The sequence below is a fragment of the Lissotriton helveticus genome, chromosome 3_1 (assembly GCF_964261635.1).
Source record: "Lissotriton helveticus chromosome 3_1, aLisHel1.1, whole genome shotgun sequence".
NCBI classification, from domain to species: Eukaryota; Metazoa; Chordata; class Amphibia; order Caudata; family Salamandridae; genus Lissotriton; species Lissotriton helveticus.
The window spans coordinates 1,081,153,927-1,081,442,284 of NC_136061.1; the positions used below are offsets into that span (position 1 = coordinate 1,081,153,927).

The 288,358-nt window shown below is 42.6% G+C and overlaps 1 long non-coding RNA gene across 2 annotated transcripts; it reads left to right on the forward strand.

Annotated features, from left to right (window-relative positions):
* Window positions 1–4,725: 4,725 nt before the first annotated feature.
* On the forward strand, window positions 4,726–230,167 carry LOC144824869 (uncharacterized). 2 transcript variants are annotated; one of them, XR_013609156.1, is made up of 3 exons: window positions 4,726–4,825; window positions 27,308–27,424; window positions 228,604–230,167. It is a non-coding gene; the product is annotated as an uncharacterized LOC144824869 (long non-coding RNA). The 2 variants fall into 2 exon arrangements; XR_013609155.1 differs by lacking the exon at window positions 228,604–230,167 and adding an exon at window positions 120,744–121,943.
* The last annotated feature ends 58,191 nt before the right edge of the window (window positions 230,168–288,358 follow it).

Sequence of the window (288,358 nt, forward strand, 5' to 3'; positions counted from 1 at the left end):
AGGAGGTAATTTTAGGACAATTGTTTATTTCAGTATTTATTCGTAACTAAAGTTAGGGGTTTAATGAAAAATGTATTATGTACTGTGTGTAATGTAGGGTCATTACAGGGTGTAATCTCAAGGGTTTTTAATACTGTTTTTTATGAATTTATGTTTTATTGTAATGTTATGTGGAATTCTTCGGAAATCCAAATCATAATAAAATAAATTGAAATTGGAATTGGCTGGGCACCAACACCCTCTGCCTAGGGTATTAAAGGGTTTTTGGATACAAATACTGGGGCCCAGACCCCTGAATTTTAGATCTTGTCTGGATCAAGAAGACTGCCAAGAAGAAGAGCCAGAGAATCTGTAAGGAGGAGTGCTTTGCTGGGCTGACCTGCAGTGACTGCTTCTGTCTTGGGCAGTGAAAGGCCTGGACTGGACTTTCTGCATCCTAATTTGTGAGTCTCTCCAAGGGCTTGAGGTAGAGATTGCCCCCTGTTCACGAAGTCTCAGGAACCGCAAAGACTTCAAGCTGTTCTGCCTGCAGCACTGGGGACTGTGTGTTTTGTGCTACCACAGAGGAAAGTAACTTGACGACGTCTACGACGCCGCTGCCGACTCCGTGTCCTGATGGCACCACAGTGGGCACCATGGCAATGCCGCACTCATACCCGGATCTCACTGGCGATGCCAACCTGATGCCGCCACCGAGCCACTGCTCGCACTGCGACCTGTGGGCACCATTCTCCGCACCGCCTCACTTCACGCTGAAGCCTGTGCACCGCAGAGAGCACCGCCGCAACACCGCACAGCGACCCTGTTCTCACCAACAATGCCTACTGATTCCTCTACCGAGCCGCTGCTCGCACAGTGACCTGTGGGCACCGCACTCCACACCGCCTCGCTTCATGACAACACCTTGGCCTCCCCGATGACACCGCTCCATGCCGAAATCGACGCCGCTGCTTGCACCATGGTTTGAGGGCACTGCTCGTAAAGTTACACGCCACACCGCCCTCATCTCGCACCGCAGCCTTGGCCTGCCGACGCCGGCACCATCGATTCCAGTTCATCAGCCGACGACAGCGCTTCAGCAACAACGATGCTGCTGCTTGTACCATGACCTGCCAGCACTGTGATGAGCACTGCCTTCATCTCACACTGTGACCCTGGTCTCACCGACTACGCCATCTGACGCCACCACCGAGCCACTGCTCGCACCGCGACCTTGGGGCACCGCATTCCGCACCGTTGTACTTCGCACCACAAAACCCGACGCCTGCCAATGCCAGCGCTCCTGACTTCATCCGAGAGGAGGTCGACCTGCAACACGTGCGACTTCGAGTGTCCCGATGACTCCTGCACCGACCTCCGGAACTGACGCATGCGGACGCCGTGTTTTCAGAAGCTCAACGAGAGGTCATCGACGCCCTATATTTCTAAAAAGGTACTGTTTGCGGGTTTCCCCGACACCGTAGCTGGCCCGCGACACTGCAGTCAGCCAGAACTGTTTGGATTTGTTTGCTCACGATGCCGTGTTAGCCTCGGACAGAGCTATCGACATCAAATAACTATTTTTAAAGCATATTTCGATAAGTGAGGATTTTGAAGTACTGTATTGTAGATTTTTATCGTTTTTGGTCTTGTTCATAAATATTGGATATATTTCAAAACTAGTTTAGTGTCCTTTTGTAGTGCTTATACTGTATTACTGGTGGTTATGTGCAAATCCTTTACACACTGCCTCTTAGATAAGCCTGACTGCTCATGCCAAACTACCAAGGGGGTGAGCAGGTGTTATTTTAGGAGTGCAACTCCCTTATCCTGACTAGGAAGAAGGGGCCCTATTTGGACAAAGGTGCAAGCCCTTGTCAACTAGAGACCCCCATTTATAAAAGCTACACATATTGAGAACTCACCTTCAGAACAAGACTTGGGAAGTGACTCTGCTAAACAGTATGGGAGAGGTCACATTAGTTAGCCAGAATCTTCAAGAGTTTCTGGATGCAAAAGCAACTAACGACTTTATTGAAGTTGAAACCCTAGATCAGCGTATCAGCCCTTCAGACAGACTTTATAAATTAAACATACACTGATTGAGGGTGACATAATGTGGACCATTAGAGTAATATTCTGGGAAAAGGCAACACTTAGTTATGACATTCTCTTGGCAGAGTTTGATTGGCCACTGGAGTTTGTAAGAACTGCTCCAAAAGGAGAGGAGGTAATTTTACTTTCTTTCTCTGTGCTTGTCATTGAAGAGACTAAACAAGCGTATGCCACAGAATGGGCTCTTGGACAATCACCATATTATACAGCAACCATGTAGGCTGGGATAAGGACTCACCATATAACATTATACGCATAAGTTCCAGCCCGCAAATTCAACCACCATAACCAATTAAAAATGAACAGAAGGCTCCTGTGAGAGAAATTCTTTTGCAGCTAGAGTACCACGGAATAGTTGAACCCTGTGAATCTCCTATGGTTAATCCTTTATTTCCGGTAGATAAACCAGATCATTCCTATCGCATAGTCTTAAACGACAGACACCTAAACAGTTATACACCACATTGGCAATTAAAAATTCAGAATGTCATTAATGAACCACTTTGTACATTAAAAATATAAAACAACCCTGGATATTCCCAATTTTTTTTTTTTGCCAAAACATGGCATCAGAAATAGCAGCGTTCTCCACACTGAGCTCACAACACCACTTTTGTTGGCTCTCTCAGGGGTATAAGAACAGTCCTGGAATGTTTGCTGCCTGTGTAATGTCAATTTTACATGATATTGACCCAGAAGCATTGTCCTATGTTGATGATATATATCTAATAGATGATGACTTAAACACACACTTAGCCAGAGTAGATCAAAATGTTTTGGGATTTGCTGAATATAGCTTCAAATTCAATTGAAAAAAACCCAGAAATTGCCTTCCTCAGTGTACTATTTTTAGGACACGAGTTATCAAATGAGGGAGGCAAGAGCCTGGCACAACATTTCCTAGAGCAAGGTGCTGCTCTTTCACAACCTCCAAACACCATTACAAAATTGCAATCCTTATTAGGATTCTTCAACTTTGGCAGAACATACGTACAAGATTGTGCACAGCAAATAATACCTTTATATGATTTTATTCACCCTAATTTTTCCAGTACACATTGGACATCATAACATAAACAAATACGAAGATCACTACAGACAGACATGCTTGCATTAAGACACTTACACACCCTTGTCAACAAACCAAACTTGGTAATCCATTTTAATTGTGGGTGCCATTGGCTTCACATATGCCATATTCAATGAAGGTGACACAGTGCCGATTACATATATATCATGTCTATATTCTAATGCTGTAATTTCTTTTACATCCACTGAAAAAATATTGACTTCAGTTCAGATGGCTGTCCTAAAGGAAATATCTTTGTACAAAGGTAAGCGCATATTTGTTGTTACTCTCATCCCAACCTTATAGGCAGTTACCATGGCTAACATTTCTAATGCAAAAGCCTTACATTCTACATGGATGCAATCGGCCACTTCCCTGATGGCTACTGATGTAGACTATGTCTTCGACCCTACTTTACAAATTCTAGAATTTCTCCAATATGAACATGAATACCCCATGCCCAGTAATATATTGCCTGTTGACCAAGATACACACATAGAGGCATATTTACAAGCCCCTTGCGCCGCCAGTGTGTCACTTTTTGCGAGGGACCGGTGACGCATTTTGCTGCCCCATATTTACATAGACATGTAAAGCCACCCTGCGGCCCCTGTTCATGCAACATTTACTGTGATAGGGGCGGTCCATGGGTGTTGCTATGGGTGTTCCCACACAACACCCATGGAACCTGACACATTCCCAGATTTTCGAGAAATCCTAAACCTGGCAATGCCTCAGAATGCTGCGCCTCCCCAGGGGATGCATAGGGAGGCGCAACGAGGAAAAATGTTTTTATTTCTCCTTGTTTTTTCCTTTCTATGCAACAATCTCCCCTCAATGCAGGCACCCTTACACAATGGTGCAAGTATGCCTGTGTCAGCAAACACAGTTGACAAGGGATTAAATTCTATTGTGGAGTGGCAAATGCTGGCAACCCTCCGTTAATATGATTGTGAGCTTTAATATATGACAAGTTTCAAAGAAGAATGCTGTGACAGAGTTAGTTTTGTGGTACTCTTACCTATAGTGAGATTAATGTGACATCTGAGTGAATTCCTATTCTTGCATCTTAATATAATAATATGCAAAAAATGACGAGTTATTCATTTCTAACTGTGAACATTAGAATCAGAAAGGAATATGTCATTCTGCCCTTTTGTTGCTCGTGATAAGTGGCTAGTGTCTATACACGTAATTAACATTAGTCTTTGAACATACTGCCTGACTGATTAGTTTAGTCTATGGAAGGTCAGGCTGTATACTAGACCCCAAGATGGCCGACACCCTTCTGCAAGGCCCGATCACATGATCAAAAAAGAAGCCATAGAGAGTGAGAAAGTTGGCAGCAACACTTTACTGATGCGACGAGCGATTGTAAGAGGGATGTCCCTAAAAGTATATTGTTAGAAATAATACGAGGGAGAAATCATTTAAGTTGTCATCACGATTAAAAAATAATTTTTGGACATATTGCCTGAACGCCCAGTTTAGCCTCTGGAAGGTCAGGCATCAGATTAAATTCTAAGATGGCCGACACGCTTTTGTGAGGTCTGATCACATGACCGTGAAAGAGGTCATAGAGAGTCAAGAAGACGCGGGCAAACACTCGACTGATGCGACGAGCGAGTGAAATAATGATCGATTAAGACAACCTTCCTAAAGGTAAGTTTCAACTAATAACATGAGAGATAAAGTATTAAGAGTGCTACAATTTAACATTGTGTTGACCTAAGTACATTACGTTTGTGTTTCCTCTATAGATTATACACAGGCAGATTATAGTGCCATCTGTGTATGCGAGTACAGTTTTGATTTGTTCTGTATATGTGTCTGTTTAAATTTTAAAAAAAACGTGTAGTGATTCCTTAAGGAACATTTTTTGTTGTGTTATTGTGTCAGCGCATGGCAGCTAACTGTGCAACAGTGCAGGTAGGAGCACAGGAATCCAGCATATTGTTGTAGATATAACACATCCCTGTGCTTTGAAAGTGGCTTGCGGCACAGTGCTGAGTCACTTCCTCATAAATAAGGTCCATAATATATACTGATGGTTCAGCCCAGCCTGCTAAAAGCACGAGTTACCAATACTCTGCATTGTACTGCACAACTAGAGGAAATACAATTATTGATTCTTGCACTAGAAAACACAGATCCAGAATTCTCCACACTTATAGTTACTACGTAGTAATGAGGTGGGGCTCAATGATGACATCCCCTGGAATTTCCTGAACAAATACATTCCTTAGAATATTGGACAGCATTTATCTGCAAAAATGCATCGGATACACACCATTGCGACATTACGCAAATAGGGTGTTTTTAACAACGCAATTGTGTCCCTTACTGAATCAGACATAATTTAGAATGCGATGAGATGTCTGATGTCTCATTTTATATGGAGAAATGACTTAGGGCTACGTGATTGAGAGCTGAACGTCTATCAACTGTCCCACACGTGCTGTGAACCCCTTGGCAGACTCAGGTACATGTACGTCATGTTTGAGAAGTTTGATACATTATATCCGATATGGTGATAATCAGCATAACAGTCAAGCACCTCATCACTTTCATTGTGGCCAGATACATTAATAAAGCTTCATCTCTCCTTTTGTTTACGTATTAGTGCTACACTGTGAGGGCACATTGGTACTAATTAAGAGTTAGTAACATGTATGAATATTGCCCATTCTCGAATGTGATACTACAGTAATAAAGTTTATTGTTCTTTTTGAGAAAAAACACACACAAGCCACTTCACAAGGGCGATAGGACGGAGACCACTGGAGAGTCAGGAACAGAGAGTAACAAGGACGTCATCACGTCCCGGTCACGTGTTGGAATGTCTCCCAACGTGACCAGAACAAACTCCCATTATAGAGAGCCACAGAGAAGGGAGACCGCCTCCTTCACGGCGAGAGGCAGGCAGTCGCCAGGCAGCGGGTTCACCTTGTGGAAGTAAGGAGTCGAGGTCGGGGACTACTTACCTCCACAATAACGCAAGAATGGTCCTGGCGCATGGAGCTTTTTGAATTCTGGGGACTTTATCCATGTAAAAACAGACTACCCTACCGAGTGCCGACTGCAAGGTGTGGACAGCCAATTGGGTGTCACCCAGATCGGTGATGTCTCCATTTGAGGGAGTGATTTAGTGATGACAAGTATACTAAGTTACTCTAGCCGCATACGTATTTTGTGTGTTATAGACAACGCTGTTACAAGGGAGGTAGAAATACTCTTAAAACGCTAGTTGTACTCATAAGTGGGGGCTTCCCAGACTATCTCAACATCCGGAGCGTGGAGAGGCATAACCTCATCAAATTAAGCAACTGTACTTGTTTTATGACTTATGTGGCACTGTTGTTGAGTTGCCTACCACTAAATTCAACATGTACATGTTTTTTCCGTGTAGTGAGTATAGGGAGCTGCTCCCACTCCCTCGTTCGTTCAAGCCTTCCGATTGATGGAACTCGGTGAGTGTGAGGATTTGCACTGCTTTAGCAGACGTGTGTTGGACACGTGCTTAATAAATGGGAGGGCTGGAAACTTGCGCTTGAATGAAAAGGTGAATTTTCCACAACTAATATTCCGACTTGGACAGTGATAGCTTGCATGTGTGACAACATGGGTCTCTATGTGGTGGTCATGTGTGGATGTTGAGTGAGATGTATGTATGCGCACTAACCAGATGGGTTTTCTTGCTCTTACACATTAAATTGTTCTAGAGCAAGAGGATCTCATGAAAGACCTCCTCTTTTTACAGGTTTAACGAGAAAGTAAGTTACTAAAACCCTATCTTGGACAGAAGAACCCATCAAATCCTAAATCAGGATTAGAGGGTGTAGTATTTGTGATCCTGAAGGTCCTGATGAATGCCCGAGTGACCCAAGATTGTGGAACAGGTTATTCGACAGAAGCATGTCAATAGCTTTGTTGTGACGAGAGCTGTAGTGATCCTAATCTTTTCTTATCACCACCATCTTTCACTTTTTTAACCCTGGCCAGGTGGGTTAGGAATAAAATTAACATTAGGGACTAATCCGAGCTAGTTTTAACCTTCACAAGCTGCATTTTTCTTTGGTGATCCCACTACTCTATTTTTGTATTGTCTCCCCTTCCCTTTTGCTCCACCCCAGGCATTGGTCTGCATAGGGGTGTCAGTAAGCAAGCCCGATGATGAAGCATGTCACGATTTTGTGAATGAGAGCAGTTTTTACTCACTGAGCACGTGCCACCTCCGATGTCACATTCCTACCTCCTTTTTGTGTGACATAAAGTGTTCCATGTTTTCAGGAGTCTACGTACAGTTTTCCAGCTATGGGCCTATGGCCCCTGCATATGCTGCAGAAACTCAGTTTGGAGGCTGTCAGAGCCTGGTGTTTTGCCCCTTCCCATCTCCGTTATAGCTACCTACATTTTCTGCACAGACACAGGACCCTACACGTTCTCACGGTAGTCCATTCAGTGGTATATTAACCAGGAAAACAGATCTTGCCTCTATCGAATGGGGCTCAGGGGCAGCATGCAGAGTGCTAATAATTTTAATAAAATGCAACATTAATGGAAGCAGGGGAGTACAGAGATCAGCAATCCCTCTAGCAGATATGTGTGAAGGGGGCCACTCTGGACTCTGGTCTAATAAGCCATGCTAGTAACCTGCCAGATTTTCCCTCTTCTTCATGCGCCCAGGCAATATACTGTTTATTTTCATGACTGCGCAGCCATCCCAATGTAGTATTATATATTTCCCTAGTCTCTTGAAACTCATCCAGGATTTCTGGCCTAATACCAAGAGCACTATCCAAGCCTGCAGGGTACCATGCAAAGTCTGGAGTGCCCCATTTGATTCTTTCTGAACATTAACTGTCTGACCAGACACCAGATTTTAACGCCCTCCCATTCCCTTATACTTGAGGATGTGGAGCTTTGGTTATGAGCCAAGTAGTTGGGGATTACCCCGGCAAAGGAGTCACAGTACCGTGTGTCCTCCAGAGAGGATGGGTTAAGATGCCAAGTGTGAGCAGGTGGTCGGTCCCCAACCAATTTGAACTCAAACAGGACAGGACTTTGGTAGGACAATGCATGCCCTATATTTTCAGAATGTGTACTGCATTGGGTTATGTGAACATACAAATCCGACTATCTGGGTGTGAAGCTTATGGATATGGGAGAAATAGGAAGCTCCCAGCAGCGGGGTTGAGGGGGGTAGAGCAATCCAACAGCGCATCAAGTACACTGTTAAAATCGGCACCCAGCATGAAACTAGCAGCAAGGAGACCCTCTATGTGAACCAAGAGGGATTGAAAGAAGGCCACCAGGTCTTGGTTCGGAGCATAGATACTCCCCAATGTTATTTCCCTCTCAAACAATTGTCTCTCAAGAAGTCATATCTATCCTCCTTGTCTATGAGAGAGCAGATAAGCTCAAAGGGGGTCCCTGCCCGGATCCATATCAGGTTTCCCCAGGTATAGGCCAAGTAAGCAGTATCGTACAGATACATCAAAACCAATCAATTTCTTCCCCAGCTAGATGCACCATAGCCACCTACACCTTCTCTGTCCAGGTATCTATGAATGGTGTGTCTCTTGGAGGTCAATGCCATCCCTCTAATGTTCCAGGACATAAAGGCTAATGTCTGCCTGCAATCCATCATGTAAAGTCACCAATAACCTTCGAATCTTTGTTGTCACCCAAAACCTCCCCTCCACCTGGAAATCAGCATGCATTGTTGTGCAGACAAAATAAAAAGAGAAAAGGAAAAGCATGAACAACCCACAACCATGAATTCCCCATACCAATGGCAGCATAGCAACTGCAGGCCATCCAATCTGTATAATTTGAAAAATGTCCGAATGAATGATTCCCCCAAAATGCCGGCAAGGGCTTTTTGGTAAGGGGCTGACCAAGGTGAGCTCAGCAGGTCCATGCAGTACCAGCCCAGCACATAATGAACAGATTACCCAGAGATCAACCACACCCACACACATTGCAATCATGAGTCTCGAAAGTAAGTAAAACATAGGTCAGAAGCCCCCTGTCCCACTACCCCCTTAAAGAACCCATCAACCCTGCATCAATAGGATCACCTACAGTTCTTCTGCTGATTGGGGGGGTCACAACAGGAAGTCCAGTGTCATGGCCCTGAAAGGACAACAAATGAGACAAGACGGATTTGTGTTCTGAAGGGGTCCCAGCCCCCTAGACTGGCTTGTGCACCACCACAATGCCCCCCACCGCCTGGTGGGCCGCTGCTTGTTCCAGATTGGAATGTGAGGGGGACGCTGCTCATTCCAGTTCAGTTTGTGAGGGAGATGGGTCTCTTCTACAGCCACAACGTAAAGTCTTGCGCAGGTACTTTTGCACTCTCAACCCAGATGCCCCCTGCCCTGAGCATGTCACCGGGAGAGCAGTTCCCGCCTTGTATGCCTCCTACCAGACCAACTCCAGGTCTTTGCAGAAGTGTACAATTCCTTCTAGGATAATTCAAAGTTTGGAGGGAAACATTAGAGAGTATTGTAGGCCATTATCACAAGGAGCTTTCTTAACCTCCAAGAAGGAGGGTCCCTTGGTCTGTACTGCTGCCATAAAGTCCAGGAACACCAAGACCTTGCCACTGTCCACTGCGAAGGGTCCCTCCGAACGTACCCCATGCAGTATTATATCTCTGTCACTGTAGTGTAATAGCTTGGCCACAACCGTCTGAGGTCTATCCTGGGTTGGCGGACATGCTGGAACCCAGTGAGCTTGTTCCAGTGCAAAGAAGGGAGTAAGTAAACCCTAGGCCACTTCTGACCTCAACCAGTTCTTAAGGTAAGTTACCATGTAACCATTCTCCACTCCCTCTGGAATGCCATCCACTCTGATGTTTTTGCATTGGTTGTGTCCTTCCACATCTTCCGCACACAGTTCCAGGACCTGGACCCTGTCCCACAGCTTGGACATCTGGCCTGTGAGCGCTGAAAACTCAGGTTGGATATCTTTTAAGAAGATCTCCACCTCTTTGACTCTGTCTGCCAGCATGTGATGTTCCGCCTGCAACAGGCCAAGGCCTACTGATACTGTGCCAATGTCCAGCTGAAGAGTGGCCTTGGTGTCTGCTATGGTCACCAGTATCTTGTCGAGCTGAAGGAGGATGGGGTCTATGACTTCGTTGGCGTCTTAATCATTGACAGAGGGATTGCAGAGGTGATCAGTTGGATCAGACAGGATCTCCGCCGGCTTGGTTTTGGCTTCCCCATGAGTGCAGTACTTGAGGGAAAACAGGCTGGTTCAAACTATAAGGAGGGCCAGCGCATCCTAGCACAGTCCGTGCGATGTGTTTCAGGCAAGCCCCTGCCTAGGACTCTATGTTAGTGATGTGATCAATCGCGTCTCAAAGCCCAACAGGCGTCATGGGTATATGAAAGATCCCACTCTGCAGGGCTTGCAAGGTGTCCCAGTCACAGAGGAGATGTAATGAAGGTGATGGAGCTATCTGCCACTGCTCTACTCAGCGTAGTAACTGGGCAGTGTGTAATTCCCCCCCGCGGCTCTCTGGCAACCGCAAGGCCACAGGATGTTAAAGCAGGACACAGCTGGCACTCCACTGGTCATACCGTCAGTCCTCAAGGCCTCAACAGTGCATCAGAGGCCCACGAAGACACCACCTCTCGGCAGCATCCTCAGGTGCCCGCCAGGGCCTCCAACGCCATATTGCCTTTCCTCACTGCAGTTGATATCTGGGGAGACAGATCCATCCCCAATCCCTAGGCCCCATAGAAAAGTCAAAGGGCCTGTTTCTCATCTCCAGGCCTCTTCAGGGCATCCAAGACCACTGCAGTCCCCATGGATGCCGGTGGTGTTAGCAGCAGCTCTCCGGTTAGCACAGCATCAGCAGTTCCAGCAGCATCAGCACAAGCTGCTCCAGCCCGCAATGAGCATGGACCTCTTCTTCAGAGTGGGCCGCAGCCACTGACAGTCACCCAGAATGCTGCCGGTATGGAAAAAAGGGTACAGCAGCCACAGCTAGGCACATCCAGGTAAGCCTGGAAAACAGCACAGACATGCCAGAATGCCATCACCGCTTGCTCACCATCTGGAGGGCACAATCGTTCTGGGAGTGGTTGGGACATCTCACCTCTCAGGAGCCGGGTGACCCGCACACCAAGGCTGCTTCTTTGTTTCCACCACCCCGGCCCTCCATTGAACACTCCACTGCCAGCAAGTCTCCACCCAAAAGAGCGGCTTAGGACCACAAACTGATCTCTCCACAGCTGCTTACTTTCCTTTGCCCACCATGCTGCAGGACCACTCCAGCCTCACCTGGGTGCCTGCATCTGGCGAGTGTGCCACAGGCCGTGCCTGTCCACATTTTTAACCTTCCATTTCTGAGGCGCTCCCCAGGTGCGGATGGCGAGCCCACACTGCGGAGGTGTTTGCTGGAGCCCGAGCGGGTCAAAGGGGCTCGTTCATGGCAGATGTTGCCTGGATTCAGGATTTTTGCCAGGTCAAACATGGAGCTCCTTTAGGAAGTGTCCGATGCGGCCACCATCTTGACCATACATCCCCTACAAGCACTACAAAGTTATAGTCCCTATCTCAAATGTGCAATTCGATGTTAACTCATGAATATACCCTACAAATCTTAGCAGGCAATATCAACTGTTCATTTTTCTATGCCCCAGGATCAGAAACTACCTTGAGTTTGATAACCACTCACACTTCTCAGCATTTAGCACTTACACACCACTTATTCTAAAGCACAACAGTACGACCAATCTCAATGAAGACAATAGTGATGATTTACCCTACTGATACTCATGCCTTCACTACTGCAACTGCCTTTGAAACCACAACTCTGTACATTTTTAAGTTTGGGCTTTCGGACTTAAGTACATGGGCATTTCTAAACTAAGGCTAATTATTATTACAGTTCTTGTCTTGTGACATGAACCGTCCCTCTGCTACCAACTGCTGGAGCATGGGGTTCCGCCATTACTCACCAAGAGCCATGCGCACAGTCTCAGACAGATGGATCTTGTTGTTTTCAGCTGAGACATCAAATTAAATCTCAACATAAATCATTATCAATTGTCGTTACTTTATTTGAGTCAATAAAGAGAGTTTAGTTGAGTTAAAGGGTGTTACTTTATCTCTTTTTGTCATTATAATAATAATATTATTAATATTTTTTATTAAGGTATTATGCTCCAGTAATCATCAGTAAAGATTAACAATCAATAAATCGATAATCAGGAGTAAGATAAATCTATTCATTAATCAGAATAAGCATTAACAAAGTAAGTAAAACAAGTGTGTTCCAGTAAACAAACATCCCTATTCTAAGCTAAAGTTGAGGAAAATTTGGAAAAAATGGTTGGAGCTGTCAGTCCAAAACCCATGAAGAGTTCTGATGAAGGAATAGAGCATAAGCATGAAGCTTTCAGCAGAAAAAGCTGGAAAATATTCTCAGCTCAAACAACAGCAGTTCAAGGAATAAACTAAGACTTCTCATAAAGAGATGTCCAGAAAACTCAATACAGAGTTTCCCCTCAGAGTCAGAAAAAGGGAACAGGATGAGTGAAAACTCAATAAGTCTGTTCTGCATCATGGGGTTGAAGAAACTGACTAACTAGTCTAAGAACATGCACTAATATAAACCATATTTTCTAAGTTTGTAGCATAAATGTATTTTCATCTTCAGGTCGACCAATACAATTTCAGCATGCTCCATCTTCTCACCAGAGTACAATTATCTTTCAACCATGTGTTCTTGCATGTTGCACACATTATCGCCTAATATAACACACATCTATTCCCTAACTAATAATCAGTTTAAAAAATACAATGTCTGCAGGAAAGAGAAGAAAAACTATTTGCACAAAATGTTGAATAAATTGAAAAAAAGCATTTCAGTATTATTGGGCCTTCACTGTAAAACAAGGGATCATTACATGTGTCAACTTAAAATAAAATTCAGGTCTCATTACTAAGTTACAGGCCTACAGGTTCTAAGTATGGTGGTCTACTTACAATTTTTGCATTAAGCACTCTTCATTTTAAATGTTAATTCTACACATTGTACTTTTAATAAAATATTTGGTAAATAATGACATTTGCGTTAGCAGAAATATATCCTAATGCATGTTCCGTGCACACAGGATATGTATATGTAGTCTCCTTCATCTAGGTTAAATAGTCACCAGGGATCAATTAAAGCATGATTGGCCACAATATCTTGTAATATACTCCTGTCTCTAGTGCGTTTAAGGTCTGCTCTACTTAATCGATCGATTGACGAATGGGTCCAATGCCTGTATTCCAGTCACTACTCAGTATGACAGATAATAATGATCTAAAATTAGTAAACAGGAAGTCTGAATGTTTGCCAATAGATACCTAAGTAGACCTACAATGACATGGAGAAAATAACAAAAGGGGGAGTGAAGAGGTCTAAACGTAGAATCTACCTCCAGTTCAACTTTCATTAAACAATATGATTCTACCCTATATTAGTTTTTCCTAGTGATTATGAAAAAAGGTGTGTGTGTTGCTAATCCATGAAATGTCAGGGAAAAGCACTTAGTGTTTTAAAGGAGCTAGGGAAGTGAATAAAATGTGTTTTTTTCCACTAGCCAGGGAATTTTTAGGTCTCGCTGGCGTTGCAGCGCAAAGCGCTGCCGCCAACGAGACTTATAGTCGCCTTGCTCCCTCCCAAGGGAGACAGAGCTGGGCACGAGCCGATCCAGACCTGGGCACGAGCCGACTCAGGTCTGTGAACGCGCGAGCCGCAGGGAACGCCAACGTGCATGCTCACGGCGTCACGCTCCTGCCCTCGCGCGTCTCTTTCAAGCCCTGCTCCAGGCCGACTTGTGTTAAATTGCAGCCGACGTTGTTTTGCGTCATTCCGGACCATAGCCTACAGTGTAATGGCCAGGTGCTGGCACCATTGTGGGGCCTGTGTAATGTGACTCCTGTCTCATGTGCACGCCTCTGATGCAGTCCCAGCTATCTCCGGCGGCCCCGGTCTCCAGGCCCGATGTGCTGCTAGTGCTTGTTCACTCCACTGCGTTAGTCCCCAGCTTGTAGTGGAAGGTGAGCCAGGGCACCAGCCCGGAGGCCGGACTCCTCCCTGCGGCCTCCCGCGTGGCAGGGGGCTGATCTCTCCAGCCGCTCCCGGCAGGGCTCCCAGGATTGGTCCCAATGGCCTCACATGTCTCCGCAGCACTGGGGCGGCAGGATGAGGTAAGGAGAAGTAGGACGGGGAGGGCAGATGTAGCACAGCCTCGGGTCGACCCCCAGGCTCACCCACGGTCAGTCCCCACTGGGCCTCCAGGGGTAGTGTGGGCCGGTTTACCGCGGAGTGTGCTCCTCGTGTCTCGGCTCTCCATCAGCCCCCGAACTCTGCCCCTGCAATCACCGCTGTGCTCCGTTGTCCCCCCCCATCCCATCTTGTGCCCTTGAGCAGTCCACTGGTGCAGAGTCAAAGACACCCTGTGCCGTCAATGTGAAGGTGCTCGGGGACATAATGTGTATGATGCAGATCGTTTGCAGCACACTGACCCATGATGCAGAATCGCTCCTTCATCCTTCCAAGGCCGATAAAAAGGCACTCCATTCAGGAGGCGTACGTCCAGCTTTTCCTTTTGGCATCTTAACGTGACACGTGACATTGGAGAAAACTTGCATTGCCCCCGCAATACACTGCTATGACCTCACATATTAAATCAATTCGCCTTCCCCTGCATCTAATGTGCTGCATCGCAAAATACTTGTAATTTCAAAAAAGAGGGACCGATTGCATTACAAATGCGTTTTTTTTCTATGAGCGTGGACCAACCCCAGATGTATTTACCTTTAATTTCTGTTCCTCCACTTCAGGTACTGTTTGCCGTGTCTGTTTTGCTTTATCCCACTCGCCTGTTCGTGTTTCTTTATGTTGTTCCTCTTTCTTTCTTTCTTGTTGTTATTTATACCGCCCACCCGTCCTTCATTCGTGTTTTTATACCCCCGCACGTTGTTCGTGTTTCTTAGCCATTGTTTATTTCCCCCACCCCACCCACAAGTTGTTTGTTTCTTTATCCGCCCTGCCCCTGCTGGGTCCTTCTACTGTCCCCCTCCCCCCCTTCCCTCCTTACCATCCCTTATTTCATGCTGCTTTACCCCACAACCCTGTCGTCATAGCGCTTTTCCTATAACTTTTAGCTGTGTTGCGTAGCTGAAACTTATGATGAAATAGCGCTGAGGTGCATTAGAGCGCTATGAAAAAAGCGCTATAACGTGCTAGTTGGAATGAATGGAGTCACAACACACACATCTTTGGCTGCACCCGGCTGGGCCCGAGCACAGAGCTCTTGGTGCTATTAGCTATGTTTGCAGTATGTCAAGCAGGAGATACTCCAGATTGTAGCCCAGCTGAGGAGCCTTAGAATAGTAGTACACTATACTGCTAGGTGAAATGACCTGCGTTCACGGGTGACTGTTTGTGGATGGTGTTGGTCTGAAAGGGAATAGATGATAATTTATGGATGGGGCTTAGAAAAGCAGAGCCCAGACGCCCTTTAAATTTGCCTGTGCTAATAATTCCAAACAGAAAGCAGAGGCCAGCGCAGGGACTTTACCACTCACCAGCTGGCCCCCGGGTTCTATGAGGAGCTCATATTGCAAAGCATGACAAGTGCTAATATATATATATATATATATATATATATCCAGCCAAACGAGTCGCTTGAAACCCTGCCGCTATCCAAAGGCGGGCCACGGATGGGATAGCGAGTCCCTGTTGGATATATATATATATATATATATATATATATATATATATATAATATATATATAAATATACACACACACACACACATTCTCTTCTGTCCACTGAGTGCATGTGTAGGGATTGTGTGCATCAGCAGGCAAAGCAAGGCACGCACATTTCACTGTCACGATATGGAAACCAATACAGAAGTACACGTGTTTCAAACATTTTCTCTAATAACATAATAAACAGTGCCCACCGTCGTAGTACTTTCCCCATAACTATTAGCCATGTTTCATGGCTGAAAATTATTTAAAAATAGCTCAGTCCTCCACTGTAGTGCTTTGACAGAAGTTATTACACAGCCAGCACTGTCCGCATTATACCACTTTTGTCTTTTTTTTCAGTCATGCTACACGGCAGCCTTGGTGCTGTACAACATGGGTAAAAGACAATGACAAAGCCAATAGCTCTCCCATTTGCGAAACCTTTTGGCTTTGTCAATGCATGTGGTGCTTTGTCTCTACTCAGTTCAGTGGTTTGAAATCTCATGCTCCTCATTGCTTACAGTTGTCTTCTATTCATTCTGTTCAGAAGGAACACATGCCAGCCCTGTCATCATGAACCGTTCTTGGTATATTATTGTCTGCGTTCAATTGACCATTTCATTGCTATAGTGCACACTGTGCTAAATGTACCCTTTTTTAAATTCAATAAATAAACGTTTGCATTAACCGCTCCTCTAGTCACCAACGAGATGCTACTTACAACTGTGCAATTTCGTACACCTGGCAGAACTTGCAATTTTTTTTTATTTGTGAAGTTTGCAAAAGTTTGCAAAGTTTCTGAGTCTACTCACCTTTTTGCCCCTGCGAGATTTTGCTTCACAGTAACTACAAGATACTTTCACTCTAAACCAAGAAAGTGGCATACAATTAAGATACCTACCACTTTGAACCATATGTCCAATGACACCGAGCGAGCACAGCAAGCTAGCCCAATCCTCCTACAAAACTTCCCTTCCACCCTTCCTTTCATCAATTAATCTATTCGTCCTTTCCACTTCATACGCCCATCCATCTATTAATCCATTTAATTAATTCACGATTCATGTACCCACTATTTCACCTTTCCCTCCACCCACACATTTTTCTATCAATCACTCATTTTCTCTTCTATTATCCTTTCACCTAATATCTATCTATTCACTAATTCATCCTTTCACCCTTCCTTCCTTCCTGTCCTCTATTGATCCTCCCAGTCATCCTTTCTCTGTTCATCCATTCACCCATCATTTCTTCCTTCCATTCTCAACTCATCCAGCCACCCAACTCCCTTCCATGCACCCTTCCATCTTTCCACCCGTCCATTCATCCTTTTATTCCAGCCCTATTTTCATTCATCCATCCCTTCACTCGTCCTTCTATCTTTCCCAACCTTCTTTCACCCTTCTTTGTTTTCCTCTTTTCCTCCAACCCCCTTTCATCTTATCCCTATTTTAATTCTTCCTTCCACACTTCCTTCTTTGCACTGTTCTTTTGTTTCACACTTCCTTCCACTCTTCCCTTCACATTTCTTTGTTTCATCCTTCCATTCATACTTGTATCCTTCCTCGTTCCTTCCTTTTTTCCCTTCCTCATTTCACCATTTATATTTAGCAATCTTTTTTTCTTCCCTCTTTGATTTTTACTTTCTTATCTTTTTATGTACCTCTATCTGTTTCATGCCTCTACTTTTCTGGTTTTCCAAATTTTATTCATTCAATCTTTTGTCTCCTTCATGCACTTGGCTCAGTTGTCAGCCGTAGACCTACACGCCTCAGCTCTTTCTGTTCTGCAAACCTGAAGACAGACGAAGCCCACAAAAGAGTCAACATTTTAGTGCCTTATCAGCCAAGTGGCTCACTGCAACACCCACCACACCTCTAGCTGCTATAGTAGAGGGTTTAGGCATAGCCAATAGGTCTCGCGTTTGGGACCTTATAACTGTTTAGTTATCCAGTGCAATATCCTTGGTGCAGCAACATCAACTGTTGCATGGCTAAACACATAAGGTCCCAAAGGCGAGACCTATTGGCTATGCCATTGCTTGTATTATATTGAGTTCAAAGGTTTGATCGCACACAGAACAAGCCCCACATGTGTGATGATCCTTGCAGCGGTGTTGGAACCCACTGACCTCTCAATATCCTTTTAAGTGCTGATTCCACTGGTATGTGAGCATGTTTCAGTTGGATTCCAATCACTGGGATTCTTTTACAGGGCAAATAAGGGTTTCTCTGGTTTGCACTCATGGTTTGATACAAAAAATTTGCTCATTTTGGCAAAAGATTGTTTTAAACCAGTTGTTAATTAACTTGGTTGATACACAGATTATCGTGCCAGCTTCTGACTTTTTTTCTGTTTTTTGAGGGAGCTTGTCAAATGGAGCGAACCAGCGAATTTTGTTTCGTTTTTTCTTTGGTTACACAATCTTCAGTTTTTTCATATAGTGCTTTAGCATGGTGGAAGAAGTTGTGATGAATTCGCAAGAACTGTCCATACAGGAGATTGTCACATATGCTGCTTTGGTGAAAACTCGAGTAATTCAAGGCTCTGCTCTCGTCCATCGGTTTCTTATATAACGACATGTACAAAGTGGATCCAGATTCTGTTACTTCAGTGTCCAAAAAGTTTATGAATGTTTAACCCTCATGTCTGGTGTTTGGTTGTTTAGCCACTGTGAAAAGTAATCCTAGTCTGATTCACCGCTGGTCCATATGCAGAAGATATCATTGATGTACCTTAGCCAAACGGTTAGGTTTGCAGAGAAGGTTATTTTCGTATGCATTCCTTTCCTCAAATAATGCCATGAAGAGGATTGCCATCTCCAGAGTAGAAGAACAGCCCATCACAGTGCCTTTAACTTGGAGGAAAAATTAATCCTTAAACAGAAATAATTTCTTTTTAATGCAAATCTTTCAAGGGATAAGATGAAACTGTTCTAGGTATATCTCATTTACGTCCAGTGCTGCTTCTTCTGATGTATTTTTGTACCGTGACACCATCTAATTTTACTAACCATTGTGTATTTAGCTCGGGTAACCCTAAAACCCCCCACCCGTTTTTTTCTTCGTATAAGACTGCTCACCAAAACTAAGAAAGAGAAACAGCCACCCAAAAAAATATCCAGAGAAGGGAAACGACTGACTATGAGCAATAATCCCTATTAAAAGTCATAGGGGGATTGGATCCCACCGGTAGCAGCAGGGAGATTGTATTTTCTCAGAGGGAGTCCAAAAGAAAAATAGTTTTTCTCCCCCCAAAAGAATATATCCCATAAGGGAACAGAAAGCATCCCAATAAGAAACCATGACTATGAATCCATTGGACAGTGCACTGACCGGACAAGCTAGAAAAAAGAACATGCGTTTTGTTGGAGATCGGACCAGGCGGGGACGGTGAAGGGTGCGTGGAAATGATGCCAAACACTCAAGAGTCACAAACTCTGACCTGGTCCATCAGTCTCCAAAGAAAGGAGCCAGGTGTGTGTTCGGCACGACGCGGAGCACATGGGCGTCACAGTGAGGAACTGCTCCAGCAGTCCCAAAGGCAAGGGAAATGGTGCGTGTGTGGCAGGACACCGAGCGCACGGGCATAACGGCGAGGAACTGCTCCAGCAGTCCCAAAGGAAACACAAAGAGTGCTGAAACTTTTCAGACACTCACTCCCAGTCACAGATCTGGGTTGAATCCATCATCATTCTTTAGCTCACTTTGTCACCTCAGTTCATACCCACCTATATGCAAATCAGTCTTGACCCCGTGCCTCATGGGAACAGTCCAGCGCGAACTGCCAAGCCAGGTCTTCCCTGAACCTGAAACAAGCATCCTGGGACCGGTTTCAGGGTAACACCCTTCAACAGCCAGGCTAGCTTGAATCCAGTGGCAAAGTGAGCAAGGGACCCATGTCTTGGCATACCCTGCCAACTTAGAACGAACAAAGCAAACACAAGGAGATAATGCACGGAGTACTGCAGCTTTTCACACACACCCCCCCCAGTCACAGATATGGGTTGAATCAATTATCATTCTTTAGCTCACTTTGCCACCTCAGTTCTGACCCAGCTATATGCAAATCAGTCTTCACCCTGTGCCTCATGGGAACAGTCCAAACCGAACTGTCAAGCCAAGTCATCCCTGAACCAGAAACAAGCATCACAAAGCAAACACAAAGAGATAATGGACGGAGTGCTGAAACTGTTCGACACTCACCCCAGTCACAGATCTCGGTTGAATCCATCATCATTCTTTATCTCAATTTGCCACCTCAGTTCAGACCCAGCTATATGCAAATCATTCTTGACCGTGTGCCTCATGGGAACAGTCGAGCCTGAACTGCCAAGCCAGGTTTTCCCTGAACCGGAAACAAGAATCCTGGGAAGGTTATCTGGGTAACACCCTTCATCAGTCAGGCTACCTTGAATCTAGTGGCAAAGTGATCAAGGGACCCACGTCTGGACATACCCTGCCAACGTAGGGCTAACAAAGCAAACACAAGGAGATAATTAACAGAGTGCTCAAACTTTTTAGACACTCACCCCCAGTCACAGATCTGGGTTAAATCCATCATCATTCTTTAGCTCACTTTGCCACCTCAGCTCAGACCCAGCTATATGCAAATCAGTCTTGACCCTGTGCCTCATGGGAACCGTCCAGCTCGAACTGCCAATCCAGGTCTTCCCTGAACCAGAAACAAGCATCCTGGGGCCAGTTTCTGGGTAACACCCTTCATCAGCCAGGCTATCTTGAATCCAAAGTGAGCAAGGGACCCACGTCTGGGCATACCCTGCCAACTTAGGACGAACAAAGCAAACACAAGGAGATAATGGACAGAGTGCTGAAACTTTTCAGACACTCCCCCAGTCACAGATCTGGGTTGAATCCATCATCATTCTTAAGCTCACTGTAGCCACCTCAGTTCAGACTCAGCTATATGCAAATCAGTCTTGACCTTGTGCCTCATGGGAACAGTCTAGCCTGAACTGCCATGCCAGGTCTTCCCTGAACTGGAAACAAGCATCCTGGGACCGGTTACTGGGTAACACCCTTCATCACCCAGGCTAGCTTGAATCCAGTGTCAAAGTGAGCAAGGGACGGGTTTGCCCAGAGGTGGATCCCATGCTCTGCATGCCACTGGAGTCAAGCTATCATGGCTGATGAGAGGTGAAAGCCCAAAACCGGTCCTAGGATGCTTGTTTCCAGTCCAGGGAAGACCTGGCCAGGCAGTTCGGGCTGGACTGTTCCCATTGGGCGCAGGGTCAAGACTTATTTGCAAATGGCTTTGTCCAAACTGGAATGGCATGGTGAGCAAAAAAATGATGGATTTAGGCCCAGATCTCTGGACTGGGGTTAATGTTTGACATTGTTCTGCATTCTCTCCATCAATCAATCAATCAATCACATAACTTGTAAAGCGCACTATATATCCGTGAGGGCTCCAAGGCGCTCGGGAAGGGGGTGCTGCTGCTATTGGTCGATGAGCCAGGTCTTGAGTTGTCTCCTGAAGGTCAGCAGGTCTTTGGTTTGTCACAGGTAGAGGGGGAGGGTGTTCCAGGTCCTGGCGGTGCGATGGGAGAAGGATCTGCCTCCGGAAGTAGTTCTCCGGATGCGTGGGACCGCGGCCAGGGCGTGGTCAGTGGAGCGGAGTTTCCTGTCAATTGTTCTTTTTGCCTTTGTCACCCTAAGTGGGACGGGTATGCCCAGACATGGCTCCTGTGCTCTCCATGCCACTGGAGTCAAGCTATCCTGGCTGATGAGGACTGAAAACCCCAAACCAGTCCTAGCATGCTTGTTTCCAGTCAAGGCAGACCTGGCCAGGCAGTTCGGCCTGTACTGTTCCCATTGGTCGCAGGGTCAAGACTGATTTCCATATGGCTGGGTCCAAACTGGAATGGCATGGTGAGCAAAAAAACAATGGATTTAGGCCCAGATCTCTGTACTGGGGTAAATGTATGACATTGTTCTGCATTCTGTCCATCAATTGTTCTTTTTGCATTCGTCACCCCAAGTGGGACGGGTATGCCCAGACGTGGGTAGCGTGCTCTCCATGCCACTGGAGTCAAGCTATCCTGGCTGATGAGGACTGAAAGCCCGAAACCGGTCCTAGGATGCTTGTTTCCAGTTAAGAGAGGACCTGGCCTGGCAGTTTGGGCTGGACTGGTCCCATTGGGTGCAGGGTCAAGACTGATTTGCATATGGCTGGGTCCACACTGGAATGGCATGGTGAGCCAAAAAATGATGGATTTAGGCCCAGATCTCTGTACTGGGGTGAATGTATGACATCGTTCTGCATTCTGTCCATCAATTGTTATTTTTCCAGCAGTCCCAAAGGCAAGTGAAATGGTGCATGTGTTGCAGGATGCCGAGCACAAGGGTGCCACAGTGAGGAGCTTCTCCAGGAGTCTCAAAGGTAAGGGACATTGTGCGCGTGCAGCAGGAATGCCAGAAACACACACATGTCAAGGGTGAAGCAAAATCCATCTCCCAGCAGGAAGAAAATAACTTAAAGCCAAGCCCCTGAGCAACAAATGACATGCACTCTTATAGCCGCTAACCCCAAGTCACATGGTAAGAATTCAGGGACCTTGGCATCATACTTTCACGAGATTGTGCGATCAGTGGGTACCAGGAAAACAGAAAAGGAAAGCGGATGTCGGGAGAAGACACCGGAAAGGAAATGGGTAAGTAAGGCAATCATTCCGTACTTAAAAGTGGCACACAGATCTATGAGGACTTGCATGAGAGTGATAACAGACTACCGGAATGTCACATCCCTTGTAAGCACACCGAAAATGCAGATATGACCATCTGATTAAGTGCCTACCGTGTCCCATTGTGTGTAATGTCAGCAGGAACTCATGGGTGTTGGGTTCAGTGACGTCTATGGCCCAGTGCTTTTGAATATATCGGAGAATGCTGGCATGAGTCAATAACAGATTTTCAGGCAGTCTGTGAGCATGTACAAAGTCTGTATGTGACAACAGTGCACCATCGGCAAACAAGGCACCCCCTGTAGTCACAGCAGCTTCTTCCCATGGGCCGAGTCTTAGGGCCTTCAATGTGCCCAAAGAAGTCGGGAGACCACACAATGCACTGTTTAGGGAATAGGAAGACGGCAATCTTGTTATTTCATTGCTAGCTTCCAATAAGCAAGAACCGTGCGCAGGAGGATCGAACCCTTATGTAGGGATGAAGCTCCTGGGCAGATAAACCTGTTTAAGAAGAAGCCTTCAGTAAGGTGGGTCATGGTGTATCAAATCTCCAGCAGGTTGTGGCCGGCTAGCCAATAGGAGATCCAATGGAGCTGTCTGGCCATGCAGTCGGGGGCTCCCAAGCCACCCTGTGTAGTTGGTAACTGCAACTTGGCCAGACTAATCCTGCAGCGTCCAGTACCCAATATGAGGTCAATTAGAGGAGAGTTCAATTGTCAGAACACCCTTGCCAGAATTATGAGTAGTAGGTTCACAAAGTGGTACAATAGGTTCGGAAGCATTACAATTTGCGCAAAGGCGAGGCAATCCACCACTAATAAGGGCAGACTTACCCAAAAGGTGATCTGGGATTTAAGTGAATTGATTATGCGCAAGAGATTTCCATTTAATAGGTGTTGCGTTTTGCTATAAATCTGAATCCAGAGGGAGCGAAAATGTGTGAGGTGCCACCTGCATTCGTGTTTTCCCGAGCCATCCTATAGACTCAATGTGGGAGTCAGTAAATGTAGAGGTACACAATTTGTCTGTGTGTATATGCAGTCCGACAAGTGGCCAAACTCGGATAATAACTGGGACACTTTTCCTTTGTCCACCTGAAGGTCCATGGAATACAAGATCATTTAATCCGCAAATAATGAAATGGAATGCATGATGTGGTTGTTTGGAATCCACCTATGTCCCACCTCTTAACGTATATGTTGTGCAATGTATACAACTGCCAGTGTAAAGAGAAGCGGGGAAAGGGGGCAGCCTTGCAGTGTACCCCTACCCACCAGGTAGGAGGCTGATATGTAAGGTCCAGTTCTAGCTCTGTCCATTGGAGCTGTGTACAGTAACTTAAAACCATCTGATGTAGGCAGGAGGTATTCCACATCTACCCAGGGCTGCCAGCATAAAATCTCAGCTCAAGGTATCAAGTGCTTGCCTTATTATCCAATGTTAAGCATAGTGCATGTGGGAAAAGGTCTCTGACAGCATCCATTATACTAAATTGCTGCCAGATATTTAAGGAGGTATTGCGGTGTGGGACAGATCCACATTGATTGGAATGGATCAATTGTAGATGTAACAGGAGTAACTGGTGGGTTAGGATCTTGCTATGTATTTTATATTCCATGTTCAAAATAAATCGACAAAGGTCTATAGGAGGATGGTCTCAGAGGGGTATTTACCAGGTTTGAGCAGGGACATTTCAAGTGCCTCCTTAGTGGAGGGGGCAAGGAGCCAGCCTCTAGAGAGGTATTGTAGAGCTTCTTCAGTTTTGTTGCAAAGGTGGAATAGAATTCCACCGGTATCCCATCTGTGCCCGGCATTTGATTTCAGGGCAATTCACTTATTGCACTGCGTGCTTCACCCAACATGATGGAGGCAGCTAGCAACTCCCAATCAGCCGCCTGAACATGGGGCAATTTTGCGAGTTGTAGAAATGCTGCTGACCCCGCCGGGTCCAGTGGGGCAGTGTACAGTGCAGTGTAAAAGTCCCAGAACACTGCTTTGATCTCCAATTGGGAAACCATGAGTCCACGAGTGGGAGCATTGATCACCAGGATTGGAGAAGGAGACAACTTTGGTCAAATCAGAATCGCCATAAACACTACATCCTCCCAGAGACATGGTTGTAGGTACCAGATTGGGATTGCGCCTGCCACCCAGTCCTATGACAGAGTAATTCCAAGGGGTTATGATCAGATGTAGTCATGCTGAGGTATGCAGCATGTGTGAATTGAATTGAAGAGGTGCAGGGCAAAGGAATCTGTAGATGCAGGAATGTAGTGCATGTGGAAGCAAGTATCCGGTGCCGTGAAAGGCATGCTGGCTGAGTAAAGTGTTGAATAGTTGGCCTCGCCATTGTTTGTGCAATTTCAAGCTTCGGAAGTCACTAAGTGGGTCTAAGTGGGTCTCCTGTAGGAATGCGATCTGAGCATGACATCTGTGCAATTGGGCCAATATCCTGTGCCTTTTGTGTTTCGCCTCATATAGCTACTGTAGACATGTTTGTCATGTACCAACAGTGTAGAAACCACCTTCCCACACATCTTCCGAGTGTCTCTTACAGATAAATCAGATGACACTCTCAAACAAAAAGAAACGTCCCCATAATACTAGGTCCAGCGATCCATCATTGTTCAACCAAACTTAAGAACAAACCATAACAGAGTATGCAGAAACATGTGCCTTCGCTATTGATGCATATAACAACATTCCCACTCAGGGTATGGGGTCTACTGTGTGTGTACATTGGTAATGCAATGGGACAATCAGACCCAGAACCCCAGTATGTGAATAGCCAAGAAGGCTGGACGCTACGTAAGAAATCATGCAATGTGCAACCCGTCCAGGGCAAGGTTGTAGGTGCCGTAACCGATTCTGCAAAGTGTCACTAATAGTGGGCTACACTGGACGTTAACCCTGAATAATGTATAAAGGCAAATGGCATATATTAATCATATTAAATTAGAAAACATGCAGAGAAAAGGATGTGAGCGGTCATGCAGCATTACGAATACTCAACCTTGTAGATCTTTAGTAGTCTGTGGAGTAATTGAGGGTAATGGGGCTAGGCTGCCGTTTGATTCTGAGTCTGAGTCACTGCCCTGTGAAAAGCTGGAGCTAATGAGCTGCCTAGCAATGTGGTTGCTGATCTGAAAGTTGCCAATCGTCCTTCCAAAACCTGCTGCTGTGAGGGAGCACCTCGGGCAGCCGTCCTTTGCCTCTGCCACTGGTTGGAGCATTGGGTCAACGCTGGGGCAAGTTTAGCAGTCTCCAATTCCTGGGAGCCTGGGAAAAGCTGCTCCAGCTATCCTCAAGCCAAATCAGGGGTCTAAAAAAAATGAGCATGTTGATCCTGCAGTACTTTGAATCTGGATGGACAACATTAAAGCGTATTTAAGACCCAGAGTGTGGAGTAGATTTTTCTCGGCCTGAAAGGGTGCCTGCTTGTGCTGCACAGTATTTGGAGAAGAGGAAGATCCACATGTTGTCCATTAGGATGGGTGCTTTGTCGTGGGCCAATTGTTATATGACATCTCGATCTTTGAAGTTGAGCATCTTGGCCACAATGGGTCTTGGTGGAGTCCCGGGGAAAGGTTTTCTCGAGGGGACATGGTGGGCTTGCTGTAATGTGAATAGGTTTGATAGTCCTGTTGGAGCTACCACTCTCTTAAGCCAGTCTTCCAAGAATTGGGTAACTCGGGTGCCCTGAGTCCCCTCAGGGATCCCGACCAGTCACACATTGTTTCTACGGGATTTACCCTCAGCATCCTCTGCGCTTTCCTAGAGCTGTTCTACTTGCTTGCACAGTGGTGTTATTTATGACCTGGGGATAAAGCTGAGAGCACCAATTCATTTGACTTGAGTTTGTCAGATAACTTATGCTGGTTGTCTTTTAGCAGACTGATGTCTGTTGCAATGGCACTTAGCTGCTTCACCATGGGCACTCTGGATCCTCTGATCTACTGCAGGACAACATCAAGTTTATCCGGGAGAGGTGTTGTCACGTTGGAAGGCATACCTTCATGAAGGGATTGGTCCGGTGAACCCTCGGAAGGCATGAACTGGGAGTGGGAATGCACAGAAGGCCTGTCACTCTTGGTTTTGGCACGCCCCATGAGTGCAACTGCCAGATTGCTGTGCCAGTGTGATGAGAGAACCGAGGGCCCAACCCCAGCATTACAACCACCAGGGTTCTCATCAGTGGCAACCGCTAGGGCTCCTCAACCTGAAGGCAGATATGCCTGTGTCTCTAGAATTTTCCACAATGGTGTTGCGATGCAGCGGGGTGATATGCTTCGTAGGGTACCCGAATATAGGCTTGAGTAGTCACCTAAACCTTCCCCTACTGTCATGTCCCATAGGTTAGACCCATCATGTAGATACCAATTACAGACATAATGTCACATCCACATGACATAACAGTCTTACATAGGAGACCTTTTACCTAGTAGCTTCATTTGATACGGAAGGCTGAGAGGTGTTTGTGAGTTACCCGGGGACCCTTATCAGGCCACTTCCTTCAGTTGGCGCCCGAACAAGGACTCCTTCAGGTGAGTGACCCATCCCCTTCAGCGGATGGGGGGAGTTTGAGGCCATCATCGGGTCAGATGGATGGATCAGGGAATCCTGCACGAAGAGTTCCTGATACTTGCGCTGCCCCTTCTGTCCCGCAGGACGTTGCCTCGCCCAGTGGGCTTCCAAACTGGAGTCCTGGACGGCTAAACCCTTGGATCTGACTGTTCTGAAGAGTCGGCAGTGGGGAATCAATTCATTTGACCCTCATACATCAGGTGAGTTTATTTTGGTTCTTTGTTGATATGCTATCATTTTGGTTTGTATTTGGTACGGTCTAAGGGCCGTCTTTTGGATAAAAGCATTTACAAATGTGTTGCCAGGCATAAAATAGTGAATTTAATTTCTTTAGAGAATGCCTGGTGTCAGTAAACTGTTTTCCTTGTGCTGCCGCTGTTCTTCTGATGCATAATTGGAAGAAGCTCAGCCGGCGCCTCCAGAAGGCACTCTGAATTTTGATATGTATGTGAAGCATGGTCTTGGCCCTATTATGTTTAGTACATTATGGAACAAATATACGAGGGAAAATGCTGAGTTGCAGTGGCTGTTGACGGGCACTTTCGATGAACAGAAGATTGAGTATTTACAAGAACAGCTGTTTAACCCCTTCCATGCTCATGACCACACCCGTTTCCGTTGCTGTCCAGCAAAGCAGGGTAAACTCTTAAGCAGCGATGTGGTTAAGAGATGAAGTAGGCAATCTATGTTTGATTCCCTTAGAACATGGCTGAAAGCAGCTAGGCAGAGGCAATTAAAAGCAGAGAAACAGGCCCGGAAAGGGAAAATGTGGACAGTGGCTCAGAAAGCGGTGGCATATGACAGGGAAAAACAGGAAAAGGGAGTTGAATGGAAATATAGAAGATTTTGATTACAAATTGATAAGTCGTATGTGGTTCAGGAAAAAGATGATACTTTTGTGGAAAAATTGTTGGATACCCAACCCCGCCTCCCAATGCCCGCAAAGAATATATCCCACTGTTCCGGTGCCCTCACAGCCACCCGTTACAGTTGTGTCCACTGTCTCTGTCTCTGTGTCTACCACTGTTACGTCAACGGTTTCGGCTCCTCCTTCTCCTCCTCCTCCTCTTTCTTCTGTTTCTTTGCCATCTGTGGCCACTGTGACTGTTATTACTCCTGCCACACCTATTTTCTCAGTATCCCTCTCACCAGTTCCTTCTCCCGCGACACAACCCTCAGCAACGATAGTGCCTGTTACTTCTGTTGCTTCTCCCACTGTGGTTTTTTATCCTCCGACATTAGTAAAAAGTGGGACACGGGTATACAGATTTGAGGATAGGGATTGAACAAAATTTAAGGAGCACATGGGACCGTTAGTGCGATCTGATGTGGGAGATGATGAGAAACAGTTAATAGTCAATCAGGCTGCACAGTGGGCTCGTAAACCTATTTATAGGTTAGAGGATGTCTGGGCGACTATGAGAGATTTCGGGCCCTTTATACAGCAGCATGCCCTTAAACATGTCCTCTACTTTAATTGGTCTTTGGCAACAGAATTTTGAAGCGGAAGCACCTCAAATTTCATATGACATTAGGGATTGAGTGTATAGTAGTGCATTGGGGCCAGAGCAAGTCTTTGCTAATGTTACGATAATAAAAGCTTATAGGGGAAGACTACATGAGAAATGTCCCAGGTCAGTGTCCCAGTTTCCGATACGGTAGATTCATCCTATATATCATCATGAGTTGCCGAAATTAATGGATGGCTATGGTTATATTACTAGGGCGAGGGTGGTGGCCCATTTTCATGAGCAATGGGTTTATACTCTGTGGAAAAGAAGTGAGGTTTTGTCTCTTACGACTCATTTGCCTGATCCTAGGAAACATCTGACTGCATAATATAAAGAATTGACTGAAGCTGCCTCTTCCACTGTAATGTCTCTTGCTGATATTGAAATGATTTTTTGGTTTACTGGTTCCGGTTGATATTTGGAGGCAGGTGCCCACGCAAGATCATGTTGTGGAATTGGGAGGTACATGGGATCAAACTAAAGCATGGGACCATGCATGGGACCAGGAAAGAAAGCCAGGTGATAAGCCCCGGGCGGAAATTTTGGCATTGCCAGGCCGTATTATTACCTATATGCATTCCCTTATTCTGCCGAAAAAAGTAGATTGGGATAAATTATCGGCTTGTCGACAAAGGAAAGATGAGAGTGTGTCTAATTTTTTCACTCAGTTTGAATGTACATTTTTAGATTACAGTGGGCAGGATTTGTCTATTGAGAGAGGTGTTCGGTTATTTGTTAATAGATTTGTTTATAATCTGCTTCCTGAAATTTCGACTCGATTGCAGGCCTCTGAAAGTACTTGGTCCACCTCTTCCCCCTCTGTTAATGTAAATTTGCACAGTATTATGAGCATAAGGATAATGGGGAAAAGGAGAGGACAGAGAAAAAGCAAAAGGATTTAAAGACAAAGGTGTTGTTAAAGCAAGCTTTTAGAGGGAATGGCAGAGGACGTGGTGGTCCTGCCTGACAGTTTCCAAGCACTAGTAGGCAGCCAAACACTATGCCTCTGGGTCCGAATCAGTGTGAGTACTGCAAAGAGGGGAAATATTGGCGTATTGAGTGTCCTGTGCTTTTGCAGAAGCTGTCCCTAGAGGAAAAGGTTTTCACAGATGGGGTCGTGGAGCTGATGGGGCAGACAGGGCTCAAAACAATGCAGCCTCACAGGGTCGTTCTGATAATAATTACTTAGATGACTCTCGGGAGGGACAATACTACCATGATGAATATGATATGGATGAAGTGTCAGGAATGTCTTACCACTAGGACAGATAGGAACAGAGTGAGGGACCAGTTGCCATACCTGTAGACCAGCCTGGTCCTTATGTATCAGCGGAACTGCAAGGTTCGACTAAGGGATTTTTGGTGGATACAGGTGCGACAGAAAGTTCTGTTTCTTGAAATATCGTCCCTAGGGCAGCTCTGTCTGCCCATAATAATGTTTCGGTATCTTTTTCTGGTGTGCTGGTTGTAAGCCCCATTTCAAGACCCCTTGCGTTGACCATTGGTCCTTTCACTGTGGATTCGCCATTCTTGCTGACATCCAACTGTGGTGAAAATTTGATGGGTCTGGATTTGTTAAAGAAACTGCATGATGCTACTATTTATTGTTCCCCAGCAGGTGTTTATATGACAATGGGATCAGATGTAGTACTTGCTAAACAGTGTTTGTCCAAAGATGTGCCCCTTTCTGTTGAATTAGCTAATGTGCCAACCACTTTGTGGGCAACAGGTGATACAGACGTGGGATTACTGCAGAATACTCCAGTTTTCATACAAGTTAAGGATAGTGCTATTTTGGCCCATATCCCTCAGTATAAAATACCACAGGCAGGAGAGCGAGCCTTATCCAAATGTATTCAGGTTTTGATTAAGAGGGAGTCGTTGAAGAGATAACTGCTAATGTTTGTAATAGCCCTATCCTTCCAATTCTTAAATGGACACCCTCAGGTTCCCTCGAAGAACATGAAGATGTTTACTGTTTTGTGATTGATTTGCGCGAAGTTCATAAAATAGTGGTTCCCCAGTTCCCAGTGGTCCCTGACATTGTTGCTCTTTTGACAATGATTCCTTCTACTTCTAAATTCTTCTCTGTCATCGACTTGAAAAATGCACTCTTTAGTATTCCTATTCATCCATATAGCAGGTACAAACCCTTGCTTGCATTAACCAAGATGTGTATGAGCCCTCGGTTTGGACTCCTTAATGTCAGCAGTCTTTTGAGCAATTGAAAGCTGTGCTTTGTTCAGCTCCAGTACTTGGCACCCCTGACTATAACAAACTGTTTGTGTTGTTCATCCATGAGATGACTGGTTGCACACTTCCTGTTTTAACTCAAAAATGTGGAGATAAGCAACAGCTGTGTACCTATTTCTCTGCTGTTCTTGACCCTGTCGCAAGAGCCCTCCAGAGCTGTGTAAGAGCAGTCAGAGCCGTGGGTGCCTCGATAAGACAATCTTCTGGACTCGTACTTGATACTGATCTCACAGTTATGGTACCCCATGCTATGGATACATTTTTTAATAAGACAAAGACACAGCACCTCACCAGTGCATGTCTGACTGGCTATGAATTAGCATATTACTATCAAAAGATGTGCCACTCTGAATACAACCACATTACTGTCCTTCGTTTCTGAGAGTGATAAAGTCGACAAACATGACTGTATCTCCCGGATGGAAGAAGAAACAAAAGGACGGGTAGAACTGACTGATGTTCCCTTATCTGGCCCACAAGGGGAACTATATGTCGATGGCTCTTGTTTTAAAAAACCAGATGGCACTACAACTGCGGCTTATGCTATCACCATGCTGCGTACAGTAGTTGAGACAGCACAAGTTCCTTATGAGTCGGCCCAAGCTGATGAGCTTGTTGCCTTAATACGAGCATTTCCCCTACTTATATCGTCAGTGACTTTCCAGTGGGCACTACACTTTACTATAGCCAACTTAGGGAGTGTCAAAGCAGACAAAAGCCTCAATATAAGGTGCCCATGCTGAATTTTTATGCCATGCATAGTAAGAAACCCTCTCTCAGTCCAGAGTCACCCAAAGTTATGCGCAACTCCAAAGGCATACTGGCTGTAAGTATAAATATTGACAACCAATCCCTCACTCAATGAGTGAGGGATTGGATATACCAGTCCTTCTTTGTATTACAGAAAGCCACGAGAAAAGGGGTATCCGGGGTGTGATAATAATGTGCACCTGATCCTTTGTACATGAGAGAGCAGAACATTACCTTAGGGGGCTGGCATTACCAAGATTTAACGGTTACCCGAAAAGCTGGTTATTACCCTGCATGTTGTCCGATAGTAAATAGTAATGTTGCATTTTTGTATGTCAATTGTTCTGGAAAATATTGTTCAAATATACAATGTCTCTAGTGAAAAAGAAGGATCCGAATACTTTTGGAATGAACACAAGATATGCTCCTGTAGATTATCATGGTCCACTGTATGCACACCCAGGATTTTATTTCCTGTCTAATGGTACTTATTCAAATGTTTACAATGGTACAGATGATGTTGCTCTAGGAATGGTCCTCCCTTTGGGCGTGCCTTGCAAGTACAGTAAGCCAAATGTAAGGTGGGTAAAACAAACTTTAACTGCAGAGTTTTGTGATGGAGCAACAGATTTGGAAGGCAACAATTACAATAATGGGATCACCTTTGGGTATATTCTCTCCTCCACCATTACCTTTGGTGGTACTGCTATGGCCAGGGGAGAGAACGCTAGAGAATATTTTAGATGTAAGCTGCAAACTCTACAGTAGCAGCTTTGCATGATATTGCCACCCAATTGGAAAGTATGCGGATCTATTCGAAGCAGACTAGGTATGCTGTTGACTTCATCTTGGCAAAAAGTGGTGGTGTGTGTGCTGTAGTAGGAGACCAGTGTGTTGTCGGGATCACTGATATGGAAAATAATGTTAACCAACCCATTTTAGACATCCTAGAAAATGTTAAAGGAATGGAGAGTGGGAACTGGAGTTGGTCATTTTTTGGTGGATGGGGTTGGATCCTTGAAATGGTGATTTATTACATTGTGAGTTTGATTTCTTGCTGTGTCCTGGTCCAGTGTCTTCCCTTATATTGCTCTTATTGCACCACCCTTCTCGCTGAATATCGATTCATGATACCAATGCAACAATTATGATTCAAAAGCAAGTAGAAGACCTCATGCAAATAGATGAGGGTATTTTTGAGACTTCTTTCCACCTTATTGTTTACCTTCCTGAAGCTGAAGATATGGAGTGCGCCTAAAACAATGTATTCATGATTTACTTCTTGTTGCTATTATACAAAATGTTTAGCTCATGCTAAAAGGAGGGTCTGTTGGAATAAAAAAAGTATGCTTTCGCCATTTTGTGTATGGGCACAATTTTGGATCTTGATCTAAACCAATCCTTTTCCATTTCTGAGAAACGGTCTTCTCTAGGTTATGTTTCTGTGAAGCTGAGTTCTGCTACACTAATGAATGTACTGTGCATAACTTTCCTGTTGGATATAGGCGTTCTCGCACTTGTCTAGTGGTGGGTACAGGCAGAGTGACCTTGAATAGTAGATAATTTGTGCCCAGCCTCAGAATTGAAACTTACTCCTTTGTAATTTACTGTCCAACTGCATCTCCCTGGAATATCCCATGGTGGGCGTGCTTTCGTTGGTTTCGAAGTGTACATAATGTATCGTTATGCTTGCTGATGCCAGCCCTGTGCAGCACTCCTAGTGATTGGGCAGACAGGGCTCTGCTCTGAGTGTAATTTGAATGAACTGTTATTGGTTTGTATTCTCTACTGTCTGACCAACTCTTCATTTGGTATGGAAGGCTGAAATGTGGTTTTTAGTGACCTGGGTGACCCTAATCGGGCCACTTCCTTCACACTCCCCCTAACTAAATAGAGGAGAATTCCTTCCAAGCTGAGATGAGGCTCTGCCAGCTGATCCTTCGACAAGCAGTGATCTGACATCCCTTGCAGGGTATCATCCTTGACGCAGAGACGGGGTCCTTCCCTCAGAACCATCAGGTGAGGGGTTAGCACTTCCTGGGGAATTCTGTGCTCCATTAGGTTCGATTAGGACATATCCTAGCCCTTACACATACATTCTCCACCTACACCTGTAAGCTAGGCACTGTTATGTAGGCTACGCATCGTAGGAGTATGCCAATGCTATTGTTTTATGTAATATGCTCTTATTAGTCTTTTAGCACTATGGTAGAAATGTATCTACTTTTTACGATTTTGGTACTAGCGATTACATTTGTCTGCTCCTGTCTTTTTAAAAAATATATATTTTTAATAAAGAAAGTGACGGACAATTTACTTTTGTGCAAATAATCCCATAATGCTGGGTACAGTTATTATCACATTGACAATTAAGTTCAATCAGACATATAAATTACATATTGTGCTCCCCATCCTTATTTCTCCGCAGTACTAACTCCACCACAGGGGACACACATACCTCTCCTCTGTACAAATTCCATTTGGACCACTTCCTGTTCCATTTCTTTGGACACCCTCTTGCGATAAACACTTCTTTCTCAGCTATCATACACTTATCGAGCTCCCTCTTCCATACCGCGACTTCAGGTGGCCTCACTCCACCCCAACCCCTAGCAATTTCTCTTTTAAATAACGTGAAGCCCAACGTTGCAAATTGTTGTTCCGTCTCTGTAAGATCCGTCGCCTCCCATATGTTTAGCAGGCCCAGTCGTGACGTCAAGGTAAGTTTCTTTCCCAGGGCAGAATGTACATGTGTTGTAATTCTGTCCCATTGGCTTTGCACCATTGGGCACTCCCATATCATATGGTAAAAGTTGGCTGACTGCCTGCATTCCTGAAAGCAGAGATCGTCTGTCCTAGACCCATTCCTTGCTAGAGTAATCCCAGTCAGATATGAGCGGTGGAAGATACAGAATTGAATAAGGCGGAATCTAAGCGTGATGGCAGCCTCTCTGGGAGACATTAGCGCTTGCCTCCAATCCTCATCCTCAATTACCCCTAGGTCCCTTTCCCATTTCTCCTTGAGCTGTCCGAAAGAGTCTGGCATATTATTGCTAGGTTTCCTATTGGTGAGGGTGACCGCCTTGGTGTGCAGCTGTCCATCTAACAGACGGTCCTCCAAAGGCGAGGACTCCGGTATGTCTACACAGCTAGGAAACGCCGCCATCAAAGCATGCCTTATTTGCAGATAGCGAAAGGCCTCACTGTACCTCTTCAAACCGAAGACTCCTACCCTTCTTAATCAGATCGCGCACCGTCGAAATACCAATCATGTCCCAGTTATCGAATCCCGGATGATGGCAGAGCATACCCAGCTTTTGTGAATACCACAACGGCGTCATTCTAGTGAGCCTGTCAGTCCAACCCAAACGTGAGTTGGCCAGTCTCCATATCTGCAGCGTGTGTTGAGTGGGGCCTACAAACTGCTTTCTCCATGGACAAGAGTAAAGTGGCCCAAGATAGCCAGCCCTATCCATCTGATATCAATCTAAAGAACATGCCGGATCATCCGGTGGGGCGTATCTCCACCTATTTACAGTCACCAATTGCGAGGCCCAGTAGTACAACCGCATGTCAGGTAACGTGATGCCTCCATCATACCATCCCTTCATCAGTTTTTGAAGCGCTATTCTCGGGGCCCTTCAATCCCATAGCAGAGTACGCACCTCCCCTTCTACCGCAGTAAAGTAGGCATCTGGAACTCTATGTGGGCAATTTTGTAAATTATATAAAAACCGCGGAAGAGCAAGCATTTTAAAGAGGGCAGCACAGCCAATCAGTGACAATGGCAGGGATCTCCAATGTTGGACATCTGCTCGCAGTCGCGTCAACAAGGGCGCTAAATTGCGACCATAAAAGAGGGCCGGATCTGGCGTGACAAAGATCCCCAGGTATCTAAAACCTTCCTCCGCAACCATCAGGGCACAGTCTTTTGGAAGACGTGGGGTCTGTCCATGAAGTACATATGATACTGACTTGCCCCAATTAATAGCGTATCCAGAATACTTTCAAAAATTAGTAAAAATGTTAAGGACCATATGAATGGATCTGTACGGGTTCACAAGATATAACACTATATCATCTGCGTAGAGTGATATTCTATCTTCACAATCATGGGACCACCACAGACCCCTGGTCATAACATCCCGCCGTATCCATGCCGCCAAGGGCTCCAACATCAGCTCAAACAACAATGGCGTCAGAGGGCAACACTGTCTGGTGCCTCTGAGGGGAGAGAAAACGTCTGGATGTGTAGTTGTTCACTCTGCCTTGTCCCGAGATATCAGTATAAAGTAGCCGCACCCATCACATGAATTTAGGGCCCAATCCTGCTCTCTCCAAGGCCCCATACATATATGACCATTCAATTGAATCGAAAGCCATGGAAGCGTCTAGGGATAGTATGACTGCGTCTTCTTCTAGGTATTTCTGTCGAGCCAGTACGTTGTGGAGTTGACGGATATTAAGAGCTGTATTTCTTCCTGGCATAAAGCCCGACTGGTCTGGATGCACCAGGGAGGATATCACTGTCCCTAATCGCGTAGCAAGCACTTTCGCCAGAACTTTCGCCGCTACATTAATTAGAGAAATCGGTCTATAGGAACGGCAATCTTCCACTGGTTTACCAGCCTTATATATAACGACAATGCTTGCCAACCGTTGATCTGGGGGTAGGGTTCCCTTTTTCCAGCTCTCCTGATACATGCCCCATAAATGTGAGACCACCTGGGAAGCCACTACCTTAAGAAACTCCACCGGGGTACCATTTGGCCCCATTGTCTTACCCGATTTAATTTGGCCACTGGCTCTCCGGATTTCCTCATCAGAGAGATCTGCCTCTAGGGACTCCCTGTCCTCGTCCGAAAGAGTCGGCACTTCACATTCTGCCAAAAGTTGTTGCGACTCTTCCGTGGTATATATGGCAGAAGACGAATATACGTTTTCGAAATAGTCAGCAAATGCCTCTGCTATTTCACCCGGGCGAGATATAACTTCTCCGTTAGGCGTCTGCAATCTGGGCACCCACCTTGAACCCTGCTCCTTCCTCTCCAGCCAAGCCAGCGTCTTCCCTGCCCTATCTCCCAGCTCATATAACCGATGATGGGTAGCCGCCTGCTTAGCTAGCATAGTTTATCGGGCTTTCAGTTTGTACTCCTCCTTCTTGAGCGTCAGGCCGTGCAGTTTCTCATCCGAAGGATGAAGTGCATATTCCGCATCAAGTTCTCTAAGTGCGTCCTCTAGCTGTGTCAAAATCTCACGCCGTTTTGCAACGTATTGCGTTTTCAGCGAGAGGGCATATCCCTTCATAACCACTTTATAAGCTTCCCAGATCGTTCGCGCTGACGCTACGGAGCCCAGACTTTCTTCTAGAAAATAGCCAGTCTGCACACCAAGTTCCTCTTTAATATCTGGGATTTTGAGCAGCCATGGCTTAATGACTATGGTGCGACTCTGCTGTCGGGCACCGTGTGTAAAATCTATTCCCACTGGGGAGTGATCCGATAGGCCTCGAGGGTATGTCCTGGGCCGCCTGAAGTTACTCACTGAGGCTGCATATGTTAGAAAGTAATCAATCCGGTAGAGACTCTATGTACACTAGAAAAGTAAGTAAAGTCTATAGGAACGCCTTGCAACTCTCGCCCCACATCTGAAAGCCCTAGCGCTGTGGTGAAGTCCGTCATAAGCTCATTCGGTCTCATACACTGTCTTTTGGGGTGTCTGTCTGTTAAGTCGTTCCTTGTCATGTTATAGTATCCCCCCGTTAGTAAGACCCCATCTGGAAGATCCGTTAGCACCCGGCCTAGCTCTAGTAGGGCCGCCTTACCCAGCGCCGGCGGCAGATAGACTGAGACTATATTTAAGGCTCTCCCCTCCCACTGAGCCTCAATAACTGCAAATCGTCCAGCAGAATCCGCCCATGTGTTAAAAACTATCAAGGGAACATTTCTCTTAACTAGGATACACGTACCCCTGGAGCCAGTAGTATAGTCAGCGTACACAAGGAGCTTATACCCCCAACTGTTTAGGGCCTTACTTTTGTTGCCAACAAAGTGAGTTTCCTGCAAGAGAACCAGGTCCGTAGATTGTCGTTTTAGGTATTGTTGAACTATTCCTCTCTTAATTTTATCTCCCAGCCCATTAAAATTCTAGGTGAGGACAGAGAGCACTGAATCACGGCCAGCCACCATCGAATAATGAAATGAACATCGTCGTATAGATCGGAAACAGGGTCAACAATATTTTGAGCATTCTGCAAAGAACGGGATCAGCACCAGTTATCAGTCTGTCATTTGAAAATGAACCATAAAAAATAAAACAATATATCTCGTTACATTTACAACAAAATCTGTCCTTCAGATCTTTGACAAAGAAATATTTACGTTGATCAATATTGTGGGAACAACAACAATCCCCCCAACCCCCACCTCTCCCCCCAATCTCCCTAGCATCCCCCCACCCTGCTCCCCTGCCTGTGGATTTAGAACTACCCACCCCCAAACATGGCAGAGTGCCTCTCACCCCCCCATAACATGCTAGAAATGCAGAGGGAACCAACCCCACTACCCACGGATATTGTAAACTTTCATGTACATTCTCAGCCGTCATTGCAGTATTTAAGATTGAGGAACATAATATCACATCATTATATTCAACAGATTGTTCACATCATTTACCCCGAGTGCAGCAACAAACAAGGAGCATTCTTAGTTCAAGGAATCGCAGTCCCTCCCCCCCATAGACCCCCTACTTGCGTTTTTCCTGCAGAGGCAGGTCCCACAGAAGAACACAGAATCAAGTTAGTCCTGTTCTTCCAGCCTGCTCCTGTCTTTTGATTGTCACAGCTAACATGTTTCATACTAGACTGACGCTTGACCAATAAATAATTATTGAAACTGTTCAAATCGTCCTTTTATGTTTTCTGAGAAAAGTAAGCACGAGGGACTGAGCGAAAGATACTGTATTGTTTCCATGATACCTGAGGAATCAGGGTTGTCATGTTCAGTGGTTGCCAGAAACTACCTACCACATTGCATAATACAGGGGGTGGTAGTGGCATTGTAGAGCTAGCAGGTCTAACGGCTGACTCATCCGGTGGGGGTGTCCAGAGAATGTCTGCACACCAAGCCCTCAGTTTAGGTCATCCAGAACGCGCAGGTCTTGGGGGGGGTCCTAGGAACTACACAACATGAATGAATGAATGAATCAATCAAAGCAAGCTTTATTCGATTTCAAGTAATAAAATCATAAAAGCGTACATGCATATAAAAACAAATTCATCTTCTGGTAACACAATCTAAAAACATCTATATACACCAATCGGCTAAATTACAGTAATAATTTTAGACATTACTTTCAGACAAATAAATCGTCCTTTAAAAGAGTTATCAAGCGAGCACTCCCCAAAGTTCACAGGTTGTTGACTTTCCTGATTCTTATTACATTCTTTAAAAACCCTGCCATAGAGCCAATACAGTAGAAGCTATCTAACATCTGCAGGTGAATGAAGGCAGGCCGACATTGTCTCCATCCTCCCTCTTTTAATAAAGGTTTTAACCACCTTTGCCTCTCTGTAAGATAAAATTTACAAAATAAAACCACGTGAATCGTACTTTGTTGCGATACGTTGTCGCACGGGCAATGACATAAATTTCTTGACCAATCATTGATATTTGGGTATGAAATCAGATGGTGAACAGTTCCGAATCTGAATCTGGCCAGGAGATATCTTTTGTATCTGCTCGGTACATATTGCAAGTATGGTTGAATGCTACACGTGGTTATAATCTGCTGATGGTTAATCACTGTTGGTTTATTCAAGGCAAAAGCTAACCTGTTATCTTCTAAATGGGCCATAATGATCCCTTTAAACTCTTTACGTTTGATGACCATTTAGGCTGTCGGGCACGGAAAAATATTCAGGGTGGCCGATATCATGCATAAAATTTCCACGTATTTTAGCCATGGAATTTTACGAGTGTTATCTAGCTTCATGGCATCCCTCATTATCTCCCTATTTAATGTAGCATTCTTCTTGGTCCAAATTCAAAGCCATAAGAGGACTGGCTGGTCCCTAATCAACTCAGACATGTATATAACTCCCAGCTCAGAATGGCAGTTAAAAACAGATGCGCTAATTGGGACGCTCAGTAAGGACCTCAAAAAAGCATTTTCAGTACGCTGGATTGGGGTACAATCTTGGAACCCCCAAATTCCTGCCCCATAAAGGGCTATACTCACGCATTTACCGTACCATTGCACTATATAACACATTTTGGTATTGACCATTTACCTAGTTAAGCGCTGCATAAATGTTGTGTGGTTTTCCCGCAAAACTAGCCTCTTCAATTATGCGTGAGGATTCTCAGAATCACAGCAGGATTACCATCTTCTGAATAATAACTATGTATAAGAGTGATCCCTTTCGTCATCCTCAGCCGACATGACACAGCAAGGTAGAATCCCCTGAGGGTACTTTTTGGGTATATAACACCATATATTTGCCAGGTAAGGCAGAGGAGAAGGACTTTCATGCTGACACACTGACGTGAGACACTGGGGTTCCTGCATGCAGACACTCTAGCATGCAGTGTCCTGACATCCCTCGCGGGATGTCCATCTCGAGACCAAGACAGGGTCCTTCATGCTCTCGCACCAGGAAATGGGGTGGCCTCATCCAAGGGGGATTCTTGGCTCTACACCTACATACATGCTAGGTACACTTTGGTACATCTAGTTAGGGTTGCATTTTAGGAGTATGCATTATTACCTCCATGTATTTATATGCTTGCATATATTCTTTGATTTACCACTGTGGTAGAAATCTACTATCCATTTACTCTGTTGGTGCTTATAATCGTTTTTTAGCTGTTTCTCCCTTATTGTTGTTTAGCACACATATTTTACACTAGAATGATGCAGGCTCAATAAATACTTATTAAAAACGTCCCCACCATTTATTCTGTGTATTTCTCTGAACCAAAGTGAGCACGAGTGACTGAGCGAAAAGTATTGTACTGTTTCCACGATCGCTGATGGGACAGGGTTGTTATCTTCAATAGTTGCCAGGAACTATTCTCACCTTGGCAAGAAGTGTTTACAATGGCACTGACTGCTAGCTGATATACAGACAAACATATCCAGTGGGGGTGTCTGGAATCAGTCTGGACACCAATCCCACAGTTTATGTTGTCTACCCACGCAGACCCTATAGAGATTTATAGGAACTACACTACAGGTGGGAGATGCGGCAGGGGTCACCAAGGACCACAGCACATCATCAGGCTTCAGCTCCAGCACAGGCCCTGGGAAATCTTGTGCTCAGCATGTTGTGATCAGTGGCGTCAGCCCAGAGTGGACCAAGCACAGTTCAAGAGGTAAATCCAGTTGAAGGAAAGCCCAGTATGAACCAGTCCATTAATGTAGAGGGTATATTATGCAGATATTACAGCAAGCACAGTCCGAAACCCCTGTGTCTGCTCGCCGGGCCCAAGATGTAGAGTATGAAGATGGGGAACACATATAATGACCCATGCACCCGGGGGGCGCGAGTGGTGCAGTGCAGTAGCCCGGGGAGCTCAGGCACCCGTCATCAGGGGCAGGGCATGGGCCCGGTGAATGCTCCAGCCACCGGGGACTATAAGGCAGCCAACAGTGCACAAGAGACTCACACCCAGAACCAGACCCCGCTCCAGGGGGGCCAGAGAAATGAGGCAGTCTGCCTCCCAAGCAGGCTCAGGGCTGCAGCCACAGGGCACGTCAGAATGTTTATTGGCCATAAATGATAGCCTTGGGCCTTCTCATTCATCTAGGTCTCCCCCATCAGCTCATGTAGCAGCCACTCCATTGTGAGGGTATTGAGGCCTGGGACCCTTCTCAACTTTTGTGTTTTTGCTGGTGGGGAGGGGCCCACAGCTCAGTTGCCTGCCAGGACCCTCTGCAAGCCTCACATATGTGGTCTGGTTGCCAGGTAGACCCGGCCACACAAGCATAGTCTGTAGGCCCCCCAGGTTGCCTGCTCCTTCGAGCGCCAGGGTGCACAATCATCCGGGGAATCCACACACCCAACGCTAGTGCCCAGTGGTGGAGAGCAAATCAGGCAGATACCCACAGCCCAGTGGTCCTCCGGTATGGTCAGGATGCCCAAAAGGCCTCTAGTATGTGGAACTGCAGCCAGGTGGGCAAGTCACATAAGTCTCAGTCCAGCACAGGCACCAATAGCGGGATCGCCAGGCCCTCAGATTGCCTGCTCCTTTGAGCGATGAAAGACTGAGCCCACTGCTATGTCCACAACAGCACTTGCCCAGATTGGTCAGGAGTGCAATGATCTCCACTACCATCTTCTTCTTGTTGTGAGGGCAATAGAATCCAGCGCTCCTGGCTGCCCCGCAGGCCCACAGTGACCACAGGGGCATCTGCAGCAGGGTAAGGGCTGTATCCGTGCTAGGGTCTGAGCTAGATGCAGCAACCAGCTAACAAATAGATAGGAATATCTGGTCCAGGGCAGGCCCGGGTGGCAAACTCCCCTCCGCTAGCAGAGTTTGGGGAGTTTTGATAACTCTGTGCTCGATTGGGAATGCAGAGTTCAGGCAAAAACTCAGACTCCGTGGCGTAGTGGAGTTAGCCCCATAGCCCACGCCCCATAGGTAGGAAATAAACATCCGCAGACATACAACATAGGGGTTTGTGACAAGCGAGAACACAAAGATGTCGAGAAGGAGACCATGGCGAGGAGGGTAGCCCGAAGATGCCAGAGCAGGTAAGCGATTTTATTTTCCTTTTTTTTAGGGTGGAGCAGAGCGGAGCTCCACAGAGTTTTTTTTCGACTCCGTGGAACTCCGCATAGCGCACTCCGCCCACGGTTAGTCCTGGGTTCAGGAGCCCACTAGCTACACGTCAGCCATCTTAGGCTGTCAACCACGCCCGGCTCATCATATTATTTAATGTATCCTTCCAAAGTGATTGGTATAATAGCTGGCTCCGAAAGTCCATATCTAACGTACCATTACCATAATTTAGCTCATAAGACCAGCATGTTTCCTCTTGAGTTTGGTTTCATGTGAGATGTTTGCAGTGATGTACACTTGTTCTTTCTCGTATTTAAAAGGGCCATTACTTTACTCTGCATGGATAATCTGACATGCTTATTTATGTCTTAAAAGCATACCAGTATTTGTTTTGGAGTTTTTGGTATCTGATCCCTGTGGCTCCTTACTATCTGTGCCCTTTAAATTCCAGTGATGAAGCAAACACAATATTTGTCAAGGCTAGCAAAAGATTTTCAAGAAAGCAATCTAATGCTCTGGACATTCTTACATTTCATACATTAACCCACCTATCCTCCAGATCAATAGCTTTGGTATTTAGTTTCCACATGTCTGGGCCACATTCTGGTAGAGTAGCCATTTGTTTTTCCTGGCCAATTACTCTTTTTTTCTATGAAAATCAAGCAATTGTTGAAGGCAGGAATGCCTGTTCACAGTCACTGCACTTCAGATGCTGTTTTGGTCACCGCTGTGTGAACTGAGCCATTGTGCCATGAAGAGGTTCTGCTGTCACCAGAACCTGAAGATTGCAACATAAGACAAAATGACAGACTCATGCCACAAAATGTAGACATAGGACCATCCACTAGGGTCTCACTCCTCTTGAACTGCAGAACAAAAACTCCAGCTCTAGAAGTGCTTGAAATGATGAAAACGTCTGCACAGGTCATGCAATCCTGAAGATTGAGGATCTGAAGTTACTTTTTGGGCGTGGGGGGTGCCTGTGCACCCTGTAATCCCCACAACATTTTTAAATTATGTTGGGGGAGCCCGTGCCCTCCTTGGGGCATCACAGAGAAGAAAACCTTATGCAAAGGAAGTCCCATAGGGCATTATTGGGTGCTCCAGACTGGGAAGGGTGAATAATATAGGAGTGGCTCTCGCTGCTTTCTTTCCTTTGCGCTGTCTCACACCACGTATTTTGGCCAGCTTTTCCTTTTTTAAGATGGGAGCAGCGGACCTATCCAGATCACCCATAATCATTTTCTTTGTTAAGGGTAGCATGGGGGGCCTTCCAACATTGGCCCAGGAGCAATCTTGGTGCTCCTGGGCCCCAGGGATGGGATTCCAGGACCCTGCCTTTGGTGGCCAAGGGAAGGGGTTCAATGGCCCATTTAAACTTGCCTAGTCATGCTCTGGGGAGGGATCCCACACCCCCTTCCCTGGGCCAAAGTAATCAATCAATCCTGCTTTGACATCACCCCCTGATAGAACGCGCAGGTCACCCGACTATAATTTTCACCGTATGCACACTTGGGCCCATAAATTCAATTCACCATATTTATTAATCGGGTAACCTACACACTACTACCAGTAACCCAGTTCCTTCCTATTTATTACCAATGTACCCGACTTACCAGTCCTTGTTACGGGTACCTATGATCACAATGGATCAGGGAGCTAGCTGTAAAAGATAAGCAGCCACAAAATACAATAACATTTATAATATTTGCACTCTTTATAATAACCACAGACTCAGGAAGTTTTGAAAACCTTTATCTAATCTTCAAGGTCAGTAAGCATAAAATTCACAGTGAGCAAACTTTCAATAACCAAGATCATAAAGATAGTGTAACTGTGCAAGAACCAGATTATGCAACCATTTATAGATATAAAGGGAAGGTAAGAACAGGGAACACACTAATAAGATTCTCAGAAATTTTAGAATTGGTATAGAGTAACTAAAGGACGGGAAAAATAAGGAACATACTAGAATGTCACAGTTTGAAACACCCCTCGCCGGTGGGCAAAGCAAAGGAACTTTAATCAGTCTATAGAAACTTTGAAGATACCATGTAGCTATAGGGAAGGTAAAAAGTGGAACACGCTAACAATCCAGAGCAATTGCTTTACTTTGGCTAAAGGAGGGTAAAGATAAGGAACATCTATTTCATGGATAACACGTCACAATTCCACTTATAGGATGGGGAAGAATGGAACATGCTAATATAACAACTATAATGTAGGATTTTATCATTTGTCAGCAAAGGGAGGGTAAGAAAAAAGGAACCAAAGCAAGTACGTTTTTATTAAAACAAGGAGATAAAAGACGGAAAAAGGGTTCTCTCGGGGTTATATTTACCTAGAACAGTGTGAAGACCAACCCTGGCCACGGGTCAGTTAAGGACAGGAGAAACCCCAAGGAAATACGGTCGCCAGTAGGCCAGCAGGTGCCGAATGGAAACCCAGGACAGGAAAACCAGATTGGAATCAGGACAGGACCACCAAGGTAAGACCAGCACCCGCAGTTCAGTTGCAACGCCTGCGCTACACCCTCTCTGCAGCTATCAGTCAAAATCCCGATTGGGTTCTCGAATTCCCCAGCAAAGTGCTCCGCCAGCACTTAAGGTTCTCAAAACCCAGAATGGGTCTGTGAGTCAGTCGGACAGAGTGCTCCGCAGCACCTCTGCTTCTTGATCAGCTATTGAGTGCGTTGGGTCAGTGACAGGTCAGCTATTCGGACAAGTCGGACAATTTCTCTAGCTAAACCTAGGCTAGTTATACTGTTTTTGGGTCAGTGTACCACCCCCCAAATGTTGCAAGTGTAAGGATCCCCAATTTCGATTGGACAACAGAAAGGACAGGTCATCACACCAACCAGGATTTGACTTTCTCAAGCCCTAATTTACATCCTTTGGGACCGCCTATTGAATTTGGGGTTCCCATGACATGCTTTACACATAACAATGAAAAATACAATTTTCATTTACAAATGTTTCAAATGCAGTACAGTTCAGCTTCGTCTCGCTGGGTCACAGGTCGGTTCCCAGGAGCATCTTGGCTGTGGCAGCCAGCTGGCTGGGTTCCACTGCTACAAGGTTTTCTTCCCTCTGCCAGGGTGACTTGCGCAGTAGGAACTTCTAAGATGGAGTAGTAAGCACCTCCCAGGCCCAAAAGATTCGATACATGAAAAGTAAAGGAAAACAATTTAGGACACAGAAATAAATGATTACACTGTATACCAGTGATCACTATATTACTCCCATTACTTCATATTAACTATAGCCGTAGTTATTAATGCAGACAGACAGCATAGCAAAAATCTGCAGTGCAAGCATCAGGCATGTGAGGACACAAAGCGGCCATCTTTTAGTCTAGTGCGCAAGTGCACATTTTTCCCACTAGAACTGCGAGTACGTCACGTCACGTGAGTGTGACCGACGCATGCGCAGAACAAATTCCCGCATAGCAGCAGCCATCTTTAGCAGCAAGCGTTATTATTATTAGTAAACACATAACCAAGCTTCTCTCGGACACCCCAAATGTCGGAATAAAGGGAAAATTAGTAAGACAAACAGATTGATTTAGTTCATTAATGTTATTTGAGGTTCAGAAGTACGAGCAAGACGCTATACGTGCGAATTCTTGCTCCATCAATCCCCTCTTTGATGATATTTTATATCATCACAAATTAATAGAACCAGATGCCAACTTTTCACATTTTTCCCAGTTCAATCTCTTCAAACATTCTGTTCAGCTTTTTTCTCAGTCTCTTTATTAGGGTGAGAGTTTTTCACCCTTTTATAAATCTGATTATTTAATTCTTCTAATTCAAGCTCATGAACATTTCTTTTCATACCTCTCTTGTTCACTTTTTATTTTTTTATTTTTTATTGAGAAATAAGGTGTAATTTCATTAAGATCCAATACATATTCAATTTATACATTATAAAGATATAAAATTCATAATGTGCAATAAATTAGTCAACATAATTCAATAACAATATAAATACAATCATAGCTCATGGAAAATTCATATTTCTAATACAAGAACATTAATCAGCTTTAAAACATTCATAAATAATGTATTCATAAAACTTGTCTTGTTGTTAGTTCCTCCATCTCTTCAGTGGCGCCCAGATGTACCTACCAAATTCTCGCACTATCCTCCCCTTAAATTCATATAAACATGCCTCTAGATTATGCATACCTAGCAACCTGGACAGCCACATATGAAACGTGGGAGCGGTGGTATCCTTCCACCCAGCTGAGATAAGGATTCGTAATACCGCTACTGCAATGAACAATAACGCTTGGGTATCTCTCCCAACATTATGTTTATCATCTGTCCCTGTGAGAACCAAGGTAGGGGATAGGTTGATGTTAATACCTAGCAGCCCCTCCAAAAACAGGGTTATCTCACTACGTATTAAAATCAAGTTGGGACAGTGATAAAACATATGCAGTAGATCTGCAGGACCTGTATTGCATTTAGGGCATTTATCGTTTTCTCTAAGTCCCCACCCGTACAATTTCGCTGGAGTATAATAGAGGTTAAACAGAGTCTTATAATGTTGAGACCTCAAATTTGATGCTCGAAATACTTTCTTACTTAAGATTAGGGCAAGGTCTATATCAACATCCGGATCCCCCAATTTTAGTGCCCATGTGGCCTCTGTTTTCTCCAGATCATCCGGGAGGCCTGGCAGGGAGAGATTGTAGGCTGTACCTATCTTCTTTCCCCCTTTTTTTAAATATTCAACCAATTGACTGTCTGGGGGTAGCAACATCTTTGGTCTATATGCCAATAGGGTTTGAGCAATTTGTCCATATAAAATCCAGTGGCTACCGGGAATCCCATATTTCTTCTGTATCTCATCAAAGCTAAGGACAACACCGCCTGTCATGATGTCGCCCAGGCATCTTATCCCATGCTCTCTCCATACTGTACAGTACGCGCTTTGGCCCAAATGAGGAAATAAGTTAGATTTCCAAAGGTTTGTATAGGCGTTTATTTTGGGGATCTTCCAAATTTTACTAATTGCTTTCCAGGTTTCCCAAATCCCTTCAATGATCTTATACCTTGCCTTCCTATAGTACCTTTGATCCACCTCACACTGCAGTAATCCATAGGCCTTCCTCCCTAATAATAGCTCGAATATAGAGGGAGGGTCCTGACTCTCAGTTTGACCTTCAGATGGTAGGGGATCAGATTGAATCAGTATATTCATTTGCGTGAGGAGGCATACCAGGTGATATAATCTAAGGTTCGGCATAGCCAGGCCTCCCCTATACCAAGGTAATGACATAAGATTAATTGAGCGTCTAATTTTACCATACTGCTAAACAAACCTAACAAATGTGGATTCAATTTTCCTCAACACACCTTCCTCTAGCAGCAGTGGGATAGCCCTAAACAGATATAAAACATTCACTCTACCAATCAAAGATAAGTGTAACACGTCAATTCTTTTCAGATCTTTTTCGATTGAATTAATGAGGGGAAGGTAATTCTCTCCAACCATCTTCTCAACGGCTGCATTTATTCTGACCCGAAGATATACGGCTGAGTTTACAAATCTATAGTCGGTCTTCGCAATATTTTTGGTACATATAATCTGTGTTTTCCCCTCATTTAACCGATAGCCAGATCGAAGCCCAAATTCGTTAACTAGTTGTACCAATGCAGGCATTGCTTGGTGTGGGTCAGACCTAGTTATCGCCAAGTCGTCGGCATAGGCAAGCAATTTTGTAGTGAAGCCATTAAACACTACAGGACTAATTTGACGAGAGGCTAACATTTATTGAATAAAAGGATCTATATATAAGAATAATAATAATAATAATATGAAACTTATAACGCGCTCAGCTTACCCGGGGGCATCCCGGCGCGACAGACCAAAAAAGGAGAGGCTCGATTAATCACTACTGTGGAAACAAATAGGTTTTAAGAAGTTTCCTAAATAGTAGGATCTTGGGCTCAGAGCGAATCTTGAAGGGCAGAGAGTTCCACAAAGTCGCCACCTGCACCGAGAAGCGCCTGCCCCCAGTACGAGCTCTCCTAACTCTCGCTGACTGCAGAAGGTGTTTTTGGTCCGAGCGCAAAAGGCGTGGGGGTTTATAAGGACGGGCCATATTAAAAAGAAGGGGGGGGCCTTTGCCATGTAAAATTTTATGGGCCGTACACAACGCCTTAAATTTCACCCGCTCCTTCACGGGGAGCCAGTGAAGCGCTTTGAGGGCCGGGGCGGCAGACTGCCTTCTAGGAATCTCCATCAAGACTCTGGCAGCTGCATTTTGCACCTGTTGGAGGGTTTTAAAGGTCGCTTCGGGGGCGCCAAGAAACAGGGCATTCCCATAGTCGAGCCTCGAGAGGATTAAACCACGTATCAGAAGCTTCTTAGCTGGATCCGGAAGCAGTGGTAACACCTTTCGGGCTGACTTCAGTAGACCGAAGCAGACCCCCGCGGTCTTCCTGGCGTGGGTCCTGAAGGACAGATCTTCCTCCAACCATACTCCCAAGGACTTGATCTCCTTCTTGGGGGATGGTGGATCACCAAGAGACCGGGGCCAACAGCTAGCAATAATGGAGGGACTGGAGTTACCCAGGAGCATCAGCTCAGTTTTTCCTCCATTAAGCTTTAAAGCAGAGTTGGACATCCAACGGTAAACATTGGCCAGGCAGTCATGTAGCACCTTGGGTTGGTCCGCCAGCTGAGTGAGGCCGACCACCAGCTGAGTATCATCAGCATAGCTGATGATCTTCACTCCTGAAGGGGCTACCACTCTTTCAAGTGGAGTCATATATGTATTAAATAAGGTAGGGCTCAGCGATGAGCCCTGCGGGACTCCACATTGAAGAGGGAATAGGGAATACTGCTCTGCTCCTTCCCAGACTTGGTAGAAACGGTTGGAGAGAAAAGATCCCAGCCATTTCAGAGCCGTCCCTGAGACACCTACCTCTGACAGGCGTTGGAGGAGCACCTGATGACTCACGGTGTCAAAGGCAGCACTCAAGTCCAGGAGGATCACTGCCACTGATCCTCCTGTATCAAGAGTGCTCCTTGCCTCCTCCACTACTGCCAGCAGGGCTGTGTCCGTTCCCTGGCCGGGGCGGAAACCAGTCTGGGAGTCTCCCAACAGGCGGTTGGACTCTAGATGGTAGGAGAGCTGACGGTTAACCAGCTTCTCGGCGATTTTTGAGAACCCAGGCAGAAGCGAAATTGGCCTAAAGTTGGTCAAGTTGGAGGGATCCAAACCTGGTTTTTTTAATAGGGCTTTTACCACTGCCCTTTTCCATCTCTGTGGCACTATGCCATGAGAGAGAGAAAGATTGATAAGGTCGGTCAGCGGAGTTGACAAAGTATTAGCCCCAAGCTTAAGATATTTCATAGGCCCTGGATCACTCGGAGATCCACTCTTCATCTCCAACAGGACTTTTGTGACCTCCTCTTCCGAGAAGGGGCCAAAGGAAGCAAGTTCGGTCGGACAACTTATTGGACTAACAGCCGGCTCAGAGATTTGAGGAGTAGCGGGCAGAGAGGATAGTATTTTCTCTATTTTTGAATGGAAGAAACTAGCAAGTTCTTCACATTTGTCTTTAGGATTAGCATGCACAACTGGCGGGACAGGGGCTTTCAAAAGTTCTTTAAACATTTTAAACGATTCTCTAGGAGAATTACTTGCCCTCTCAATCCTCTCACTAAAGAAGTTCTTTTTTGCATCCTTCAGTGCACTTTTGTATTTCCTCATCTCTCTTTTATAGTTGGCCCGGCTTTCTTCCGTCTGCTCTCTCCTCCAGGCACGTTCAAGCCTTTTGCAAGAGGTTCTGCAACTCCTAAGTTCCGGGGTGTACCAGGGGGCAGAACCGATTCTTCTCTCCCTGATAAGCCTCCTTTTTTTAGGAATCAGTAAATCAAGAGACTTAGTAAGCCATTCGCCCAAATGCTGATCAGCAATGTTGGGGTCATCTACAGGATAAGGGCGGGTTCTAGCTAGCTCTTCCACCCAACTGTCCACCGGCAGCTTCGACCAGAGTCGTTCCACAGTATGCTGTCTAGGTGCGGGATCTCTCCGGTTCCCCAGCAACCAACTGAACGGAATAAGATGGTGATCCGTCCAGGGGAGAGCCAACATCTGGAGGGCTTGCAGGTTGACAGTATTGGCAAGAACAGCATCAAGCTGATGACCTCTGTTATGAGTAGCTCCCAAGTGAGCGAGATGAAGATCAAGTACACCAAGCGAGCTCAATAAATCTCTTGCTACTACATCATTGGGGTCATCAAAATGAAGATTAAAGTCCCCAAGAAGTACAAAGTTGCACGAGGCAGCCGCTAAGGGAATAATGGCCTCAATGAGAGAGTCTACAAAATTCCCCAGCGTAGCAGGAGGCCGATACACAAGGAGGCCGGAGATGGAAACGGAAGAAGATATGCCGAGTGAGAAATAACAACTTTCAGTATTAATAATGCCGCAATCTACTGCCTTGCACACAAATGTGTCTCTATACACAATGGCCACTCCACCCCCTCTCCCATCCGGCCGATCAAGATGGAAAATGAGGTATCCCGGCGGGAGAGCGTTGACAATATGGGGACCAGAACACGCGGTCAACCACGTTTCCGTCAGGAACAAAGCATCCAGACTATGGTCCAAAAGGAGGGAGTGTATTTCCATAGCGTGACAAGGCAGTGATCTGCAGTTAAGCAGAGCCATAGTGAGTGAATTTGAGTTCACACAACTATTAGACGGACGACACCCAGGACAGTGTTTAAAAACAGTACCCTCTACCCAATAGTAACGGCAACTAGGATGTTTAGGCGCGCGAAGCGAGAGCAGAGTATCCCGTGAATACCTGTAGGAGGGGGCCAGAGGTCTAGATGGATTGAGCAGAGTGGCATGCCCTGAGCCCGTCTGGGCCCGGACGGGCACAGACGGGCTTGACTCTGGCGAAACTCCGGCGATATTCCGGCATCCCCGCTGCGCGTCTCCGCTGCGCGTGGACATGGCAGAATTTAAGCCCTAGTGGCCTCCTAGAGAGAGGACTAGCGCGTGCACCCTCTTCCCCAACCAAAGATGGCCGCCAGCAAAAAAACGAGGGCGAGGGACCCGCAAAGAGCGGTGGTTCCAACAATTAGAGTGCGTGTAGGAGGACACAAATACAGGTATGCGTGGCCAGCTAGATTAAGAACAGGGGAAACAGTTTTAAAGCAAATTAACACAAATACAAAAAACGGGATTTTAAAAGCTCAAAAGAGCAGCAATCAAGTTCGCGCTGCGAGTAAAAGCGCTGCGTGTAGTGCGCTAGTGGTCAAGAGCGAACTGACCTGATTTGCCTGAATTTAAGCCCTAGTCGCCTCCTAGAGAGAGGACTAGCGCGTGCACCCTCTTCCCCAACCAAAGATGGCCGCCAGCAAAAAAACGAGGGCGAGGGACCCGCAAAGAGCGGTGGTTCCAACAATTAGAGTGCGTGTAGGAGGACACAAATACAGGTATGCGTGGCCAGCTAGATTAAGAACAGGGGAAACAGTTTTAAAGCAAATTAACACAAATACAGAAAACTGGATTTTAAAAGCTCAAAAGAGCAGCAATCAAGTTCGCGCTGCGAGTAAAAGCGCTGCGTGTAGTGCGCTAGTGGTCAAGAGCGAACTGACCTGATTTGCCTGAATTTAAGCCCTAGTCGCCTCCTAGAGAGAGGACTAGCGCGTGCACCCTCTTCCCCAACCAAAGATGGCCGCCAGCAAAAAAACGAGGGCGAGGGACCCGCAAAGAACGGTGGTTCCAACAATTAGAGTGCGTGTAGGAGGACACAAATACAGGTATGCGTGGCCAGCTAGATTAAGAACAGGGGAAACAGTTTTAAAGCAAATTAACACAAATACAAAAAACGGGATTTTAAAAGCTCAAAAGAGCAGCAATCAAGTTCGCGCTGCGAGTAAAAGCGCTGCGTGTAGTGCGCTAGTGGTCAAGAGCGAACTGACCTGATTTGCCTGAATTTAAGCCCTAGTCGCCTCCTAGAGAGAGGACTAGCTCGTGCACCCTCTTCCCCAACCAAAGATGGCCGCCAGCAAAAAAACGAGGGCGAGGGACCCGCAAAGAGCGGTGGTTCCAACAATTAGAGTGCGTGTAGGAGGACACAAATACAGGTATGCGTGGCCAGCTAGATTAAGAAAAACAAAATCGGGGAGCAAGGGCAGCCCTGGCGCGTCCCTCTCTTAATCACTATTTTATCAGACCTTTCCCCCATAACCATAACACGAGCCACCGGGTCAGTGTACATAGCCTTAATTGCCCTCAGGAAGTTGTTACCAAAGCCTCTACCGGCCAGGATGCCCCAGAGAAAGTCCCAGACCACTCGGTCGAAGGCTTTCTCCGCATCGAGGAGGATCATGGCCATCTCCCCCCCGTGGCACCATGGGCATCAAATAGCGCTATTGCTCTTCTAGTATGTTACGTAGTGCCTCTCCCAGGTATAAACCCATGCTGCCACGGGGAAACGAGACGGCCAATAATCCCCCCCCCAACCTGCCAGCCCAGACTTTAGAATATAATTTTGTGTCTGCATTAATTAACGATATTGGGCGATAAGACCCCAGTAGTTCCTTAGGTTTCCCCTTCTTATGGAAGATAACGATGTTAGTCTCCTTCCAAGACTCGGGTATTATACCTGACCACAAGATCCCATTAAATAGATTGAGTAAAATTGGGGCGATCTCCTTTTCTAGGCATTTATAGACCTCGAGGGGGATTCCGTCGGGGTCTGCAGCCTTTCCTGCAGCTAATTCCTGTAGGGCCTTGGTTACTTCCAGCATATCTAGGTCTCTGTCGAGCTCTTCTCTGGACTGTACATCTAGACCCGGGCCACCATCAGCATAACCAGGATCTGAGACCTGCTCACCAATAACACCCTCCTCATTATACAACTTTTGATAAAAGTTCTGAAAGACCCTTAGAATGTCTTTTGACTCCGTATACTCCTTATCTTGATCCTGTATAAGGGAGATTAAGTTCTTAGTCCTCTCTTGCCTTATCTGCAGAGCCAGTGTCCTACCCGCCTGTTCCCTGGTTTAACGTCTTGCCTTAGACACCTGGTACTCACTGGTTTCTTTCTGAATAACTATTTTCTGCAGATCAGCTTTAATGACAGTTATTCTTTTTTAACTCTCCTGTCCCTCCCGTCCCTGGCCTATATCCTTAATATGCTGTTCTTCAGCTACCACTAACATGTATATCAGGTTCTCAATCTCTCTCCCGTAGAGAGGCCTTAAAGGCATCCCACACGCCGTTCCGAGATGTGGTATATCGGTTAGTATCATAGAACTCAACAGCCCATTTTCTGAGATGTTCCACAAATCTGGTATCTAACAATAGTTTTCTCTCAAAAGACCAGCTAGTTTGTTTCCTTTCCATTTTAGGCATATCATAAAACAACACTAAAGGATTATGGTCGGAGATTGACTTTGGGAGTTTCTTGATGCACACCTTATTCAACTCTGTGGAGGAAATCAAAAAGTAGTCTAGTTTGGTATATCTCAGATTGGGGCTAGAAAAATAGGTGTAGCCTGGGTCTAAGGGTTCCTTTACCGCCCACACATCCTTAAGACCATGTGACTTCATAAGAGAATCAAGAGCTCGGAACACCTTAGGTTTCCGCCCAGAATAGTTGGCTGATTTATTCCAATCTACTGAGATACTTAAATCCCCACAAACTATTATGGGTGTTGACCAGTTAGCTAGTTCCCCTTCCAAAAAGTCAAAAATTTCAGGATCATCCTAATTTGAGCCGTATATCACACATAGTGTGTAGCCTAAATTGAGTTCCACTATCACCCATCTCCCTGCACTATCAGCCTTGTGACGCTTGGCTCCCCCTACAAAGGGTTTAGCTAAAATGGCCACACCTCTAACTGTTGATGTTTGAGATGAGGAAGCTAGGATTTCAAACCCCCTAAATTTCATCAAATTTCTTTTTACCCAAGGGAGGTGGGTCTCCTGAATACAGAAAATATCAACGTTATTAAATTTTGAAAAATGATCCACCCTTTGACGTTTTCTCGCATCTTTCAAGCCACCTACGTTGGCTGTACAAATTTTAAAGCTTGACATGTCTTTGTATTGAATTTCCCTGCTGAGCTTTAATATCAACAATATTTACCTTAGTACACCTTATTTTCTCTTTTTTTGATTTTTCCCCCAACCCCTTGTACTCCCCACCCCCTGGCCGCCCGCCCTTCCCCTCCACCCCCCCTCACCCCCTTCCCCTCCTCCCCCCACCCTTTCCCTACACCCCTGCACCCTAGCTAGTGAGGCGCTCAGACCAAGTCTGTGCTTGTGATGGTCACAGTGAAAGCAGTGAAGCCCTTAATACTATAAACCAAATCAACATCCTGTTACCCCTCGCCATTTTTATTTTTTAAATTCGATTGACCCCTCGCCAGTTCTTCAGTAGTGCTACAACAAATCAACACACATATCCAGTAATGAACAGTAATGAAAATTCTATTTCCCATAAGAGTCCAAATATTCTCTGGCTTTAATCTCAGAGGCAAAGTACATAGTTCTCCCCTCATTTATGATTTTCAGCTGGGCCGGGTTAATTAGATAGGCCTGCATTTTTTTCTGCTGAAAAGGGCTGATCAGTTGCCTGAGTCTCCAGCGCCTTTCCACTGTTATATGGCAGAAATCTAGGCGGACGAAGAATGAGATCCCGTCCACACTCCTCTTAGCATCCGGTCTAGCCTTCTCCGCAATTGCCTGTCTCAGCAGAAAGTTGCCCAAAAAAATTAGGATAGCTCTGGGTTTGTCCCCTTCCTTGGAACCTTTTTTGATTTTAAACGGGGTGCGGTGCGCTCTCTGGATCTCTGCTGTCCATTCCTAGTTTGAGAGCTCCGGAAATGCCTGCTCAAATAATTTAATGATGTAAGCTCTGACATCGGACCCTTCCACCCCTTCGGGTACCCCAAGAACCCGGAGGTTATTCCGTCGCATCCTGTTCTCAATGTCCTCCAACTTCCACTGAATGTCTGTGACTTGCGCGTTTTGGGCTTCGACTTTATTAACTGTGGCTGCTGCCTCCGCCTCCGTAGAAACCACTCTATCCTCCAGATTAGTTACCCGATCTCCCAGATTTATACAGGCCTTAGATAGTTTCCTAACAGCCCCCTGTATTTTCTTTGCAGCAGCTTGGGACTTCCGACTGTCCCGCCGGGCTTCCTCCCTGTGGGCCAGAATCTCACCATGAATGATCTCCAAAAGCGACATCTGTGCAGCACCCCCCCGACTTCCCTGCAGAGGCATTGCTGAAGAATGGTCCCAACTAAGCCCACTTTGAGGGAGCTCACGCCTATTTGGAGGTTTAACTGCTGTTACCGGAGAACCAGGCTCAAGATCGCTTTCTGCGTCAGGGTCCGAAGCCACATTGGAGCCAAGATCTTCATCATCTGACCACTCACCTCCCTCCGACACTGGGAAGAAACATTCACTAGGGACCTTTTCATTATCTCTTCCCTTATCGGCTTCCCCACGGGTCACCACGTTCTCCTTTGTGAGCACTCCAGGTTTCTGTCCATCTTGATCTTCCGCTTTGTTCACTGCTTCGTCCAAGTCCATTAGACTCCCTTGAGTGATACAGGTATATGGTCCGACATTAAACCCCCCTGACTTACACTCGCCCAGTGTAGTATTGCTGATAGTCCCTTTCTCCACAGCCTCCCCATCCAAGTTGCCAGAGGTACCAGGCTCAAGCTCAACCCTATCCGCTCCTTTAATCATATCTTGACCTATGGTATTCAAAGGCAGAGGGGGGTCAATCATATCAGTCAGCTCAGGGAGAGTTGAGGTGGTTATATCACCTAGCACTAGTTCAGGCTCACCTCCCTCCCCTACTAGTATTGTAATTTTCTGTCCCTTCTCTCTGCCAGCCTTGTTGAAAATATCCGCAATTGGGACTGTGGCTGTAGCCGTTGCCTGCCTTGTTCTAACCACCGCCTGCTTTCTTACCGGGGGAGTCTGTAGTTAACCGTCAGTGTCACCCTGCGCTGTCTCCACTCCTGCCTTCTTTTTCTTCTCCTTCTCCGCGGCAGACTTTCCTGTGTTAACCTTTGGGGCCATTGCAATCCGTCTTTTCACTGCCCAGAACCTCCTTGCGCTGTATTCCTCGTTACAACCTGCAAACCTCGGCGGCCCTGCCACGAACGCCGCTCTGCTCTGCAGAATCCGCGATGCCTCACACGAGCCCCGCCCCCTCGCTCTCCGACGGTTGCTGGAGCATACAGACAGAGCCGCTCGCGTCAGCTCCCGAAGCAGCCGGAATGCCGAATTTCGGCAGGTAAGTTGAAGAATCATCCGTGAGTTTTTTTTAGATTTGTCTCAAGATCCGCGTTGATAGTGTTCATTAATCCGTGATGGTAAGGGGAGACTCTGTCGGGGCAGTTACGCGAGCTTCACTGCTCTGCTGTTTTTGGCCACTGCTAAGCGGCCGCCATCTTCCCGTCCCACACCTCTCTTGTTCACAGTGTATTTCTTTTGGTGTTTTTGACATTTACAGCAAATTACTATTATAAACATTACTAACCCTATTCCCGCAATTGGCATCAGTACTTTACTCAAAAGACTTTTACCTAGGTTAGAAAACCAATGACCTACGGCAGAGAGACCATCAGTAAGTCTCTTCCAGGCACTGTCAACCTCCAGTGGTTTAAGCTCTTTTTCCAAATTAGTAATGTTCCTCACATACCCTTTAATTTCCACACTTTTGTCAGGTATGTAAGTGCAACAATGTTGCGCTTTCAACATTCTGCAGACTCTGCCCTCTTTTGCCAATAATGTATCAAGAGCAAGTCTGTTTTGTAAAACCATTGATCTGATCGCAACCATTTCAGTATTGACCATCAGGAAACCTCCAGCAGTGTCAGTTGATAACCGATCTACTACTGTTGACAATTTGCAAATTCTGTGTGTATTCAGAGTCACTCCCACTGCAGGTATCAATGCACTAAATATATCACCTACTATTTCACCAACACTTTCTCTTTTACTACGTATTAATTCATTAGTCTTTTCAGTGCTTCCAGTGATTTTCCCCACATGGTATATCTTTGGGAAGACAATACCAAAATAACAGCTTCCGTACCAATGGTCGGGCAATTTGAAATAAGCCTTGTTTCCACATATAAAATAAATTCCAGGAAACACAGGCTCTGACCCATCTTTGAAACCCCAACCCCCAATTACTTTGTAATTGTGTTCGCATTCACTGGAACCAATGAAGATATTGTTATAATAACTAGTTTTCTCTCTTTTAAGACAAAGTTTCCCTTTCTTTTCGAAATCCAGCAACATGGCAGCATTAGCTCCACCATTTGAGGTGCTCTCTATGCTTTCAGCCCATTTAGGATTTTTCTGATTCTTATATTTTGCTTTCTTTTGCAAACTTTCTCTTCTTTTCTCTACCATATTTAAAAACATTTTCTCTTTTTCGTGTAATGAACAGGTCAAGTTATCTTTGTGTGCGTCATCTATATTTATTTTACCTACAGTTAGAAAATAATCACTCATGTATTTTGCTACATCTCTAGTTGTATGTACAGGGTTTAGGTTTCTGCATACAGGAAGTTCCGAAAACGTCATATCAAGATTTGAATAATAATACTGTAAAGGTCCTCTTCTATAAAATAAACTAGTTAGTATGCTACAGGAAATTCCATAGGTTAAGGGCAAGTGGTGGTAAGTCACACCTTCAGCTACTGAAGTGGGTAGCTTCATGCAGACATAACAATCATCTATTTCCATAGCTTCTACATAATGTACTAACAGGTTTGCGAAAACATTTAAATTAGTTTTGTTCTTGATTTTACTGAAATGTAACCCTTCCTCATCTGGTGCTTCTAAGTCTAACGTTGTTTGCTTAAGGCTAAGTGGTTTGTCTAGTGCATTTATTCTTCGTGGTGTATTTCTAGTATGTGATTCTACAGTGTCTTCTGGCAAGTGGTTATTTGGGTACAGAGTCGGGTCTTTACTCATCATAGAAGGAATAGCTATGGTTAGTCCTATCCAAAGTATCAGTACTATTGCTACACTACATAAACATACTTGGCAGCATGTTTTCAAACAACTTCTTCTCGGTCTCCCATTCACAGAAGAATCAGACATTTTGGCTCAAAAGAAGTTCCAAGCCCTCTTTGTAACTCTGCACACCTTACTTGCTCGAGCAACTTTTCAGGTTGGTTCTGCTTCTTCACTGGTCTGGTCAGTAATCAATTCTTCCTCACTTTAGTCACTTATCTCCAGATTCTCAAATTCTTCCAGCACAAAGTAAGTCCACTCTGGACTCGGATACTTGCTAGTCAGTTTCTTGATACGAGCACTTCTTCTCGTAGGCTTTGTCACTGCTGGGTCAGTTTGACTAGAAACCTCATTTACTTGTTCAGCCTCTTCGTTTATTGTCTTTAGTCGCAATCTCAGTCTTTTCACAAATCTGGGTACTGAGTCACCTTTTCTGAGTCTTTTAACTGGCACTGTGTCTTGGCCTTCTTCAAACACTCTTTTGTTGTCATTCAGTTGTGGCACATTTGGTTCAGGCTCTCCTTCTGTACTTTCCCCTAACTGACTAGGTCCAGGTCTTTCATCAGTTTCTTCTGCCTGGTCCCTAAACTGGCCTTGTTCAGGTGTATGCTGATTTTGGCTTTGATCTGTTTCGATTTCTTATTCCTGAACATAATTGTCTAATCCTATCTGTTCCTGTTCAAGCTCTTCGAGCTCTTGATTTTCTTCCGCTTGAACTTTCGCCCTAATTTCTATCTGTGCCTCTCCTTGTCAATTACCTGTTCTCTCCCTATCTGGTCCTCCTCAGAATCAGATTTGACTTGGATTTCGATGATCTGAGTACCTTCTTCTTCACCTGTCTCATCCTCACTATCCCGCTGTCTATCTAAATGGATTTGTCTTCTGGACTGGAGCTCGGTTGTTCCTCTTCAGCTACTTCAGGACCGATATCTTGGGACCCCTCAGCTGCACAACCTTCAGCCTCAGTTTCGTCAGGTTCAGTCACTCTCTTCGTGTGGCTGGCATGGATCCAGCGAGGTACTCCTGCACACTTCACAGCTGTGGTGGTTACCAGGATCACCTGTCGCGGCTTTACCCACCGTGGTTTAAGACAACTCTTCTGAGTATGTTTCTTGATTACGACCCAGTAACCTGGATTCAGGTCATGTGCTGGAGTCATTGGCCTGGCGAAGGCGTCTCCCCCAACCCGGCGAGAGATAGAACGCACTTGGTCAGCCAGCTCTTTACAGTATTCTAGCACCAAATCATCAGATATGCTTATTATTTTGTATCCTGGCACCCGTGCTTGCCGCATTGCTCTTCCCATTAGAATCTCGTGGGGACTTAAGCCCGTGTTCCGGTCTGGAATACTTCTGAGTCCCATCAACACAAGAGGCAGAGCATCTGGCCATTCCAATTGAGTGTATTCACACATCTTTCCCAACCTTGCTTTTATTGTGTCATTCAGTTGTTCTACCACTCCAGAAGCCTCTGGGTGATATGCACAGTGCAGTTTTTGCGTGATTTTGAATGCTTCACAGATTTGCTTAATTATTTCATTCTGGAAATGACTTCCTCTGTCTGATTCAATTGTGACTGGGAATCCGTACCTAGGTATTAGTTCCCTCAGTAATAGTTTGGCTACTGTGATGCTGTCATTCCTACGTGCAGGGAAAGGATCCACCCATTTTGAAAACAGGCAGACAATGACAAGTAGGTACTTCATTCCTCGACAAGGGTGTAACTGAATAAAGTCTAGTTGTAGTCTAATAAAGGGGCCTTCTGCCTTTCCAATAGTTCCTGGTAATACCACCATTTTCTTTTACGGGGTTAAGTTGTTGGCAAATCAGACACCTCTGGCAGAGTGCTTCTGCTACGTTTCTGAATTTCGAATTGAACCAGGTCCGACGAAACATGCGAATCATCGCGTCCCTGCCTAAATGTGTGTCTCCATGTATCAGCCTAGCCATAGGAGCAAGCATACAGTCTGGCAACACAGGCACATCATCAAGGTAAACAATGACACCATCTTCACTTCTCCTTCGAGAACCAAAGTTTTCTTGTGGCTCTGCTGCTTCCTGTAAGTCTCTCACTTCCTCCCATGTATTCACTCCCTCTAGCATCAAAAGTTGGCAGCTGTTTCCGTTTCCCCCAACCTTTATATTGATTGATACTCGGTATCTTGCACAATGTTGGGCTAACTGGTCAACATATTGATTACCTGCTGTCAATTTGTCATCGCCAGATTTGTGAGCAGCACACTTGACCACAGCCAATTCTTTTGGTAACTGGATTGATTCTAGTATATCCTGTACATATTTTCCATTTCTGATAGGGGTGCCTGAAGAAGTCAGGAACTCCCTTTGCATCCACAACTGGCCAAAGTCATGCACAACCCCACAACCAATTCAGCTATTTGTGCAGACATGACTCCATGTAAATAGGATGCTTCGACTGGACCTCCCACTGTTCATACTGCATAGGCAGCGCTTAGGCCTCCCTCCTCATGTCTCATGCATGAGCCATCTACAAACAGCTCATAATCTTCGTCAATTAAAGGATTTTCTTTGATGTCAGGACGTGGTTTCGTGCTAAATTCTGTCAAATCAAGGCAATTATGTTCAGTTTCCCTCCTCATTTCTGAGGCAAATGAACTTGGCAGTAAGGTAGCTGGGTTCAGAATATTACATCTAGAAATGGTCACATTTCCTGCACCTGCAAGGATTCTCTCATACTTAGGCCGCCGACTAGGTGTGAGGTACTGTGTTTGCGTTCTCGTCAATAGAATCACAACAGAATGGGGAACATACACAGTTACTGGATGTCCCATCACAATGGACTCACTCTGTTCAAGACTTGTGCATGTTGCAGCTACAGCTTTCAAACACCCAGGTAATCCAGCTGCTACTGGATCTAATGTGGCAGAGAAATATGCCATGGGACGTCGAGTCAAACCATGAATCTGGGTGAGGACTGAAAGTGCACAATTATCTCGTGTGTCACAGAACAGTGGAAAATCTTTTGAATAGTCAGGCATTCCCAATGCCAGAGCAGTACACAGGCATTCTCTCAATTTTACAAAAGCAGTCAGGCTTTCGTCATCCCATTCCACAGGGTCTTTAGCTCCTTTCTTTGTCATTTTTATCAGTGGTCTTGCTAGGACTGCAAATCCCACAATCCACTGTCTACAGTATCCTACAACTCCTAGAAACATTCTGATTTCTTTCTGTGTGTTTGGTAATTCCATGTTTCGGATTATTCTGATTCTTTCTGAGGTCACTTTCCTGATACCTCTCTCTATCTGGTGCCCCAGATATTTCACTGACGTGGTACAGAATTGTAACTTTTCCGGCGACACCTTATGTCCACCTTCACCTAAGTGGTTCAGTAGGGCAATGGTGTCGACAACACAGTCTTCTCTGTTCTTAGACGCCACTAAAAGGTCTTCTATATATTGCACCAGGACTGATTTTCCGGGCAACACCAAGGTTTCAAGACACTTTTTCAGAATCTGATTAAAAATCGATGGGCTTTCCGTGTACCCTTGAGGGACACGATTCCAGACGTAGATATGGCTGTCGAATTCAAATGAGAAAAGAAATTTGCTGTCTGGATGTAATGGGATTGAAAAGAATGCATGACATAAGTCAATGACGGTAAACCATCCAGCATTCCATGGAATTTGGTATAGAATCACTGCAGGGTTTGGCACGACAGGACAACAAGGAACTACAATTTTATTTACCTTGCGCAGGTCCTGTACTACCCTGTACTTACCACTAGGTTTCTTGATGCCAATTATTGGTGAGTTACAAGGACTGCTCAACACTTCTTGCAAAATTCCTGCATCCAGTAATCTTTTTATTTCGATAGCAACTCCTGCTTTCACTTCTGCACTCATTTTGTACTGCTTGGTGTTTGGGTAGACTGCATCTTCTTTTAGGGATATTTTAATTGGGTCAACATTTGTCATTAATCCTACATCTTTTCCAGTAAAATCCCATACCTCTGGTTTCACTGTTTCTTGGAGTTCTTCAGGTAAGTCCTGTATTGTCAGTTTTTTAATTTCTGAGTCAGGTCTTGCTAACATCAATTTGTAAATTCCATCTTCATCTGGGGTTTGAATTTCAACGCCATTTGGAGTGCAAAAATAGTACAGTTCTTTTTACACAACAAATATCGACCTAGTAAGTTTACAGGACTGGAATCACACACAACAAATCTATGCATTTCTTTAAAATTCCCAATTTTAATCTCCATAGGTTCTGTAACTGGGGTACTAATTAGCTGATTAGAAACGCCCACTACTTGGATCGCTTCTCCCGAGAGGGGTAGGTTTGGACGTCTGCTGTTCTCACAGTAGAACGGGTAGCACCAGTGTCCAACAGAAAGGTGACGTCATTTCCTTCAACCTTTCCTTCAAAGTATGGCCCTGACTGGTCCACCGGCAAGGATGCGCCAAGCACGCACTCCTCGTCCTCCCCCCTCAGGCACCATCAGTAGGTGTCATCACAGAGAAATGTGTCATTTAACAAAAATTGTGAAGTTTCTGCATTTCTATCCTCCCTTCCTTTCCAACCCTCAGTGTCTTCACTCTGTTGTGCTTTGCTCCTGTAATTTGGCCTAGGTGCACGAGGCAACTGTTTCTGTTTTACCTGCTGCTGGGTCTTCCGTGGTGTCTCATTCTGCGTCTGTGGATTCAAATCATTAATTTGCACATTACCATTCTGCACAGCCTTACCTTCGTCTCTCCAGTGTCCAATCTTTCCGCACCCGTGACAGGGGAACTTCTTTTGTCCCTCTTCTCGACTCATTTTTACTCTGGGCTTTCCCCCACCCCCGGGGCCTTGATTCTGATTGTTTGCCGTTTTACTTAACTGCTGTTCCTGGTGTTCTGCTAACTTTACCTGTGCCCACATGACCTTTTCCTTTAACTCTTTTCGTTTATCTGCCAGCTCATCCTCGCAATATTTAGCATACTTCAGGACTTCATCAATTGGTTTTGCTTGCCAGCAGATTTTATTATCTTTGATCCACTGTGAAATCTCAGGCCTTAACCCTAACACAAATCGATAAATAAAGTGGGTCATGTCTTTCATCTCAACACCTGTAACAGTCGTTCATAGTAAGAATGCACAGTTTCATCTCTATTCTGGGTAGTTCTGTTTATTCTGGTCCAGTCAGTTTCTTTTGCAGGCACCTTTCCTGTCAGATACAACATTACCTGATCGTACTTCCTTATCACGTCCCCTGAAGGAGCCCCTGTCTTCGGGTCCCTCGGGAATTCCTCACTAGGCCAATCAACAGCAATTTTACATTCAGTCCATAAATCTACAGGAACTACAATGTCGAACAAACCATCTAGATCTTTCAGGAGACATTTTTGAACTTTCACAAATCTCTCGACCTGTCTGTACCAATCTACAGGTTTTTCTCGCAATTTTGGGAAGTCATTTGTAAAAGACAAAATATCCTGTCGGGACCATGGAACATGTACATATCCTCCACCTGGCACTTCTCGCATAGGATATAATTTCTCTGCCTTGTCTGCTTCTTTTACGACATACTCAGAAGCCATTTGTTTGGATCTACTGTCTTCCTTTTTCTTGGCCCACCTGGCTTTCCATTTTTCTAAATCGCCCCATTTTTGTAACAGGTTTAGCAATTCTCTGATCTGTACCTTTTTCCCTGACACATTCATGTTCTCCAAATCTTTGTCTGAGAATTCGGCTCTGTAGTGTTTCTGCGAAACTTTAGATCTGCTAATGTCTATTCCCATACTAGCTGCAGTGTCCATTAATTTCTCATGGTATACTCAGGTATTTCGAGTGATACTCTTGCAAATAAATAGCAATTCTTCTTCAGTCAGGGTGTTCAGTCTGTCCAAACCCACATTCCCAGCCATTAGTTCCTCTAATTCTATTCTCAATTTGTATATGTCCAATGGCTTCGGCTGGGGATTTGGCTTCTCTAATTCTCAAGTCCATATGTCTATTTATTCAGGAGTCACTACTGTTGCACTTCTAGTACCAGAAGCTGACTCAATTTGTACTTCTCTTGAAGTAAAAGAAGTGTTTCTTCTCTGTGCACTCCCCGCTGGTTCTCTTATCGGTAAATCCATCAAGGAAATCACAGATTCACATTCACTTGCCTGATCATCTACTATCAATGGCTCTTTTCTGGGCTGTACTACATTCGGGGTTATAATTGGAGTTTTCGGGCTACTTTGTTTGTCCCCATAAAAAGGAACAACTGGTCCAATAGGTACTGGAATTGTCAAAGCTTCAGGACTTGTATTCAGTTGGGAAATTTTCTGAATTAATTCTAATTGTTTAATTATAGCTTCTCGTTCTCTATCCTGCAGTACCTTTTCCATGGAAGTTTCATGTACTATCTGTGGAGTTAGGGTGGGAGTATAATTCGGGGCAGTCGGATGTGTCATACTTGGTCCTTCACCATAATTAGGTTTTAGGAAGGGATTTCCCGTACTTAAGGATCTTGATTCCTCCTGATAAGGAGGTCGTAGACATGTATCTCTCGCATCTAAGGATCTCGATCCCTCCTGGTAAGGTGGTCTTAGACAAGTATCTCCCACACTTAAGGATCTGGGTCCTTCATTATAAGGTGGTGGATTTTTCATTAACAAATCCTCCAGATATTCATCGTCTGAGTCACCCATAGCCATTAAATGCTTGTTTTTTTCTGTTCTCTTCCCTCCCTCGGACTCTCCTACTGTTATTACAGGGTACAGTCCTTCTACCATCATGTTTTGTCTCCATTCTTTCATTCTTTTTTCCCTTTTCTCTCTATTTACCTTTGGGTAACATTTTGTTAGCCCTTTGTCGTTTCTGGGTCTGTCCCGTTCGAAAGCCTCTATTTCCCATTCTTCTAAGGCCTCATATTGCGTTAGTCTGGGTCTGGGATGTAATTCGTTCATTTGGGTCCTCAAATTGAACAGAATCCTGCCATTAAATGCACCTTCTAACGGAAAGGCCAATATTCCGTCATCTTTAGTATATTCCACCCAATTTTCCAACCATACGCAAGCATGGTATCCTCTCTCAAACATCATAAATGATGCGGGAGTATTAGGTGGTGGAATGATAACTCCTTCTCTAGTTTTGATGGGTTTGTCTTTCTTGAAATAATTTTTCACTTTGTCGACAAATGTCATTTTTCTCTTGCTTCCGTACATAACGATATGTCTATTTGTTCTCCACTGATCTCTCATAAACCCTTGATATCTAGGATCAGGTCGGGCGTCGGGATGATGCGAATACCACATATACCCTTTCCGCAATTTACTTTGTTTACAAAATCACTTCCAATACAAATGCGTCTTTTAATTTTCTGCAACCAATCAAATGTGCAGTTTCAAATAATTCCTGCCAATGGGTGTGCGGCGTTTCTCTCAAAAAGAGTTCTCACGCTCCTGTGCTCACCCCTCCTTTACAAAACTATTTCAGCTACACGCCCGCTGTTTCAATCAATACCAGCGCGGCACTGAGTGACGTCAGAGCAGCTCCGCTATTGACTCCCTCCTTCACAAGGTACCGTCAAATTTAATTCTTTATTTAAAGTGCAAGTGCTCTGTTTATCTTACAACGTAAAAACATTCGCCACTGTACTCGAGTGTCTAGAAAGAAAAGATTTGTTTCACTGCAAGTAAATCTCTTCCGTTTACTTTTCATATACTGCGAGTAGATCCCTTCTGCCTACTCTTCACACAAGCATTAGAGAACCTGCTACTCCTTCGACTCATCCACTCTGGGATATATACTAAGCCAAAAGTTTCACCAGTGAACCCCTTTGCTATCAGTCAAGCTCAGATGAACCTGCTACTCCTTCCGTGTGACCCTTTCTAGGTGATATCACAACAGAAGTTTTGCCAGCAAACTCTTTGCTATCATTTATTCATACATTTATACAGAAAACCCTAATTAGTGCTTCCAGTTCTGCCCAACCTGCACCAATTTTCCTCGAGCCACTGACCTCACTGCGCGGTGGATTCTCCTCAGCACCCGCTATTCTGCCCCCAGGGATTCCAGACAAAACATATAACAGTCACTAACGAATTTTGTTAAAACATTAAAAGCAGCATTTCATAGAAAATCAAAACATTTCATAACATTTCAACACAATTGTCATTTGATCGATATTTTTTGCAATAAAAAGAATTTCACAGTTAGCAGCAGTTTACCTATCTACCTATCTTAACTAGTCCTACCTACCTTTAACTAGTCCTTAACCATAGCTCTGCTACCAGATAATTACTGATAGAGCGCGCAGGTCACCCAGCTATAATTTTCACCATATGCACACTTGGGCCCATAAATTCAATTCACCATATTTATTAATCGGGCAACCTACACACTACTACCAGTAACCCAGTTCCTTCGTGTTAGACCTGACACCCTTGGCGTGGTTTTCCCCTATCTTTTTGCCTCTGCCTCCTGTATTTTTGATGCTGTGCTGGATTTCGTTTTTGCTGGTTTAGATGCTTTGGACACTCTGCCACTGCTGATCAGTGCCAGAGTGTAAGTGCTCCCTATGTAAATTATCATATTGATTGGGTATACCTGATTGGCGTATTTGTATCACCATGAAGTCCCTAGTAAAGTGCACTGTGTGTGCCAGGGCTGGTGATGACAGATGCTACTAGTGGGCCTGCAGCGCTGATTGCGCCACCCACATAAGTAGCCCTAAAATGGTATCTCAGGCCTGCCACCGCAGTGCCTGTGTGCAGTCAGTGAACTGCCATGTCCTCCTGGCCAGTGTCCCCACTGGCTGGGCCTAACCCTTCCCTTTATGTACACATTGGTCACCCCTATGGAAGGCTCAAGGTACCCCCCTGGGCAGGGTGCAGTGTATAGGAAAGGTAGAGCATGCACTAGTGCAGGTAACATGCTCTGGTAGTGAGCAGCAGCCATTTTGTGTGCTCACTGCTGCAAGGTTATCTTGCTCCATAGACTAACATGGGGGAGGCTGGTCCCAATGGATACCAGCCTATCTTCTCATAGGAACAAGATGGGACATAAGTGATTGATATCCCTGAACTCAGAATTTAATAACACATCTTTTAGGAAAGGTTGTTTTTAAATTCTGTGTTTGAGAACAGTACGAGAAAGTGGCTGTTCTCTTGTCTAACCCTTCTGTGTGCCTGGGCTTGTTTGTGGATTGACTGTCTGCTTTGAAGGTGACAGGAGCTGGGGAGCACCCGGGAGGTTGTCTGAGTCAGCCCGTGCTTGAATGACTGCATTTGCAACTAGAGTGGTGGGAGGAGATAGCACCTGGGAGTGAATAGGGCTGTGCCTGCCTGCCGGTGGGCGACTGTCACCAGTCCTCCAGCAACACCCAGAACTGGTTTAGACCGGGCTCAGGGCCCATTTGCACAAAGACTTCAAAGACTTTTAGGGGTATAAAAGAAGGACCCCTGACAAGGAAGGACCCCTGACAACAGAAAATTGGATTCTACAATCAAGAGGAACCTCTGCCAGAAGAAGGACTGCTGAAGAAACTAAGGAAGACTGCCCTTGCTGTGTGCTCTGGGGCTGACCTGTTTTGCTCTTCATCTAAAGGAGAGAAGAAGGGGACTTTGCTGTGTGCTGTGACCCTGCCTGCTTGACTCTTAGACTTTGCTGTGTGCTGTGTCTCTAAAAAGAATCTCCAAGGGCCTGAGAAGAGCTGGCCTCCTGTTCCTGGAACCCAGGGTTAAAAGGTTCCTAAAGAAACTCCTAGACGCTGTAAGATCGTCTTCATTTCCAGCCTGCGCTCTGCAAACCATCTGCCAGCCGTGTGAGAGAATCGGTGTGTTTATCGACACACAACCGACGCTGGCCGTGGGACTGCTTTGCTTACCCCGTGAGCTGCTATCTGCGTAAGCTGCAAACATTGAGGGCGACCTCTATACATCTTGTGCCCTGTGGGGGGACTGCCGTGCCCCGAATCGCCAGACCTGCGCATCACCGCCACGGCCCAGGACACAGAACAGCTGAGGAAACACACCGCCAGCGGCCGGGGGCCCGTGAGTAGCATCGGAGCGGCCGCGCTTGGATTGGCTCGCTCTGGGGGGCTCGCCTGGAAAGGCCGCACTGCAATTGGTGGATCGCCGGAGACTGCACGAAGGGGCTGCGCTCCTATCTGCCCAGAACCGGGAAGGCGTGCAGCGTCATCAGAGGCTCGTCCCGAGAGGCGCGCATGGATTGGTTCAGCGCCGGTGCCCGTCTGAGAGAGAACCGCCATCAAGGAAGTGACTACGGAGGTGCCGCCTGACCGCGAGCGTTAACGAAGCAGCCAAAGCCCCAGGTAACGCTCGGGAAAGAAGTCCCGAACCGTGGTGTGTCCGTGCCTGAGGGGGGGGGGGGGAGTGAGCCGTAGAGCTGCCTTGCCGCCTAGTTGACCACGGCCACGCTGAGAGCGCCAAGTGCTTTTGGGGCAAGAAGATAGTACTGTTGACCGCGCGACACGCGGGAAAACACCGCCAACTGCAGAAACTGCCCCCCCAGTGTCCAGTGAGACACTTCAGTTAAAATAGCGCTAAAGAGTAACATTGAACTACCTTGAGAGGGTTATAGCCTGCTACAATTGCTTTTTGGAACTTGGTGAGACTAAGAGTGAAAAGTTTTAAAGACTTCCTAGAAATGGTGCAACCGTATAAGAATGAAGAGATAATATGCTGCATTGCTTTTTAAACTTGCTAAACTAGATGAAGATATATTTTTTATATATACCTTCCTGTGTGGTCTCAGTTTGTGGTGTGTTTAAGAATTACTGTGTGTGTTAGGTGCAAATACTATACACATTGCCTAGGGGATAAGCCTGTCTGCTCGTGCCAAGCTACCTACGGGGTGAGCAGGGATTATCTACAGTGTGTATTCCTTCACCCTGACTAGAATTAAGGGTCCCTAATTGGTCAAAGGTACTTACCTCTTCCAATTAGAGACACCCAGTTTTAACTTTGGTGGACAGAGGTGTGGATATTGAACTAAGTATTTGCACTTGACATATGCAGTGATCTTGTATACACCACTAGTCTAGTTTAGCAGCCACAGATTGCACCTGATTTTTTCTTGTTGGTGAAACCTATTTTTGGGAAGGCCTAGGAAGCATCATGTCTCAGAAAGCAGCAAGCGAAGGAGTAGAATTGGAATTTGATATTCAGGAATTGCTCACATATAAAAAGGAGCAACTGAAGCAATTCTGCAAACAGCTTGGATGCCCAGTGAAGGGCAGCGCAAACAAGGAAGAGCTACAGAAAGCTCTAAGGGCCTGGTGGGAGGCCAAACATGTTGATTCAGAGGATGTTACTGGAGAGAGGGATGCACAGGTGATGGGTTTTGAATCCCAGGATTTACCAGTGAATAGGCCAACTTCTAGGGATGGCAGCAACCATTCCAGTAGGGGTCTTTCTCCAGAGGAGCTGGAGGAAAATCAGAGGGCTAGGGCCCATGAGATTGAGCTTTTTAAACTCAAGACCCAAGCAGAAGAGAGAAAGTTTCGCCTTGACAGTGAGAAGAAGGCGGAGGAGAGAAGAAATGCTCTCGCTTTGGAGGAGAAGAAACTCCAGTTGGCTCATGAGTTGAGTCTGAGGGAGCTGGACCTTAAAGCTAAACAAGGGGAGTCCAGTTCTAATGGTGGCAGCGTACAGCCAGTGCAGGCGGGTAAAGTATACATACCCAAAGATTTGGTGCAGAATTATCAGAGGGGTGAGGATATCTATGCATGGTTTAGATCCTATGAGCTTGCCTTGAAGATGAATGAAGTGCCTGAGAAGAGTTGGGGGGCAGGTTTGTGGAAGCAAGGGCCAAGGGTGGACAGGGTCCCCAGCAGAAGGGTGGGGAGGACAAGGGTAACAGTAAGGAGTCCTCTAAAGGGCCCCAAACTAGTTCCAAGGAGAAAGAGTCCCAACCCTGCAAGCCTAAGAGGCCTTGGCCCCATAAGGGCAGGCAGGAGAACAGAGCTCAGCCTACTTGCTATGCATGTAGAGAGGTGGGGCACATTGCCCCCAAATGTCCCAACAAAACCTCAGCGCCCACTGGTGCTCCAACCCCAGGGTTAGCCAGTGTAGTTTTGGGAGGTGATTTGGTTTCCTGTGGGGAGGAGGGGTTAGCAGTGATGACCCTTGTCTCTTTAGGAGACCAAGAGATGGTCCAGGAAACCTTGCTGCCCGCTAACTCTAAAAAATACGGGCAGAAGGTGACCATCAATGGAAAAGAGATAGAGGCTCTGAGAGACACAGGGGCCAGCGTGACATCTGTCAGGTGTCAGTGGGTGTCTGAAGAGCAGATCATTCCCAAGGTACTCCGTCCTGTGGTGGCAGCTGACAGTTCAGTGCGCCTCTGCAAGTTGGCACATGTTCCCTTTGAATGGGGAGGAGTCTCTGGTATTTTGGAAGTTGTTGTCAGTGATGCCTTGCCTGTAGACTGTCTATTAGGTAACGACCTGGAGATCACTCCATGGAAGGATGTAGAGCACAGAAGTCATTTGGAAATGTTGGGCTTGCCTGCATGGATCTGTGCGACCACACGTGCTATGGCAGCCAGTAGGGGTGAATCAGCCGAACTGGAGCCTGGAACAATGGCCCAGGGACCTGCCAAGAGAGGAAGGGGCAGAGGGCGCGGGAAACCAGCCCCCGCCAATCCCACGGTCCAGGAGGAAGCAGAACCTGAGGGGGATGCCCTGGAACCTACAGGGGAGCAGGTGGCCGAACTGGGGGAATTGCCTGAGCTGACCCATTGGCAGCAAGAGGGTGGTCCCTCCAGGGAGGAGTTCTGCCAGGCTCAGAAGGAGTGCCCTTCTCTCATTGGTGTGCGGCAACAGGCTGCAGACCAGGCAGCAGGCCTAGGGTCCAAGGAACATTTGATTTACTGGGAAGATGACTTACTTTATAGTGAGCCTAAGTTCACTGAGCCCGGTGCAGCCTGTGTGCTGGTGGTACCCGAGCGCTTCAGGAACTTCCTACTGGGTCTGGCTCATGACGTGCCTCTCGCAGGACATCTGGGGCAAGACAAGACCTATCACAGGCTTGTCACCCACTTTTACTGGCCCAGGATGAAGAAGCATGTCGGTGCCTTTTGTAAGTCTTGCCAAACTTATCAGGCCAGTGGCAAGAGCGGAGGGCAGTGCGTGGCACCCCTCCAACCCTTTCCTGTGGTGAGCACCCCTTTTGAGCGGGTGGGCATCGACATCGTGGGGCCCCTGGATCCCAAGACCACCTTAGGCAACAGGTTTATCCTGGTCTTGGTGTACCATGCCACCCGGTACCCGGAAGCAATCCCTCTAAGGACAATCACTGCCCCCATGGTGGGCCGTGCATTGATGGGGAACTTTTCCCGAGTGGGATTCCCCAGAGAGGTGGTCTCTGACCGGGGGACAAACTTCTTCTCTAGGTACATGAAGTCTCTGTGGGAGGAGTGTGGGGTGACATACAAGTTCACCACTCCTTACCACCCTCAAGGAAATGGGTTGGTTGAAAGGTTCAACCGCACTCTAAAAGGCATGATTATGGGCCTAGAAGAACCCATGAGGCGGAAGTGGGACGTCTTGTTACCATGCCTGTTGTTTGCCTACAGGGAGGTGCCTCAGAAATCCTTAGGGTTCAGTCCCTTCGAATTACTGTATGGCCACCCTGTCAGAGGACCTCTTACTCTGGTGACGGAGGGGTGGGAGAAATCCTGTGGGGAAAACCCCCCAGGAAGTGTTCAGCTATGGGCTGGCCATCCGCAACCAGACAAAGCGCTTCAGGAAGCTCACTCAAGAGAACCTGGAGGCTAGCCAGGAGGAAATGAAAAGATGGTACGACCAGAATACCACTCTGGTTGAGTTCCACCCTGGTCAGAAAGTGTGGGTGATGGCGCCGGTGGAGCCTTGCGCGCTCCGTGACAAGTGGACCGGGCCATATGAGGTGGTAGAGCGCAAGAGCGAAGTTACCTACCTGGTTAACATGAAGACTCCCAGGCAGCCCCTGAGAGTGTTGCACGTGAACCGCCTCAAACCCCACTTTGAGAGGTCTGAAGTGACTATGCTCATGGCTACAGATGCTGGAGGGGAAGAGGATAGTGATCCTCTCCCTGACCTCCTGGCAGCCAAGGAGCAAGATGGGTCAGTGGATGGTGTGGTCCTCTCGCCCACCCTGACCCCAGAGCAGCAGAGGGACTGTCGCCAGGTCTTGGGTCAGTTCGTCCCCCTTTTCTCCCTGACCCCAGGTGTCACCAACTGGTGCGTCCACGATGTGGACACTGGAGATAGTCTGCCTGTGAAGCAAAAGTTTTACAGGGTGGCTGACAAGGTCAGAGCCAGCATCAAGGAAGAAGTTTCCAAGATGTTGGCGCTAAGGGTAATTGAGCCCTCCAGCAGCCCCTGGGCTAGCCCAGTGGTCTTAGTGCCTAAGAAAGCTGCTACGCCTGGTGGCCCTCCAGAACTCCGTTTCTGCGTGGACTACCGTGGACTCAATGCGGTCACCAAGACTGACGCGCACCCCATCCCCAGAGCTGATGAGCTGGTGGATCGGTTGGGAGCTGCCCAGTACCTCAGCACCTTTGATTTGACTTCAGGGTACTGGCAGATTGCCTTAACTGAGGGGGCCAAGGAGAGGTCAGCATTTGCAACGCCAGAGGGGCACTTCCAGTTCCACGTCATGCCCTTTGGGTTGAAAAATGCCCCTGCCACATTCCAGAGACTGGTCAACCAGGTATTAGCAGGGCTGGTGCAATTCAGCGCTGCATACCTGGATGACATTGCTGTGTTCAGCTCCAATTGGGAGGAACACCTGCAACACCTCTGTGAAGTGTTGAAGGCCCTGCAGAAGGCAGGCCTCACTATCAAGGCCAGTAAGTGCCAGATAGGGCAGGGATCAGTAGTGTACTTGGGACACCAGGTGGGGAGCGGCCAGGTGGCGCCCCTACAGGCAAAGATTGATACCATTCTGGCTTGGGAACCCCCCAAGACCCAGACAGAGGTGAGAGCCTTCCCTGGCCTCACCGGGTATTACAGACGGTTCGTCAAAGGATATGGCACCATTGTTGCCCCTTTGACAGAGCTAACCTCTAGAAATCAGCGCAGGAAAGTGAATTGGACCGAGGCCTGTCAAACTGCATTTGATGCCCTAAAAACTGCCATGTGCACAGCACCGGTGCTTAAGGCACCTGACTTTTCCAGTGAGTTCATTGTGCAGACAGACGCTTCAGAGCAAGGCGTGGTAGCAGTACTCTCACAGATCAATGACGAGGGCGGAGACCAACCTGTAGCTTTCATTAGTAGGAGGCTACTCCCCAGGGAACAGAGATGGAGTGCAATTGAAAGGGAAACTTTTGCTGTGGTCTGGGCTCTGAAGAAGCTGAGGCCCTACCTGTTTGGAACTCACTTCCGTGTTCAGACCGACCACAGACCCCTCAGATGGTTAATGCAGATGAGGGGTGAGAACCCAAAACTATTGAGGTGGTCCATCTCCCTACAGGGAATGGACTTTACGGTGGAACACCGCCCTGGCACAGAACACGCCAACGCTGATGGTCTGTCCAGATTCTTCCGCCTTAGTGAAGAGGACTCCCAAGAGGTTGGGTAGTTCTCCCCACTTTCAGCTGGAGGGGACACGTGTTAGACCTGACACCCTTGGCGTGGTTTTCCCCTATCTTTTTGCCTCTGCCTCCTGTATTTTTGATGCTGTGCTGTATTTCGTTTTTGCTGATTTAGATGCTTTAGACACTCTGCCACTGCTGATCAGTGCTAAAGTGTAAGTGCTCCCTATGTAAATTATCATATTGATTGGGTATACCTGATTGGCATATTTGTATCACCATGAAGTCCCTAGTAAAGTGCACTGTGTGTGCCAGGGCTGGTGATGACAGATGCTACTAGTGGGCCTGCAGCGCTGATTGTGCCACCCACATAAGTAGCCCTAAAATGGTGTCTCAGGCCTGCCACCGCAGTGCCTGTGTACAGTCAGTGAACTGCCATGTCCTCCTGGCCAGTGTCCCCACTGGCTGGGCCTAACCCTTCCCTTTATGTACACTTTGGTCACTCCTATGGAAGGCTCAAGCTACCCCCCCGGGCAGGGTGCAGTGTATAGGAAAGGTAGAGCATGCACTAGTGCAGGTAACATGCTCTGGTAGTGAGCAGCAGCCATTTTGTGTGCTCACTGCTGCAAGGTTATCTTGCTCCATAGACTAACATGGGGGAGGCTGGTCCCAATGGATACCAGCCTATCTTCTCATAGGAACAAGATGGGACATAAGTGATTGATATCCCTGAACTCAGAATTTAATAACACATCTTTTAGGAAAGGTTGTTTTTAAATTCTGTGTTTGAGAACAGTACTTTTAGAAAGTGGCTGTTCTCTTGTCTAACCCTTCTGTGTGCCTGGGCCTGTTTGTGGATTGACTGTCTGGTTTGAGGGTGACAGGAGCTGGGGAGCACCCGGGAGGTTGTCTGAGTCAGCCCGTGCTTGAATGACTGCATTTGCAACTAGAGTGGTGGGAGGAGATAGCACCTGGGAGTGAATAGGGCTGTGCCTGCCTGCCACAATGCTGGCTCCACCTCCCGGTGGGCGACTGTCACCAGTGCTCCAGCAACACCCAGAACTGGTTTAGACCGGGCTCAGGGCCCATTCGCACAAAGACTTCAAAGACTTTTAGGGGTATAAAAGAAGGACCCCTGACAACAGAAAATTGGATTCTACAATCAAGAGGAACCTCTGCCATAAGAAGGACTGCTGAAGAAACTAAGGAAGACTGCCCTTGCTGTGTGCTCTGGGGCTGACCTGTTTTGCTGTTCATCTAAAGGAGAGAAGAAGGGGACTTTGCTGTGTGCTGTGACCCTGCCTGCTTGACTCTTAGACTTTGCTGTGTGCTGTGTCTCTAAAAAGAATCTTCAAGGGCCTGAGAAGAGCTGGCCTCCTGTTCCTGGAACCCAGGGTTAAAAGGTTCCAAAAGAAACTCCTAGACGCTGTAAGATCTTCTTCATTTCCAGCCTGCGCTCTGCAAACCATCTGCCAGCCGTGTGAGAGAATCGGTGTGTTTATCGACACACAACCGACGCTGGCCGTGTGACTGCTTTGCTTCCCCCGTGAGCTGCTATCTGCGTAAGCTGCAAACGTTGAGGGCGACCTCTATACATCTTGTGCCCTGTGGGGGGACTGCTGTGCCCCGAATCGCCAGACCTGCGCATCACCGCCACGGCCCGGGACACAGAACAGCTGAGGAAACACAGCGCCAGCGGCCCGGGGCCCGTGAGTAGCATCGGAGCGGCCGCGCTGGGATTGGCTCGCTCTGGGGGGCTCGCCTGGAAAGGCCGCACTGCAATTGGTGGATCGCCGGAGACTGCACGAAGGGGCTGCGCTCCTATCTGCCCAGAACCGGGAAGGCGTGCAGCGTCATCAGAGGCTCGTCCCGAGAGGCGCGCATGGATTGGTTCAGCGCCGGTGCCCGTCTGAGAGAGAACCGCCATCAAGGAAGTGACTACGGAGGTGCCGCCTGACCGCGAGCGTTAACGAAGCAGCCATAGCCCCAGGTAACGCTCGGGAAAGAAGTCCCGAGCCGTGGTGTGTCCGTGCCTGAGGGGGGGTGGGGGGAGTGAGCCGTAGAGCTGCCTTGCCGCCTAGTTGACCACGGCCACGCTGAGAGCGCCAAGTGCTTTTGGGGCAAGAAGATAGTACTGTTGACCGTGAGACACGCAGGAAAACACCGGCAACTGCAGAAACTGCCCCCCCAGTGTCCAGTGAGACACTTCAGTTAAAATAGCGCTAAAGAGTAACATTGAACTACCTTGAGAGGGTTATAGCCTGCTACAATTGCTTTTTGGAACCTGGTGAGCCTAAGAGTGAAAAGTTTTAAAGACTTCCTAGAAATGGTGCAACCGTATAAGAACGAAGAGATAATATGCTGCATTGCTTTTTAAACTTGCTAAACTAGATAAAGATATATTTTTTTATATATACCTTCCTGTGTGGTCTCAGTTTGTGGTGTGTTTAAGAATCACTGTGTGTGTTAGGTGCAAATACTATACACATTGCCTTGGGGATAAGCCTGTCTGCTCGTGCCAAGCTACCTAGGGGGTGAGCAGGGGTTATCTACAGTGTGTATTCCTTCACCCTGACTAGAATTAAGGGTCCCTACTTGGTCAAAGGTACTTACCTCTGCCAATTAGAGACCCCCAGTTTTAACTTTGGTGGACAGCGGTGTGGACATTGAACTAAGTATTTGCACTTGACCTGCAGTGATCTTGTATACACCACTAGTCTAGTTTAGCAGCCACAGATTGCACCTGATTTTTTCTTGTTGGTGAAACCTATTTTTGGGAAGGCCTAGGAAGCATCATGTCTCAGAAAGCAGCAAGCGAAGGAGTAGAATTGGAATTTGATATTCAGGAATTGCTCACATATAAAAAGGAGCAACTGAAGCAATTTTGCAAACAGCTTGGATGCCCAGTGAAGGGCAGTGCAAACAAGGAAGAGCTACAGAAAGCTCTAAGGGCCTGGTGGGAGGCCAAACATGTTGATTCAGAGGATGTTACTGGAGAGAGGGATGCACAGGTGATGGGTTTTGAATCTCAGGATTTACCAGTGAATAGGCCAAATTCTAGGGCTGGCAGCAACCATTCCAGTAGGGGTCTTTCTCCAGAGGAGCTGGAGGAAAATCAGAGGGCTAGGGCCCATGAGATTGAGCTTTTTAAACTCAAGACCCAAGCAGAAGAGAGAAAGTTTTGCCTTGACAGTGAGAAGAAGGCGGAGGAGAGAAGAAATGCTCTCGCTTTGGAGGAGAAGAAACTCCAGTTGGCTCATGAGTTGAGTCTGAGGGAGCTGGACCTTAAAGCTAAACAAGGGGAGTCCAGTTCTAATGGTGGCAGCGTACAGCCAGTGCAGGCGGGTAAAGTATACATACCCAAAGATTTGGTGCAGAATTATCAGAGGGGTGAGGATATCTATTCTTGGTTTAGATCCTATGAGCTTACCTTGAAGATGAATGAAGTGCCTGAGAAGAGTTGGGGGGCAGGTTTGTGGAAGCAAGGGCCATGGGTGGACAGGGTCCCCAGCAGAAGGGTCTGGAGGACAAGGGTAACAGTAAGGAGTCCTCTAAAGGGCCCCAAACTAGTTCCAAGGAGAAAGAGTCCCAACCCCCCAAGCCTAAGAGGCCTTGGCCCCATAAGGGCAGGCAGGAGAACAGAGCTCAGCCTACTTGCTATGCATGTAGAGAGGTGGGGCACATTGCCCCCAAATGTCCCAACAAAACCTCAGCGCCCACTGGTGCTCCAACCCCAGGGTTAGCCAGTGTAGTTTTGGGAGGTGATTTGGTTTCCAGTGGGGAGGAGGGGTTAGCAGTGATGACCCTTGTCTCTTTAGGAGACCAAGAGATGGTCCAGGAAACCTTGCTGCCCGCTAACTCTAAAAAATACGGGCAGAAGGTGACCATCAATGGAAAAGAGATAGAGGCTCTGTGAGACACAGGGGCCAGCGTGACATCTGTCAGGTGTCAGTGGGTGTCTGAAGAGCAGATCATTCCCAAGGTACTCCGTCCTGTGGTGGCAGCTGACAGTTTAGTGCGCCTCTGCAAGTTGGCACATGTTCCCTTTGAATGGGGAGGAGTCTCTGGTATTTTGGAAGTTGTTGTCAGTGATGCCTTGCCTGTAGACTGTCTATTAGGTAACGACCTGGAGAGCACTCCATGGAAGGATGTAGAGCACAGAACTCATTTGGAAATGTTGGGCTTGCCTGCATGGATCTGTGTGACCACACGTGCTATGGCAGCCAGTAGGGGTGAATCAGCTGAACTGGAGCCTGGAACAATGGCCCAGGGACCTGCCAAGAGAGGAAGGGGCAGAGGGCGTGGGAAACCAGCCCCCGCCGTTCCCACGGTCCAGGAGGAAGCAGAACCTGAGGGGGATGCCCTGGAACCTACAGGGGAGCAGGTGGCCGAACTGGGGGAATTGCCTGAGCTGACCCATTGGCAGCAAGAGGGTGGTCCCTCCAGGGAGGAGTTCTGCGAGGCTCAGAAGGAGTGCCCTTCTCTCATTGGTGTGCGGCAACAGGCTGCAGACCAGGCAGCAGGCCTAGGGTCCAAGGAACATTTGATTTACTGGGAAGATGACTTACTTTATAGTGAGCCTAAGTTCACTGAGCCCGGTGCAGCCTGTGTGCTGGTGGTACCCGAGCGCTTCAGGAACTTCCTACTGGGTCTGGCTCATGACGTGCCTCTCGCAGGACATCTGGGGCAAGACAAGACCTATCACAGGCTTGTCACCCACTTTTACTGGCCCCAGATGAAGAAGCACGTCGGTGCCTTTTGTAAGTCTTGCCAAACTTGTCAGGCCAGTGGCAAGAGCGGAGGGAAGTGCGTGGCACCCCTCCAACCCTTTCCTGTGGTGAGCACCCCTTTTGAGCGGGTGGGCATCGACATCGTGGGGCCCCTGGATCCCAAGACCACCTTAGGCAACAGGTTTATCCTGGTCTTGGTGTACCATGCCACCCGGTACCCGGAAGCAATCCCTCTAAGGACAATCACTGCCCCCATGGTGGGCCGTGCATTGATGGGGAACTTTTCCCGAGTGGGATTCCCCAGAGAGGTGGTCTCTGACCGGGGGACAAACTTCTTCTCTAGGTACATGAAGTCTCTGTGGGAGGAGTGTGGGGTGACATACAAGTTCACCACTCCTTACCACCCTCAAGGAAATGGGTTGGTTGAAAGGTTCAACCGCACCCTAAAAGGCATGATTATGGGCCTAGAAGAACCCATGAGGCGGAAGTGGGACGTCTTGTTACCATGCCTGTTGTTTGCCTACAGGGAGGTGCCTCAGAAATCCTTAGGGTTCAGTCCCTTTGAATTACTGTATGGCCACCCTGTCAGAGGACCTCTTACTCTGGTGACGGAGGGGTGGGAGAAATCCCGTGGGGAAAACCCCCCAGGAAGTGTTCAGCTATGTGCTGGCCATCCGCAACCAGACAAAGCGCTTCAGGAAGCTCACTCAAGAGAACCTGGAGGCTAGCCAGGAGGAAATGAAAAGATGGTACGACCAGAATACCCCTCTGGTTGAGTTCCACCCTGGTCAGAAAGTGTGGGTGATGGTGCCGGTTGAGCCTTGCGCGATCCGTGACAAGTGGACCGGGCCATATGAGGTGGTAGAGCGCAAGAGCGAAGTTACCTACCTGGTTAACATGAAGACTCCCAGGCAGCCCCTGAGAGTGTTGCACGTGAACCGCCTCAAACCCCACTTTGAGAGGTCTGAAGTGACTATGCTCATGGCTACAGATGCTGGAGGGGAAAAGGATAGTGATCCTCTCCCTGACCTCCTGGCAGCCAAGGAGCAAGATGGGTCAGTGGATGGTGTGGTCCTCTCGCCCACCCTGACCCCAGAGCAGCAGAGGGACGGTCGCCAGGTCTTGGGTCAGTTCGTCCCCCTTTTCTCCCTGACCCCAGGTGTCACCAACTGGTGCGTCCACGATGTGGACACTGGAGATAGTCTGCCTGTGAAGCAAAAGTTTTACAGGGTGGCTGACAAGGTCAGAGCCAGCATCAAGGAAGAAGTTTCCAAGATGTTGGCGCTAAGGGTAATTGAGCCCTCCAGCAGCCCCTGGGCTAGCCCAGTGGTCTTAGTGCCTAAGAAAGCTGCTACGCCTGGTGGCCCTCCAGAACTCCGTTTCTGCGTGGACTACCGTGGACTCAATGCGGTCACCAAGACTGACGCGCACCCCATCCCCAGAGCTGATGAGCTGGTGGATCGGTTGGGAGCTGCCCAGTACCTCAGCACCTTTGATTTGACTTCAGGGTACTGGCAGATTGCCTTAACTGAGGGGGCCAAGGAGAGGTCAGCATTTGCAACACCAGAGGGGCACTTCCAGTTCCACGTCATGCCCTTTGGGTTGAAAAATGCTCCTGCCACATTCCAGAGACTGGTCAACCAGGTATTAGCAGGGCTGGTGCAATTCAGCTCTGCATACCTGGATGACATTGCTGTGTTCAGCTCCAATTGGGAGGAACACCTGCAACACCTCTGTGAAGTGTTGAAGGCCCTGCAGAAGGCAGGCCTCACTATCAAGGCCAGTAAGTGCCAGATAGGGCAGGGATCAGTAGTGTAATTGGGACACCAGGTGGGGAGCGGCCAGGTGGCGCCCCTACAGGCAAAGATTGATACCATTCTGGCTTGGGAACCCCCCAAGACCCAGACAGAGGTGAGAGCCTTCCCTGGCCTCACCGGGTATCACAGACGGTTCGTCAAAGGATATGGCACCATTGCTGCCCCTTTGACAGAGCTAACCTCTAGAAATCAGCCCAGGAAAGTGTATTGGACCGAGGCCTGTCAAACTGCATTTGATGCCCTAAAAACTGCCATGTGCACAGCACCGGTGCTTAAGGCACCTGACTTTTCCAGTGAGTTCATTGTGCAGACAGACGCTTCAGAGCAAGGCGTGGTAGCAGTACTCTCACAGATCAATGACGAGGGCGGAGACCAACCTGTAGCTTTCATTAGTAGGAGGCTACTCCCCAGGGAACAGAGATGGAGTGCAATTGAAAGGGAAGCTTTTGCTGTGGTCTGGGCTCTGAAGAAGCTGAGGCCCTACCTGTTTGGAACTCACTTCCGTCTTCAGACCGACCACAGACCCCTCAGATGGTTATTGCAGATGAGGGGTGAGAACCCAAAACTATTGAGGTGGTCCATCTCCCTACAGGGAATGGACTTTACGGAGGAACACCGCCCTGGCACAGAACACACCAACGCTGATGGTCTGTCCAGATTCTTCCGCCTTAGTGAAGAGGACTCCCAGGAGGTTGGGTAGTTCTCCCCACTTTCAGCTGGAGGGGACACGTGTTAGACCTGACACCCTTGGCGTGGTTTTCCCCTATCTTTTTGCCTCTGCCTCCTGTATTTTTGATGCTGTGCTGGATTTCGTTTTTGCTGGTTTAGATGCTTTAGACACTCTGCCACTGCTGATCAGTGCTAGAGTGTAAGTGCTCCCTATGTAAATTATCATATTGATTGGGTAGACCTGATTGGCGTATTTGTATCACCATGAAGTCCCTAGTAAAGTGCACTGTGTGTGCCAGGGCTGGTGATGACAGATGCTACTAGTGGGCCTGCAGCGCTGATTGTGCCACCCACATAAGTAGCCCTAAAATGGTGTCTCAGGCCTGCCACCGCAGTGCCTGTGTACAGTCAGTGAACTGCCATGTCCTCCTGGCCAGTGTCCCCACTGGCTGGGCCTAACCCTTCCCTTTATATACACATTGGTCACTCCTATGGAAGGCTCAAGCTACCCCCCTGGGCAGGGTGCAGTGTATAGGAAAGGTAGAGCATGCACTAGTGCAGGTAACATGCTCTGGTAGTGAGCAGCAGCCATTTTGTGTGCTCCATAGATTAACATGGGGGAGGCTGGTCCCAATGGATACCAGCCTATCTTCTCATAGGAACAAGATGGGACATAAGTGATTGATATCCCTGAACTCAGAATTTAATAACACATCTTTTAGGAAAGGTTGTTTTTAAATTCTGTGTTTGAGAACAGTACTTTTAGAAAGTGGCTGTTCTCTTGTCTAACCCTTCTGTGTGCCTGGGCCTGTTTGTGGATTGACTGTCTGGTTTGAGGGTGACAGGGGCTGGGGAGCCCCCGGGAGGTTGTCTGAGTCAGCCCGTGCTTGAATGACTGCATCTGCAACTAGAGTGGTGGGAGGAGATAGCACCTGGGAGTGAATAGGGCTGTGCCTGCCTGCCACAATGCTGGCTCCACCTCCCGCTGGGCGACTGTCACCTCTGCCCCTCACACTGAAAAGAAGAAGGAAGCCTGGAAGCCCCAGTGCTCCAGCAACACCCAGAACTGGTTTGGACCGGGCTCAGGGCCCACTTGCACAAAGACTTCAAAGACTTTTAGGGGTATAAAAGAAGGACCCCTGACAACAGAAAATTGGATTCTACAATCAAGAGGAACCTCTGCCAGAAGAAGGACTGCTGAAGAAACTAAGGAAGACTGCCCTTGCTGTGTGCTCTAGGGCTGACCTGTTTTGCTGTTCATCTAAAGGAGAGAAGAAGGGGACTTTGCTGTGTGCTGTGACCCTGCCTGCTTGACTCTTAGACTTTGCTGTGTGCTGTGTCTCTAAAAAGAATCTCCATGGGCCTGAGAAGAGCTGGCCTCCTGTTCCTGGAACCCAGGGTTAAAAGGTTCCTAAAGAAACTCCTAGACGCTGTAAGATCATCTTCATTTCCAGCCTGCGCTCTGCAAACCATCTGCCAGCCGGGTGAAAGAATCGGTGTGTTTATCGACACACAACCGACGCTGGCCGTGAGACTGCTTTGCTTCCCCCCTGAGCTGCTATCTGCGTAAGCTGCAAACGTTGAGGGCGACCTCTATACATCTTGTGCCCTGTGGGGGGACTGCCGTGCCCCGAATCGCCAGACCTGCGCATCACCGCCGCGGCCCGGGACACAGAACAGCTGTGGAAACACACCGCCAGAGGCCCGGGGCCCGTGAGTAGCATCGGAGCGGCCGCGCTGGGATTGGCTCGCTCTGGGGGGCTCGCCTGGAAAGGCCGCGCTGCAATTCGTGGATCGTCGGAGACTGCACGAAGGGGCCGCGCTCCTATTGGCCCAGAACCGGGAAGGCGTGCGGCGTCATCAGAGGCTCGTCCCGAGAGCCGTGCACGGATTGGTTCAGCGCCGGTGCCCGTCTGAGAGAGAGCCGCCATCAAGGAAGTGACTACAGAGGTGCCGCCTGACCGCGAGCGTTAACGAAGCAGCCAAAGCCCCAGGTAACGCTCGGGAAAGAAGTCCCGAGCCGTGGTGTGTCCATGCCTGAGGGGGGGGGGAGTGCAAAAAACACAGTTGATGGACAGAATGTAGAACAATGTCATACATTCACCCCAGTACAAGGATCTGGGCCTAAATCTATCGTTTTTTTGCACTCCACACCACCCTGGGTTAGACACTGTGGGGGGGGAGTGAGCCGTAGAGCTGCCTTGCCGCCTAGTTGACCACGTCCACGCTGAGAGCGCCAAGGGCTTTGGGGGCAAGAAGATAGTACTGTTGACCGCGAGACTCGCGGGAAAACACCGGCAACTGCAGAAACTGCCCCCCCAGTGTCCAGTGAGACAGTTCAGTTGAAATAGCGCTAAAGAGTAACATTGAACTACCTTGAGAGGGTTATAGCCTGCTACAATTGCTTTTTGGAACCTGGTGAGACTAAGAGTGAAATGTTTTAAAGACTTCCTAGAAATGGTGCAACCATCTAAGAACGAAGAGATAATGTGCTGCATTGCTTTTTAAATTTGCTAAACTAGATAAAGATATATTTTTTATATATACCTACCTGTGTGGTCTCAGTTTGTGGTGTGTTTAAGAATCACTGTGTGTGTTAGGTGCAAATACTATACACATTGCCTTGGGGATAAGCCTGTCTGCTTGTGCCAAGCTACCTAGGGGGTGAGCAGGGGTTATCTACAGTGCGTATTCCTTCACCCTGACTAGAATTAAGGGTCCCTACTTGGTCAAAGGTACTTACCTCTGCCAATTAGAGACCCCCAGTTCTAACACTTCCTATTTATTACCAATGTACCCGACTTACCAGTCCTTGTTACGGGTACCTATGATCACAATGGATCACGGAGCTAGCTGTAAAAGATAAGCAGCCACAAAATACAATAACATTTATAATATTTGCACTCGTTATAATAACCACAGACTCAGGAAGTTTTAAAAACCTTTATCTAATCTTCAAGGTCAGTAAGCATAAAATTCACAGTGAGCTAACTTTCAATAACCAAGATCATAAAGATAGTGTAACTATGCAAGAACCAGATTATGCCAACCATTTATAGATATAAAGGGAAGGTAAGAACAGGGAACACACTAATAAGATTCTCAGAAATGTTAGACTTGGTATAGAGTAACTAAAGGACGGGAAAAATGAGGAACATACTAGAATGTCACAGTTTGAAACACCCATCGACGGTGGGCAAAGCAAAAGAAATTTAATCAGTCTATAGAAACTTTGAAGATACCATGTAGCTATAGGGAAGGTAAAAAGTGGAACACGCTAACAATCCAGAGCAATCGCTTTACTTTGGCTAAAGGAGGGTAAGGATAAGGAACATCTATTTCATGGATAATACGTCACAATTCCACTTATAGGATGGGGAAGAATGAAACATGCTAATATAACAACTATAGGGTAGGACTGTATCATTTGTCAGCAAAGGGAGGGTAAGAAAAAAGGAACAAAAGCAAGTACGTTTTTATTAAAACAAGGAGATAAAAGACGGAAAAAGGGTTCTCTCAGGGTTATATTTACCTAGAACAGTGTGAAGACCAACCCTGGCCACGGGTCAGTTAAGGACAGGAGAAACCCCAAGGAAATACGGTCGCCAGTAGGCCAGCAGGTGCAGAATGGAAACCCAGGACAGGAAAACCAGATTGGGATCAGGACAGGACCACCAAGGTAAGACCAGCACAAGCAGTTCAGTTGCAACGCCTGCACTATACCCTCTCTGCAGCTATCAGTCAAAACCCCGATTGGGTTCACGAATTCCCCAGCAAAGTGCTCCGCCAGCACTTAAGGTTCGCAAAACCCAAAATGGGTGTGTGAGTCAGTCGGACAGAGTGCTCCGCAGCACCTCTGCTTCTTGATCAGCTATTGAGTGCGTTGGGTCAATGACAGGTCAGCTATTCGGACAAGTCAGACAATTTCTCTAGCTAAACCTAGGCTAGTTATACTGTTTTCGGGTCAGTGTACCACCCCCCAAATGTTGCAAGTGTAAGGATCCCCAATTTCGATTGGACAACAGAAAGGACAGGTATTCACACCAACCAGGATTTGACTTTCTCAAGCCCTAATTTACATCCTTTGGGACCGCCTATTGAATTTGGGGTTCCCATGACATGCTTTACACATAACAATGAAGAATACAATTTTCATATACAAATGTTTCAAATGCAGTACAGTTCAGTTTCGTCTCGCTGGGTCACAGGTCGGTTCCCAGGAGCATCTTGGCTGTGGCAGCCAGCTGGCTGGGTTCCACTGCTACAAGGTTTTCTTCCCTCTGCAAGGGTGACTTGCGCAGTAGGGACTTCTAAGATGGAGTAGTAAGCACCTCCCAGGCCCAAAAGATTTGATACATGAAAAGTAAAGGAAAACAATTTAGAACACAGAAATAAATGATTACACTGTATACCAGAGATCACTATATTACTCCCATTACTTCATATTAACTATAGCCTTAGTTATTAATGCAGACAGACAGCATAGCAAAAAGCTGCAGTGCAAGCATCAGGCATGTGAGGACACAAAGCGGCCATCTTTTAGTCTAGTGTGCAAGTGCAAAGATTTCCCACCAGAACTGCGAGTACGTCACGTCACGTGAGTGTGACTGACGCATGCGCAGAAGAAATTCCTGCGTAGCAGCAGCCATCTTTAGCAGCAAGCGTTATTATTATTAGTAAACACATAAGCAAGCTTCTCTCGGACACCTCAAATGTCGGAATAAAGGAAAAATTAGTAAGACAAACAGATTGATTTAGTTCATTAAGGTTATTTGAGGTTCATGCCCCAGGCTTATTTGTCTCCGATGGAAATTCTGAATTCACTGTGTAGCGCCACATGGTCAGTTTCTAGTTTCTAGTTTCTGAAAAAAGATCAGATTTTTCAAACAATAACTACTTGGGCTTGTGCCCCATTAAGGCAAATGTTAGACCTGGCATAATTAGCACGGGTTTCCCCTGCATTTTTGCTTTTGCCTCGTGTGTTTTTGCTGTGTGTTGGACTTCGTTTTGCTGGTCTAGATGCTTTAGGCACATTGCTACTGTTGTTCAGTGCCAAAGTGTAAGTGCTCCTTTTGTAAATTGTGTTTATGGATTGGTGATTCCATGAATGGCTTATTTGAATGTAGTAGTCAGTCCCTAGTATATTGCACTGTGTATGCCCAGGGTCTGTAAATCAAATGCTGCTACTGGGCCTGCAGCACTGATTGTGCCACGCACATAAGCAGCCTGTGAATTTAACTCAGCCCTGCCATTACAGTGCCTATGTGCAGTCTAGTACTCCTATGTTGACCTGGCAAGTGCACCCACATGCCAGGCCCTAACCTTCCCTTTTTTACATGTGAGTCACCCCTAAGGTTGGCCCAAGGTACCCTTGTGGGTAGGGTGTAGTTTATGTGAAAGGTAGGTCATGCCCATATGTGTAGAGCATGTCCGGATAGTGAAATACTGCCAATTATGTTTTTCACTATTGTAAAGCTATCTGTCCCCATAGGATAGAATGGGGAGTTTTCTCATAACATCTTATGAGCATTACTGCCCATGGGAACATGATAGGAAAATAAAGTTTGAATGCCTGATCTCTGAATGTTAAGATGCATCTTTTAGTGAGTGTGCTTTTTAACACTCTGGGTTTGAAAATACCACTTTTAGAAAGTAGGTATTTTCTTGCGTAACCATCAAGTGTGCCTCTGCTAGGCTGTGTATTGGCTGCCTGCCTTTGGAGTGACAGGGTCTGAGGATGTGCATTCTGTTCAGACAGCCACCTGGGGGAGTTACGTGTGTCCTGCCTTTCCAGGGTGATTCAGGGCTGGGCTGAATAGACTTGTCTGCATTCAAAGTAAGGGGAGGAGATTACACATCTGAATGGGCCTGGTCTGCCTTAAACAATGTTGTTTCCACCTCCAGCCCGGAGGCTGCACCAGAGAGGGCAGAACTGGTTTTAGCTGGGCAAAGAGCTTCTCTGACAACGAGAACAAAGATATTTTCTGTATTAAAAGAAGGGGCCTGGCCCCAGACTTTTAGATCACTTCTGGAAATCAAGAGGAATCTTTGCCAAGGAGAAGAGCTGGAGAAACTGAGGAGAAATACAAGCCATGTGCTGTTTGCTGTCTGAGGTTGTCCTGCTGTGGCTACTTGCTGCCAAGGAAAGGAGAAGGACTTTGCTGCTTGATGTGTCTCCTGCTTGAGGATCTCCAAGGGCTTGAAATTGAGGTTGTATCCTGTTCTGAATTCTCAGGGACACAAAGACGTTACCCCCAGTCCCCCCTGAACTCCTTTGCTGGGAGTGCTGACCTGCTGAGAGGTGCCTACCAGTGTTCTGGGCCTCTGGGGGTTATTTTGGGACTGGAGATTGCAAGAACTGTTAAAATTGACACATTACCTAATTCCGACTCACTCATCACAGTGGTGCGAGAGAAGATTTCTGATGCATCGCCGCCACTGAAGAATCGACGCAGCGCCTGCACATGGCTGAAGTGTCGGCAGTGCAATGAATCCTGTGAACTGATCTCTAACATCCAATATCACCGCACCGATTCTGACCCAGGCCAGGTTGGAGAAGAACCGACCCGTCGCACCGGATCACCACTCAACGCATCGAAGCGTCAAGTCTGTCGCATCGTTGGGAGACGCAGCAAGAAACCGACGCATCACCTCCGCGTGCAGTAAGAAACCAAATCATCACCTTCTCTTCAGTAAGGAACCAACACATTACCTCCCCTACGCAGCAGTAAGGAACCGGAGCATCACCTCTCCTGGAGCGAGGAACCGACGCATCACCTTACCTGCGCCCCTTTTTGATTGCATTTTTTGACGCATCCAAGGTACTTTGTGTAAAAGTGTTGTAGCTCACATTTTCTTGGAACAGAACTGTTTCTACCTTTTAAGAATCATATCTTTAGTACTGTATTGTGCATTTTTATCATTTGGTCTTGTTTTGGTTTAGATAAAGAGTCAGTGTTTTCAAGTGATTTCAACACCTTAAACTAACTATGTTTATCAGTGGTTACACATGTTTGCACCATTAAAAACAACAGACAACAGAAAGTGTTTTTCCAGTGTTTATGGGACATTTTGCTGGTATTATTGCTTGCTTGCTGCACTGATAGGGCATATATATATAGACAGTGTACATACAGTGTATATGAGGTCCAAATACATTTTTACAAATCAGACTTATTGTATTACACCATACAATACTTCTTCAGAGAGTCTTTGGTCATGCAAGCTTGCTCTTGTCTTCCCATGTAAACTTTTATCTGCAAAAAGGCCCTCTCACCATTAGCACTTGAGATTTCCAATGCCAAAACAGCCAGTATACAAATTCCGAACTCCGGCCACGGGCATAACTTTCCATGCCAATACAGGTGCCCCTGAAGGTTGCACTTCTCTGGTACAGGTTCTGCAACAAATGTGTTGAACTGGGCAATATGCTCTCAGAGTTAATTCCTATTCACAGAATGGATCTAGAACCTGTGCAGAGTACCACAGTGAAGCTTCATTGACATCAAATGCCATGATTGAAACCATCACAACAAAGGGTGCACCACATTTAACATATTCATGTTTATTGAAAAAATAGCAATTATCCATGATGATTTTCATAAATCCAAAGTGTATTTATCCTTTATTCATGCTTCTTTTTAGCAGTGTAAAGGTCAGCCAACGCGTTTCATTCAAGGAGATTGGACTTCTTCAGGGCAATTGTTTGGTAAAATGAGCACCAGATTCTTCCAATTCTATTTGTATGACTGTAAAATAGTCAACTGTTTGTATAAAACAGGGAAAGTTTCATGATAATTTATCCGAACAGAAAGTAACTAATTGCGATAACTGTGAAAATATGATCCACAGAATTATGGGCAAAGAGGGCAGGGCTATGCATGCTCCTCGAACTGTTACTCCCGAATGAGCCAGGGACGGTTCCGATCTCAGTATAGAGCATACTAGTTTTGCGGCTGCAGACCTCACATCTGATAGGGGCGACATCATGTTCCCCCTCACGGATGGCTCAGGCTCAGAAGACTGCAATTCTTGTCTTAGTGAGGCTGCAGGAGGCTCCTCAACATCTGGCTCCAGCACAATAGAAGCACCTGAGAAACCCCTAAAATGCCAAAAGCATCAAAAGAGCTCCAGGGGCAACACAGACTCCCAAAAGAGCAGAGGGAAACATATCATTGGAAGTGAGCAGAAATGGGACTATACCCATACAAACATTCTTGTGATTCCAGATGCAGCGCGAGCTCTGGTCGAGAAGGCTCTTTTTGCCGGCTGTGGGGGTGGCGGCCTTGAACCCCGCTCTGGGCTTGATCTTGGAAACAATTAAATAGCACTGTTCTGCGTTCCGAGTGAATGGGAAAAAAAGCCAGGCAGGCTACAAAAAAGTTAGAAGGCACAGTCCGGAAGGTTGGGAAGGCTTGTTCTGAGATTGGCAAGATGCTTAACTGCATTGAGGAAAGCACTGCTGCTGTGGAGGTCGATTTGGTAACTGTGAAAGAGCAATTGAAGTTGCAAGTTGCACAACTGACTGATGTCCTGTGAAAGCTAGAGGACTCGGAAAATTGGCAAAGAAGGAATAATCTCCGCTTTCTTGGGATGGAAGAAGGCCTGGAAGGTAATGACATTCAATCTTTCATGCTGGATCTTCTCAGGAATGGCTTTCCCGAACTTGCAGGATGGAACTGGGAGTCAGGATCCACAGGGTCCACCCAGGCCAGTAAAGATCTAAGGATCCCCTTGACCCTAGTATTGTATATTATTGCTTGAGATTCAGAACCCAGCAACAACGACCCCTGTGTAGCAAACTGTATGAGATCACCTGATTTTTATTATTTGTTTCCTTTTTGTATGGTATATGTTTTATTCAATAAAAAGATTTAAAAAAAGAGATCTAAGGCAGCCAAGGGCTGTTCTAGTATTTTTTGGCAATTTCCTGCTCCACCAAACCATTTATGAGAAGGCCCGCCCTAATTGTTTTTGAACTCCCTCTTGATGGAGTAAGAAGTGTTGCTAGAAAATGGACTTTTGAGAGGGCTCTTCTATTGGACACAGAATACATAAATCATATGAAGGGTTGGATCCCAGGGTATTTTAATATTAACAAATGTATCTCCTCTACTGGATGCCAGGGTGAGAGGGGAAATGCTGAGCTTTAGCGGGGCGAGAGACACATTAACCCCTTTGGCGCTGCACACATTTTCGCACTGTGCGGGAGTTTTAAATAGTGGGCGGGATTCGGAAGGCCCCTGGCCGTCCTCTGCACACACCCACCATGATGCATGACAGCCGGGGGTTAAAGAATTATTTTAAAAACACAGTGTCCTGGAGGCAGAATTGATTAGCGCTATGGCGATTGGGAGAGATTTTACCAAAGTGCTGAACGTAATAGCTATAACCAAGACTGCTGAGAAAATCGCTGTTAAATTCCTGGCTACAAATCAGGAAAGCTATGAATATAGCAAATGCGTGGAGCATTTCCTCGCAATTAGGGCAAGTCAACAGCAAGCCGCAGGGCATATCAGCCAGAGAAGGAACATGCAAAGCAGCATGGTAACAGACCCTTCTGAGGTTAGTGAGGCATTTAGGGAATTTCTCTCTGATCTTTATAAAGCCTCACCCATTGGGTGACCTCGGGACTTAGAGGCATATGAGGACTCAGGGGTCTGCAGTAAAATTACTCGGATTTCTATTAAGGGCAGATATTTCATCGAAAGAGTTTCAGGCTGCACTCCAGGCTCTCTCATCTGAAAACGCTGTAGGAACAGATTCTATTTCTCTGGAGTACTACAAGATTTTTATGCAGAAATTCATCAAAAAAATGTTGGGGCTGTTTAAGGAAGTTAGAGATGGGGCACGTCCCCCAGGGTCCTGGGGTACGGCAAATGTAATTATATATTTTTTAAAAAGGTAAGGATCCTACAGCTCTGGGCTCTTATAGGCCAATTACATTACTAAATAGTGATGTTAAGCTTTACTCAAAATTGTTTGCTGCATAATACAACGACAGTGTCGGCCCGGCAACATGGGTTTATCCCAGGGAGAGGGACCGCAGCTCACGCGCGGCATGTAATCTCACTGTTTGATGCCATGAGGTCCTTGTGAAACCCATGGGGGTCGCCCTGCTCAATGTCGAGAAGGTTTTTGACAGGGTGTCGTGGGCTTACCTCGGGGCTGTTTTGGAGGCTAATGGCCGGGAGGAGACCTTTACTGATGCAATACGGGCTATGCATCTCAATCCTATGGCTCGTTTACAAATTATGGGAAATGAGTTGGAGCCTTTTTCAATCGAGAGAGGAACGAGGCAGGGCTGGCCCTCCTCCACTCTGCTATTTGCATTATACATTGATTCCCTTCTCAGGAGGTTGGAAGCCTCTCTGGCCATCTTGCCCATCAGTATTGAGGGCTGGGATACTAAAATTCGGGCCTACATCAATGACGTGGCAATAATCACCAGTGACCCAGACAGGGCTGTCCGCTCTTTGGAAAGGATTGCAGAAGAATTTGGAAATCATTCAGTTTTTTTTAAACAAAGACAAAACCTGGGTATTCATAAACAGACACACATCCGCCTCCGATAGTAGGATTGTTGAGGAAGCTAAATATTTGGGAGTTAATATTACTGCAAAAGTGAAACGTACAGTTGACTTACATTTAATCCCTATTAATGAAAAAACTAAGAATGATTTTAGTCGCTGGGATTATCTGGAACTTTCAATAATGGGGAGATGCAATCTTGTTAAAATTATGTTTCTGCCAAAGTTATTGTATGTATTTTGCACTGTTCCTCTGGAGGTTAATAATGACTGGTTTAAATTAACTAAAAGATTGGTGGCTAGATTCATCTGGGCCTACAGGAAGACCAGGAGGGATAACAAATTCTTGTGCCTTCCCAGAGACAGAGGGGACTCCCTAATTTTAAACTATACTACCTAGTAGCAGCATTGCAATATTATGGCCCTCTATTAAATAATAAGGCAAATGAAGGAGAGATGTTTGGCAATGTGCCCTCAATTTATGAGCTGCTGACTGGAACAGCCGCCGAGGGCTGTCTGTTGAAGATTTTTGAGTTGACCTACTTTAAAAGAACACGATTTAAGAGTCTGATCATTGTATTTTGAAACTGGGCAGGTGTTTGGGAAAAAACTGGGGGTTGGCAGATATAGCAGGGGTGCTCATCTGCTTAGGAAGAATCAACTCCCTGGAATATTTTAAGACAACTGCTTATCTACATGGGAACAAGGGGGCTTTGGCAATATTGGGGATCTACTTGTGGGCAATCATATTACGTCATTTGAGGTGGTCAGTGGCAGATTTAATATTGGGTCTCGGGAACTCTTTAAATATTTACATCTGAGGGATTTTCTTTTGAGAAAGGCTGGGTGTGCAGCTGGCTTTCTGCCGACTCCCTTGATGGAAATGCTAACAAAAGGTACTGGTCCCTCAATCTCGCAATTATATGGCTGTCTGGTCCCAGATGATCTGGATAAGCACAATGAAAAATGCAGGCAAGGCTCGATTTGTTGGACTCTGGCTTCCTGAAATCACTCGAGCTTGGCGGGTCAATTCTGTGCTCATCAAACCTGTAATCACAACATTATAAAACAATTTTTGATTTGTAAATAACACCAGTGAAAATTGCTAAATGGGACGTGGCTGTGGGATTAACTGTCCAAGATAGTGTGCATCTAATGTAGATCTGGTTCAAATGTTCTCCACCTGTCCCAGTCTAAAATCACTTGGCTTGGAAATTGTAGGTTCTTTAGGCAAAGTCCTTAAAGTGAATATGTCCCCATCACCTCAGCTTATGTTTTTGGGGTTGGATGAATCAATTAGAGGCGTTGGAGCGAGCTAATTTATATAGCTATGTCAGTTTTTAGGCTCTGTGTGGCCGAGCCCTGGCTTGATCCTTTACCCCGACCATTCAGCAATGGAAGGGATGTTTCCTACATGTCTACAATTTAGAAAATGCACTTTATGAACGAAAAGGCAGGAGGGCTAAAATTAAAATGAGGATGATCTGGGGGCTGCTTTCCACCTGGGTGTCTCTGTTTAAATAATAGCTGCTGGGTTTTAGGCACAAGTGGCATTGGGTTAGTGCCCAGAATTAATTTTTAATCTGTGCCGATCTTCTGATAATTCCTATTTTTGGTTAATTGAATGAATTTGTCATTTTGTAATGTATTTATGTAAACTTGCTGCTGCAGTTTCATAAAGATTTTTTTTTAAAGCAATTATATTGTAGATACGTATCTTTTGCTTGGCTCCAATAAAGCTGGGTATAAATGCAGTTCATTAAAGATATTTCGGGTTCCCCTTAGATAAAGATTATAGAGAGGTGATTTAGAAGAGTTATTACTCAATCTCCCCATTGAGGCATTAAGAGCAACATTCCCTCTATAAATCTCATTATAACACATCTAACACTATGACAAATTTGAAAGGAGAGATAAAGTTGTATCAAACCAAAAGGAACATCAGAACATATGATGTTATATAATTTTAACAAAGCGCAATGCCCCATATTTAAAGAATAAACTGGAGACGGGGTTCCAAGGAATAATCAGAGATGCCCAGAGGACCATAAATTATGCACATCCATGTTTCAGTTAAAATATTCCAAGGCCCTTTTAAAATTTCTCTTAAAAAATGTGTGATTATTTGATTCCTGGATAAGATCTTCCTTAAGGAAGGACCCTAAAGACAAGTTAGGTGGATATTATACACCCATCAAGTTATGTCAGCGAAAGCTAGAACATATGTTCCAATAAGATTAAGCTCCAGTCCGAACAATTGGACTGGAATCATTGGGCTTATGCTTCAAAACGTCTTGAAAATCATACCTTCGTAAACATTTAAAAATGACTAGTTTGCAATTGATGTATATTCTAAAGCATAGGTTAGTGTGTGGGGGATGTTAGTTTTATGAATCAGTATGAGATGATTAAATTGCCTTTTCCCCCCCAGGTGTAAAAGTGCTGGAGGGAGCTTGCGTGAACTAGAATTTCGTTGCCCAAATTTCTAACGTGCATTTTAGATCACTAGAGCAGGTCCTACCGATGTATAAATATTTTTGTTTTCAAGTGTCTTTAGCCCTTCATTACCCATAAACCAATTTAAAATCAATGCTGTTTTCTTACCACTAAAAAGTAAGATTTTTGTTTTTGTTTTTTTAGGCTGTAAATAAAATGTTTTTCAACATATTTTTGCTACACTCTCAGATTTCTTTGGAGAACTAATGGTGCCTGGTCAAACATAATTATATGATCTGCATTCATGAGAGTATGCAGCTGCTTCGATCCTAATTTTGGAGGGAAGTTATTTTTACACAGGAATTGCTGGGGACATTTTTTATAGTTGAAATAGAAATGGTGGCAACACAATCGTTTTGAGTCAAGATAGGAGACAAAAGACCTTTAGTGCCCTGCAATAAAAGTTTGGATGATGTTGATAAATAGAGATGCTATCGTAATATGCTCCTCGGAATTCCTAATGATGTCAGCTTCATTCACAGAATATGTCTGTTCACTGTGACCAATACTGTTGAAAAGTCAATAAATGCTGCAAAGAGAAACTAGTTCTTTTATTTTTACTGCATATGTCTCTAATATGAACTGCAATATTACAATATTATCTGCGTTTCATTCTAAAACCAGACTGTTCTTTGGGAATAAAAAACAAATCCTGAGCCTGCTTTCTAGATGGTACAAAACACTAAATACAAACATCTTGCCAACTTCATCCAACAGTGCAATTTGACACAAATTTCCTGGGCATTTGTTGCTACCTTTCTTTTGTAGAGGTACAATAACACTTCCTTTCTAGGATTTTGGGTGATGGCCAGTGGAAAAACAGAACTCAAATAAGGGCCCCAGGGTTTTGGCCCACGTTTCAAGATTATTTTTAATTTCCAGGATGGAAATTAAAAAAGGTTTGATTGATATACCTAGTTATCTGGCCATGAGATGGTGGAAGAGTAGATTCTATCACAGTAATAATCAGCTTGAACTCTTGAGTCTCCTTTTTTGGCCTATAAAGATTTTAATATAATCAGCCCAAGTTTCTGCAGATATCACATTAGCAGAAGGATTCTTTATCAAGCAAGAATTTAGGGCTACGATACGCCAAAAAGACTGCAAAAAAAATATTATTTGTGGATTAGGTCATTTATTTTTAAAGATATCTGAATTTTCATGTTATCCTTTGCCGATGTTTCATTTCAAAAGCGTTTTTGTCCTTGTTTTTTAGATGTTTGACAACATCAGACATTAATAATTCATAGGTAGTAATTGGATCACCAGTGGATATAGCTTTCAATACGGCTTGTATTGAGACAGTCAATTCATTAAGCAGAGTAATGTTGAGGGGATACCAATAAAGTCTCCTGTTTTTTGATCGAATGTCAATAATTCCAGTGCCCATTTCCAAAGACCAGTCCATGTACTTTTTTCCAGGGATATGTCCAAGGTGCATTAAAGAAAAGCATGGTTGCGGCATGGCATATTGAAGCCAGTTGAGATACCAGGTTGAATGCTGCATACAATTTGTTCATGTAATCTATAGTATTAGATAAGAAAGCTCCATGTATTGTCAGCTTTGCTGGAATGTCGGGGTATTTTTGGCCATTTGCAACTACCACACCCAGCAACTTTAGTCCTTCCAAAATGTGTGCATCAGGGCTTTCACTACTGCTGTTTTATGGGAACAAAACCTCAGGTATAGTCCAGCTCCGAGTGCTGTTCGAAATGCATTAGTACATTAAAGATCTGGGCATTGAAATCACATACGATCAATATGCCCTTTACCTTGGCATCCCAGGATATCGTCTGGGAAAACTACAGGTTATCCAGAATGCGGCTGTTAGGCTAGTATTTAATATCCCTAGATGCCTAAGCGTGCGTAAGCAGCTGAGTAATCTGCACTGGCTCCCAGTTGCCCAGCAAGTGCAGTACAAAGCACTGACTATGACCCATAAGGCACTTCATGGTCAGGGACCTGCCTATATTGGTGCCAGGCTGTCCCCCTACATGCCCAATCGCCCTTTGCGGTCTGCTACGCAAAGACGGCTGGTGATTCCCAGATTTCGGAGAGTGCGTCTGGGGGGGATGTCCTTTTCAGTTAAAGCCTCAACGCTCTGGAATGGGCTCCCTGAGGACCTCCGGCATATTGAGGAATTGTCCGCATTCAAAAAGAGGCTAAAAACTTATCTGTTTAAACAGGTCTTCTAATCCCTACGGTCTCTCATGTTTTTCTTTCTCCCACACGCCAGGACACTCTTGAGTAGCAGTGCACGATGTATAAATTCCTTTATAACATAACATAACATAACATACAAGGAGCTTTATCTTTATCGCCTATCTTATTTATAAACACAAATATGTCCCGAGATTCAAATTTACAGAAAGAGAACCAGACTCCTTGTCACTACCCGTGATTATTTTCACCATTCAAGCCCGGGCCCTACTCCTAAGAGGTCCCTAAGGCTGCGCATCCTTCCCCCACGCTCTTCCTGCACCACAGTCCTGAAGAAGACCCGCATTGACCCACGAACTGTGCTCACATAGGGTCGAAACGTCGACGGTTTAAAATCCATTGGACCAGCTGAGAGTATTCCACAACACGAGCCAACGGAAGTGGCCTACTGGAATAACTGCAATTCAGTATCATACTGGCCTAAGCGGCCCCCTCCCCCTTTCCTTCACTCACCTGTACATAAAGTCATCATTTTCATTCTCCCAGCAATCCCGCCCCTCCGAGCTTCTTAAAGACTGTTAGTCACACCATCCTTCCAGTTATACTGAAGGTACTTAATGCCTCAATCTCCACCAACACAGTTCCATCCATGTGGAAAGAGGCTAGAGTGAGAGCACTTGTTAAGAAGACCAATATGGACATAAACAATTTTAGTAACTATCGCCCAATCTCTCTGCTACCTTGGGCCAGTAAGTTACTGGAAAAATATATTAATAGCCTCCTGACTAATTTCCTAGAGGAAAACAATCTGCTTGATCCCTCGCAAACCGGCTTCCGCCCCAAGCATGGGACGGAATCAGCCTTATTGGCGGTCCTGGAAGAAACAAGAGGCATCTTGGATCGGGGAGGATCGGTGGCAGTCATCCTCCTCGATCTAAGTGCCGCTTTTGACACTGTGAACCATAAAATCTTATTGCAGCATCTCCAGGACATTGGGATTCAAGGTGATGCGTTGGAGTGGATCAGCTCATTTTTAACCGATAGAAATTTTCAGGTTTTTGAGGGAACAACTACCTCTACCAGCAGGCCCCTGGATTGTGGAGTCCCGCAGGGTTCTTCACTCAGCCCGACGCTGTTTAATGTATACATGAGGCCGCTAGCTGGGATCGTCCGTCCATATGGTATTAAGATCGTAACCTATGCGGACGATACCCAGCTGGTGGTCTCTTTGACGCGGGCTGAAGACCCTGCGGGTACGGTGGATCTGGTGGGTTGCCTGAGTGAAGTCAGCAGCTGGATGACCCTGTCTTGTCTCAAACTTAATGGGGACAAGACAGAGGTAATGCTGTTGGGCCATTCGGCACCATCGGCGGTCGACCAGATCTGACCAGCCTGTTTGGGCCCTCCTCCAGTCCCTAAGGATGCTATTAAGAGCTTGGGTATTTGGTTGGATAAGTCCCTAACGCTTGATCATCAAGCTGTTGTACTATCTGCCACTTGTTTTGGCCTCATCAGAATGCGGAGAAAGATCCTCCCTTTGCTACCCTTTGAGGCCAAACAAATCGTTGTTCAGGGACTGATTCTCTCCAGATTAGATTTTGGGAACGCACTCTATCTTGGAGCCCCAGACTTCACATTGAAGAAGCTGCAAGTGATCCAAAACTGTGCGGCTCGGACCCTGCTTCAAATTCCCCGCAGGATCTCTGTTAAACCTGGGTTAACAAAACTGCACTGGCTCCCTGTAAGGGATAGGATTAGTTTTAAATCCCTATGTGTTGCTCATCAGTCTTTTTGGGAAACTGGCCCAGTGATTAGTCGCCCTTTAATCACCCCCTACCTTCCTAGCAGACAGCTACGGTCCACCAATGCTTTTCTTGCTGTCGTGCCTAAGGTCAAACGAACAAGATCTGGTGGTTGTTCCTTTTCTCTGAACGCGGCCAGGCTATGGAACAGTATGCCCCTGTATTTAAGGTCCAACTCAGATCTTACTTCTTTTAGGAAGCACCTGAAAACTTTTTTGTTTAATAAATAAATTTGTATTTCTGCTCATGTGCTCAGTTGTCTAGACACTACTAGCCATAGCGCTTGGACGCCTCTGGGCAACTATTTTGCGCTCTACAAAACACATTTTCATTTCATTTCATTTCATGTCACAATTGCACAACATGTCATTGCGCACTTGAGATCACGTTCACGACATTTGAAGCGCCGATCTGCAAATGTAAATTGATTCTTCATTTGATTTTTCATGAATTAGTCAAGGGTACTTATGACTGCAAATAATTCATAAGGAATTCTACTTTTACCCTATTTTGGTTTGGATTTGCAATATTGTTTTGTGTATTGTGTTTGAAGTAATCAACGACTGATGAAAACCTTGTAAAAGTATTTCCTGTTATTATTTAATTAATTTCTTTGAAGCAATCAGGCTGCAAACCTGACAGAACCATTGTTTATGATAAACAGTACTGCCCTGGTTCTGAGAGATACTGGGTTACCCTGTAGCAATCTATGTTTTCCTTCTATGTCTCCTGTTCCACTGGCGGAAGCCCTGGAGGAGGACTGCTTCCTTACAGGAGCAAATGAGTTCTAATAATGTATTCATAGATAAACTATTACAACTGAAGCAGTTACTGCCAGATTATAATGCAGATCTTTAATTGGAGCTAAGTTAGGTTGCATGAGCACCACAATACCACTGTGCATCACCACCACCACCTCCCGCCTCAATCACACAGGGTGCTCAGAGTTCCTTGAGCACACACACTCCTCTTTTGTAGGGCATCCACTGCCACTACCAAAATCTCAACCCCAGCCTCAAAGTCTCGCCAGAGACTGGCCCATCGCCTGACTTCTTGAGCAAGTGGACTGGCCCTACAGGTGGAATCACCCTCCTTACCAGCAAAGTTTGTACCCTCAGCTGGTAGCAAGTTAAGGCCAGTGTTGGGGGCTGTCAGTTTTCACGCAGCTCTGACAAGGGTGGACTTGGGTGAGTGGGAAGGATGAAAAAGCATTGGTTTGTTAATCATTTTGGGACAGTTTTAATGATTTGCTTGACACTTGGCAAGTTTAGCCTGGCCTTGACATTGTGAGTTTCATGCAAATCGTTCAAGGAGGTCACACTTCAAGAAGGCATCACAAACGTGTTCATTTGCTGATAACTTTTGGGCTAGTTAATGAATTTGTATTACATTTCACAAACGTTTATGGTCTACGACCGGAATAAATTATGTAAACGACATTTAACAGGCTGTTACCAAATTAAGTGCACTGCAGGGATTTCAATTTTTGAGGCGATATGATTAGGGTAGGATAGGTTTGAGTAGGTGTCAAAAATCTTTGACTTGCTATTAACATTGATGCGGTGTCATAGATCTGCACAGTTTGTCAAAAACATGCCATGTTTAACTTATTTCTGAAATGTTGAGTTTCATGTAAATGTGTAAAAGATGACAGTATTAAAAGGGGTGGAGCAAGAGTTGTTCATATGCTTATAATGTTTGCATTCTTTGACAAATTTGAGGTACATTTGGCAGGAACATATATGTTCAGTGTAAAAAATAAAAGCCGAATAGAAGGCTGACAAAAGGTTCTCGACTGAAGTTGTGATAACAGGTGTCTTTTTTCCACCTATGTCCTGTTCCGCTCCCAACAATTTGTCCTCCAATCAGGACCCCAAGTACCCCTTTTTAGCACTTACTCAGTGGAGGTGGTGTGGATTAGAGACTCAGAACTTAGCATCACAATAAGTAACACTTTACATTCACTGTTCAAACGTTGCGGTTTCTTTCAAAGTACATTATTACATTCAATACTAAATAATTATGCACAAAGTAATAGCTATATACAGAATTACAGTTTGAAATGCCTTTGGTGACACCCTGTAAAGGGCCTCACAACTAATAGTGGCCACTCACTAAAGAAATGTTCCAAATCACAGGAAACTCTCTAAATGTATCCTGGAACCACTGCACCCTTAAAGGTTTGCATGCATGAACATTCTATCACCTATCAAAACAAAGCCTGTGTGCCTAATACAATATAGGTGGCGCATGAATAAAAAGTCTGGTTTGGTGGCTTTTTCAGGGTGTGATAAACTAATCAAATGAAAAACACCTTAATCATAATACAATCAAACTTTCAAAACCTTGAAGGGTAGTAAAATGCAAAAGTCAATGAAGTTTTTAAAATTAAAATATTAGTTTCAGGGTCTTTCTTCTACATCTAACAAGGTTGTCAAGCAACCACAGTGCCTAGCGCCCAAGATTCACGCACCCTACCACCTCTAAAAAAGGCTGAAGAAAAATCCAAGCTCTAGGAGCACATGTCAAATCAAACTGAAGTCTCTTCAGGTCATTCTTGGTAGCAAAATGTATATATGTTAATATGATAGAGCGCGCGAGGCCACCCGACCAATAGTTTTCGCCGTTTCCGGCTTCAGGGCCCATATACTTTTCAAATCACCATATACATCGATCAGGTGACTTCACGAGCTCTACCAATTTGGTGTGTGTGTGTTCCCTGCTACCAATTCTCAGTGCACCCGACTTACCATCCACCGATGCGGGTGCCTAATGACCACAATGAATCAGGGAGCTAGCTGTAAAGAAAAGCAGCACAATACAAACCCAACCAATAACATTCAAATACTGTGTAAATGACCACGGACAACTGGAAGTTTTAAAATGTTTATCTAAAGTTCAATATTTTCTTGCATGAGATACAGTAAAATAAGGCAATCAATAACCAAGAAAATGTAAATCACATATGCATAAAGAAATAATGGCAGAGTAATCATCAACGTATTAATAAAATGTAACGAGAAAAGATACTTATACAAGTCAGTATTATCTAAAACAGTGATAGACTAAGTGTGTGTGATTATAGAAGAACTTATAATGAATAACACGCTTCACTCAAGGTGAAAGGGCCTTTGAACAACCTAGGCAATGAAGTTCTAGACCATATCAGGAAATGACACACTGCTATGCAAAATATAATTTCTAACAAATGAGAAGACATAGGAATCACTTTGCAAAGATTTAAATGACTTTCAATATTTGCGGAAAGGCATGGAAAATATCACATATGCAATGTTGAACTTTATTGAAGCAAAAGTTAGAAATTCAGAAGGTGCAAGAATTTCAAGAGATTTCAGAGCAGTATTTACCTAGAAAGGTGTGGAAACCAAACCCTGGCCACGGGTCAGTTAAAGACAGGAAACCCTCAAGGAAGGATACCCTCAAAGGACAGCAGGTGCAGAATGGACACCCAGGACAGGACAGGATACCCTCGGAATAAGAATCAGGACAGGACCTCAGGACAGGACAGCAAACCCTCAGGACAGGACCCTCTTCAGGACAGGACCGGAACCCACAGTTAGGAAGCAACGCCTGCGCTCCACCCGCTCTGCAGATATCGATCAAGACCCCGATTGGGTCAGCGAACTCCCAGCTAAGTGCCTTGTCTGCACTTTAAGGTTCAGTAAAACCTTAGTCTATGGTCAAATTCGGACAGAGTGCACTGCAGCGCTCTGTATCTTCAGTCACCTATTGAGTGCGTTGGGTCAGTGACAGGTCAGCTAAACCAGACAAGTCGGACGGTTCACTAGGTGAACCCAGGGTAGATATACAGTTTTGGGACAGTGTACCACCCCCCAATGTTGCAAAGTGTCAGAATCCCTCAATTTCGATTGGTCCTAAGGTAGGATTTGGGTAACACACCAATCACAATATGCGATTTGAAGCCTTCATTTACATATTTTGGTACCGCCTAGCATGTTTGGGGTTCCCATGAGCTAACAGTAGCGCATCAATACAATGTAACATATAAGAAGCCACATTCGCTGTTCTCGCAGGGCAGAGGTGACTTTCTCAGGAGCATCTCGCCCATCACTGCCAGCTGGCTATGTTCCATTAGCCAAGGTCCCTCGTGCTGCCGGATGTCGCACAGGCGCAGAAGGGACCTCCAATATGGCTCTCCTCTCACTCAGACCCCCATTGCCCGCGGTACATGAAAAGTAAGCGAAAACAAATTAATACATAATAATGTCATTATGAAAACACATCACAGGGTTTGTACTTTTAACTCATCATCAAGAAATAAACTTATGCAATTTAAATGTTAGCTATATTGACACGATCACAAGAGCAGTGGCACGAGCAGTACCACATGATAAGCACAGCTATGAATTACGCATGCGCATAACTTTCCCTCCACTTCTGCAGACGCGTCAGGACACGTGAGTGTGGCTGACGCATGCGCAGTAACTAAAATACAAGCGGCGGCCATTTTTAGAGGACATGGATTAATTTCATTAGAAATACACATAGGCAAGCGTCTTAAACTTTACTCAATCTTAATATAAACGTTAGTAAAACATACACGGGTTACCTTATTACACATAAATGAGGTTCTTGATTTCGGCAAGCCGCAAAATATGCGAAGCTTTGCTTCATCAATCCCCTCTTTGATGATATTTACTATCATCACAAATTATAATGGAACCAGATGCCAACTTTCTTTCACACTTTATAAAGTTCTATTTCTTCCAACAATCGCTCTAACTTTTCTCTTTCAGTTTTAGCAGGGTGAGAAGTCTTCACCTTTTTGTATATCTGATCATTCACTTCCTCTAATTCAATCTCATCCACACTTCGTTTCACCCCTCTTGCATTAACCTCGTGCTTTCTGGTGCGCTTGCGGTATTTACAGCATAAGAAAATGGAAAGTATAATAAAACCTATAATACCAATTGGCATCAGAATTTTGAATAATAAGCTTTTACCTATGCCAGCAAGCCAATGACCTACATTTGAAAGACCATCTACCAGTCTCTTCCAGGCACTATCAACCTCGAGTGGTTTCAGTTCCTTTGCCAAATTAGTAATGTTTCTCACATATCTTTTGATCTGTACACTTTTGTCCGGAATATAAGTGCAACAATGTTGCGCCTTCAACATCCGGCAGACTCCGCCCTCTTTCGCTAATAAGGTGTCAAGAGCAAGTCGATTTTGTAAAACCATTGATCTGATCGCAACCATTTCGGTATTGACCAGCAGAAATCCATGAGCTGTTTCAGTAGACAGCACATCTACTATAGTAGACAATTTGCAAATTCTGTGAGTGTTCAGAACCACTCCCACTCCAGGTATCAGTGCACTGAAAATACTACCCATAATTTCACCTATACTTTCTCTTTTACTACGCACTAAGCCATTAGTATCTTCATTGCTTCCAGCTTTTCCATTCACATGGTATATTTTCGGGAAGACAATGCCAAAGTAGCAGCTTCCATACCAGTGATCCGGCAATTTGAAATAAGCCTTGTCCCCACAAATATAATAAATTCCAGGAAACACAGGCTCTGACCCATTTTTGAAACCCCAACCTCCAATTACCTTGTAATTATGTTCGCATTCACTGGAACCAATGAAAACATTATTATAATAGCTAGTCTTCTCGCGGTGAAGACATAGCTTGCCTTTCTTTTCAAAATCCAGCAACAGAGCAGGACCCGCTCCACCAGATGAGGTGCCTTCCATGTTCTCTGCCCACTTTGGCCTTTTCTGACTTTCGTCATTAGCCTTCTTTTGAATTTTAATTCTCCTTTTCTCTGCCATGTTCAGGAACATCTTTTCCTGCTCACGCAAAGAACAAGTCAAGTTATCTCTGTGTGCGTCTGCTATGTCAATGTTACCTATAGTCAGAAAGTAGTCTCCCATATATCTTATGGTGTCAGTTTTGGTATGTACAGGATTCAAGTTCCCACGTATAGGCAGTTCAGAAAAGATCACGTCATTGTTAGAGTAATAATACTGTAACGGTCCCCTTTTGTAAAATAAACTAGCTAAAATGCTACAGGAAATTCCATAAGTTAATGGCAGATGATGGTATGTCACGCCTTCAGCCACAGAGGTAGGTAGCTTCATGCAGACATAGCAATCTTCAATTTCCATAGTCTCTACATAGTGTATTAACAAGTTTGCGAAAACATTCAAATGTGTCCTGTTCTTCATGCCATGATAATGTAGTCCTTTCTCATCTGATGCTTCTAAGTCTCGTTTAGTTTGTCTCAATGCTCTCTCATGTCTTTCTACACTCTGTGTTGTCAGCTCCTCACTGTCAGTATTTACAACTTCAGTAGGGACAATGTTAGTATCTTTACTTACAGCAAAGGGAATGAAAATTGTTAATCCTATCCAGATAACTATCAGTACTACTACACTACATATACACACCTTGCAACACGTTTTAAAACGGCTGCAACTAGGACTACCATTCACTGTTGAATCAGACATTTTAGCTCAGTAGGAGTGTTCTCACCCCTCCCTTTTTACTTTTTTTTACACAACTAGCTTACTTTGTGCAAATTCACGGTGGTTCGTCTTCTTCTTCAGCTGAGTACTCTGGGACAGGTTCTCCGTCGCTCACGTCAGTTATATCAAGATCTTCAAGTTCTTCCAAAACCAGTGTCCATTCAGGAGACTTGTACTTTTTGTTTTGTCTTTTTATTCGCTCACTCCTTCTTTTGGAAGAGTCTTCTTCTTGCTCTGCTATCCGAGCACTTCTTCTTGCCTCTGCACGTTTTTCTTCCACTGTCTTTATCCTAAGTCTCAATCTTTTTACAAACCTAGGCTCAAGGTTGTTTCTTTTCTTTAGTCTCTTAGTCGGTACTTGGACTTCACTTTCTTTTCTTCTTCTCTTGTTCTCTTTATCTTGTGGTAATTCTTCTTCACTTTCTTCTCCTACTTCCCTTATCTGACTAGTTCCAGGGCTAGCATCGAATTCTTCTGCCTGGTTGCTAATCTGGCCTTGTTCAGGAATATTTTGTTTTTGGCTTTCAATTGTCTCCGTTTCTGTTTCTGTTTCCTGAACCCGTTTTTCTAACCCTATCTGATCCTGTTCAAGCACTTCGATCTCTTGATTTTCTTCTGCTCGAACTATTACTCTATGTCTAGTCTGTCCCTTATCCACATCAGGAGTTAATGGAGGAGTATCGAACACTTGTTCTGTATCCTGCACTTGTTCAGTATCAGGTACTTGTTCAGTCTCAGGTACTTGCTCAGTATCGGATATTTGTTCAGTCTTATTCACTGGATCTGTATCAATCACGTGCTCTGTCCCTGTCTGACCTTCTCCTTCCTCAGTTTTGATTTGAATCTCAAGTGGCTGAGGTTCTTCGCCTGTGCCTTGCTTTTCCTGACTAGTCCACTCTCTACCTTCACTAAGTCGTTCTCTTGTTCTGATAGGATCTTCGGTCAGATCAATCATCGGTATCCATTCTTCTGGCCATATGCTTGGCAGCTCGTCTTCAGCTACTTCTGGCTCAGTTTCCTGGACCTCTTCAGCAGGCTGGTTTCTTGGCAGTTCGCAGTCAACTACTCCTGGGCCAACGTCTGCTGTTCCTGCAACTTGACTGGTGCTGGGCTGCTCGTTGTCAGTTGCTACTGGTCTGGCTTCTTCAGGGTCCTCTGCTGGTTGCCCTGGTTCTTCAAATCCTTTGTCTGGCAATACCTTCTGGGTGTGTCCGGCGTGGATCCACTGGGGAACACCTGCGACTTTCACTGCAGTGGTTGTCACCAGGATTACTTGGCGCTTCTTTCCCCACCTGGGTGCCAGACAGCTTGATCGAGTGTGCTTCTTTATTTTAACCCAGTCTCCTGGAACCAAGTTGTGGAGAGGAGTCGTTGGATTAAGGATGCCGTCGTCTCCAATCTGGCGAGAGATAGAACGCACTTGGTCACCCAATCTTCTGCAGTATTCAAGCACCAAATCATCAGTAATACTCAACAGTTTGCTTCCTGGCACCCATGCTTGTCTCATCACTCTTCCCATAATGATTTCATGGGGACTTAGGCCTGTCTTGCGGTCTGGAACACTTCTCAGTCCCATCAGGACCAGGGGCAGGGCCTTCACCCAGTTCATGCCAGTAGCATCTGTCAGCTTTGCTAGTCTGTTTTTGATAGTTCCATTTACTTGTTCCACTATTCCAGAAGCCTCTGGGTGGTATGCACAATGGAGTTTCTGCCTTATTCCAAAGGCCTTACACAGTTCAGCCATTATTTCATTGTGGAAATGTCCACCCTGGTCTGATTCAATAATGTATGGTATGCCGAACCTAGGTATCAGTTCTTTTAGTAAACACTTCGCTACTGTCAGTGCGTCACTCTTGGGAGTAGGGTAAGCTTCTACCCATTTTGAAAATACGCACACAATGACAAGGACATATCGTTTCCCTTCACAACGGGGCATGGTGATGAAATCAACCTGTATTCTTATAAAGGGACCCCCTGACCTCCCAATCTTGCTCAGTTCAACCATTGTCCTCTTGCCTGGGTTCATCTGTTGACATGACAGGCACCTCTGGCAGAGGGACTCTGCTACCTTCCTGAATTTCTTGCTGTACCAAGTCTGTTGAAATACCAGAATCATGGCATCCCTACCAATGTGTGATCCTTCATGTATTAATCTTGCCATTGTGCCAAGCAAGTGTCGGGGTAACACAGGCATACCAGTTGGGCCCAAAATCACACCATCCACACGCCTCGGTCTACACCCATCCTCCTTCCATTTCTCTCTTTCTTGCCAAGGAGCCGACTCCTGCCATTCTCTCACCTCATCCCATGTAGGCACTTCCTCAAACACCTGAAGCTGGCAGCTGGTTCCTGGCCCCCCTCGTTTTGGATTTATAATATATCGATCTTTGGCACACCATTGAGCCACTCGATCAGCATAATCGTTTCCCAGTGATACTCTGTCCATGCTCCTTTGATGAGCAGCACATTTTACCACTGCCAGTTCTTTGGGCAACTGGATGGCCTCTAAAAGGTCATGAACAACCTTTGCATTCCGAATGGGAGTACCTGAGGAAGTCATGAATTCCCTCTGCATCCATAATTGGCCAAAGTCATGCACAACGCCATAACAGTACTGACTGTCAGTATACACTGTTATGCGTAAGTCCTTCCCAATTTTGCAAGCCATTATCAGGGCTATCAATTCGGCTACTTGTGCAGACTTGATGTGATATAGGTAACCTGCTTGTTCAATTTTTTCAAAAGATACTACTGCATAAGCGGCACTCAAGCCTCCTAATTCATGTCTTAGGCAGGAACCATCCACAAACAGTTCTTTATCATGCTCAGGCAGTGGTACTTCTTTTATGTCAGGGCGTGGCTTGGTACTGAACTCTGTCAGATCAATACAATCATGTTCATCATCATCCCCACCTTCCATTTCTGAGGGGTCGGGGAGTAAGGTGGCAGGGTTCAGAATACCGCACCTAACAATGCTCACATTTGCTGCACCCACAAGAATCCTCTCGTATTTAGTCAGCCGACTAGGGGTGAGATACTGTGTTTTAGTTCTGGTCAATAGAATTACCACTCCATGTGAAACATAGACAGTCACAGGATGTCCCATGACAATGGACTCACTCTGTTCCAAACTTGCACAGGTAGCAGCTACTGCTTTCAGACAACCTGGTAACCCAGCAGCTACTGGGTCCAGTGTGGCAGAGAAATAGGCCACAGGCCTCCTGGTTGTGCCATGTTCTTGAGTCAGGACTGACAATGCGCAATTATCGCGAGTGTCACAGAAAAGGGAAAACTCTTTTGAATAATCTGGCATTCCCAACGCAGGGGCTGTACACAGACAGTTTTTCAATCTGGTGAAAGCCATTAGACTTTCATCGTCCCACTGCACAACATCTGGCATTCCTCTCGTGGTCATTTTTATCAAGGGCCTGGCTAAGGCTGCAAATCCCAGAATCCACTGCCTGCAGTACCCTAATACACCCAGGAACATTCTGACTTCCTTTTGCGTACGGGGCAACTGCATCTTTTGAATTATTCTCACTCTTTCTGAAGTGACTTTTCTGACACCCTTTTCTATCTGGTGTCCCAGATATTTCACTGACTTCGCACAGAACTGTAGTTTGTCAGGGGACACTTTATGCCCTTTCTCACACAGGTGATTTAGGAGGGCAATGGTGTCCACTACACAGTCCCTGTGACTTTTAGACGCCAATAGAAGGTCGTCTATGTACTGCACTAATACAGAGTTCCCAGGTAATGTCAAAGTCTCTAGACATTTCTTCAAGATCTGATTAAAGATAGAGGGGCTCTCTGTATACCCTTGAGGGACCCGGTTCCAACAATACACGTGACCCTCGAAGGCAAATGAGAAAAGAAATTTGCTGTCGGGGTGCAGGGGTATCGAAAAGAATGCATGACACAAATCAATCACAGTGAACCACTCAGCATCCCAAGGAATCTGGTACAGAATTACTGCAGGGTTCGGGACAATAGGGCAGCAAGGAACTACAATCTTGTTAACCTTTCTCAGGTCCTGCACTACCCTATACTTGCCACTAGGCTTTTTGATGCCCATAATCGGTGAGTTGCATGGGCTGCTCATCACTTCTTGTATGATGTTTCCTTCCAATAATTTTTGTATCTCCAGAGTGACACCTGCTTTCACTTCAGCATTCATTCGGTAGGGCCTAGTGTTAGGATATACTGCATTGTCCTTGATGGCTATTTGTATGGGGTCCACATCTTTCATCAAACCCACATCTTTTCCAGTGAAATCCCACACTTCTGGCTTTACGGCTTCCTGTAGTTCTTTGGGCAAGTCCTGCAGGGTCAATCTTTTAAGTTCTGAGTCAGGTCTAAGCAACAATAATTTATAAATGCCGTCTTCATCTGGGGTCTGTATTTCGACACCCTTTGGTGTGCAAAAGATGGTACAGTTCATTTTACACAGCAAATCACGTCCCAGTAAATTTACTGGACTGGTGTCACAGACTACAAATCTATGCATCTGTTTAAAATTTCCAATTGAAATCTCCATTGGTTCGGTAACAGGAGTACTAATCAATTGATTAGATACACCTACTACTTGGATGTTTTCTCCCGAGAGGGGCAGGTTTGGAACGTCCACTGTTCTTACAGTAGAACGGGTAGCGCCAGTGTCCAACAGAAAGGTGACATCATTTCCGTCAACCTTTCCTTCAATATATGGTCCAGACTGGTCTACCGGCAAGGAAGCGCCAAGTACGCACTCCTCGTCCTCCCCTCTCAGGCCCCGTCAGTCCTGATCATTACAAAGGAAGGTATCATTCAGCAGATACTGCGAAGTTGCTGTATTTCTGTTCTCCCCGCTTTCCCAAACCTCTATCTCTTCATTTTCTGCCTGTCTTCCCCTGTATACCTGTTTGGGTGCTCGAGGCACCTGAACTGTTTTTACCTGGGGTTGAGTCTTTCTTGGTCTTTCTTTCTGCGTCTGTGGAATTAAATCAGGAGTTGTCTCATTAACATCGACTAATTGGGGACACTCGTTTCGCCAGTGTCCAATTTCGCCGCACTGATGGCAGGGAAATTTTTTCATAGCCTCTTCCCTGCTAAATTTGGGCCGGGGCTTTCCTCCACCCCCTCCCCCAGGACTTTTGTTCTCAGCATTTTTAACCATGTTACTCAATTGTTTTTCCTGCTGTTCTGCGAGCTTCACCTGAGCCCACATAACCTTCTCCTTAAGGGCCTTTTTCTTTTCTGCCATCTCGTCCTCGCAGTACTTAGCGTACCGCAGGACCTCATCCATTTTCTTAGTATGCCAACAGATTTTATTGTCTTTTATCCACTGACAAATTTCAGGTCTTAAACCATTTACAAACCTGTAAATAAAGTGTGTCATATCCTTCAGGTCGATGTTGTCAATACCACTGTATGTTTTAAATACCTGCAACAACCTCTCATAGAAGGAATGCACTGTCTCGTCCCTTTCCTGTGTTGTTCTATCTATTTTTGTCCAATCAGTTTCCTTGGCGGGCACCTTTTCTTTCAAGTGCTGAATTACCTGCTCATATTTTCGCATGACTTCCTTTGATGGCTCCCCTGTGTCCTTGTCTCTGGGATACTCTTCACTGGGCCAATTTATGTTTATTTTACACTGGGTCCATAAATCTACTGGAACCACAATGTCGAAAAACCCATCCAGGTCTTTCCACAGACATTTCTGTACCTTCACGAACCTTTCCACCTGCCGGTACCAGTCAACTGGTTTCTCTCTTAATTTTGGAAAATCGTTCGTGAAGGACACAATATCCTGCCTAGACCAGGGGACATGCACATATTTCCCTCCTGGAACTTCGCGCATGGGGCATAACTGCTCAGGTTTTTCTACCTCCCTTAAAGCAAACTCGGGAGTCACTTGTCGGGAGCGAACCTCTTCCCTCTTTTTCGCCCACCTGCTTCTCCATTTTTCCACATCTCCCCATTTCTGCAGTACCCCCATTAATTCTTTAATCTGGAGCTTCTTTCCTGCCACATTCAGGTGTTCTATATCCTTGTCTGAGAAGTCTGCTCTGTACGGTTTCTGTAAGGGCTTGGATTTTGAGATATCTACCCCCATACTAACTGCTGTTTCGGTCAGTTTTTCATGGAGCACTCTGGTGTTCCTTGTAAAGCTTTTACATATGAACGACAATTCTTCCTCAGAGTAGGTATTCAATCGATTCAACCCCACATTTCCTGCCATTAATTCTTCTATTTCAACCCTCAGCTTGTAGAGGTCTAAAGGCTTTGTTTGCGGAGTCTGCTTTTCTAATTCACGACTCCAACTCTCAATTTCATCCGGAGTTACCAGAGAGACATTCCTAGTACCTGTTGCTGTCTCTAATTTAATTTCTTTTGCATTAAAAGGATTATACCTCTGCTGTATTCCCTTTCCGGTCTGTTTGTTTGGCAATTCCAAGAATGCAACTTCAGACTCGCACTCACTGGACTGATCATCTATGATGATTGGTTCCTGTCTCGGTGTTGCTATGACTGGGGTCATGACTGGAGTAATCGGATTTCCCTGACCATTTCCGTATAATGGGACCACCGGTCCAATAGTTACTGGAATAGTCAATGCCTCAGGACTGGTATTTATCTGAGAAATTTTCTGAATTATTTCTGTTCTTTGTCTAGCTAGAGCCTCTTGCTCCTTTTCCACTAGTACCCTTCTTAGAGTTGTGTCATGTAATATCTGTGGGGTCAATGGAGGAGTAAAACTCGGGGCAGTAGGATGCGTTTCACTTGGTCCTCCACCATAATTTGGTTTCGGGAATAAAGTTCCAGTATTAAAGGACCTGCGCTCTTCCCCATATGGAGGTTGAACAAAAGGCAGTCCTGAATTCGATGGTTTCTCTTCGCTTTCATACAAGGGTCTGGGGAAAAAGGTTTTTGTACGTGAATATTTTTCTTCCTGACTTGCGGGCACTTTGGGATATATATCCCTTGTTTCCGCCAGTTCGGGTTTCTCAGGATAGGGTAATACTTGACCACCCCCTCCCAGTCCCAGGGACCTGTCTTCTTCTTTTAGGAAGGGGCGTCGGGGAACATCTCCTACACTGGCAGGTCGGGTTCCCTCACTGTAAGGTGGCGGACTTCTGGTACAGATGTCATCTATTAGTTCATCATCTGAATCCCCTAGGGCCCCCCAATGCTTACATTTTTCAGTACTTTTCCCCCCCGCTGCAGGGTTATGACATGCCGGCATCATGGGAAACAGACCCTCAACAATCATGCTCTGCCTCCACTGCTTCATCCTTTTATCCCTGGACTCCTGTTTCAGCCTGGGGTACCACTTGGTCAAACCCTTGTCCATTCGGGGTCTTTCTCTTTCAAAAGCCTCAATCTCCCATTCCTCTAATGCCTCATACTGCGTTAGTCTCGGTCTGGGATGCAGTTCATTCATTCGGGTTCTTAAATTAAATAAGATCCTACCATTGAAAGTACCATCTAACGGAAAAGCCAATACTCCGTCATCTTTTGTATATTTCACCCAATTCTCCAGCCACACACAGGTATTGTACCCTCGGTCAAACATCATGAATGAGGCGGGAGTATTGGGTGCTGGGACAAGAACACCTTCCCTTGATTTAATCGGTTTGTCCGTTTTAAAATAATTTTTCACCTTATTTACAAGGGACATTTTTCTCTTGGTTCCGTACATAATACCGTATCTGTTAGCCTTCCACTGATCCCTTTCAAACCCTAGATGCCTTGGATCAGGTCGCGTCTCTATAGTCCGCGAGTGCCACATACGACTTCTGCGCTAACTGTGTTTACAAACCACCTCCAATCAGAATGCGCTTCAGAAAATCGTGCAACCAATGGGTGCGCGACACAAAATAAACTCTGCCAATGGGTGCGCGGCCCCTTCGTGAGACAGTTCCCACGCTCCGGCGCTCACCCCTCCTTTACAATTTCAGCTCCGCTACCCGCCCGCTGTTTCTACCAATCCCAGCGCGGCACAGAGTGACGTCAGAGGCGCTTCGCGACTGACTCCCTCCCTTCACAAGGTAACGGAAACTTTCTTACTTTTAAAGTGCTCAGTGCTTGGTTATTTTACAACAAATACACATTCGCCACAGTGCTCAAGTGTCTAGACAGAGTATGAATTCTATTACTGCAAGTAAACTACTTCCATTTACTTTTCACTCGCTGCGGGCAGATCTCTTCCGCCTACCCTTCACTCTAGCATCGGTGAACCTGTTATTCCCCTAAAACTCATCCACTTCTTTCCGGGATATATTCCGAGTTTTAAGGTTTCTCAGCGGACCCCTCTGCTTTCACGCTAGCTCCGAGGAACCTGCTACTCTTCCGATGTGACCCTTACTAGGTTACGCCACTATGGGAATTTTGCCAATGAACCCCGTTACTGTCATTTATTCACACATGTATTCAGAAAAAAAACCCTAGTTAGTGCTTCCCGGTTATCCTAACCTGCACCTAACTTTCCTCGAACCTGTGACCTCAGGACAATGGATTCTATTCACCACTTGCCCTTTCAATTCCCCGGGGAGTTCGGACAACACTTAACGAGTCGATTTACAAATGCATGGATTAGTACATATAACAATATAAGAACAAGGATAATGACAATACAAAAATTCATGAATTATTTTTACAAAATATTATTCGTGCGTATTCACAAGAGATTGATCAGGTCTCTTAGAACAGCCACTCTTATAGCAGCATTAATATAATAGCAGCTTCCGACTTAACTAGTCCAACTAATCCTGCCTAACCTTTAGCTAGTCCCTAACCATCCTCTAGCTACCAGAAAAACTGATAGAGCGCGCGAGGCCACCCGACCAATAGTTTTCGCCGTTTCCGGCTTCAGGGCCCATATACTTTTCAAATCACCATATACATCGATCAGGTGACTTCACGAGCTCTACCAATTTGGTGTGTGTGTGTTCCCTGCTACCAATTCTCAGTGCACCCGACTTACCATCCACCGATGCGGGTGCCTAATGACCACAATGAATCAGGGAGCTAGCTGTAAAGAAAAGCAGCACAATACAAACCCAACCAATAACATTCAAATACTGTGTAAATGACCACGGACAACTGGAAGTTTTAAAATGTTTATCTAAAGTTCAATATTTTCTTGCATGAGATACAGTAAAATAAGGCAATCAATAACCAAGAAAATGTAAATCACATATGCATAAAGAAATAATGGCAGAGTAATCATCAACGTATTAATAAAATGTAACGAGAAAAGATACTTATACAAGTCAGTATTATCTAAAACAGTGATAGACTAAGTGTGTGTGATTATAGAAGAACTTATAATGAATAACACGCTTCACTCAAGGTGAAAGGGCCTTTGAACAACCTAGGCAATGAAGTTCTAGACCATATCAGGAAATGACACACTGCTATGCAAAATATAATTTCTAACAAATGAGAAGACATAGGAATCACTTTGCAAAGATTTAAATGACTTTCAATATTTGCGGAAAGGCATGGAAAATATCACATATGCAATGTTGAACTTTATTGAAGCAAAAGTTAGAAATTCAGAAGGTGCAAGAATTTCAAGAGATTTCAGAGCAGTATTTACCTAGAAAGGTGTGGAAACCAAACCCTGGCCACGGGTCAGTTAAAGACAGGAAACCCTCAAGGAAGGATACCCTCAAAGGACAGCAGGTGCAGAATGGACACCCAGGACAGGACAGGATACCCTCGGAATAAGAATCAGGACAGGACCTCAGGACAGGACAGCAAACCCTCAGGACAGGACCCTCTTCAGGACAGGACCGGAACCCACAGTTAGGAAGCAACGCCTGCGCTCCACCCGCTCTGCAGATATCGATCAAGACCCCGATTGGGTCAGCGAACTCCCAGCTAAGTGCCTTGTCTGCACTTTAAGGTTCAGTAAAACCTTAGTCTATGGTCAAATTCGGACAGAGTGCACTGCAGCGCTCTGTATCTTCAGTCACCTATTGAGTGCGTTGGGTCAGTGACAGGTCAGCTAAACCAGACAAGTCGGACGGTTCACTAGGTGAACCCAGGGTAGATATACAGTTTTGGGACAGTGTACCACCCCCCAATGTTGCAAAGTGTCAGAATCCCTCAATTTCGATTGGTCCTAAGGTAGGATTTGGGTAACACACCAATCACAATATGCGATTTGAAGCCTTCATTTACATATTTTGGTACCGCCTAGCATGTTTGGGGTTCCCATGAGCTAACAGTAGCGCATCAATACAATGTAACATATAAGAAGCCACATTCGCTGTTCTCGCAGGGCAGAGGTGACTTTCTCAGGAGCATCTCGCCCATCACTGCCAGCTGGCTATGTTCCATTAGCCAAGGTCCCTCGTGCTGCCGGATGTCGCACAGGCGCAGAAGGGACCTCCAATATGGCTCTCCTCTCACTCAGACCCCCATTGCCCGCGGTACATGAAAAGTAAGCGAAAACAAATTAATACATAATAATGTCATTATGAAAACACATCACAGGGTTTGTACTTTTAACTCATCATCAAGAAATAAACTTATGCAATTTAAATGTTAGCTATATTGACACGATCACAAGAGCAGTGGCACGAGCAGTACCACATGATAAGCACAGCTATGAATTACGCATGCGCATAACTTTCCCTCCACTTCTGCAGACGCGTCAGGACACGTGAGTGTGGCTGACGCATGCGCAGTAACTAAAATACAAGCGGCGGCCATTTTTAGAGGACATGGATTAATTTCATTAGAAATACACATAGGCAAGCGTCTTAAACTTTACTCAATCTTAATATAAACGTTAGTAAAACATACACGGGTTACCTTATTACACATAAATGAGGTTCTTGATTTCGGCAAGCCGCAAAATATGCGAAGCTTTGCTTCATCAAATATACCTTTGCATATTTTGGTGCCTTTAGTGTGTAGAATTCAGTGGTATAAAAATCCATATATCACGGAAACCATGACGTATGGAAAGTATTTCATTTTTGCCTGTAAAATACAGATTTAATCATCATAATGACAGTGGCCTGACAACTCTACAGAGCTTTAACATTGACCAGGGTGGCTGTGTGAAGTGATGTGGTGCTTGTCGCGGTGCTAGCAGGTCACAGTGCAAGTAGCAGCGTCGTTGTTGCTTGAAGTGCTGTCGTCGGCTGACGAACTGGAGTCGATGGCGCCGGCATTGGTAGGCCAAGGCTGCGGTGTAGGATGAGGGTGGTGCATCATGTAACTTACGAGCAGTGCCCTCGAGCCATGGTGCAAGCAGCGGTGTCGATGTTGGCGTGGAGCCGCATCTTCGGTGATACAAGGGAGACGGTATGAAGGGATGTGGTGCAAATCAAGGCGATGCGATCTTTGGTGCCCACAGGTCATGGTGTAAGTAGCGGCTCTGTGGTAGCATCAAGTGTTGTTAGTGAGACCAGGGTTGCAGTGCAATGTGTGGCAATGCCCTCTGCAGCGCCTTCAGGACACGGAGTCATCAGTGGCATCGTTGATGGCATCGGGTTGCTTTTTGTTCTGTTGCAGCACAAAACACACAGTTCCCATTGCTGGTAGCAGGTGAACTTGAAGTCTTTGCTGTTCCTGAGTCTTCTTGTACAAGGGGCAAGCTCTACCTCCAGCCCTTGATGAAACTCAAACGAAGAAGTTGCAGAAAGTTCAGTCCAGACCTTTCTCTGCCCAAGATAGAAGCAACCACTGCAGTCCAACACAGCAATGCATACAGCAAAGTGTTAGTTCCTCCTCACAGCTTCTCCAGCTCTTCTTGGAAGGGTCCTTAATCCAAAATAGTTCAAAAGTTCTGGGGTGTGGGTCACATTTATCTGTGTTCTCTTGTGGCAGAGAGTGTCTGTGCTCAGTCCAAACCTGTTCTGTCCTCTCTGGCCCAGCTTCCTAGCAGGAGATGGAGACAGCATAGTCCAAGGCACACCAGGCCAATTCAGGTGCAAGGAAATCTCCTACCACTACTCTAAATGCAGCCCAGGTCTATTCAGCCCAGCCCTGACTCACCCAGAAGAGGCAGGATAAACCTCAACCCCCCAGTGGCTGTCTTCAATGAATGCACATCCCCAGCCCCTGTCACCCCAAAGCCAGACGCTCAATCCACAACCCAGCAGAGACACATAGCATGGCTAAGCAAGAAAATGCTCGGTGGTATTTTCAAACACACAACATAAAATCATATTTACTAAAAGATGCATTTTCATATTCTGAGTTTATTGCATACTACACTCCATTTCTCCATCTTGTCCCAATGGGAATTTATACTTGTAAGGTGTTACAACGTATCTCCCATTCTATCCTATGGGACAAATAGTCTTTCCGTAGTGAAAAACAAAATACACTGTATATCACTCTCAGGTCATGTCCCACACACCAGTGTATGCCTTACCTTTCACATACACTGCACCATGCTCACAGGGATACCTTAGGCCTACCTTAAGGGTGACTTACATGTAATGAAAGGGAAGGTTAGGGCTTGGCAAGAGGGTGCACTTGCCAAGTCGACATTGCAGTACAAACTGCACTGGGAGGTCTGGGATACCTTTACAGGGCTACATCTGTGGGTGGCACAATCAGTGCTGCAGGCCCACTAGTACTATTCGATTTACAGGCCCTGGCACTCACAGTGCACTTCACTAGGGGCTTACCAGTAAATCAAACATGCCAATCATGGAAACACCAATCCAAAACAGAATTTACTGTAGGAGCATTTACACTGAACAACAGTAAGAAGAGACACTAAACTGGCAAACACAGAGTCAAAAACAGGAGGTCAGAAAGCAAAAAGGCAGGGGAAACATGCCAAAAAATTCCAAGTGGAAATTATACTTTCTTTTGTAAACACATTTTTATTGATTTTCTTGCTGATGCAACAGGTCACATTGAAAAGTGACACAAGGCCCCTAGTAGGGGCTAGGTCCATCATAGTCATAGTAACACAGCATGCATCATCTCATACAGGAGAAATTACATTAGTTTCACAACAGTGCCCTCACAATGAGTCCATCCCAGCCATCCTATACCACTTAGTAAATATTTTAGCATGTTAAGCCCAAATCCTTGTGTTTCGTATACTGGCTATTCATGCTATGCAGACACCAGTCCACCTCATGCCTCCATTGTCACATCGTCGGGGGTTTGGAAGCTTTCAGATTGGACGCAATGTCATGCTTGGCCCCCAACAGTGCCAGCCTCATCAATTCCTGGTCTGCACAGGTCCCCCCTCACCCTCAAGTCCCCTTCGCAGCGGGGAGAGTATTATGTCAAGGCTTAAGAGTTCAGAGAGTTCGATGACCACTCTTTCTCAATATTGTATTATGCTAGGACAGGGCCATATCATATGAAAAAAATCAGCAGGGATGCATGAGCAGCAAAAGCATGCTGGGCTGGCAAGTAATGCCACTCTATGCAACCTGTCAGCGGAGAGGTATGCACAGTACTTTTAAGTTATAGTGATAACTTTCTAAGGTTTATGTGGTTTAAGCGGGTTTTGTATAGAAATAATAAATTATAAATAATCTTAAACCTTTGCTTTATTATTGAACTTTTGCTTTTTTCACCAAAAATTGTTTGTATTCATAGAATGTTGTATATTATGATAATAATTTTTGTAATAATTTTTTGGGGTATTGCTGTACCTTTGAGATAGGACAACGTTCATTATGAACGTCTGTGTAATCTGCGTGAGCATTTGGCTTTCAATAGAGGTACAGCAATAGTATTGCGGTACTACCCCAAAATTGTAAACTTATATCTACACCTTAGAATAATTTTTTATTAAAAAAATGGATCCAGTTTTTGATGGCTAGTTTTGTTTTTAATGGTATATGTGTGGATATAATAACTGCAGGTTGTGTTTGTGAACTATATGGGTACCACAATAGTATTGAGGTACTACCTCAGTACATTGGCTTCGAACTCTGTCGAATGGAGGAAACAGGAAATCTACTCCTCTTAATTCCATTCAATTGGATTTCTTCCAAGAAGAGCACTGCTGTTTGCAAGAGTGAATATCTTTTCTTCAGAATTCACCTTACACAGTTTCAATACCTGAAATGGCTAAACAAGAAGATCCTGGAGTTTTACAGCAGGAGGAAGAAGAGGTACATTTGCAGAAGGAGATCTAAGAGGTTCAGTGGAGGAAGAAACTAAAGGAGTCCATTGTGTGGGCTTTTTTCACATTGCTTCTTGGGGGTGAAAAGGTGAACCGTAACTGGTAACCTGCAACCTCTGCAACAAAGTTATTTCCATGGAAACGAGAAAAGGCAATCATACAGGAATGAGGAAACACCTTACGTCAATGCATTCCACCACGTTGCTGCATGCCAAAAGAAGGTGTCAGAAGGAGACTGAAGAGCCTGAAGCAGAAAGATTGGCGTTGGCCACTTCTTCACCTACTGCGACACCATCAAACCCTCCTTAGTTTTTTATTTTTTTATTTATTGTACTCCGGTCTCCCGATGAGACTATTGTTTTGTGAAAAACAAAAATATCAACAAAAAAAACATAAAAAAAGAAGAAAAGGTTATGTTCAGACCTAACCAAATGTTTTAAAAGATAACAAACTTGTACCAATATTAACCCTATTTGTTCAGGTATCTGAAATATTACATTATTATTAATTGGTAGAGATAAAAGGTAAGTTAAACATGACTTATGGTGGCTTCATAAGAGAGCTTGCTGGAGCAAATCTCATTTTGTAAACAAAAATAGTCATACTTAGTAGTTGCAAGCACACAATTGAAGTAACATAATGTACTTAATTAATTTAACCTAACTAGGGCTGCCATATTAACATTGATTTATAGGTTCACATTGAAAGGGCTGTTTTCACATTGAACTGTTGTTGTGCACTAGATGTTTTTCTTTTCCACTGCAGATGCTGCTACTTTCCAGATGCCTTCTATAAGCTGGTGAATAAGCATTTCTGTGTATCAGCCGATTGATAGTGAGGTTCTCACCAGGAGAAGAGGAGGTGGCAGGAAGCATGACTCCTAGAAAGAACTGTCTGAATCACAAGATGTGGTTGAAGTATCTTTTCAAGGACTTATTTATGTGGTCTATTGTGAAGACATGAGAAATTAAAGAGTGTATTTGCTCTCATGGTTTTGCTGAAATCCTATTGGATCTCAAGAATAGGGAATGTGTAAGTTATTGCAACTTGTGTTCTTGCAAGTTTATATTATTGTGTGTTTCTAGAGTAAGTAGCCACTTTCTCGGTACTCTGGCTTCTAGCATGTAAGAGCACTCTGGACTCTTTTACTGAAATCCATAAGGTCACCTTTCTTCAGAAAACATTCCCTTTTCTAGCCCTTTCCTTCAAAAGGATATCTGCTGAATAATAGCTGAGAGTACTTTGCAGCCTGAAAATTCTCTTGCTTAAAGGAAAAGATTTATGCGTATGCATCCTATTCTCGCATCAAAATTTATTATTGGGTTTCTTAACTGATACTTTTGTTTCTGTGTAAATTCCCATCCTGATCCTTATTTTAGATAAGGGAAGCTCCTTTATGGAACATGCTTGCTGTATTATTTCTATTTTATTCATAATCTTCACTAACATGGTATTTTACCTTGTTTTGAAATATTGTCTATTGGATTATCTAAGCTTCAAATATTGATGACGAATGACATATTTACTGAATAAAACAATTTTAATTTACTTAAACTGTTAATAAAGCCCTTTGAACTCACAACAACTCTCTTTATTTACTATTACAAAATGTAAATATATTTTATGACTACAACAGTTAATGCAAATGATTGCTTCTTTTAAATTCTCCTTGTTGACAAACAAAGGTCCATACGACCACTGGTGGGGGCTTATTTAATGATTATACCCAAAGACTGAAATATAAGGGCCCCTGCACAATCAATGGTAAGTGTCTAATAGACTACTAGAGTGATATCTGAATGTATCTAATAAACATAACACAAAGTCAATTCATTATTTTTTTCATTTTTATATGATTTCAGATACAAGTACCATTTCTGTTACACTACTACATCATCAGTTGGAACGTTTAGAGTTCAAGATGATCATAAGGAAGTAGTTATCATGAAACACTGGGGAAAAGCAGATCAACTGGATTATGGGAAAAAATCCATAGACAATGTGCATGTCAAACTGTTTATATATCTAGATAAGTAATTTGGTATATTTAATAGCATAGAAAACAACAAAACTTGCAGATTTTTACAAATGTCATCATCCGTGCTTGACACATAATAACTTATCTTCTGAATTATCTGACTACATCTCACAAGTGCCACTTTAACTTATAACAATGGTAACATTGTAACTTAGAATTTTTAAAGTAACATAAGAAGGCAACAGTCTTATAAATGTTTAGGTAGCCTATGCTTAAAAGTAAGAGTAGTAGCATTACACTCTGTTCAACCTGTGTTGTTCTTTTAGTAGATTATGTAGTATCCCGATTCTGCAGTCTCTCCAGGATGAAAAAGTATGGCACTAGTAGCGTAAGTGCATCCTGAAATAGAAATTTGTGAACCAGTAAAGTTAGAAATAGAAGTTTTTTTTTTCATAATTACATATTTGATTATCATTGTTAAATTAAGTGTGAAGATAAGCTCAGATTATAGTTTGGACCTAAGTTTATTTTGCATAGCTTTAGATATTAATTTTTTGTAATTAATTGATTTGCAATCAGGTGTTGGTAGCTATATAAATCTTCCAAATAGTGTAACAGTGGAGCTTTAAAGTAGACAATGGAAGCATTCATGTTCCCAAGAGTAGCTTCTAATGAACAGATCACAACCCGGGTGAGGTTTGGTAGCTAATTTTTCTAGAACATCCAAACAGAATTCTTGAGCATCTTGTTGATCATTGATGGAAAATTAAATAGCACCTCTACACATATCTACCATATGTCTTATGGCACTTGTAGACTAGCATATGTGTTTTGGAATGCTTTATGAAGATTTATCAAGGTTTTGCAGAAGCATTGATCTACATGCTGGTTGATTATTTCTTTGACAGATGGGAGGTACAAAAGAAGATTAACAATTGCATTGCTGCAGCAATTTACACCATTCTCATTTTGAAACTGATGTCCTGTAATCTCCATGTGTTTGTTTTTCAGTTTTTGTTAGCTACTTCCAGTTCTTCCTTGTCATTGTAGTTGGTTTTAATTTTTCTTTTAAAAGCCATCTTAGGTTGTAACAAAATGAGACATTGACTAAGATGAAGAGCGTACCTGTTTCGCAAATGATTATATTCTGTACGCTCTTCATCTTAGTCAATGTCTCATTTTGTTACAACCTAAGATGGCTTTTAAAAGAAAAATGTAAATGTTAATTGTATTTCTCATCTAGTTTCCTGTTGGTTTTCATGGTCATGTGACCAGAAATGTGTGTTTCAAATGCATTTGTAATACATGTTAAATATCATTGCTGCAGACGAGTTTATTTTGTTACCTCATTTTGGTTTTTGTTGTATTCTGCAACATTAGTAGCCCAAATTGTATTTCAGCCAATAATTGTCCTCCTTCCAAAATTAAGGTTATGATAGAATGTGGTTTCCTAATGTCCAATCATCTTACTCATTAAACATATTTGTGTGTCTGCCTCTGTGTTCCTCATTCTTGCATGTCAGTGCATGTGCCAAATGGTTGGGGTTTGTCTTGGTGGGTGCAGTTTAATTTTTTTTGCACCAGATAGCATGCCAAGAAAGCAGATGTTGAATATTATTTAGGTTTGAAATGAGTTGAAATAACATGCATTGGTGAATAAGGTTTGAGATGGAAACAGTTACTCCCTCTACTTTCCTTTGTTAGTAAATGTGACCATCCCCACTTTTTGGTTATCCACTGTAGTGGTAATGATATTGGATAATTACCGAGGAGGTAAATAGGAAATTGAGATAAAGGAGATATTACCCATCTTAATGTCTATGATTCCGAACACACAGGTTGTGTTCTCAAATATTTGTCAGAGACAAAAGTGGAAGTGGTCTACAATAAATGCTGCTAAGTGTGAGAAGTGCCGAAGACATGTGAACAAGGCAGTCTCAGCATTAATTTGTGATGATGAAACGTCTTCAATTTTTTATTTCAATTTAAAGTATTAAAATGCATCAGTGTTTTATCCTGATGGTGCACATTTCACAAGCTATGGAGACCATGTCTTCATTTCAAGCCTAAAAGCTTGACAAACAGATATAAATATGTTTAGTTGAAATAACAACAGAAGCTTTTTTAAGAGCTACCCTACATTATGTCTGAGTTTTTTTATCATATATAAATTCTTATTTTACATTTTCAAAAAGTACCTCTTTACTCTCTAGATCAGTGGTTCCCAAACTTTTGACTCCTGAGGACCCCCACTGAATCACTACTGGAAGCCGGGGACCCCCGAGCAATTTGTACAATTTAAATTTCAAAAAATTCAAACAGTCATTCGCAAAAAATACACAAACAAGTACACACCAAATAAATACTTGCATTACTAAAGGTTTTATTATTTTATATTGAAAAAATTGCAAAAATCAAAACATTTTAATGGGAAGGATGGTGCTGCATCTCGGCCTCATTAACAAGCAAGTGGTCTTTTAAAGACCTGTGATGTACTCTGGTGCGACTGTATGTCAGCCCGGGAAGCTGTCTCTGCCTGGGCTGCCACACACGACAGGGGAGGAGGGGGGGCTGAAGCCCTTTGAGCCCAATGGGCGTTGCGTGCCTGGTGTGCACTGCAGAAGGTATGGCCTGAGGCTGGAGCCCAGTGCCAGGAACTCATACTGTTGCAGTTTAAAGTAGGTAAGTGCTTGTGATAACCTATGAATTTTTGAAGTGTAACTCCTAGTATTTGAATGTCACTCAAAATTACACTGAAATTCGTCCGTGCTTGTTCGTCATTATCTTCTGTTCACCCTGTGTTCCTTTCTTCCCTCGTTTCCCTTCTCCCCAGACATTACTCGCCCACCTTTCTGTCTCTTGACAAAGTCGACCTTCTTTCATAATACCTACTTACCTCAAACATTTCTCCCCCCCCTTTCTTGCAGTCTTTCATGCCTTCTAGGTCTCGCGTTTGCAAAGATTTTCGTTGTAGTAATACTTTGTTGGACGGTTGCGCCATTCACAAGTCAGTGTGCCAGCCCACTTTAGCTAATCTCACTCAGTAATTTGCACATAGTACTTATTTCCAGACTGTAATAAAGGTGTATTTCTTGACACAAAAGCTTCCAACCAAAGATTTTTTTTAATATTGCCTTGTCCCCCGGTAGCCCCCTAACAAAGTTTTACAGAGAACAAAATAAGCAATAACAAAGTCAAGACTCACAGGTAGTGCCGGGCCTACTGACTATGACAATGCTTGGATCTTCTAGCTTCCTCTTGATGACGTCTGAGGGCCCACTTTAAATTTTTTCGGCGCCTTTTCTTTGATGTCAGTGTCTATTAAGTGGTCCTGATAAGGGAGCATATTCCACAACCGTTCAGGCATACACAAATAGGTGTTTTACACAGGGGCAGCTTGTAGCTCCCTGAAGACCCTAGCGACTGGTTCCTCCAGGTTCAGACCGGTGAACCTTCATACAGTTTTTTTGCATATTTTATATAGCGCGAACTCGACCCGAAGGTATTGGAGCACTTTACCAGGGGCGTAACAAAGGCCCCCGCAGTGCGGGGCCCCCAGTCTTACCCACACTGGAGGGGCCCCCCTCCGCCCCTACTGGTGTAAGTGTGAAGGGCTCCTTCAGCACATCGCGCAGGGGGGCCCTCCGTTGATGTTGCCACAAGGCGAGTTATTTTTTACAACTCAACCACTGTGTAGCAGTAGTAGGCAGGCGTGTCACATGTCAAGAAACACATTGATATCCTTTAGCTAAAACTACTATGTTAGCAATGGCAAGCCTGAAACCAGACGTTAATGCGCTCTCTCTCTACTCGCCACATATGCAAGATGTCCAACTTTTTTTCCATAAACCAAACAGAATCGTTTTCTTTAATCTGGTAAATTTGCATACACTTCCTGTGCTTTTTTCCTGTGCTTTAAGTGGGATGATAAAACTGGGGGGTCTCTCAAAGTGGCATGTCCAATGTAATTAATAGCGTGGCTTAAAAATCTGTGCTTAGCATTGTGTGCCGCCTGACTTGTATTTTGTTTTTTCTGTCATTGCATGCAGATATATATCATACCTCCAACAAGGCTAGACTATTGGCTTTGCCAATGGTTGTTAGTTGCATAAGATATATAAGCAGCAACTATGGCTTGTATATAATATTGAAAAAGCTTCCACTTAAAGCCCTGGTGACACCACAACAATGCTGCTGCTCCTGAGTTTCAAAAAAAGAAAGGGAAATCCAGAGTGAAAATGACTCTCCTTGAAGGATTTGCCTTCCCCTAGAATGCTCCCCTGACCTGATGTAAAGTAAAAGGTCCATAGGTCGCACGCTACTCCACCATTCCAGCGGGTATACCCCAGGAGCATCATGGTAAATGCAGTATTCTCAAAGCGGGTGTGCTTTTCAAAAGTTCCGAAGTGTAAATGCAAAGTTGCAGGCCAACTCTGGACACCGGTGTTTCAGGATTATTGCCCTTCATCAGCAGAGTGTAGGAAGATATTCAGGGGTTGCTGTGCAGGCTGCCAAAGTGTTCTCAGGTCTGGTACCTCTCCGGGCGCGTAGGGCGTTACCTGAGCTCGTCAGCTCAAAGGCTCGAGGGAGCCGTAATAAAGTAAAAGGTCCATAGGTCGCACGCTACTCCACCATTCCAGCGGGTATACCCCAGGAGCATCATGGTAAATGCAGTATTCTCAAAGCGGGTGTGCTTTTCAAAAGTTCCGAAGTGTAAATGCAAAGTTGCAGGCCAACTCTGGACACCGGTGTTTCAGGATTATTGCCCTTCATCAGCAGAGTGTAGGAAGATATTCAGGGGTTGCTGTGCAGGCTGCCAAAGTGTTCTCAGGTCTGGTACCTCTCCGGGCGCGTAGGGCGTTACCTGAGCTCGTCAGCTCAAAGGCTCGAGGGAGCCGTAATAAAGTAAAAGGTCCATAGGTCGCACGCTACTCCACCATTCCAGCGGGTATACCCCAGGAGCATCATGGTAAATGCAGTATTCTCAAAGCGGGTGTGCTTTTCAAAAGTTCCGAAGTGTAAATGCAAAGTTGCAGGCCAACTCTGGACACCGGTGTTTCAGGATTATTGCCCTTCATCAGCAGAGTGTAGGAAGATATTCAGGGGTTGCTGTGCAGGCTGCCAAAGTGTTCTCAGGTCTGGTACCTCTCCGGGCGCGTAGGGCGTTACCTGAGCTCGTCAGCTCAAAGGCTTGAGGGAGCCGTAATAAAGTAAAAGGTCCATAGGTCGCACGCTACTCCACCATTCCAGCGGGTATACCCCAGGAGCATCATGGTAAATGCAGTATTCTCAAAGCGGGTGTGCTTTTCAAAAGTTCCGAAGTGTAAATGCAAAGTTGCAGGCCAACTCTGGACACCGGTGTTTCAGGATTATTGCCCTTCATCAGCAGAGTGTAGGAAGATATTCAGGGGTTGCTGTGCAGGCTGCCAAAGTGTTCTCAGGTCTGGTACCTCTCCGGGCGCGTAGGGCGTTACCTGAGCTCGTCAGCTCAAAGGCTCGAGGGAGCCGTAGTAAAGTAAAAGGTCCATAGGTCGCACGCTACTCCACCATTCCAGCGGGTATACCCCAGGAGCATCATGGTAAATGCAGTATTCTCAAAGCGGGTGTGCTTTTCAAAAGTTCCGAAGTGTAAATGCAAAGTTGCAGGCCAACTCTGGACACCGGTCTTTCAGGATTATTGCCCTTCATCAGCAGAGTGTAGGAAGATATTCAGGGGTTGCTGTGCAGGCTGCCAAAGTGTTCTCAGGTCTGGTACCTCTCCGGGCGCGTAGGGCGTTACCTGAGCTCGTCAGCTCAAAGGCTCGAGGGAGCCGTAATAAAGTGATGTAATGCTGTAACTCAGGGCTTTAAGTGGGCCGGGTCTCACCGGGTCTGAGCACCAGCAGTTTTTTTAAAGGAGGCCTGGAAACGGGTCTCTACTGGGCTCTATTTTGTGCTCTAGCGCAGGCGGTTGTTTTTTCCCGGACTGAAGTGACAGCAGGCACATGGATGTGAGCGTGCACACACAGCTCACTTCTCATTAGTGGAGAAGTTATGGCATGACGCCATGCCAGGGGAGCATTGAAGGGGAAGGGAAATCCTTTAAAGAGAGTCATTTTCTCTCTGGATTTCCCTTCTCTCTTTGAAACTCAGGAGCAGCAACATTGTCGTGGTGTCACCAGGGCTTTAAGTGGAAGCTTTTTCAATATTATATACGAGTCATAGTTGCTGCTTATTTATCTTAAGCAACTAGCAAACACTGACATAGGCAATAGTCCTGACTTGTTGTAGGTATGATGTTACTTGTTGTGTCATATATCTGGATGCATTGCCAGAGACAGCAAAATACAAGTCGGGCAACACACTATGCCATGAACAGATTTTTTGCATACGTGTTTTTAAGCCATGCCCTTATTACATTTCCCACGCCCCTTTGAGAGACCCCCCCAGTTTTTTCATCACACTTAAAGCCCTGCCATATCTTTTCCACTAGTGAGAAGTGAGCAGTGTGAGCACGCACACATAGATGTGCCTGCTGTCACTGCAGCCCGCCTGCGCCAGGGCACAAAACAGAACACGACAGAGACCCATTTCAAGGCTTTCTTTGAAAAACTGCCGGTGCTCAGCACCGGTAAGACCCGGACCACTAAAAGCCCTGGATGTACTTGTCCGAGCGCCGAGTGAAGTTTGAGCCCATGTGAGTGCAGAGTGACAGCTGAGCCGTGTGAATGCAGTGTGAAAGGGGGGCCTCTGTGAATGCACTTCAGACTTTGTGAATGAAGGGTGTGCCTCTGTGAGTGCCGGTTGAGACGTTAGCAGATGTTCATGCAGGGTGAGTGGCATGCCTTTGTGGAAGAGTAGTCTGTGTGGATGAAGGGTAAGAGACGTACCTATGTTAGTGCGTGGGAAAAGGTGAGTGTGTGACAGTGCATGGTGAGAGGTGAGCCTATGTGAGTGCATGGTGAGATCTGAGCTATTGTAAATGCATGGGCATCAGGGAGAATGGAGGGGGGATATTTGAGCCCTTGTAAATACATGATTAAAGATAAACCTTGGTGAGTGCACGGGGAGGATGTTCCCCTGTGAGTGCACAAGGAGGGGTGTGTCTCTGTGAGTGAGTAGTGATCTACCCATGTGAGTGCAGGGTGAGAGGGGTGCCTCTGTGAGCAGAGAGTGAGTCACGTCAGTGTGTGTGTGCAGGGTGATTGGTGTGCCTGTGTGAGTACTGGGTGAGTGGTGTACTCACGTGAGTGCAAAGTGGGAGGTGTGCTTGCTTAAGTAGAGGGTGAGTCATGTGAGTTCAGGGGGAGTGTGTGACTGTGTGAATGCAGGGTGAGAGGCACGTCAGTCTGAATGCATGGTAAGAGGAATGGCTGGGTGAATGCAGTGTGAGAGACATGCCTGTGTGTAACTGAGTAGCCAGAAAATTAGAATATCCTACCACTTTGAACCAAAGCTCTGACGGCACCAAGCAAGCGCAGCAAGTGAGTCTAAAACACCTTAGTAGTGCTCCTCTGTCTCTTCCATCCATGCAACTGTTCATTCCTCCTTTCTCCCTCCCATCCACCTATTTATCCTCTCATATAACATATGTATTTGTAAAGCACACGTTCAAGTAGAAGGGTATCTTGGCATTGCAGATGTTGCAGATGTTTATTGTTACCCACTCAATGCTATTCATTTTATCGACCCCAGAAGGATGAAAGTCTGAGTGGACCTGCTGGGATTTGAATCTCTGACTATGAGGTCAAACACAAGCCGCTACAGTTGACAGATTAATCCACTGAGCTACCAGACCCACTCATTCACCTATCCTCTCACCAGTGACAAAACAATATAGCCCTCGCACACCCAGTGGTGCGGTGGGGCCCAAGCTCCAGAGGGCCCCCTCGAGCACTGCGTATGAGTGGCTGGCCCCTGACCTAAGAGCTCCTGAATGGATCCACAGCGTGGGGGGCCCCTCCATGTACTTTGCAGGGGGGCCCCCTCAAGTTTCGTTATGCCACACTGCGCTTTAAATGAGCACCGTAGCTGTACATGAGCACCGTATTTACATTACGCATTCAGGCATGGGGAGATTAAGTTATTTGCCCAGTTGCAGCATAAAACATCTCGCTACCTTTTGCAAGTGCTCCTCGCAGACTTTTAAACAGCTTTTATTCCCTCAAGTTATTACCGTCACATAGACTAACTCCCTTGCATAAATGTAAACACATGCCGTCCCATGATGCTATTTGTAGTGACTACTGCTCTGCTCCTCTTCATGCTGTCGCTCGTCTTTAAAGTAACCAGATTGCCATCAGGCCGATTAGGAGGCTGGAATACCTCAGTACAGAGAGCTGGATGATTGAATGATAATGTGACCTGCTAGGCCACGCTGCAGCTGCCATTACTAAACCTGAAGACATCAGTATGTTATCAGAAGAGAAGAGGAAACGTGTGACTTCAAACACCCTTCAGCTTGCACTAAAGCGGAATGGTGATTGGCCAGTGTGTTGTTGCTGCAATTGTATTGTAGTCTTGCCGCCCTGGCGCCAGCAACATTCACACCTCTTAGTGCTGTGAGGGCGCATGGGCGTTTCGTTTTTTACAACAACAGTAGGCAATCAAGTCCTGCGGACCCCCTGGGAATGTGTCACGGACCCCTGGGGGTCCGCGGACCACAGTTTGGGAAACGCTGCTCTAGATGATTTTGCGAAAGTACAGTGGTACATTGTAAAAAATATATATATAAATCAATAAAATACTGTTCCCTAACTCTGCAGAGTTTGCAACACAGATTTATGTCTTCCTATACATTACAAAAAGAGTAATAAACTATATTTCATATGCAAACATAAAACAAAGAAAAGGTGTGTTCTTAAAAATATGGCTGGCTTTTCATTTTGCAAGGGCTTCGATTTAACCAATAATATTGTGTTTGGTCATTGTCATGTACTACAGTATGCTGCAGAGGTACTGCAGTATACCCCAGCCCAATATATCCCTAAGAATTTATTTATCTGGAATGACCAGAAGAAGGAAAACGAAGCAAATTTAAACCTCCCACATACAATAAGATCACTGAAGAAAGAACGAAATAGGATTATCAGACTAAGCAAAAAACCGTATCTAAAAATGGAAAATCTTGGAAATCTAAAGTTACTAAACCAGAACTTGAAGAAACTAATATGGAGCGAGAAAAACAAAGTGAAACAAGCTATTTGGGCAAAAATACTCCACGCCAGTAAACTGAAGAACTCAAGAGACTTTTGGTACATTATTAATGGCCTTGCTAGACCCAACAAGCAAGTAGTCTCATCTCCCTTAACTGAGCAGGAATGGGTCAAGTTCCTAAGGAGACATCTGAATCAAGAACTTATACAAACTTCCTCAATGGAAATGCAACAGGGGCGTAAAACTGACAATGTGAATGACTTTATCTACCAAGATAGTGATACGGATATGCAATTTCCCATAGAAAAAGAAGAGCTAATTAAACTTATAAAACGACAGAAGAATGGCGCCCCAGGACCAAATGGAATTCCATTTGCACTTTTGAAAGAAAATCCGGATCGATGGGCAACAATCCTACAGAAGTTGTACTTAGAAGTTGTGATGACTGGAAGGGTACCTAAGTCATGGCGTGGATCCCTAATAACTCCAAAATTTAAAAAAGGAAATTGGGCGCTGCCGGAAAATTACAGGTTGATAACATTGCAAGACTCGGATGCCAAGCTATTTGCCAGATTAATACTAACTAAACTAACTGACTGGGTGACGGAAGAAAAAAGAATGCCTTTAAACCAAACAGGCTTTATTCAAGGACTAGGAACTACTACTAACATAATGATTTTTGCCTTACTTATGAACAAATCGCTTAGATTAAAACAACCTTTATATCTTTGCTTTATAGATTTTAAATCGGCATTTGACTGCGTAAACCGAAAATTACTCTGGGACAAACTAGAAAAAATGAAAATTCCCGCTCCATTGCTCAAGCTAGTTCGCCTTCTATACTCAGCGACATGGGTGAGGGTGAGGATGGGTGACGGGCACACACTATCTACTGAGATCCCAGCAAATGAAGGATTGAAGCAGGGTTGTGTTTTAGCCCCCCTTCTTTTTAATTTGTTTCTTGCTGACCTACCAGGGTTATTGGACAATGAAAATGCCCATCCGCCGAAATTAGAGGATAGATGGCTCACAAGTTTGATGTATGCCGACGATGTCATACTTATGAGTCACACAAAAGTGGGCCTTCAGCGTTTAATGAAAAGGACCTATACCTACTCAAAAGAGAATGGAATGGTTATAAACGAGAACAAAACTAAGATTATGGTAGTTGCTAAAAACGCAAAGATAAAACAAAAAAGTAAATGGTTCATGGATAAAATCGAGCTCGAACAAGTTGAGGTTTACAAATACCTGGGGGTATTATTCGATGCAAAGGGCAATTACCATCTTCAAAAAGCTGATGCTAATAGGAAAGCAAACACATTAATTGCTGCATTTAGAACTGTGCATATGTTTCTCCCTAGCCTGACCTATGGTCCTCTTCTGAGCATTGTTGGTGCAAAACTCCTACCCACTATTACATATGGGAGTGAAGCACTTATGGGTAAAGATAGTGATACTTTGAATAAAAGTATGACCAGAGTATACCGAGCGCTTTTCCATCTCCCAGTGAACGCTTCCCCAGCACAAGTAAGGATGGAGTTTGGCCTAACAAATCAACACTTTGCAAGGCAAGGCCACTTTATTAAAGTTGGAAACCAAATAAAAAGTGACCATCAAAATGAGATATCATTGCTCCTATGGAGAGAAATAAAGAAGGACACTAACTCTAGTGCTGCTCTTTATCTTAGAGATGCGATTAATGAATTTGGGGTTATGCTGATATGGTAAATGAACATAACCAAGTCTTCATTTAAGAAAATCATTAATAAAGCTGCAGACCACCTATCCATTTTAAAGGACAAGGCTACCCTTACCAACAGAAAACATGCCTGGACGGTGCTAAATGGCTATAAAAAGAAGGAGATACAACAATATCTGAAAACCCCGTGGACGGAAAAAAATAAGCAGGTGCTCATTAAAGCGAGATTTGGATCCCTGCCAGGCCGATGTCATCTTCCACCATGGGAATTTCAAGAAACTCAAACGAAATGTAGACTATGTAACATGGGCGAAGAAGATATTCAACATCTTTTGTGTATCTGCCCTGCACTCCTGCAAGAGAGAAAATCAATGCTCAAGTTTCCTCTAAAATCACGCGGCATACGGACATGCAGGCAGGCAGTGATTAAGTGTATGGACCCAAACGATATTGCTCTAAACCCATTCTTCGTAAAGTTCCTGCTGCTGGTTAAAAGGAAACTAGAAGACGTAACTACTGTAAAACTTAATTGTCTGTAAAGGTCCTGCAATGATAATTTTATGCAATTTTATGCTATAACATATATTTTAAAAGTCTCTTTTATATGCGCTATGTTGTAAGATTTTAAATAATCATCACAATAAAATACTTAACTTAACCCTAAGAATTTATTTGTACCTTATCACTTAAAACCAACTGAACCGAATCAGATTGAAAAGCAAAAGGACTTTTTCAACACCATAATCTATATTCCTGTAAATTTCATAAAAATCCGTTCAGCCATGTTATCGCTATGTCTGCGTAAAAATTTATAAAAAATGCATTGGTAGAAAATAATGTTTTGGGACACCTCCCTCCTTTCAGTGCAAGTAATTAACTAATCACCTGAAACTTTACATCATCAGCCAATGATGATGATGTAAAGAAAAAAAGAATAGGTCTGTAAAGTTTTGTGGAGATTCATCAAATGGTGACAAATTTATTTCCAAGCAGAAATCCTATCTCTGGGAATCCTAACTATATCTACAGAGTGGCAATATATATCTCAAAGTGTAATCAGATCTGTCGTTGTTTTTAAGCAAGAGACAAAATCTTAGTGATATATTGGGCAGTAGCCACTTTGTAGTTATAGTCAGGGTTACCAAAGATAGGACTTCCTTGGATATCCCACCATTATTATCTTCACGCCCAACTGACGAATCTCCATGAAACGTTTCAGATCTATTCCTTTTTCTACATTGCTGTATAATGAAAGGTTTGTGGTAATTGGTCAAGGGCAGGCAAAAAAATGAGGGGCCAAAACATGTTTAGGAACCAATGTATTTTCAATAGACTTTGTGCTCATGCATAGCACAAAAATGACTGAACGCATTGTATTGAAATTTGGAATGAACATACATTAGGGTGTGTAGATGATTCTTTCCAGTGTTTGAACTGAATTGCTTCAGCAGTAGTTAAGTTATAAGCCCAAAACTCTTAACAATTGATATCTGTTTTCACTGTAGTAATACAATTATACTGCCATACATGGCAATAGCAAAACACAATGCGATTGGTTAATCCAAGCCTTTAAAAAATAAATAACAATAAACGAGGTAAGCCCAGTAAACCTTAGGACCAAGGTAACATAAACAGGTCAAAAAAGGTTCACTCATGAAATTTAAAAAGCAAAAGCCAAGCAAAAGAAAAATAGTTAATAAATGCAAATAGAAAGATCAAAGAATAGGCCAATGCCCCCAATAAAAAGGTGAGTGGAAAACCCCCGAAAATAAGTATAAATCACAGTTTAATAAATCACAATCAAAGCAACACATAAATATTTGGAAAATAATTAAAATGTAATCGCATTAGATTACAATGGTGCAGTTCATAAAGTGTAGCAACATAGTGAAAAGCTCACTGAAACTTTAGGTGCAGACATAGAAGTAAAGTCGAACTTATTTACTAACAATAGGCTGTAATGAAATGAACAAATTAATGTGAAGAAAGGTCTTTCAAAAGTCTCAAGAGTACCAATTATGAGAGTTTAACTGGACAATAGTTTTAGCAGTTCATATTAGAAAATTACATCAATGTTGCAACCCCAATGGTTAACTTAACCAGGGCCATCATCAGGACAATATGTCAAAAGATATTTCAATAAGAGGAATCTATAAATAAAAAAATAAAAATTAACCAATGTTGTTATAGAAAAGCAAGGACAAGGCCTGTAAGTCAAAGCAATCAAAACAAAGAAATACTTACATAAAGAAAATCAAAAGATGCATAGGAATAAGTCTCAACCAAGAAACACTGAAGACTCCTACAGAAATATGGGGAAAACAAAGAGATGAGGGGGAGCACCAATCTGAGGGCCCAACAAAGAGCCAGGCCTAACAGGGCAATTATCTGAAGGAGGAAGCAGGGAATTCATCACCGACCCATCTTACAAAGCATGGAAATATTCTGTAAGAAACCATTGTGGCACCTTAAGATAAAACGAGAACAGATAGTAGTGGGAGATATGGGGTGGTTGGGCACATGGAGGCACCTGCATCCAGGCACATATGGCTACACGTATTATTCGGCCGTCCATGACTCCTTCTCCAGGCTCGATTATATATTCATACCACACTTCAACTGTTCCCGAATTGCAGTTACTGATATCCTACCTAGAGGTCTATCTGACCACTCTCCAGTGGCCTTAACACTGCGGTTAGCGGTGGCGCCCCCTCCATTTCGATGGCACCTGTCGCCATGGCATCTCCAAGTCCCACAATACCTGTCACAGCTACATCTGCTCTCAGAACATATTTAACTGAAAACTCAGGCACTGTAGACTCTCCGGCTATGCTCTGGGAGGCTATGAAGCCCACCATCACAGGGGGTGGATATTGCATTTTGTGCCGCTCAATGAAAGAAACACAGGGAGGCTTCAACAAACCTATACTGACATGCTGTGTGACGAGGCCAGACGAGCTTGACTGGCATCCAGCAGTAGAATCTATCAATGGGGTGACAAATCTAGCTCTCATCTCCACCGCCTGTGCCAGCGCTCTCTCCGCCCAGTGAGCATACCGTGGATTCTCGATGGGGATGGCCAGATACTTACGGACCCTACGCAGATTGCTGCTAGTTTTGCAGCATACCATGCGGAGCTCTATGTGCCCAGAGACGCTCTCCCGGAACCTTTGATTCAGAAATACCTTCATGACTTGCCTCCCAAGGCCATTTTGGACACTGTGAGGGGGGACTTGGATTCCCCGCTGACGGTGGACGACTTGGGTGTGGCACTGGTTGACCTACGATCCGGAAAGGCACAGGGCCTAAATGGTTTCCCCTGTGAATTCTTTAAATCATTTCAGACTCAATTCCTCCCTCACTACTTGGGAGCAATACATGCGGCCCTTGACGACGGGAAGCTTCCTCTAGATTGGCGCATGCTGAAATTACTGTCTTCCCCAAGACCAATACTCCTTGTATCACCCTATTACTGTCTTGCCCCCATACCAATACTCCTTGTACCATCATTGTTAAATATTGAGGCAAAACTGTTGGCCAAAGCATTGGCCAACCGTATTCTCTCATACATGCCAGAACTGTTTCACCCAGACCTGCATTATACCCCAGCGGGATACCTGCTACAATATCCGACGGGTGCATAATCCGATTGCGGCCATTGATCATTTAGAGGGCCCTACTGCCCTACTTTTAGTAGATATCGCCAGAGCATTCGACTCGCTGGGATGGATGTATCTGTTTGCTCTCTTGCAATGCTTAAACTTTGGCCCCGACTTCTCTATTATTTTAAACTTGTATATACTAACCTTTCAGCGTCTGTCCGAATAGCTGTTGCAGTATCTGCTCCTTTCCCTATAGGATGCAGTACCCGTCAAGGTTGCCCCCTCACCCCCCATATTTATTTGCCTTAGCTATGGAACCGTTAGCCGCATGGGTTCATATCAATGCCCATGTTAAGGGCTTTGAATGGCCCAGGGGGTTCTCCGATTAGATCGCTCTTTATGCTGACGATGTCCTATTTTTTCTGATGGATCTGCATTGGACGGGACCGCGTATTCTTCCCATAATGCAGATATACGGCCAGCATTCTGGCTTGCATATGAATTCTAAGAAATCTATACTGTGGCCGATACATGGGGGCCTGGATATGGGCGCCTGGACGACGGAGGTGACGCTGGCTACCACTATTTTCAAGTGCCTTGGGGTGTACATCTCTGACACTCAATCGATGTCATGGGAAAAGAACATTGCCCCCATTTGGGCACGCACTCAGGCAGAGATGGAGTCATGGTGGCGCATGCCCCTCTCCAGACTGGGCAGATCAGCCATTTTTAAAATGGCATCCCTTCCTCGTCTCCTTTACCACCTACAGAACCTCCCTTTTCAGATAGTGCCCTCCTGGTTTCGACAGCTGAACTCCTGGCTGAGCCGCTTTTTGGGGCAAGGCCAAGCTGCTAGGGTGTCATTTAAGATGTGCTTTTAATTATTGCAGGGGTATTGCGACCCCTGAAATCCAATCATACCATGCAGCCTCCCACCTTCTAGTCTTAAACGTCTGGTAGTATGGTATTAGCAATGATCCGGCATATTGGGTAGAGAAAGGTTGATGGGGGACATGTTGCTACACCGGTTGCTCTACATGCAGAGAGAGCAACACAAGCTGCCACCTGCAACTCAAGTTGTTTTTGGTGTGTGGACTTACTCGCTGCTTCGGGTGGAGTGGCAACGGCGATTGACGGGGGAGACCCCTCTCTGGCAGAGTGGCCTCATGCCACAGGTAACGACACTGGTAGGATTTAAACAGTGGGATGCTATAGGTATATCTACCCTGGGAGACATTATGCATGTTACAACAATGAAATCTTTTCAAGACCTCAGACGTGAATACAACATGCCACATGCTCAATTTTACAAATATCTGCAGCTGAGACATGCCTTATCCCCATATATTGCTCGCCTAGACTTCCTTCCCGAATTCAACCTTTTCGAGGCTAAAGTTTTATGGGGGATTTGGGTGATCATTAAACCGCAAAGATCTACCAAACGCTGGTGACAATCCTCTCCATGACATTAGACCCCCTCCGTGAAAAATGGCAGATGGACTTGGGCTCCCTGTGCAGTAACGACTGGAGCGAAGCTCTGGGGTTCCGAGATACCCAGCAATTGCATCCTGTCTTAGGCTTATTCAATTCAGGTATTTACACTGCACCTATTTAATTAGATACTGGCTTTGGGGGGCGGGACTTATCGACTTCACCAGGTGCCTACAATGTGATGGCGAGGAGGTACACTACTGCATACTGTTTGAAGCTGTGATTCACTGGGTTGGTTTTGGAGGGGGGTTATATGATGTTTATCTGAAGTGCTGGGCTGGTTTATACCTCACTCGCCTAGGGTAGCTCTTCTGCATATTATGGATGAAATTGGGGGCAACATCTATAAAAGACATTTATTGTTCTTGGGTCTTACCCTAGCTAAGAGGGATATTGCAAAAGCATGGAAGGATCCGTCTCCACCCAAATTGAGTGCCTAGAGGGCGGGTCGAGACTGGTGTATGGGGCTGGAACAACCCATTTTTAAAGCCCGAGGGTGCCCTCAGAAGCACTTTAAAATATGAAAACGATGGGTGGACTATAAGGACCTTTTATTGGAACCTCCTCCGCCACACCCTGCCAATATTGAAAATGTCTAGAGACGCAGCTCAGAGCAGTAAGGTTAGATATGATGTGGGTGGTTGGGCTTGAGTGGCATGTCCGGGATATTGTTTTTCAGTATACAACACAGAGTTTTGAAATGTTTAGGGCTGTCGTTTATGGGCCCGAATGGTTCAATTTCTTGATTTACATTAATTATATAATAGTCACCTGCTCAGTAATCAATCTATGGATGCCTGTATGCTATAGCAATTTTGCAATGCCTGCAATTACAATATCTGTTGACTCAATAAAAGGAGTTATGAAAAAAATAGATAAAAAGAGTTATAAGCCCAAAGTACTAAGAAGGGGAAAAAGTGTCACGCCTTACTTGGTATGAGGAAAAAAAGTGGTTCCAAGGCAGTGCTTTAATGGAAAGGGAACCAACACCAGGGCGGCCACCGGAACAAGGGACAATGCACCCTATGTGACCATGATCCCCTAATCAAAGGTGTGTGCATCTAGCGAAGGCAGAAAATTACTCAAGGTAAGCCCAGACAAGTTTATCTACCCAAAAAGAAGAGCATGAGTAAACACTGCACCCCTAAGATACATTGCTACACTGGCAGTAGCTAAACCTGTGGCATGTGAGGGCCACCATGAAACAGTCATGGAATGGGACAGACAGCATGAGGTATAACAGACAAGGGAATCTAGAAATGTAGTCCTAGCCCCAGTGGAACCAAAGCATGCTCATGGGATGAGGAGAACAGCATGTGATGTAATGCTTGCAAGGAAGTCTGGAAATGTAGTCCTAGCCCCTGTGTGCTCAAAGCATGGTGCATAAAATAAAATGCATACAAACTCCAGTGGAATAAATCATGCTAAAAAGAGGTCACTGGAACCTAAAGGGTAAATATGTTGGCAGCATGAGCTAACCTGTAGCATGAGCGGATCCTATTGGAATGGCATAAGAAGGGAGGGGCTGACCAAATCACAACATTTGTGCATCACTCTAACAAAACATTCTGGGATTGTATTCCAGACAACTTGGGACCCAAATCATGGCAGGTGTGATGTGGTGCATTCCAAGGGATAGCAGCTTATAAAACCAAATATATGCAAAACCCAAACAACAAGAACATTATTTAGAATAAAAAGTGAAAAGATAATTAAACTGGAAAAAAACAGACAACCAACGTTAAAAGGAGATGAGTAATCACTAGGAATGTAAACCAGAATTAATTGGAAAAGAATGCTCAGAACAAAGATTCACCTGCAACCCAAGGTAAATAGTAAAATGGGGGATTATATACTTCAGAAAGTGAAAAAGAGCAGAACGAGGAAAAACATTTAAAAAAATGAATGAACAAAACGACGATTTAATGAATACACCGACAACAAGCTCCAATAGAGTACCCTGTCAGACATCCAATAACATCAAAAAGAAAAATTAGCAAGTAAATACCAGTACAATAACATCAGCATATTCGAGCTGTAAGCCCTGAGGCATAGCAATTTATAGCAAGAAAAGCACAAGATCAGTGCCTGTAAGTAGATACAATCTGTATGGTTTCATAATTGATGTTAAGACCAGTAACAGTAGTGTTTAAACAATCTATCCACATGAATTCCAAAGTCATGATGGTTTGAAGTATGTTGGCGTACCTGTTGTTCTTCAATACACACATTTTGAGAATTGCAGCTCGCATGGCAGCTAAGAGAAAAATTCACATTTGCATGTTGAAAAACCTTGGTGTTAAAAGTATAATTAAAAACACTACAAGTACTGCACTTAAAATGGACAACCAAAGGCAGCAAACACCATGTCTCAAACATTTGGGTATAGAAAAGTATCAGCTTTAACCAGAAAATCTCAAATGTTTCTCCGTATTTTGAAGGAAAACAGGGATGGTACTAAATTTTCATCTAACTATTGGAGGATTTACCAGTTTGAGAGTACAATTTTCTTATTTTGGTACAAGGTGGAGTAAATTGTGTAACAAAAGTCAGTCTCTGTAGGGAGGGAGTTCTATCAATAGGTATCAATGTTAAATCTATGGTCAAGGGACAATCGATATTTGCCCGGCGGTATCGCCTCTTTAACCCACGAATTATTAATCAATGAAGAGGCAGGCACTGGAGACGGGAAGGCAGGAAACAAGGTTTATTCTCTCCGGAGGAGAACACGTCAGTTCAGACAGCAGGTATCATCATGAGGTGCTCTACCCACATCTCTGAGGCCTGGCCTCTTATACACAGGTTTATTGCTTTATTACATACAACACATTCTTGGCAAGGCTTTGATATACGGAAAGACATTCTCGGAACCCCCGCTCCCAGCCCGTTCCCACACACATACACAGCAGAAGTCCCCACCCCGGTCACAACAGGTGATGATTATCGCGCAGCTGGACATTCCGCCGATTCACAGAATGTGGGGGGTTTGATCGGATCTCATAGGGAGGGGGCTTTGATCAACTCGAGGGTCCTTCAATGAGGGAAGCTTCCTACTGTACGGGGGGGGAAATAAACAGTATCCGCAGAGCTTAGGTGGTGGCCTGGGAACGAGGAAGACAAACGGGCACACAGGAAAAGGGGGCTTGCATCAAAGGGCCTGGGACCAGGAAAGGAATGAAGGGAAGTGTCGCGCTGGGAACAGGATGGGGTTCTGAGGCAGGGTTGCGCTGAAGAGGGGTTTATGACCCAAGGCATGTGCGAGCGGGGGTTGTCAGAGTGTGGGCTTTGTGAGGGAGGAGGGCTATGCTGGGGGCCAGTGGCATGCAAAAGGGTTTGTTCTGATCGAGGCACCTAAAATGGCGGGTGCGCACGACAAAAAGTGTGGCATCAGGGGAAAAGGGCAAGATGGCGCAGATAATGTTTACCAGACCGTACTAATTTTCCACAGTCCTCCCTTTAACATATCCAAGACATCTTGCTGGCCTATTTCCAATTCATGTCGACTGTGGTGGTCATAGGAAAAGAAGTAGGTACCCAGGTGAAGGAGTTATAAACATTACATTTTAAAATCTTTCATCTTAGGAGGCGGGTCTATCGATAAAAAACTCGTTGCAGGAAAGCCATAGTAATGCAATAACAGACAAAGATGATTCTGTAGTGAGAGCATTGGGTACATTTCATAGCTGCTTATAGTCGTTCGGAATGTAAATTGATAGGTCATTACATATGTGAGTTCTGTTCATGTTTGGTTGGAGCATAATTAATACAATGGTGGCTGGGAGAGAAATGAGACGTAGTAGAAACGAGAATTGAGGGCGTCAATGTTCGAGGTTAATGAGTTCTCAGCATTCTTTGTCGTCTTTTGTTGGCGCTGTGGAGCACCGGCGGTGGAGCTACGGGTCCAGCTCTATTCTTGGTCCCGCGTTGCAGGGCACGACCTTTTCCTCGCGTTTCTGGTCAAAGAGGTCCTTTTCACCCTGTGTCTTTTGAGTTGATTGTCAAAAAAGGTTCAGATGGAAGAAGAGTGTGTAGTCCATAGGGTAGGTCGGAGAAAAAGGGGGGGGGATGGAGCTGGGCCAAATCGGGAACAGATCAGGGGGGGGCGGAAATTTCAGGTAGGCGGGCTCATGACCGAATTCAGAGAGCGGGGACTTTCCGGCACACGTTGAACATTGAGCAGGGGCATCAGGTCAGCCCTTTCCTCTCACTTTGACGGAAACAGTGCCTCGTCCTGCAACTCCTTTCTGTCGCGGTCTCGCCTTGGCCAATGTCGCAGATGTTCCACGATCTGTGGTCAGGCCACGTGCTCCCACATCCGGTCCTTCTTTCCTCCGACAGTCGTACCCTTAAATGAGTTTGAAAAGACAGTCTTTAGAGAATTGGCAGAGGAAGGTAATCACATAAGTCTATTTCTCTCCCAGCTCCAGGCAAAAATGGGAACGTCCGTTATATTAGGGTTCGCAACTAACATATAAATGATTGATGATGGGCCTGCTGGATTTACTATAACTTTCCTTCACTGTTATTTCTTTGGTGTTTGTTGGTCGTGGGACGAGATCTGGCACCTTTTATTTCATTACAGTTACGTCAGTTCTTTTGACGGAGACCCACCTTCTTAATACGAGCCTTACGAAGCTATACCGTTCTCCAGGGCTTTACATTTAAAAAGGGTGCTGTGGGCTATCACCATGGTCTGACAGGTATCTTGCTGAGGGACGAACATAGGCTAAACATTTTTCATTCTATCAATGCATCCTGCCTAAACATTTTCGCTTTCAACAGGGTTCATTGCAATGATTTCTTCGCTTCGGTCTAATTTTTAACTTTGTAAAACATCATTCTGGTTCCTACGTAACCTCTTACGGCCCGACTACTTAATTAGAAAAGACAGAGGTCTTATGGGAAACAACTAGGGACATAGAAAACTCTGGTAAGGGCGTAAGTAGACCCATCTCTTATGACCGGGGGTGAGGGACAGTTTTATAACCCTCGTCTGGGGCAGCTGATACGAAACAGGGGGCGTTCCGGGAACATGAGGATGTTTCGATCACCTTTACTGTTTGGGTATTGCGACAATTCGGGACGGGGAAGGTGGCGTTATCTGAGGCATCTTTTTATAACACAGGAGCCGCTGACATGTAGTTCCCTTATTTCGGGTCAGATTAGGGAACCTCAGTCGTCTTACCTGTCCTTTCCCTAATGGCCAAATCTCGGTTTCATCAATTTTTAGCAGAAAGGAGAGGTAGTGACACGGCGTCAGGGTGATTTTTTAAATTTAGGATAAATTTTGAGCAAATACTTGTGGTATTTGGAGCCAATTGGGTGGTGCACTAGGGGTGGCGGTTTGCCAATTTAGGTGCTAGTCGTTCGGAAGAGCGAGAGAGAGAGAGAGAGAGAGAGAGAGAGAGAGAGAGAGAGAGAGAGAGAGGAGAGAGAGAGAGAGAGAGAGAGAGAGAGAGAGAGATGTGCGACAACAGGCTAAATAGTACACGTGCAACATGGGGAGTGACCGTGCATTAAGATAGGCTATTCAGCGCGTTATATAACATAAGACATTACGGGTCTGTGTTAGAATTTTGAAAGCATGCAGTTTGGGATGGACGAGCATTAGGCCGGGTACAGGGGACATACATCGAGTAAAAAGGGCACCATTGTGTCGCATTTCTTGCATTCTCGGTCTTTTAACCAGTTAAGTCAACGCGTCAGTCATACACAAACATCATCTCGTAGTTTCGGACGTACGTGACAGGCGTCCATTCACGCAACACGGATTAAGGGTGATAGCTTTCATCATGTCATACAATTTATTGGCTCTTTTGGTACAAGCGCCATTTTTTTTTTACACCGTTTCGCCTTACCCAACCCCAGAAATCGAGGTCTTTCTCCATGCGCGAGTCCCTGAGTCAGTCGCATATTTGACGGCAGAGTGTCGTGTCTTAGATTCGATCCTCCATCCGGGGCTGGGCGACCATCTTCTATTAACCTTAAAGAGAGAGCAGAGTAGGGTGCACAGAAAAGAAAAACTCTCCCGCCGATCCCACATTTTAAATAAAGCATGCAATACCCGTTCATAGTTTCGAAAACCTTTATTTGCACAATCGTTCAGCATGTTGATAGGACAGTGTGATCGGGGTTGGCCGGATACGGCAATGGCTAAAGTGCGTACAGTAGAGGGGGGGGGCTATCTTGTAGGATTAAAAACATGTTTAAAAAAGGTTCGTTCATTCATTCGCAGTGAACTAAAAACGTCTATCGAATAGTTGAGGGACCAAGGGGCATTCATTTCATAATTGGAAACACAGTTGGACTAGTTGTAATCAAATTCCTATAGGTATACTATGGGAGTGTGTCATAAGCGAGGTTATATGTCAGATATGATAATATCATAATGAATCGTACATTGAAAAAAAATTTTCACGAGGTCCTTTTACATGTTCGTCGAGTGAATCCTTCCTCTTTTCCGTCAAGTGTACAAAGGATCATAACATATCTCGGAACATCGAGTCTTTTTTTTTTTTTTTTAGCGAAAGAAAACACCACGAGGCGTTCGTAAGTTCCTATTGTTACCGGCGCCATTTTGGGCGGGGCCGGGTTAGTCCGGAAGTAGTATCAAGGAAAAAATGTTTCCTACAACCGGCAGTTGGACCAGAGTCCTTTTCGGCAGTTCGAGAATTCATGCTAACAGAAGGAGTGACTATGTCATGCTTATTTCGTTAGCGATCAAGGCAGTTGTTCCTCACCGGAAGCCTGCAGGGGCCGAGGGCTCCTGGAACCTTTGTAGAATCTTCAAGGCTGTGGGGGTGCTGTCGGAGGTGGGGGCTCGTGCCCCGGTGGGCAAGCGCCCGAGTTATGTTGCTGTTCACAGTTACTCTAGCGGCCGAGACCCGCCTTCCAGGGGGCCCAGACGCCATTTTGAGGCCTGCAGCAGCCGCCCTTCGTCGAGTCTGCAAGAGTGGAGGAGACCTTTTGGAGTGAACCCATGTCCAGTGCTGCAGAAGTATGGCCACCTGCGGTGCATGTTCGGTGCTGTGCGGGTATTGGCGCAGCCGTTGCATGTTCGGTGCTGCGCAAGTATCGGCACTGTTGCATGTTCAGTGCTGCGCAAGTATCGGCACCGTTGCATGTTCGGTGCTGCGCAGGTATTGGCACCACCGCCTGGCTGGAGGAGTTCGGCGCTGGGCCGGGGGCTGGGAAACCTCCTATCCGTGGAGGTGGGAGAGGCTCGTCCGCGTCGCCTCTCCCTCCCAGCCCGACCTGGACTAATTTTCGCGGAGGTATGTACAAGACATCCCTCCCCCCAGAGTTGTCGCAGCCATTATTCAAGTGGCGCCGGGCGTGATGCTGCGGCCATTACGGAGGAGAAAAGAAAGAAGTGTCCCGTCCTTCTCTGGGCCGGGCTTCCGGTGGATGTCGGCCGGACGCCCCTTGCTCTGGCCCCATGAACGGGTTCCTTGGCTCATCGGCTGCAGCCGGATCCAGTTGGCCCCAGTCCCCGGCCATTGGTGGCCGGACCGGGGGAGCATGTGGCGGGACTATCTGCAACTCTCACGTGCCACCGTGGCCGGACTGGGGGAGAGAGAGAGAGAGAGGGGGGTCGAGGACATAGACATTCCCCCCCCTACAACTCTCCGGTGTGGTCAAGGTGATCCCCTGGCTGGGTCCCGCTGGCCCTTGTCTCTCCTCCGGCTCCACCCTATGTTACGATTTCCTGGCCGACTGTTGGCAGCAGGACCCGCCTTATATGGGTTGCTGCCGGCTGGGCGTAGCCGTAACCCTGCCCTACTTTGGAAGGTTCCAGAATGGGGGGGGGGGGCGAATGTTCTGCTGACTTTCATTTTCTAGTTTACCATTCTTGTTCCAAACGTTTTCTGTTGTTAGGGCATTGATAGGTGTTATTATTACGTACTGTTATTTGTTTCTTGTTCGTCATGTTAAATAAAAGTTCAAGTTCATCAGTGGCCTATGGATTTCGTTTTCCCATTCCTTTCTTTCCAGGTAGTTTCATGCTAAAGCTTCTGTAAACAGAAGTTTAAGTAACACGGTAACACAGGCAGAGGGATGACGCAGATTCATGCATCACGTACACACAAACTCAGACGGGGAGACAAATATTATATAAAAAGACCCAAGACAAACATAAAACAGTTATTGGCTATAATTATCTTATTTCTATATGCTGCGCATACTTTTTGTTAGAGCAATGGGGCAGGCTTTAGTTATATGCCTATAAGGATGCGGAAGAAAGGAGGTAGTAGGTTTTCAGACATTGGCAATATCCCTAGTCCTCTCGGTGAAGGATACTTGTGTAACCCTTACCTCGAAATACCCTAAACTTTTCCCTACTTGGCTAAACGTAAGGTTGCTTGATCATGTGTGTACATTATTCTTTCGGGTTTCTTCGGGGTTTGTCGTCTGTCAATTTAGAGCTAGACTGGGTTTTCCCGTCTTATCGTTGTTTTGATCTATGAGGACTCGAACATGTCGCTGAAATTCATCTTTGTCTCGCGCCTTTTCCCTTTCTGCCGGCCTGTTATTCCTGTCGGTCCTCTGCTCCTACTCACGTTCAGTAGAGTCGGGCATTGGGCTTTCCAGTGCCCGGCATATCTACAAAAAGCACATTGGTTTTGCCCTAAGTCTGGCCGTCCTGTGCGTAGTGTCGGGGGATTACTTTCGGGACGTTGTGTCCTGGGGTCGTCCTGTCGATACGTTCCTTTACCTGCTCTGCCCTCGTCTTTTTTCTTTCGTTGCATTGCTTCTTTGCGCCACATACCGAGGCAGTCGAGCATAATAGGCGTTGTCTTATTATCACGAAGGGCTATTTCTAACGTTTCTATTTTATCAAGATCGAAGGATCCTATCAGTGGCCACTGTTTCTCTTGATTTTCTTTGGTATACCTGTGCCACAGTTTACTATAGGCTATGGTAACTAATCCATAGTTTATGAACATGTCTTTATTAGGGGTGCCTTCCAGCGGAGCTAGATGATCCACCTCTAATAAACGGTCCGGGCTGAACCAGCTATCGACCAGTGGGGAGAAGACAGACATGACAGCTCACAACGAGGGACAAAAAGTCAGCACTGCCTATCTTATCACTGTGTGCAAAGACTAGACAGAATATTTCTATTCTACGTTGTTTGCAGGCAGTGAATACCTCATGAACCAATATCAAAACAATAAATAAACGACCAGTGGGGAGAATAAGTAGATCCGCAAAGGTCTGCGTCCTCTACCCTTTCACTATCTGCAAAGGGGAACCTGTTCTTTCCTGTTTGTAGACAGAGAATCTCCAGAAAACAATCCGCGAACAGTAGTTCGAGGCCAAAAAACCGTTAATCAGTGTGGGAGGGGGAAATCTCCCGAAAATAATTCGTGAACAAATGAACAATCAGTGGGGGAGAAAGATAGGCACGCTGGCTGCGTTACTTATCCTTCACTGTTTGCAAAGAGAAAGAGCCTACTGTTTCTTCGTGTGCAGACAGTGAATCTCCAAATAGGTCAACAAAGAGTAATACTAGTATTTTCTGAACAATTAAACAATTATTTCGTGTTTCGTCGTGTCTACACGACCTTACCCGGACCGTATGGACAGTTTCTTGTCTTCCGAATCCAGCGCCCGATCGTCCTCTTTTCTTTGTGTTCCTCGCGGCACTCCTGATGGTTCCCAGTCAGGACCGTAGATCACTCGGGAGAGGTCTGTTCGGAACCAGTGAAGTTCGGATGATCGGCTGCCAGACGAGGGTCTATTGGGCAAGAGCTCTCCCGATCGTTGCAGTCGTTCACTCTGTCGTCAGGACCTCTCCCACTGGATCCACGAGTCGCTGATGGGCCCCACGCTTGGGACGCCAATTGTTAAATCTATGGTCAAGGGACAATCGATATTTGCCCGGCGGTATCGCCTCTTTAACCCACGAATTATTAATCAATGAAGAGGCAGGCACTGGAGACGGGAAGGCAGGAAACAAGGTTTATTCTCTCCGGAGGAGAACACGTCAGTTCAGACAGCAGGTATCATCATGAGGTGCTCTACCCACATCTCTGAGGCCTGGCCTCTTATACACAGGTTTATTGCTTTATTACATACAACACATTCTTGGCAAGGCTTTGATATACGGAAAGACATTCTCGGAACCCCCGCTCCCAGCCCGTTCCCACACACATACACAGCAGAAATCCCCACCCCGGTCACAACAGGTGATGATTATCGCGCAGCTGGACATTCCGCCGATTCACGGAATGTGGGGGGTTTGATCGGATCTCATAGGGAGGGGGCTTTGATCAACTCGAGGGTCCTTCAATGAGGGAAGCTTCCTACTGTACGGGGGGGCAATAAACAGTATCCGCAGAGCTTAGGTGGTGGCCTGGGAACGAGGAAGACAAACGGGCACACAGGAAAAGGGGGCTTGCATCAAAGGGCCTGGGACCAGGAAAGGAATGAAGGAAAGTGTCGCGCTGGGAACAGGATGGGGTTCTGAGGCAGGGCTGCGCTGAAGAGGGGTTTATGACCCAAGGCATGTGCGAGCGGGGGTTGTCAGAGTGTGGGCTTTGTGAGGGAGAAGGGCTATGCTGGGGGCCAGTGGCATGCAAAAGGGTTTGTTCTGATCGAGGCACCTAAAATGGCGGGTGCGCACGACAAAAAGTGTGGCATCAGGGGAAAAGGGCAAGATGGCGCAGATAATGTTTACCAGACTGTACTAATTTTCCACAATCAATAGATATTCATCATGACAAAACCAAGCCCTCTAATGTGCTCAGGTTAGAAAACATTTACGGTAACCCCACACTGAAAGATTAGTAATCAAAATGTTTAATTTTGCAAAATAGTCTTCCTTCCTTATATAGTTTTGAAGAATACATCAAAACTGACTAAAAGGCAAGTTGTCTAAGCCCGGGCCGAGTACTTCGCTCTGCCAGCATAGTTTGCAGAGTTTTACCAACTCCATGCTCCGAGTTGTGGCAAAACTCCGACTCCTTGGCGTATCGGAATACGCACCTGAGCCCGAGTAACACAATAAAAATAAAACTTACCTTATCTTCTGCTATCTACGGGCCGCCCTCCTCCTCGCCGCTGTGTCTCCTTCTTGCAGTTGTCCTCCTCCTTGTGTCCCCCTATGCATTACTTCTTGTGTGAACTGTGCGCGCAAGATGTTATATGTAGGGTGATGCGAGGAGGTTAGGGCCAGGCAAGTGGGTGCACTTGCCAAGTCGACATGGCAGTTAACAACTGTGCACAGACACTGCAGTGACAGGTCTGAGTTACCTTTTCAGAGCTACTCGTGGGTGGCACAATCAATGCTGCAGGCTCACTAGTAGCACTTGATTTACAGGCCCTGACACACTTCAGTGCACTTTATTAGGGACTTAAAATATATGCCAACCAGGGAGAACCAATTGTAACAACAATTTACAGAGACAGCATATGAACTTCAGCACTGATCAGCAGTGCTAAAGTGCCCAGAGTCCTAAAACCAACAACAACAGGTGAGGAAAACATTGGAGGAAGAAGCAAAAAGTTTGGGGATAACCCTGAAAAAAGGGCCCAGTCCAGCAACCTTCTAAAAATCTATTCACTTTCACAAGAAGAGACACGATTAGGAATGTAAGTGCTAAGTATTATAAAAATGTTGCTTCAAAAATCTTCCATTTAAAAGGGAAAATAATAATGACAAACTCAAACAGAAATTATGGGCCTGATTATGAGGTACCGAGCAACAGGGTTACTCCATCACAAATGTGACAGATATCCTGTTCACCAAAGTACAATTAACAATTCCATTATATTCTATGCAACTTGTAATATGGCTGATAGGATATCCGTAACATTTGTGACAAAGTATCCCATCCTCCAAGATCGTAATCAGGCCCTATATGTTCAACAGATTGTGGACTAAGCATTTGTTGAATGAAACTGTTTTTTTGATAACGTATCGCATCAAATGCCTGGACCGTTTAAGTTCAACCCATAAGGTTCATAGATCCATCAAAGGTCCACTCCTAAATCCTCGATCCAAGTTATCACTGGAGTGGGTAGGGACCATCCCCCACGGAGAGACACCAGACCCCCAGCGCACCTATCCTCCATACCTAGAGCCCAGCCCAGCAATTTGAAACTCGAAGAAGAACCTTCCATTAATTGCATGCTCATCAACAATAGATCTGCTTCCAAACATGCAAATGAAATAGCGGAAGCCATCCTCTCCCATGACCTAGACATAGCCTTCATCACGGAAACTTGGCTCAACACTATGTCCTACCCCAACATGGACATGTTGGTGCCACCCGTGTTCTCAATTATCCACAAAGATAAACATGAACATAGAGGCGGTGGCTTAGCAATCATTCACAGAAGTGATCTCTACATCTCAGAGTGCTCCTTGTGCCTTTATAAAACCTTCGAGTGCCTGTCGGTCAACATCAAAACGCTCACGAACTGGTCGCTTCGTTGCCCTCTCCTGTACCATCCTCCAGGCAACTCCAACGAATTTGGAACACAGCTCTCTGACCTGATCACCCAAAGCACACTCAGCAACGACAACAGTATAATCCTGGGCGACCTCAACTTACAATGGAATGAAACAAAAAAACAGCTCAATTAATCTCTCAACAACCTCCTGCTGGAGAATGGTATGACCCAACACTGCTCAGAAGAAACACACCATAGAGAAGCGATCCTAGACACAATCATCTCGGACAGAACCACAATCACTATGGATTATATCATTCCCGTGGACTGGTCGGACCACCACATTATTCTTTTCCACATCAACCAACTGGCCGTACCTCAACCCCCTATGCAGGTCCCTCCCAAATGGGTCAGGAACACAGCTCGAGTCCCCCGGGCTGCACTAGAAGAAGGGCTAAGCACGCTCTTCCCAAGCAGGACGGAGCACCTCTCAACCACCGAACTCACCTCTCTCTACCACTCCAACATGACGCTCAACTTGGACCTTCTGGCGCCCCTGAAGCTAAAAAAGACCCAGAAACACACCCTCCAGGTCCTGGTTTACCACAGATATCAATGATGAAAGAAGACACCTCAGATCACTAGAAAGAATTTGGAGGAACAAGCCCTCCTCCCTCCACCGCGATCAACTCAAGGAAGCACGCAGAAACTACAATAAACACATTAGGAACAAAAAGACAACTTTCTTCTGCTCTGCCTTAGACAATGCAAAAAACCGCCCCAAAGAATTCTTTAACATCATTAGAAACCAAACATCCAAACCGATAGCATCCAACATAGTGGCGTCCAAAGATCACTGCGACAATTTTGCCAGCTTTTTCAGCGAAAAAATTACCAACATTGATCTCTCTTTCAACACATTTCCCGCCACTCCCATGGAGAACTTGAGGCCAGCAACATATGGCAACACCCCAATGAACACACCTACTCACTGGTCCTCCTTCCGCCCCATCAACGAAGAAGTGATAGTCAATCTGATCGCCTCCGCTAAACCCTCATCCCACTCCCTAGATCAGCTGCCCTTGAGCCTGGCTAAAGACCTAAAGCTTACCCTAGACCCAATTTGGTGCAAGATCATCAATAGCTCACTGAGCTCGGGAATCATTCCAGACTGCCTCAAAGCAGGCCAAGTCACGTCGCTACTAAAAAAAACCCGGGCTAGACTCGGGGGACATGAACAACTTCAGACCGGTATCAAACCTTCCTCTTTTATCCAAAACTCTAGAAAGATGTGTTCTTCCACAGCTAACCAAACACCTAGAGAATATCAAGTTACTAGACCCTCTTCAATCAGGATTCAGAAAGGGATGCAGTACCGAGACTGCAAACTTAAATGTATTAGACGATCTCCACAAATCACTTGACTCAGACCAATGCAGCCTTCTCATTCTCCTAAATTTATCGGCCGCGTTTGACACTGTTGAGCACAATCTGCTCCTCAAAGTCCTCCATGAAAGAGCGGGCATTGAATTGACGGCACTAAACTGGTTCTCCTCCTTTCTTCTCAACCGCACGCAAAGAATAAAAATCAATAACTCTGAGTCTGACCCCCTTCCCGTCAACAGAGGAGTTCCACAAGGGTCAGTACTCTCTCCCCAACTTTTCAACATCTACATGGAACCACTCACCACACTTCTCAGGAACTCCAACATCCCCTCAGAAGCTCCAACACGCTTCTACTCATCCCACTGAAATCACGGAAACACAAAACCGCAAATAAATCCTTTGCGGGAAATGCACCCAAGATCTGGAACTCCACCCCCCCACGTCAGAACGATCACCTCCTTCCCGAAATTCAAGATCCTTCTCAAAGTCCTCTTCCTTGAGCGCTCTCGATCGTAACGTGAATTCCACAAATGACTCTAGGAAAGACAACTAACTCCTCTTCCTGATACCCCTCAGCCTGAAGATATGTACTGTAACTTTATTTATTTATTTTTTTATTTTTTTAATGCCCTTAAGTTGGGAACCTGCAGATGTTTGTCTTTGACAAAAAATTGCTCATAACTGTACGTGTTGTGAAGCGCTCTGATACCCTCGGGTCCAGCTAGCGCTATACAAAACTTCTAAATAAATAAATAAATAAAATTTTGTGTAAAAGGTGCACGACAAAGATGAGAATCTGAAATATAACTTGATCAATATTATGGCAAGGCAGCAGGGGACACATCAATATTATTTCAGGAAACAAGGAGAATTTAACTGTGTGCTATGCTCTGAGGTTTAAGACCACCTATTTGGTTTATTACTTTAAGCTCTGCTGCATAAAACGAGGATGACCATTTCTATTAGATGTGAATGATAATATTGCAGACATTCAGAACACAATACCCACAGAATTATGTTTCTTGGATCCTGCTAATATTTGCAGATATTTCAACCTCCAATTTTAAACAATGCTTAAGTGCTTAACCAACAAGGACAGAAATCCTGTTTGAGAGGGGCTTGATTTCCTTAAGAAAAAAGAGTATCAAGCATGAGGTGCATCACATATTCATATACTTCTATGGGTGAAACATGCACCTAAGTTTGGATATGTTCTACATTTTATTGCGCTTGATGTCACTTGCGATATCCAAAAGAAAGAGTAAAACCAAACAGACCTGAAGTCTAAGTTTAGACCTAAAGCCTAACTTTACTACTACTGAAGTTAGACGTTTGGTCTAAGTTTAGACCAAAAGTCTAACTTTAATAGTAATAACGTTTAGACTTTAGGTCTAAACTCAGACTTTTGGTCTCAACTTTGACCAAAAGTCTAACTTTAGCAGTAGTAAAGTTAGACTTTAGGTCAAAACTTAGACTTCAGGTCTAAACTTAGACTTTTAGTCTAAGTTTACTTTTGTGAATGAGGGCCTCTATGACCAAGTTTGGGAGAGGAGTTGGCCTAACGCCTAGGGCGGCCAACGTGAAATCTGGGGAACCGGGTTTGAGTCTCGGCAAGAACCCACAACATCCTGTGATTCTGAGCAAATCACGTAATCTACACATGCCTAACAAAAACAAAATTAATGTTTCCTCATGTAACGCAACTGGTGCTAGTGCAAATACTGCTTATATTGGAACAAATCAAAACTTTACTCTAAATGATGGCTTGGGTTTTTCAGACCAATTCTACATACATGGACAGTAAACAATTAAATGTAATCTGTAAAACATGCATTTATAGGGAATTCACCAAAGAATGTTTGCAATCTTAGGAGATCACAAGGATCACAACGGACCAACAACTACAATCCTTCAATTCTACATATATGGGATGCTAACATGGATATGCAATTTATTGCAGATAACTCCACAGCAGTTGCACGTTATGTTATTTCCTATATTACAAAAGCTGAAAATAAAGATATGAAGGAAGAATGGGAATAAATGTCTGCAGAGCAATCTTTAAGTAAAAGGTTGCACCAATGTAGACTTGAAATATTATCTTGAAATATTTTACACGCTATAAAGTATGTGATCATTTGAGTTCTTCAAGTTTATTTGGAAAATCCCAGGCAAACATTTGGGTTAAATTAGGATTGTCATCATCATGCCAAAAAGTTCTCAAAAGCGTTCTGGAACTTGATTACCTTGCGTTTTTCGATACCACTAACAAAAACATTTTTAAAAACATTATGTTGGACAGATGTGAGAAATTGAATTGCTGGTTCAATGGGGTATTCCCCTGTTCAAGCAACAGCAACAATCCCTATCAGGGTGAACTGCAAAAGTCACTAAATTAACCTGGGCTTAGCCCTCTGGTAGTCTGGCCTAAAAAAGTCAGCCTTATTTTAGAGGCAATGTGTAAAGTATTTATACTGCACTCAAAAAGTAATGAAGTGAATACAAGAAAAATCACCAGTTTAAAAATATAGAGTTATAATGTAATTTTTTTTATAAATTATTTGACATCAACACAATAAAAGTCCAATCAATAGAAACAGAGGTATCATTTTTTAAAGTTTAAAATGAAATCTAGCACCTAAAAGATCAAGGTGCCATGGGTAGACATGTAGTTGCGTAAGACCAGATCAAAATCGAATAATATGGCCGACCGCTATAGAATGTGGTTTAGATTCAAGAAGTGGATTGGGCCTGGTCAGCGCTTACCTTCCACTTAGAAGAAATTTTGAGAAAACGTTTCTGACAACGTTAAGTGCAGTGAGACAAGGCTTCAAGTGGTGTAATCCTGACCCCCTGTTGACCTCCATAAAAAAATGATTGTCCAGAGATTTTCATTTTTGATTTGTGTTTTTGGATCATCAGTGAAGTAACTTAGCCTGGGTAGACATTGCTGATCCAGCCCAAATTTTTCTGGATCCCATTTTTTAAAATGGCGATGTGTTGCAGTGATGATGAAATATTTCAGGAACCATGAGACCTATATAATTCATTTTGGTGCCAAAACATATGTTTTTGGGGTCAAGTAGTCCTAGAGAGACAGAAATTAACTCCTCAGAGCAGCCCTTCTGCCATTCTCCAAAATGGCAGCTATAAAAGAGGAAGAAGAGACATATAGAAATGAAACACATAATAATTGTTTTAAAATATACACCAAGCAATGTTTATGCTCGAAATATGAAAAGAAATAATGTTTATCACTCCTGTTTTAGACACATTTTCATACTTCACTTTATTTATTTATTTTCGCAATTGCTTGTGTTACATTTGCAGAAAGTTGAACATTTGAGAAGAGCAGATCGACAGGGACATCTTTTTGTAGCACATGTTTTACATGTACTTGTACACTCTGTGGGTAGAGGCTTTAACAATTTCGTAGGTTTTAGCACCCTATCAATATCTTCCCAACCAAATTCACATGGATCTTTCTCTACATATGCATGATCTAAAACATTTACACATCTTCTGATCGAGTAGAATGCTATTTTAATGTGTTCACACACAGAATATGACATCAGTGGAAGGTCACTTAGCGGGACTGATGTCTTGAACTCACTGTACAGAAGATCGTCAAATGTGTGACAGTCAGATCTCATTTTCCACACTCGCACAAGGTATTTTTCTTCGTCTTTAAAGTCACATTCTTCTTCTGCCTCAGCCAATCCTTTTAAAAACTTCACAATTTCAGCAGTAAAAGCTCAAATCTTTGTTCCAATTTGGCTCATGGTGTCATCACCCATAAGAATACTCGCCTTGATAAAAATACTGGGAATTAAGGGGTCAAGTTTCTTGTACAGAATATGAAGCAGGATTAAGTGTATTTTCTTGCCTGCTGCATAATGTACTCATAACTCTGACAATCCTTGACTTATGAACATTACAAAAATCTAAGTAGTACAATAATAACATCTGTGTCATTTGACAGTACAATGACTTGACTGGAACAATTTCAAACAGCCCACTCAACATGTGGCACAACACGAAGGGCAGCTTGCTCCAATTTGCTGTTAAGTTCTTGAATGATACGGCCCGTACCTTTTGAATATATCTCTACAGGCACCAACTCCTCACTGACAATCATACCACTTGCAATATTTGGAAATTCAATGTTTACTGTAGCACCCTCAATATTGTAACGAGTTAACATCTCCAAGTTCATTTTGTTTGATGTTGATGACCAGAATGTATCAAGTTGCACAGGTATAGGTGTCACATTTTTGATGCAGGCATGGACAATTGTTCCACTTGTAGGCATTAATCTGATTCTCTCACATTCTTTGACAGATGTTTCAAGGTAACTGTCAAAGACAATGTGCAGTTCTTGCAAGGTGCACATGGTTTTTGATATCTGTAGAAAAGGCTAAATGATCTTTCCGAAGTATTGCATCGATGAAATCTTGACAATTCGCAGTTGTGACATATAGTCCACAACAACAGCAGTTTTCAATGAGCACACATTTTTTCATTGAAATTCCTCCTGTGAAAGGTTTTTTTTTAGCTCTTGTTTGAGTTTATGCTTCACTGGTTTGGTTGCAGCATCTTCATCAAATAATGCATTTATTGGAATAAAATCACGCGACAGAATGGCCTTGATAAATTCACCCTTTCTTTTTGTGCATCCTTCACTCTATGTGCTTGCAAAAGTTGTTTTATTGTAACCTGTATTGCAGTGGCTGGTTGGATGAAGCTCTGACCATGGCAATTAAAGTGTGGAAGTTTAGCTTTAGTGCTTATGTCAAACAGTTTTTTCTCTTTCAATGCAAATCTCTCCTGCTTCAATTCTACTTATTGTTTTGATCCATGTTCCAGGACATCTAGTAGTTGTGTGTTTATATTGTTATCCACATATTGTTTGGTCATGAAGTTGTGTAGTCACACAGACTCAGTCATTTCAAATGGGTTTCCTTGCTACTGCATGAAATGAAGAAGGCTGTCAACATGTTTATTCAAATATTCCCCTCTCTTTCCCATAAGTTCATGGTGATGAACAGTTTCATGATTTTCTATTAACTTTGTCATGTCCCTAAAAACATTGCAAATAGAAATAACTTCATGGCAAACTAGCTGCCATTGAGCAACATATTCACTTTTATGTGTCTGACCAACAATTCTCTTGGAGCTTTTTGGTGATCTCTGGATTATATGTTCCACTTTCATATCTGGAGCCACAGCATTAAAACTTCCCACTCTGTCTTTCACCACAAAAAGTTTTTGGATGAATTTTCTGTAGAAGTATGGTTTTTCCATCTCTAGCTTCTTCACTCTTTCCAAATACAAGTTACCGTATCTCAGGTATATTTAGGTTTATGCAATCTTATTCACAAAACACAGTAAACAGTGACTCCACAGCCATTGCCTGTTTTTTTTTTACTAGAGCTATCATGTATAAAACATTTCTCCAGTACTTGCAAAGTTCATTCTTTGTGTTTCAGGTTTTCTGATTTTGAACAGATAGTTATGAACATTGCCTGGCTTCCCATTAAGTCTTTTGATAGAAGTGCACCCTGTGCTTTGTTCTCTTCTGAGATAAGATATGCAAAGCCTAATTCGTCATTCTTGTTCCAGAAAGCATTCTAATGCAATGTTTCTATAGCCTCAAACATGATGAGTATACCTTGTAACAAATTAACATAATGAGTTCAGCTCAATACTGACTAGACAGTTTTGTTTCCGAAGACTTCAGCCTCAATAAGTGCATCATCTATGCCACATCCACTGAAATAACTTCCTGCACACCGTAACACAACTTTTGTCATGTGTAAAATTCCCATCATTGGATAAAGATCATTAAATGGGCATGATAGGCTGGTCTTCTAGCTGAGCTTGCATATTTTGGAAATTATTTAGACCTGTGTATACAGTTGTGTAGCTTGTGACTGGAGATGATATTACTGATAAAAACCCAACCTCCTTCAGGAGACCGTATTCTTGGAGATCATATCATGAACTCCAGCCCACAGAGGAACTGGCCTTTTTCATCCTTCAGTTCACATGATTAAGCAATATGATTATTTCATTAAGATCAGTTTTGCGGGCCGCAGCAACAGGTAGAATAAGGCTCATGTTCTCAGCCTCTTTGAAATTTTCTGGTAGACTGGGAAGTTTTGATGAATTGTAGTGATTTTGCAAACGTTGGCAAGGCAGTTAGATTATAAGCTTGAAGCTTTGTTTGCGTATGCCTACAGTAGACACAGCTTTTTTCCAGCATCTACTTCATCGATACAGTCTTGAAAAAGCACCATGGCAGTATTATGTGTGCTGGATGTTCCAGAAAAAGAAGAGTTGTCTTCAAAATCAAAATTATCAAGAGCATCGATTGTAAATCCTGTCTTGGTAAAGTGACTTGGAAGTGGTGTGCTGTCGGTTTCACAAGATTTTATAGCATGAGCTTCTAACAAGTTCCTGTTCCATACTATGTCATTATAACTTGTTGATACACCAATACTATTCATTGAAGTGATTAGCTCTCTACTTTTGCACTTGTCAAAGATTGTGTGGGTAGTCATCATGCCTTGTAGTGTTTTCTTTTTGCCGTGATGTAATTCCTAAAATATGATTTGGAAAACACAGTACATTTGCACAGCAAAAGCCTGTTGTTTCATGGGATTGTCTTCCACTTCATCGTATATATCTTCAAAGCCATCATCAATGTTGTTGGCTTTTGTTGCAAATTCAAGAACAGTTTTGCTTTGCTGATATTAAACAATGATGTAAAAAATGTTAAGACAACATCATGCATTTTTTTTGTCTCCCATGATTGGCAGAGCTCTGGTGCATCTCAAAATCTGTCTTTAAGTCTGAATCTAAATCTTTCAGGACATTTCCTAAAATGGTTCCTGCTGATTTTACTTAATTCTGTGAACTTATTTTTGTCAGCAAGAACTTCAGGAGTCAAAATAGCTGAGAACACCATCTTTTTGTTAAACTGAACAAACCTAATTCTGTCATTGTATATTCTCACCAGGAGATCTTCATTTCATTATTATGGATCAATACAATTTCATCAATGTTAACCATTATTTCTCTTCTCAAGAGTGGCTTTAAATCTTCATTTGCTTTTTCAAAGAGTGCAAACTTAACTGAAGGCTGTTGGTTATGTTGCTGCTGGGAGCTCATTGTACATTCATATTTTTTAATGTATGAACGCATGCAGTTTGGGTGGGCATACAGAGTCACTGTAAATTCATTTTACTTGCTGTTTAGATCAGCTACTCAGCTGAAAACTTAATCTTGGAAGAAACTAGCTGTATATAAAAATTTCTTCCAAGATTAAGTTTTCAGCTGAGTAGCTGATCTAAACAGCAAGTAAAATGAATTTAGCTGTATAAAAAAATATGTTTGCCTTTGAAACTCACATACTCTGGCGTCAGCAGGAGGCAAGATGGCGTCCGCACGGTCAGTCGAGGCGGACGTGTGAGCAGAACTCTCTCGCTGACTCACAGGTGGAAGCTATGGCGCTGTACTGCTGAAGCGCTGAATTGCTGTTAGTACCCGGTTAAGGGGGAAAAATCTCTTTGGGGAGCTTATATGAGAAGGTTTATCACCAAATACATGCGTGATAAAGCTGGAACTTCCTGGGAGAATAAGTGATTTATCAGGAGAAAACGGACGGTCAGAAAACAGTAACAATCCAACCTCCCGTTTGGTTATCGGAGATACGTAGATGCTGGAGATTTTCTTCGCGTTTCTGCAGTCACGCCGTGCTTGGTGGGCGGGAACACGCTCAGGTGTTGCGGCTTGGCTTAGAAAACGCCGACTTTAGCGCGGGTGTACGGAGAGGAGGAAGTGGACTGTGGAATCCGTAACGGCAATGGCTCCCAAGGGTGTCCGCAAGGCACGAGCCCAAGAGATGGCCGGGAATATTGCAGCCAATACTGGAGGTGAGAAGGACCCGTGTGGGGTGATCGCGGAGAAAAATATGGCTGGGAATGGGATTGATATGGAGAAACCGGCGGAGAAGAGACAAACGATCCCGGGTATCTTTACTGTGGCAGAGGAGGAAAGAAAGGGTAAGACTCCCAAAGCGCCGGCTGAGAGTCGGATAACAGAAGCTTTTGCGGGTTCTCTCCAAAAGGAGCACATATCGGTGCCAGTAGTACCAGCTGATTTACGAAGTACTTTTCAAGAAGGGGGCCAAAAGGTAACTGACACTGAGACTGATACCTGCATTGATAATGTTGATAACGCTGATAATGAGGTATTATTAAATAATGGCACACCGGCAGAGACTAATGAATTAGTAAATTAATTGGTTATGCCTGAATCGGCCTCCGCTTCAATTCATGGAAAGGGGGTCACTAGTGAACCGGAGTCAGGGAACTTCTACTCAGCCTTTGAAAACTCTGCTTCTTCTTGTGAGGACTTGGTGACATAGTACTCCAAACAGATGCGCATGGGAGATGAGGAGAGCGAGACAGAATATGATGAAGCAGATGATAATATGGAGGATAGTCCCAACACTGTAAGAGGGGCAGAGGATGCGTCAATGATAGAAGGAGCTACCGGTAGTCTTCAGAAGTGTGCTGAGGAGAACATCACATTAGCCACAATATATCACACTATACTGCATCACATGGACAAGACAGAGCAGGATAGTTTAAAAATTCAGAATTCATGCCGCAAGCTGCAAGGGTCTATTCGCAGGCTAGTCAAATCACAATCTGAGTTTGGGGAAAGGTTTATGGAAGTGGAAACAAGAGTTTCTAACATTGAAGATGAACTGGTGAAGCAGAAGGTTGTTACAGAGACTTTTAAAGCCGATAAAGAAGATATGTTATGGAAAATGGCAGATTTCGAGAATCGAGCCCGACGGAACAATTTAAGATTAATGCAAATTCCGGAAGGGAAAGAAGGACATGATGTACGGAAATTTGTGGTAGATCTATTCCAAAAGGCCTTTCCTGATTTGAAAAAATGGGATTGGGACAGAGAGGTAGAAAGAGCCCATAGATATCCGTTTAATATTCATCTTCAATCTGGGCAAAACGTCTCTAAACCCAGACCAGTACTAGTTGCATTTAACAGTTTTCGTGCCAGAGAAGATATTTATATGCATACCAGACCTAACAGTAAGAGCATGGCTGATGGATTTAGCTTCTTTGCTATACCAGACTTTAGCAAATATACAATGGATAGTCGGTGGCAGCTACGTCAACTGGTCAATCAATATCAAGCAAAAGGGGTGCAAGCCTATATAATGAACCCGGCAAAGCTGAAGGTGATTTATAAGGAGAAGACTCGATTCTTTACTAATGTCACGGCAGCAAAAGAATATCTGTCATCCTTAGGTATCAGTTACAGACACAGCAAACGTTTGTATAATGTAGTATATAGAATGGTTGCTGTAATCTTTCTCTATGTTCTTTAATGGAACGGCTACATATTTAGGAGATGTACTGTTTATTTTTTTGGTTTTTTGGAAGGTATGGATATGATGATGTAAAAATCAGCAGTTCACATATAAGTTAAAAGTTAAAAGCTGAATGGAAAGAAACCTGTGGGGTGACGACAGAGGGGGGGGGAAGCTCATTACCATCACCAGGACTAGAAGTCCGAAAGCCTCAGTACAGGAGGAGGGGAGGGTGACCTGGGGGCTAGGGCATTGCTGGTAGAGGGGGGCACTGGGGTTAAAGGGGAAAAAATCCACGCTGTGGTCAAATGACTGTATGGAATTGACAAAAAACTATGGAGCTGGGGATAGGATGGGATATGCCAAAGTAATAATTAATCATATAAGTGGGGAAGGCAAAGATAGCGGGAAATTATTGTGATGGCAAGGAATATCAAAACCTGTTCTTTTAACGTATCAGGTCTCAACAATATCAATAAAAGGAAGAGGATTGCCTCTGAAATTCGTTTCCTGAAACCGGATATTTTGTGTTTACAGAAGACTCATCTCCCCTGGGAGAAAAGGGGCTTAGCTGCAGATTTAGGGTATATAGTGTTAGCAGCATCTCAGCAAACAGGCTTGATTAGAGGGGTAATGATTTTGATTAGACCGCGTTTAGGTACGCTTGTACGCAGTCTAATGGATAGGTGGGGCAGATGGGTAATAGTGACACTAAATATAGGAGGCACACACATAACGATATGTTCAATTTATGGATCTAACTTGGATGAGGGGGAAATATTTGAGCATTTAAATTCTGAATTGGCTAATTGGAGCTCTCCCCTGGTTGTGTGTGGTGACTTGAACATTAATTTGGTGGCTGGGGAGCTAGATGCTGGAGTAGAGAAATATAAGGGGCGAAAACCTCGTGTTTTTAAAGCATTATACAACTTAGTTAAGGACTACATGATGGTTGATATTTGGAGTAAAAATTATCCAACATCACCAGGGTATACTTATTATTCTTCACCACATAGGAAATTTGTTCACCTGGATTATTTTTTTACTTCCACCTGCATCCAATCCAACATTAAGATTCAGCTATACCCCAGGGTTACATCGGATCATTCCCCACTGATAATTGAGATTGCCAATGTGGGAGAAATGAAACAAAACAGGAGCTTTTCGTTCGATAGGAAACTTTGCCTGGATGAACCTTATAGAGAATATATGGGTGAATGGATTGTAGAATTTATACAGAATAATATGAGCTCAGCTAACATTGAGATAATATGGGACACTTGGAAAGCCTGTTTTAGAGGGGAAGCAGTGAGTTATGGACTCTATCATCAAAATCAGCAAAGGGAAAAAATGCGGGATTTATATGATCAGCTGTGTAAGGCTGAGGAATACTTGACTAAAGAAATAGAGAAGGGGGATATTATGATTAAAATTCAGGAATATGAATGTCGTGCCAATATCACAGGAGTTTGGTGTGAGGAGACAGCTCGGAAATATCTTACATATAGAAGGTATATCCATGAGTATGGGGAGGCTATAGGAAGGGCTCTGGCCCTAAAATTAAAAATGAAAGAGTCTGTTCGCCAAATTGTGAAAATGCAAGATAAAAATGGGGTCATGTTTGAAGATCCTGGGAAAATACTGGAAATACTATACCAGTTTTATACCCATCAATCTTATGTATCTCCTGACGCCTTTTTGCGTGAGGTTATTTTCAGTAAATTAACAGACCTTGAGAAAGAGGCGTTAGATCAGCCCTTCTCAATGGAAGAACTGGAAAGAGCAGTTAAAACTATACCGAGAGGGAAGGCAGCTGGCCCTGATTTTATTCCAGGGGAGGTGTATAAATGCTTTTTTGAACCTTTAAAAATACTTATGTTGGAGACTTTTAGAATGGCACAATCGGGGAGAGCTCCGCGGTCATGGGATGATGCTTCAATTGTTGTTTTTGCTAAGAAAGGGAAACCACCAGAGCAGCCCGCCTCATATAGGCCTATATCTTTATTAAATTGCGATAGCAAGATTTATTCAAAGATGCTAGCAAATCGCATGTCTAAGGTTATAACATCTTTAGTATCACTGACTCAGCATGGGTTTATCCCAAATAGAGGAACTGTGGCACATGTTAATAAGGTGATCACTTTGATAGACATAGCAGAAACCGAGAGAAGAGATTTGGCGCTGATATTACTCGACGCTGAGAAAGCGTTCGACCGTGTAGAGTGGGCATATTTGTGGGTAGTAATGAACAGAATGGGATTTGGTAAAAACTTCTTGAGAGCTATCAAGGTATTGTATAGATCACCTAACGCGAGAGTTGTAGCTATGGGCCGAAAGTCGGAAAGGATAGCTATTACAAGAGGTACACGCCAGGGGTGTCCCTGCTCTCCACTTCTCTTCGCGCTATTTATCAATCCATTCTTAACTAAACTGCTAGAGTCACCACATATTAAACCATTTATTGCCTCTAGTGTACCCCACTCAGTATTCGCGTATGCGGATGACATAGCCATCACTACCACTGATCCTGGGCAGGCAATGACAGAGATTGAACGTTTGGCCATTGATTTTGGAAATAGCTCTGGCTATAAGTTAAATGCCGCAAACACGCAGGTGCTCTGCACAGATAGCGTTCAATTTAACGATGATAGGGTCACCTCCGAAGTGACATATTTAGGAATTGTAATTAAATCTCATACACAGGAGATAGTGGACGTTAATTGGGGAAGGATAATGCAACAACTCAAGCAATCCTTAGATAGATGGGGCAGACTCCAATTATCCATAATTGGGAGAGGCAACGTCATTAAAATGAATGTATTAGCCAAGATTTTATATCTATATCGTAGTATCCCCTTAGAGATACCCCTAAATCATATTTATAAGTTGCAAACTTTATGTATTAAATTCTTTTGGGCACCCGGAAAAACCAGGCGAGCAATGAAATGGTTTACTCTACCAATAGAGAGAGGTGGGCGTGGGATCCCGGATTTTGTGTTTTATTATTATGTTTGTTTTCTACAAAGAATAAGAATTTTGCTGACTGGAGAACAAATTGAAGATCCGGCAGAGTCCCCGTCGATATTCTATTTATTATTGGGGGAGCACGCAAAGGGATGTTTGTTAAAAGAGTTGGAGGGGAATTACTACAAGCATACCCGCTTCAAGGTGGTTGAGTCTGCATATAAAGTCTGGAGAAAGGTTGTGAAGATTATGAAGCTAGAGAGAATTTCGTATCATACTCCTTTTTCAGCAGAGAAAATACTCCCATCGATATTCTGGGACAATGTAGCAAAAGAATGGAGTAAGAAAGGGGTGGTTAGAATTGTAGATTTATACGACGCGGACGGAATATTTAGATCTTTTTCAAATATGAGTACTAAATATCAGCTACCTCATTTCTCCTTTTTTAAATATCTCCAAGTTAGAGATTTTTGCTCAAAGAAACTTACCAGACCCACTACCAATAAATTAATAGAGGCAATTCAATAAAAAAAAAAGGGATTGGTATGATATATCGGTTGCTGACGGAATATAAACCTAATGACTTGAACAAGTACAATGTATACTGGCAGAACCAGTTGGAGGAAACTGACCTAAATATTGTAGATACCATTCTGATGGCTAAGGATATGTGTTTGTCAGCCAATCTGAAAACCCAGGTATATAAGACTATATTTAGATTATATTACACTCCCAAACGAATGGCAACATGGGGGCCTATGTATGATGGAAAGTGTTTTCGGTGTGGAGGGGAAGATGCAGATATTGTTCATGTCTTCTATAAATGCCCTAAACTATCGTCGTTCATTTCTAGTATAGAAAGGTTTATATCTTTAGTTATTCATTATGCGATTAAAATATCCCCCGCACTTATGTTAATCGGGGGGGGCAATGTGTTAATGAAAATGTGAATTTGGGTAAATTTAAGAACTTTTTATTCGTTACAATGACCATTGCCCGGTTATGCATTGCCACAGAATGGTTACATCCTGAAGCACCGATGTTTGAATTTTGGAGAAGGAAAATGTTTATTGTATATGAATTAGAATGGAATCTGTATGCTCTAAAGGGTGTCAGGAAAAAACGACTAGGTATATCGATCTGGGGGGTACTTAAAGATTATTTGGAGGAATAGTTTATGGACCTATGTATTTTTGTATATTTTGTATATTCTGTATACGAATTTGGTAATCTCATCCTCCCCGGCCGTCTTAGACCATTTTGTAAATGAAAAATTGTGGATGTATATATCTTGATGCTATGAATGTAATATATGTCAAATGACCCAAATGACCCAACTGTGGTAATAAAAAAAAAAATTTAAAAAGAAACTCACATACTCTGTTGTTTGTTCTTTATCAATCCCATTTGAATTTGTTCTGTCTAACCCACAGATAACACATTGAAGATCCTCTGCTTTCTGATCAGTTGTTGGAGGTGGATGAGGGGTAGCCAATAATCTTCTAAGTGGTTTGGGGCATTGGGTTTGGTTGTCGTTGCTTTCTCAAAAGACTCGGATTCTTGTTGTGAAAGCATATCTCCATATGAATTGACTCAATTCAACACATTTCACAATAATATAGTAGAAGATATCAGATACAAGGTACCAATGGATGCTTAATACTTAATTCTAAACCTACTCTTATTAATCATCAAAATAATGAGGAGTTAAGAAAGAATTATACTACCAAGCACTTCTACAACTATTTAAACCATGGCGCAGAGATGAAGTCATTAGAGGACCCTTTGAATTCTACCAACATGCATTTCAGGTATAAAAACATGACAGGGTAGGACCTAAATTTCACACATATGCACGAATGTTGGAACAAGAAATAGTAGAAGAAAATTAAATTGATGATGCAATACAACGCAGTTTTCAACAACTAATAATACTTCTACTTCCAGGACTGCTGGCCCACTTGGCCAACCAATGAATGGTAATAAAGCTATGGTTGCCTTGGATTGGGTTGCACAGGTAATGAACAAAGTTAAAAAGGACCTTGATAATTTGGATCACATAGCTTCCCAACTGAATTTTGAACAACCACAAATATGCAAAGACATCAAGCAGTCAGTAGATCATGAACTTCACAATGGAAATGGAATATGTTTATGTACTAGTTTTGAACCCACATTAGTAAATGTCAGTGGCCAAGTTGGAACAGTGAAAAGCTTCCTTAAGTTATTACAGCTTATGTACATAAAGCTACAAGTTCAGATTTATAATGTGGAGTTACTGCTCCAACTGGCTTAGCAGCACATAACATCCTCGGAATAACTTAACATCGTCTACTGTTGCTGCCTGTGGAGCATCATAACAAATTGGAATACTTGAAACTAAACACTGATTGGGCCTGGGCAGAGCTCACAGATTTGCACTCTGTGGAATTCCAAAAAGCTCCTTAGATTTCCTTAGAATTCCGTGGATTTCTGTCCCAGGGCAGAGTATTGCTCAGCCACTACGACTTCTTCAGGCAGCCTTTTTTGTTGGAAGTCCCAAGGTGTATGTAACCGGCATCAAATAAGGTGAGGGTGTAGATGGTCAGATCAACCCCAATGGTTCCCAGAGCCCTCTTAACCAGATTCCTCCTTTCGGTGAAGCATGCACATTAAATGATGTACCTTAAAGCTAACGCACAGATGGTTGGCCTGAGAGAGGCCAGGAATGTCATCCAGAGCATGGGCAATGTGTGCGCAGCTGGGAAGACTAGTTTACACTTTTTGTCGAATTTAATATATTCAGCAAATCGGGGACAACCTAAGAAATGCTATTTGCAAGTATATCCTATTTAGTTTTAGGCCATTGCACACTGAACAACCTCTAGGTGCCATATCAGTCGCTGTATAAAATGTGATATTTCTATTTCAAAAGACAGGAGTAAAGTGCGCCCCTCACCTGGCAGTACTCAAATCAGAGCAGCTCGGTGTGGAGCACCATGAGCTGGATGCGCAGCAGTGTCAGCACCAGGCTGCAGGCATCCAGCAACTTCTTCTCCACCACCAGTGCCTGACACTGATACAGCATGTGCAGGTTGTCGTTGGGCTCGGAAAGGTCACTTCAGTGGCCTCACCTCTGCCCTGCATCTTCATGTGCACTTTCGTGGCTGGGGTGGCAGGAAGGCATGTTGTAAACACAGACCAGCCATCGCACCCCATGTGTGTGCCTCCCCCTCCAGATCACTGGCAGGCCAATGCAGACATTTTCCTTCAGCAGACTACCAGCATATATCATCCACCTTGCTTATCGTGGGTGGATATTTAACCACAGCCAACATATTTTTCTGAAACTGGAAGGCCCATGACGTTAGGCGTTTCAACTGGAAAAATCTGATATGGACTCCTCGGGTTTGTAGTTTTCAGCACTGATATTCAGTGTGACTTTATCATCACCCTTGCCTGCAGCAAGACAAACACCTTCACGGCAAACCCCATTCTGAGTGTGTCCAATCTAATGCTCCTATTCTGTGCTCCATGCATCCTTCCCCATTCAGCACCTGAGAATAGTGCTTCCTGAGCCACAATGGCAAAGAACATACAGCTCAGAGAGAAAGACCTGCCAGGTACAAAATAATGCATAGCAACGACAGAGCCGAAATGAGAGCCGTGCCGGTTCATGAAGGCACTTGTCTTGTGTACAACTTATTTTCTCTCAGAAAGAGGTCAACAAAATCAGAGGTGAGCGCTGTGGCAGCGCGTCTGTAAACTCTGCTCTGCTGAAGGTCAGCAGAGTTTTTCTGCTGAAGTCTGTGGTCCACCCCTAATACTGATACATGTCAAGGACTTGCCAGAGTTTAAAAAAAAAGTTAAACTTTTGATCTTCAATGAAGTTGACATGGTTTCCAACTTGATGTTGGCACTTGTTGATTTGTGGATGCAAGAAGTACTGAGAACATCTTATGAAGTTCTCTTTGGAGAGAAACATGTCTTTGTTTCTGCATTCTTATTGCAATTAACACCTGCAAAATTGAACCAATTTTTAAAAAACTTTTGCAGTATCAAACTCAAAATTCCTTGGTAAGTATAGGGAATGTCATCAAGTGTTAGCAATTTATATACAGAGAACTAACACAGAATATGAGGCAAGCTAGTGATGAAAAATATGGCAAGATATTACAAAACATTCTTCTTGACACTCCCACAAGAGAATCAAAACTTACACTAAAAGAGCAAAGTATAACTACATTGTTTCGTAACGTTCATTCTCCTGCTTACATAATAAATTCCCCTCTTTCAAAGTCTGTAGTTTGCTAAATGCCAACAGTAGAAGAATATGCTCGAATAAATAATGAAATGCTACATCTTAAAAAACAAGATTTTGTACACCTCACTTGCAAAGATACAGTAGAGAATTATGGACTGAGCATCCCTCTAAGCAAAATATTTGCTACCAAATTACAAAAAATGTAAAATGTGTCACATACAGCAGGACTGGAGAAAGATTTATATTTGTGTAAAGACAGCTGGGTTACTTTGCGACGCAATTTACATGTAGCGGAAGGACTTGTAAATGGAGCAATGGCAATTGTAGTGTAATTTCTTGCATATACAAATAACGTAGAGATTGAATTTATTATTTTGAAATTTGACAACATCAAAGAGCAAAAAAAGATGTTGCTGTACTGCAGGATTCTTACCTATTTAAGATTTGTATATTATACGACAATAGTTTCCTCTTTATTTGGCTTCTGCTGTAACAGGACACAATCATAAGGACTACACATAAATTATGCACTAATTAACATAGGCTCCTGAGTATTCAAAGAGGGAATGGCATACATAGCTCTGTCTCATTTTAAATAAAGGACAGGATTGTATTTCATAAATGACAAGGAAATTCAGGTTGACTGTACATGTTCGAAGGAATTCAATTGTTCGGAAAATACATACGCTCCTCATCTTGGTGAATATCCTGTTTTAATAAACCTAAACTGGGTTTTAAAAAGAAATATTGCATCAAACATCAATTTTGAAGGCTATATTGCACAACCTAAAAAGAAAACAAAAAACAAAACATATGGAAGTTACAGGACATCAGTTAAAAAATGACAATTGCACAAATTGCTACAGCAATGTTATTGTGGATGTACTTTTATACTTTGGTCAATAAAATAATTAATAATAATAAACCAACATGCCACCTGTACACCTAGCTTGCCACTTGCCTATGACCCCCTGTTTCTTCTTGATCTAAGTTGCCTGGGTTTTCCCGTTGGGGTTTTCTCAACTCGGTTTAGACACTCACACATTGTTCCTGCCAATAGAAACCCTGCCAATCCCAGTACCTTATTATTGCAAGTTGTAGTGTGGCAGTGCAGCGGACTCGTGCAGCAGGTGCACCAAATACAAGCCCATCTGCAACCACCCGTCTCCCGCTACACACCGCCATGACCCCTGCACCCCTCCTCCACCTGAAGATACACAATCGCTGAGCTCTACACTCTCATACATGAACACTGCAACTAACACTGTCACCGAGCTGACCCACGCACCACGGTAAGGCCTTTCACCTTCACCCACTGCCACTTTACCTGACACTGCACAAACACCAGCCCACCAACCAGCCCCACCCAAACACACTACAGACACAAAACCACCAACACGCATGTACCCTTCTCAACACACACTTACCAGGACCACACTAACAAGCTGGGAGGAGGAAATGCCATCATCCACAAAGAGACCATACAGTGTACCACCACCACCGACAACATCATCACCCCATGGAACATCTCAACTACAAGCTCCACTCATTGACAAGACAACCATCAGAGGCACCCTTACATATCGACCCACAGACTCATGCGCCACCTTCTGCAACATCCACATCTTCAACTTCAGAAATCAAAGGATCTGTCAGGAACTCACCACCCTACTCAACACCTCTATCACCATTGCAACATTTCCCCATGCTTGGAGGCACACCAAAGTCAGACCACTATTCAAAAACCCCCCCACCGACCCCAACAAATTTAAAAACTACAGGCCAATCTCCCTGCTCCAATTACCAGTGATGGTACTGGAAAAAATCATCAACAATCATCTCATGACACACTGAAGCAGAACCAGCTACTCGTCAGTCAGTCAGTCAAAATCACTTTATTAGGTTATTCAAAACCATAAAAGCATGTTTAAAAAACTCATCACATAAAGAAATAAATAATACACAGAAACAAAAAATAGGTATCTAAAACTTCGACGATGAGATATAACATACATATTATAAAGGGGAGAATCTTGTTACACATTAAAAAAGAAGAGACCAGCACCTGATAAGAAAAGCATTCTTATATTACAAAATACATATGGAGTGAGCAGGAGACATTTCACAATTAAGAATTAAATATACATTAAAACATGACATTAAAATCGAGACCCAGAAACCCACACTCTTATTATTTTTTTTCCTTGCTCTGACAGCTGCTAATAAAAAGATAGCAATATTAAAAATTTCCGAAGGGCTATTCAACTTCTGCAGATATGTTAGAGGCGGCCTGACTTGCAGGCAGCCTTTGTCCTTTAAAATAGGAAAAATAAAATGCTTGCAAATCTGCAAATAGTTGTAGCAAAACATGACAAAGTGCAAAGTACCTTGCCTCAAAAAACTGTCACAAGAGCAAGGTTCCAAATCCTCTATCTTGCAACAGCCCAAAGGTTCAGCCAATAAAGGATGTAAAAGGTTAAACCTCAGTCTCATCAAGAGAAAATAGTGTTGGGCTTGGTGACTATGGTCAAAACGCTCCATAAAAAAATAGGTTTTTAATATCTGGTGAGCACGAACAGTGGGTTTAGATAGATCTGTGGCCTCTCTTTCTGCGGATGCTAAGCATAAAAATTAGGTCTTTTGCCCACACCAGATCTTTTTTACTTATTATTTCTGGGTTATCGAATACTTCTGTGAGGCCTAGCACCCCTACTGTACTCTTCACATATCTCAGCCATAGTATACTACTAGCCCTATCTAGTGCAATACAGTTGTGAATAATTTCTTGGTTTAGCACTAATTCAGGGTTACACCAGATCGAAATCCATTTGAGAAAGGGGATTTTTTAATTAAATCAGCCACATAGCCGATGCCCACTTCTTCATAGATTATATAGGAAAGGATGGATTGGGGGGCTGAGAGCAGATTTCTCTCAACAAATTTGAGCTCTGTACAGTTTTTATAACCCCAAATTGCAGAACCATAGTTCACAATGGTGATGCAGTTAGATTTATATATGCTTAGCATAGCCTGCACGGATCTGGTACCCAGCCTCCGGGCAAAATCGAGTACTGCACTTGTAGATCTAGCCATAGCATTTTCTTCGCCCTCTTTTGCGGGGTCCATGAGCATCTGTCATCAAATAAATCACCTAAATAATGGAATGAGGTGACCCTGGTTAATTCATTGCCGTCAGAACCAAATGTTTTAAGTTTACTTGGCTTTATTCCCAAACTCATGATGTGTGACTTTTTAAAAATGTACGGATAAATCCAGAGAGCCCATGAAATCGGCAAAGGAGGACAACAAGTGCTGGAGTCCCACCGCTGTGCATGCCAGTAGGGCTGCATCGTCTACGTAAAGCAATGCAGGGATCATTCAATTCCCCACACAAGGGATATCTTTGGCGGCTCCACACAAAACCAAGTTCAAATTATTAATGTAAAGGGTAAATAGTGAGGGAGCCAGGTTACAACCCTGTCTGACTCATCTTATGATATCTATCTTCTGAGTTTGGTTACCCTTTTGGTCGAACCTTACTGCTGCCGAGAGATCCCTGTGCAGATCAGACAAGAAATACACAATATTTTTATCCATACCCATGTCTAGCAACAGGTCCCAGAGCATGGATCTAGTTACTCGGTCAAATGCCAAGGATAGATCCATAAATGCAAGGTGAAGTGTCCCTTTCTTGGCTACTGTATATTTTCCTATTAAGAGATGGAGGTTAAGGCACTGATCCAGGTTTCCTCTACCTTTCCTGAAACCGTATTGGAGGTTTGACAGGACACCACATTCATTAATCCATCTGGTTAATTTGCTGAGAATTACTCTCCTCAACACCATCCGTAGAATCAATCAGTGATATTGGCCTGTAACACCTTGGATCCCCTCTTTCTCCTTTTAAAAAAATCGGGACAATAATTGATGTAGACCAGGACTTGGACATTCCCTGTTGGCATACCGTGTTGAAGAAGTTAACTAGTAGCTTAGCCCATAAAGGAATATCTGCCAGGTTGACTGGGACCCAATCTGGGCCCAGAGCTTTATTACTAGTCATTTGGGCTATGGCCGCAGTCACTTCTTGTTCTGAAAAGTTCAAACTATGTGCAGTAGTTAAACATGTGGGCCCTGTATTTATGTGTTCAGGTGGGTCACCATAGATATATTTAACATTTTTAAACCAGAGCTTCTCTGGGATATTGCACTCAACAATATTACCCTCAGGTTCAGAGAAAAAAGTTCTGATTACGATGTCAAAAAATGTTGCACTATTCATGATCAAATCAACAGACAACAAATTGTCCCAGGCTCCTTGTTAGATTTCCGATTTGCATTTATGCCATACTTGATTGTATTCTAACCTTGATGTAGCTATTACATTTCTATCCTGGGGATTTTGTTTCAGGGCACATAATAATTTCTGATGGGCAACTGATCCAAGACAAGGGGAATTAGAGTTGTATTAACAAACATATAGTAGAAAACAATCCCATGCCCTTAAAGGAGGGGAAGCCCACACCAACTTCTATCGTATTAGGGAGGGCCAACCCAAAATCAGTTAGCACATCCTCTAAATATCCTCCTTGAGAGGAATGTTTAAAATGAGTCTCTAGGTTACCTCCTGGTCCAAATTCATCAAAGACCTGACACTTTTTATTACATAGATGAATATTAAAATTGCTGAGTAAGATAATTACTAACTAGGTAAATTGCTTCTCCATATATAAATCTAAAAAGTGATTTAGGCAGCATAAATGTTTATTTATAGATGTTTTTTCAAACGAGGAATACAAATTAAGAACAAGTATTTTCTGTGCATGTGGGGGGTTAATCAGTTTGTGGACCCTGTGTCCAGTTTACAGTGACTACCTCTCACTTTTAAAGAGATCAATGTTAGTAGGCCACCCCTCGAGTGGCCAGCAACTGAAGGTCATGCAGCCTCCATATAAGTTGTGAACCCGTCCAGCCAAAAGGCATTTTCAGGCTCCCAGGTTTCTTGAAGTCCCAGTATATTATATTCCCTCACCAGGCTAAGCCACACGGGGTCATCACACTTGTTCTTAAGGCCAGCTAGATTCCAACTTAAATATCCAAAGTTTCAACCCCTTTTAGGAGAGCTCAGGCTAGGATCTGGTCTGACTCGGGTGGGACTGAGCCGCTGATTGCGTATAACTTGATAATAAATCATTGGCTCAAAGGGGAAAATCGCTTGGCCAATTCTGGTATGTTCCCTGCTGGTCTAAGACCTGGAACATTCCAAGATGTTAACAAACTTGTGGATTGTGGGTTTGAGATCTGATTAGGCAAGTTATTCTTTCTTAGCAAGCGCATGGTGCCCTGCCCTATGTGTGACCTTACTGAGGAATAAGCACACAAAAATATAGAATTCTCAACTAGGTTTCTCACAGGTGGGCAGTAAAAGAACACCAGGGGAAGTGCTCTAATCCCATCCAACCCGAAATTACCAGGTACTTTATACAAATAGACAGGCTACATTAGCCTGATTAAAGTTAACAACAACACAATCTCCATCAACCGTTTTCACCCCCTGTCCAACCCACCCCACTCGCCTAGCCATAATGATGTGTGATGATGCTTTAGCCCCACGACCTTGAGCACCAGAATTTTACTTTGCAAATCAGTTACTCCGGGGTCTCATTTGTATTGTCTTTCAGAAAAGGGACCCTACCTAACACTGCTGACAGGGAGGAGGCCTCCGGAGGCAAATGGAGCCTGCATTTGTTGCCCTGTTCATGTGGGGACGGATTCATCCGCGCTCTACAGGCAGAAGTAACTAGCTGTTCAGACTGTGGATTGGGCCCTGTGAGGCCAGACTGGGCACCCAGATCTGACTTAAAGCTGTTTGTAGCTAAATTATCAGGATCAGATGGTGGGCTCCCACAATGATGGGCAGTGTGTTGAGCCCCATTGGACAGTCCAGCGTGTGTGAGGCCGAAAACAGCTTGAGCATCCAGAGCCACCTTGCTCGGACCGATGTCGTTAGTCTTGCCATCTTTATGATCCCTCAATTTGCTTAAATGCAAATCTATGGAGGACAATTTAAGTAACATAACCTCTAGAGCGTTTTTAATACAATTTGTTAAGTCCTCTTTAAGTGTCCCCAAGAAACTTGCAAGATGCGTTTGAATGGAGTTTTCCACAACGGGAGCATAATGGGCGTTGGCCCAGGCTTCTGTGTGCAATAGTCTTCTGCTCCCCGCCCCCACATAAAGAGTCAACAGTATTTGCCCCCAACTTCAAGCCCTTTCTGCATTTCCTCTTGTTTATAGCCCCCGTCGAGGGTACAAGTACAACTCCCCCCAACTTTCCACCAGTGTCTGCCATGGGCTCCTTGGGAGTAGACTGAATATCTTGAGGTACATCAATAGGGGCTTCCTCCTCCGAGTCTTGACCAGTGTTAGTACCATTTAAAGTGGAGCGTACGCTTTCACTCGGTGTATCATGCGGGGCATTCTGTAAATTCTTATCCGGTGTAGAAACTTCTCCTAAACCCAACTGCTCCTCCACAACATGGATTTCCTCACTTAACACCCCAGCAGCTGTTGTCAGATATGATATAATAGAGGCACAGTTTCTGGGAATCTTGGCTTTTACTTTACCCATATCAGAATTAGAGGGTAGTTTTCGCTTACCCATGGTGAGTGGTAAACAAAAGAGGCCTGGCCCAGTCCAGTATCTGCCAGGCATTAATGGGCGCCAATAGGCCTGCCATTGTCCTGGGCTTTCCCCAAACATGGCCCAGGCATGCCCGCGCACGTCCCGTGCTGCGTGAGTTTTCTGTGGCTTTTAAAAGCACCTCCGGGTGCATGTGAGTAGCATCGGTGGCAGCTGGTTGCCACGAAGGAGCCTGGGACATGTGGTCCTGTCCTGCTCCTCTCTGTATCCCAGCAGAATGGTGGTGCTGACATCAAAGGTAAGGGCTTCTCACACTGCAGAGCCCTCAGTGGCTTTTAAAAGTGCCTCAGGGTGCATGTGAACAGCGTCGGCGATGGCTGGTTGCCGCGAAGGAGCCTGGGATGTGTGGTCATGTCCCGCTCCTCTCCGTATCCCAGCAGAATGGTGGTGCTGACATCAAAGCTAAGGGCTTCCCGCGCTGTAGGAACCATCTGTGGCTTTTAAAAGCGGCTCCTTGCTCGTGTGAGCACCGTCGGTGGCGGGTGGTTGCCACCCACGAAGGAGCCTGGGACGTGTGGTTCTGTCCCGATCCTCTCTGTATCCCGGCAGAATGGTGGTGCTGACTACAAAGGTAAGGGCTTCAGCTACTTGTCACCTCTCAACAAAGCTTCCACAGCAATCACTGCACCAAACTCGCCCTGACCACAGCCACTGATGACATCTGTACACTCCTCAACTGAGGCGAAACAGCAGCGTTGATCCTCCTCCGCCTCTTGGCAGCCTTTGACACCTTTATACCACCACATGATTGTTCGAAGGACTCCACCACATGCTTGGCATCCAGGGGCACACATCACACCCCACTTCAGACAATTGGCTCCCCCATACAGAAGAGATGGCAATTCAAGCTGCTGACCCATGCACACAAGTCTCCACACAAAAAAAGGTCCACATACATTAACTCCTTCTTGAACTTCCTCCAACTGTAGAGAAGACTACGCTCTGCCTTCCTTTATCTTACCCCTATTTCCCTCATCTACTAAAGCAGAAGTGAAGGACGCTCCTTCTTCCACAATGCAGCAAAGACCTGGAATAGCCTCCCCACGTACCTGTTGACCATCATCTCACTTCAGGAATTCCAAATGACCCTCAACACCTGGCTTTTGAAATAAGCCTCCAGGGCCTGCAAGTATCTGGATACCCTCTATCGGGTGATTAGCCATGCTGTATAAATCCTGATTGATTTATTGAGTGATTTGATGGAGCAAGGTTTCATACGTACAGAAACTTGCTCGGATTCAATCCTCTCGAAATAACATGTAACGCATTAACCAACATGTTTTATAAGTACTAATAATTGCACCACACAGCATTTATTTTATGTAGGGGAAGCTTGTCTATGTGCTTTTACTAACGGTAACCCGAGAGTCTTAAAATGGCCGCAAAAAATGCGGGAACCCTTTTGCGCATATGTCTACTACATCTACGTAGTATGACATACGTTTCTTTTGGTGGAAATTCTTTGCAGCTGTGCAGTAGGGCCTAATATGGCCGCTTCAACCCTCACAGGCTAATGCACATGCTGTTGCTTAAACTAAAACCTTGTGTGTCTTGCTAATTATTAATGCTATAGTTAAAATAAAATAATGGGACTAGAGTAGGAATAAGTGGTATACAGTGCATTCATTTATTTTTGTATTCTAATATGTCCTTCTTTGACTTTATTAATAGCTCGTATTTGGGCCTGAAGGGTGCCGCAAACCTCTATCTTGAAATCCGTGCGCGTGTGTGTTCAAAAACTGAAAACCTTTAAGCTCTGTCAATGAAACCCCACCAAGACGCACTTTACCAGCGATGCGCCTGGGAACCTTACCCCATGACCCAGAGAGAGAAAGAAGAAACTGAAATTTTGTTAACATTGTATATTAAATGAAAATAATGTTGCTGGGTGGAATAAAGGACATGGGAAAATAAAATGATGGGCGGGGATTTAATTGAAGTAAGGGAAAATGACTTCATACTGGTATGGTGTGATGACCTCTCCCCGTCTTTCTGACCAATCAAATAAAGGGAATACACACATTTGCAACATTGGGGGTGGCACATGCCCTGGAAAATGGTATAACTAAGGTAAACTTAGTTAGATTGTCCGACTTCTCACAGACCTGTCACTGACCCAACGTATGCTGAAGAAGAATCATGGTTGCCGCAGACCTCAGTGGGCTGGTCGAGCACTCTGAAAGAAGAATCAGGGAGTTTTTTTGCTGAAGGAGCAGACTCTGTCAATGAAACCCCGCCAAGACGCACTTTACCAGCGATGCGCCTGGGAACCTTACCCCATGACCCAGAGAGAGAAAGAAGAAACTGAAATTTTGTTAACATTGTATATTAAATTAAAATAATGTTGCTGGGTGGAATAAAGGACATGGGAAAATAAAATGATGGGCGGGGATTTAATTGAAGTAAGGGAAAATGACTTCATACTGGTATGGTGTGATGACCTCTCCCCGTCTTTCTGACCAATCAAATAAAGGGAATACACACATTTGCAACATTGGGGGTGGCACATGCCCTGGAAAATGGTATAACTAAGGTAAACTTAGTTAAATTGTCCGACTTCTCACAGACCTGTCACTGACCCAACGTATGCTGAAGAAGAATCATGGTTGCCGCAGACCTCAGTGGGCTGGTCGAGCACTCTGAAAGAATATTCAGGGAGTTTTTTTGCTGAAGGAGCAGACTCTGTCCTAGAGAAGGGAAACGAGAGTAGCTGCAGAAAGGGGTGTGATGCTGGCGTTGCACTTAGCGAGGTTACCTGTCCTGTTCCTTACCTGTCCTGGCCTGGCGGCTCCTGATTAGTTGGTAGCCCCTTTCTTTCCAGCCGTTGGCCAGGGGTTGGTCCTTGCACCATTCTAGGTAAATATAATTTGTGTGGTATGTCTTTATACCGTTTCCTTTTCTCACCCTTCCCAGGTACCAATGTCTAGAAATGCTGCTAAGTCTCTAAATATTTTTACTTTGATCTTTATTTTCTACTTGAAAAGTCTTTGGTTGCACTGCTTTGGTACTTGACTCACAAAATATTGCATAGATAAAGTGTTTAAAACTTCCCTGAGTCTGTGGTTATTTTATGATAAAGGTAAATTGTTATGCTACCTATTATTCTAACTGCCAGATCTATTCGCCTAAGTGATTAGAATAAGAAAAGAGACAAGGATTTGCTAAGTTATGGTGTTCAGGTCAAATTAAATTTACTGATAGGCAGGAGAAATAGATTACAGGTTCGAGGTGGGTAATGTTTATGGGCCCAGGTGAGTATGGTATTAGAGAAAATATCCTGAACTGGTAATCGCGCGCCATCAGATTGATCAGATTGAACATGTAGAGCAACTTTTCTGCAAGACCTTGACAGGTCTTCATCAAAAATAGTCTCAAACAACCAGATATGCCACATTACAGGGAGTATTATAAACGTGGTCAATATTTGTTGAGATGCTGTTCACTTTCCTAGCAATGAACAGCAAGATGTTTAGGAATGTTGTATCACTGTTCTACAAATAATAGTTAACAAGACGTACCCAAATTTTGACCTGGTTTGTAGGAGCGTATATTGGGAACATGAATGCTTCCATTGCTTATATTCACGTTCAACTGATTTTAAAAGATTTGTATTTATACTGCTCTGGGCTGCAAATGAATATCATTTAATAATTGAATATGTAAAGCTGTCCAATAATAATTTTCCCACACTGTAAGTTCAAACTTCTTTCAACTCTTTGTTTAGCAATTATAAAAAAGATGTGATTTTGATGATTCAAAGTGCACTATGAATAATATGAAAATGAATTCTTCCATTTCTAATTTTACAGACTTAATTTTACCACTACTGCTATTATTTTCCATCACGGTGAGCATCAGAACACTAAACCATCTACTTAAGAAATAGCAGAGGTTAGACAGACTGTAATGATAACACCCGTACTTTTAGACCCAGCTACCATAAAATATACAAGACAGTCACCTCTTAATTTCGTATCATAAATCCGTGTCCTATTGTTACCTTTCTTATAATGGTACAAATATAATTTAGAATTGGGAGTTACCTCATTCATTACACGTCATTATGTGGCCACGCATAGTTGATGACATTTAAATTAATCTAATGTCAGGATTGCAGTGTTGCGTAGTTATGCAAACATCGGATGGCTTACAGTTGGACATTATGAAAAAAAAACAATGGTTCTTATAGGACAATATATGTATAGCTTATAAATTCAGGCACACTGGCATTTTAAAAATGTTATAGGATGCTGATAGAGAAACCCAGCGTAAAAAGACTGAAATCTGTTTTGGCAAATGAATATATAGTCTGTATTAAAACAGGTGTCCCACGTGAACAGAATCGACAGAACACAACAGTGACAATATAGTGAGTAAACAAAGTAAAATAAAACAGAAAATAGGGTTTCCAATAACACATAAACTATCAGACATGCACTAAATAAACCATATCTGATCCCCTTTCATTGTAAAGAGGGGTTGAGGTCAATATTATCTACTGTAAACTGGCTGTAAATCTTAGCTGAGGGTACACAGCATCTTCCTCTTAAAGGTTGTCAAACAAATGATAAGAAAGGGGTGTGATCCTCCTGTATCATATCATTGGCAGTGACAACCACAATCTGTTTTGCATTCAAAATGTACTGTGGTGCTACCCCAATAGTATCTAGGAAGTACTGAGTTACCAGCATAACGCAAAAAGCAAATTAAAAAAACTCTGACATTTCATACACAGATATTAAAGGCACACCATCACAACACAAGATGTGCCATTCTGAAAAGTATTAAACGACACAATACAAATATAAATGTGAAACGTTATTTCACATTGGGCTAGAATGCCCAGTATCAACAAAAACAGCAACATATCCAGCAGCCATAGAGAGTATAACGTGCTACAAAATAAAGATAATTTTGCTACCACCACCCATCAATACTACTATTTACCAGCACACATCACACACATTATGTTCATTGTAGAAAATTACTATAACTTCCTTCCAACATTACAAAATTAAAAAATACAAAGTACAGATATCTTTACACATATATGTATATATGTGCATATATTACAAAGACACTTTCACATTCTAATCATTATTACTAGTTTTATAATCAAATATGCATTTCATATCTATCACACTATTAATGTATATTGCACACATTTAAAAAATAATGACATTCATGCAGTGTTTAATGTTAAAATATGTGTTTTTAGATCGTATACTTTTTTATAAAAGGTATGCTATTTGGTGTAAATAATGTTATAAGAAAGGTATAAGCAATACATGGAGGAGGAGTGTTGTAGAGTTATAGCTAAGTGTTTACTAAAGTAAAAACGGTTTGTATGTAGCTGTGATAGTTATAATTATGGGAGACACTTGGATTATGTGTGTTATAAGTATAACTGTCAAAGTTGTAAAGTTTGTGTAGTGAAATAGTTTTGTTTATGCAAAAATGAAATAATGTTTCCCGAACTACACTCATGGAGCGAAACGCGTCATGGATGGACACTTGTCTTTTTATGCTCAATAAACCTTCTACACTGCTTGCACCCTGATCTTGTGTGCTGGTCCGTAATTACAGGGAGTTCGGAAGAGGTCTGCACCTGAATTTCGCCTGTCTTACAATTGGCGGGCAGGAACTTTCTTCATATATATATATATTCACTGAAAAAATCATAGGTTTTACACACGTTATAGTTAGGAAGTAGCAATTAAAAAACCTATGAAATTCACTGAAAAAACCATAGGTTTTAAACATGTTATAGTTAGGAAGTAGCATTTAAAAAACCTATGAAATTCACTGAAAAAACCATAGGTTTTACACCAGTTATAGTTAGCTCGAAATTTTACACGCATAAAACCATTGAAATTCCCACGTTATAGTTAGTTGGACTCACTACTGTTGTAACTGGTATGGGTATCTCCATTTTGTTTGAAAATTTTAGTTTCTATTTTTGAATATGTGTTTCAAGGGTTACATTACAGTGAAAGGAGGTCTGTCACTCTGTCACAATGATGGTGTCATCAGTGATGTCATGAGTGATGTCACTGACCATGTCATGAGTGATGTAATATATGACGTCATCAGCAGTGCATTGCACGCGCAAGTTATAGTGAGTCCAACTAACTATAACGTGGGAATTTCAATGGTTTTATGCGTGTAAAATTTCGAGCTAACTATAACTGGTGAATTTCATAGGTTTTTTAAATGCTACTTCCTAACTATAACATGTGTAAAACCTATGGTTTTTTCAGTGAATTTCATAGGTTTTTTAATTGCTACTTCCTAACTATAACGTGTGTAAAACCTATGGTTTTTTCAGTGAATTTCATAGGTTTTTTAAATGCTACTTCCTAAGTATAAGCTGTTTATAACTTATTTTTTTCATTATATTTCATTAGTTTTTTTAATTGCGAAATATAAAATATTTTTTTAATGTATTCTATAGTTTTATCATAGATTTTCGAGAAATTTTTTCATAGTATTACAAACTTTTCTTCACTGTCAGAATTGCTTGGGGACTCCTTGTAAGTCTCAAAAGGTTTACAAAATCTTTACCTTACGTTCATTTTACCGTTTTCAGATTTGTCACTAAATGTTGAAAAACGTACTGAGGTGCGCGACGGAGTGCGCGCCCCCGGTATTTTGAAAGAATAAAAAAGGTTTGAAACTTTATCGGCATTGTTCTTGTGACCCCATAAGAAGGTATTTAACATTTGAGAATGTATACCTGTCCTCCTTTTCACATTTTAAAACTTCATTAAATTAGACCGATACTTCTAATTGACGTAGGTGTCCGGAATACGTCACCGCGTATACGTCCTAATACGCGCATGTCAAATCATGTGACTTGTAAAGAACACTTCCTATTGGTTCATAGTAGTTTCTATTCTGCAATTTTCCAGAAACCACCAACTTCCCTCACTATCTATTTGGCGCTGAAGAGAGAAACAACCTTTATCATCTTTCCTGAGACTTCGCTGAAATGGCTGCCGCACGCAATTCATCTTCGGAATCTGAAGAAAATGTTCATCTTCCTTTAAAAAAAAAGAAGGAATCTTTAATTTGGCAATTCTTTACCTTTCCTCCGGATCAAAAAAAGTAAATGCTCCGAAAGTAACTTGCAAAATTTGTAGCTCAGTACTTTCAAGAGGAAATCCTTCCAAAAAATTTTCCTTTTCAATTCATACCATGAAGAGACATATGAGCCAAGTCCACCCTGTGCAATATGCACAGGCAGCGACAAGAGCTCTGGCAACAGAACTACCACCAGCTGAGGCCAGTACTTCATCGACCAGACGACCTACATCTCCATCTACTGCAGATATGGAGTTGAAACCATTTTTGTCGAAAGTGCATATAAAATGCAACAAGTGTAAAGGATTGATTGTGTACGGGGAGCAGAGCCTCATTCTTGTTGAAAGAAGATATAATGACCATGTAAGATTCGAATGCAGCTATTTTTTTAACAACTTCCTATGTTACTGTTTTACACTTCAAAAATGTGGTTCCAGTTTTACAAATTATAAAGAATAAAAAACTTTTTGAAAAAAACCACAAAAAAAAACCCAGTTCTTTTCAGAACTACCTCATTATACCAAAAAGAGCTCTATTCATAAGCTAAAGTATCGCCGCATTTTCAGAACAATAATTAAAGAATGCGGCAATACTTGGGCCATATTATGAAGAAGACGTGATAATTTATCGTCGCTTTTATCGGCAGAACGCAGTAACAAAAGCGCCGATAATCGCCTTCATAATATGAGCCATATTATCAAGGACGGACGATACAATATCGCCGCTTCTATCGGCAGGAAACTACCGATAAAACGGCGATAATGGACTTGATAATATGATGTATGGAATTCCTATCGAAGCCCATATAAGATGTTTTCACATCTCACATGGGCTTCGATAAGATTTCCATACGGCATATTATCAAACCCATTATCGCCGCTTTATCGGCAATTTCCTGTCGATAAAAGCGGCGAAAATGTATCGACCGTCCTTGATAATATGCCCCTATGTTCTAAAAAATTCAAATTGAAACGTATGTTATAAGCCTTTATATCTAACATAACGTTCGACTGCAATTTATAAAGCATATTATGGACGCCGTTTTCGCTCCTATATCGGGAACTTCCTGCCGTTCAAGGCAGCGATAAAGTCTTCCGTATCCTTGTAAATGTTCCTGAACACCTTTTTTAGAACGTCATAACACCGCCTGCGGTAAAAGCACTTTGCATGTGTGCAGCACAGACAGTTAATGACATGCATAGTAGGCGTATGTTAAACTACAAGCAAAATCTCTTTGAAGGCGAAAATACTATCACGTACACGGCTATTGTTAGGAAAACAGTTTAAATAAACTTGTTTATCATACGAGTTGCACGGGCTGCTTTGATAAAGCATTTGGCAGCGTTAACATGGAGGTGTGGAAAATAAAACTAAATCAACCCCCTCTCCTAATTACAAAGCACACATTAGTGCATAAAAACAACACTTGTTTTCACGCGGTAATGTTAACATGCACTATCATCACTAGAAGTAAAATCATAGTCATAGTCTATTTTTATTTAATGTCCCGTTTTTTGCGTTTAGAAATCTACTTACCGTAAACAACTAGCAATAATTATCACTATGTTGGCTTACTTCCAATAATTTTTCGTCAACCAACGGCGATTTTTAACGCTTAGGAGTTTTAAAATTATCAAACTTTATTTCTAAAACTACTGATTCCCAAACTGTGCACCGCGGCTCCACAGTCCGCCGTAATGAAGTGCCAAGGGCACGGCGCACACTAGGGTGACCAACCGTCCGTAAATTCCACAGACGTCACTACCCTGTTATGTGTAACTGTATCCATCTCAGAGAGCTGCGCGCTCCTCCCCTGTGATAAGGCTCACAGCCCATGCTAGAACGGCCTTGGATTTTACTGCACCAGAAGCACCCCTCCCGCACTTTGGAATTCTCAAAGGAGCTTCCTGCCTCAACGAACAGAAGGCATTGCCTTAGATAAAAAAAAGTAAAACCACCAGCATGCCATATTAGGAAACACTAAGGCATATTACCAAGCAAAAGCGATAATTATCGCTATTGCGTGGTTAGAGACAAAATTTTACCGCAGAGCTGCGGCAATTTTTATCGCAGATAAACGTTGGTATTTCCAAGGTTTATCGCAAATGCTATAAAAAAAGGCGCAATGCATGAATATCGCTGGAAAGTCAGCGATATTCATGCATTACCGAGCTAATGCTCTTAGCCATGTTATCCACCTCCCATTGGATAACATGGCTAAGAACTGCTCAGGGCAGGTGTTAGCTTTTGGAGATATTCGCGCTTAGCGCGAATATCTCCAAAAGTTGGTAAAAGGAGATAGCGATGTTAGCGACTGTTTCCAGTCGCTAACATCTTGGCACGCCCACTTTGCATTTCATTAGTGATAAATATCACTGACATGCAAAGTGGGGCTCAAGATGGTCGCTATCTCCTACTAGCTGTCGCTAACTGGTGTTAGCGACAGCTAGGTAATAGGGAGATCATTTTATCTCCGCTTTCTTGGCTTTTAAAGCCAAAAAAGCGGAGATAAACACCCTTGATAATATGCCCCACTTTCTTTAAAGAAGACTATGAAAGAAAATTAAAAAAACAGATTAACGTTCTTTCATTCTGTCATGAATTTTGAACAGCAGTATTTTCATTAACATATTCAACAATGCCATGGTTACTGCTTTTGTACTTAAAGTAACTAGCACCTAATGTCAAAGCCAATAGTCTTTGCTTATTGTTTGTGTGAAGGTATTTCCTGTTCTACATATCTGCATGCAATCAGACATACACCATATCACCAGTCGAGCACCACCCTATGCTAGATGCATATTTGTAGTTTAGGTAGTTTAAACAGTCCTTAAAGCCATGGAAACAACACCATTTAACAGTAACCTCACATCCTGTTACTGAACATCATGTATAACTGATAACTTCTACGTTTTCAGTCTGCCTATGTAAGAAAGTATTGTAAACTCTCACCCACCGCACCCCACCCTTTGCTGTAGGTTGTTCTTCACAGGCCTCTTCTCCCTACAACTCTGCAGAGAAAGACTCAGGTCATAAAGTACAAAGGTGGGTGAGTAAATAAGTTTCAAATGTCTAAATGGCTGGATCGATTACTGAAAGGATGAATGAAAAGAGAATAGTTATATAATCTCAGAAAACATGCATGAATAAATGAATGAGAGCAAATATAGATCAGAGAAAAAATAAATAGATGAATGTATGGCTGGAAGGCTGCTTGAATGGCTAGAAGGATGGATAGATATGTTAAAGGATGGATGCATCAGTAAAAGAGCACGTGATGGATCAGTGATTTAGTGAATGGATGTGTGAAAGGATACATAGATAAATAAATGAAAGGGTAGATGATGGTCAAGTAAATGCGTGGATAGATAAATTGATATGTGAAAAGGTAAAAGAATAGTTAACTGAAAGGGTGATTATAAAGATAAATTAGTAAGTGAAAGGGGGTAGATAGACAAAAACATAGATACATCAGTGAAGTAAAAGGGTGGTTAGTTAAGAGAGCGGATGGCTGGATCAGTGAACAGATGATTGAATGAGTGATAGAAAGTGTCCCAATTACTTTAATAAAGGTAACAGGATGTACAAAGCACCTACCAACTGTTAGATAAAAAGGTGTGGAACCACTGTAAACTGCTGAGTAGGTCAAGAAACCCACAGGTGAACATTGTATGCGAACCACTGTCCTAAGTGATAAAAATCAGTCCAAATAAATAAATATTGTTGTAAAGTCAGCAACATTCATCCATTACCAAACTATTTGTCTTAGTCATGTTATCTACCTACCATTACATGACATACTTAAGAACTGCTATGGGGCAGCTATTAGATTTTTGAGATTTTGGAACATGGCACAAATATGTTTCAAAGTGGGTAAAAGCAGATAGCAATGTTAGGAACTGTTTCCAGTCACTAACATCTTGCAATGCTAACTTTGTATGTCAATTATATTAAATTTCACAGACAAACAAAGCAAATCCCAATGTAGGCATTATCTATTATTAGATGTCGCTAACTGGTGTTAGCATCTGCTACATACTAGAGAGATAATTTTATCTCTGCTATCTTGGCTTTTAAATTCAAAATTGCAGAATAAAACCCCATTGATAATATGCTCTAAAGTTCTGTAACATATATCATTTACCTGTAATGTTTTGACACATCCGCATTTGTGAACTAACTCACTGAAATGTTGCTGATTTCTTAAATTAATTTTTAAGAGGCTCCTTGTGACCGTGCAGCCAATCCTCCATGGAAGTGCTCACATAAAACACAACACTAGTATGACCAGGATACTCAAAGAAATGACACAGTGTTGAAAAAGTATTTTTATTATTTATACTTACCTAAGAAATAGTAATAAAGAAAAACGTAAAATCTTTAAAAAACATGGTATCTGTGGAAGGAAAGTACAAATATGGTTATAGTGTTATTTTATAAAACAAAACAAAGTAGAAGTGAATGAAACAGAAAGTGAAAGAAAAGAAGACTGAGGGACAAAAAAAGACAGAGACAGAATAATTTGAAAGAAATAATAGCACTCAAAGAATGACTGTCTAAAGGAAAGTAAAGTGAGAGACAAAATGAGAGTATGATCACTGATTATACACGAAACAAACAGTCTGTGAACTAAACAGACTAAGAGTACCTAAATGTCTCAAAGACATAGATAAAATAAAGAAACAACACTAACAGAAAAAGAGTGAAAAGGGTTGAGTAACAGAAGATGAATGGAATACAAACAGACATAGAGTGTAAGAGAGACAGATAAAGAGAAAAGAAGTAGGGTGAGAGAACTAAACTATAGATTTTAGCTTGGAAATTGAGTATAATTAAAGAAAGCAGAGTAAGGGAACAAATTGTAAGGCACAGTAAGACAAAGAAGTTAAGATTCAGGAAACAAAGGTGATAAAGGATCAATAAAGGTGACTCTCTTTAAAGCAACATAAGTAACAAACTGAAGAGTAAGAAAGACTGAATAGAATACTAATTGAAAAGATGTAAGAGAAAAAGCATGAGTTAAAAGAAATAACCAAATGTAAACACCACTAACAAAGGAAGAGGATGAAAAAAATAAGGATAAGACACAGGTACACGAAACTCTCAGATATGATTAGTTGTTCTTACCTTAAAAATGTAATATCTGTGGAAGACAATAAAGAAATCTGTTATAATACATATTTCTAAATCCTATGTAACAAAATAACTTAGACAACATATTTACTGGTTTATTTTTGCTGTCCTCAGATAAATTGATTTTCACTATAAACAGTGATTTCAATAGTAATCATCATGTGACAGCGGGGAAAAAAAATCACAATCAAAATGATTGTATTTAAAAAAACCCGTACAAGATCTCTATACATACCATAAATACCTAGAAAAAAACATGTCTTAAATGTTTTTCTCTAAATCCCAATTTCTTGAGTAAGCACAGCACATACTCCACAATTACAAACTAATTAAAGTATACCAGTTACTTTTAAATACCTCTCCACAAATAACCGTGCAACTATGTTCTTAAAACATTTATCTCAAGTCAACATTTTGATATCTAATTTTTTTCCGCATGGCCAAATACTATGAGTTAAGTCGTTATTTTTTGAGTACCTCTCAACAAACTTGCGAGTAAATATGTTCTAGAAACATTTATCTCAAATCCAGATTTAGATATCTCATCTTTTCCGCATGGCCAAATAGTATGACCTAATTCGTTTCTTTTGAGTACCTCTCAACAAGCTTCCAAGTAAGTATACTCTAAAAACATTTATCTTAAGTCCACATTTTCATATCTCATTGTTTTCCGCGTGGCCAAATAGTATAAGTTAATTCCAACATGTCCTGTACCATCAACATTAAGGAAACCTTACCTTATGCTATCTCTTTGGCACATAAAAGTTTCATTTCTATATTTGAACACGCTTAAACACATGATATTTCTAAACAACACATTTTCATATCTTTACAGTATTACTCTGACTAGACCAAGTAATTTCACTGAAATTTTGGTTGCAAAAATATCAGATAAGAATTTCTTAACTCAGAAGGCAAACGATTCTTAAAACTTAATTGACTATCATTGCAGAGCGTCCAACCAGTTGGACACTTCAAATAAGCTATGTAATGTCCTGATGATATTGATGGCCCTTCATGAAAAATAATTGCTACAGTTACAAATGTTCTTCTAGAAATAGATATTTGAGAAGCCACATAGTTTTTAATTAAAGTTGACAATTTACTTCCATCAGCTCTGCATCGTTGAAGCATTAAAATTACATACTGTCCATATCTATGGATAAATAAGGTTGATAACATTTCTGAATTACATTGAGAACAAACCATGTTCTGATACGCATCTTTAACTAGTTTATTAAAGGACACTGTTTTACAATCAGGTAATGTTAAATATATAAATCTTTCTGTGTGTATGTCAGTACTACTTGTAAATGAGCAATTATCGCAAATATGTTCCCATTTATAAGAAAGGCCAAAAAGACTATCAATACCTACACCTTCTTCTTCCAAAACTGTAAACATATACATAATAAATTCCTGACAATCTTGCTGAATATTCTGAGAAAATTGATTTAGTCCTGCACATATGTCTAAAACATTCCATACTTCTGAAACACTTCCTACTTCACTATTACCACTGGTACATTTTTCAAACACAGAATTTAAAGAACAACAAAATGTTTGCTCCTGATTTTCTCTAATCTGTTGCTGTAAACCTTTTAGAAAAAAAACACATTAACCACTACATTTGCATAGCAGTTGACACCAGACCTATTTTCAAATTTAAATCCAACAATCTCTGTAGTACTAACCTTTTTCTTACTCCTACCAATGACAGTCTCATCTTTTTTTCTTCGTTTCTCTACTACTTCAGTACATTGTTCCTCATTTCTCCTTTTCTGACCAACTATACTCTTTTTAATTAAAGGATATTGAGGTAAACTTGGAGCATATTCCCTTCTTAACCTATTATACTCCTTCACACATTTTAAATCTGCACTGATCTTTGTCTCATCAAAATCAATTAGATAAAGCCCAGATAAAGTTCTAACTCGTGATAAAGCAACATATCCCATACCCTCTTTGAATACACTATTTCCAATATTGACCAAAGCACAATCTACACTTAAACCTTGCGATTTGTGAATAGTCACTGCATATGCCAAACAAATTGGAAATTGTTTCCGACGGACATACAAGTCTTTCACAAGTAAAAAACGACTTGAGCAGCGACTGATTGGTTGAACTTCCTCAATTCCATCAAATTTTATTCGTAAAAATTCAATCTCATCTCTATTTGGGTAATTTACAAAACCAACAACATTACCCATTGCTCCATTCACCAGACCTCTTTCTACAAGTAAATTTCTGTGTAAAATAATCCGACAATTTAAACATACATACAGATTCTTCTCTAAACCAGCAGTTTTACATATAGATTTCTGTAGACTATCCAATTTTAACTTTAATTTATCAGACAAAACAATAGTACTTCCTTCATACTCTATTTTATCTTTTGCTTCCAGTTTCTTAATTTCTTCATTTTCCAACTTCAACATTTTCTCATTGAAAACTGAGCATTCTTTTAGAGTTGGCATCAAGCATATGACTGACTTATCTTTTACCTCTTTACTATATATTTTCTCAGGTACATTATCTTCATTGGGAAACAACTTACAAAGTAATCGAGTTTGTAGAGTTTCTTTTGCATCTTCAGTTAGTCTTCCAATCCTTATATCTTGAAGAATATTTCCATATTTAGTATCCTTTGCCTGTCGCATATTTTGTATCAGTTCAGTATATTTGAAATGTGACCATATATTAACATTTCCAATACTGCCAAGGCACTTTCTGGTGTCTTCATGTGTAACAGTTTTAAATACAGATTGTCCTTTCACAGGAGTTAGTTGCAGTAGATCTCCAAAAACTATGACATGTTTCCCTCCAAATAAAACATCATAGTCAGTTTTAAGTATCTGCTGCATTCTTAAATGTACAAAAGCAAGCATTAAATTGGATACCATGCTTACTTCATCAATAATAAGAAGTTTCATTTCTTTAAGAACTCTAGAAACTTCATAACAAGCGTCTCCAGATAGCTTGTGATATTGTAATTTATTTTCATGTTCAACTGGCAGCATCAGTAAACGATGTAAAGTAATACCTTTAATATTATGTGCTGCCAATCCAGTTGGTGCTGTTATGACACAAGACAATGGTGACTGAGTTCTTTGCTGTAGATATGTACTAATTCCTTTTATAAGAAAACTTTTCCCTGTTCCAGCTTCTCCACTTACATATAGTCGAATAGGTTCAAATGACATACATGCGCATTCTTTTTTGTCATGACGAAAACCATGCTCAATATGCTCTGTCACTTCGTCATATATCTGTCTTTGCTCAAGATTAAATTCCTTCTTCAATTCTTCTAAATTTATTATATCCTCTTGAGCTTGCTGCATTGCTCTTTCCACCTCATCCATGGCAGTGGCTGCTTCATTTCGGATAATTGGTTCTCCCAGTGGATCCTGACTCAACGATGCTGAACTTTGAGTGTCTTGTGAACTTTCTCTAGCAATCTCCGCTGCAATTGTTGCTTCTTGCTCTATTTCGTCGTTCAACATTTTAAGATAATGACTGAAAACAGGACATTCTATACTACTTTTAGATGCGTTAAAGGAATCTTCATAACTAACAAAGTCTCCAAGTAGTTCCTCTTCAGTACGCCATGGTTTAAATAGTTGCATAAGAGCTAAATATTAAAATTCTCTTTTGTCTGGATTTTCGCAACTCAGTTTTCGGTGATTAATCAAATGTCCTTTTGTTTGTTTCACCAGACATCCTTCCTGTCCAATTACAGCGTATATACCTTTTTCAACATTCTCTCTAATATTCCTTTTAAAAGTGTATTTTTCAAGTACTTCATACAGACAAATATTTTCAAGCAGAGTACTTCTATTTGGATAGTATGTATCCAACATATTTGATTTCAGAATGTCTGTACTGTCTGGTTCTTTCTGTGCTAAATATTCAATTTCTTGCACAGTTTTCAAAACACGGTTTCGTGTTCCTGCTAGACCTAAACTCACCCACAGGATACTTCGAGATTTTGCATAAAGACTTGCTGATGATAATCGATCACAACATTCATATGCTCCAATTACTCGATGTGATAACATCTTCAAACTGTATGTATACAATTTCTTGCTTAGGCTCTTTTCATGAGAAATATCTTCCCACATCTCCTTCAGTTCCGTCTTTTCAGATTTCGTGATGTAAGACGTTACATATCGGGCCACAGCAATAGAGTTGTCCGCAACATATTGTATATCCATGTTAGCATTCCACATGGTCAAAATGACAGGGTTGTAGTCATTTATATATTTGGACTCTTCTCCTCTTCTTAAATTGTATGTATTTTGGGGTGATCTTCTTGTGATATTATATCGCAAATGAGACATCAAATTGTTGACTCTTCCTTTTGAAAGCACCGGTCGTGCAAATCCAAAACGACATTTTGTATAGAACTTATCCTTTGATTTGAATTTTCGCAGACAATATTTTCCACAACGATGTCTTTGAAACCGTAACACTTTTCCTCTTAAGTCTTTATCAGTTGTACTGTTAGTTATGTCACAAGTGGCATATTGTTCAATACAAGACAGTACAGTGTCATCGGAGTCTTTTCCAAGTTTGGGAGCATCCTTGATCCATAGTAACATATGAATATGAGGAGCACCTCTTGCTTGGTACTCTTTTATCCAGAAGAAATCCAAAACTTCACCAAGCGGTGGATTCTTCTTGTTTGTAATAAACAACATCATTGCTTCAAATCTATGATTAAAATATCTGCAAACATTAACCGGATCCAACGAACACAATTCTCCTGGTGTCTTGTAGTTTATATTTTCAATATTTACATTCGCCTCTCGAAGATATTCAAGTAAATCTTCCCAGGCATACTCTGCACAGCTTAGAGTTAAAAACCATGTTGGTGCTCCCAAGTTTCTTAGCATGCATTTTAAATCTCCATGACGACGGTACCAATATTTATTAGTACCACGCTGACATGCCATTAAATTAATTAGGTGAGAATCCAAAACACTATCTTTCTGTTGCACTTTATCCATAAAATCCTTTGCTGAAACATTTTGCAGATGCACTCCACTTTTTAAGATATGGTTTACTGCATAAGAAAGACCAGATAAGTCACTCTCAAACAGAAGATGAAACAAATATGGAATACATTGACGAAATCTGGGATCTTCTGCATATAATCTTGTTGTCCGGTACTCAGATGCAGGAATCTGCATAGGTCGATCATCATATCGCGCACCTTCACCTGTTAGGAATAACTGTGGGAAACAACGACCTTCCAAACTTTCTTCCCACACACTAATAGGACTTCCTTCTGCTTTTTTCACATGAAATAACTCAATAGCATTCCCCATTACTTCTTTGGAATGCAGTGGATGAACACTGAAATGTTCATAAATTTCTTCAGTTCTGAACATGTCGACTTTTTCAATTTGTCCAATAGACAAATCATTATCCTCTTCATCACTTACATCTTCTTCTTCTACATACACATTTTTATAGTATTTATTATTTTTGACTAAATACAACGTTGCCTTTTTCACTTTACTAACATCCACTAAATCTTGCCAGATTTTCTTACTCTTTGTAGGTACACCATTAACTAGAATAACAAGAGGTTCCTCTTCTACATTTTCAATACCATTGTCTCCATATTTTTTTTTAAATCAAGTGGCAAATATACAACTCTACCCTTTAATCCTCTTTGTAAATCTGTAGGATTTAATTTCCCAGTCTTAGGCTCCATACGAACAATAGCCTGAAAAGGATGTACACATTGAATCAAAATAGTCTCATAAGTATTTAAATCCTTCAGTTCCGATGGAATATTTATCAACTCAAGATTATTATGAACAGCTCTAGCAGGCATTTTATTTTCATTTAATTTATTATAACAATATTTACAAATACGTTGCTCAAAACCCAAATCAAAATACTTTTCTACCAGCAAATAAGTTGCAAACTCTCTCCACTGAGTATTATCTTCATCTTCACTTTTTAAATATAAATCAACTAACCTAGTTTGACTTTTGTAATGAATGCGTCGACAACACACACAAGTTAAATTTGGTTTTTCACCTGCAATCACCTTAAATTTTGTTATTTCCTGTTCAAATTCTTCGGTATTAAAATGTCCAACATTTTCTAACACATTTCCTTCTATAACTATAGCAGTTTCTATATTCTCTTCATTTCGACCAAAATAACTTACCTCAATTTCTGCACAAATATTCTTCACATCTAATGCACATCCATGCAAAAGAGCACTATTTAACTCTTTAAGTTTAAGTGCTGGACTTTTTGCATAATACATATTTCTGACTAATTTTCTCATTTTGGTATGATGCACTGCTAACATCCTAAAGTGATGAAAAACACTCTGGCATATTTTTTTTGACAGACAAGCCAGAGAATGGCCTTGCAAACCAGTTTTTTTCTCTCACTCTGCAACGATCTAATTCTTGCAACATTACAATTTTTTTTTTAGACTTTCCTTACTGTACTTACGTAAGAAATTGCGAAAGAAATCAGTTGAATCCTGTCGTACACTGCAAATACTGCTACAATTCCAACTATAAACAGGAGCATGAACACGTCCCTGTAAAACCTCTCCACCTATTTCCTCTTCTGTATTTCTGACCTCAATTTTCTCTTTCTCAATAGGACAGCCATCCTTCACTTCATACGCTCGACCACTGGTGTCAACTGCATGCAACAAATCGTTACTTTGAAAGTAACTCTCTTCATTAAAAAATGGCTCAGAATTTGAAGTATGCATCCATTTACCAGAATTTTTTTTACAAAAATTTGTTCTATTTATGTGTCTCTTCCATTTACTCTTAGCTTTTAAAACTCTGATTGCCTTATTTAGTGTATTTATTCTTTTAAGCACTAAAATAAACAATTTTTTTTTGTCTCGAACGCATCATTCACAACTTCCTCTATATATTTCTTTTTCTTATAAAAAGCAGATTTCCTTTTAGAAACTTATTCCTTTTGTAATAAATTTATAACAACTCTCTTATGAAACATACGTTTCCTTATTTCCGCAAACTAATTCGTACGTCTTTTACTGTACATACTTTCCTCACCACTGTTTTCAGACACCGTTTTCTTCCATTTCTCCTTGTAGATACTGAAAACTGTTTTTCCTTTTCAACATTATCCAATTGACTTTTCCTTTGACACAATTTTTAAAAAAAATCCTTCCTGCTCTTACCAGGAGCACTCTTGTTTTTCTCCGTCCTTTGTTGATTAGGTAAATCTTGTGCCTCTTTTCTCTTCAAATGGTATGTCTTTTTATACAGCTTTCTTTTTTCATTTCTCGTTGGCATAGTGATTGATGTTTGTGATATAAATGACAATCTGTTTGGAAAAAAGTAAAAAAATATTATAGACCCCTACTACCATATAACATACAAATTATAACCACTGCTTGGTTTTATAACTTGAATAAAGACAAAGAAACAGTCTCTGGTCAGAGTAGAAGATCGTATAGTGAATATTGTTTCTAAATTTATGACACTCCATATCTGTGTTATCATTACACATGTATTAAATGAATGTAATTTTTCAGGCATATAAGTACTATTCTAACTTTCAAGCATTGTAGTTGTTCCTAATGCTTTTTATTTCTATAACTTTAATCTTTTATGCACCTCATCACAACTTTTACTGTCATTCTAAAAAAAGAGAATACCGATTAATAGTACAACAATAATGTTTTGAAGGTTTTTTTTTAAACAAAAATAATTTTATTGATTTAATAATTCATATTCCAGAAGCACATGTAGCATCATTTCATCAGATACTTCATTATTGTTTTCCTCTTCCAAATTCTCTTCTTCTTCCACCATTTCTAAATATGCACTATCAAAAGTGCAGTCAAAAAACTCCTCATTTTCTGTTGTATTTTCCTCTTCAAATAGTCCTTCTATTAATTCTTCAATCAGTTCAGTTGCCATTTCAAAATGGACATTCATATTTTCTGAGTAATCTTCCATTTTATTTTTTATTTTCTATCTTCTGTGTCCTTTTAAAAAAATATAAAGACTAAATTATATCTTTTTTATGATTAGTTAACCAAAAACTACCTTAACTAATCTTTGAACTACATACATTTTCATACTTTTTAAGACATTACCTACATTATTAATATAGGACCTACCTCTTTATTTTAGAAAGAAACTGATACTATGATCCTAGACATTAACACTATCCCTTTTAATTTCTTTAATTGAAATTATGCTGTAAAAACACATTTCAGAGTGAAATTTGTTTTCTGCATTTCTGAGCTGTAGAACTATGTATACACTTTCTAATTTAATTGTAGAGATCTATTTTCTATCTTCACCACTACAAACTGTGATTCAAACTATATGCAAACTGAAGAAGTGACTCACAATATACCAAATAAACATTCACTAAACAGATTGCTACTTCCCACAGAGGCAGTTGCTTTTACCTTTAACAGCATACTCAACATGTAAATTTCATCTAATGGAAAACATTTCATCATAACCATATGAAACCATATTCAGCCGCAACTCGTGAAAGGAATTATGGTGGGGCAGGCAGACGAGGAGGGGGAGGTCTACGGTGGAGGGACCTAAAAACCAGGATATAGATAATTTGTAGTAAGTACATAATTTAATTATTTAAATGAATTTTGCAGTGTGCACTGCATTCCAAAATGCGATGCTGTGTACACTAAAAAATTTATTTTATTAATTGAATTGTATACTTTCCTGAATTTATCTATAGGCCACATTTTAGATCTCTCCACCCTACACCTCCCCCTCCCTCCCTCCCTGCCCCACCGTAAGTCCCTCCATGGCATCCGACTTACCTCATCATAATACACCTGTGCAAATGCATATAATAGAGTGCAAATAGATAGTACAGTCACAAAAATGCATCCGAAATGCCCATCACGCCAACAGCCATGTCATAATACACCTCTATAATTTCAGAAAAATGACTGTACACAAATGATACAGCATAAGTTAGAGACATAATGATGACTTAGCAAGAATTAATCCACGTAAACAGCAAACTCTTACAGTCAAAGAATAGATTAACCAAAACTGCATAGAAAATAACACATGGACCAGACCCATAAAAAGGTTGTAGCAATAAACAATGGAACTGTATTTCAAAATACATATCTACTACAAGCATGTACAAACATGTTTATAATAGAAATTAAAATCCTCCTGCAAAAGAGAAGCAGTGTACATTTTCTTCAAAAACATGCATATTATGGTAATCTGCTCAAAAAATCAATTATCATTTAAAAATTATCAACTCACCTGTAAAAAAGGATTTTCTGTTTGTATACTCTCACGTTCACCTCAGGTTGTTGCTTTTCAGCACCAAACACTCTTTAAAACAAATAAACAACTGAATTTTACTTAACATAATACAGACATATGTATTAGACAACATACACCCATTCTACCAAATATCATGCCTAACAGATACATTCCCTAATTTTCTATCCAATATATATCGTAAAGCCTAAGTTTCAGATTTTTTTGTGAACCACATTTATTTACCAAATTTTTCACCCACATTTTTTTAAAATCAATCATCATTTACAATATAATCTACCATACATTACCAGGATACTACATGAAATATTTTTGATATGCACTGCTACACAATCTTACTTTCTATATTTATTTCCTAAATACATATAGATTATGTGCTCGTTTTTTTTTAACAAAATGGCGGTCAACACTTTCTGAATTCCCCCGAATTGAATCTTTACTGACGTTAAACAGCAAATCACAATGCCATTCACGCACACCCGCATAACTGACTAAAAAGGAAGAAAAAGTGTCTATGCATTGAATGTGCAAAACCGAGAAACAATCCTGTGTAATGAAAAGGAAACGTGGTTTATAATTAAAATGTAATGGTGCAAAAGGAGAGGAGACATGAAGATAGTTTTAAGTCTTAAAGTTTTATAATTTTGCCTTTTTTTCCAAATATGCAAAAATTTACAGTTAGCGGAATTATAATTTGCTGCTCAACATCTGTCAACATTCGATTCGGAGGAAATGAGGAAGTGTTGTCCACCATTTTGTTAGTGCGAGTGCATATATTCTACCGAACAAACGGTGAGAACATGGAAAGAGAAAAAGGTACAAATTATTTAAGCGAGTACGTTTTCTCAGGGGGTGCAGTATAGACCCTGAACGCGAAAACAACATTTTTTTTTCTGAAAAAGTTACGTGATGCGCGCACTCGGTCGCGCATCCCTATTTACAAGACTGTGATTCACGTGGTTTATAAATAAAATTTAATGGTGCAAAGGCAGACGACACTTGAAGATAGTTTCAGAACTTTAACTTTAGTTATTTTGCCTATTGTTTAAAATTGCAAAAATATACAGTTTACAGAATTCTGATTTGCTGTTTAACGTCTGTCAACATTAGAATCGGAGGAAATCAGAAAGTGTTGCCCGCCATTTTGTAACTGCGAGTGAATGTATTCTACTGAACAAAGGGTTAGAACATTGAAAGGAGAGAAGGTACAGATTATCTAACCGAGTAGGTTTTCTCAGGGGGTCCAGTATAGACACTGAACGCGAAAGAAACATGTTTTTTCACCGTAAAAAGTTACGGGGTGCGCACACTGGGTCGTGCACCCCTATTTACAAGACTGTAGACTATTGCCTTTTCACACAGATTATTAGCTGCACATGTTAAATAAACCTTAATTTACTTATCTCACTAATGTTTAACAAACTTCAACTTACAGTCCCGCTGACACTATAGCAATATTCTCATACCTAAGTTTGTTAAAAAATAAAAAGTATTCGATACTAAATGTAACTCTCTTTAAAGGTTTTCCATTCCGTAACCACACTACATTCACCTAACATCATTTCATTGCGTCACTTCTCCACCACTCATGAGTACACAGTGTCAAAAATATCAATGCTGCACATAATCGTTCACATCCAGGCACTACCAATTGCATGACTTAATTAACAGGAAGCGCTGTAATGTTGCATGTGTTTTCAAAGGTACACCGGTATCTCCTATAATATACACTCAGCAGTAAATTTTTATTTTCAAGCAATGTCAATTACTATGACTTTTTAAACGACAAGCTTTAGTCTGTAATAGTCACTCTGCATATGCCTCTCTGTAAAAATAAACTTCATCCACCCACGCATGGGAACCTTGATGTTTCCATCTGGCCGCAAAATACGGCCTTGAACTCAAAGTTCCATCCCAAGACTTGAACAACAGCCTTATTGTCCCAAAATGAAGCTACCCAAGCATCTGTTCACAAACATATCTCATTCACTTAGCTAACACTCGCAAAAAACTGCAGACCTTATTAAATAGTGACCTTCCTTTACCATTTTCTAAGGTGACTCTCATAATCTTTAACGCTCCTCCACTTCCCAGCTGCACTAATTTTTTTGCAACTACTAACCAATGGTTTGGTGATTTTTTTGCACCAAATCATTTAAAGGCATTCTGCTACTCTCACTCCATACTCTCAGATCTATGTTTCTGAACTTCCTCATCTACTACCAGCAGCTGCAACTTTTGTATTCCTATTTTCGTTATTACAAAATGGATGTCCGTCCTGCCTTCGCAAACGAGCTGGAACACTTAGAACTATTTCGCCACAGGATGCTTGACCAGTATGGCATTCTGCCACTCGCGACTTTGAGTGCATCATATGGATTATGGTTTCGATTTTCCTATTTCACCTGTGCGCAGCCTGTATTTCATTGCCAATATTCACAACTGAAATAATGTATACTAAAACTGTATTCATGTGTTTGACGTAATCTCAGCTGTACTCAATTCATGTTTTCTTTTGTCAACCTGAATTATTCATAGTTCAACCCGCTGGCCTGCGACGGTCACTCAAGCCTTTCTTTGCGGGTTGTGAACCATAGCATCAATCGTACCTCTGGCAAAAAAATAATTTATTATTGTAACCAAGCACCGCCGCAGTTGTGGTTCACTCAGACTGTTAATCACTGCTCCCCCGCTTCCACAGCGCACACACTATCTCGTATTTCAGTACTTATCACCCTTTCATCTCCACTATAACAAACACTTCTTTGCCAGCCATCAGACAACAAAGTGAGAAACCAAACGGACTAAGAAGAGAAACACAACATATCCTCAGCTCTGTGGAGCCCACCGAGCGGTAATTCTGAAACTCGACATACCCTGACTAACGCTTCCAAAAGCCATCTCAATTATATAAATAATATTTTCAAAACCTGCCAAGTACTTTGATGTGACTATCTGTGTCTGCCTGCAGAACAAACTTCCAGCCCAGACTGAGCGCACCCACACACACACATACACACACTAAGATAACACTAAGCAACTGATACGGAAAGCAGGAGTCAGATGAAAATACAGTTACACGGCGGAACACAGAAACCTCTATATATATTTGGTCTTCTACATCAATTTATGAAAGCATATACTCCACGAACCTGTGTACAACCTCATGGTCACAATTTTTCATTTGATTGTCCTGGGACACCTCTCCTTCTCACCCCACCCCCACCACTGCATCCCTCAGCCGCAAACCACACTCTAATTTTTTCCTCAAACTTAAAGTTTCAAATACCTAAAGCATTCCCACTTTTTGTCGACGATATCACATATAATCTAATATTTTTCTCTCTACCTGCATTATCAGTGTCTCTGCTAATTTCTTTTTTTGATCTGTAACCAACTTTACAAATTATGTGCAAACGCTCCCAAATCTCAATTTATTTCTGTCTATTTTATTACATTTTATATTCCGTTTATTCAGTATACCATAAATACATTCAAAACTATAATTCACACTTGAAAGAAAGTGAAAAAACGGCGCACAACCCCCATTAACTTCACAGAAATTCAGCCCCCCTCACGTCTGCCGTGGAAGCCCAAGATAACATACATCCCAGATACACACAGAGGCGGACCTGAACGTTTCACATCTGTATAAAGAACCATTTCAATATTAATTAGGCCTTGCACTTGTTTTACCCATTCTAAGAGCCCCTCCAGCTTTACTCTACCTACTGATTACACGTTCATATCCCCCTACAAAAAATCATATTTTTTTCGTCCCCCCCAAAATTCATTGCAGATCCGTCTCTAACTGACATTTAATTCATAGACCTAACAGTAGTTGATAGCATAAGAACATGACTGAAGTCCACTAACCTTAATCAAATTTATTAATCGTAATTTTAAACTAATAATTACAAAGATACAATGTTTAAAAACAGTGATGTAATAAAATGGAACAGTAGTTGAAAACATATAAAACCGTAACAAAGTCAAAAATGTGTTTGCTTAGACACTGTAAGTCAAATAATCTAATATAGTGATCAAACCACATTTAAAGGTACATCATAAAACAAACATTTATACACTCACCTTTACCAATGCTTTATCAGATGTAGAACAATGATAGTAGCAAAACGATAGCCGTTTGACGGAGCTCTCAATAATACTTCTATCACTGCAACCAAAGAATAATGGCATAGATTTCCTGTCAATACACACTCATATATGTCTCTCCAACCAATCATATTTGTTCCCGCACAATTTCATAATCAAATTAACATTTCATTTGGTTATCCTTTCAATATTTTCAAAGTGACATACTGGTAACCCTTCACCCTCTGCCTTTTCTGCCTGTTACCATGGTAACAGCTCATTCTGCACCTGGCTGAAGGCACAGGTCAAAAGTTCATATCTCAACGTTCTAAATCAAAGCAAAAAGGCGCAATTCCCTGCAAACACACCTGCCTATCCACTGTTTTTTTACATTTCTTTTTTCCACAACCAATAGAACATTTCGTTTAAAAAAAACAGTAACATACAACGTAGTCTTCAATCTTGAGGTATAACAATCAACCAATCATTTTCAGTTTTTCATCAACACGACACCTCATACACTTTTTTATCGTGACTTTCACCATCTACTTGCCATTCCACTTCCAGAACCCATCGAGTACTACTGCATCTACCTTGAAAATGAAGGTTTGGCTTGTAGGACACAGTTATATTCACTGGAGTGCAAAATATGCTGCAAACAGACGAATTTCTAACCTTGACTTACCCAATGTGCAAATTACGTGGATTGGCCAAAGAGGATTAAGATGTCACCAATTGATACCATTGGTGAAAACTTTTATGCATCTCCCTGAACCTAACCTGATAATTGTGCACTGTGGTGGGAATGATCTAGGCACATTAACAGGGGTAGGTCTGGAAATGCTTCTAAAAGACACCTTTCGTCAATTGATGTCACTTTTTCCTCGAACTGTCTTGGTGTTTTCAAATATATGCCAAAGACAAAAGTGGAATTGGTCCAATCAACGTTGTCCACAAATTGAGAAAGCAAGGAAACATGTAAATAAATCTGTTTCTGCTTTCCTCAGAGAATATAACATGGGTTCTATATACAACAACAACCTGCGTTTCAACATGGAAGGCATCTATCGGAGAGATGGTGTTCATTTCACGGATGAGGGAAATAGAATTTTCCTCTGTAACATGAGACTCTGCATCGGAACTTACTTATAAGTGCAGAAAAAACTCAATTAACACAAGGGCTCTTTTAAGAGCCACCTTAGATCTAAACACTCAAACTTGTAATTTATCTCCATCTTTCTTTATGTTTTTTGATCGCTGTGCGCGACCGGGTGCGCGCACCACGTAACTTATTTGCAAAAAAAAGCTACTTTTAGACTTTTGTCATCCTTAATAAACCCCTCAAGAAACCTACGAAATCAAACACTCTCCACCCTGCTCTCTTTCCATTCTCCACACTATAGTATTTCACAGTCTTGTAAATAGGGGTGCGCGACCGAGTGCGTGCACCCCGCAACTTTTTTCTCCCAAAAAAAATGGTCTTTTTGCGTTCAGGGTCCATACTGCACCCCCTTAGAAAACCTACCCAGCCAGACAATCTCTACCTTCTCCCCTTTCCATATACTAACCCTTTGTTCTGTACAATATATTCACTCGCACTAACAAAATGGAGGACAACACTTCCTGATTTCCTCCGAATCGAATGTTGACAGACGTTAAACAGCAAATCACAATGCCGCTCGCGCACACCCGCATAGGTGCGCGCACCCGTGCGCGCTTACAGATATATAACTGATTTCTACTTCAATTTTCTCAGCAACTACTGAACGGATTTACACTATTTAAACAAAAGCGGGATCTGCGACCCACACTCTACCTTTCTACCAAATTTCTTATAAATCCATTCAGCCGTTCGAGCTGTAGCCGTGTCTAAACGTCCTATGGAAAATAACATGAGAAAAACACGTTTTGGGACCCCCCTTTTATCTCAGCCCCCACTTCACCAATCCCCCCAAAACTTTCACAGAATGAGCGCAGCGTACCGAGCCATCTTCTTTGAGAAATTCGCAAACATTCGTCCACCAGGGCCAAAGTTATTCCCAATAGAATGTTACGGATTTCCTATGGAAACTAGGTCCTAACTATAACTACCTACTGGCGACCGTCATTTGAGATGTCATCAGTGATGTCATCAGTGATGCCACTGACCATGTCATGAATGATGTAATATGTGACATGATCAGCAGTGGATTGCGGGTGCGCGATATATAGTTAGTGCAACTAACTATATATGGAATTTCAATGGTTTTGTGTGAGTAAAATAAGGTTTTGTAAATGCTAATTCCTAACTATATATGGTCTATAACCTATGGTTTTTTCAGTGAATTTTCAAGGTTTTGTAAATGCTAATTCCTAACTATATATGGTCTATAACCTATGGTTTTTTCAGTGAATTTTCAAGGTTTTGTAAATGCTAAATCCTAACTATATATGGTCTATAACCTATGGTTTTTTCAGTGAATTTCAATGTTTTTTTAATAGCAAATATCAAAAGCTTTAAAATGTATTCTTCTTTAAATCGAAAAATATATTTTATATGTTTTTAATATAATTTTTTTATGTATATATATACATTGTTTTAAATTTCTTTTGTTTCGCTACCGGTCCGCGCACCGGGTAGCTTCCCGTTAGCTCAATTTGGTGCCGCGACCTGGTCCGCGAACCGGTAAACGTTCCGTTAGCGCAACTGCCGCGTCGCGTAAGCGCGACGTATCGTGATGCCGCGTAATGCGTCTTATGACGCGCCGCGTTAGCGCACCCGGAAGTGTTCCGGAGCGTGAACCGAGGCGCGAAGCGCAGCTCCCTGGAAGCGATCCGGGGCGCGTCGCGTAAGCGCGATGTATCGCGTTGCCGCGTAATGCGTCTTATGACGCACCGCATTAGCGCACCCAGAAGTGCTCCGGAGCGCGAACCGAGGCGCGAAGCGCAGCTCCCCGGAAGTGATCCGGGGCGCGGCGCGGAGCGCGTAACGTAAGCGTAACAGGTCATGTGACTTGTTAATAAAACTTTCTATTGGTTCATTTCACTTTTGGTTTCCTAATGATGTAAGGCTAGGTCATGTGACCTAAAAATAACACTTTTCATTGGTTTAGAACATTTTTTTTTCCCAAATGATGAAAGCCCCCACCTTCTTTCCTCACTCTGACTTTCATCTTTGTGAGAGGAAGACCTGTTTTTGCTTATTAAAATAATGGCATCTGTAGTAGCTGCAGCTGGTGGACCCCCACCACCACCACAACCACCTAGGAAGGAAGGACCACCTCCACAGTTACTTCCCAACCCAGAGGAGGAAGAGGACGAAGAAGAGGAAGAGGAAGTACAGCCACGACAGTTTTTACTTGAGGAGCCCCGGATATCTCACCACAAAGATAGTTTTATTTGGCAGTTTTTTTCTTTTCCTCGAGGCCAAAAAAAAGTGAATGCTCGCCACGTGACATGCCTCATATGTAAAGATGTTTTATCTAGAGGCACAGATAAAAAGTATAGTTACGGCAACTACACTATGCACCGTCATATGCAGAGGTGGCATCCACTGAATTACAACGTTGCAGAGATGCGTCACCTCCAAGACAACCCACCAACTCCTGTGGCCAGTACATCGGCACAGGTAACTCTGTCGGGGCCAGAGGCACGGGAAACGGTGCCAAACATTCAACAGAAATTTGTGCACATGAAGATAGTGTGCCTTTATTGTGGTGACCTACTCTCATGTGCAAATATGAGTATCAATTTGATAAACAGAGCATTTGAAAACCACAAGTGCTCAAAACGCCCCAAAAAATAAAAACATTTTTGCTCCTGTTGAGCCCTTTGTAATGCCTGCTTTTCGTTGTTCCCCCTCAAAAAAACAAAAAATATATAAAACCGTTCAAAAAATACAAAAAAAGTAAAAAATTGTTCAGAAAAATAATAAAAAAATATAAAACAACAAAAATAATTAAAAAAAAGTTCTTTTCAGAACTACCTCCCCTTTATAAAAAAATTGCTAGAATGTTTAGCACTCTGGCAACCTCTATTTCTTTTGGTTCGCTTCCCGGTTCGCTCGTCGGTACGCGAACCGGGAGCGAACCAAAAAAAAAAATTAAAAAAAAAGAAGAGTAAGTATAAGGGAAGGAAACAGAGAGTATTGTTAAAAGAAAGACAGCTATAGGGAGTAACACAGAGATACTGTTTAATAGATCTATTTACCGAAGAAACGATGGAAGAGGGTATAATTGTGAAAAACAAAATAGATAAGGAAGTGGAAGAAAAAAGTAGAGTAGAAGAATAATAAACAAGAGTTTCTTGTAGAATGTGAGTGAATGTTCAAAATAAGATTAAAACATGTGGAATAACAGAAAGAAAAAACAGAAAGCAGAAAAGAAGAAGTAACAGAAAAGGAATGATTGAAACAGCAAAGAAATGTAAATAACATAGGGGCATATTATCAACATAGGTGATAAAATTATCGCTGCTTTTGCGGAAGAAATCTGCCGCTAAAGCCGCTTTTGCGGCAGTTTTCTGCCGATAAAAGCAGCGATAATTTTATTGCCTGTGTTGATAATATGCCCCTTAGTGTGCTTGAACTACAGAGAGAAAGCATAATGAACAAGTAGTGAAAGAGTGATGAGTCAGAGACAGTGAGAGTAATAGAGACGGAGTGAGTGAACAAGAGTGAGGAAGTATAAGAAGAGAGGGACTGAGAAAAAGAGTGGAAGGAGTAGAGTAAGTAAGTAATAGAGAAAGTAATGAGGGAAGTAGCAAAGGCAGGAAAGTGAGGGTTAAAGAAATGAAGCAGTGGAACTAATAGAAGTTAAATGTGATAGAAATATAACGAAAAGAGTACAAAACATTTACCTTATAATTGTCGTTAACTTAGTCACTTGTTATTTTTATACTTTCAATCTGTGAAAGAGAGAACAAACATTTGAAAAATATTAAAACATGTATTTAAAAATTAGAAAAGACAAGGGAAAAGATTGAAGGACAAACAGTTTTTCAACAACTTTGACACTTACAGAAGCCTCTGCTTCTCCATGCCCCCTACACAGTCCTAAAAATATACATTTTAAACTAACAGTATCTTGATGCAGATGAAGTGAGGCCTATCTTGCAACATGGTGCATCTTTTGCACTGCTGCTGTCTCACAAAAGTGACGCAACGGCAGCGCAAAAGAGGTGCACAGCCATCATAAAACTGTCCCTAACATTTTAAATGATTGTTTCAGGATGCCAATAAGGTGTGTCCTATCCAGAGGTTTGTTTGAGGTGAGGCCTACTCAGGGTTGCAGATGAAATTTAGAGTTGTTGAAGAGTACAGAGGAGATAATACATGTCCATGCCTACCAATGAAGTGAGTCATGTCCACTTCACTCTTGAACAAAGGCCAGACCTCCTCTGTTTCCCTGGACAGGCCTAAACTTGATCTGCACAATGTGATTCGTAATATTAGGAAACACAGGTGATGTAATTGAAAAACGTGCAATTTCTTTTGCTCATTTCACAATCACATCACTTGTGTTTCCTTTGCTTAGGTATCTCATTGTGCAGATGTAGTCCAGCATATGAAAGAGTACGCAGAAGTGCAGCACTGCATGCAACAACTTTGACACTTACTGAAGCTTCAGCTTCTGCATGCCCCCTACACAGTCCTAATTATATACATTTTAAACTGACGGTATCTTGCTGGAGATGAACTGAGGCCTATCTTGCAACATGGTGCATCTTTTACACTGCTGCTGCGTCACAAAAGTGACGGAACAGCGGCGCAAAAGAGGCGCACGGCCATCATAAATCTGCCCTTAACATTTTAAATGATTGTTTCTAGATGCTGATAAGGTGTGGCCTATCCACAGATTTGTTTCAGGTGAGTCCTACTCAGGGTTGCAGATGAAATTTAGGCTTGTTGAAGAGTACAGAGGAGATAATACATGTGCAGGCCTACCAACGAAGTGAGTCATGTCCACTGCACTCTTGAACAAATGTCAGACCTCCTCTGTCTCCTGGAACAGGCCTAAACCTCATCTACACAATGTGATGTGTAATGTTAGGAAACACAGGTAATGTAATTGAAAAACGTGCAATTTTTTTTGCTCATTCCACAATCACATCACCTGTGTTTCCTTTGCTTAGGTATCTCATTGTGCAGATGTAGTCTATCATATGAAAGACTACGTAGAATGTGAGCACTGTATGCAACAACTTTGACACTTACAGAAGCCTCAGCTTCTCCATGCCTACTACACAGTTCTAAATGTATATCATAAATACAAAAAGTACAGAATGAATTATACATGTTAAATGGTTTATTTTTGCTGTTCTCAGAATTTATCAAATTTCACTAAAAACAGTGACTTGAAGGTATTCATCATATAACAGCGGGGAAAAAAAAACACAATCAAAATGATTGTGTTTAAAAAACCAATATAACATAACCAATCAGAAATCAGAACTCCTGAAAAGTAACTTACTTTCCATGACGTCGAAGGATATCCTATGAACAGCTTACACTCTGTTGTGCTGTTATTATTTTCAGCCCGCCACTTTCTGAAAGAAAAGCTCCATCGTTTTGACAAATATGTTACATACAATAAATGACTTCTCGCTCTCTACCGCACTTTTCCACAAGGCCAAATCGTGTAAGAGCCATTTATAACTCTTGGAATTCTTCTAAGCAAATCCCGTCATTTTGTATTTCCGCAACTTTCAGAAAGAAAACGTTCAAGATCACTTTCACAATCCTGTACTAGTAATATCTCACCCTTCTTGCTCACTCATGTTCCACATTTCCTATGACACTGATACTGCTTACTATGAGGCACATTACACTACCTCTATGACTACTACAATTATTTAATTCTCTTGATCACAGTGGATGTTGTCAAAGGACCATCATGTCATATAATAGCTGCAGTTAGAAATGTTCTTTCTAAAATCAACAACTGTGTAGCCACAACATTTGTAATTAAAGTTGAAAACTTATTTTCATCAGGTTTATATAGTTGGAATTTTTAAATGACATTATAACCAAAAGTTTGTTCAAAATATGTCGACAGCATTGCAGACTTACATTACCTCTACTCCATGTTTTGATTGGCTGCTTGAATTAGCTTATTAAAAGAAACAGTTTTTCTGAACTCATTCAAAGTGCAGTTATTTTTCCATGACATCAAGTGTTATGGTAAGAACACCGTTTGCTTTGGGAAATACTCTGTTGTCCTTTAACTAATCCGTGCCCACCACTTTCTGTAAGAAAACCTTTTTTTTTTTCAGTAACTACTTTAAACTCAAAAATAAATTTTGACTCTGTACTACACTTATCCTCAAGGCCAAATAGTGTAGGAGCCATTAGAACCTCTTGAAATTCCTCAGAGCAAATCCCGAGATTCTTTCCCTAAAATTTTGGTTGTAAAAACACCAGGTAAGAATTTTTAAGGTCAAAAGGCAATTTTGTTTTGAAAGTTAAAACAGAATCATTGCAGAATGACCAGCCGTTTCTAGACTTCAAATAAGCTGTGTAATGTCCTGATGTTGTTGAAGGACCGTCGTGATATATAATTGCTGCAGTTACAAAAGTCCTTCCTGATATTGACAACTGCGAAGCCACACATTTTTTAATTAAAGTTGTCAATTTTGTTCCATCAGGCCTACATCGTTGGAACATTAAAATGACACACTGGCCATATGTTCGTATAAATAATGTGGACAACATTTCAGACTTACATTGGCTACACTCCATGTTGTGATCAGCTGCTTTTACTAGTTTATTAAAGGACACTGATTTACTGTCTGGCAAAGTTAAATATATACATTTTTCTGAGTCTACACTAGTAGTACTTGATACCCTACAGTTCTCGCAGTCATGCTGCCATTGATAAGAAAGCCCAAACAGGTGATCTACATCTACACCTTCATCTTGCAATACATCAAGCATATATATTAAAAACTCCTGACAATCTTGCTGAATATTTTGAGAGAATTGCGTTTGACCTGAACATTTGTCTAACAGATTTCGAATTTCAGACACACTTTCTATTTTTGTTCTATCAGTGCTACATTTCTCTAACACAGAATTCAACAAACTGCAAAACCTTTGATCCGAATTGACCACAATCTCTTCTTTTAAATTTTCTATAGAAAACAAAACATTAACCACTACATTAGCATAACAGTTGACACCAGAACTGTTTTCAAATTGAAATCCAACAACATCTTCAACAAAATCCTTTTTCTTTCTGCTTATAATTTCTGGTTCATCGACTTTTCGTCTTTTTGCTACAACCTCTCTACTATTGGTCACATTTCTTCGTTTCCGGCCTACCACACGTTTCTCAAACAAAGGATATTGAGGCAAATGTGGCGCATACTCTCTTCTTAACCTATTGTATTCCTTAAAACAATCTAGATCCGCACAAATGTTTGTGACATCACACTCAATCAAGTACAATCCCGATAAAGTTCTGACTCGTGACAATGCCACATATGCCATACCTTCCTTGAACACAGAACTGCCAATATTCACCAATGCACTGTCTACACTTAAACCTTGCGATTTATGGATTGTCACCGCATATGCCAAGCAAACAAGAAACTGCTTACGGCGAACATATAAGTCTTTTACAAGCAAAAACCTAGCAGAGCAACGACCAATTAGCTGTACTTCCTCAATGCCATCAAATTTAATTTTTAAAAATTCAATTCCATCTCTATTTCTGTATTTCTCAAAATCAACAACATTACCCATTGATCCATTTACCAGACCTCTTTCAACATGTAAATTCCTTCTTAAAATTATACGGCAATTCAAGCACACATTCAGAGTCTTTTCAAAACCAGCAGTTTTAGATATAGTCTTCTCTAATGAATCCAATTTTGATTTCAAATTCTCAGACAAAATAATTGTTGCTCCCATATGCTCTACTCTGTCAATAGCTTCCAGTTTCACAATCTCTTGGTTTTCTAAATGCAACATTTTGTTGTTGAAGATGGCACATTCTGCAAAAGTTGGCATCAAACATATTCCAGATTTCTTCTCAGTAATTTTCTGAAAAATATTCTCAGGCACAACGTCTTCTTCTGGATACAAATTTGACAGTAATCGTGCATGTAAAGCTTCTTTCCCATGCTCGGTCACTTTTCCGATTCTAACATCTTGTAGAATATTCTTATAATCTTCATCCTTCGCTTGACGCATATTTTCACGCAGTTCAGCATAATTGAAGTTTAACCATATATTGACGTTGCCAATACTCCCTAGGCACTTCCTGGTATCTTCATGCGTGAGCATTTTGAACACAGGTTGTCCTTTCACTGGTGTCAGCTGCAGAAGATCACCGAAAACAATGATGTGTTTGCCACCAAATAACACATCATACTCTGTTTTGAGAACTTCTTGCATTCTCAAATGCACAAAGGCAAGCATGACATTAGAAACCATGCTTACTTCGTCAATGATAAGAAGTTTAATTTTCCTCAAGACTCTTGAAACTTCACAACAAGCATCTCCAGATAACTTGTGGTATTGTAATTTGTTTTAATGCTCCACTGGCAGCATCAGTAGACGATGCAAAGTAATACCTTTAATGTTATGTGCTGCCAGTCCAGTTGGAGCGGTGACAACACAAGACAGCGATGACTCAGTCCTTTTCTGCAAATAATATGAAATTGCTTTAATGAGGAAACTTTTTCCAGTTCCCGCTTCTCCACTCACGTACAGTCGGACAGGCTTCAACGACGTACATGAGCACTCTTTCTTCTCATGACTTAATCCATGATCTATTTGGTTGGTAACTTCGTCATATATTTTCCTCTGCTCAACGTTGAGTTGTCTTTCCAAGTCTTCTAAGTTAACCGCATCCTCCTGAGCATGTGCCATGGCTCTTTCCACTTTAATCATGGCAGTGGCAGCTTCATTTTCGATAACTGGTCCTCCTAGTGGATCCTGACTCAATGAAACAGAACTCTGACTGTCCTGAGAACTGTCTCTAGCAATCTCGGCTGCAATCGTTGCTTCCTGCTCGATTTCCGCATTCAACATTTCTAGATATTTGGGAAAAACAGGACATTCTATGGTCTCCTTGGCGGCATTGAAAGAGTCTTTGTAACAGAGGAAATCTCCAAGCAGTTCCTCTTCTGCACGCCAAGGCTTGAAAAGTTGCAAAAGTGCTAAATAGAAAAACTCTTTTCTTTCAGGAGATTCGCCACTCAATTTTCGATGGTTTACCAAGTGGCATTTTCTTTGCTTGACCAGACATCCCTCCCTTCCAATTACAGCATACACTCCTTTATCAATATCTTCTTTGATGTTCCTCTTGAATATGTAATTTTGTAGAACCTCATACAGACAAACATTCTCGAGGTGACTGCTTCTATTTGTATAATATGTATCCAACATGTTGGTCTTCAAAATATCTGTACTGTTTGGCTCCTTTTCCGCCAAATACTCAATTTCCCGCACAGGTTTCAGAACTCGATTACGCGTTGCAGCAAGACCAAGACTCGCCCAAACGATACTCCTGGATTTGGCATAGAGACTTGCTGAAGACAACCGGTCAGAACATTCGTAAGCTCCGATTTCTCGATGCGACAACATCTTCAGACTGAAACTGTACAACTTCTTACTGAGGCTCTTTTCATGGGAAATGTCCTCCCACATATCCTTCAATTCTGTCTTTTCTTTTTTGGTGATGTAAGATGTCACATACCGAGCCACAGCCATACAGTTATCAGCCACAAACTGTATATCCATGTTAGCATTCCACATGGACAAAATCACTGGGTTGTAGTCGTTGATGTACTTGGACTCTTGGTTCCTTTTCGAATTGTATGTGTTTTTAGGTGATTTCTTCATCACATTATGTCGCAGCGAAGACATCAAACTGTTCACTCTTCCTTTAGAAATCACCGGTCGTGGAAAGGCGAAACGACATTTGGTGTAGAACTTGTCCTTGTTTCTGAATTTACGACGACAGTACTTTCCACAACGATGGCTTTGGAAGCGTAAAACTTGTTCTCTTAGGCTTTTGTCTTCCTTTGCGTTTGGAACAGCACATGTAGAATACTGTTCTATGAAACTCATCACTAAGTCTTCTGGATCTGTTCCAAATTTAGGTGCATCCTTGATCCACAGCAGCATATGTATATGAGGAGCACCTCTTGCTTGGTACTCCTTTCTCCAGAAGAAATCCAACACCTCTCCAAGAGGTGGATTTTTCTTGTTCATGATGAAAGACATCATAGCTTCAAATCTATGATTGAAGTACCTGCATACATTCACTGGATCCAAAGAGCACAGTTCTCCGGGTGTCTTGAATTTGATATTTTCAATGTTTCCATTTGCCTCCCGTAGAAATTCAAGTAAGTCTTCCCAGCCATACTCGGCACAGCTGAGAGTGAGGAACCATGTGGGAGTTCCTAAGTTCCTCAGCATACATTTTAAATCACCATGACGACGGTACCAGTACTCATTAGTACCACGCTGACACGCCATGAGATTAATCAGGTGAGAATCCAAAATACTGTCTTGCACATTGACTTTATCCATAAAGTCACTTGCCGAGATGTTTTGCATCTGTACACCACTTTTCAAGATGTGGTTCACTGCATATGACAGTCCAGACAGATCGCTTTCAAACAGGAGATGAAACAAATAGGGAATGCATTGACGAAACCTAGGATCTTCTGCATACAATCGTAAAGTCCGGTATTCAGAAGCAGGAATTTGATGAGGTCGCTCATCATATCTTCCTCCTTGACCTGTTGGAAATAGCTGTGGGAAACACCGAGCTTCCAAACTTTCCTCCCAAACACTAATGGGACTCCCTTTGGCTTGTTTCATTTAAAACAACTCAATAGCATTCCCCATGACTTCCTTGGAATGCAAAGGATGAACACTATAATGTTCATACATTTCTTCATTTTTAGAGGGTTCTACTTTCTCAATTTGACCAGCACACAAATCGCTATCCTCTTCTTCACTTACTTCCTCTTCTGCAACATATACATTCTTGTAGTACTTATTGTTTTTCTTCAAATACAATGTTGCCTTTTTGACTTTCCTAACATCCACTAAATCTTGCCATATTTTCTTACTCTTTGTCGGAACCCCATTAACTAAGATAACCAGAGGTTCCTCTTCCACTTTTTCTACTCCAATTGTATTAATGTTTTTCTTCAAATCTAGAGGCAAATAAACAACTCTTCCCTTTAATCCTCTCTGTAAATCTGATGGAGGCAATTTCCCTGTCTTTGGCTCCATTCTTACAATAGCCTGAAAGGGATGGATACTTTGAATCAAAATAGATTCATAAGTATTTAAATCCTTCAATTCAGAAGGAATCTCAACCAATTCCAGATTATTATGAACCGCTCTAGCAGGCATCCGGTTTTGATTTAATTTGTTACAACAATAAGTACACACACGTTGATCCAATCCCAAATGAAAACAATTTTCTACCATCAAGTATGTTGCAAAATCCTTCCATTCACTATTATGTTCCCTTTCACTTTTCGCATATAAATCCACAAGGGGCCGATTAGGATGGCGGTTTTTCTGCATCCTCCGGGCCGGCGGAAGTGTCCGCCGGCCTGGAGGATGCGGAAAAACCGCGGCGGAGACTCCAAAGACCCATCGCCAAATTAGGATGGCTGGTGGGTCTGGAATTCCGTCCGCCGCTTTTCCGCCGCGGTCGGAGCCGACCGCGGCGGAAAAGCCATAACATGGCAGGCGGTGTCTATGAGACACCGTCCGCCATATTATGATGTGTGTGTAAATATGCTTTTCCACGGCGGCATTGCCGCCATGGAAAAGCATACGGACCTTCACTTCGGGGGCCCGTTGCGGGCCCCCTGGGTGAAGGGGTGGTGGTGAGTGCACATGGGGGGTACCTATGGTACCCCCCTGCATTTGCGTGCACAATGCAGCAGGCACCGCGCGGTGCCTGCCGCTTTGTGCACGGAAATGCTGTGCATGCATTTTTTACATTGGGGCGGGTGCAGCTTGAAGCTGCACCCGCCGCAATGTTAGAGATAGAGGATGTGACCGCCACCCTGGCGGTCACATCCTAATCAGATCGGAGGGAACGCCGCAGCCCATGCGGACGTTCCCTCCTCCTCAGGGGTCGCGGACGGACTCAAGTCCGTCCGCGATCCTAATCGACCCCTTAGTCTGATTCTTATAATAAGTGCGTCGACAACACACACAAGTGAAATTAGGCCTCTCACTTGATTTCACCTGAAACGTGGCAATTTCCTTCTGAAAATTATCTGTACTGGAAACCTGTACACTATCTTCCACATTACCTTCTTCTTCTGGGTCAATTTCAACATTCTCCTCTTTACTTGCAAAGTAACAAAACTCAATTTATTCACAAATATTCTTCACATCTACTTCAGAACCATGCAAAAGAGCAGTGCATAATTGTTTAAGCATAATTGCTGGACTCTTAGCATAATACAACATTCTAACTAATTTCCTCACTTTATTATGATGCACTGCTAGCATCCTGAAATGATGAAAAACACTCTGGCATACTCTCCTGGAAAGACAGGCCAGTGAATGACCATGCAAACATGTCACTTCTCTCACTCTGCAAGGATCTAATTCTTGCAACAACTTCATTTTCTGTTTTAAAGTTTTCTTATTAAATGTCCGTACAAAATCACAAAGCAAATTGATGGAATCCTGTCGCACACTGCAAATACTACTACACTTCCAGATATACACTGGTCCCTTAGGACGTCTTCCTAAAACCTCATTACCTAACACCTCTTCTGCCTCTGTTGCCACAAGTTTTTCTTTTTCTACTGGACAACCATCTTTCACCTCATAAGCTCGACCACTGGTGTCAACTGCATGCACCAAATCATTATCCTGGAAATAACTCTCCTCATTAAAAAATGCCTCACAACTTGAACTATGCATCCATTCTCCTGAAAAAACTTCACAAAAATTACTACGATTAACTGTTCTCTTCCCTCTACTATTTCTTTTGAAATCATAAATTGCCTTGTTTAGCTTCCTAATTCTATTGATTATCAAAATAAATAACTTTCGCTTAATTTCAAATGCCTGATCAATAATTTTCTCAACTTTTTTTTTCTCTTATTAAAAAACCACTTTCTGTTGACCTTTCTTAATATTTTTTAACAAATTGCCAATTATCCTGTTGCGGAACATTCGTCTACGAATGTCCCTAAACTGATTTTTTCTTCTACTACCATGCACAGAGTTATCTCCTGCTCTAGCAGTAACATTTTTGATTGGCCTTTCCTTTCCGTTTAAATTGGTTCTCTTTTTCTGGACTAAAACATTTTCAGTAGTATTACTTTTTTTTCTACAAATGTTTCTTAGGAATGATTTCGTTGTCTTACCCGGAGCTTTCTTGGTGACTTGACGAGTTTTTATTGTAGAGGACTGCTGCAAGCATTTAGTAAGCTGCTGTCTTTGACGTTTTGTAGCCTTTCGGTTTCGTTGTTTAGATGGCATTATATCCTTTTGAAATTATCTGCAGTTGAATCTGTGGTAAAATATCATTAAAAATGTTATTAACCACTATTACCAAACAGTAAATCAATAACAGTCGTCAAAAATTTAACACACTACTTGTCATTTTTACATAAAATAATTTTTAGTGCATTGGCAAATTTAGTAGTCACAAATAGCAAAGAAATGGAAAGCTTCTACATTTGACCTGTGCGGTTTTATATGTGAATCTGAACTAATTTTATGAGCATATTTGACTATTTTATTAAAGACACTACACACAAGCTGTTTTTGAAGTTGTGTTTAATTTTAAATGAAACAGTTTACATGTTTACTTTTCATTTCCAGTAACTTTTAAAAATAAATGTTTATAGTTCCATAGGCTCAAGCAGGTCAGCTTCCCACCCTATGTCATACAATTCTGACAAATCGGCATCCTCATCATGTTCTTCATCATCCTCAGGATTTAAATCATCCAAGGGATCTATTTCCACTGATGTTTCAATCACAATTTCAATGATAATATCGAGATCAACAGATTGCTCATTATCACTCATGCTTGATGTTGTCGTTATCTTTAAAGAAAGAGAACAACAATGAGATGTTGCAGAGTAAGAGACAAATCTCAGAGACAAATCTCAGAGACTATAATAGTAAAATTGTTTACCAAGAGTAACATTTTGCAGATATTATTTAACCATGTCCAGCGATGGTGAGGAGGTGAGGCCTATGTCCAATTTTTCAGTGAACAGGACTCATCTCTTCTTAACCTTGGATAAGCCTCACCAACACTGTGTCCCCTGCTAATACTTAAATTTAAAGGAGCAGATTTATGTTAACTGGCGCATCCCCAGGGATGAACCAGTTAACGTGCGCCACTGCTCTGCCACCCATGATGTGCCGCGTTTACAATGCAGAGCACCATTGAGCAAAAACAGCACAGATGCGTCACGCATCTGTTCCACAAAAACGGCGCATTGCACGAATCACGTCGTAAGCGCGACATGTCTACTGCAATGCACAGGGGCAAGCCACACATTGCATGGTGCATCACTCCTTATGCCTGTTTCAAACAGGCGTAAGGATTTGATTCAGCAATGCCATAAATGTGACTCAGTGAAATCTTCTTAATTTTACTGTGTTAGTTTTACAGGGCTTTCATGCAAATGACTGGCCACCCTACAACAAAACGCTCACAGGAAATCTGACGCAGGTTTCATGTGGCACAGGACTTTACAGCATGACACATCTGCATAGATGCATCAAGTTGTAAATATGTCGCAACATAGCAAATCTTTTGCACCGCCGCTGCGTCACAAAAGTGACGCACAGCGGCGCAAAAGAGGCACACGGCTATCATAAATCTGTCCCTAACATTTTAAATGATTGATTCAGGATGACGATAAGGTGTGGCCTATCCAGAGGTTTGTTTGAGGTGAGGCCTACTCAGGGTTGCAGATGAAATTTAGGCTTGTTGAAGAGTACAGAGGAGATAATACATGTGCAGGCCTACCAATGAAGTGAGTCATGTCCACTTCACTCTTGAACAAAGGCCAGACCTCTTCTGTGTCCGTGGACAGGCCTAAACCTCATCTGCACAATGTGATTCGTAATGTTAGGAAACACAGGTGATGTAATTGAAAAATGTGGAATTTCTTTTCCTCATTTCACAATCACATCACCTGTGTTTCCTTTGCTTAGGTATCTCATAGTGCAGATGGAGTCTAGCATATCAAAGAGTACACAGAAGTTGAGCACCGTATATAACAATTTTGACATTTACAGAAGATTCAGCTTCTCCAAGCCCCCTACACAGTTCTAAATGTTTACAGTTTAAACTGACTGTATCTTGTTGGAGATGAAGTGAGGCCTATCTTGCAACATGGTGCATCTTTTGCATCACTGCTGCATCACAAAAGTGACGCAACAGCGGCGCAAAAGAGGCGCACGGCCATCATAAATCTGCCCCTAACATTTTAAATGATTGATTCAGGATGACGATAAGCTGAGGCCTATCCAGAGATTTGTTTGAGGTGAGGCCTACTCAGGGTTGCAGATGAAATGTAGGCTTATTGAAGAGTACAGAGGAGATAATACATGTGCAGGCCTACCAATGAAGTGAGTCATGTCCACTGCACTCTTGAACAAAGGCCAGACCTCTTCTGTGTCCGTGGACAGGCCTAAACCTCATCTGCACAATGTGATTCGTAATGTTAGGAAACACAGGTGATTTAATTGAAAAATGTGGAATTTCTTTTGCTCATTTCACAATCAAATCACCTGTGTTTCCTTTGCTTAGATATCTCATTGTGCAGATGGAGTCTATCATATCAAAGACTACGCAGAAGGTGAGCACTGTATGGAACATGGCTATGTAACTCAAAGAATCAAAATCTAAATTTGCCAAGCACACATGGGGGCGTATTTACAAGGACCTTGCACCACGGGGAAATGTCTTAAATTAAAATGGGAAAAATAACATCAAAGGGACTCAAAGGCCTTGTAAATATGCCCCAAGCAACCTATGAAACTCTAGCTATATATATCAAGAAACCTAATTGATTTCAAAAAACGTTTTTAAACAAATCATGTAAAGCAATTATATACCTACATTCATGGGGAAGTGACTTAAAATGCTCTAAGACACATGAAAGCGTTTTTTCAAGGCCCTTGCACCATTTTTGCGTCACTTTTAACATGGCTATGTAACTCAAAGAATCAAAATCTAAATTTGCCAAGCACACATGGGGGCGTATTTACAAGGACCTTCCACCACGGGGAAATGTCTTAAATTAAAATGGGAAAAATAACATCAAAGGGACTCAAATGCCTTGTAAATATACCCCAAGCAACCTATGAAACTCTAGCAGTACATATCAAGAAACCTAATTGATTTCAAAAAACGTTTTTAAACACATCATGTAAATCAATTATATACCTACATTCAAGAAGAAGTGACTTAAAATGCCCTAAGACACATGAAAGCGTTTTTTTAAGGCCCTTGCACCATTTTTGCGTCACTTTTAACATGGCTATGTAACTCAAATAATCAAAATCTAAATTTGCCAAGCACACATGGGGGCGTATTTACAAGGACCTTGCACCACAAGAAAATGTCTTAAATTAAAATGGGAAAAATAACATCAGAGAGACTCAAAGGCCTTGTAAATATACCCCAAGCAACCTATGAAACTCTAGCAGTACATATCAAGAAACCTAATTGATTTCAAAAAACGTTTTTAAACACATCATGTAAATCAATTATATACCTACATTCAAGGGGAAGTGACTTAAAATGCCCTAAGACACATGAAAGCGTTTTTTAAGGCCCTTGCACCATTTTTGCGTCACTTTTAACATGGCTATGTAACTCAAAGAATCAAAATCTAAATTTGCCAAGCACACATGGGGGCGTATTTACAAGGACCTTCCACCACGGGGAAATGTCTTAAATTAAAATGGGAAAAATAACATCAAAGGGACTCAAATGCCTTTTAAATATACCCCAAGCAACCTATGAAACTCTAGCAGTACATATCAAGAAACCTAATTGATTTCAAAAAACGTTTTTAAACACATCATGTTAATCAATTATATACCTACATTCAAGGGGATGTGACTTAAAATGCCCTAAGACACATGAAAGCGTTCTTTTAAGGCCCTTGCACCATTTTTGCGTCACTTTTAACATGGCTATGTAACTCAAAGAATCAAAATCTAAATTTGCCAAGCACAGATGGGGGCGTATTTACAAGGACCTTGCACCACGGGGAAATGTCTTAAATTAAAATGGGAAAAATAACATCAGAGAGACTCAAAGGCCTTGTAAATATACCCCAAGCAACCTATGAAACTCTAGCAGTACATATCAAGAAACATAATTGATTTCAAAAAACGTTTTTAAACACATCATGTAAATCAATTATATACCTACATTCAAGAAGAAGTGACTTAAAATGCCCTAAGACACATGAAAGCGTTTTTTTAAGGCCCTTGCACCATTTTTGCGTCACTTTTAACATGGCTATGTAACTCAAAGAATCAAAATCTAAATTTGCCAAGCACACATGGGGGCGTATTTACAAGGACCTTGCACCACAAGGAAATGTCTTAAATTAAAATGGGAAAAATAACATCAGAGAGACTCAAAGGCCTTGTAAATATACCCCAAGCAACCTATGAAACTCTAGCAGCACATATCAAGAAACCTAATTGATTTCAAAAAACGTTTTTAAACACATCATGTAAATCAATTATAATACCTACATTCAAGGGGAAGTGACTTAAAATGCCCTAAGACACATGAAAGCGTTTTTTTAAGGCCCTTGCACCATTTTTGCGTCACTTTTAACATGGCTATGTAACTCAAAGAATCAAAATCTAAATTTGCCAAGCACACATGGGGGCGTATTTACAAGGACCTTGCACCACAAGGAAATGTCTTAAATTAAAATGGGAAAAATAACTTCAAAGGAACTCAAAGGCCTTGTAAATATGCCCCAAGCAACCTATGAAACTCTAGCAGTACATATCAAGAAACCTAATTGATTTCAAAAAACGTTTTTAAACACATCATGTAAAGTAATTATATACCTACATTCATGGGGAAGTGACTTAAAATGCCCTAAGACACAGGAAAGCAACCATTTTTGCGTCACTTTTAACATGCCTATGTAACATGGCTATGTAACTCAGAGAAACAAAATCTATTTGTAAAACACTTGACACAAAGCAACATTTTAAATACACAACTTTCTTCATAATTTTCTCCTTAAAGCATACTATTCTCCATTTAAATTAAATGAATCTTTTCTCACCTTAGCAAATACTTTTTGAGTTTCAAAACAGTCTCAGACACACACCAATTTGTGTTCAGCAGAGCAAAAGGTATGCACTCCAGAGCCTGCAACCATCAATGGCACAGAAATGCTGTAATTCATCACACATATCTCTCATGTCACCCAATCAAAACTCTTCCCTCACTTTTTTCAAATCAACACCCTTCCCCCCTCTGCCCTTTCTGCCTTTTTTCCATAGCAACCACCTCCTGAAAGACCTCTCATGTTTGCAAGTTCACACAACAATGTTTCAATTGAACTCTGAACTCTCAGTACACCTGCGTATCCAGTGCAATCTTTCATAAAATGATTTTTTCTTGACCATTCAAATTACATCTTTCAAAGAACTCATCCTTGCACCCTAAATTTCTGTTTTCAGCAATCAAAATCCACCAATCACTGCTACTGAATCATTAGCACAGAAACTCCACAGTTTTTTTCATTACATACTCCTACTATTTCAACTGCCATTTCATTCTCATACTTCATCTGACTGCAGCAGAACCTCCTCTCACCATGTTTTCTGTCTGGATTGTTGGACATAGTTACATCCACTGGGCTCAAAGGTTTGCTGATAACAGAAATTTACACAATCTCAATTTACAAAATGTGGAAATCAACTGGATTGGTCACAGAGGATTAAGATGTCACCAATTGATACCATTGGTGAAAACCTTTTTGCATTTGCCAAAACCTGACCTGTTAATTGTGCACTGTGGAGGAAATGACTTGGGCACTTTGACTGGGGTAGGTCTGGAAATGCTTTTAAAGGACACCTTTGAGCAATTGATGGCACTATTTCCTCAAACTGCCTTGGTATATTCAAATATATGCCAAAGACAGAATTGGAAGTGGTCCAACCAATTTTGTCCACAAATTGAGAAATCGAGGAAGCATGTAAATAAGTCTGTTTCAGCTTACATGAGAGACCATGGAATGGGCTCCATCTACAACAATAACTTGCGTTACTACATGCAAGATATCTACAGAGCAGATGGAGTTCACTTCTCAGATGAGGGGAACAGAATTTTCATCCTCAATTTAAGACTGTGCATTGGTACCTACTTGTAGGTACCTACATCAGCCACATGACCCAAAAGCTCTTTTCAGAGCTACCCTACATCTGATGACTCACAATTATTATTTTACTCTAACTTTTTTCACTAATTTTCACCAAAGTACGCTCCCCGGAGTGCTACCCGGTACGCGCACCGGACGCTAACCGCGCGAAAATTTGCAAAAAAATGTTTTTTTTTCGCACATATGGTCCTCCTCAGCTACCCTCAGAAAACCTAGGGGGTCAGGATACGTCTACCGTGCCCCCTTCTACCCATTCTGAACATTATTTGCCCTCCATCTTGTATCTCAATTCTACCAAAACACAAAATGGAGGACTCCCGTAACGCTGCCGGTTCGCGTACCGGGGCGCGCACCGGGAAGCGCTCGCTCAAAAAAGGTGGGAAAGTAATTCACAGAAAAACCACTGGAGACACTTTCACCAAATATAGATTAGCTCATACTACATACCAATCCCTACCATTTTCACAAATTTGATTGGAATTCCATTTAGCCATTTAGCCTGTAGACCTCTCTAAATACCCTGAGGTAAATTACTTCACAAAACACATCTGAAGTGTTGGAATTGACAACCAATTAAAATGTTACTTTCATTTTCTACTTTTTTACCTGACATTTGATTGGTTATGTACCTGAATATATATAAAGAAAGAGAGAGAAACACAGCCATTTTGACTATTACTTCCTTAACCACATTGCAAAATCATTTTCACTGACAACTTAAACTTGTTTTTAAAAGGTAAGATGTTATTTTATAAATTTGAAAACATTTTCAGATAGCTATATACTATCCCTCTGTAAGAGTTAGACATTGAGAAAGGCTTGTTTATTATAATTATGGATTGATTTAGGTTTCTGTGGTATAATTATGAATTTACTTAGGCTTTTTCACAGGCACTTTTTAATAGTACTACTTCACGCCTGAAAAGTACCTGTCTGAACTTAAACCCCAACAGTGCCGTATCTCTACTGATATATTTATTTTTTATGCAAATTTCAGCACAAAAATGGAAGGAGAACAGAACGTTTCCTTTGAAATTGTCCTAGAGATTAACAATGAGGAAATCATTGAACCCATTGACTTGGAATTCATGGATGAATCACGGGACCATGAACTTCTACAATGTGTAGAATCTGTGGATTTCTTACTTCATTATCAGGACGGTCAAATGTGGGAAGTTATGTTCAGTCAAAAAGAAGACATATCAGACAGTCAATTGTTAGACGTTCTATTAAATTTTGAAAAAGAATCAGAAAAATAAAATTATATTTAATAATCAAAAATTGTTTGAGTCTTTAATCATTTTTATATGTAATTCATAAACTAGTACCAAATTGATTATAATGTAAAGTCAGACTTATAGTATACTGTGCACAATCACAAAAATACATTTATATTTAATAATCATAAATACTGCTACTTAAATAAAAAAACTAAAAAAACAACAAAAAGAACAATCAATAAACATACAATATTTCAAAATATTATAGTCTATCATTCTTTTTTCCTTATAGTACGCTCCCCAGACCGCTTCCCGGTGCGCGTACCGGGTGCTCCCCACGCAAAAAAACAAAAAAAAAATTATATTTTTTTTGCCCCGCGGGGCCCTTTTAAAGCCTCCACATCAAACCTAGGGGGTCAGGGAGGATCTACTATGCCCCCTTACGGTCATTTCCCCCTTTGTTTTGGCCTCCTCTTGTCTCTCGAACCTACCGAGAGACAAGATGGCGGCCGCTCCGGACTGTTTAGAATGTTGACAGACACCGGAGAGCCAATCAGCTTCGCTTCGCGAAGTTCCGTTACGCGTCAGGTACGCGAACCGGGGCGCTGCCCGGAGCGCGCTTACAGATATATATATTTTTTTGAACGTTAATTTCTAAAAATCCACTGGAGCACATATATTGAGACCTAGCAAAGGCACATCGGGCTACCAGTCCCTACAATTTTGCCAAGTTTCGTGAAAATCCATTCAGCCGTTCGAGCTAAAAGTGAGTCCAACCGCCCTATGGAAAACTCAATGTTAAAAACACGTTTTGGGACCCCCCTTTTTTCTCGGCCCCCGCTTGACGAACCCCCCCCCAAACTTTCAGGGGACGCTCAGAAACAAAATGTGCCATTTTCCTGAAAATTTCAGCCAATTCCGTCCTCAAACGCCAAAGTTATTCGACATAGAATTTTCAAAAATCCCATAGAGAAAAAATCCTAACTATATATACCTACTGGCGACCGCCAGTAGGTAATATATATATATATATATATATATTCACCAAAGTTTGTCCAAAAGACGAAGACTCACTTAATAATAATTAAATATGCAATGTTTCACGGCGCACACCCACTGGAGGGTTACATTAATTATAAAGTCACCACAAGGTCCAGCATGCCTTGAGAACATTTGCTCACTGGAGAGGCAGAGAGTGAGGCACTTGATGTTGCCGGATTCATTCATGCCTGTGAACAAGGACTAAGGGCGTCTGAAACGCGTAATGCGAGGAATTTTGAAGTTGAAGGAAGCAGGTTTCCCTGAATAAAAACTCTGACGAGACCTTCTGCTTGTGAGTGCATCTTTGTCTTTTGGACAAACGTTGGTAAATATTTAACCGCTGTCCTGCCATGAGGATCGCACCGCCACTATCGTAATGTGGGACCCAAGGCTTAAACTGGTTTTAGCCTTGCATCAGCACAGCAGAACTTTGCTACTTTGAACCTGCCTGCTTCATTGTGATGCCCACTGGAGGGCTTATAAATAATAATTAAACTTGCAATGTTTCACGGCGCACACCCACTGGAGGGTTAAATTAATTATAAAGGCACAACAAGGTCCAGCATACCTTGAGAAATTTCACTCACTGGGGAGGCCCACCTGGGGGCAATTATCTATGTCAGCATGCAGCAGAGAGTGAGGTGCTTGGTGTTGCCGGATTCATTCATACCTGTGAACAAGGACTAAGGGTGTCTGAAACGCGTAAGGCAAGGAATTTTCACATTGAAGGAAGCCGGTTTCCCTGAATAAAAACTCTGATGAGACCTTCTGCTTGTGAGTGCGTCTTCATCTTTTGGACACATTTTGCTGAATATATATATATATATATATATATATATATATATATATATATATATATATATATTACCTACTGGCGGTCACCAGTATGTAGTTCTAGTTAGAACCTAGTTTCCATAGAAAAACCATTTTTTGATTTGCTAATAACTTTAGCGTCTTCTTTGACGAATCTTTCTAAAATTCTCCCCAAAAAAGTCTATCAAGGTCAGCTCCTATCCTGAATGTTTGGGGGTGATTCGTCAAGTGGGGGCTGAGAAAAAAGGGGGGTCCCAAAAAGTGTTTCCCCATGTTAATTTCCATAGGATATTTTGCGACGAGCTACAGCCCGAACTGCTGAACGGAATTACCCCAAATTTGGCAGAAAGGTAGAGCTTGGTTCAGAAAGTGACCCTTTTTTTTAAATGGTGTAAATCTGTTCAGTAGCTTTTGAGAAATTCAAAAAATAAGTCAAAAAATCATTTTACCGTAGGAAAATTTGTGCAAGGCTTCTGCCAAAACTACTGAATGGAATTACCCCAAATTTGGCACGAAAGTAGTGCGTGGGTCAGAAAGTGACCTTTTTTTAAATGGTGTAAATCCAGTCAGTAGTTGCTGAGAAATTAGAAAAATAAAAGTTTCTATATCTGGGCGGAGCCTAAGTCACGTGAGCGAGCATCACTGTGATTTGCTGCTAGTAGTCCAAAACAGGAAGTGTTGGCAGCCATCTTGTGGCTCGGTAGAAGTGAATCACCCAAAAACAGAGAAACAAAGGTATAAAACAAGGGAAGGGGACAGGGTTGAAATACCCTGACCCCCCGGGTCTGCTCAGGGGGTCCTAGAAGGACCGCCAGGGCCCAATAAAGTATTAAAAAAATCTGCATAATTCGCGCTGGGGTCATGAGTTCCCACAATTTTTTTTAATGAGGTCCTTTGGTGGGCTAGGTTACGGGGGCATTTCTTAAAAAATGATGGTGTGGACTTGCAGGGGTTGCGGGGGACCGCTGGGTTTACGCGCAGCCCCGGGGCTTCCCTCATGTTGGGAGGGGTTGCGTGACCCCCCTCCTGGAGCACACTATGTGCCCATAACTTTGTTGTTGTTTGGTGAATCTTTACGAAATTATTCAAACAGTTAGCTCCTATATAGAAAGTTTTGGGGTGAATGGTGTAGGGGGGACTGAGAAAAAAGAGGGTCCCAAAACGTGCTTTCTCCATGCAATTTTGATAGGAAAGTTTACAGAAGACTACAGGTGAAACTGCTGAACGGAATTACGCCAAATTTGGCAGGGAGAAATGTGATGGTCCATAAAGCATGCTTTTGTTTAAATGGTGTAAATTCGCTCAATAGTTTTTGAGAAATATCAAATTTATGATACCGATATTTGAGAATCGTGACATCTGATTGGCTAAGGGGTTACGAGCAGGAGATTGCGACTCTGGCTGTGAACTGTTGAAACCAGTAAGTGTTCGCAGTCATTTTGTGATTCGGTACGTCTGTTCACATCTCTTCCTCAACAAGCAATCGGGTCAGTAATACCAGTAGTTTTACCTCTGCGAGGCAACACTGGCATCTGTGTCTGTGTGAGATACCCCTTTTTACGCTGCCTCTCCTCATATCACCAGGTTGCGGCTATGCCTTTAGAAGCACTTTGTTCGGCTTGGAGCTCTGTGAGTTGGTCTATCGGTACGATCCCCTACAGTACACAAAGACTACCAAAACATCACTGCACTGTTGTAAACTCTAAACTACTACCCCAGCACAATCCCCTTTATTACCCAAATACGACTGCACTACCCTAAATCCTAAAAGACTAACCCCGGCACGACCACCTGCACTACACAAACACCACTGCGGTACCTTGAACCCTAAAACACTAACCCCACCAGGACCCCCTAAAGTACATAAACACGATTGTAGTATCTTAAATCTTAAAAGACTAGCCCCAGCACAACTCTTTACAGTACCCAAACACCACTGTACTACCCTAAACCCTAATTCACTACTCCCAGCACGACCCCCTACACTACATAAACACCACTGCGCTACTCTAAACCATAAAACAGTTTTTTCAGCATAAACCTCCAAACACTACACGAACACACTGCATTACTCTAAATCCTAAAACAGTACACACAGTACAACCAAGTACAGTACACAAACACCACTATACTACCCTAAAGCATAAAAAAGTACCAGTCCATGGGCTCGCAGGTCTGCGTCTGCGAGCCGTCTTGTCTCTAGCTGTACATGTGTGAGCCAGTCTGTTAGATCATGGGTGTGTCTCTGCTATCAGGGCCGTTGGCCCGTTGGTGTCCCTTTGCGAGTTAGACTCGAGCTCTCCCTCTGCGAGCCAGCATGCTGCTGTGCATTTGCGAGATAACGGCCCGCAGCTGTCTCTGTGCGAGCCAAGCTGAAGGGCCACAGCTCTCCCTCTGCGAGCTTGCCCGACGGCCCGCAGGTCTCCTTATGCTAGCTGGATCGCAGCTGTCACTCTGCAAACTGATATTGGGAATATAAGGCGGCTCTTAAAAGAGCCCTTGTGTTTATTATTTGGAGCTACATATAAGTGCTGATGCACAGCTTCAAGTTATTCAGAAAAATTTGATTTCCCTGATCTGTGAAGTGTACTCCATCACTTCTGTAGATATCAGCCTTATCAAAACATATGTTGTAGATCAACCCCATTATATGGTCTCTGAGGTATGCAGACACAGCTTTGTTGACATTCTTCCTAGATTTTTCAATCTGAGGACAAAATTGGTTTGACCATTTCCACTTCTGTCTTTGGCATATATTGGAATGTACAAAGACAGTTTGAGGCAAAAGCAACATCCAGTCGGTTCGCAGGTGTTCCTCTACGTGCCAGCTCGACAGCTCACTACTATTCCTCTGTGAGCTGGCCCACAGCTCTCCCTCTACGAGCCAAGCAGTCGGCTCGCAGATCTTCCTCTATGAGCTAGCCAGCCGGCCCACAGCTCTCCCTCTGCAAATGGCTTTTTGGCTCGCAGCTCTTGCTCTGTGAGCCGTCGGGCCCGCAGTTGTACCTCTGCAAGCCAACAGTGGAAATATACTGCAGCTCTCTCTGGGAGATACCCTCTTTACTCTCCCTCTCCCCACATGACGGTCGTGCAAATATCCCTTTACAAGTGGACGGCCCCCACCTCTCCCTATACTGGTCGGCCCGCAGCTGATCCTCTGTGAGCCGGCCCGGAGTTCTCACTCTATGAGGCAGGCAGTTGGCTCGCAGTTCTTCTTGTAGGAGCCAGCCCGCTGGCCCGCAACTGGTTCTCTGTGAGCTGGCCTGCAGCTCTCCTTCTATGAGCCAGTCAGTCGGCTTCCAGGGCTTTAACTACGAGCCAGCCCTCTGGTCTGGAAACTGTTCCTATGTGAACCAGCCCGCAGCTCTCTCTGTACGAGCCAGCGAGTTGGCTCGTAGTTTTTGCTGTATGAGCCAGCCTGCAACTTTTCCTCTGTGAGCTGGTCCGTTGCTCTCTCTGTACGAGCCACCTAGTTGACTTGCAGGTGATCTTCTAGGAGCCAGCCCGCTGGCTTGCAGCTCTCCCTCTGGGACCCACTGGTGGGCTCTCAACTCTTTCTCTGCGAGCCAGTCTGCGGTGGTAGCTCTGTAAAGCAATATTGGAAATATGGCGCAGCTGTCTCTCTACAAGATAATCGCTTTACGCTCACTCTCTCCACATCACTAACCCACACCTATCCCTTTGCAAGCCAATAGCTTTCACCTTTCCCTATAGTAGTTGGTTTGCAGCTGTTCCTGTGCTAACTGGTCCGCAGTTCTCCTTCTCGAGCCTACGGGTCACTGCTGATGCTCTATGAGCCAGTCCACCAGCCCTTAACTGTACCTCCGAGCTGGCCCACAGCTCTCCCTGTACGACCCAGTTAGTCGACTCGCAGGTCCTCTACGAACTAGCATGCCAGCAAACCATCGTTTGGCTCACAGCTGTTCACCTGCGAGCCTTTTGGTGCGTAAGTGTACTGGTGGATGCTAACACTGGAAATATACCGCACTTTTTTTTGCGAGATATTGCGTTCATGTTGTCTCTTTGGACATCACCGTCGCAGCTATCCTTTTGCAAGGGAACGGCCCATACTTTTCACTATAGTATTTGGAACGTAGCTGTTCCTGTGCACGCTATGCAGTTTAGCAATCCTATTGTCAGTGCCATGCACTTCTCCAATCATCCATTAAGCAGCATCTCCTTATTCTATCTCTACGTCAATATCTAAGCACCTATAAATTGAACATGAGCTCTGTTTACAGCACTGTAATTATTTTAGTTAATAACCATGTACTTGTAGAATGGCGCAGGTACTAACACCAGTATAGCTACAATAATCTGTGCAGTATGTAGACCTGTAAGGAGTACCGTTTATTGAAATACTGTTCTAAATACGTAGTTAGGTACCTATGTAGTGTAGGAATTCTCTTGTCAGTTCCATTCACTTCTCAAATCACCCATCCAGCACTTTGTACTTATCTTACCACTCTGACAATACATAAGCAGTTATAAATTGATCATGCACTTTGTTCGCAGCAGTGTAATCAATCCAGTTTGTAGTAATGTACTTGTGGAATGGCTTAGACAGTAACAGTAGTACAGCTGCGATATTCTGTGCACTATGCATGCAGACCTCTAACGAGCTACATACTATTGACACACTCTTGTAAATTCCCAGTTAGTAACCAAGCAGTCTAGAAATCCTCCTTTCTGTCCCATGCAGTTCTGCTATCACTCACTAACCACTATCTACTTATGCTATCCCTCTGCCAGTATCTAAGCACTTATAAATGCACTATGCACTCTGTTTGCAGCACTGTAATTACTTTAGTTAGTACTTATGTAGTTATGGAATGGCCTAGCCAGTATTAGAAGTACAGCCACACCATTCTGATCATTCAGATCATTTTTAAATGCTAATTACTAATTATAATGTTCATTAAATCTATCTTTTTTCTGTGTTTTTTAATTATCATCCCATTCTCAACCTAGTGCAAACTGCAAATCTCACCACTTTTCCATCCATAACTTCTGCCAAAAAAATCGCCATAAATGAGATCCACAGCTAACGCTAATGATATGCAGAGTAGGTGTTCCCGTTGAAAAAACCACAAAAACTCCACTTTCCCATATTTTCAACGACCAGCCAAATCACAATATTCTGTGCACTATCTATGCACACCTCTAACCAGCTACATACTATTGGTACACTGGTGTTAATACCCAGTTAGTATGCATGTAGTGTAGGAATCCTCCTGTCTGTCCCATGCAGTTTTCTAATCACCCATCCAGCACTATCTACTTATCCTATCACTCCACCAAAATCTAAGTACTTATAAATGTACTCAGGCAGTCTACTTGCAGTATTGTAATGTTTTAGTCACTAGCCTTGTATTCATGGAATGATAAAGGTTCTAATCATGCTGTTACAGAATCAGATGTGTACTACTAATGCTGTGCTGTAGTATCTTTCACACTACTCATAGACTACCACAATTACACAGGTAGTACTGTTCCATTGCAGAAATCATTGATGTAGTTTCTTTGTATGTATTTTTATAATTATATATGTGAATATGTTTATAATTTTACATTTGAATATTTATATATAATTATTTTGATTATACTAACCTGTTTTCAAAACTTTTCTTTTTTTACAGATAGAAATCATTATTAAGAAGGATATACAATGACGAGAAAACAGCAAAGAAAAAGAAAAGAAGGAAAGGATCCAGTACAACATGGTTTTTCAAAGAAAAAGTCTTCTGATAAGAAAAGTAAAGTATTTTTTAAAAACTTGCCCAGACTGTTTTCAATATTATATAGAAGAGACAGACAGAACAAGAACAGTAAAACAAAAGCAAAAGAAAAATGTTCAAAAAAGTGGTAAATTGGATTTTCAGAAAAAGAATTATGTTGGAATACGGAATAAACACTTTTCAGAAATTCAAAAATGAATATATAAAAGTAGAGTACTGTGGTATCCTCCCTCCGGGGGACTCCCTTTTATCCACACACCCCCTACCGATTTTCCATTGGTTCGCTCCACTGTTACAGTCATTAGAATGTTCTAAGGCGAACGCCCGGGCAGGTGAAGCACGGTGTGTGGTGGATTGACAGCTGTAGCTGGGAACTTCCTCTGTACTTCTTTAAATAAATCATCTTGGCTTCACATTCCTGAGTCTCCAGTTCCTGCTTTTCCACACTGGTGACAAGTGATGGGATCCGTCACATCAGAAGTACCAGTTAGAGGGGCCTCAACATGCTTACGAAACGTCCTGAACTGTGTCTGAAAGAAATCGTGAGTAATACAATGACAGTTTCCGAGCTCACCTAAAGGGGAGAGTTGACGGATAAGGATCAGCTCACACCCACTGCCCGATTTTACCAGACAAGACTTTTCAAAGGCTAAGTGAAAACTCATACCTACTGTGTGCATTTGGGACTGTCACCCCTCAGACTGTCCAGGGCACTTTCCGTATCCAAATCCAAGGGTCAATCGGTCACATCATTCTCCCCGGTGGATGTTTTTCATAATAGACATTTCGCCAGCTTTCTGAAAGGTGCAGTGACTTTTAGGTGGAGTTCAAGTGCAGCCTTGCACGAAGAAGTGCGTGTGCCATTAAGTGTCTTGTGGGTTCTGAGGTGGCAACATTGGAAGTTGAGGGCCTATTGGGAAACCTTATTTAGTGGTTAATTTCTGGCAGAGAGAAGAGAGTAACCTGCACTCCGTCTCGTTCATGCCATAACATTTTTGGGTGAAACTGGTGCGGCGAGTGGCATCTGCCGTTGGTGTGCTTGTCAACCCTATCAAGGAAGAGGAAGAGAAGGTCATCCCCACGTGGTCGCGCTGACTGGCACAGCTGGTGTTGGTTGTGGGGAGCGTTGCATCAATAGTCTCTCCATGCACCATTGTTTTCATGTAGAGTGTGTGGCGCGCCCGATGGTAAACAAGATCACAGTCTGTGAGGAGACTGGTTTTAACGGTTCACCGCACCACCGGTCACGCTGACTGGCATAGCTCCAAACATAGAAGAGATCTCTTTTTTCGTTTGGGTACAGTCTTTGTCCAGCGGAGGTGAAAATTGAGGCCTGTCACGCTGAAAGGCACAGCGCTTCCTCTCACCATTTGGCTTGACACTCTCTTCATGACGGGCATCCTATGCTTGTTGAAGCAAAGAAAAGCGTACAAGACGTACATATTTAATTTGACGAGAGAGCTCTGAGAGGAACTGTTCTCTGGACGAAATCTTCTCTCAAGCCCATACTGCCACCTAGTGGATTGTACTGTATAGTCAAAATGTTGTTCCAATATGCTGAATGTTATCATTGTGCCTGGCCAAACTGTAGTTTAATGTGATATTCTCCCACACTGGGCATCCCCCTCAGCTTCCTACACAGTATAGTTAGGTACAAAAGATGTGAAAGCTTTGAAGTACAGGAAAATTGGCAGTGGTGAACTCAACACAGCATGTTTTAATTCCTACTAATGCGTACTGTATTTCCAACACCTCACCAAACTACCCTATAGACAGTATGCAGAATGTTACTCCACCACCCTTTTTTCTATCCACCCCAGGGGAGCCAGTTTTAAAATGGAACAAGGTCTTCAAGAACTATGCAGTGGTTTGTGGACCTAACCTAGGGTTGGAAAGGAAAGTGGCACTGCTTATTCACTATCTAGGAGCGGAAGGGCAAGAAATATTGGAACATCTTCCTGAGTTGAGTGTTAATGCGGCGAGAGGGTTGAATGAATATGAGATCAATCTCAAAGAATTGGATATCCATTTTCACCAAAAATTTGCATGATAATGGAGCGTTACCATTTTGGGAAGAGAGAGCAAAAGGAAGGAGAAATGGGGGGCATGAGAAGAGCATATATGTGATCAATTTGTGTTGAAGTGTAAAATTGAACGTATACATGAGGAGTTGTGGTTGAAGGATGACCCGCCCTTGGGGGAGGTACTCATCGTAGCGAAACAAGTGGAACACATGATGGAATGTGTGAATGAGATAAAACAAGATGGCAAGGCTAAAGCAAAAGTGAGTGACGTTACAGTTGAACGTGAGAATGTACTAGCAGTCAAGTCTCAGAAAAAAGATCAAAAGGAGGGTAAAAGTGTTTGGAATTTCAAAGGAAACTGTTACAGGTGTGGTAAACAGGGAAATTTAGCAAATGACAAAGAATTCCCTGCATTGAAAGTGACTTGCAATAAGTGTGGGAGGAGGGGACACTTCAGACAATGCTGTAGAAGTAATATAAACTACAGGAAACCGTTCAAGGGTGACTCCACCCGGTTATGTGACGAAATTGTGTTACAAGTCAAGAGTAAATCTGTTAGCAATCCTAAAGACTTTATAGCTGTAGAAGACACTAAAATAAAAGCGATGTGTGACTCATGCTCAAAACAAACTATAAAATCTGCAGACGACTTTGAAAAGATCTCCAAGGGAAAGCTAATGTTACAGAGAATGGATGTCAGACCAGGAGGGTATGGTGGACAACCCATACAAATGAAAGGTTACTTCTGGGACACAGTAGGTTATAAAGACAGGCTGGCGGTTACTAAGATTTATGTCTCCAGAAAAGGTGACAACATCCTGGGGTGGCAAGCACAGAAAGATTTGGGAGTATACCTCAATCCCAACAGGAATCCCCAAATACTGGTACAAGAAGTGGGTAGAACACTTGAAGGGATAGAAGAAGAATTCAAGAATGTATTCACAGACAAATTTGGATGCCTACACCACAATGCACACAGAATAAAACTCAGAGAGAATTGTAAGCCTGTCTCAGTCAAGGTCAGAAATCTTCCCATTGCTATACAGGAAGCAATAAGAGAAGAACTTGAAAAGTTATGTGGGTTGGGCGTGATCGAACCAGTAGAGGGTACTGAGTAGTTGGCACCCATTGTCGCAGCCAGGAAGGGAAATGGGGCTGTGCGCTTATGCATCAACTTAAGGGCTTTGAATAAGGAAGTCATAGTTGATAAGTACCCTCTACCTAACATTACACAGATGATGAGCAGGTTAGCGGGGGCAAAAGTTTTTTCAACTCTTGACCTAACATCTGCCTACTACCAAGTCAGACTCCACCCTTATTCACAGGATCTCACAGCATTCATCACGCCAATGGGAGCCTTTAAATTCAAGCGCATGCCGTTTGGTCTAGTGTCTGTTTCCGCGGTTTTCCAGCGAATCATGAACAACCTCCTTAGTGTCATCCCTGGGGTGTTGTGCTACCAGGACGATGTGATGATTTTTGGAGAAGATGCCATGCAGCACAAACTAAGACTCAGACAATTCCTAAAAAGGCTTCAAGAACATGGGTTCATGTGAGGAAAATGAAATTTTGCCTGACCAAGATGTCCCCTGCGTGTACCCTATGTTACATGTGTGGTACATATATGTGCATGTCACCCATGCATATTGTCCCTTAAGTGGCCTGAACAAAGAGGCCTCTGCATTTACGTCCTGCTTTAGGATGCCAGTAATTAAGTCTTCCATGCAAGAAATATTAAGCTAACATGAAGGCCCATGTATTTACATTGTGCACTTTTAAATAAATCACGATGAAACCTTTTTTGTGGTTCAGCTGAGCCACTTTCTGAAATAAGGGTTTTTCATGACTCCTGACACACTGAAAGCTGCAATTACGTATCTCTGACCTCGCATGCTTCTAGCTCAGCCGAAAGAAATCCAGCAAGGGCTGCCAAGACAGTATATTTTGCTTAACAGTTATCTGCATGCCCGGTGAAAAAGGTAAACAGAACCCGTCTGCTGAGATAGGGCCCAGCTTTTCTGTCTCTGGTTAAATGAAATTACAGTACTTGCATCTGTAAAAAGCTCACAGCCCCCATGTAATGAACGAAGAAATATATGCTTTTTCTGATTCTTAGCGATGAATAACCTTTGCTTCAGATAATACATCCCCGATATCAAGATATCAGATAGTACAAGACGTGCTGGTTGCCCTGACACTGAAGGCTTCTCTACTAGACTTAAAGTCAGCTCTCCTCCCAGTTACACGTCAATTGCACGTCATGACCATGTTGCACACAAGTAGGGCAAAGTTCCAGCTGGTCATGCAAACTCCTCCTCTGTGTACCACCCACCTATGACACCTACCTATCACCTACCTATGACTCATAAAGTGTACACCCACATGTACGCCCACATGCTCTTATCTGTTTTTTTCTCTGCTCTGCGTTCCTTCCTACGCCCTATGTACAAGACAAAATGTATATATGTTGTTCATTGTTATTAAATGTTAGAAGACCCTTCCTGAACCTCAGTGGTGATGGAACAGATTCTCCCTTAACTCGAGTTATTGGAATAAAGCCCTTTTAACTTGGACACCACGGACTCTCTGCCTCTCATTTGATACATGCTAATTGTTAATGCCTAGAAATTATGCCAGGGTAATTATTTTATTTACCACACATGGTAAAGAGAGAAAAGTGCAAAATTGGTTGTGCTGAGTTGGAGTTCCTGGGACACAAAGTGACGGCGGACGGCATTCGCCCCAAGGCCAATCTACAAAACACCATCATCGAGCTCGCATCACCTACAAGTAAGGATGAAATCAAATCCTTTACAGGCATGGTAGAATGTTATAACAAATTTGTGCAGAACTTTGCCAGACGCACGTATGCCATCCGCAACCTGTTAAGGAAAGGCGTGATGTTCGAGTGGAGTTCAGAGTGCCAAACGGTGTTTGAAGACACCAAGACAGCGCTAGCTGGAGCCCCCAAACTCAAATCTTTTGTTCCAGGCAGGAAGACTGTGCTGACTACTGATGCCAGTTCCAAAGGTCTCAGGGCAGTCCTAGTGCAATTAGCAGAAAGTGGAGAAGAGACAATAACGTTTGCATCGCGCTCATTACGAAAGGCTGAGTCAAACTACTCGGTGATTGAGAAAGAAGCTTTGGTGGCCCATTGGGCAGTTAACAAATTCAGAGACTTTCTTTGGGGAATGAAGTTCCGCCTCAGGACAGACCATAAGACTCTTGTCGAAGTCTTCAGTAAGAAGGGGCGCAACATCATATCAAGCAGGATCAGACGTTGGGTTGTAAATCTGCAAGAATACACGTTCACAGTGGAATACGTTCCTGGGGCAAGGAATTTTGCTGCTGACTGTCTCTCTTGCCTGGTAAGTGAAAATCGTGATAAAACGGCTGACGTAGAGATTGACGAAGAATCGGACAATGAGATACAGATGGAGAGGGTGTGCGCCATCACCCAAGGCACCATTGAGGAAGAACGATGGAAAGAAGCTTTGAGTGCCGATGCGCTCCTACTGAAGGTTTGCGAGAAGACCAAGAACAGTTGGATAGACCAAGACAAGAAGGAAGAGACCCTAAGGCCATACTGGGCGGTCAGGGACGAACTATTCATCTCGGACGGTTGTCTGTTCAGAGGTACGAGACTGGTTCCTCCTGGGATATTAAGAGAGAGTCTGGTAAACCTAGCCCATGAGGGTCATTTAGGGGTCACCAAAACCAAACAGAGGCCGCGGTTAGACTACTGGAGGCCTGGCATGGACTTGGAAATCGAGAGGAAAATAAGAGACTGTGGGCCATGTGCTTCAAGCGACAAAGTCCTGAAACAACACCCCCCCCCCCCCCTATGCAGTGTAGGTCCCCTCCTGTGGGGCCCTGGGCGGATGTGGCCTTAGACATTGTAGGTCCCCTGACAGGGGAACATCGTACACCCTACATATTGGTGCTGGTAGATCTCTACTCCAGGTGGCCTGAAATAAAGTTTGTTTCGGAAATCACTACTAGAGTAGTCATACATTTCCTGCTAAAAGTATTCATCAGGGAAGGTTTGCCAAGCACTTTGTTGACAGACAATGGGGTGCAGCTCTCCTGCTCAAAAGAAATGAGAGAATTCTTAGAGTGCAATGGCATTTTACACAAGCGCTGTGCACTGTACCACCCAGAGACAAATGGGAGGGTCGAATGTTTTAAGAAGACTATCAAGAAGTGCATTCAAGTAGAAAAGGCCAGTGGGTTGTGTTAGAAAGATGAGGTTTTGAAGCATCTGGAAGCCTACCGACTAACACTACACCAAATCACTAATATGACACCTTTCAAGTTGCTTAAAGCCAGAAAACCCATCTCAAGACTAGTACCAGGGTGGATGAAGTGGCATAAAGGGTGAACGGGTCTCAATAGGGAACCGCAGTGGCAGGACAGAGAATGCAAGGCCATGTTAGAGGGGAAAGCTAATTTTGACAGACGGCATGTGCTCAAGGACATGGAGTTCAGGGTGGGAGACTTAGTAAAAATCAAAGCACCCACTGGCAGAGCAAACTGGTTCATGTACACTGATCCCACCAAGATTGTGAAACTGTTTAATAATGATGTCAAGACTCAAGAAGTGAAAATATGGAACCTGGGTAGGGTGGTAAAATACACTGCTCCTACTGTAGGCACTAACAATGCTTCTATGAATGAGAGCAGTACTATGTGCAGAGACGGTGGGCCAGAGCAGAGATGTTCTAGACTGGCTAACCTTTTTTCCAGGGCGAGTGGCAGGAAGATTTGCCGCCCCAAGTACTTGGAACAATAGGTTGACAAATAGTTTCAGAATTAGTTGTAACTGTATCTACAATGAATTTCAAATGTGTAAGGAGGGGGATGTGTGGTATCCTCTGTTTCGGGGGGACTCCTTTTTAGCCACACACCCCCTACCGATTTCCCGTTGGTTCGCTCCACTGTGACAGTCATTAGAATGTCACAGTGGCCAAGGTTCTAAGGCGAACACCTGGGGAGGTGAAGCACGGTGTGTGGTGGATGGACAGCTGTGGCTGGGGTCTTTCTCTGTACTTCTTTAAATAAATCAACATGGTTTCACATTCTTGAGTCTCCGGTTCCTGCTTTTCCACAAGTACTCCAGAATTTACAATTTTTTTTTAAATATATAAAAAGAGATCAGCATTTTACAGACAAAAAAAGGAGATTCTAAGTGTTATTGAAGAGGCTTTTGAATTAAAAAGAAGATTGTTTATCTTAATTTTAAAAATATTGAAGACTTTAAATACAATAATGCAGCGTATGAAGGACAAATGTAAGAGAAAAAGAATTGTAAATAGAACACATTTTTGTAAAATGTTTTCTTGGGAATGGAAGCATACTTCTAGTACGGAACCTTTTTTTAATGAAGAAAGTTATTTTCAACAAAGTAGTTTAGTGCATGCCGTTGATGCCTGTGGTTGTTCTTATAAGGTGCAAGATGGTTGTCCAATTCAGAAAGAAAAGATAGTTCCTAAAAATGTTGAAGAATTAATAGCTGAGGAAGTTCAAGGTAGATGTGTCCAGGCTCCAGTGTTTACATGGGATTGTAGTAGTATTTGTAGTATACATCAACAATCTATTGATATTTTAGTAAATTTCTTGAGAGAATGTGGAAGAAAAACTGTGAAACAGAAGATTAAGGTATTACAAGGACTGGATACTTGCAAAGTGAGAAAAAATACAGGGTTGCAAGGTTATTCTCTGGCTTGTTTTTCTAGGAAAGTGTGTCAAAGTCGTTTTCATCATTTGAGAATGTTAGCAGTACATCATTCAGAAATGTGAAAGTTAGTTAGAAGATTATACTACTGAGGTCCTGAAATGTGTCTAAATGAAATTAATGAAGCTCTTTTGCATGGTTCAGTGTTGGATGTAAAAAAAGTCTGTGATGGTATAGAGTTACGTTTCTTTGCTGCTCAAGAGGAGTGTAGCGAAAGTGACAGTTTGAGTGTAGGTGTTGAAGAAGAAGTGGAAGATAGTACTGATGTGAAGTTTGAAAAAGAAATAACAAGGTAGTTTCTGTTGAAAATCCCAGTATTTGTTGCCGACGTACTCATTATAAAATTCAAACTAGGAATGTAGATGTGTTTTTAAAAAGTGAAGAGGAAAACAATGATAAATGGAGAGAATTTGCTGCTTACCTGTTTGTGGAAGATCGTTTTGAGTTTAGATTTTAAGAAAAATGTTGAAACTGTTGGTGTAGAAAGAGGGGATACTGTAGCTGTAGCCATTCTTGTTAATGGTGTATGTAGGAAAAGCTCAGTATTCTCATCACTCAATAATCACCACGACAAGGAAGTGCATTAAGAAAGATGTTTAATTCATCCTCTCAATCCAAAGTAAACATAAATCTGATCGCTCACCCCCACCCGTTAACCAACTTGAAAAGAGTGTGACAGCCACGAGCAGATAGAAGGACACGCTTGTGACTGACAAGTAAATATACAACACATCTTCCCACTTCATTTTATTTATTTTTTATGTATTTAACCCATAAAATAATCCTTGAACTTCTCTGGTAAATGATGTTCACGCATCCTCCTGGTGGAATAACTCCTGTTGTGGAAATGGCAAGAGTCCTGCTTGATAGAATCACCACCATACTTAACATCTAAGGATACATTCCTGTTTCTATCTTTAGATGATTGGACACTTCCCTTGAAAACAGAAATTCTGTTGAAGTTCTAAACACTTCCACCCTCAATTCTCACAGCATTGTTGAAAACTTATGACTTTCTTGGGATCTGACCAGCATTGGGAACCTTTAGAGACACATTCCTTTTTTTTTAAGTGAACTAACTCACCAACTACAATTCTTTGTTTGCTTGCAGTACCCCTTCCCTATTCATGACATGTTTCATCCTTTCTCTATACTCATTAACTCTGTGTCTAACTGATTCATAGTCAATCAATGTTGTGTTTTTATCCTCACTCAGTTTTTTTTTAACCACCAAGTAACCAACCTGGTACTTGGCTTGTGTTCCCTTAGGAGTTTAAATTGACTAACCAAAGTGACTGAATTGGGTGAGGTTCCTATATGCTAACAACATAGACTGCAAACCATTGCGCCAATTAAGACCTCCCTTAGTAGATAATTAGATAGCTTCCTTCACCAAGCGATTAAAACGCTCAACTTGACCATTATCCTCGGGATAGAACGCAGCTATTCTTCTATGAGTTATTCCACATTTCTCCATAAAGGATTCCATTTCCCTACAGATAAATTGAGGTCCATTGTCTGTGATAATTTCTTGTGGAATACCTTCTCTGCAAAAAATATTATCAAGAAATTCAATTACCCTCTGTGAAGTAACCTTGTTAATCATTTTGACCTCTGGCCATTTTGAAAAATAGTCAATGAAGACAATACCAAAAATTTCATTTTTCGGTAAGACATGAAATGGACCGATGATGTCCAAACCTAATTTCCTCCATGGACCCACAGGAAATTCAACAGGATGAGATTCAGCTCACAAAATAACAGCTGACTTGTCATTGGTTGAACATTTGGGATACAAGTGTACAAAATGCTCAATGGAAACATCTATTCCAGGCCACCAAAACGTTTCCCTGATCCGTCCTCTAGTAAAAGAGATACCCAAGTGTCCCTCATGAGAAATCTCCATAATAACGTCCCTCAAGGCAAACAGTGGGATCATTTTATCATCTCTCATGACTAACCCATTTTCAATAGCAAACTCGTTTTGAATTTTTGAGAAACTCATCATTTCTCCTGACAATTTCCTTTGTTCAGGCCAACCTTGAAGAATATACTTTTTTATGGTATTTAACTCAACATCCTCTTCCATTTGTGACAACCAAACTTTCTCGCAGAAATTGGGTCTTTCAGCATGGATTAAATTTACATCACAAGAGGAGAAAGCCACTTCACAATCATCCTCCTGACATATTTTGTCACAAACAATAGGTAACCTGGACATGCAATCAGCGTGCATATTCGCCTTACCTTGGACATACTCAATCCGGAAACGGAAAGATTGTAGTCTTGAAGATAGCCTAGCCAACCGTGCAGACATGGATTGACCTCCACCAGGAGACATTAAAAACCACCAGCGGCTTATGATCGGTTTTGATGATACATTCAGTGCCCCATAGAAACTTCTAAAATGTTCAACTCCCCACACACAGGCAAGTAATTCCCTTTCCATTACGGAATAGTTTTCTTTGCTTCTCTTAATGCATAAGCTACAATCTTCATTGTCCTTCTGAAGTAACACACCACCCAACCCCAAAGTACTGGCATCAACCATAACAATGCATTTTTGTTCCACAAACAAAGGGTTTTAGCATGGTGCATTTACAATAATTTTTTTCAAGTTTTCAAATGCATCAGACATGTCACTAGACCAAAAGATTTTAGCGTTTTTCTTCAGTAGACATCTGAAACGATCTACCTTGGCTGATTAAGTAGGAATACATTTTGCATTAAAATTCCATTAAGCCTAAGAACGCAACTAATTGTTCTTTTGAAGAAGGAACTGGTACATTGATTATACTGTTGATGTGTTTGCGTTTGGGTTTTGTGCTCTTTCCACTAATGGTATGCCCAAGATATTCTATTTTATTCGCTTTAATCTTGCATTTGTCTAGACGGAGAGTGAGACCTTTCTTAGATATGGCAGCTATAACATTGTGTAAATTGCAATCATGCTCCTCATCGTTCTTGCCATAAACTAAAATATCATCTTGAAATGCGATGGCACCAGATAATCCCTCCAGAGTTTCTATTATCAATCTCTGGAATACTGAAGCAGCACTTGCAAGACCAAAGGGCATGCAACAGTACCTAAAAAGACCTTCAGGTGTAATAAAAACAGTTACATTTTTCGAATCCTCAGCAAGGACAACTTGGTGAAATGCACTTGCTAAATCAATGCATGCGAACACTTGCACACCAGCCAGAGTTGATACAATTTTATGCAAATTGGGAAGAGGATCAGATCTTACCCAAATGGCACGGTTTAGGCTGCATAAATCAACACATAGCCTGAGTTTGCCTGAAGGTTTGACCGAAATAACAATGGGAGAAACCCATGGGGAAGACTCTATGAGTTCAATGATACCCTCATCGCATACATTTTTTAACATATCTTTCAACTTGCCCCTATAGGAAAGGGGAAAGTTTCTTACTTTAAGGCGTGTGGGTATGGAATTTTCATGTAATTTGATAACATGCTCAAAATCTTGGTATTTCCCTAATTTTTCACTGAATACACTGGGAAACTCTAAGATCAAATTATTAATGAGATTTGAATTGGATTCAGTAAAAGTGTCAACCCCGTGCACAGGTGGATTAGCTCTGGGATCGAATCTGATTCCCAATTGCTCTTGGTGTGGCCATCCTAAAAGAGATTTCCCTGATTTTGCAACATAAACTTTACTGTAGGTGTGATGGCCTGAAAAACATAAATTGACTGAGAAAAAACCTATTAAATCAATGTTGGGTCCTGTATAACCTCCAGAAGACACATCAGGAGGGAAAAGAAGTCTATTAGGCCATTTTCATGACAAACCTTTGAGGAGATGATAGAATACCATGCACATGAGTCAACTAAAAATCTCAATTTTACACCATCCACATTGATGAAACAAGAAGGAAATTTAGAAAGACTTTCATCGTTCCAGATATTGAGAACTGTGTAGATCTCATTTTCACTATTATCACCAAAAATGCAATAACTTTCGGAGCTTTGTATATAATTCACATTCCTTGGTACAGTCTTAAAGAATCTACTGAAATCACCTTTCTTATTACATTTAGAACACACTTTATCAAATGCAGGACATCCTTTATAATTCGCTAAATGACCATTGCTCCCACATCTATAACAAAGAAGTTGTAACTTCCTTTTTTCAAATTTTGTATTGGTGTTCTTATTTTTGCTTTCAAATTTAGTAGAATTATCATGCTTTTGAGTATACACTTTTTTGTGTTTCTCTGTATCTTTAGATTCCTTATTGACACCGAATTCATCTCCTTGGTCATTGCCTCTAATTTCTTTTACAAACTTTTCAATGGACTTTGCAATGTCAATAGCAGCATTTAATGATAAATCGGATGTAGACCATAGTTTTTCTTGAACTTTTTTACTGTTTGTTCTCATTATTATTTGGTCTCTTAAAACTTGTTCGTATGAGATATCTTCAAGAAACTGTCAAAGATCTAAGTGCTGACACATAGTCCTCAATCGATTCATCTGATTGTATTTTGCGCGAGTAGAAAATTAATCTTTCCATGACTATATTCTTTTTTTTTTCCAAAACAGGTTTAGTTCAGCAGAAGCGTACTGGTAAACATTAATTCTCCCAGGATTGACTATTGCAGGTAAAGTTTTAAAATCTTTTAAACCAAAACCCCCTAAGCAGTGTTTCAACAATGACAATTTCCTTTCAGGTTCACAATCATCTCCTTCTAAAACTTCCACATAGGCTAGGAAAACAGGTTCCCAAACTTTCCATGAAATTGGAGATTCTCCAGAAGATGAGAGAAAGGAAGGTGGAGGTACAATGCCAGACATTGTAAGTAATAAGAGGTAGGATAAAAGTGATGAGAAGTTATCCTTATTGAATAAGCTTGACAAAACATCTTGATAATGGAAACAAACCTAAGTGATGAAAGGTGAGCTTATTACGAGGTAATACATTAAAAATGAAACGCACTTCACAAATTCTTTAAACAAGCAAAATACATTTGTTAGTTAAATTTGTTTCACAATAACATTGTGAATGTCACAAATTTTCTTTGAAAAAAATTACACTTAATAAAAAAAGTACCTTGTAGGCACACGGTGTGTGTGTCACCGATGGTTTCCTTATAGGAGAAACTATGTAAAATGCTTCCCTGAGTAACGGTATGCCTATCACCGAGAGGTATGCAGATTTTAATTTTTCAAGATGGAGGCACGTAAGGTTAAAGGGTAAAAGACGCAATGTGATGATATCACAAACGTCTACACCCTGAAGAGGCACTTGCGTAATACCTTTGGTGCAGGAGCGGAGTGGAAACAGTGCTCAGGTTGCCAAGGAGATCCGAGGATTCTCTGTAGAAGGTAGGTGGAATACGCAACACTAAAAGATATAATGTGAAGTGAATAAATGAATAAAAATCCTCTATTACTTGACTGACGAGACCTTCACATCCCCGAGCTCATAGCACCACTATTACAGCACTGCAAAGTAAGACTCCTCCAAAGCAGGACCGATGCACAATACAAGAATCTAATAAGCTTTTTAAAGCGTTCCAACAGCAATCAGTTAAAACTGTGCCAGGTCGTCTTCAATAATGTCACAACGATGTAACTAATAGGCCTAAGAAGGAATAAAAAGAAATGGGGAATAAAAAAATTGATAAAACATGATTAAAAAGTCCTCAAAATCAGCAAGGGCAGTGGATCTGTGCCCGCTCATCGCCAGTGTAGGAAAAGCTCAGTATTCTCATCACTCAATAATCACCATGACAAGGTAGTGCGTTAAGAGCGATGTTTAATCCATCCTCTCAGTCCAAAGTAAATGTAAATCTGATCGCTCACCCCCGCCCTTTAACCACCCGCCAAGAACCCTGCTTGAACATAAACAACTTGAAAAGAGCATGACAGCCATGAGCAGATAGAGGGACCCGCGCGTGACTGCCATGTAAATATACAACACTTCTTCCCCCTTCATTTTATTTATTTATTTATCCCATAACATAATTCTTGAACTTCTCTGATAAATGATGTTCACTCATCCTCCTGGTGGAATAACTCCTGTTGTGGAAATGGCAACAGGAGTTGTAAATATACAACAGTGTACCCACAAAGAGTCGGAAAATATGGCAAGAGTTAGAAGATGTCACAGAAGTCCAACATTATATCTGGTGCAAAACAATATTTACCATAACAATGTAAATGTAGAAGAAGAAGAAATGACTTTAGAAGATGAAACACAGATTTCAAGTGGACAAATAGAAAAAGTGGAGAAGTCAAGAAAAGAAGAAATGTATGAACATTATACTATACACCCTCTACATTCAAAAGAACTGATAGGTGATACTATTGAATTGTTCCAGATGAAAAAAGCAAAAGGAACTCCCATGAGTGTGTGGGAAAAAAGTTTGGAAGCTCATTGTTTTCCACATCCGTTTCCTACTGTAAAAGGTGGATGATATGATGAACGACTAGTTCAGATTCCATCTGCAGAATATTATACTTTACAACTGTACTCAGAAGATCCAAGATTTCATCAGTGTATTCCATATTTGTTTCATCTTTTATTTGAGAGTGATCTGTCTGCACTTTCATATGCAGTCAACCATATATTAAAAACCGGAACGCATTTTTACATGTTTCTGCAAAGGAATTTATGGACAAAGTTGAAGAAAGATACGAACATTTAAAATTACAGTTAATTAATTTGATGGTATGTCAACATGGCACTAATGAATATTGGTATAGACGTCATGGGGAATTAAAATGCATGTTAAGAATCTTAGGGACCCCTACATGGTTTGTTGCACTTAGTTGTGCTGAGTACACATGGGATGATTTACTGGGTTTTCTATGAGAAGCAAATTCAAATATAGAAAATATTGAATTGAGGACAGCTGGAGAACTGTGTTCCCTGGATCCTGTAAATGTTTGCAGATATTTTATTCATAGGTTTGAAGCTATGATGTCTTTCATCTTTAATACAAAAATCCACCTATTGGCGAAGTTGTTGATTATTTTTGGAGAAAAGAATACCAAACTAGAGGTGCTCCTCATATACATATGCTTTTACCTGTCTGATTCCAAAAACAAGAGGAGAAAATATCATGAAACAGCAAGTTTTACGGTTTTAGAGTCATCGATGTGGAAAGTATTGTTGACGCAAATATAAGTCAAAGGATAAATTTTACACAAAATGTCGATTTGGCTTTCCACGTTTTCCAAAGGAAGAGTGAACAGTTTTCCGTCAGCAGTGAGGCATACCATCACTCAAAAATCATCCACAAATACTTGCAATTTAAAAAGAACAGAAGAATCCAAGTACATTAATGATTACAATCCGGTGATTTTGAAAATGTGGAATGCAAATATGGACATACAATATGTTGCAGATAACTCAATTGCTGATCTCGCTATGTCACACCATATAGTTCCAAGTCTGAGAAGACAGAAGTGAAAGAAATGTGTGAAGAAATTTTGCTGGAGAAGACACTTAGCAAAAAACTTGAAGATGCTTTCACATTGAGAAATTGGATCCTACGAATGTTCAGATTGATTGACATCTGCAAGTTTATATTCAAAGTCAAGAGGAATCATATGGATAAGTCTTTCTCTTGCTTCAGCATGAAATTGAGTTTTGAAATCTGTACAAGAAATTGAATACTTGCACTGAATGAACCGGAAAACAAATATATTGGATACGTACTATGCAAATAGAACTCCATACCTGGAAAACATATGTCTATATGAAGTACTGCAACATTATAGTTTTAAAAAAATGTCACAGAAAATATAAATGAAGGAAAATATGCTGTAATTGGATCTGAAGGATGTTTGGTAAAGCATGACAAAGGAAATCTGATTATTCACAGGAAATTAAGTTGTGATACACCAGATAAAAGAGAGTTTTTCTATTTACCTATGAGGATTCTTTCAATGCATGTAAAGATAGCATTGAATGTACACTTTTTACAAATTATCTCCAAATGTTGAACGAAGAGATTAATCAAGAAAAAACTATTGCAGCAGAAATAGCTAGAGATAGTTCTCAAGATAGTCGGGGTTCTGCTCCACAAAGTCAAGATCCACTAGAAGAAGCCATACTTGAAAATGAAGCGGCAATAGCAATGAATGAAGTGGAAACGGTGATGCAGCAAGCACAACAGGACAATATTGATTTGGAAAATTTAGAGAAACATCTGAATACTGAACAGAAAGAAATATATCACCAAGTTACACAACAGATAGAACATGGATTACTGCATGAAAAGAATGATTGCCAATGTACATCATTTAGACCTACTCTTATGTACATCAGTGGACAAGCTGGAATAGGGAAAAGTTTATTGATAAAATGTTTGTCAAGTTATCCACAGAAAAGAACAGATTCACATTTGTCTTGTGTTGTAACTGCTCCAACCGGGTTAGCAGCACACAACATTAAAGGGATTACATTATATCGTCTACTTATGTTACCAGTAGAACATGAAAATAAATTTGAATACCACAAGCTATCTGGAGAAGCTTGTTTTGAAGTTTCAAGGGTACTAAAGAAAATGAAACTTCTGGTAATTGATGAAGTAAGCATGGTTTCAAACTTAATGCTTGCGTTTGTACAGTTGAGGATGCAGCAGATTTAAAAAACAAATTACGATGTTTTATATGGAGAAAAATATGTAATTGTATTTGGTGATCTACTACAACTTAGACCTCTGAAAGGTCAACCTGTATTTAAAACCCTTCTTCATGAAGACACTAAAATATCTTTGGGAAGTATTGCAAATGTAAATATTGGGAGTTATTTTGAATAAAAGGAACTTATCAAGAACATGCGACAAGCAAATGATGAAGATTTGTGCATACTTAATGAGCATCTCAAGCATGCCCTTGCATGTTTTGGCCATGAACTGGGCCCATTCCGTGATAAGATCCTGATTGAGGTTGTCGTAGGTAGGGACAATGGTGATTCTTAAGCCCCTTGGGACACGTCCAACTTCCACGTAGTTGGTTAAAGAGGCTACTCCCACCACTTATTGACTTCCCGTTTACTCAGTTTTTCTAGTAGAAACAGCTTTTGTTGAAGGGATGCTTCCAATGGGGCCGTGCTGCCTGAGGGTTTAGTTGTTATAACATCTTGCTCCTCATTAAATAGCGATATTGCCTCTGTCTTTCTCTCATTGTCCCAGTCACACATAATTTATCTGTTTCCTGACACCGCAACCATATTTAGCTGCAGCAGTCGTGTCTGTAACGTGTACTTCTAATGGGGGACTATTGGAGAATACATCTATATTCTTGGATCTTTTTCTATCTGAATATGTGTTCAATTTGAGATCCTGCTGTAAAGACAGTACAGATTTCCTTCGGAGACTTCATGATGTGCGATGGGAGGAGGGATATCTAATGATCAGTCTTGATGTAAGTTCATTATACACTTGTATAGACTAACAGAAAGGGGTAGCAGCCTGTATGTATTTTTTGAGAAGCAGACACATAGACCATTGGGCACACAACAAAATGTTAGAAACAATGATGGTGTTCTGACTCCAAGAAAATATTCTTCTCTTTATAAAGTCGGTATACCGACAGCGGTCGGGTACCGCTATGGGTACATGTTTTGCCCCCAGCCTAGCAAATTTATTTCTAGGCTGGTGGGAGGTACAAATAGCTTGGTCACAAAATCTGGAAAGGTACACTGACCACATATTTCTGTGGATCAGATATATAGATGATTTATTCCTTATATGGGATGGTCCAGAGATCTTAGCAAAGGAATTCACTGAAAGATTAGGAGATAATGATCTGAACATGCAGTTTACACATGTCATCAGTTCTACTGTGAATTTCTAGACATAGCAGTAGAAATAAGAGAAGGTGAAATTACAACCCGCCTGTTCCGCAAGCAGACAGCAGGAAACACAGTGCTGCATGCGGCGAGTCGCCATCCAATTTCCCTGAAACACAGTATACCATATGGGGAGTTTTTAAGGGCTCGCCTCAATTGCAGCAAAAACACAGACTACTATAAGGAACAACAAGTCATGATAACACGTTTCTGGGAGAGGGGCTATAAGGAAGAAACCTTGGAGGTAGCCAAAAATAAAGTGAAAGATCTACCACAATATGACTTACTGATCAAATCATACCGAAAATAAAAACACAGTTCAGCAGGGGAGCGTGGGCTCTAGAGAAAATCTTGAGAAAATATTGGAACCTGTTAACGGCAGACCCTATAATAGGTGAACTCATAGGAGGTGGGCCACAGGTAACCTATAAACGATAGAGGTAATTTCGAGATAGATTAGTCCACAGTTACCCCATGGAGAAAACACAATCACAGTTGTTGAAAATGCCTAATGGCTTTACTATATGTGGTATGTGCATGGCTAATCGAAATGGGAAAAACTGCAAAGAATACACCACAAGCACCAAACAGAGGCAGACAATCAACTGTAACAGTGACTTTACTGTCTACGTACTGGAATGTCCTTGTTGCCTGCCGTACGTGGACAATACAAAACTCCCACTAAAATTGAGGATACTGTAACATCTGCGTGCTATCACAAATCTTGATCATAATTATCCTGTAGCACGTCACTACACAGATGTTCACAACAGCAACAACAGCAGTCTACGATTTTTTGGGGTGGACAGAATACCAGAGCATATACGAGATGGGGACCGTGAAAACGTTTGAGAATCCTCGAATCCAGGTTTATCCTGGATATAGACTGTAAAGTCCCTAGAGGACTTAATAGCGGGGAGGAACTTGCAACACACATAGGCCAATGGTGAAAAGAATACTGCCATTCTCTCAAATCTAAGATATGTAACCCGCATCATAGGATTATGTTGGCGTTTTAAAATGAGTTCATTTTCCCATTTATTTACGACATTTTAACTGAGATAGGCTAATAGCACTATGGGGTTTGTAATCAGGTTCCTATTTAGGAACCCATAATTAGCATTAAGCACAATTGTGGAGCTACGTGATGGAACCCAAAGGGGCCCCAGATGCAACTACCATGCCCCTACACCCTCTCTCACCACACACGCAACACTTAAAACATTATCACACTTACACACTAATCACAGTCCCATCACACTTCACATACCCTGCACTAAGAAAAGGATACAACCTATACTCCATCAGGGCATAAATTGCGAAAGACACAGTATGTTTTTGCCATCAGGGTTGGAATAGCCAACAGATAGGGCTATAAGCGAGTCGGGATCCGTGACATTCGGATTCAAGTAAGTTCCAAATACAGTAATATGATCTGTATAGATACCACACGAAGATCGCGAGTCTATTTATCATGACGGGACTCACAGATCTATATAAACAGCAAGGTGTTCCATTTCCATCGAACCGCAATATGGTGGTACACAAACAATTACATTTGTACGGGTGCAGTTATGGTAATAGATACCGAAAAATGAACTACAAACTTTATACATGATTATGTATGCAGCAGCGAATTACAGAAGCTGTGCAACAGTAGGATTTATAATTGTAATCTTATGTTTGCATGTGATGCCCACAATTTCATTGCTCCTATATATCCAATTTAATTGATTTTTTTAATTTGAGATATTGAAATTGTAACCTTGTCGCAATTCCAAAATTATTTTTATAATCGCAAATGAAGGAATTTGTTGTTATAATTAATTACTGCAAAACCTGTTATACAATGCTTTATGTGAGTATTTTGTCTATGTCTATGAGGCATGATACCTATTTCTAAGGGAGATCAAAGTATAGGAAGTAACTTGATGAACACAAACGCCGAAACCCGTCGTCCTTGATAGTTAGTGCACAATAAAGTTTTGTGCCGTTTCCTGGTGTGCCGTCTTTTGATTTCACGAAAATATTTGTGGAGTGAGAAATTGATGAAAAAACTAAGTGGCTGCTGCTGCCAGAGATGGCATCAGCGTCATAGGAAGAGGGACTGCTCTGGCAGCAATATGGCGAGCGGATATATATATATATATATATATATATATATACATATATATATATATATATATATATATATATATATATATATATATATATATATATATACAATTACCACTCCTGGTGCATATGCTCACCAAACAACGAGAACCGGACACATGATATAGAATTCACTGCAGGCTGACATAATTTGTAAAGGTATTTATTTTCCTTCCATCAGCGCAAAATGAAGGACGAGATGACGCGTTTCGGCCAGCAGGGTGGCCTTGCTCACATAATTGCGTTGTTGGATTAACAAAATTATATACACCTGAGTGCTGGTCACGTGTTAGTGAAAAACTACCATTTGAATGAAAAGTGAAAACACACTACTGGATAAAAACTACTCATGGTTTCTTGATTCAATTTTTACACTTCAGTAGCAAAATAGTAAATGTGAAACATACATTTGCCAAATATCGGCAACAGGGTTGCATATGGTGACGTTAAGAACATGGAATACCACTAATTTTACACATTTGTGTACCTCTAAATCAGAGCGTGCGAAAATAGGATGTAAAGTATATAAAAAAAATGCATAAAAAATGCAACAAAAACGTTCATAATGCCTAAGATGATCCAAAGTAAATAATTCAAATCGTACAAATACTGTATGACAAAAATATTTCATTGTTTCGATTATAGCAACCCATGAAGTATATTGGCAGCTACTGGTGTAAATCATTATGGCTATCAGGTAATCATAGCAATAGGTTTGTAAATTATATTCACTATTTACAAAGAAAAACTCTTCATTTATATTAATAATAGTAAAAAATACCTGCACAAATGCATTAATGAGTTCATTACAATTATCCTTGGGCCGTACAAATCATCATATATGATATAACCAAAATGACCAGTTACAAAAGTTGCCACCTTTCTCTGTCGCTTTCGCTACTTCAATTATCTCGGTATCTAACTAGACATATTTTCTGCATAATCGTACCCGCCAGATGATAGTATCAAAGCAACCAAATATTTACTCTGTGTGTCTGAAGTTTCTACTAACCTGAGTAGCGTAAATGAAGTGCATGTGTGAAGTAAATTTAATTAATATTAAAATTATTTGACTTTCAATTGTCTCTCCTTAGAGAGAGGGAAGGATGGCATTCAACCTGACACCTGAAAATCCCCATGAAGGGCGAAAACGTATCTTTTGCCTGACTAGCGCTAAGCCAATACATATCGTGATGATCCACTTCCCACAGATAAAGAAGTGTCAACTGGAAAGGCTAATGAGGCGCGGCTGAGAAATGACATGCAGTTACAGTGAGATAGGAAACAACCACCCATAACAAATATATATATATATATATGGGAATGTATACAATACGGAAATAGGAGCACATGGAGCCAACATTTATTACACTGATAGGTGTATAGTAATTAAAATAGGCTAGTTAGAGGTAATGATGCAAGTCCTCGCATAAATTCAATCCTCTCGGTGACTTGGTATCTAGCTCTATAATGTATTTCGTCTCAAGTTGTCTTAATTTTTTCTCTCGGTTTCCACCCCGTTTGTGAATGGGGACACAATCAATGACAAAATAAGTGAATACTCTAAGATTGTTGGCATGCTCCATTTTAATGTGCCGGGCCACAGGGTATGCGGGATCAGGGTTAATTGTCGCCCTCAAATGCTGGAGAATTCTTTGATGCGCTGGGAGTTTCGTGCTCCCAACATATCTGAGACCACAAACACACTGAAGTACATACACTGCATGATCAGTGCGACAAGTATAGTGGCCTTTCAAAGAGATGGGAGGATCTGAAAAAGGGCTTATGTAAGTTTTGGTATTTTTGCTGAACTTACACGCGCGGCATGTACTACATTTGTAGAAGCCTCTGCTGGCACTTAACCACCCACTTTTGACATCAGTTTCAGGGCTAGTTCTAACTAGTTCACTACGAATAGACCGAGCTTTCCTGTATGTGAAATTGGGTCTAACAGGCAGAAATGGCGATAACACTGTATCAGTTTGAACTATAGCCCATTGCGTGTTGATAATGCGCTGGATAGATTTAGCTTGTCTGCTATACATGGTGATGAACCTGCATGCCAATGGTGAGTCAGAAGTGACATCATCAACTTTCTGCTCACTATCACTGGGGTCCCTCTCTACAGTGCTACATATGGCTCACTTTTGTAATAGCTCTGATCTGTTGCGGGCATTGGCTTTATTGAGTGCGGAGTCCAAAAGTTTAGCTCCATATCCTCTTTGGAGAAATCTATCTCTAGCCATTTGTTGTGCTGTAACCAGTGCTTCCGGTGTGCTGCATGCCCTACGAATTCTCAAGAATTCACCGTATGGCAAACTCGTGATTGTATGATGGGGTGAAAACTGCTTGCATGTAATAGCATATTACCCGCTGTAGGCTTACGGTATAGGCGTGTTTCCACCTTACCATCTTCGATGTATACATTGATGTCAAGGAAATGAACTGAGCTAGAATGTACATGTGCTGTGAAGTGCAAGTTCAACTGATTGTTATTGATGACGTTGACAAAATCTAGGGCTTGTTGTTCGTTGCCCCTCCACACAACAAAAATGTCATCACTATATCTCCAAAGGTGTGCCACATGTTGTTCAACTAGATTTTTGTGTTCTTCCATGAGTACATGCTTCTCCCACCAGCCCACGCGTAACTAGGGGGAAGCATGCACCCATGGCCACACCCTGCAGCTGTCTGAATACCTTCCCTTCAAACAAAAACAAATTATTGTGAAGACACCACCGCATCATATCCAAAAGCATGCCAATGTGTTGATACATAGAAATGCATCTGTTGGACAAAAAATGCTCAACCGCAGTTAATCCTTCATCATGTCTAATGCTCGCATAGAGCGATGTTATGTCTAACGTCATGAGAAGAAAATCTTCGGACCACTCAATAGTACTTAATTTATGCAGGAAGTCTTTAGTGTCTCTCAGATATGTTGGAAGAGCAGTCACATGATCTTGCAAATAGTGATCGACATATCTGGAGGTGATTTCAAAGACACTGTCTCTGGCTGAAATTATGGGGTGCCCTGGGACAGGCGTTGTTTGCTTATGTACTTTGGGGATAAGATAGAAAGTTGGCAACACGGGGAATTCTTTGAACAGAAACGCAAACTCCTCTTTGGTGATTAGACTTTCTCTTTTCCACTTAGTGAGTTGCTCTTTGTAGTCCTTGTTGACTTTATTGACTACACCCCCATTTGTAAGTTCATAGCATGCTGCATAATTTAAATGCCTATAGGCCTCTTCTATATAGGCTGTTTTATTCCATAAGACCAAATTGCCTCCTTTGTCTGAGTTGCTAATGACAAGGGAGTTGTTGTTCTTGAGTTTTACAATCAATTGGAAATACTGTTGATTTTTACTGGATTTCTTTTGTTTTTGACTATTGATAGTCTTGCGGTTGAGAGATCTAAGTTCGTCTGTGATGCGGTCATGGAAGATATCCAGTGCGTCACGTGGCATAACAGGCACAAATTTGGACTGTGCTTTGAAAGGACTATTGCCCGGGGCAGAAATGCAAATCCCTTCAACATCAGCTACTTGTTGTGTGTTCATGGATTGTTCTTGTGAATCAGAGATATTGGTGTGAAGGGCATGCAGGGACTTCAACAGTGGTATGTGTTGCACCGTCAAACCACTGGACGTCGGAATTGGCCTTTGTTTTGCTGTTGAATTCTTGATTTTGAAAAATTTTGCCAACTTGAGTTTACGTATGAATTTGTATACGTCTATCCTGGTCTTCAAAATTGAAGTTGCTTACCGGACAAAAGCTTAATCCAAGTGTGAGTAGTTGCAGTTCAGCAGCATTGAGCTCAGTATTGGTTAAATTAATAATGGTGTTCTTACAGCCAGTGTCTATTTCTGCCACGTTTTCTTTTTGAGGAACTGCCCTCTGCCTCTTTTGTTTGGAGCATTTACGCCGCTGGCGCCTTTTGCGGTTTCTCCGTGTGTTTGCTGAGGATTGGGAATCCTCGGCCGGAGAGAAAGTTTTCTCTGCTCCCTAATGTAATCCATTTCCTCCGCATATGTTAGCGGGCCTAGTCCAGATCTGCTGCCTGCATCTGAGCCACTTCCATCGGTGTCAGTATCACTCGCTACTGTGCTGGCATCTGAAGCTGAAACGGATACAATATTTGAGGCACCTGTTGGAACTTGCACTTTCTTCTGAAGCGTCGTTGCCCCTCTTTGCTTTTTGACAAGATCGTATTTTCGTACGAATGTAAACACTTGTCCTTGCTCGTAGTCGTTCTTGTCGCGAGCAAATTTAAAAGCTTTCCTTGCTTTGATTGTTTCCTCCTGCTTCTTAACACGTGTTGCTATTTCCGAATAACTTTTTTCAATGAATTCCTTATTTTCCGGGTTTGTTAATGACTGCAATTCCTGTTTGATGCGTGCAATCTCGGTGACATTTACTTCCCGGTCTATGGTCGCATATTTAATTAGTAGACAAACTAAGCGCATAGAAGCCTCCATGTTACTATCAGCCCAGTCTCTTAGTAACAGGGGGTTTGGATTTTCGAAGCTTGGAACAGGCATTATTCGCAGGCCTCAGGAACGCCTCCTACTTCATGGTATTTCTGAAGCAACTTAATTTCCCACCACTTAGTGAGTTCGCTGCGCGTGTTTTTTTCGAGCGCTTTTAACAAGGTTTTAATAACCGGACTTTGTTCAGCCTGCATTGTTTGTTTGTCTTTAGCCTCTGGGATTTTCGGTAGATTGGAAAACAGGTCGTCTGCCGCCCTTTCCCTTTCCAACAAAGCCTCGTCCGACATTTGCGCAAAATATGTGATGGATAATAATTACACACGGGGGTTACTTAGGCAAAACACCCCTCAGCCCACAGTAAAAGTACCTCTTCTCCTGCAGAATATGACTCTGAAGCTCTGATTTTATCATCAACATCAACCTTGGGGGCCAACTATCCCTTTTATTAGCACCAGTAAGTTCCACACAGCAGAATTGCTAACTTCTTATATCATGCCCACTCCCTGCACCACTGTGCAAACGTGCCTTCTAGCACGTTGTAAGTTGGGGGGTTAAGTCCCCTTGAATCCTGAGGGTCCCTGGAGGCCAACTAGCCCACCAGGTACCTCCAGTAAGCGGCCCAGAGCTGCTTTGCAGAGAAGTGGTCTGAGGCCATGCCCCTTTTTACACCTCTCTGCAATGCAGCTCTGTGGCACTTACTGGAGATAACTGGTGGGCTTGTTGGACCCCAGGGACCCTCAAGATTCAAGGGGACTTAATACCCCAACTTAAAACACGCCACAGGGCGCATTTGCACAGTGGTGCAGGGAGGGGGCGGGTCCTAATGTGACAAGAGTGCAAACGCGCCCTGTGGAGCCTTTTAAGTTGGGGGATTAAGTCCTTGAATCCTGAGAGTCCCTGGGGTCCAACTAGCCCACCAGGAACCTCCAGTAAGCGCCACAGGGCTGCGTTGCAGAGAGGTGGTTTGAGGCCACGCCCCTTTTTATACCTCTCTGCAACGCAGCTCTGTGGCGCTGACTGTAGAAAACTGGTGGGCTAGTTGGACCCCAGGGACTCTCAGGACTCAAGGGGACTTAATCCCCTAAATTAAAAGTCTTTTTTTTTAATTAAACAGGAGGGGGTCCGCGGGGCCACTTCAGGCCCCCGGACCCTTTCCCCCGGGGCCGGCCCTATCCATTGGGGACCACAACTGGAGTGGATTCTGACTCCATCTGTCTCGGTGCGACATCGGTAGCTAAACACTACTGCCTTCTGATTCTTTAAAATTACTCTTTGCCCAGATCTCTATGGCTGTACGCCTTTTAGAAATTAACGTGTGTAATCTGGCAGGTGTGATATTCTAACTACAATTCCAAATCTATGTGTCGGGACCAGTCCGCTTACGGAACCACGTAAGATTCCGTTTGATACTTGTAAGGGAGTTACCACATGCACTGAAACCATTTGAATTATCATACTGACACTGAATAGGAAACTCAAGTACTCTGGCCGGAATTTGACATTCAACTCACTACATCTGAGCTGACGTTCGCCTTGTTTATGAAAGTGGGACCTGTCTGGTACAGCAGTCTCTTGGCCTGAAGAAATTCCTATAAAAGGAACAAAACAAGTTGGTTGTTTTAACCTAAAGAAGAATAAAGATATTTGAGTAGAGCATATTGGCTGATGTGACTCCATCCCTGGTGCTGCCGCCACACTTTTTCATTTTGATGTTTCTGGATCTCCAGTGAGACCTAACTGCGGCAGGTCTCGGGGCTACGGGCACAGCACTCTAAAATATTGTGGATATTGAAATTGAGGTGCCAAACGTATAGTCAGCTGCAGTTTTGTTACCCCTCATGCATTTGTTTTACAGCCTCGGGGTGGTGCCGGTCCCCGGGGCTACAGAGGGCTGTAGTGCCCCCCGCATACAATAAAATAATCCCCGGGGAGGTGGTGGTCCCCGGTGCTGCGGGTACCCCCATTGGCCCCGCTAATAAATTTGCAAGTGCCCACGGGACCTGGCCCTCCCGGGGGCTTTTATAAAACGAAGCGTGGGAACCCCTGCTTCGTTTAAAAAAAATATTTTAGCTGGATTCGTGACCCCAACGCAATTTCCGCCAAAATTATGAAACAAACTGCTTTCCTTTTTTGGGCCTAGGGGGTCCTTGTGGGACTCCCTGAACAGTCCTAGGGGTTCAGTGTGTTTCTAACCTGCCACCTTTTCTTGTTTTTTAACCTTTTTTTTACTGTTTTCTTGTGACTCGGTTCTACTGAGTCACAAGATGGCCTGCCAACACTTCATAGTTTGGAGTGTTGGCATCCAATTAGAATGAAGCTCGTGGTCAGGAGGGTTCGCGTACCCTCCTCGGCCACAGATATCGAAACTTTTTCTTTTTCTAGTTTCTCAGGAACTACTGAACGGATGTACACAATTTAAAAAAAGGTCGCTTTCTGAATAAAGCGCTACCTTTTTGCCAAATTTGGTGTAATTCCCTTCAGCAGTTTGGGCTGTAGCTTTGTCTAAAGTTCCCTATGGAAAATAACATGGGAAAAAGTGTTTTGGGAGCCCCTTTTTTCTCGGCCCCTGCTTGACGAATCACCCCAAAGCTTTCAAGACAGGAGCTGACCGGGGCGCCCTACTAGTTTTGACAATTTCCCAAAGATTCGTCAAACAACACCAAAGTTATCGGGAAAACAAAAAAGCTTTTCCTATGGAAACTAGGTCCTAACTATAACTACCTACTGGCGACCGCCAGTAGGTAATATATTTACGTATATAAATATATATATATATATATATATATATATATATATATATATATATATATATATATATATATATATATAAAAGATAAACTCCACGCGCCACCTCCAATCGTCCAGATCGGTGAAGCAAAGGAGAGACGGACCACAGGATCTGGCTTCAATAGATTTTAATGTGCAGGTGAGGCAACAACAGCACGACGCGTTTCGGACCCGTGGACCCTTGGTCACATATATATATATGGACCTTGAGCAAGGCCATAAGAGGGCTGAAACACGTTGGTTGAGTAAATAAACACAAACTGCATGCTACTTGGGTGTCAACTGTCTGTCAACACTCCAAACCAGGAAGTGTTGGCAGCTATCTTGTGTCTCGGTAGAACCGAGGCACAAGAAAACTGAAAAACAAGTGCGCAAAAGACGCAAAGGGGGCAGAGTAGAAACACCCTGACCCCTTAGGCCTTCGTATCCCGCGAAAAAAACCAGAAGCCTGCTTCATTTGTAATTATCCCCGGGGGGGGGTTAATCCTGGGGGCAATGTTGTTTATTATTATGGGGGGCACAGAGGCGCCCACCACCCGGGGCTTTAATGTCACCCCCGGTGCTTCTTTTCTTTAATAATAATGGGGGGCCCAGAAGGGCCCCCCACCCCCGAGGACCGCCACCCCAGGGCTTTAACAGTATGTATGTGGGGGGGCTCATGTCCCCCGCAGGCCCGGGAGCCGCCACCCCTGGGGCTTCTTTTTTTAAAATACAATTTAAAAAACATGTGTTGGGGCTCAAGCCCCCCCACACTCCCCGGGGACCGCCACCTCCCCGGGGCACTACATTTTTTAATTGGGGGATCCGTGATGGACCCCCCAGCCCCGGGGACCACCACCCCCTGGGGCTTTCAAATATTGGGAGGGGGGCCGCGCAGCCCCTCTCCTGGAGCCTTGTGGTGGCCCTGGGGACCACCACCCCCCAGGGCTGGTTCCTGCAGTGTCCCGCGGTGCCTACCCCCGGGACACTGTAGTTTGCTATGGTTTTTGGAAGAGAGAGCAGGAAACCTGCTCTCTCTTCCAAAAATCAAAGACTATTGCTTTTCTTCATGGGGAGGAGCATGTTAGCTGCTCCCAATGTAGAAAAGCAATGCCGGCTCCCGCAGGACTCGGGGAGCTGGCAGGGACCGTGGAGGATTGGGGACCCCCCACGGTCCCCAACAGAGTGGGCCAGCCGCGGGGGATTGGGTCCCCGGGGCTACAAGTGGCCTGGGAGGGGGGCCACACATCCCCCCTCCCCAAATAGTAAAAAAAAGGAGGCAGACCGGCCCTGGGGACCCTGGGGCCGGAAGAGGCCCGGGAGGGGGGCCACGCGGCCCCCCTCCCCAACAAATATATATAAAAAAAGAGGCAGAGCCTCGGGGATGGGGTCCCCGGGGCTAAAAGAAGCATCAGGAGGGGGACCATGCAGCCCCCCTCCACATTTAGAATAAATAAAATTAATTAGGGGCAAGCCCTGGGGGATGGGGTCCCCAGGGCAAAAAAAATAGAAAAAGAAGTGGGGCTACACAGGCCCCCTTCTAAAAAAAAAAAAAAAAAACACCATCGCGACAGAGGCCACACCCCCTTCATGCAGCACTCTGCAATCGTGCCCCCTGGCACGTTTGCAGAGGGGGAACGAATTCCCCTTGAATACTGGAGGTCCCTAGGGGCCAAGTAGCCCACCAGGAACCTCCAGTATGCACCTGGGGGCTGCGTTGCAGAGTGGTGTTCTAAGGCCATGCCCCTTTTTACACCTCTCTGCAACACAACTCTGTGGCGCTTCCTAGAGGTAGCTGGTGGGCTAGTTGTGCCCCAGGCACCCTCACGATTCAAGGGGAGTTAATCCCCCAACTTAAAACGCGCCACGGGGTGCATTTGCACAGTGCTCAAGGTAGGGGGTGGGGCCTGAGTTCACCTGTGTGCAAACACGCCCTGTGGCACGCTTTAAGTTGGGGAATTAATTCCTTGTCAATCCTGAGGGTCCCTGGGGGCCAACTAACCCACCAGGTACCTTCAGTAAGCGCCACGGAGCTACGTTGCAGAGTGTTGTAAAAAGAGGTGAACACCTCTCTGCAACGCAGCCCCCTGGCGCATACTGGAGGTATCTGGTGGGGCTAGTTGACCCCCAGGGACCCACAGGATTGAGGAGGAGTTAATTCTACAACTTACAACGCGCCACAGGGCGTGTTTGCAGACATGTCACCTCAGGCCACGCCCCCTTCCTTCATCAGTGTGCAAATGCGCCCCTTGGTGCGTTTTAAGTTGGGGAATTAATTCTCTTTCAATACTGAGGGTCCCGGAGGGCCAAATAGCCCAACAGGTATCTCCAGTATGCGCCAGAGAGCTGCATTGCAGACAGGTGTTTAGATGCCATGCCCCTTTTTACACCTCTCTGCAACGCAGCTCTGTGGTGCTTACTGGAGGTACCTAGTGGGCTAGTTTGACCCTAGGGATCCTTAGGATTGAAGGTGACTTAATCTCTCAACTTAGAACTGTGACAGGGTGCGTTTACACAATGGTGAAGGGAGGGGACGGGCCTGACGTGATGTGTGCAAACACGCCCTGTGGCGCGTTTTAAGTTGGGGAAAAAAAATCAACTTCAAACCTGAGGGACCATGGGGGCCAAGTAGTCCACCAGGTGCTTCCAGGAAGCGCCACTGCGCAGCGTTGCAGAGAAGTAGTGCATGCCGTGCTCCTTTTTACATCTCTCTGCTACGCAGCTTTGTGGCGCTTACTGGATGTACTACGAATTCCAATTTACTCACCTGTAATCAGGAGAGACCTCAGTGCTGCATCTTTAAGCCCAGTACTGATCCTCAAAAGTAATTCTAACCATACTTACTAGTAACTTGAATTTCCTTCCATAGGCTAACATTGACTGTTTTCACTTGGAAATTCTTCTAAGTGTGGAGATTTGGAACTTTAAAATATTCACCTAAAATCATCCAAACAACAAATTCCGATTTACTCACCTGTGAGAGAACCCAGTGCTGCATCTTTTAGCCCAGCACTGACCTTGAAAAGTAATTCTAACTGTACTTACCAGTAACTTGTATTTCATTCTATAGGAATCCATTGTCTGGTTTGCACCAGAAAAGTTTCTAAGTGTCTATTTTCACAAACTAAAAATATTCCTTAAAAATCCCCTGTATGACTTAAACACATTCTTTCAACTGTTTACAGGAGATGCACCAGTGCTGGATCCAGGATCCACCACTGAGTATTAAAAAATAATGATAACACTACTTACCTGCTAAGTGAATTTCCTTCCATAGGGTAACATTGAGTGGTTTGACGTGGAAATTCTTCTAGGTCTGGAGTTTTGGAACTTTAAAATATTCCTATAAAATCAGCAGAACTACGAATTCCGATTTACTCACCTTTATCAGGAGAGACCTCAGTGCTGAATCTTTCAGCCCAGTACTGATCCGGAAAAGTAATTTTAACCATACTTACCAGTAACTTGAATTTCCTTCCATAGGATATCATTGCCAGCTATATAAAAAAAAATATATATATATATAAATTAAAAAACATTTTAAAAAAATTACAATTTCAATATTTTTAGAATTTTTTTTTTCAATTTCTATTAAAAATATGTAATGTAATTTAAAAAGTAAAATATCTAAAAATAAATAGTTTAAAACAATGTAGTAAATAGGTATAAAAAAATAACAATTAATAAATTTAAAAATTATCATTTACAAAACCTTTGAAATTCACTGAAAAAACCATAGGTTTCAGCCATGTTATAGTTAGGAATTAGCATTTAAAAAACCTTCGAAATTCACTGAAAAAACCATAGGTTTCGGTCACGTTATAGTTAGAAATTAGCATTTAAAAAACCTTAGAAATTCACTGAAATAAACATAGGTTTCACACATGTTATAGTTAGCTGGACATTTCACTCATACAAAACCATTGAAATTCCCCCGTTATAGTTAGTACAGCTAACTATAACTCGCGCGCCCACAATGCACTGCTGATGATGTCACATATTACATCACTCATGACATGGTCAGTGACATCACTCATGACATCTCAAATTACATCACTGATGTCATCACTGATGACATCATCCTTGTGAAAGAGTGGCAGACCTCCTCTCGCCCTAATATAACCTTTGATACATACATTCAAAAATGTAAACAAAAATTTTCAAAACAATGGAGATACCAACACCAGTTACAACAACCTATTCAGTAATTCCAAAATCTACATACACATCCACACAGTTCTATATAGTCACTCATATATGTACTCACTCATAATATGTACTCATATACCTATACATCCTGTTACACACCGACACTCATCCATAGAGTTACTCACACACATACTCACACATGCAAATAAACATCCATTTTCTTGCTTATACAGCTATACACACACCACTACACTTACTTCTACAGAAACATATAGATACTAACACTCATAAACAATAACTTATAGAAACACATATTTATTTATACAGGAACTCTTCCAATCTCTCACTCTCACATATACTCACTTATATACATCAATACTCACATATACTAGTTTAAAACATATGTAGTTACTCATAAAGACACTATTGAGACAGTCATTCACTCACTAACACACCCATACACACACTCATCCACCCATACAGTCCTGCAAACATGCTGTCTTCAACATACAAACTGTGAGTTAGTCATTCATGCATCTGTGTGCTAAGTAATATCCCCCATCGAACCATACAGACACTGATACTGAAACTAAAAAAAAACAACTAATAACCCAGATACACACTCATGTAGCTACTCACCAATGGTTTTTTCAGTGAATTTCTAGGGTTTATTAAATGCTAATTCCTAACTATAACGTGGCTGAAACCTATGTTTTTTTCAGTGAATATATATATATATTCACTGAAAAAACCATAGGTTATAGACCATATATAGTTAGGAATTAGCATTTAAAAAACCTTATTTTACTCACACAAAACCATTGAAATTCCATATATAGTTAGTTGCACTAACTATATATCGCGCACCCGCAATCAACTGCTGATGATGTCACATATTACATCACTCATGACATGGTCAGTGACATCACTCATGACATCTCAAATTACATCACTGATGTCATCACTGATGACATCATCCTTGTGAAAGAGTGGCAGACCTCCTCTCGCCCTAATATAACCTTTGATACATACATTCAAAAATGTAAACAAAAATTTTCAAAACAATGGAGATACCAACACCAGTTACAACAACCTATTCAGTAATTCCAAAATCTACATACACATCCACACAGTTCTATATAGTCACTCATATATGTACTCACTCATAATATGTACTCATATACCTATACATCCTGTTACACACCGACACTCATCCATAGAGTTACTCACACACATACTCACACATGCAAATAAACATCCATTTCTTGCTTATACAGCTATACACACACCACTACACTTACTTCTACAGAAACATATAGATACTAACACTCATAAACAATAACTTATAGAAACACATATTTATTTATACAGGAACTCTTCCAATCTCTCACTCTCACATATACTCACTTATATACATCAATACTCACATATACTAGTTTAAAACATATGTAGTTACTCATAAAGACACTATTGAGACAGTCATTCACTCACTAACACACCCATACACACACTCATCCACCCATACAGTCCTGCACACATGCTGTCTTCAACATACAAACTGTGAGTTAGTCATTCATGCATCTGTGTGCTAAGTAATATCCCCCATCGAACCATACAGACACTGATACTGAAACTAAAAAAAAACAACTAATAACCCAGATACACACTCATGTAGCTACTCACCAATGGTTTTTTCAGTGAATTTCTAGGGTTTATTAAATGCTAATTCCTAACTATAACGTGGCTGAAACCTATGTTTTTTTCAGTGAATATATATATATATTCACTGAAAAAACCATAGGTTATAGACCATATATAGTTAGGAATTAGCATTTAAAAAACCTTATTTTACTCACACAAAACCATTGAAATTCCATATATAGTTAGTTGCACTAACTATATATCGCGCACCCGCAATCAACTGCTGATGATGTCACATATTACATCATTCATGACATGGTCAGTGACATCACTGATGACATCACTGATGACATCTCAACTGACATCACGGATGACATCACTGATGACATCTCATTTGACATCAATGACCACATCACTGATGATATCATTCATGTGACAATACAATGCATCTCCTCACATTTTAATATAACCTCTGTTACACTCAGTGTTAAATACAGAGTATAATTTTTGAAACCATTGACACACCAATACTAGTTACTACATACGCACTCACTGATTCCTACGTCTACACACACATTCACTCATTCACCCATACAATCATTCATACATACAATCAATCATCTTTACAACACTATCATATGCACTCATACACCTATACAGACACTCACACTCTGCCACTCATCCATGGAGTTACTCACACACCTAGTCAGTCCTGTAAAGAATCAATCACACTTCCATTTTCTAATCTATACAGTTAAACATAGAGCACCTTACGTTTTCAACCATATACTAACACATACTTAGTCTCTTATACAATCATTGATACAAGTACACATTGATCTGCACAGAGTCACACACCTCCCAGCCAGCCACACACACACTCAGTCTCCCATGCAAATACTTGGGCAATCAATCAATAACCCATATAGTTACTCATATAGCTACTGATCAACACATGCTGCAGTTTACAGAACAACAGACATAATGATGCACAAATTAAGACAGTTTAGTCACTAACCCATGCACTCAGTGAGACACATTTAATCACTCACTCATACATTCAGTCATGCACCTACTAAATCCTTCGTCCAGACACTTATACTTCCACTCATTCTTCAATATGTAAGACATATTTTAACTTTACAGAAACACACAGTCACTGGATGTTGTCATCAGTGATGTCATCCGTGATGTCATTTGAGATGTCATCAGTGATGTCATCAGTGATGTCACTGACCATGTCATGAATGATGTAATATGTGACATCATCAGCAGTGGATTGCGGGTGCGCGATATATAGTTAGTGCAACTAACTATATATGGAATTTCAATGGTTTTGTGTGAGTAAAATAAGGTTTTTTAAATGCTAATTCCTAACTATATATGGTCTATAACCTATGTTTTTTTCAGTGAATTTTCAAGGTTTTGTAAATGCTAATTCCTAACTATATATGGTCTATAACCTATGGTTTTTTCAGTGAATTTCATTGGTTTTTTAAAAGCTAATATCTGTAGCTGTAAAATGTATTCTTCTTTAAATCCAAAAATATATTTTATATGTTTATTAATAATTTTTTTTTAAAATATTTTTTTTGTTTCGCTCCCGGTTCGCGAACCGGGAAGCTTTCCGTTAGCTCAATTTGATGCCGCGACCCGGTCCGCGAACCGGTAAACGTTCCGCTAGCGCAACTGCCGCGTTAGAAATCAACATCGTGACGCGTCGCGTAAGCGCGACGTATCACGTTGTCGCGTAATGCGTCTTATGACGCGCTGCGTTAGCGCACCCGGAAGTGCTCCGGTACGCGAACCGAGGCGCGAAGCGCAGCGACCCGGAAGCGATCTGGGGCGCGTTCCGCAGCGCGTAACATAAGCGTGAGAGGTCATGTGACTTGTTAATAAAACTTTTCATTGGTTCATTTAACTTTTGGTTTCATAATCATGTAAGGCTAGGTCTGGTGACCTAAAAATAACACTTTTCATTGGTTTAGAACTATTGTTTTTCCCAAATGATGAAAACCCCTCCTTCTTTCCTCACTCTGACTTTCATCATTGTGAGAGGAAGACCTTTATTCATAGTAGAGCAATGGCTTCAGTACTTGCTTCAGCTGGTGCACCCCCACCACCACCTCCACCTCCTCATGGGAAGAGAGGACCACCTCCCCAGGTCATCACCAACACAGAGGAGGAAGAGGAAGAAATAGAGGAAGAGGAGAGAGAAGGACCACAGTTCTTGGAAGAGGTGCCCCGGGTTTCCCATAGGAAAGCCAGTTTCATTTGGCAGTTTTTTTCAATCCCTCCAGGGCAGAAGAAAGTGAATGCGAGGTATGTCACCTGCCTCATTTGCAAAGAGAAATTATCAAGAGGGACTGATAAAAAGTATAGCTATGGGAACTATACCATGCATAGGCACATGAACAGGTGGCATCCACTCAATTACAGCCGGGCGGAAATTTGTGACATGGAACAAAACCCAACAGCAACTCCTGTGGCCAGGTCAACATCGTTAATATCATTGACAGCAGCAGAGGCACGGGAAACCGTGCCAAACATCCAGGATAATTTTGGGCATATGAAATTTACTTGTCTGCACTGTGGTGCATTGATATCATGTGGTAACATGAGTATTAATTCCATCAACCTGGCTTATAACAATCATAATTGCCCTAACCGCCCCAGACAGTAATTTTTTTTTTTGCTCCTGTTGAGCCCTTTTCAATGCCTGTTTTTTGTTGTTTCCCCCCCCAAAAAAACCAAAAAAAATATAAAATTGTTCAAAAAATACAAAAAAAACAAAAAATGTTCAAAAAATAAAAACAAATATAAAACAACAAAAACATTAAAAAAAAGTTATTTTCAGAACTACCTCCCCTTTCAAAAAAAATTGCTAGAATGTTTAGCACTCTGGCAAGCTCTATTTCTTTTAGTTCGCTTCCCAGTTCGCTTCCCGGTTCGCGAACCGGGAGCGAACCAAAAAAAAAAAAAAAAAAAAAAGAAGAGTAAGTATAAGGAAAGTAAACAGAGAGTGATGTTAAAAGAAAGACAGCTATAGGGAGTAAACCAGAGATACTGTTTAATAGATCTATTTACCGAAGAAAAGACGGAAGAGGGTATAATTGTGGAAAACAAAATAGATAAGGAAGTGAAAGAAAAAAAAGAGAGTAGAACAATAACAAAGAAGAGTTTCTTGGAGAATGTGAGTGAATGTTCAAAATAAGATTAAAACATGGGGAATAACAGAGAGAAAAAATAGAAAACAGAAAACAAAAAATAACACAAAAAGATTAATTGAAACAGCAAAGAAATGTAAATGACATAGAGCCATATCATCAACATAGGCAATAAAAGTTTTGCAGCTTTTATCGGCAGAAATATGTCACCAAAGCCGCTTTTGCGGCAGAAAACTGCCGCTAAAACCACTTTTGCACCAGTTTTCTGCCAATAAAAACAGCAATAATTTTATTGGCTGTGTTCATAATATGCCCCTTAGTGTGCTTCAACTACACAGAGAAAGCATTATGAACAAGTAGTGAAAAAGTGATCAGTCAAAGACACTAAGAGTAATAGAGACGGAGTGAGTGAACAAGAGTGAGGAACTATGAGAAGAGAGGGACTGAGAAAAAGAGTGGAAGGAGTTGAGTAAGTAGGTAATAGAGAAAGGAATGAGGAAAGTAGCAAAGGCAGGAAACTGAGGGTTAAAGAAATGAAGCTGTGGAACTAATAGTAGGTGAATGTGATAGAAATGTAACGAAAAGAATACAAAACATTTACCTTATAATTGTCGTTAAATTACTCACTTTTTGTTTTTATACTTTCAATCTGTGAAAGAGAGAACAAACATTTGAAAAATATTAAAACATGTATTTAAAAATTACAAAAGACAAGGGAAAAGATTGATGGACAAACAGTTTTTCAACAACTTTGACACTGACAAGAGCTTCTGCTTCTCCAGGCCCCCTACACAGTCCTAAAGATATACATTTTAAACTAACAGTATCTTGATGCAGATGAAGTGAGGCCTATCCTAAAACATGGTGCATCTTTTGCACTGCTGTTGTCTCAGAAAAGTGTCGCAAGACACTAACATTTTAAATGATTGCTTCAGGATGCCAATAAGATGTGTCCTATCCAGAGGTTTGTTTGAGGTGAGACCTACTCAGGGTTCCAAATGAAATTTCGAGTTGTTTGAAGAGAACAGAGGACATAATACATGTGAAGGCCTACCAATGAAGTAAGTCATGTCCACTTCACTCTTGAACAAAGGCCAGACCTCTTCTGTGTCCATGGACAGACCTAAACTTCATCTGCACAATGTCATTCATAAACTTAGGAAACACAAGTGATGTAATTGAAAAATGTGGAGTTTCTTTTCCTCATTTCACAATCACATCACCTGTGTTGCCTTTGCTTAGGTATCTCATAGTGCAGATGTAGTCCAGCATATTAAACAGTACCTAGAAGTGCAGCACTGCATGCAACAACTTTGACACTTATAAAAGCTTTTGCTTCTGCATGCCCCCTACACAATGCTAATTATATACATTTTAAACTGATGGTATCTTGCTGGAGATGAACTGAAACCTATCTTGCAACATGGTGCATCTTTTACACAAAAGTGACCCACAATGGAGCAAAAGAGGCGCACGGCCACCATAAATCTGACCCTAACATTTTAAATGATTGTTTCAAGATGCCAATAAGGTGTAACCTATCCACAGATTTGTTTCAGGTAAGTCCTACTCAGGGTTGCAGATGGAATTTAGGTTTGTTGAAGAATACAGATAAGATAATACATGTGGAGGCCTACCAACGAAGTGAGTAATGTCCACTGCACTCTTGAACAAATGTCAGACCTCCTCTGTCTCCAGGAACAGGCCTAAACCTCATCTACACAATGTGGTGTGTAATGTTAGGAAACACAGGTAATATAATTGAAAAACATGCACATTTTTTTGCTCATTCCACAATCATATGACCTGTGTTTCCTTTGCTTAGGTATCTCATTGTGGAAATGTAGTCTATCATATGAAAGACTACGTAGAATATGAGCACTGTATGCAAGAACTTTGACACTTACAGAAGCCTCTCCTTCTCCATGCCTCCTACACAGTTCTAAATGTACATCATAAATGGAAACAGTACAGAATTAATTATACATGTTAAATGGTTTATTTTTGCTGTTCTCAGAATGTATCAAATTTCACTAAAAACAGTGACTTGAAGGTATTCATCATATAACAGCGGGGAAAAAAAAACACAATCAAAATGATTGTGTTTAAAAAACCCATACAACATAACAAATCAGAATTCAGAACTCCTTAAAGTTAACTTACTTTCCATGACGTCAAAAGATGTCCTATGAACAGCTTACACTCTGTTGTGCTGTTATTACTTTCAGCCCGCCACTTTCTGAAAGAAAACCTCCATCGTTTTGAAAAACATGTTACATACAATAAATGACTTCTTGCTCTCTACCACAAGTTTCCACAAGGCCAAATCTTGTCAGAGCCATTTATAACTCTTGGATTTCTTGTAAGCCAATCCCGTCATTTGGCATTTCCGCAACTTTCAGAATTAAAATGTTGAAGATCATTTTCACAATCCTGGACTAGTAATATCTTCCCCTTCTTCCTCAGTCATGTTCTACATTTCCTATGACACTGATACTGCTTACTATGAAGCAGACTTACACTACCTCTATGACTACTACAATTATTTAATTCTCTACATCACTTTTAATCACAAAGCAATGTAAAACAGTAGACAGCATTGCAGACTTACATTCCCTCTACTCTATGTTTTGATTGGCTGCTTCAATTAGCTTATAAAAAGAAATAGTTTTTCTGAACTCATTCAAAGTGCACTTATTTCTCCATGACGTCCAGTCTTATCGTTAGAAGTTATGTCTCTGAACTACACTTATCCTCAAGGCCAAATCGTGTAGGAGCCATTAGAACTTCTTGAAATTCCTCAGAGCACATCCCGAGATTCTTTCCCTAAAATTTTGGTTTTAAAAACACCAGGTAAGAGTTTTTAAGGTCATACGGCAATTTTTTGTTGAAAATTAAAACAGAATCATTGCAGAATGACCAGCCATTTCTAGACTTTAAATAAGCTGTGTAATGTCCTGATGTTGTTGAAGGACCGTCATGATATATAATTGCTGCAGTTACAAAAGTCCTTCCTGATATTGACAACTGCGAAGCCACAAAATGTTTAATTAAAGTTGTCAATTTTGTTCCATCAGGCCTACATCGTTGGAACATTAAAATGACATACTGGCCATATGTTCGTATAAATAATGTGGACATCATTTCAGATTTACATTGGCTACACTCCATGTTGTGATCAGCTGCTTTTACTAGCTTATTAAAGGAGACTGATTTACTGTCTGGCAAAGTTAAATATATAAATCTTTCTGAGTCTACACTAGTAGTACTTGATACCCTACAGTTCTCGCAGTCATGCTGCCATTGATAAGAAAGCCCAAACAGCTGATCTACATCTACACCTTCAGCATGCAATACATCAAGCATATTCATTAAAAACTCCTGACAATCTTGCTGAATATTTTGAGAGAATTGTGTTTGGCCTGAACATCTGTCTAACAGATTTCGAATTTCAGACACACTTTCTATGTTTGTTCTATCAGTGCTACATTTTTCTAAGACAGAATTTAACAAACTGCAAAATCTTTGATCAGAATTGACCACAATCTCTTCTTTTACATTTTCTAGAGAAAACAAAACATTAACCACTACATTAGCATAGCAGTTGACACCAGAACTGTTTTCAAATTGAAAACCAACAACATCTTCAACAGAATCCTTTTTGTTTCTGCTTATAATTTCAGGTTCATCGACTTTTCGTCTTTTTGCTACAACCTCACCAGTATTGGTCACATTTCTTCGTTTCCGGCCTACCACACGTGTTTCAAACAAAGGATATTGAGGCAAATGTGGCGCATACTCTCTTCTTAACCTATTGTATTCCTTAACACAATCTAGATCCGCACAAATGCTTGTGACATCACACTCAATCAAGTACAATCCCGATAAAGTTCTAACTCGTGACAATGCCACATATGCCATACCCTCCTTGAACACAGAACTGCCAATATTCACCAATGCACTGTCTACACTTAAACCTTGCGATTTATGGATTGTCACCGCATATGCCAAGCAAACAGGAAACTGCTTACGGCGAACATATAAGTCTTTTACAAGCAAAAATCTAGCAGAACAATGACCAATTAGCTGTACTTCCTCAATGCCATCAAATTTAATTTTTAAAAATTCAATTCCATCTCTATTTCTGTATTTTACAAAATCAACAACATTACCCATTGATCCATTTACCAGACCTCTTTCAACATGTAAATTCCTTCTTAAAATTATACGGCAGTTCAAGCACACATTCAGAGTCTTTTCAAAACCTGCAGTTTTAGATATACTCTTCTCTAATGAATCCAATTTTGTTTTCAGATTCTCAGACAAAATAATTGTTGATCCCATATGCTCTACTCTGTCAATAGCTTCCAGTTTCACAATCTCTTGCTTTTCTAAATGCAACATTTTGTTGTTGAATTTGGCACATTCTGCAAGAGTTGGCATCAAACATATTCCAGATTTCTTCTCAGTAATTTTCTGAAAAATATTCTCAGGCACAACATCTTGTTCTGGATATAAATTTGACAGTAATCGTGCATGTAAAGCTTCTTTCCCATGCTCGGTCACTTTTCCAATTCTAACATCTTGTAGAATAGTCTTGTAAACTTCATCCTTCGCCTGACGCATATTTTCATGCAGTTCAGCATAATTGAAGTTTAACCATATATTGACGTTGCCAATGCTGCCTAGGCACTTCCTGGTATCTTCATGCGTGAGCATTTTGAACACAGGTTGCCCTTTCACTGGTGTCAGCTGCAGAAGATCTCCGAAAACAATGATGTGTTTGCCACCAAATAACACATCATACTCTGTTTTGAGAACTTCTTGCATTCTCAAATGCACAAAGGCAAGCATGACATTGGAAACCATGCTTACTTCGTCAATGATAAGAAGTTTCATTTTCCTCAAGATTCTTGAAACTTCAAAACAAGCATCTCCAGATAGCTTGTGATATTGTAATTTGTTGTCATGCTCCACTGGCAACATCAGTAAAGGATGTAAAGTAATCCCTTTAATGTTATGTGCTGCCAGTCCAGTTGGAGCGGTGACAACACAAGACAGCGATGACTCTGTCCTTTCCTGCAAATAACATGAAATTGCTTTAATAAGGAAACTTTTTCCAGTTCCCGCTTCTCCACTCACGTACAGTCGGACAGGCTTCAACGACGTACATGAGCACTCTTTCTTGTCATGACTTAATCCATGATCAATTTGCATGGTAACTTCGTCATATATTTTCCTCTGCTCAACGTTGAGTTGTCTTTCCAACTCTTCTAAGTTAACCGCATCCTCCTGAGCATGTGCCATGGCTCTTTTCACTTCATTCATAGCAGTGGCAGCTTCATTTTCGATAACAGGTCCTCCTAGTGGATCCTGACTCAATGAAGCAGAACTCTGACTGTCCTGAGAACTGTCTCTGGCAATCTCGGCTGCAATCATTGCTTCCTGCTCAATTTCCGCATTCAACATTTCTACATATTTGGGAAAAGCAGGACATTCTATGGTATCCTTGGCGGCATTGAAAGAGTCTTCGTAACAGAGAAAATCTCCAAGCAGTTCCTCTTCTGCACGCCAAGGCTTGAAAAGTTGCAAAAGTGCTAAATAGAAAAACTCCTTTTTTTCAGGAGATTCGCCACTCAATTTTCGATGGTTTACCAAGTGGCATTTTCTTTGCTTGACCAGACATCCCTCACTTCCTATTACAGCATACACTCCTTTCTCAGTATCTTCTTTGATGTTCCTCTTGAATATGTAATTTTGAAGAACCTCATACAGACAAACATTCTCGAGGTGAATGCTTTGATTTGGATAATATGTATCCAACATGTTGGTCTTCAAAATGTCGGTACTGTTTGGCTCCTTTTCCGCCAAATACTCAATTTCCCGCACAGGTTTGAGAACTCGATTACGCGTTGCAGCAAGACCAAGACTCGCCCAAACGATACTCCTGGACTTGGCATAGAGACTTGCTGAAGACAACCGGTCAGAACATTCGTACGCTCCAATTTCTCGATGCGACAACATCTTCAGACTGAAACTGTACAACTTCTTGCTGAGGCTCTTTTCATGGGAAATGTCCTCCCACATATCCTTCAATTCTGTCTTCTCTTTTTTGGTGATGTAAGACGTCACATACCGAGCCACAGCCATACAGTTATCAGCCACAAACTGTATATCCATGTTAGCATTCCACATGGACAAAATCACCGGGTTGTAGTCGTTGATGTACTTGGACTCTTCGTTCCTCTTCAAATTGTATGTGTTTTTAGGTGATTTCTTCATCACATTATGTCGCAGCGAAGACATCAAACTGTTTACTCTTCCTTTAGAAATCACCGGTCGTGGAAAGCCGAAACGACATTTGGTGTAGAACTTGTCCTTGTTTCGGAATTTACGACGACAGTACTTTCCACATCGATGGCTTTGGAAACGCAGAACTTTTTCTCTTAGGCTTTTCTTCTCCTTTGCGTTTGGAACAGCACACGTAGAATACTGTTGTATAAAACTCATCACTGAGTCTTCTGGATCCGTTCCAAATTTAGGTGCATCCTTGATCCACAGCAACATATGTATATGAGGAGCACCTCTTGCTTGGTACTCCTTTCTCCAGAAGAAATCCAACACCTCTCCAAGAGGTGGATTCTTCTTATTCATGATGAAAGACATCATAGCTTCAAATCTATGATCGAAGTACCTGCATACATTGACTGGATCCAAAGAGCACAGTTCTCCGGGTGTCTTGAATTCGATGTTTTCTACGTTAGCATTTGCCTCTCGTAGAAATTCAAGTAAGTCTTCCCAGCCATATTCGGCACAGCTCAGAGTGAGGAACCATGTGGGAGTTCCTAAGTTCCTCAGCATACATTTTAAATCACCATGACGATGGTACCAGTACTCATTAGTACCACGCTGACACACGCCATGAGATTAATCAGGTGAGAATCCAAAATACTGTCTTGGACATTGACTTTATCCATAAAGTCACTTGCCGAGATGTTTTGCATGTGTATACCACTTTTCAAGATGTGGTTCACTGCATATGACAGTCCAGACAGATCGCTTTCAAACAGGAGATGAAACAAATAAGGAATGCATTGTCGAAACCTAGCATCTCCTGCATACAATCGCAAAGTCCGGTATTCAGAAGCAGGAATTTGATGAGGTCGCTCATCATATCTTCCTCCCTGACCTGTTGGAAAAAGCTGTGGGAAACACCGAGCTTCCAAACTTTCCTCCCAAACACTAATGGGACTCCCTTTGGCTTGTTTCATTTGAAACAACTCAATAGCATTCCCCATGACTTCCTTGGAATGCAAAGGATGAACACTATAATGTTCATATATTTCTTCACTAGTAGAGGGTTCTACTTTCTCAATTTGACCAGCACACAAATCGCTATCCTCTTCCTCACTTACTTCCTCTTCTGCAACATATACATTCTTATAGTATTTATTATTTTTTTTCAAATACAATGTTGCCTTTTTAACTTTCCTAACATCCACTAAATCTTGCCATATTTTCTTATTCTTTGTCGGAACCCCATTAACTAAGATAACCAGAGGTTCCTCTTCCACTTTTTCTACTCCAATTGTGTTAATGTTTTTCTTCAAATCTAGAGGCAAATAAACAACTCTTCCCTTTAATCCTCTCTGTAAATCTGATGGAGGCAATTTCCCTGTCTTTGGCTCCATTCTTACAATAGCCTGAAAGGGATGGATACTTTGAATCAAAATAGATTCATAAGTATTTAAATCCTTCAATTCAGAAGGAATCTCAACCAATTCCAGATTATTATGAACTACTCTAGCAGGCATCTGGTTTTGATTTAATTTGCAACAACAATAAGTACACACACGTTGATCCAATCCCAAATCAAAACAATTTTCTGCCATCAAGTATGTTGCGAAATCCTTCCATTCACTATTTTTTTCCCTTTCACTTTTTGCATATAAATCCACTAACTTAGTCTGATTCTTATAATAAGTGCGTCGACAACACACACAAGTGAAATTTGGCCTCTCACTTGATTTGACCTGAAACGTCGCAATTTCCCTCTGGAAATTATCTGTACTGGAAACCTGTACACTATCTTCCACATTACCTGCTTCTTCTTGGTCAATTTCAACATTCTCCTCTTTACTTCCAAAGTAACAAAACTCAATTTCTTCACATATATTCTTCACATCTATTTCAGAACCATGCAAAAGAGCAGCGCATAATTGTTTAAGCATAATTGCTGGACTCTTAGCATAATACAACATTCTAACTAATTTCCTCACTTTATTATGATGCACTGCTAGCATCCTGAAATGATGAAAAACACTCTGGCATACTCTCCTGGAAAGACAAGCCAGTGAATGACCATGCAAACCTGTCACTTCTCTCACTCTGCAAGGATCTAATTCTTGCAACAACCTCATTTTCTGCTTCAAACTTTTCTTATTAAATGACCGTACAAAATCACAAAGCAAATTGATGGAATCCTGTCGCACACTGCAAATACTACTACACTTCCAGGTGTACACAGGACCCTTAGCACGTCTTCCTAAAACCTCATTACCTAACACCTCTTCTGCCTCTGTTGTCACAAGTTTTTCTTTTTCAACTGGACAACCATCTTTCACTTCATAAGCTCGACCACTGGTGTCAACTGCATGCACCAAATCATTATCCTGGAAATAACTCTCCTCATTAAAAAATGCCTCACAGCTTGAACTATGCATCCATTCTCCAGAAAAAACTTCACAAAAATTACTACGATTAACTATTCTCTTCCATCTACTATTTCTTTTGAAATCATAAATTGCCTTGTTTAGCTTCCTAATTCTATTGATTATCAAAATAAATAACTTACGTTTAATTTCAAATGCCTGATCAATAACTTTCTCAACTTTTTTTTTTCTCTTATAAAAAACCACTTTCTGTTGACCTTTCTTAATATTTTTTTAACAAATTGCCAATTATCCTGTTGCGGAACATTCGTTTACGAATGTCCCTAAACTGTTGTTTCCTTCTACTATCATGCACAGAGTTATCTCTTGCTCTAGCAGTAACATTTTTCATTGGCCTTTCCTTTCCGTTTGAATTGCTTCTCTTTTTCTGGACTGAAACATTTTCTGTAGTAATATTTTTTTTACTACAAATATTTCTTATGAATGTTTTTGTACTCTTACCCGGTGCTTTCTTGGTGACTTGACAAATCTTTTTGTTAGAGGACTGCTGCTTTTTTTCATTAACCTGCTGTCTTTGACGTTTTGCAGCCTTTCTCACTCTTTCTTTGGTTGGCATGCTGAAATCTTGAAATGATCTGCAGTTGAATCTGTGGTAAAATATAATAAAAAATGTTATTAACCACTATTACCCAACAGTAAATCAATAACAGTAATCAAAAACTTAAAACACTACTTGACATTTTTACATAGAAGATTTTTTAGTGCTTGGTAAATTTAGAATACAGAAATAGCAGAAAATAAATGGAATTTATATTCATGTTACCTGTGCTATTTTATATGTGAATCTGATCTAATTTTATGAGCATATTTTAATATTTTATTGAAGACACTACACATAACCTGTTTTTGAAGGTGTCTTTATTTTTAAATTAAACGGTTTACATTTTTACTTTTTATTTATTATAAATTTTGAAAATAAATGTTTATAGTTCCATAGGCTCAAGCACGTCAGCTTCCCATCCTATGTCATATAATTCGGACAAATCTGCATCCTCATCACGTTCTTCTTCATCCTCAGGATTTAAATCATCCAAGGGATCAACATCCACTGATGTTTCAATTACGAGTTCAATGATGAGGTCAAAATCAACTGATTGCTGATTGTCGCTCATGTTGATGTTGTCTTTATCTTTAAAGAAAGATAACAACAATGAGATGTTGCAGAGTAAGAGACAAATCTCAGAGATTATAATAGTAAATTTGCTTAACAAGAGTAACATTTTGCAGCTATTATATAGCCATGTCCAACGATGCTGAGCAGGTGAAGCCTATGTCTAATTTTTCAGTGAACAGGACTCATCTCTTCTTAACCTTGGATAAGCCTCACCGACTCTGTGTCCCCTGCACATACTTAAATGTAAAGGGGCAGATTTATGTTAAATGGCACATCCCCAGGCATGCACCAGTTAACGTGCACCGCTGCTCTGCCACTCATGGTGTGCCGCATTTACAATCAGATAGGAGAAAGCTACGTCAAAACCCTGCGCCTGCTTGAAGCAGGCATAGGTCTTGACGCAACATTGTGGAGATGGGGCACCCCTGAGCCTTGCTGGAGCTGAATCACACTTGCGATACAACTCCAGCAATGCGCCACCTTTACGGCACAGATGCGTCACGCATCTGTGCCATTTTTGCCCCATGCTGCGCCGCATTGTAAATGCAGCACACCATGGGTGGCGGAACAGCAGCGCAGGATGACTGGCACATCCCTGGTGATGCGCCAGTCATCATAAATCTATCCCTAAGCTTCTTATCTTGTTAGAGATGAACCGCCATATGTATCATCAAACTATTTTGCATTTCCTAAATAGCGAATTTTAAGGGATAAATAGCAATTCTTTACCATTCCTAATTTGCGATGAGCAAATTGCTAATTGCAAATTACCCATTCATTTCCAAGGGCCATGGGAATTGCTATTCCTTATTTTGCATCAAACTTGTTTGATACATACCATTTGTCTAATTAGCATTCGCAAAGGCCAAAATTCGCAGAATTTTGACCTTTGCGAATGCTAATTAGCTTGATACATATGGCCCCAAGTGAGGCCTGTCTTGCAACATGGTGCATCTTTTGCATCACTGCTGCATCGGTTTCATGTGGCACGTTTTTTTTACACCATGACACATCTGCCTAAATGCATCAATTTGTAATTTTGTCGCCTCATAGCAAATCTTTTGCACCGCCGCTGCATCAGAAAAGTGACGCACAGTGGCGCAAAAGAGGCATACAACTATCATAAATCTGTCCCTAGCATTTTAAATGATTAATTCAGGATGACGATAAGGTGTGGCCTATCCAGAGGTTTGTTTAAGGTGAGGCCTACTCAGGATTGCAGATTAAAGTTACGCTTGATGAAGAATACAGAGGAGATAATACATGTAAAGGCCTACCAATGAAGTAAGTAATGTCCACTTTATTGCGCCAGTCATCATAAATGTATCCCTAAGCTTCTTATCTTGTTACAGATGAACCGCCATATGTATCATCAAACTATTTTGCATTTCCTAAATAGCGAATTTTAAGGAATAAATAGCGATTCTTTACCATTCCTAATTTGCAATGAGCAAATTGCTAATTGCAAATTACCCATTCATTTCGATGGGCCAGGAGGCCCATAGGAATGAAGGTGCAATTTGCGATTAGCAATTAGCTCATCGCAAATTAGGAATTTTTCCAAGGGTGCAGGGGTGTCTCAAGAACACCCTGCTGCAGCCCCTGAAAAAGAAATTTGGGGGCATATGGTGCACATACATGCCCTAAGGGCATGTATGGGCGTCATATGGCACCTTTTGTTTTTTGGAAAAAAAGCTTTTTGAAAAGAATTCGCAAATTACCACCAACTAGAAGTTGGTGGTAATTTGCAAATCCTTAATGGCATTTTTTGCATATTTTTTGTTTGATACATTGCATTTAAGAAATCACAAAATTTGCAAATCCTTCAGTGCAATCGCAAAATAAAGAATAGCAAATTTTGCTATTCCTTATTTTGCATCAAACTTGTTTGATACATACCATTTGTCTAATTAGCATTCGCAAAGGCCGAAATTCACAGAACTTCGGCCTTTGCAAATGCTAATTAGCTTCATACATATGGCCCCAAGTGAGGCCTGTCTTGCAACATGGTGCATCTTTTGCATCACTGCTGCATCAGTTTCATGTGGCACGGTGTTTTTTACACCATGACACATCTGCCTAAATGCATCAATTTGTAATTTTGTCGCCTCATAGCAAATCTTTTGCACCGCCGCTGCATCACAAAAGTGACGCACAGTGGCGCAAAAGAGGCATACACCTATCATAAATCTGTCCCTAGCATTTTAAATGATTAATTCAGGATGACGATAAGGTGTGCCCTATCCAGAGGTTTGTTTAAGGTGAGGCCTACTCAGGATTGCAGATGAAAGTTACGCTTGATGAAGAATACAGAGGAGATAATACATGTAAAGATCTACCAATGAAGTAAGTGATGTCCACTTCATTGCGCCAGTCATCATAAATGTATCCCTAAGCTTCTTATCTTGTTACAGATGAACCGCCATATGTATCATCAAACTATTTTGCATTTCCTAAATAGCGAATTTTAAGGAATAAATAGCGATTCTTTACCATTCCTAATTTGCGATGAGCAAATTGCTAATTGCAAATTACCCATTCATTTCCATGGGCCAGGAGGCCCATAGGAATGAAGGTGCAATTTGCGATTAGCAATTAGCTCATCGCAAATTAGGAATTTTTCCAAAGGTGCAGGGGTGTCTCAAGAACACCCTGCTGCACCCCTGAAAAAGAAATTTGGGGGCATATGGCGCACATAAATTTTAACAACATTCCTTTACCTCAAAAACGATTTTCAAGTCATAATTTGAAAACACTGCCCAAGGGGAAATGACTTAAAATGTCCTTAACCCCTTCGACGCTCATGACGAGCTGGGCTCGTCATGGCGTAGCCTCCTCGCACGCTCATGACGAGCCCAGCTCGTCACGTAAAGTGCGCTTTTTAAAAACCCAGCGTACGGGCGGAATTCCGCCCGCACGCATGCGGTTAAGACACATGAAAGGGTTTTTTTAAAGCCTTTGCAAGTTTTTGGGTCACTTTTAACATGGCTATGTAACTCAAACAGTCAAAATCTAAATTTACCATGCACAGGTGGGACCATATTTACAAGGAATGTGCCCCACGGGGAAAGGTCTTTTAATGTAATATGGGAAAAATGACATCAGAGACACTGAAATGCCTTATAAAGAAGCATACACCATTATATCCTTGTCATAAATTTACAAACCATTCCTTTTCCCCAAAAACGATTTTCAAATCATAATTTGAAAACACTGCACATGGGGAAATGACTTAAAATGTCCTTAAGACACATGAAAGCGTTTTTTGATTGCCTTTCCAGCATGGTTGGGTCACTTTTAACATGGCTATGTAACACAAACATTCAAAATCTAAATTTGCCATGCACAGGTGGGAGCATATTTACAAGCAATTTGCTCCACAGAGAAAGGTCTTACATTAAAATGGGAAAAATAACATCAGAGACACTCAATTGCCTTATAATGAAGCATACACCACAATGTCCTTGTCATAAATATTATAACCATTCATTTTCCTCAAAAACGATTTTCAAGTCATAATTTGAAAAGACTCCACAGCTCCTATGCACAATAACACCCTGTCAGTACTAATACTTCACATTTTCTCCAATTACATTTTCTCAAAGAAACAAAATCTATTTGTAAAACACTTGAGACAAAGCAACATTTGAAGAACACAACTTTCTTCATAATTTTCTCCTTAAAGCACACTATTCTCTATCTAAATTAAAGAAATCTTTTCTCACCTTAGCAAATACTTTGAGTTTCAAAACAGTCTCAGAAACACACCAATTTGTCTTCAGCAGAGCAAAAGGTATGCACTCCAGAGTCTGCAGCTATAAAAAGCACAGAAATGCTGTAATTCTTCACACATATCTCTCATGTCACCCAATCAAAACTCTTCCCTCACTTTTTTTCAAATGAAAACCCTTCCCCCCCTCTGCCATTTCATGCCTTTTCTGCATGGCAACCACGTCTTGGAAGACCTCTGGTGTTTGCAAGTTCACACAACAATGTTGCAATTGAACTCTGAACTCTCAGTGCACCTCATATCCAGTGCATTCTTTCATTTAATGATTTTTTCTTGACCACTCAAAATACATCTTTCAAACAACTCATCCATGCACCCTAACTTTCTGTTTTCAGCAATCAAAATCCACCAATCACTGTTACTGCTTCATTAACACAGAAACTCCACATTTTTTTTCATTTTAAACTCTTATTTTTTCAACTGCCATTTCATTGCCACACTTCATCTGACTGCAGGAGAACCTTCTCTCACCATGTTTTCTGTCTGGATTGTTGGACATAGTTACATCTATTGGGCTCAGAGGTATGCTGAGAACAGGAATTTACCTAACCTCAATTTACAAGATGTGGAAATTAAGTGGTTTGGCCACAGAGGATTAAAATGTCACCAATTGATACCATTGGTGAAAACCTTTATGCATTTGCCAAAACCTGACCGGTTAATTGTGCACTGTGGAGGTAATGATTTGGGCACTTTGACTGGGGTAGGTCTGGAAATGCTTTTAAAGGACACCTTTGAGCAATTGATGGCACTTTTTCCTCAGACTGCCTTGGTATATTCAAATAAATGCCAAAGACAGAAATGGAGGTGGTCAAACCAATTTTGTCCACAAATTGAGAAGTCGAGGAAGCATGTAAACAAATCTGTTTCAGCTTACATGAGAGACCATGGAATGGGCTCCCTGTACAACAATAACTTGCGTTACTACATGCAAGATATCTACAGAGGAGATGGAGTTCACTTCTCAGATGAGGGCAACAGAATTTTCATTCTGAATTTAAGACTGTGCATTGGTACCTACTTATAAGTACCTAAATGTACCATAAACCCAAAAGCTCTTCTCAGAGCTACCCTACATCTGATCACTCACAATTATTATTTTACTCTAACATTTTTCACTAATTTTCAACAAAGTATGCTCCCTGGGGCGCTACCCGGTACGCGAACCGGGAGCTAACCTCGCTAAATTTTTTAAAAAATGTTTTTTTTTCTCACATATGGGCCTCCTCAGCCACCCTCAGAAAACCTAGGGGGTCAAGATAAGTCTACCCCTTCTACCCATTCTGAACATTATTTGCCCTCCATCTTGTATCTTAATTCGACCGAAACACAAAATGGTGGACTCCCGTAACGCTTAAGGTTCGCGAACCGGGGCGCTCGCCAGTTCGCGTACCGGGTCGCTCCCTGGGAAGCGCACCATCAAAAAAGGTGGGAAAGTAGTTTACAGAAAAGCGACTGGAGACAATTTCACCAAATATAGATAATCCTCATACTACATACCAATGCCACCCATTTTCACAAATTTGATTGAAATTCCATTTAACCATTTAGCCTGTAGACCTCTCTAAATACCCTGAGGTAAATTACTTCATAAAACACATCTGAAGTGTTGGAATTGACAACCAATTAAAATGTTACTTTCATTTTCTACTTTTTTTACCTGACATTTGATTGGCTATGTACCTGAATATATATAAAGGAAGAGAGAGAAACACAGCCATTTTGACTACTACTTCCTGAACTACATTGCAAGATCCTTTTCACTCACAACTTAAACTTCTTTTTAGAAGGTGAGATATTATTTTATAAATTTGAAAACATTTTCAGATAGTTATATACTATCCCTCTGTAAGAGTTAGACATTGAGAAAGGCTTCTTTATTATAATTATGGATTGATTTAGGTTTCTGTGGTATAATTATGAATTTACTTAGGCTTCTTCACAGGCACTTTTTAATAGTACTACTTCACGCCTGAAACCATACAGTGCCCATAGATTACTTCTCTGTTATAAACTCACAAGTACCTGTCTGAACTTAAACCCAACAGTGCCCTATCTCTACTGATATATTTATTTTTTATGCAAATTACAGCAATAAAATGGAAGGTGAGCAGAATGTTTCCTTCGAAATTGTTCTGGAGAACAACACAGAAAAAGATATTGAGGACAATGATGACTCAGATTTCATGGATGAATCACGGGACCATGAATTAGTTCAATGTGTAGAATCTGTGGATCATTTACTTCATTATGATGACGGTCAAATGTGGGAACTTATGTTCACTCAACAAGAGGACATATCGGACAGTCAAATGCTAGACGTTCTATTAAATTTTGAAAAACAATCCGAAAAATAAAATTGTATGTAATATTAAAAAATTGTTTGAGTCTTTAATCATTTTTATATGTAATTCATAAACTAGTTAAATGTTAGAAATGTTATTAAATTTTCAAACACCATCACAATAATAAATAATTGCTTAAAAAATAAAAAAAATTAAAAAATAATCAACAAAACCAACAATCAATTAACATACAGTATTTGAAAAGTCTATCATTCTTTTTTCCTTATAGTACGCTGCCCAGAACGCTTCCCGGTTCGCGAACCGGGCGCTACCCACGCAAAAAAAACAAAAAAACATTTTTTTTTTTGCCCCGCGGGGCCATTTTAAAGCCTCCACATTAAACCTAGGGGGTCAGGGAGGATCTACTATGCCCCCTTATGGTCATTTCCCCCTTTGTTTTGGCCTCCTCTTGTCTCTCAATCCTACCGAGAGACAAGATGGCGGCCGCTCCGGACTGTTTAGAATGTTGACAGACACCGGAGAGCCAATCAGCTTCGCTACGCGAAGTTCCGTTACGCGTAAAGTCCGCGAACCGGAGCGCTGCCCGGAGCGTGCTTACAGATATATATCTTTTTTGGAACGTTAATTTCTCAAAATCCACTGAAGCACATATATTGAGACCTAGAAAAGGCACATCGGGCTACCAGTCCCTACAATTTTGCCAAGTTTTGTGGAAATCCATTCAGCCGTTCGGGCTAAAAGTGAGGCCAACCGCCCTATGGAAAACTCAATGTTAAAAACACGTTTTGGGACCCCCCTTTTTTCTCGGCCCCCCCTTGACGAACCCCCCCAAATTTCCAGGGGCTGCTCAGAAACAAAATGTTCCATTTTCCAGAAAATTTCAGCCAATTCCGTCCACAAACGCCAAAGTTATTAGACATAGAATTTTCAAAAATCCCATAGGGAAAAAATCCTAACTATATATACCTACTGGCGACCGCCAGTAGGTAATATATATATATATATATATATATATATATATATATATATATATATTGTTCACCAAATTGCCCTTAACATTTAGGAGGCACACGACAGGTCTCCCCCTTTCCTGGCTTCACATTCAGCGCGTCTCCCCACTTCGCAAGTCATTAAAATGCCCGACGCGTTTCTGGGAATCACTCCCGTCATCAGGGGCTGCCATGAATGTGAAGCCAGGAAAGGCGGAGACCTGCCGTGTGCCTCCTAAATGCTAAGGGCAATTTGGTGAACAATCTACAGCACGGCAGCCTAGTCGTGGGGAGAGCACCATCAACTGCTGCAACAAGAAACGTCTGACAGCAGTTTGAGGCCGGCGCTTCCAAACTGGTTGGAGGTGTGGCACAGGACTCCTCGATGAAAATCACAGCGCATCGAACCACAACGCAGCCTACTATAGGTTTATATGTGCCTTAATGGTCAGTGACTCTTGTCTTTACTTAAAAGAGAGCACTTGCAGTGCAGCGTAGGGGACTACAAATCCCAGCCAAACTCAGTGTGACGGCGCACTTAGCACACGCCTACAGTTGGGACTTGAATGAATAAAGGAGCCCGGAATACATCGCTGCACGAACGAGTCTCGCTGATGGCAGCCGCTGATGACGGGAGTGATTTCCAGAAACGTGTCGGGCATTTTAATTACTTGCGAAGTGGGGAGACGCGCTGAATGTAGAGCCAGGAAAGGCGGAGACCTGTCGTGTGCCTCCTAAATGCTAAGGGCAATTTGGTGAACAATCTACAGCGCGGCAGCCTAGTCGTGGGGAGAGCACCATCAACTGCTGCAACAAGAAACGTCTGACAGCAGTTTGAGGCCGGCGCTTCCAAACTGGTTGGAGGTGTGGCACAGGACTCCTCGATGAAAATCACAGCGCATCGAACCACAACGCAGCCTACTATAGGTTTATATGTGCCTTAATGGTCAGTGACTCTTGTCTTTACTTAAAAGAGAGCACTTGCAGTGCAGCGTAGGGGACTACAAATCCCAGCCAAACTCAATGTGACGGCGCACTTAGCACACGCCTACTGTTGGGACTTGAATGAATAAAGGAGCCCGTAATACATCGCTGCACGAACGAGTCTCGCTGATGGCAGCCCCTGATGATGGGAGTGATTCCCAGAAACGCGTCGGGCATTTTAATGACTTGCGAAGTGGGGAGACGCGCTGAATGTGAAGCCAGGAAAGGCGGAGACCTGTCGTCTGCCTCCTAAATGCTAAGGGCAATTTGGTGAACAATCTACAGCACGGCAGCCTAGTCGTGGGGAGAGCACCATCAACTGCTGCAACAAGAAACGTCTGACAGCAGTTTGAGGCCGGCGCTTCCAAACTGGTTGGAGGTGTGGCACAGGACTCCTCGATGAAAATCACAGCGCATCGAACCACAACGCAGCCTACTATAGGTTTATATGTGCCTTAATGGTCAGTGACACTTGTCTTTACTTAAAAGAGAGCACTTGCAGTGCAGCGTAGGGGACTACAAATCCCAGCCAAACTCAGTGTGACGGCGCACTTAGCACACGCCTACTGTTGGGACTTGAATGAATAAAGGAGCCCGGAATACATCGCTGCACGAACGAGTCTCGCTGATGTAGAAAAGCAATGCCGGCTCCCCCAGGACTCGGGGAGCTGGCAGGGACCGTGGAGGATTGGGGACCCCCCATGGTCCCCAACAGAGTGGGCCAGCCGCGGGGGATTGGGTCCCCGGGGCTACAAGTGGTCTGGGAGGGGGGCCACACATCCCCCCCTCCCCAAATAGTAAAAAAAAAGGAGGCAGACCGGCCCTGGGGATCCTGGGGCCGGAAGAGGCCCGGGAGGGGGGCCACGCGGCCCCCCTCCCCAACAAATATATATAAAAAAGAGGCAGTGCCTCGGGGATGGGGTCCCCGGGGCTAAAAGAAGCATCAGGAGGGGGACCATGCAGCCCCCCTCCACATTTAAAATAAATAAAATTAATTAGGGGGCAAGCCCTGGGGGATGGGGTCCCCAGGGCAAAAAAAATAGAAAAAGAAGTGGGGCTACACAGGCCCCCTTCTTAAAAAAAAAAAAGAAAAACACCATCGCGACAGAGGCCACACCCCCTTCATGCAGCACTCTGCAATCGTGCCCCCTGGCACGTTTGCAGAGGGGGAACGAATTCCCCTTGAATACTGGAGGTCCCTAGGGGCCAAGTAGTCCACCAGGAACCTCCAGTATGCACCTGGGGGCTGCGTTGCAGAGTGGTGTTCTAAGGCCATGCCCCTTTTTACACCTCTCTGCAACACAACTCTGTGGCGCTTCCTAGAGGTAGCTGGTGGGCTAGTTGTGCCCCAGGCACCCTCACGATTCAAGGGGAGTTAATCCCCCAACTTAAAATGCGCCACGGGGTGCATTTGCACAGTGCTCAAGGTAGGGGGTGGGGCCTGAGTTCATCTGTGTGCAAACACGCCCTGTGGCACGCTTTAAGTTGGGGAATTAATTCCTTGTCAATCCTGAGGGTCCCTGGGGGCCAACTAACCCACCAGGTACCTTCAGTAAGCGCCACGGAGCTATGTTGCAGAGTGTTGTAAAAAGAGGTGAACACCTCTCTGCAACGCAGCCCCCTGGCGCATACTGGAGGTATCTGGTGGGGCTAGTTGACCCCCAGGGACCCACAGGATTGAGGAGGAGTTAATTCTACAACTTACAACGCGCCACAGGGCGTGTTTGCAGACATGTCACCTCAGGCCACGCCCCCTTCCTTCATCAGTGTGCAAATGCGCCCCTTGGTGCGTTTTAAGTTGGGGAATTAATTCTCTTTCAATACTGAGGGTCCCGGAGGGCCAAATAGCCCAACAGGTATCTCCAGTATGCGCCAGAGAGCTGCATTGCAGACAGGTGTTTAGATGCCATGCCCCTTTTTACACCTCTCTGCAACGCAGCTCTGTGGTGCTTACTGGAGGTACCTAGTGGGCTAGTTTGACCCTAGGGATCCTTAGGATTGAAGGTGACTTAATCTCTCAACTTAGAACTGTGACAGGGTGCGTTTACACAATGGTGAAGGGAGGGGACGGGCCTGACGTGATGTGTGCAAACACGCCCTGTGGCGCGTTTTAAGTTGGGGGAAAAAATTCAACTTCAAACCTGAGGGACCATGGGGGCCAAGTAGTCCACCAGGTGCTTTCAGGAAGCGCCACTGCGCAGCGTTGCAGAGAGGTGGTGCATGCCGTGCTCCTTTTTACATCTCTCTGCTACGCAGCTTTGTGGCGCTTACTGGATGTACTACGAATTCCGATTTACTCACCTGTAATCAGGAGAGACCTCAGTGCTGCATCTTTAAGCCCAGTACTGATCCTCAAAAGTAATTCTAACCATACTTACTAGTAACTTGAATTTCCTTCCATAGGCTAACATTGACTGTTTTCACTTGGAAATTCTTCTAAGTGTGGAGATTTGGAACTTTAAAATATTCACCTAAAATCATCCAAACAACAAATTCCGATTTACTCACCTGTGAGAGAACCCAGTGCTGCATCTTTTAGCCCAGCACTGACCTTGAAAAGTAATTCTAACTGTACTTACCAGTAACTTGTATTTCCTTCTATAGGAATCCATTGTCTGGTTTGCACCAGAAAAGTTTCTAAGTGTCTATTTTCACAAACTAAAAATATTCCTTAAAAATCCCCTGTATGACTTAAACACATTCTTTCAACTGTTTACAGGAGATGCACCAGTGCTGGATCCAGGATCCACCACTGAGTATTAAAAAATAATGATAACACTACTTACCTGCTAAGTGAATTTCCTTCCATAGGGTAACATTGAGTGGTTTGACGTGGAAATTCTTCTAGGTCTGGAGTTTTGGAACTTTAAAATATTCCTATAAAATCAGCAGAACTACGAATTCCGATTTACTCACCTTTATCAGGAGAGACCTCAGTGCTGAATCTTTCAGCCCAGTACTGATCCTGAAAAGTAATTTTAACCATACTTACCAGTAACTTGAATTTCCTTCCATAGGATATCATTGCCAGCTATATAAAAAAAAAATATATATATAAATTAAAAAACATTTTTAAAAAATTACAATTTCAATATTTTTAGAACATTTTTTTTCAATTTCTATTAAAAATATGTAATGTAATTTAAAAAGTAAAATATCTAAAAATAAATAGTTTAAAACAATGTAGTAAATAGGTATAAAAAAATAACAATTAATACATTTAAAAATTATCATTTACAAAACCTTTGAAATTCACTGAAAAAAACCATAGGTTTTAGCCATGTTATAGTTAGGAATTAGCATTTAAAAAACCTTCGAAATTCACTGAAAAAACCATAGGTTTCGGTCACGTTATAGTTAGAAATTAGCATTTAAAAAACCTTAGAAATTCACTGAAATAAACATAGGTTTCACACATGTTATAGTTAGCTGGACATTTCACTCATACAAAACCATTGAAATTCCCCCGTTATAGTTAGTACAGCTAACTATAACTCGCGCGCCCACAATGCACTGCTGATGATGTCACATATTACATCACTCATGACATGGTCAGTGACATCACTCATGACATCTCAAATTACATCACTGATGTCATCACTGATGACATCATCCTTGTGAAAGAGTGGCAGACCTCCTCTCGCCCTAATATAACCTTTGATACATACATTCAAAAATGTAAACAAAAATTTTCAAAACAATGGAGATACCAACACCAGTTACAACAACCTATTCAGTAATTCCAAAATCTACATACACATCCACACAGTTCTATATAGTCACTCATATATGTACTCACTCATAATATGTACTCATATACCTATACATCCTGTTACACACCGACACTCATCCATAGAGTTACTCACACACATACTCACACATGCAAATAAACATCCATTTTCTTGCTTATACAGCTATACACACACCACTACACTTACTTCTACAGAAACATACAGATACTAACACTCATAAACAATAACTTATAGAAACACATATTTATTTATACAGGAACTCTTCCAATCTCTCACTCTCACATATACTCACTTATATACATCAATACTCACATATACTAGTTTAAAACATATTTAGTTACTCATAAAGACACTATTGAGACAGTCATTCACTCACTAACACACCCATACACACACTCATCCACCCATACAGTCCTGCACACATGCTGTCTTCAACATACAAACTGTGAGTTAGTCATTCATGCATCTGTGTGCTAAGTAATATCCCCCATCGAACCATACAGACACTGATACTGAAACTAAAAAAAAACAACTAATAACCCAGATACACACTCATGTAGCTACTCACCAATGGTTTTTTCAGTGAATTTCTAGGGTTTATTAAATGCTAATTCCTAACTATAACGTGGCTGAAACCTATGTTTTTTTCAGTGAATATATATATATATATATATATGTATATATATATATATATATATATTGTTCACCAAATTGCCCTTAACATTTAGGAGGCACACGACAGGTCTCCCCCTTTCCTGGCTTCACATTCAGCGCGTCTCCCCACTTCGCAAGTCATTAAAATGCCCGACGCGTTTCTGGGAATCACTCCCGTCATCAGGGGCTGCCATGAATGTGAAGCCAGGAAAGGCGGAGACCTGTCGTGTGCCTCCTAAATGCTAAGGGCAATTTGGTGAACAATCTACAGCACGGCAGCCTAGTCGTGGGGAGAGCACCATCAACTGCTGCAACAAGAAACGTCTGACAGCAGTTTGAGGCCGGCGCTTCCAAACTGGTTGGAGGTGTGGCACAGGACTCCTCGATGAAAATCACAGCGCATCGAACCACAACGCAGCCTACTATAGGTTTATATGTGCCTTAATGGTCAGTGACTCTTGTCTTTACTTAAAAGAGAGCACTTGCAGTGCAGCGTAGGGGACTACAAATCCCAGCCAAACTCAGTGTGACGGCGCACTTAGCACACGCCTACAGTTGGGACTTGAATGAATAAAGGAGCCCGGAATACATCGCTGCACGAACGAGTCTCGCTGATGGCAGCCGCTGATGACGGGAGTGATTCCCAGAAACGCGTCGGGCATTTTAATTACTTGCGAAGTGGGGAGACGCGCTGAATGTGAAGCCAGGAAAGGCGGAGACCTGTCGTGTGCCTCCTAAATGCTAAGGGCAATTTGGTGAACAATCTACAGCGCGGCAGCCTAGTCGTGGGGAGAGCACCATCAACTGCTGCAAGAAGAAACGTCTGACAGCAGTTTGAGGCCGGCGCTTCCAAACTGGTTGGAGGTGTGGCACAGGACTCCTCGATGAAAATCACAGCGCATCGAACCACAACGCAGCCTACTATAGGTTGATATGTGCCTTAATGGTCAGTGACTCTTGTCTTTACTTAAAAGAGAACACTTACAGTGCAGCGTAAAGGACTACAAATCCCAGCCAAACTCAGTATGATGGCGCACTTAGCACACGCCTAGTGTTGGGACTTGAATGAATAAAAAAGCCCAGAATACATCGCTGCACGAACGAGTCTCGCTGATGGCAGCCCCTGATGACGGGAGTGATTCCCAGAAATGCGTCGGGCATTTTAATGACTTGCGAAGTGGGGAGACGCGCTGAATGTGAAGCCAGGAAAGGCGGAGACCTGTCGTGTGCCTCCTAAATGCTAAGGGCAATTTGGTGAACAATCTACAGCACGGCAGCCTAGTCGTGGGGAGAGCACCATCAACTGCTGCAACAAGAAACGTCTGACAGCAGTTTGAGGCCGGCGCTTCCAAACTGGTTGGAGGTGTGGCACAGGAC